This window comes from Saccoglossus kowalevskii, chromosome 6, assembly GCF_978046115.1.
Source record: "Saccoglossus kowalevskii chromosome 6, keSacKowa6.1, whole genome shotgun sequence".
Taxonomy (NCBI): domain Eukaryota; kingdom Metazoa; phylum Hemichordata; class Enteropneusta; family Harrimaniidae; genus Saccoglossus; species Saccoglossus kowalevskii.
This window is the reverse complement of record NC_140646.1, coordinates 9,204,524-9,478,583: the sequence shown is the minus strand read 5'-3', so window position 1 is coordinate 9,478,583 and position 274,060 is coordinate 9,204,524. Positions and strand designations below refer to the sequence as shown.

Genomic DNA, 274,060 nt, shown 5'->3' with positions numbered 1-274,060 from the left:
TATCTGATAACAATTTGACAACACTCGCACAGTTATATTATCTGATACCAATGTGACAACACTCACAGTTATATTATCTGATAACAATATGACAACACTCACACAGTTATATTATCTGATACCAATGTGACAACACTCACAGTTATATTATCTGATAACAATGTGACAACACTCACACAGTTATATTATCTGATAACAATGTGACAACACTTACACAGTTATATTATCTGATAACAATGTGACAACACTTACAGTTATATTATCTGATAACAATGTGACAACACTCACACAGTTATATTATCTGATAACAATGTGACAACACTCACACAGTTATATTATCTGATAACAATGTTACAACACTCGCACAGTTATATTATCTGATAACAATGTGACAACACTCACAATTATCTGATAACAATGTTACAACACTCACACAGTTATATTATCTGATAACAATGTGACAACACTCACAGTTATATTATCTGATAACAATGTGACAACACTCACACAGTTATATTATCTGATAACAATGTGACAACACTCACAGTTATATTATCTGATAACAATGTGACAACACTTATACAGTTATATTATCTGATAACAATGTGACAACACTCACACAGTTATATTATCTGATACCAATGTGACAACACTCACACAGTTAAATTATCTGATAACAATGTGACAACACTCACACAGTTATATTATCTGATAACAATGTGACAACACTCACAGTTATATTATCTGATAACAATGTGACAACACTTATACAGTTATATTATCTGATAACAATGTGACAACACGCACAGTTATATTATCTGATAACAATGTGACAACACTCACACAGTTATATTATCTGATAACAATGTGACAACACTCACAGTTATATTATCTGATAACAATGTGACAACACTCACACAGTTATATTATCTGATAACAATGTGACAACACTCACACAGTTATATTATCTGATAACAATGTTACAACACTCGCACAGTTATATTATCTGATAACAATGTTACAACGCTCACACAGTTATATTATCCGATACCAATGTGACAACACTCACAGTTATATTATCTGATAACAATGTGACAACACTCACACAGTTATATTATCTGATAACAATGTGACAACACTCACACAGTTATATTATCTGATAACAATGTGACAACACTCACACAGTTATATTATCTGATAAAAATGTGACAACACTCACAATTATCTGATAACAATGTTACAACACTCACACAGTTATATTATCTGATAACAATGTGACAACACTCACAGTTATATTATCTGATAACAATGTGACAACACTCACACAGTTATATTATCTGATAACAATGTGACAACACTCACAGTTATATTATCTGATAACAATGTGACAACACTCACACAGTTATATTATCTGATAACAATGTGACAACACTCAGTTATATTATCTGATAACAATGTTACAACACTCACACAGTTATATTATCTGATAACAATGTGACAACACTCACAGTTATATTATCTGATAACAATGTGACAACACTCACACAGTTATATTATCTGATAACAATGTGACAACACTCACACAGTTATATTATCTGATAACAATGTGACAACACTTACACAGTTATATTATCTGATAACAATGTGACAACACTTACAGTTATATTATCTGATAACAATGTGACAACACTCACACAGTTATATTATCTGATAACAATGTGACAACACTCACACAGTTATATTATCTGATAACAATGTGACAACACTCACACAGTTATATTATCCGATACCAATGTGACAACACTCACAGTTATATTATCTGATAACAATGTGACAACACTCACACAGTTATAGTATCTGATAACAATGTGACAACACTCACAGTTATATTATCTGATAACAATGTGACAACACTCACACAGTTGTATTATCTGATAACAATGTGACAACACTCACAATTATCTAATAACAATGTTACAACACTCACACAGTTATATTATCTGATAACAATGTGACAACACTCACAGTTAAATTATCTGATAACAATGTGACAACACTCACACAGTTATATTATCTGATAACAATGTGACAACACTCACACAGTTATATTATCTGATAACAATGTGACAACACTCACACAGTTATATTATCTGATACCAATGTGACAACACTCACACAGTTATATTCTCTGATAACAATGTGACAACACTCACACAGTTATATTATCTGATAACAATGTGACAACACTTACAGTTATATTATCTGATAACAATGTGACAACACTCGCACAGTTATATTATCTGATACCAATGTGACAACACTCACAGTTATATTATCTGATAACAATGTGACAACACTCACACAGTTATATTATCTGATAACAATGTGACAACACTCACACAGTTATATTATCTGATAACAATGTGACAACACTCACAGTTATATTATCTGATAACAATGTGACAACACTCACACAGTTATATTATCTGATAACAATGTGACAACACTCACACAGTTATATTATCTGATAACAATGTGACAACACTCACACAGTTATATTATCTGATACCAATGTGACAACACTCACACAGTTATATTATCTGATAACAATGTGACAACACTCAGTTATATTATCTGATAACAATGTGACAACACTTACAGTTATATTATCTGATAACAATTTGACAACACTCGCACAGTTATATTATCTGATACCAATGTGACAACACTCACAGTTATATTATCTGATAACAATATGACAACACTCACACAGTTATATTATCTGATACCAATGTGACAACACTCACAGTTATATTATCTGATAACAATGTGACAACACTCACACAGTTATATTATCTGATAACAATGTGACAACACTTACACAGTTATATTATCTGATAACAATGTGACAACACTTACAGTTATATTATCTGATAACAATGTGACAACACTCACACAGTTATATTATCTGATAACAATGTGACAACACTCACACAGTTATATTATCTGATAACAATGTTACAACACTCGCACAGTTATATTATCTGATAACAATGTGACAACACTCACAATTATCTGATAACAATGTTACAACACTCACACAGTTATATTATCTGATAACAATGTGACAACACTCACAGTTATATTATCTGATAACAATGTGACAACACTCACACAGTTATATTATCTGATAACAATGTGACAACACTCACACAGTTATATTATCTGATAACAATGTGACAACACTCACACAGTTATATTATCTGATAACAATGTGACAACACTCACACAGTTATATTATCTGATAACAATGTGACAACACTCACACAGTTATATTATCTGACAACAATGTGACAACACTCACACAGTTATATTATCTGATAACAATGTGACAACACTCACACAGTTATATTATCTGATAACAATGTGACAACACTTACAGTTATATTATCTGATAACAATGTGACAACACTCGCACAGTTATATTATCTGATACCAATGTGACAACACTCACAGTTATATTATCTGATAACAATGTAACAACACCCACACAGTTATATTATCTGATAACAATGTGACAACACTCACACAGTTATATTATCTGATAACAATGTGACAACACTCACACAGTTATATTATCTGATAACAATGTGACAACACTCACAGTTATATTATCTGATAACAATGTGACAACACTCACACAGTTATATTATCTGATAACAATGTGACAACACTTACACAGTTATATTATCTGATAACAATGTGACAACACACACAGTTATATTATCTGATAACAATGTGACAACACTCACACAGTTATATTATCTGATAACAATGTGACAACACTCACAGTTATATTATCTGATAACAATGTGACAACACTTATACAGTTATATTATCTGATAACAATGTGACAACACGCACAGTTATATTATCTGATAACAATGTGACAACACTCACACAGTTATATTATCTGATAACAATGTGACAACACTCACAGTTATATTATCTGATAACAATGTGACAACACTCACACAGTTATATTATCTGATAACAATGTGACAACACTCACACAGTTATATTATCTGATAACAATGTTACAACACTCGCACAGTTATATTATCTGATAACAATGTTACAACGCTCACACAGTTATATTATCCGATACCAATGTGACAACACTCACAGTTATATTATCTGATACCAATGTGACAACACTCACACAGTTATATTATCTGATAACAATGTGACAACACTCACACAGTTATATTATCTGATAACAATGTGACAACACTCACACAGTTATATTATCTGATAACAATGTGACAACACTCACAATTATCTGATAACAATGTTACAACACTCACACAGTTATATTATCTGATAACAATGTGACAACACTCACAGTTATATTATCTGATAACAATGTGACAACACTCACACAGTTATATTATCTGATAACAATGTGACAACACTCACACAGTTATATTATCTGATAACAATGTGACAACACTCACACAGTTATATTATCTGATAACAATGTGACAACACTCACACAGTTATATTATCTGATACCAATGTGACAACACTCACACAGTTATATTATCTGATAACAATGTGACAACACTCACACAGTTATATTATCTGATAACAATGTGACAACACTCACACAGTTATATTATCTGATAACAATGTGACAACACTCACAATTATCTGATAACAATGTGACAACACTCACACAGTTATATTATCTGATAACAATGTGACAACACTCACAATTATCTGATAACAATGTTACAACACTCACACAGTTATATTATCTGATAACAATGTGACAACACTTACAGTTATATTATCTGATAACAATGTGACAACACACACAGTTATATTATCTGATAACAATGTGACAACACTCACACAGTTATATTATCTGATAACAATGTGACAACACTCACACAGTTATATTATCTGATAACAATGTGACAACACTCACACAGTTATATTATCTGATAACAATGTGACAACACTTACAGTTATATTATCTGATAACAATGTGACAACACTCGCACAGTTATATTATCTGATAACAATGTGACAACACTAACACAGTTATATTATCTGATAACAATGTGACAACACTTACACAGTTATATTATCTGATACCAATGTGACAACACTCACAGTTATATTATCTGATAACAATGTGACAACACTCACACAGTTATATTATCTGATACCAATGTGACAACACTCACAGTTATATTATCTGATAACAATGTGACAACACTCACACAGTTATATTATCTGATACCAATGTGACAACACTCATAGTTATATTATCTGATAACAATGTGACAACACTCGCACAGTTATATTATCTGATAACAATGTGACAACACTCACACGGTTATATCCTTATGTTTAAATACAAATATTTATGTACAATATGCCATTGCTATGATTATATGTAATAAAGTATTTAATGAAATGAACACAATCAAACTACAATTGAGTATGCATGTATGGTACTTAGTCATATGCACAATTCACAATTGGCTGCTAACCATATGGGCTATGCTCGCACATATGGGCTACTATGAGACAAATATTTTTGGGAGACGATAGCCTAAATATTAGTGGATCTGTTCTGTATGGTTGGAGTGATTAAAGAAATTCACACTGACTGTGCTTCAAATCTATGGGCAGATGTAATATTTCATGTCTGCTGTACATCCTAGAGGCCAAGGCATAACAGAAAGACAAGTCCAAACTATTCTAAACAGTTTAAGCAGACATGTTCATTCTAATCCAACCATGTGGAATAAGTTTCTTCCCTTTTCTTTACTTTCATATAGGATGACAAGTCACGAAAGCACAATATCAAATTGAAAAAAGTCTAGACTTTATCGGGGAAAGATGCAATACTTGGTCAAATTGTCAAAAGATTAAATTCTGCTCACAGTCATAACCAGTATGTCAATTATGAAGATCTGAATGAGGCAGCTCAAGTCTGTGTAGATAACAATTACATTCCTCATACTGGTAGACTCTAGAAACCTAAAAGAAATTATATTAAATCTCTACTAAAAAGCAGTTGAATGCCAACATATGACTCTGATTTACAATAATATTTCTCATTTCTCAAGCAGGAGCCAAATTGAAATTGATCTAAAACCGATTTTATGAGCATCACTGAGGTACTAAAATAACTAATCTTTTATTTCTTTATTAAAGATTTCTGTTTTATACTAGATTCTGCATTGTGGTATTGCAGCGACAAGATTAAAACAAAGGCCCTGCTATCAAACACGGCCATCAAGAGCAAACATCTTTTGTCATGTTTTGTAACACTTGTTTTGTCTTGTTAAATTTAGCCAAACATATTATACTGCTAAAAGGTAAAGGTAACTAATTAGAACAATAGAACAATACATGTGGCAATGGTATAATTGTCCAGTTACCATTCACAAACAATCACATGACCCTGCTAAAATGCTTTAGGATTGGTGCAAAATTTTATGACTAGCTGACTTCCAATCAGATTATGTATACGATTATTTTGAAAGCTAGCTGTCCATAAACGCAATGAATAGCTCCCCTCGAAATGAGGACATTTCCCTTTTTGGAAAGCGAATACAATGTCACAAAGCCAAAATACATTCCACATCATTTTTGGGTTCCTGCTAACACACAAATGTTACAGTCCATACTTATTTCAATTTGACTTACTAAATTAGAATTACACTTGTTTGGAGATGTTTCATACATTCTTTAAATTTTATTACTGGGCAAGCTGTATGTGTTGGTTCTTGGATATCTAAGCTTCGTCGTCCTGTAATTCGTTTAGTCATTCTTACTTCCCAGTTTGCGTAAAAAGGGCGAGTTTCGCGATTTCGACATCGAAAATTCCTTTGCTCCATTATTTGCTGAGGAATGGCCGCTTTGGTATGTGCTCTGTAACTTGCAGCAAATGAACCTAAAAACCTTAGGTAATCAAACAAAAATGACGTTGTACTAAAGTCCAAAAAGTACGTTCAAGGTCTGCATTTTTGTCGTAGCATGAAAACGATTTGCTCATTCGCTTATTGTGACACTCTCAAATCAACTGATTTCCATTCCCCTCAAGCGTCAAAATGGTATGTGCCTCCATTTTACGCCACGACTCAAACCAGTCTTTTTTACCTGACGTGTTTATTTGCCTTCAATAACGTTTCAGTGGCTGTCGTTGTCGTACTCTTGCCGATAACATTTTGGTTCAAATTCACGTACCTGTTGCATATAATAATAATAATAATAATAATAATTTTATTAGCCTTTGAAACGGCGTAAAAAGTAACATACAAGTCAACAACAACAAAAAATGAAAAGAAAAAGAAAAAACAATCTATAAGAAGCATTAATTCATACTTGTAAATCATTCAGTTTTTCGTTTCTGAATGGGTGAGAAAGTTTCGGATTTCGTTTGATGTATTATTTCCCAAATCTTTATTGATTGCCCATAAAGCATCACTGAAGAGACAATTAAATTTGAAATGAATTCCTCCTGAGAAAAATCTATGTACAATAGCTGGTTCTCCACCACTTTCCACTATTGTATTGGTCAGTGCTAAATAGAATTTACTTCTCAAGTAATTAGTTAATACGCAAAGAAATAAAAAGTGATAAACATCCTCCTTTCCATCATTACACAGCTTACATACCCCGTCACCTTTATAATTTTCCCCATCCTGTTTTATTCCCTACCAAGTCTATTGTGTTTGACCTCAGGATTGAGATGCCATGATGATCAAGGGGATCCTTTATATAATTTTTCTTTTTATTGTTGTGTTTAATCCAACCATAGTGCTTTAGGGATTTCATGTCTTGAATAGTTTCAACAAAACGCTTTATTTCATTTTCTTCACTAATTTTACAGAAACTTTTAATCCAACTAATATTCTGTGGTCTTTTTAGGCCATAAACATGATCCATACCATTTTGAATTAGGATATTGTTGATATATTTTGGCCAGTTCCAAGCAAGTTTAGACTTGTTCTGATATGATTCATGTAGTTTAGAGAAAACTATTTTGGTCCACCTGGTATTATTCATCTTTTGTAATCTGTCCAAATATTGTATTCGCGATTTATCGCGAATAAAGTTGATGTCTTGCCATCGTAAATCTCCCAATATTGCTGGGCATGCTACATTCCTATTAACTTTAAAGAGAAACTTGCCAAATTGATACTGGATGCTTTTAAGTTTGTTTTTATTCACTGTACTTTCTGACAGCCATACACTAGATTCATAGTTAATTGATGGCATGATTATATTTTGCCACAGGACATCACCATATTCAAATCTATTGTAACTGTTATGTTGGTTTATGATTGATTTACTATATCCTAATATTTTCGTTGCTTTTTTATAAGTTTCCATAAAATGTGAATGATCTTTCAATGATTTTTAAATAATGATGCCTAAGTATTTGTATGTTTTAGTTTCTTCAAGTGTTAAATTTCCTAATTTCCAAATTGTTTCTTTTTTATATAGCTTCTTTCCAAAATACATTATCTGCGATTTAGATTGATTAAAGCTCGATTTTCATTGCTTTGCAAATGTTGATGCAATATCTAACATATTTTGCAGTTCAACTGCGTTATTTGCTATGAGGACTACTAGTATGTCATTTGCCCAGAATAGGCCAGGTATTAATTGTGTTCCAATCATTACCCCCAGTTTAGATTTGTATAACATTTTGGCGAATTCATTAATGTAAATTGAGAATAGTAAAGGACTGAGCACACACCCTTGTTTAACCCCTTCATTAGTTTTGAAATAATCTGTTTCAATATTAAAATTGATTTTGTTTTGTTTTGTTTTGAACATTGTCATACATGTCATCAATTATATCCCATAGCCTCCCTCTGATTCCTGCATTCCATAAACAAACTCGCAACCCATCTCACCAGACTCTATCGAAAGCCTTAGAAAAATCAAGGAAGGCAACATAAGTTGATTTATTATTTGTTTTCCGCATGGAAGCAATGCCTTTAAGTATGAACACATTGTCCTCACATCGTCTATCTTTCCTAAAACCACCTTGAATTTCACCTAGTAAATCAGTTCCTTCAACAAATTTCTTTAGTTTTGTTTCTACTATTTTAGCATATACTTTTGACACAGATGAGTTTAAGGTTATACCTCTATAGTCATTTAAGTCTTTCATGTCTCCTTTTCTATGAATTGGTTTTACAACTTCTTTTTTCCATTCATCTGGTATTTTACTATCCCTCAGACATGATTGAAATAGAACTGTTAAGGATTGTACTATTGATTCCCCACCATTTTTAATGAATTTATTAATTATGTTTTCAGGGCCACATGCTTTACCCGTTTTACAAGATTTTATTGCATTGCGAACATCATTCTCGGTTATATCAATAGAATTAATTACTGGAAAATTAATGTTGTCTTTATGTTTGTTTTTACCATTTCTAATTAGGCTCCGTTCCTCCATAATTTGATTATGGAAATTTGTTTCTTTTTTTCCCGAGATCTTTATTTATTTTCCCTGCTGTATTCCAATAGTGTTGTTATACGATTACCATTGCATAAGACATCATAGATACATGTTTTTTGATATTATTTTTTGGTCTTCTTATATCATTCCAGAACATTTTTGAAGATTTTCCTCCTCGTTTAGCAATATCAACACTACGTTTAACTTTATACTCTGATATTTTAGAATTAATTTTATTATGTGCTTCTATTTTATGTTCAATATAAATAGACCAGAGTTGATCTCCATCTGTTTTTTTTTTCTCATCTACTGGTAGTTTTGCCCATTGTCTATATTGTCTACAAGCATCCCTTCTATCATTAATGGCATCTCTGATCTCTTTATCCCACCATCCTTTACCTCTATTATTGATTACTTTCTTTCCAACACACTTGTTGGCTACTTCAAATAGATTTGTTTTCCATTGTATCCACAGTGGATTTGGATCATATTCTTTTGTTTCTATTGTCCAATTACCAAAAAAATTTGAGAGCTCTTCCTGGAAAGGTTTCCAGTCATGGTCTTAAGTTAATTTCCAACTTTCTTTTTTAGGGTTATTTTTTTGGTTACCTGTAGCGTGGTTCAAATGTAAAATCATGACATTGTGGTCACTTCCCAAATGGTATTTTGAGTCATCATCTATTATGAATTTCAGAGATTTTTCCTCTAAATTTTTAGAAATCAAAAGTAATCAATAATAGAATGTTGTTTATTCCTGGACCAAGTAAATTTCCTTTCCACATAAGGCAGAGCATTTGCAAGAATAAGACCAGAATCGTTCTAAAAATCAATTAGCTTACTGCCATTGTAATTTTTTGAGGAATCACCATTTTGAATAATGTTGCCTACTCTACCATTTAAATCTCCCATTATTAAAATATTGTCATTGCCTTGGCTTTCAAGTGTCAGTACGTCAACTAATAATTGGTGATAAAGTTCATCAACTAACTCTCTATCTTTACCCTCCACAGGAAAGTATACAATACAAATACAAAAGGTTTCATTTGATCCTTTAAATCTAATTTTAATCCAGAACCTTTCCCAGTTGTCACTACGCGAGTCAAAACACTTATCATCTAAAATAATGACTGAGCTGTGTATTAAAAATCCAATACCCCCTCCTTTACCTGAACATTGTTTTTGTACAAAATTATAGTTCAGTACTTGTTGTTGAACTATCTCACCCTTTTCAATAAAAGTCTCACATAAACCAAACACCAAAATACTTTCTGTATTTAAAAGTTGCAATAATTCTTTTTTTAGATTTAAAACCTTTGATATTATTATATCCAATTTTTGTGATTTCCAGAGTGAGAAACATTTGTCAGTAATTTAGTGACGGGTTTAAAGGATTGAGTAGTTGAAAATGTACCAGCATAGTTATCGTATTCATTATTGAAAATGGAAGGTATACATGACTTAGCTCCATCTTTTCCCTTAGTATTAGCATCATGAGAACTGTTAGTACTATGTTCGACAGTTGTGATAGGATCATTTTCGTTCAAATCGGCACAATCTTCTTGGCCACAAAATTAATTCGCTTGAAGTTGACAGAATTTCGCCGTGTGGCCTTTCTCGCCACATGAGTGACATGTGATTCTTATTTCATGTCTACATACTCGTTTGACGTGACTCCACAGTTGAAACATCCAGTTGATCTTGCTTTATATAGAGGAGTCTTCGTGTTGTTGTATCTCTGTGTGTGGGTGTCATCTCTAGATCTAAAAGGCTCATGGCTAGGAAGCTCTTGTTTTCAAAATTTTGACATATGTAGCGATATTCTGGAGGAGTCTGGCAGTGCCCGTGGCATTGGGATGGACATTATCATAATACAATGACCTGTTTATAGCCCAATTTTGAAGTTTGAAGAACTGTTCATGGTCAATGAAAGTAGAATTGGTTCCATGAGCTATTCTTTTGAATTGATGTATGCAACATCTGCATTTGTTCTGTCTCCTCTTGGGCATATTCCAGACATGTACATCTTGGCATTTGGGGTCAGTTGCTTCACTTGATTGATGGCATCTCTGTATTCTACTGTTATTTCACTAGTATCTTTCTCTTTATGTCATTTGTTCCAACATGTATTATCACATCATCAGAGCTCTGAATCACATCTCTATTGTTGTCAATGTCTGCTCTAATATCAGGAATCATTGCCCCACTTCTAGATATCACAGTAGTATTGTTCAAGCGTTGTGGGTTCACAGCACGTAGAATGGAATCTCCTATTAATGTGGTCGTCCTGGTGCATGTAGCTGGATCTGAATGCTTGTTTGTGTTATGGTTCCTCTTGTCTTCTTCATTGGTCTTCAATTGGGCAAAAGGTGGTGGTGATTGGTTGTTTACAGTAGATCGTGGCCGCTTTCCAAGGGTGGGTGGTGCTGAAGTATCTACATGTGGCTGGTCATGTTTAGGCAGCTCTTCTACGGGGAGAATGTTGTAAATATTTCTGGTCTGGAATGATGTAGTAACTTGGTTTCCTTGTAAATCTGTGCTATTCTGACCTGCAGGTTTTTCTGGTACTGGCTGTTGTTGTTTCTTCACTAGCATCGAGTTCAACTTGCTGACTGTGGATATGATATGTTTCTGCTCTCCTTGAACGTGACATATGTCCCCATGCATTACTTCTAAACTGTTTTCTAGAGAGCTAAATTTTTATGAGAACTCATTCATGAATTTGTAGATTGCAGCCATGTCATGGGTTACATGTTGTGAGAGTATTGTTCTTGAGTCTTCTACATGTCCTGCACAGAAGAGGTGAATTTTATCTCCATCTGTTTGGTCACTATTTTAGCTCTCTTAAGTAGGATTTGTCTGTTAGAGTTTTCTAGTCTTGGTAAACCAGATGTTGGGGTTGTTAGGCTTACATCATTGGAGTTATCGGTACTGTTGTCATCATTAGAAGTAGTAGGGCCAGCATCATCTTCTAAAGAAATGTTGCTTATATTATCCACATGTATCTCATAATTTGTTTCAGTTTCATCTCTTACAACTGCATGCCTGTCACATATAAAACCATCATACCGTTTTGGGGGTTGTGTTGTACGCTTAGGACGGCAGTTCGCCAATCCAGTTTGCACATTTACAGGAGTATTATTATTATCTTCTTGCATTACATTCCGTTTTTGTCATGCCATACTTTGCTTTTTTAGAGTCCCTCAATTTTGTTTCAAAGGCTACTGTCTCACGGAGATAACCAGAACGTGAAATTCACGTGCAGTAAGTTACGTTTTCAGATTCCCCCAAATATTTGTTTTGACCTTTGTCACCAATTCCCACATCAAAGTGAAATACAGCATTAATATTTGTTCCCCGGGAATCTTCGCTGGTATTTTCGCTCGGAAACACAAGGGCCATAAAACTTGATTTCCAAAAAGGACGCAGGTCGTTTGGATCGAACGATTTCTTTGTTTCAAGTTTGTTGTATGTCTGGAAACATGGCAACATTGTAATTTTGGTGAATATATAGAACATGCCCTATTCAAATAAGGAATTTTGATATGCCAATCGAACAACCCCGGATCCGTACTGGAACATCTCCAGTATAAAAAGTCCTCTACTCTCTGAAATTTTACAATGGCACTTCCTTTTCAATGCGTCTTTAATGTAAATCACAGTGTTGAGGGACTGTGATGTAATCGGTAATGTTGACGTCGCCGTACGTAAAAACACACTCTCGAACTTGACAACATTCAGTCTCTGACAACTAACCATATGAATGGAAATATCAGTTAAATTAATCATGAAGACTGATGATTCGATTGATGGCCGGAATAGCTGTATTCTTCATTTCTATGCAATTGTGGTTCTCAATTTATATGTGTAAAATATTGCTGGTATGGACATCAACGGCTGACAGACTATTGTGATTCTGTGAGCTTTCTTGACACGGGCAACTGTCGTCCGTGTCAATATTTTACTTCTTCTTGAAAACTACAAGCCTGAATGCTTTGATCCTTGGTGTATATGTACCTAGGGTAGACCTCTCTAAGATTTGTTCATTTCATGATGATATCTTCAATTCTCTAATTTTGATGAATATTTTTGTCATTTTTGGTAAAAACTGATATTTTCGAATTCTTGTTAAAAACCGCAAGTCCAATTGCTTTGATATTACATATATAGGTACTACATGTGGACCTCTCTCAGATTTGTTCATTTTGTAATGATTTCTTTATTTCTCTAATTTTGGTGAATATTTTTGTCATTTGGGGTAAAAAATGATATTTTTGACTTCTAGGTAAAAACCGCAAGTCCAATTGCTTTGATATTACATATATAGGTACTATATGTGGTCCTCTCTCAGATTTGTTCATTTTGTAATAATATCTTCAATTCTCTAATTTTGGTGAATATTTTTGTCATTTTTGGTAAAATGTGATATTTTCGACTTCTTGTTAAAAACCGCAAGTCCAATTGCTTTGATATTACATATATAGGTACTACATGTGGACCTCTCTCAGATTTGTTCATTTTGTAATGATATCTTCAATTCTCTAATTTTGGTGAATATTTTTGTCTGGGTGTATGTGCATATATGGTTCATGTATGTACAGAGAGATGTATTCCTAAAAGCTGATGGGCTCATTCCCTGTCTGGGTGTATGTGCATATCAGGTACATGTATGTACAGAGAGATGTATTCCAAAAAGCTGATGGGCTCATTCTGTGTCTGGGTTTATGTGCATATCTGGTACATGTATGTACAGAGAGATGTATTCCTAAAAGCTGATGGGCTCATTCCTTGTCTGGGTGTATGTGCATATCTGATTCATGTATGTACAGAGAGATGTATTCCTAAAAGCTGATGGGCTCATTCCTTGTCTGGATGTATGTGCATATCTGATTCATGTATGTACAGAGAGATGTATTCCTAAAAGCTGATGGGCTCATTCCTTGTCTGGGTGTATGTGCATATCTGGTACATGTATGTACATAGAGATGTATTCCCAAAAGCTGATGGTCCCATTTCCTTCTCTGGGTGTATGTGCATATCTGGTACATGTATGTACATAGAGATGTATCCTTATAAGCTGATGGGCTCATTTCCTTGTCTGGGTGTTTGTGCATATATGGTTTATGTATGTACAGAGAGATATATTCCTAAAAGCTGATGGGCTCATTCTTTGTCTGGGTGTATGTGCATATCTGGTACATGTATGTACATAGAGATGTATTCCCAGAAGCTGATGGTCCCATTTCCTTCTCTGGGTGTATGTGCATATCTGGTACATGTATGTACATAGATATGTATTCCCAAAAGCTGATGGTCCCATTTCCTTGTCTGGGTGTATGTGCATATCTGGTACATGCATGAACATAGAAATGTGTTCTTATAAGCTGATGGGCTCATTCCTTGTCTGGGTGTTTGTGCATATATGGTTTATGTATGTACAGAGAGATATATTCCTAAAAGCTGATGGGCTCATTCCTTGTCTGGGTGTATGTGCATATCTGGTACATGTATTTACAGAGAGATGTATTCCTAAAAGGTGATGGGCTTATTTTCTTGTCTGGGTGTGTGTGCATATCTGGTTCATGTATGTACAGAGAGATGTATTCTTAAAAGCTGATGGGCTCATTTCCTTCTCTAAGTTTATGTGCATATCTGGTACATGTATGTACAGAGAGATGTATTCCTAAAAGCTGATGGGCTCATTCCTTGTCTGGGTGTATGTGCATATCTGGTTCATGTATGTACAGAAAGATGTATTCCTAAAAGCTGATGTGCTCATTCCTTGCCTGGGTGTATGTGCATATCTGGTTCATGTATGTACAGAGAGATGTATTCCTATAAGCTGGTGGGCTCATTCCTTGTCTGGGTGTATGTGCATATCTGGTACATGTATGTACAGAGAGATGTATTCCTAAAAGCTGGTGGGCTCATTCCTTGCCTGGGTGTATGTGCATATCTGGTTCATGTATGTACAGAAAGATGTATTCCTAAAAGCTGATGTGCTCATTCCTTGCCTGGGTGTATGTGCATATCTGGTTCATGTATGTACAGAGAGATGTATTCCTATAAGCTGGTGGGCTCATTCCTTGTCTGGGTGTATGTGCATATCTGGTACATGTATGTACAGAGAGATGTATTCCTGTAAGCTGATGGGTTCATTCCTTGTCTGGATTTATGTGCATATCTGGTTCATGTATGTACAGAGAGATGTATTCCTAAAAGCTGATGGGTTCATTTTCTTGTCTGGGTGTATGTGCATATATGGTTCATGTATGTACAGAGAGATGTATTCCTAAAAGCTGATGGGCTCATTCCTTGTCTGGATTTATGTGCCTATCTGGTTCATGTCTGGGTGTCGATGCATATCTGGTACATGTATGTTCAGAGAGATGTATTTCTATAAGCTGCTGGGCTTATACCTTGTCTGGGTGTATGTGTATATCTGGTACATGTATGTACAGAGGGATATGTTCCTAAAAGCTGTTGGGCTCATTCCTTGTCTGGGTGTATGTGTATATCTGGTACATGTATGTACAGAGGGATATGTTCCTAAAAGCTGATGGGCTCATTCCTTGTCTGGGTGTATGTGCATATCTGGTACATGTATGTACATAGAGATTTATTCCTAAAAGCTGATGGGCTCATTCCTTGTCTGGGTGTTTGTGCATATACGGTTCATGTATGTACAGAGAGATGCATTTCTAAAAGGTGATGGGCGCATTCTTTGTCTGGGTGTATATGCATATCTGGTTCATGACTGGGTGTCGATGCATAGCTGGTACATGTATGTTCAGAGAGATGTATTCGTAAAAGCTGATTGTCCCATTTCCTTCTCTGGGTGTATGTGCATATCTGGTACATGTATGTACAGAGAGATGTATTCCTATAAGCTGATGGGCTCATTCCTTGTCTGGGTGTATGTGCATATCTGGTACATGTATGTACATAGAGATGTATTCCCAAAAGCTGATGGTCCCATTTCCTTCTCTGGGTGTATGTGCATATTTGGTACATGTATGTACATAGAGATGTATTCCTAAAATCTGATTGGCCCATTCATTGTCTGGGTGTATGTTCACATATGGTTTATGTATGTACAGAGAGATGTATTCCTAAAAGCTGATGGGCTCATTCCTTGTCTGGGTGTATGTGCATATCTGGTACATGTATTTACAGAGAGATGTATTCCTAAAAGGTGATGGGCTTATTTTCTTGTCTGGGTGTGTGTGCATATCTGGTTCATGTATGTACAGAGAGATGTATTCCTATAAGCTGATGGGCTCATTTCCTTGTCTGGGTGTTTGTGCATATATGGTTTATGTATGTACAGAGAGATATATTCCTAAAAGCTGATGGGCTCATTCTTTGTCTGGGTGTATTTGCATATCTGGTACATGTATGTACATAGATATGTATTCCCAAAAGCTGATGGTCCCATTTCCTTCTCTGGGTGTATGTGCATATATGGTACATGTATGTACATAGAGATGTATTCCTATAAGCTGATGGGCTCATTTCCTTGTCTGGGTGTTTGTGCATATATGGTTTATGTATGTACAGAGAGATATATTCCTAAAAGCTGATGGGCTCATTCTTTGTCTGGGTGTATGTGCATATCTGGTACATGTATGTACAGAGAGATGTATTCCTATAAGCTGATGGGCTCATTCCTTGTCTGGGTGTTTGTGCATATACGGTTCATGTATGTACAGAGAGATGCATTTCTAAAAGGTGATGGGCGCATTCTTTGTCTGGGTGTATGTGCATATCTGGTTCATGACTGGGTGTCGATGCATAGCTGGTACATGTATGTTCAGAGAGATGTATTCCTAAAAGCTGATGGTCCCATTTCCTTCTCTGGGTGTATGTGCATATCTGGTACATGTATGTACAGAGAGATGTATTCCTATAAGCTGATGGGCTCATTCCTTGTCTGGGTGTATGTGCATATCTGGTACATGTATGTACATAGAGATGTATTCCCAAAAGCTGATGGTCCCATTTCCTTCTCTGGGTGTATGTGCATATTTGGTACATGTATGTACATAGAGATGTATTCCTAAAATCTGATTGGCCCATTCATTGTCTGGGTGTATGTTCACATATGGTTTATGTATGTACAGAGAGATGTATTCCTAAAAGCTGATGGGCTCATTCCTTGTCTGGGTGTATGTGCATATCTGGTACATGTATTTACAGAGAGATGTATTCCTAAAAGGTGATGGGCTTATTTTCTTGTCTGGGTGTGTGTGCATATCTGGTTCATGTATGTACAGAGAGATGTATTCCTATAAGCTGATGGGCTCATTTCCTTGTCTGGGTGTTTGTGCATATATGGTTTATGTATGTACAGAGAGATATATTCCTAAAAGCTGATGGGCTCATTCTTTGTCTGGGTGTATGTGCATATCTGGTACATGTATGTACAGAGAGATATATTCCTAAAAGCTGATGGGCTCATTCCTTGTCTGGGTGTTTGTGCATATACGGTTCATGTATGTATAGAGAGATGCATTTCTAAAAGGTGATGGGCGCATTCTTTGTCTGGGTGTATGTGCATATCTGGTTCATGACTGGGTGTCGATGCATAGCTGGTTCATGTATGTACATAGAGATGTATTCCCAAAAGCTGATGGTCCCATTCCCTTCTCTGGGTGTATGTGCATATCTGGTACATGCATGTACATAGAGATGTATTCCTAAAAGCTGATGAGCTCATTCCTTGTCTGGGTGTATGTGCATATCTGGTACATGTATGTACATAGAGATGTATTCCCAAAAGCTGATGGTCCCATTTCCTTCTCTGGGTGTATGTGCATATTTGGTACATGTATGTACATAGAGATGTATTCCTAAAATCTGATTGGCCCATTCATTGTCTGGGTGTATGTTCACATATGGTTTATGTATGTACAGAGAGATGTATTCCTAAAAGCTGATGGGCTCATTCCTTGTCTGGGTGTATGTGCATATCTGGTACATGTATTTACAGAGAGATGTATTCCTAAAAGGTGATGGGCTTATTTTCTTGTCTGGGTGTGTGTGCATATCTGGTTCATGTATGTACAGAGAGATGTATTCTTAAAAGGTGATGGGCTCATTTCCTTCTCTAAGTTTATGTGCATATCTGGTACATGTATGTACAGAGAGATGTATTCCTAAAAGCTGATGGGCTCATTCCTTGTCTGGGTGTATGTGCATATCTGGTTCATGTATGTACAGAAAGATGTATTCCTAAAAGCTGATGTGCTCATTCCTTGCCTGGGTGTATGTGCATATCTGGTTCATGTATGTACAGAGAGATGTATTCCTATAAGCTGGTGGGCTCATTCCTTGTCTGGGTGTATGTGCATATCTGGTACATGTATGTACAGAGAGATGTATTCCTATAAGCTGGTGGGCTCATTCCTTGTCTGGGTGTATGTGCATATCTGGTACATGTATGTACAGAGAGATGTATTCCTGAAAGCTGATGGGCTCATTCCTTGTCTGGATTTATGTGCATATCTGGTTCATGTATGTACAGAGAGATGTATTCCTAAAAGCTGATGGGTTCATTTTCTTGTCTGGGTGTATGTGCATATCTGGTACATGTATGTACATAGATATGTATTCCCAAAAGCTGATGGTCCCATTTCCTTCTCTGGGTGTATGTGCATATATGGTACATGTATGTACATAGAGATGTATTCCTATAAGCTGATGGGCTCATTTCCTTGTCTGGGTGTTTGTGCATATATGGTTTATGTATGTACAGAGAGATATATTCCTAAAAGCTGATGGGCTCATTCTTTGTCTGGGTGTATGTGCATATCTGGTACATGTATGTACAGAGAGATGTATTCCTATAAGCTGATGGGCTCATTCCTTGTCTGGGTGTTTGTGCATATACGGTTCATGTATGTACAGAGAGATGCATTTCTAAAAGGTGATGGGCGCATTCTTTGTCTGGGTGTATGTGCATATCTGGTTCATGACTGGGTGTCGATGCATAGCTGGTACATGTATGTTCAGAGAGATGTATTCCTAAAAGCTGATGGTCCCATTTCCTTCTCTGGGTGTATGTGCATATCTGGTACATGTATGTACAGAGAGATGTATTCCTATAAGCTGATGGGCTCATTCCTTGTCTGGGTGTATGTGCATATCTGGTACATGTATGTACATAGAGATGTATTCCCAAAAGCTGATGGTCCCATTTCCTTCTCTGGGTGTATGTGCATATTTGGTACATGTATGTACATAGAGATGTATTCCTAAAATCTGATTGGCCCATTCATTGTCTGGGTGTATGTTCACATATGGTTTATGTATGTACAGAGAGATGTATTCCTAAAAGCTGATGGGCTCATTCCTTGTCTGGGTGTATGTGCATATCTGGTACATGTATTTACAGAGAGATGTATTCCTAAAAGGTGATGGGCTTATTTTCTTGTCTGGGTGTGTGTGCATATCTGGTTCATGTATGTACAGAGAGATGTATTCCTATAAGCTGATGGGCTCATTTCCTTGTCTGGGTGTTTGTGCATATATGGTTTATGTATGTACAGAGAGATATATTCCTAAAAGCTGATGGGCTCATTCTTTGTCTGGGTGTATGTGCATATCTGGTACATGTATGTACAGAGAGATATATTCCTAAAAGCTGATGGGCTCATTCCTTGTCTGGGTGTTTGTGCATATACGGTTCATGTATGTACAGAGAGATGCATTTCTAAAAGGTGATGGGCGCATTCTTTGTCTGGGTGTATGTGCATATCTGGTTCATGACTGGGTGTCGATGCATAGCTGGTTCATGTATGTACATAGAGATGTATTCCCAAAAGCTGATGGTCCCATTCCCTTCTCTGGGTGTATGTGCATATCTGGTACATGCATGTACATAGAGATGTATTCCTAAAAGCTGATGAGCTCATTCCTTGTCTGGGTGTATGTGCATATCTGGTACATGTATGTACATAGAGATGTATTCCCAAAAGCTGATGGTCCCATTTCCTTCTCTGGGTGTATGTGCATATTTGGTACATGTATGTACATAGAGATGTATTCCTAAAATCTGATTGGCCCATTCATTGTCTGGGTGTATGTTCACATATGGTTTATGTATGTACAGAGAGATGTATTCCTAAAAGCTGATGGGCTCATTCCTTGTCTGGGTGTATGTGCATATCTGGTACATGTATTTACAGAGAGATGTATTCCTAAAAGGTGATGGGCTTATTTTCTTGTCTGGGTGTGTGTGCATATCTGGTTCATGTATGTACAGAGAGATGTATTCTTAAAAGGTGATGGGCTCATTTCCTTCTCTAAGTTTATGTGCATATCTGGTACATGTATGTACAGAGAGATGTATTCCTAAAAGCTGATGGGCTCATTCCTTGTCTGGGTGTATGTGCATATCTGGTTCATGTATGTACAGAAAGATGTATTCCTAAAAGCTGATGTGCTCATTCCTTGCCTGGGTGTATGTGCATATCTGGTTCATGTATGTACAGAGAGATGTATTCCTATAAGCTGGTGGGCTCATTCCTTGTCTGGGTGTATGTGCATATCTGGTACATGTATGTACAGAGAGATGTATTCCTATAAGCTGGTGGGCTCATTCCTTGTCTGGGTGTATGTGCATATCTGGTACATGTATGTACAGAGAGATGTATTCCTGAAAGCTGATGGGCTCATTCCTTGTCTGGATTTATGTGCATATCTGGTTCATGTATGTACAGAGAGATGTATTCCTAAAAGCTGATGGGTTCATTTTCTTGTCTGGGTGTATGTGCATATATGGTTCATGTATGTACAGAGAGATGTATTCCTAAAAGCTGATGGGCTCATTCCTTGTCTGGATTTATGTGCCTATCTGGTTCATGTCTGGGTTTCGATGCATATCTGGTACATGTATGTTCAGAGAGATGTATTTCTATAAGCTGCTGGGCTTATACCTTGTCTGGGTGTATGTGTATATCTGGTACATGTATGTACAGAGGGATATGTTCCTAAAAGCTGATGGGCTCATTCCTTGTCTGGGTGTATGTGTATATCTGGTACATGTATGTACAGAGGGATATGTTCCTAAAAGCTGATGGGCTCATTCCTTGTCTGGGTGTATGTGCATATCTGGTACATGTATGTACAGAGAGATGTATTCCTAAAAGCTGATGGGCTCATTCCTTGTCTGGGTGTATGTGCATATCTGATTCATGTATGTACATAGAGATGTATTCCTAAAAGCTGATGGTCCCATTTCCTTCTCTGGGTGTATGTGCATATCTGGTACATGTATGTACATAGAGATGTATTCTTATAAGCTGATGGGCTCATTCCTTGTCTGGGTGTATGTGCATATCTGATTCATGTATGTACATAGAAATGTATTCCTAAAAGCTGATGGTCCCATTTCCTTCTCTGGGTGTATGTGCAGATCTGGTACATGTATGTACATAGAGATGTATTCTTATAAGCTGATGGGCACATTCCTTGTCTGGGTGTTTGTGCATATACGGTTCATGTATGTACAGAGAGATGCATTTCTAAAAGGTGATGGGCGCATTCTTTGTCTGGGTGTATGTGCATATCTGGTTCATGACTGGGTGTCGATGCATATCTGGTACATGTATGTACAGAGAGATGTATTCCTATAAGCTGTTGGGCTCATTCCTTGTCTGGGTGTATGTGCATATCTGGTACATGTATGTACATAGAGATGTATTCCCAAAAGCTGATGGTCCCATTTCCTTCTCTGGGTGTATGTGCATATTTGGTACATGTATGTACATAGAGATGTATTCCTAAAATCTGATTGGCCCATTCATTGTCTGGGTGTATGTTCACATATGGTTTATGTATGTACAGAGAGATGTATTCCTAAAAGCTGATGGGCTCATTCCTTGTCTGGGTGTATGTGCATATCTGGTACATGTATTTACAGAGAGATGTATTCCTAAAAGGTGATGGGCTTATTTTCTTGTCTGGGTGTGTGTGCATATCTGGTTCATGTATGTACAGAGAGATGTATTCTTAAAAGCTGATGGGCTCATTTCCTTCTCTAAGTTTATGTGCATATCTGGTACATGTATGTACATAGAGATGTATTCCTAAAATCTGATTGGCCCATTCATTGTCTGGGTGTATGTTCACATATGGTTTATGTATGTACAGAGAGATGTATTCCTAAAAGCTGATGGGCTCATTCCTTGTCTGGGTGTATGTGCATATCTGGTACATGTATGTACAGAGAGATGTATTCCTGAAAGCTGATGGGCTCATTCCTTGTCTGGATTTATGTGCATATCTGGTTCATGTATGTACAGAGAGATGTATTCCTAAAAGCTGATGGGTTCATTTTCTTGTCTGGGTGTATGTGCATATATGGTTCATGTATGTACAGAGAGATGTATTCCTAAAAGCTGATGGGCTCATTCCTTGTCTGGATTTATGTGCCTATCTGGTTCATGTCTGGGTTTCGATGCATATCTGGTACATGTATGTTCAGAGAGATGTATTTCTATAAGCTGCTGGGCTTATACCTTGTCTGGGTGTATGTGTATATCTGGTACATGTATGTACAGAGGGATATGTTCCTAAAAGCTGATGGGCTCATTCCTTGTCTGGGTGTATGTGTATATCTGGTACATGTATGTACAGAGGGATATGTTCCTAAAAGCTGATGGGCTCATTCCTTGTCTGGGTGTATGTGCATATCTGGTACATGTATGTACAGAGAGATGTATTCCTAAAAGCTGATGGGCTCATTCCTTGTCTGGGTGTATGTGCATATCTGATTCATGTATGTACATAGAGATGTATTCCTAAAAGCTGATGGTCCCATTTCCTTCTCTGGGTGTATGTGCATATCTGGTACATGTATGTACATAGAGATGTATTCTTATAAGCTGATGGGCTCATTCCTTGTCTGGGTGTATGTGCATATCTGATTCATGTATGTACATAGAGATGTATTCCTAAAAGCTGATGGTCCCATTTCCTTCTCTGGGTGTATGTGCATATCTGGTACATGTATGTACATAGAGATGTATTCTTATAAGCTGATGGGCTCATTCCTTGTCTGGGTGGTTGTGCATATACGGTTCATGTATGTACAGAGAGATGCATTTCTAAAAGGTGATGGGCGCATTCTTTGTCTGGGTGTATGTGCATATCTGGTTCATGACTGGGTGTCGATGCATATCTGGTACATGTATGTACAGAGAGATGTATTCCTATAAGCTGTTGGGCTCATTCCTTGTCTGGGTGTATGTGCATATCTGGTACATGTATGTACATAGAGATGTATTCCCAAAAGCTGATGGTCCCATTTCCTTCTCTGGGTGTATGTGCATATTTGGTACATGTATGTACATAGAGATGTATTCCTAAAATCTGATTGGCCCATTCATTGTCTGGGTGTATGTTCACATATGGTTTATGTATGTACAGAGAGATGTATTCCTAAAAGCTGATGGGCTCATTCCTTGTCTGGGTGTATGTGCATATCTGGTACATGTATTTACAGAGAGATGTATTCCTAAAAGGTGATGGGCTTATTTTCTTGTCTGGGTGTGTGTGCATATCTGGTTCATGTATGTACAGAGAGATGTATTCTTAAAAGCTGATGGGCTCATTTCCTTCTCTAAGTTTATGTGCATATCTGGTACATGTATGTACATAGAGATGTATTCCTAAAATCTGATTGGCCCATTCATTGTCTGGGTGTATGTTCACATATGGTTTATGTATGTACAGAGAGATGTATTCCTAAAAGCTGATGGGCTCATTCCTTGTCTGGGTGTATGTGCATATCTGGTTCATGTATGTACAGAAAGATGTATTCCTAAAAGCTGATGTGCTCATTCCTTGCCTGGGTGTATGTGCATATCTGGTTCATGTATGTACAGAGAGATGTATTCCTATAAGCTGGTGGGCTCATTCCTTGTCTGGGTGTATGTGCATATCTGGTACATGTATGTACAGAGAGATGTATTCCTGATAGCTGATGGGCTCATTCCTTGTCTGGATTTATGTGCATATCTGGTACATGTATGTACAGAGAGATGTATTCCTAAAAGCTGATGGGCTCATTCCTTGTCTGGGTGTATGTGCATATCTGGTTCATGTATGTACAGAAAGATGTATTCCTAAAAGCTGATGTGCTCATTCCTTGCCTGGGTGTATGTGCATATCTGGTTCATGTATGTACAGAGAGATGTATTTCTATAAGCTGATGGGCTCATTCCTTGTCTGGGTGTTTGTGCATATATGGTTTATGTATGTACATAGAGATGTATTCCTAAAAGCTGATGGGCTCATTCCTTGTCTGGGTGTATGTGCATATCTGGTACATGTATGTACAGAGAGATGTATTCCTAAAAGCTGATGGGCTCATTCCTTGTCTGGGTGTATGTGCATATCTGGTTCATGTATGTACAGAAAGATGTATTCCTAAAAGCTGGTGGGCTCATTTTCTTGTCTGGGTGTATGTGCATATATGGTTCATGTATGTACAGAGAGATGTATTCCTAAAAGCTGATGGGCTCATTCATTGTCTGGATTTATGTGCCTATCTGGTTCATGTCTGGGTGTCGATGCATATCTGGTACATGTATGTTCAGAGAGATGTATTTCTATAAGCTGGTGGGCTCATTCCTTGTCTGGGTGTATGTGCATATCTGGTACATGTATGTACAGAGAGATGTATTCCTAAAAGCTGATGGGCTCATTCCTTGTCTGGGTGTATGTGCATATCTGGTTCATGTATGTACAGAAAGATGTATTCCTAAAAGCTGGTGGGTTCATTCCTTGTCTGGGTGTATGTGCATATCTGGTACATGTATGTACAGAGGGATATATTCCTAAAAGCTGGTGGGCTCATTTCTTGTCTGGGTGTATGTGCATATCTGATTCATGTATGTACAGAGAGATATATTCCTAAAAGCTGATGGGCTCATTTGCAGGTAATTTTACCAGGGTAATTTTATTTCAAACTATGCATAGTCATGCATCTTAATGTAGCAAGGGCATTGAATTTATAGAACAAATGCAGTATACATTTTCAAGAAGTTATTTGATTGCAGAGTTATCCAGAGTCTACTTTCAAAGATCAGTTTACTGTATTTTTTGTACTTCCTTTAAGTTTTTAATTGTCTGTTTCTTTTTTTCATTTATATAGTATGTGCTTTTTCCAATAATTTTATTGCAGCTCCTAATTACTTATTAGTGAGCTCCTGATGTAAAAGTGTAAATAAATAAATAAACTTGTCAAGTTTCGTCCGACAGTTGTGAATATTGTACGTGTAAGAACCTTGTTTCGCTGGTTACAGATTGTCGATAATCTGTAATTAGCGAAACAAACCATTTACTAATTAAAATCCCGTTATTTTCGGCAAATATTTTATGTCGTTATATAAACTACTGAAAGCTAAATATACTGGTCAAGTTTCCACCGATTGTTGTAAATATTGTACGTGTAAGAACCTTGTTTCGCTGATTACAGATTTTTGATTATCTGTAATTAGCGAAACGAGCCATATACGTATTAAATATTATTTTCGGCAAATATTTTGTAAATATTGTGCATATACAACCCATATTCCAGTCACTGAATACAGTTTAATTTTTATTATGTGTATTATCTTGTTTCGTTACGTTGCATTTCGTTTCTTCGATTACAATAAGCCTCCTCCGTATGCTCGTGTTGGAAGTGGCAGGAAAGTCTCGGTGGGAAAGTTCAGGCGGACGTTTGCAACCTGGTCGTTTGTACACTGTCGCTGAACTCCGGCATTGGACAAAATCGAATTTGACGCCTGAATCGTCTTGTTATTTAGCAGGTTACTAGGCATGTCACTACACTGTTTTATTTCATCGATCGTCTGAGTAAAAAACACATTCAAAATAAAAATAAAAATAAAAATAGAACTTATTTGGACATAGTGATCAATAAAATAGAGAAATATTTTTTAAAAAACGACAAAACACAGTTACTAAGGGACGACGTCAAAAGATCGATGTCGGATAAAAAACTTATTTCCTTTAGTTTGGGGGTGGGGGGTTTTGACCTCAAAAAGTTTCCATCCTACAAAAACGATTTTATTTTTTAATGAAGTCAAAAAAATCTTGGAGTATTTGTAGTTCTATCCAATCATGGACAGAAATAACCGAAAAGGGGAAAAAAAACAGAAAAATGGTTTGGTTCGAGTGTAAATCTGTGCGTCAAATGAGGTGCATTTGTAAACTTATTGTACACCCACCCGACAACCAACTGCTATGCAATACTACTGTCCGATTATCAATTTGTATTTCATGGTGAATGTAGTCTGACGCCATGACCAATATTTATCAATTAAGTTTTAGTGGGGGGTTGGGGGTTTGGAAAAAACTAAAGGAATTAAGTTTTTTATCCGACATCGATCTTTTGACGTCGTCCCTAAATAAATGACTGCCGCACGGCATTAAATTTGTTGTAATGGGTGAACGCGTCGGGTCATGACGGGGACAAGTGCGTGAATGGCGGCGTTTAATTGGATAACAAAAATAATTGAGAGCGACTCACATACAGACAAATTCAGAGTGGATTTAGCGTGATATATCATATTAAAAAAAATACATTGACAGCCCAAGCCCGGATCCTTATTCCATAAATTATTACGCAGACCAAGCTGCAAGTAAAGGCAACAAAGGTGTGATTTCGACATTCAACACCAATCACCGAACAATTCAGACACTTTTAGTCTGCGAAAATGAAAACAACCTGAGGGCTGCGTAATTTCCTGTTTGTCTACAGTCACTCTACGAGGAGCGACTGTGGTTTGTCCGACGCTTCGTTTTCGCGTCATTGTCAAAATTACTACTACCTTTTAAATAACACGGGTGTTCTCTATAAAGCGATAATCAGGATCGCAAAAAAATCAAATCATTTGAAACACTTACTCAACGTCTCTGAAATCCGCCTCAGTGATCATGGGCTGGTCCGGAATCTATTTTTTCGAAAACGTTTTGTATTGCGCCAGGTTTAAGTTGTCGGCGTTTCTCGTTAAAACCTAGTTGTTTTGTCATGGACAAGGACAGTTTTTCAAAAAAAAAGAATCTGAGGTACAGAAGTGGACACTGCATATGACGCTGTAAGAAGGAAGTCCACCCCAACCTTTTCTCGTTATTTTCACGGCTTTCGCCTACCGATTTCGCACCTTCGGATCGATTGGAAACGTGTAAATACTTACACGATTACCGCCCGCAACACAACGTTTAACCATCATAAATGTTTGTTGTGAAAACAACTTCTAAAAATTCGCTCTCTCAAAAATAAAAATAACAAAAAAAAAAAAAAGAAAAAAAGAAATGCCGAACAAAAAATGTATATCGTTTAAAAGTATGTTGAATGACACAGTGATATAAAAGTACGGCCCAGGGGTATGGCTTCCTCTCATATTTTAGCATTTGGTGGCGCACTTTCGGCGAGAGTCGGAAATCCGGAATCAGTCGATCGTTTCAGGATACTGTAAAGGGGGTAATTATTCACTGGGTTTTAATTTAGCTTATTTCGCTGACTGGAAAAATGCACTAAATTAAAACACAGTGAATATGTAAAATTTAACATAGAACACATTATCTAAATGACGAAACCGTGAATATAAAACCCACTGATTATGCCTGAAATGGTAAATCAGTGAAATTTTAACCCAGTGAAAATTAGTCATTTTACAGTAGGTGGACGTGGCTATAGCACGGGAAATATCTCAAATTTACTTGGATACGAGTAATCATTTTCAGCAAAAAAATCAATAATTGCCCATTTCAGTGGAGCACAGATCTAAAATGGGAAGCGTGTGGTTGGGCATTGCACAGACACTTTAATCCACCGTAGTATTGTACTGATAACTGAAAACTTTCATTGACCCGTGTCCAAAATCTCAGAGTACACAAGTGCAACCAAACTATACTATACTATACTATACTACCGTATGTCTCATACAGGTATACATGCTCAAGAAACTGCATTCATAAATCTGAGTAATTCTTGATGAACAACTTGACTTCTTTGTTAATTCGGGTCTTTGTATATTACCAGGACCTGGGTTTGTTTCAGTATCACCACTATAATTCCCATCAAATGTAGCCCTGACACCTCTCTACAGTTTCCACTGAGATTCATAATGGTACGACCCATTTATCCACTAGCCTGACAACTGAAGCTATATTTAGACCACATGTGTCAATGTGCCTGGCCAAGATTTATGAACAGAAACTGCAAAGTGTGTTCACTGATCTTCAACTTTGTGACCCGGTATTTCAGTGATGGCTATTTATGGAATACAATTTTTATAGTTTTAAAATATAATATACAACAACATTTCTGACCACTTTTTTCAAGATTTCAGAATTAATTTTCCATAAAATCAAACAAAAACCAAGCTGTGGTCTATTTCTGTCACTGATTCAGATCAAGGTCATGATGTCACTGATTCAGATCAAGGTCATGATGTCACTGAACACAGAGTATTACAATCAAAGCTAATTATTTACTCTGAGCATGCTCAGTTGTTCTCTCAGTGCTGTTGGGAGAGGTAGTTTTGGGTGAAAATCATGAAAAAGACCCACTTAGGATTTTCAGATCTGGAAATCAACCTGCCCAGTTTCATTGATATCTGCTGCAGAATTTCTGAGAAAATGTTAGAAATGTCACAGACGGAAACTGCAAATAAGAATTAATAGTCCACCTTTATGTGCATATTCAACAGACACTTGTTCATCAACCTGCCCAGTTTCATTGATACCTTCTAATAATTCGATAATTTCTAAGAAAATGTTAGAGATGTCACGGAGGGAAACCGGAAATAAGGAACTATATTATACTATACTGCACCTGAAACAAGGACATCAAGGTCTCATAATGTCTAATGGATGTACCAAGTTTGAACAAAAACCATCCAGAAATACTTGATTTTGATGATGATTTTTCAACACCAAAATGTCCATCGTGAAACAAATTGATGTGCATATGTATAATATGATGTATGATGTTGGAAGATAACCGGTCCAGGCATGTCTAAGATATATATAGGTCCAGAGGGGATGCACGCATCAATGCGCAGACCCACGGACAATCAGACGCACAGAGGCCAATGATCCATAAGTCCCTGTTTTGAACTGCATCCAAACGGGGATTAAAAATTAAAACAAGCAGCCTCTCGGCTGAGATAGCTCTGCTGTTAGCAATGCACATTTCAATTAAAGAACAGAAGATATCATTAGAAAATGAACAATATGCATAGTATCAATGCAATGGGACTTGCTGTTTTCAACAAAAATTCAAAAATATCATTTTTCACCATAAATGATTGCGGTTTTTAACAAGAAGTCAAAAATATCACTTTTTACCAAAAATGATAAAAATATTCCCCAAAATTAGAGAATTAAAGATATCATTACAAAATGAACAAATCTGAGAGAGGTCCACATGTAGTAACTATATATGTAATATCAAAGCAATTGGACTTGCGGTTTTTAACAAAAAGTTGAAAATATCACTTTTTACAAAAAATGACAAAAATATTCACCAAAATAAGAGAATTAAAGATATCATTACAAAATGAACAAATCTGAGAGAGGTCCACATGTAGTACCTATATATGTAATATCAAAGCAATTGGATATGCGGTTTTTAACAAGATGTCAAAAATATCATTTTTCACCAAAAATTACAAAAATATTCCCCAAAATTAGAGAATTGAAGATATCATTACAAAATGAACAAATCTGAGAGAGGTCCACATGTAGTAACTATATATGTAATATCAAAGCAATTGGACTTGCGGTTTTTAACAAGACGTCGAAAATATATCACTTTTTACCAAAAATTACAAAAATATTCACCAAAATTAGAGAATTGAAGATATGATCATGAAATGAACAAATCTGAGAAAGGTCTACCCAAGGTACATATACACCAAGTATCAAAGCATTCAGGTTTGTAGTTTTCAAGAAGAAGTCGAAAAAGTAAAACATTGACACGAACGACGACGACGGACAATCACTTATATGATAAGCTCCGCTTGACAAAGTCGACAGCGGAGCTAAAAAACACCTTCAACAGGAGGGTCAAACAATTTGGCTCCTACATGTACATGTATGAATGCTGTACAAAGCATATTTTAATTAATACATACATTGTATAATCATTATGGTATTACATGATGAATCTAATCTGTGCATTTTTTATTAGCTTTATCCAACATAATTTGACAAATCACATTTTCATATACTCCACCATGACATAATGCTAAGCAGATCTATTTGGTAGCAATATGCAAATGAGTTCAATACATTTCTCTCTCATATACATGCTGAATATTCATGCCATATTTGGCGGATTTTAGCAAAAATATAACATATAGGACAAACATTACATCATACTGTGTATTTTTCATTGTTGTATGTGTTAATTAATTTTTATATAACTATTATATTTATACCCATATTTCCCAGATAATACTATTACTATCCAAAATATGCTTTATCTGAACAGTAATTGGACAGTCTGGAGAGGTCTGAAAATTAGGATTTAGCTGTAAAGTGAGATTTTATGGTATGATTGCCATCCAGAGTCCAGTCTATAAAACTGAGAACCCAGTAAAATGCAAGATTACTACACTGCCATTTCATCAATCAATGAACAAATCAATCAATTAAAATCAATATGTTTGATATTAAATTTCTTTTCTTCCAAGTCTGCTTCTGATGTCTGTTGTCTATTGAGATTTTTCAGCATAAAACAACCCCCACTTCTGATAGCCAGCAGCACATCTTTTCAGTTTCCTATTCCAGCCATCCATTAAGGACACAAAGTCTTTTTCAGAATGTTCCTATGGAATAAGTACATATCATCTGTTATATCACAGTTATAGACATACACATATTAAACAATATAAATTTTGGTGATTTATGAAGTTTGCTGTCAGATTTTGATTTGAGCAGTGATATTACAAACATTTAGTCGTTATATAGTATAAATGATAGAAAATTGTACCATATCTGCTCTACAAAAAGTGGACCTCTAATATAAGTGCATATAAATAATTTGCATTTGTCGTATACTGAGCCATTAACATATTGCTTATTTTGACCATTGAAACATATCTGTAATTCACGTAAGTACATGCACTACTAAAAAAAAAAATAAAGTACATGTCATTGCTTCTTTTTAGTTTATAATGAAAAATAAAACTAACCTTGAGAAAACTATTTTTTGTCTTGTTAAATCTGACCTTTTCCTGTTGCAGGACATCAACAAATTGACTTGTTTTATCTAGTGCTTCTACATTGATAAATCCAGCTTTTTCAATCAACTAGGCAGAGAGATTAAAAGGGAGATTGTGAATAAGAGTGAATTATATGGAACAATACAACTAGTCCTCTTCCTGTTCTTGTAAAACAATATTTGGTAAATCTTAAAAGTATTTGCACTCCCCAGTCCTGCGAATTTTACCAAGTCGTGTGAATTCTTAATTTTTAAGCATTATATAAAGTTTGAACATGAGCAGTCACAACTGCATTCACTAAAACAAAATGAGCACCAGTCAGTCATTTTGGATTTGATTTGACAAACAAAATGACATACATCAAGTTTGAAGGAAATCCGTAGATACATGACTGAGATCCTAACAAGCTTTATCAAAAGCATTATAATTTTGTGAAATCCAGCAGGTTAGATTAAATTTTTGAAAATGTTTTTAGGCAACAGTGTTTTCTGTAGAAAAATAGCCACACCCACCTATCCTGAAACGGTTTACTGGTTTCCAGATTTCCCACTTTTGACGAAGTTAAAGTACACCGCCAAATGCCAAAATATGAGAGGAAGCCATACTCTTGAGCCGTACTTTTATAACACAGCGTCATTCAACATACTTTTGAACGATATACATTTTTCGGCCGGTGTTTTTTTTTTTTTTTTCCCAGAGATTTTTAGAGGTTGTTTTCACAACAAACAAACATGGTTAAATATTGTGTTGTGGGCGAGTGGAGTGATATGTATAGCTATTCACACGTTCCAATCGATCGGCGACGTCAACATTATCGATTACATCACAGTCCCTCAATTTTGTTTTAAAGGCTATATACTGTCTCACGGAGATAACCAGAATGTTTAAAACTTCGTCGTTAAATTCACCTGCAGTAAGTTACGTTTTCAGATTCCCCCAAATATTTGTTTTGACCTTCGTCACCAATTCCCACATTAGAGTGAACGTTGAAAACTTTGTTGTGAAATTCACGTGCAGCAAGTTACGTTTTTGGATTCCCCCAAATTTATTTAGACCTTTGTCACCTATTCCCACATCAAAGTGAAATACAGCATTAATATTTGTTCCCCGGGAATCTTCGCTGGTATTTTCAATCGGAAACACCAGGGCCATAAGACTTGGTTATCAAGGACGCATGTCAATTGGATCGAATAAATTCTTTTGTTTCAAGTTCATTGTATGCCTAGAAACATGGCAACATTGTAATTTTGGTGAATATATAGAACATGCCCTATTCAAATAAGGAATTTTGATATGCCAATTGAAAAACTCCGGATCCGTACTGGAACGTCTCCAGTATAAAAAGTCCTCTACTATCTGAAATTTTACAATGGCACTTCCCTATCAATGCGTCTTTAATGTAAATCACAGTGTGAAGGGACTGTGATGTAATCGATAATGTTGACGTCGCCGTACGTAAAAACACACTCTCGAACTTGACAACATTCAATCTCTGACAACTAACCATATGAATGGAAATAGCAGTTAAATCAATCATGAAGACTGATGATTCGATTGATGGCCTGATGGCCGGAATAACTGTATTCTTCATTTCTATGCAATTGTGATTCTCAATTTCTATGTGTAAAATATTGCTAGTATGGACATCAACGGCTGACAGACAATTTTGATTCTGTAAGCTTTCTAGACACGGGCAAATGACTTTTATTTATTTTTTACTATTCCAACTTTTTCTCGGTGAAATGTTACACTGATAAGTAAACGATCTTGCACATAGTTAACATGAGACTCTGGATAACAGGTAGGACCTGAAGGTAGCATCAACTTACAGCAATAATGGGCAAGTGACAATCCCTTTTTTTTAAATCTCATTTACAAGGATTTCCGCATAAAGTAACATGTTATCATTATATCAAGGAAAAATAAGAATTTTTTTTGTCCAGGTTGTATAATGGATTATATATTTATATATCATGGGAATTTTTGTAAAGTGTACCTTTATGTATTACCGGTAAAATATGCACACCATTAAAATGATAAAAACTTCAAATGCAACCATAGTACACACACAGAGTAAACAAAATTATCGAGAGTGATTTTTGATTACCGGTAGTAACATGATGTGCATTATATATAATTGGTGATGGGAATTACAAAGCCATTTTATAAAATAGTGAACAAATATTTTCGTGACAAACACTAACCGTAAAATTCAACCATCATTGTCAGTGATGGGAATATTTTGTATTGAAATTTCATTAAATCGCGGGATCCAAACATAAAACGCGACATATCAGGGTTCGTGAGGGGAGGTTCCTGCGTTGAAAACGGATAAATAGCACATATACACACGTGTTCGTAGTAAGTTTTCTTTATTGAAAAACATCACAGCTTCCATGCCCACATAGATTCAACTCATTGTTGTGAGTTTTATAGAGCTATATCAAAGGCATACCGGCCAAGGAGTATGTAAAGTTGAGATTTGACACCCCGTCAACACCTTGAGTCAGGTGACTGTCACTCTTTGCATCTCAGTAATTGACGGACAGTAAGTGTTAAGTCATCTCCTCCAGCTCTTTTACGACCAATTAAAAAATTAGTTCTTTTACTTACTGGGATGTAACTTTTACTTACTGGGATGTAACTTTTACTTACTGGGATGTAACTTTTACTTACTGGGATGTAACTTTTACTTACTGGGATGTAACTTTTACTTACTGGGATGTAACTTTTACTTACTGGGATGTAACTTTTACTTACTGGGATGTAACTTTTACTTACTGGGATGTAACTTTTACTTACTGGGATGTAACTTTTACTTACTGGGATGTAACTTTTACTTACTGGGATGTAACTTTTACTTACTGGGATGTAACTTCTACTTACTGGGATGTAACTTTTACTTACTTCTGTTACATCAGAGTTAACGTATACCAATTTTATAACTTACAAAACATTTGTAGACTATTGTCAAGTAATATGAGAGGCTGCACTAGAAACTAGCTTGGATATATACATCCCAGTTAACGTATAGTTACGCATTCTTACTACCTTATACTAAAATATGAAGTACCGGTAACACAGATAGGGGAAATGTCTCATGGCATGAAAAAATAATAAATAAATCTTTTGTCCGGGTTATATGATGAATATTTTGAGTGAGTATGTACCGGTATTAAAATATGCAATCATAGTACACGTACAAAGTAAACAAAATTATGTGAATTTGCATGGGTGGTGGGAATTTCCATGCCAGTTTATAAAATTGTGAAGAAATATTTTCTTAAATGATAACACTAAGGTGTATCATTGATGCATATAATTACATATGTCAGAAATAACAATAACTGACATTTTACTTTTACTTTAGTTTTATATGTATTGTACTTTATTACAAACATTTTATTGCTGTTCAACCAATGGAAATTATTTCTAAGGATGCAATAAATTCATTATTATTATTATATTATTATTATTATATACAGTACTTTGTATCATTTGCGGTTACTTTTGTTTCAGGTTTGTTGTTGTTTTGGGTGAATATAGAACATGTTAAAGCCCAAAATTGTAGCAATAATTTTCACGTCGCTGTACGTCAAAACACACTCTCGAACTTGACAACATTCACTTATGGACCACTGAGCAAATTGATGGAAATGCCAGTTACATCACTCATGAAGATTGATGATTCGATTGCTGACCAGCCGGGGATAGCTGCATTTAGTGTTCATTTCTGTGCAATGTAAAATCATATTGATGCTGTGGGCGGCGAAGGCTGACAGATTGTTTTGGTTCTGTGGCTGGCTCTCATAGCACGGACAACTGACATTAGCTGACTTTTTTTTACTATTCCGACGTGTTCTGGGCTGTATATAACAGTCAGACACTGACAAGTAAGTAGGTTGGTACTACTACTAGTAAACAGCCCTGGACATATTCAATATAGGAGTCTGAATCAGTTAGGCCCTGAAAATAGCACCATTGCACTGTATTCCATTAATGAACAAAATTCACATAACAATCTCATGCTTACAAATAATCCCATAATTTGTTACTACCTTATACTAAAATATGTTTGGAGTACTGAAAAAATTCCCACTTCCGTTTCAATTAGACTTAAAATACACCGCGAATATTCATTTTTGAGATTTTTGGTATGTGTTGGTTCTTGGATATTTCAGCTTTGTCATCTCATATTTCATTTAGTAATGCAAACTTCCCAGATTGTGTAAAAACGGAGAGTTTCTTTATTTCGATATCGAAACCGCCTTGGCTTAATTATTTGCTGGGGGACGGCCACTTAGGTACGTGTTCTGTAATTTGCAGCGCATAAAAACGTTAGGTAATTAAATTCACAGGAAGTTGACAATCCCTAATATTGTTAAATCGTCAGTTGTGAACTTTATCAGAATTCCCGTATAAAGTTAGACATCATTCTAGCAAGGAAAAATATTGATTACTTTTGTGCAGGTTATATAATAAAATATGAAATAATTAATATTTTATTTTTACTTATTAAAATATGTACACATTATATCCAATTGGGGTGGGTATTGCCAAGCAAGTTTATAAACCTATAAACAAATATTTCGTAAATAACACTGACCGCAAAATACGCCTTAGAGAAGTATTACTGATGGAATATTTTATATTGCAATTTCTTTCAATTTGAATTAGTTGCATTGCAATGCATTAGTAATAATGTAAATATATATATATATATATAAATAAGTAAATATATATATATATGGGAGGGTTACTGATAATGACCGAATGTACAACGGTGCTTAAAAATATGGAAAATAATAAAAGTCCGGGGATGGACGGTTTTAGTGCCGAGTTTTTTTGGTCTGACATTAGGCATTTTGTTTGAAATTCTTTAAACGAAGCATATACTTCGTGGTCACTGTCGGAAACACAGGGCCGTGGTATAATTACATGTATCCCAAAATCTGATAAAGATATATCTTTCTTAAAAAAACTGGCACCCTATCTCACTGTTAAATACAGAATATAAAATTGCATCAGGTGTTTTGTCAGGTAGAATGAGGAAAGTGTTGCCTAGTATTATTCATAGTGATCAAAAGGGTTTACTAAAAAGACGGAATATTGGTGAAAATACGCGTTTAGTTTATGATGTATTGCGTGGGTCCATTGTAAAAGACATTCCGGGCATGCTTGTTCTGCTTGATTTTACAAAAGCGTTTGATACGATTTCTTGGAATTTTATTGACAAAACGCTAGATTTTCTAAATTACATAGGGGGGTGCGACAGGGTGACCCTCTATCTCCATATCTTTTTATTCTTTGTGTCGAATCACTTGCCCATAAAATACGTCACTGCTCAGACATTAGTGGGGTGACCTTATGGACACAAGAATTTCTTTTAGGTCAATATGCAGATGACACATTTACTTTTCTTGATGGTTCAGAATCATCTCTAAAAAGTTTATTTTTGATACTTGAACAATTTGCATACATTTCAGGTCTTCAGATAAATCACGATAAATCAAGAGTAATTTGGATAGGATCAAAACGCCACTGTGGAGAAACTATGCTTCCGCATCTAAATTTAAATTGGTCCGACAAGCCTTTTACATTATTAGGTGTAAATTTTGACGTGGATTTAATTCTGTGTGAGAAAATTAATTTTGATGATAAAGCCTTGCAAGTTAAGTCACTCCTGTCAAACTGGGCTTGGAGACCTTTGACATTATGTGGCAAGGTGACAGTAGTGAAGACATTAGCGTTGTCAAAAATGGTACACATATTATCTGTGTTACCTCCTATGCCAGAAAAACAGAAAAAGTCTATTATGGACGCTTTTTATGAATTCATTTGGAATAAAAAACAAGACAAAATTAAAAGGCGGTTTGAGCCTAACACATTTACCATCTTTTATCAAATCGCTTCATGTCTCCTGGGTAGATAAGCTGTTATCTAGCCAATATGACGAAAGTGGCTGGAAACGGCTATTTCAAGCTTATACTTATATGGATTGCTCTTGTTTTAAAGTTTTCAGTCAGAAACAAGCCGCCGACTTTGCTGAAAAACGGTTAAAGTCAAACCTTGTTTGGTACCATGTTTTTCTGAGTTGTTCTAAAACAATTACATGTACAATCCCTTACTCAAAGCAATGCATTTGGTTTAACCCAGATATCTTAATTAATAAGAGAACTATTTTCTATAGAGGTTGGTACCAGAGTGGTATTGTATTTCTATCGGATGTACTGGATGATAGCGGCAATTTCCTTTCCTCAAATATAACATATCATCAAATCAATTTTTAAAGTATTTTGGTCTTATTGATGCTATTCCTGGAAATTGGTTAGTTTCCTTGAATAGCAGATAATGAAAATGAATCTACCCTGATCCATATTAAAAGAGTTTACTCAGAAATCGTAGAGAGAGTATATAGGTTAAACTTAAAAACTTAAACCTGTGTTGAAAAGTGGGAGAGGTTATTTGGCACAAACCTAAATTTTGAATATTATTTCAAACTACCTTTCATTATTACTGATGATGTATCACTCAGAAATTTTCAATACAGACTGATTAATAGAATTACCACTACAAACAGGTTTTTAAAAATACGTAATATAGTTTATACTGATAAATGTACTTTTTGTAACAATTTTCCTGAAACACTGCTTCATTTGTTCTAAAATTGTATGTATGTCTCCTCAGTGCATCACGATCTTGAATTGACCCTTGACGATAATTGTAATATTTCGGTAAATTTTTCATCAAAAGATGTCATCTTGGTATTAAATGTACATGATTCTAATTTAAATTCGGACTACACTCTTTGCTTAAATTACCTTTTACTGCTGATGAAAAAATATATTTTCAATTGTAGGTACAAGAATGTAAAGCCATCTTTTGTAAATTTATGTAATTATTTAGAGACAGCGTAAAAACTGGCGCCAGTGACAGTGGTGATCACTGTGACCAGCTATTCCAGAAAGGACATATTTCGCATCTAACTCAACCCTATGCGACAAACGTGATATTATGTGTTCATTATGGTTCATATTCTTCCTTGACGAACAAGCACATAAGTGGCAATTTAGACAAAGATGAGAAAACTGTACAAGAAATGTGCCTTATTTACACATATTGGCAATGCAAGCTGCCATACAAGCTCCCCTTCTGACGTCACAAGGGGAATTTCTGTATGCAAATGAGAAGCTAATGAGGAGTCTTGTTTTAAAATACACAAAAATAAAGTTGCTATGGACTAAGTTTGAAATGCATTTTTTCATTTAAAAAAAAAACATTTTAGAAACATAAAAATTAATAATATTGATTTTAGGCGAGAAAATAGCAGCCATTTCACATACAATACAATTTGCATAACAATAGAATATGTTGAACACCTCTATTGTATTTATTGTTATACTAAATTCCTAATTTTCGAGTTGTTAGTTTTCTACGAAATTCCGCTAGAGGGCGCATCCAAAATACCCAGATGACGAGCCTGAGTGGGGTTGTTTTTATTGAAGTTCTGTATTCTTACATGCGTAAATCAATAGATTGGAAAAGCAAAAAAGTTCCAGAACTCCGCAAATTTCTTCAGGATCGTGGTATAACTTGCAGCAATGTTCGTAAAGCTAAACTGTTTGAACTTGTTGAGTTAGCAAACGAGTTAAATGTTCGCCAAGAGTCAAACAATCGTCGTCGTACTGTAAAACACGAGTCGACGATAACTCTAGTAGATCCGTGTAACGTAAAAACTTGGCAAAAAAAACTTCATACTTTGCCTTTGTTTGAAATAGCTGATATGTTCGCATATTTGTTGCATCGAAGTGACTGGACAACAGCCAGACTGAAAGAATATCGACTTATTAATGGTTACTTACTTCATAATTTCCGTAAAGCTTCATCATGTGCAGAATACAGAATTTATTTTCATTATGGCAGAGTGTATTCGGCAATGGTCCATGAAGGAAAATCCTTACAAGCCATGGTTTATTATTAAATCAAACTCTAAAATAGTTTCTGGTGTTTGTAACTGTGTTTTGTAAGTTTGATTTAATATTTTATTCACCAGGCGATCAGCAGATGCAGTTATCATAAATGGACACACGTTTTTTTCCTTCCGTAGTTATTTTAACTTCAACTTCGCAAAAAATGCCATGATAAGGATTCTGAACAGGAAGATCGATGTGGGAATCGGCAACGAGCGAATTTTTCATCAAATCCGGCTCAATGTTTTCGTTTGCGCTCGTCTCGGGAAGCTGACAGAGTCTTCGTTTTTCAATCGATGTATAACTGCGGTTGAAAGACGGCTGTCTCCAGTTATTGAACTAAAAAAATACTGGCGCAGGATGGAAAATGCCATGAACAAACCCGGGAATATAGTTTGGCGTCCACTCAGATTCCCAACGACGCATTCGAATCCACTGGCGTTGAAGTGTTGATTTCTTGGACGAAAGAAATGTATGAAAAGTTACGCCTTTCATCTCAGGATATTTCGCTGTTTTTTTCTTTTTAATCGAACCCAAGGAATAGTCTGGGGCATTACAATGCCAGTTAACCATTTTGACCAATTCTTGCAAAACGTTTGTAAAAAATAAGACTTCGGCAACAGTAACTACTAGTATATTGCTTACAGCAGACGCCGCTCAGATTTCAACCCCACCACGAACGTTGAACGGACTGTCATCCGGGTACTTTGAGAACGCCCTCTATCGAATTTCGTGAGAAAAATAGTAACTCGGAAATTAGGAATTGCCTATATTGTTTATCCAAAATCAAGGAGTTAGGGACCCCTGCTCTATAATGCCCTAGGGAACACCCTGAGGAAATAAGTGCACTGTTAAATGATCTCATGACAATGTACATGTAACCAACAAATATTTGACTTGACAAATGTTTTACTTACTAAATTAGTGATATCAAGCCAAACAATGTTTTTACTTACTAAATTAGTGATATCAAGCCAAACAATGTTTTTAATTACTAAATTAGTGATATCAAGCCAAACAATGTTTTTAATTACTAAATTAGTGATATCAAGCCAAACAATGTTTTTAATTACTAAATTAGTGATATCAAGCCAAACAATGTTTTTAATTACTAAATTAGTGATATCAATCCAAACAATGTTTTTAATTACTAAATTAGTGATATCAAGCCAAACAATGTTTTTACTTACTAAATTAGTGATATCAAGCCAAACAATGTTTTTAATTACTAAATTAGTGATATCAAGCCAAACAATGTTTTTAATTACTAAATTAGTGATATCAATCCAAACAATGTTTTTAATTACTAAATTAGTGATATCAAGCCAAACAATGTTTTTAATTACTAAATTAGTGATATCAAGCCAAACAATGTTTTTAATTACTAAATTAGTGATATCAAGCCAAACAATGTTTTTAATTACTAAATTAGTGATATCAAGCCAAACAATGTTTTTAATTACTAAATTAGTGATATCAAGCCAAACAATGTTTTTAATTACTAAATTAGTGATATCAATCCAAACAATGTTTTTAATTACTAAATTAGTGATATCAAGCCAAACAATGTTTTTAATTACTAAATTAGTGATATCAAGCCAAACAATGTTTTTAATTACTAAATTAGTGATATCAAGCCAAACAATGTTTTTAATTACTAAATTAGTGATATCAAGCCAAACAATGTTTTTAATTACTAAATTAGTGATATCAATCCAAACAATGTTTTTAATTACTAAATTAGTGATATCAATCCAAACAATGTTTTTAATTACTAAATTAGTGATATCAAGCCAAACAATGTTTTTAATTACTAAATTAGTGATATCAATCCAAACAATGTTTTTAATTACTAAATTAGTGATATCAATCCAAACAATGTTTTTAATTACTAAATTAGTGATATCAATCCAAACAATGTTTTTAATTACTAAATTAGTGATATCAAGCCAAACAATGTTTTTAATTACTAAATTAGTGATATCAAGCCAAACAATGTTGCCTATAGGAATTCTGATACTGGTCTTCAGGTATTTCCATCTGTCAACAGAACAAACTGACAAAATCCTAAAATGTTACCTTTCCATAATCTGGTACAGTATACAGTGTATATCCTCTCTGTGCAACATAACTTTTGAATTCCTCAGAGTGATCTTCTTTTGGACCACAGCAATAATCACTGATTAATAGTTTACCACCAGGCTTCAACCATTTCTGGAAAATATAATAGTAATTTACATATATTTAATTATCATTTATGACATAAGGTACATTGTAAGAGAAAGATTGCATAAAATTTGTTTCTTGAATTTACATAACAATCATCATATCATCATTACCTTCTGTAACCTACAGCCTATCTATCAGCTGATTTACATAACAATCATCATATCATCATTACCTTCTGTAACCTACAGCCTATCTATCAGCTGATTTACATAACAATCATCATATCATCATTACCCGGTACCTTCTGTAACCTACAGCCTATCTATCAGCTGATTTACATAACAATCATCATTACCTTCTGTAACCTACAGCCTACATGTATCTATCAGCTGATTTATCTCCACTATACAAATTGTAGTTGGACATTTGAAAATAGCGTTTTTATCAAAAAGGACAAAAATATACACTAAAATTGAAAAATTTAACTTGTCGTCAAGAAGTAAACAAGCAGCCTGTCGGCTGAGATAGCTCCGCTGTTAGCAATGCACATGGCAATTAAAGAACAGAAGATATCATTAGAAAATGAACAAATCTGAGAGAGGTCCACATGTAGTACCTATATGTATAATATATCAAAGCAATTGGACTTGCGGTTTTCAACAAGAAGTCGAAAATATCACTTTTTACCAAAAATTACAAAAATATTCATCAAAATTAGAGAATTAAAGATATCATTATGAAATGAACAAATCTGAGAGAGGTCCACATGTAGTACCTATATATGTAATATCAAAGCAATTGGACTTGCGGTTTTCAACAAGTCGAAAATATCACTTTTTACCAAAAATTACAAAAATATTCACCGAAATTAGAGAATTACAGATATCATTACAAAATGAACAAATCTGAGAGAGGTCCACATGTAGTACCTATATATGTAATATCAAAGCAATTGGACTTGCGGTTTTCAACAAGAAGTCGAAAATATCACTTTTTACCAAAAATTACAAAAATATTCACCAAAATTAGAGAATTAAAGATATCATTACAAAATGAACAAATCTGAGAGAGGTCCACATGTAGTACCTATATATGTAATATCAAAGCAATTGGACTTGCGGTTTTCAACAAGTCGAAAATATCACTTTTTACCAAAAATTACAAAAATATTCACCGAAATTAGAGAATTACAGATATCATTACAAAATGAACAAATCTGAGAGAGGTCCACATGTAGTACCTATATATGTAATATCAAAGCAATTGGACTTGCGGTTTTCAACAAGAAGTCGAAAATATCACTTTTTACCAAAAATTACAAAAATATTCACCAAAATTAGAGAATTAAAGATATCATTACAAAATGAACAAATCTGAGAGAGGTCCACATGTAGTACCTATATATGTAATATCAAAGCAATTGGACTTGCGGTTTTCAACAAGAAGTCGAAAATATCACTTTTTACCAAAAATTACAAAAATATTCACCAAAATTAGAGAATTAAAGATATCATTACAAAATGAACAAATCTGAGAGAGGTCCACATGTAGTACCTATATATGTAATATCAAAGCAATTGGACTTGCGGTTTTCAACAAGAAGTCGAAAATATCACTTTTTACCAAAAATTACAAAAATATTCATCAAAATTAGAGAATTAAAGATATCATTATGAAATGAACAAATCTGAGAGAGGTCCACATGTAGTACCTATATATGTAATATCAAAGCAATTGGACTTGCGGTTTTCAACAAGAAGTCGAAAATATCACTTTTTACCAAAAATGACAAAAATATTCACCAAAATTAGAGAATTAAAGATATCATTACAAAATGAACAAATCTGAGAGAGGTCCACATGTAGTACCTATATATGTAATATCAAAGCAATTGGACTTGCGGTTTTCAACAAGAAGTCGAAAATATCACTTTTTACTAAAAATGACAAAAATATTCACCAAAATTAGAGAATTGAAGATATCATCATGAAATGAACAAATCTGAGAGAGGTCTACCCAAGGTACATATACACCAAGTATCAAAGCATTCAGGCTTGTAGTTTTCAAGAAGAAGTTGAAAAAGTAAAACATTGACACGGACAACGACGACGGACAATCACTCATATGATAAGCTCCGCTCGACAAAGTCGACAGCGGAGCTAAAAATGAAAATATTCATCAACATTACAGATTTGAAGATATTATCATGAAATGAACAAATCTGAGAGAGAAATTAGCGTTGTTTTCAAGAATATTTCAAAATTGATGCTGAAGGATGCTGGACACCAACAGACAATCAGTAATATAAACAGCTCTGTTTAGTCGACCAAATCAACAGCGCTGCTAAAGAGCTTAATATCTGTATTCATTTGAAAACATACCTACACTCATTTCAACATACCTACACTCATTTCAACATACCTACACTCATTTCAACATACCTACACTCATTTCAACATACCTACACTCATTTCAACATACCTACACTCATTTCAACATACCTACACTCATTTCAACATACCTACACTCATTTCAACATACCTACACTCATTTCAACATACCTACACTCATTTCAACATACCTACACTCATTTCAACATACCTACACTCATTGCAACATACCTACACTCATTTCAACATACCTACACTCATTTCAACATACCTACACTCATTTCAACATACCTACACTCATTTCAACATACCTACACTCATTTCAACATACCTACACTCATTTCAACATACCTACACTCATTTCAACATACCTACACTCATTTCAACATACCTACACTCATTTCAACATACCTACACTCATTTCAACATACCTACACTCATTTCAACATACCTACACTCATTTCAACATACCTACACTCATTTCAACATACCTACACTCATTTCAACATACCTACACTCATTTCAACATACCTACACTCATTTCAACATACCTACACTCATTTCAACATACCTACACTCATTTCAACATACCTACACTCATTTCAACATACCTACACTCATTTCAACATACCTACACTCATTTCAACATACCTACACTCATTGCAACATACCTACACTCATTTCAACATACCTACACTCATTTCAACATACCTACACTCATTGCAACATACCTACACTCATTTCAACATACCTACACTCATTTCAACATACCTACACTCATTTCAACACACCTACACTCATTTCAACATTCAAATTTGTCCTTGTATGGAGTAAAACACATTTTGTACATAATAGAAAATAACATTTTTTGAATACAAACATTCACACAGCGTAACAAATTTATGTCATTAAATTATTACTACAAGCAAAGATGTATCATAAGGGTATCATTAGAATAGCAGAAAGTATGGCAGCATGGAGTCACATTGATCGTCGCTGCATGTAGATATTACCAACATGCTGCATTCATGCATAAATAGTAATTATTCCTTTAAAAATATATATTTTTATATTAAAATTAGCATCAGAACATTAAGAAACTCAACAACATATTTTATCTCTCTGTATCAGGTCACTATATGGTTACAAAGACAGTGAAATTATGTCATATTTAATAATTAACAATAATTCATATGTACCAGAAAATTCTTGAACAGTGATAACTTATCAACAATATGTAGAATGGTGTCACGGCTGTAAATAACATCAAATGTCTCTGCGTTGAATTCTCTCTGTGTTATGTCAGAGATTTCAAACTGTATCTGGAGGAACAAAATAAATATTTGTAATTGTTCAATTTAGAGAGATAAATATAAACAAAAATGCCAAGAACGCGCAACAAGTATAGAACCAGAATATCAATTGTGCCAAACATTGTATTCACAAGTCTTTCTTCGCTGTATACAATGTAGTTACAAACCTCATCGTGTACTGCAAAACATGTCTTCTCAGCTATCAAGTATTTTTTTAGCTAAAGTAATTTTGCTAATTCAAGATGTTGCTAATTTAATAGAAAGTATATTCTTACAATGAGATAGTTGAGTTAATTAAAATTTTGTAAATTGAGTAAAATTTTCTAAAATTGTACACAGCTACTTCAATGTGTTTCACAGTATTATCTATCACAGCTTATTGTATGTTGAAATTAAAATGGCAACAAATCTAATTATAAATATTTATTTATCAAATCCTGTCACTGATGGGATATATATATTACATAGACCATGGTTTAACCTTTTCATCAAGTTTCCTCTTTCAATCACAAGTTCACAAAATAGCCCCGTTTATATTCTGCATTTTCTTTCAGAAGATTGGAACAAAAAACAAGCAGCCTATCGGCTGAGATAGCTCCGCTGTTAGCAATGCACATGGCAATTAAAGAACAAAAGATATCATTAGAAAATGAACAAATCTGAGAGAGGTCCACATGTAGTACCTATATGTATAATATATCAAAGCATGGACTTGCGGTTTTCAACAAGAAGTCGAAAATATCACTTTTTACCAAAAATTATAAAAATATTCACCAAAATTAGAGAATTAAAGATATCATTACAAAATAAACAAATCTGAGAGAGGTCCACATGTAGTACCTATATATGTAATATCAAAGCAATTGGACTTGCGGTTTTCAACAAGAAGTTGAAAATATCACTTTTTACCAAAAATGACAAAAATATTCACCAAAATTAGAGAATTAAAGATATCATTACAAAATGAACAAATCTGAGAGAGGTCCACATGTAGTACCTATATATGTAATATCAAAGCAATTGGACTTGCGGTTTTCAACAAGAAGTCGAAAATATCACTTTTTACCAAAAATTACAAAAATATTCACCAAAATTAGAGAATTAAAGATATCATTACAAAATGAACAAATCTGAGAGAGGTCCACATGTAGTACCTATATATGTAATATCAAAGCAATTGGACTTGCGGTTTTCAACAAGAAGTCGAAAATATCACTTTTTACCAAAAATGACAAAAATATTCACCAAAATTAGAGAATTAAAGATATCATTACAAAATGAACAAATCTGAGAGAGGTCCACATGTACTGGTAGTACCTATATATGTAATATCAAAGCAATTGGACTTGCGGTTTTCAACAAGAAGTCGAAAATATCACTTTTTACCAAAAATGACAAAAATATTCACCAAAATTAGAGAATTAAAGATATCATTACAAAATGAACAAATCTGAGAGAGGTCCACATGTAGTACCTATATATGTAATATCAAAGCAATTGGACTTGCGGTTTTCAACAAGAAGTCGAAAATATCACTTTTTACCAAAAATGACAAAAATATTCACCAAAATTAGAGAATTAAAGATATCATTACAAAATGAACAAATCTGAGAGAGGTCCACATGTAGTACCTATATATGTAATATCAAAGCAATTGGACTTGCGGTTTTCAACAAGAAGTCGAAAATATCACTTTTTACCAAAAATGACAAAAATATTCACCAAAATTAGAGAATTAAAGATATCATTACAAAATGAACAAATCTGAGAGAGGTCCACATGTACTGGTAGTACCTATATATGTAATATCAAAGCAATTGGACTTGCGGTTTTCAACAAGAAGTCGAAAATATCACTTTTTACCAAAAATGACAAAAATATTCACCAAAATTAGAGAATTAAAGATATCATTACAAAATGAACAAATCTGAGAGAGGTCCACATGTAATATGATAAGCTCCGCTTGACAAAGTCGACAGCGGAGCTAAAAAGTAGAAGTAAAAACTGAAAATTGACTCTAATTTTGTCTGTTGGTCATACCATGTGGTTGGTGGAGGCTCTGGATGAACTGGGTAAAACCTGATCAGTTTACTTTTTTTCAAATTGGCAATTAAGCATCAGACTAAGAGCCATGGCTAATACAGCTTTTCCATTGGTCAGATGCATGCCACATTTGTTTGAGACTTAAAGGGGAAGTCAAGCCAAACAACACAATGACCCCCAAGAAAAAGCTCCACAAATGTAGGAGAATGCAATTTACAGTTTTTTTATATCACTTTTTATTCTCTAGATATTCTACATTTCATCAGTATTATGTAGTCAGCTATCTTTATACTCAAGCAAAGGATTATGGGTAAAATATGACATCATAGAGTCTGTTGTCAGAAATTGAGAAAATGATTTCATCTACCGGTATAACATGGGAAATACTGATGCGAATTTGTCCAAATTTTTGTTGTGCATATTACTCTTGTATATGATTATAGTAATGTAAATTAGAATGTTACAAATACACATAAAATGAAGATATTGCCAAAAACATTAAAAAAATAAAAATCATTATTTTCGTTGTGAAATATAGAATGACACTTTTTTGTCCACTTTTTATGGTCAACAGGTAATATATCACCTATATAACCTACTCACATCGGTAAATTGTATACAATATAAGGAAATTTGAGCATTTGTTAGAAAAACATAAAAATAAATATTTCCAGTTGTTTCCATGACAACTATTTTATAAGCATGTTTGTTACCACATGTAAGCTACCATGTTCTAAACTTTCAGCCACTTTGAAGTTCAACTTTTGAAGTTATAGATGAAATCATTTTCTCAATTTCTGACAAGTGACTCTATGATGTCATACTTTACCCATAATCCTTTGCTGAAGAATCAAGATGGCCGTCTACATAAATTTATGAAAAATTTAATATCTAGAGAATGAGAAGTGATATAAAAAACCTGTAAATTGCATGTTCTTACATTTGCCGAGCTCTTTCATTGAGGATTATTATGTTGTTAGCCTTGACTTTTCCTTTAACTATTTAATCCAAAAAACAACTGATCAAACTAATGTGACAATAATGTAATAACGCAATATTAATTATTTAATCATCAAATAACCCGACATAGTGCGAGATGACATGTACTTAGAGAGTTGTGTTATTTGGGTTGTAGTTAATTTTTTTTTTTGGTTAAATAATCTCCACAAATGTGACAAAACATTGCAAATTATTTCTATGTTGATTGTCCATGTTTCTGTAATTATACCAAAAACGAGAATAGAGATAATTAAAATTAATGCTCTATTGAAATATCAGCTTCCTACTGAATATTAAATGACTTCAATCACTTAGTCGCATGAGCATACATGTATAAAGTTTTCAAACGTATATTGTCCACAAAAACTACAAAGCGTCCACACAGAGGAGCACTGCCGTCAACACCAACACTGCTATCTGACCTTTTTAGAAAACTTAAATAATGAGAAACATTAGTACAAAAGTAAGAAAAATTTAAAAAGCCGTAACTCATTCTTTTGAACAGAAACGACAATGATCAAAGGTCAAAACTCACAGATTCCATTTCCTTGGCTTGATCTGAAAGAATGCGCCTGTGCGTTCAGTGCTAGAATCACATTACGAAAAACATGTAGCAGGCAAATGTGAGTGTGTTCAGAAATCACAAACGTGTGTCAATAAACTACCATCAAGGTCTGCCAAGGCACACATCTTACAGGCACAATCCCCAATTCACACCTACAACTATAGGCATTGCTAGTCTGTTCTATATTAGTCTGAGTACAGATTAAATGTCCAAACTGTTTCATCATTGAATAAGAGATTGGTATCTACAAAGATTCATTTGCATTATGGTGAGGCAAAAATTGTGATCAATCTAATTGGTAAAATTTATTATTCAGATTGCAGGGCAACTTACCTTCTGAAAGTCATGTGCTCTTTCTAATGCAATCTCTATCATATTACATGACAAATCTACACCATGAACATTGACCCCATAGGTCTGTGGAAAAAAAAAAAACTTTTTAATATCTTGATAGCAAGGAATAGATGTATGTAGTTGGCATGGTAAACATACCGGTAACAAATTTAGGCAGAAGGTTTTCAACCCGCCTATTTACATAGTTCATAGACTCCGGTCAGTCAAAATGACTATCAAAATGACTATTTTTAACTGTAGGCATTTGTAATATATTGACAAGTTTGTGGCTTATTCAAAATGGTGGAACACTCTTACTGTTTATTAGCAATGAACTCTGGGTAATTAAGCAATGACGTAATCATACACAAATAGAACCTTCAAAACATTACACTGCTTTCCCCTAAAAATGGGAATATAATTTGTTAAGAATACAACTCACATAAGTTTTTAACAATTGCTTCAAAAATTGAACAGTAACAATAAACTCACAGATCTAGTTTGACTACAGGTTTCCTTACTCTTTGAGATCTCCTCAAAACTGGTGAAGTTGTCACACATTCAGGAGAAACCGTAGGTTTAACATTCTGAGTAATTACATTCTCATTAGGCTGATTAATAGAAACATTTTCATTAGGAAGATTTACATTTTCATTGACAGAAAAATCATGCAACTCAGGTACACTGACATCTTGCTCGTCAATATCACCTTTCACACAATCATGTGCTTTAATTAAATGATCTGTATGAACATATCTAGTTGTATGACCTGTTCTAACAATATAACTTTGTGGTCCACAAATTTTAATTACAGTACCTGGAATCCACTTATCTATTTTAGAATTACCTCTAGTATTTCAAACACGTACTCTGTCATACTTAACAAAAGATCTATCACGTTTACATTTCAGATCCTTATACTGCTTTTGTTTCTCTTGTTTACTCTCTACAAATTGTACAAACTTAACCTGGTTCTTAAACGCCGCTTCACCATCAATTCTGATGGTGATACACCTGTCGTACTGTGAAGTGTAGTACGATACCTTAACAGAAAATTTGCTATTCTATGTTTCATAGACACACCCTTTGTACATTGAAGAACTTGTTTCAATAAAGCTTCTTTTACAACTCTAACTGACCTCTCAGCTGCCTCATTGGATTGTGGGTGATACGATGGAACCAAAGTATGCTTTATGCCATTTTTACGCAAAAATTCAGAAAACTCTACAAAAGTAAACTGTGGCCCATTATCAGACACAACCTCTTCAGGTAAGCCATGGTCAGCAAAAATTAAACGCAACTCAGCAATGGTATGCTCAGCAGTAGATGAGGTCATATGTTTCACCTCAATCCACTTTGAATGGCTATCAACTCCCTTAACCAAAATTAATTAAACAAAATGTATACTTTTTGTGTATAATTTTTTGTATACAAGAAGTACCCTATATTTGGAACAGATTTGTATACAACAAGTATGCAAATACTATGCAAATAGTGTACAAAAATTTTTAATTTAGTTAAATTGATCAAGAAAAAATTTCATAAAAATTGGCAATAAAACATGTTCGGATCCAAAACAGGATAATTTTTAATATATGCAAATTGGGCAAACTCTAAACAACTCTCTTAGGTAATGTGTTATACACTCTTCTTATAATGACTGAACTATTTCAGTAAACTCTAGTAAAAATATAACTTTACTGATATCCAAAAATATAGTTTAGTAATTCCTAATTAATCTATTAAAAATGTTTTTATACTCTGTTATGAATTTAATTGAATATTAAATTCCATATTTTTGTACAGTTTATGTATACATATATTGTATTATTGGGCAGAGTTAAGTTTATTCAGATTCTAAGTCCAATATTTGTTCATTCTACGTATACATAAATAGTACTAATATTTGTCAAGATTTGTCAACGAGAATCATTCATTAATATAAAATGGCCGCCAGTCGGCCACTTTGAATCTTATCTAAAAAACAAAATTATTTGCATCAAGGTCCCATAACGTCTAATGTTTATACCAAGTTTGAACAAAATCCATCTGTAAACAGCTGAGAAATGGTTGATTTTTAGAATTTTTTAGCACAAAAATTGCCCCCATTCGGTCATCTTGAATCAGATCGTAAAACAAAATAATGTGCATCAAGGTCCTATAATGTCTAATGTATATACCAAGTTTGAACAAAATCCATCTGTAAACAGCCGAGAAATGCTTGATTTTGATGATTTTCAGCACAAAAATGGCCACCATTCGGCCATCTTGAATCAGATTGTGAAACAAATTGACGTGCATATGTATAATATCATGTATGATGTATGTGTGAAGTTTGATTGTGATTGGTCCAGGCATTTCTAAGCTACAGGTCCGGACGCACGCACGGACACACGCACAAACACACGGAGGTCAAAACATAAGTCCCCGTTTGCGGACTGCGCCCTAACGAGGACTAATAATTTGTACAGTTAATGTATACACAAATTATACTACATTCTGTCATCAATCTAACAAATTGTTTTGGTTACTCTTTATTTCTTAGTCATGATATTGTACATTTTTTGTATATGTAAATTATACAATATTTAGTCATTGAATCCTATGCAAAAAAAGTCTGTACATTTTTAGTATACAACAAATATACATTAATGAATTTGTATAAAGTGTGTATACAAATAATGTACTGCTGTTTTCTTGTATGTATAAATTTTGTATACAAATAATGTACGCAATTTCAAAAAAGTATACTTTTTGTACAGAATATGTATACAATTATTATACTATTGGGGCGTACAATTTGGTAACTACAAGAAAATAATCACTACCTTTTTGACAAAAGTCAATATGAATACGCTGAAATGGTCTAGTTGGCCATTTCCAAGGAATCATTTTGACATACTGTCCAAACTCTCACTACCTCTTCAATTTGCTCATCCATTTTTGGCCACCATACACAAGTACGAGCAATTGCATTCATACTACATATACCTGGATGTTCCCAGTGCAATTCTTTTAACATTTTCTCCCTTAAAACTGGAGGAATAATCACCCTGGAACCCCAAAGAACACAATTTTGCTCACAACACAACTCAAGTCTTCTACATGTATTATGATATGGTTTAAGAGTCTCATCACTACAACTCTTTGGCCACCCTGACACTTTACTAAGTACTGGATCAACATTTGTAGCTTTCCCAATGTCCTTTGCTGTAATTGGGAAATCATCATCGATGGCACTCACTTGATAAATTGCACTCTCACTACCCTCTCTGGAGTCTCCATGTGGCAACCTGGAAAGTGCATCACAGTTAGCATGATCTTCTGATCTTCTATATTGAATTTCATAATCATATGCTGAAAGTATTAACGCCCATCTCTGCATACGTGCTGCTGCAAGGGTGGAAATTGCTGATTTTGGACCCAAAATTGCTAACAATGGTTTGTGATCCGTAATTAAAGTGAACTTTCTTCCATACAAGACCTGGTGAAACTTCTTCACACTAAACACAATTGATAATGCCTCACGTTCAATTTGTGCATAGTTCTTTTCACTGTAACTCAATGTCCGAGACGCATATGCTACTGGCCTTTATTTTATTCACCATTATCCATCACATGACTAATTACTGCACCAAGACCATAACTTGAAGCATCACAAGCCAGTCGTAGTTCACCTTTCACATCATAGTGTATGAGTAAGGCATCACTGGTAAGACTTTGTTTACAGGATTCATATGCTTGTTGACATACAGTAGTCCATTTCCATTGGATATTGGTTTCTAAAGGTTTATGTAACGGTGCTAATTTGGTTGCTAAACCTGGTAGAAATGAGTGATAATATTGGATCATACCCAAAAATGATCTCAACTGACTAACATTGTGTGGAACAGGTGCTTGTTTTATAGCATAAATTTTCTTACTCACAGGATGCAAACCATCAGCATTTACTTTCAGTTTAAGTAGGTCACTTCAGGTTTCAGAAATTCACACCTTTGTAGTTTCAAGTGAACATTATGTTTGCGAAATCTCTTGAAAACATCAACTAGAATTCTGAGATTCTCCTGCCAGTTATCACCACCAATACGAACGTTGTCTTGTTTACACACACATTTCTCTACCCCTTGTAGCATCTGATCCATTTTAGCTTGGAATATTTTAGGAGTAGATTTGACCCCATAAGGCAACTTGGTATAAGAATACAGTCCTTTATGCGTGTTAATTGTCAAATACTCTTGACTCTCTTTATCAACACTGAGTTGTGCATATGCATGTGACAAGTCAAGTTTAGTAAAAACTTTAGATCCTGCTAGCACTGCATACAAGTCCTGAGTAGTAGGAAGTGGATACTTTTCATCCTCTACAGCTTGGTTGATGGTCACCTTATAGTCACCACAAATTCTCACAGACTTATCAGCTTTTGGTACAACCACTATTAGACTTGCCCAATTTGATCTCTCAATTTTCACAATCACACCATATCGCTCCAGTTTGTCCAATTCTTTTTCAACTTCATCTTTCAAAGCATACAGGACTAGACATGGTTTAATGTATACAGGTTTCACACCATCTTGCATAGTTATGTGTGCTTCAAACCCTTTCATACCCTCATAGCCTTCTTTAAATTGCTCGCTATGTTTTGATAACAGTTCATTAAGTTGAATTTTGGCACTGGAAGATTCCAAATTAGTGACACTAAATATCTCACCCCACTGAAGCTTTATATGGTTCAACCAGTTTTTGCCTAACAAAGTAGGTTTACCTTCATAATTTGCTACAATTATTGGCAATATATACTTATGACCTTTGTACAGAACATTACATCTCATCTTTCCACACACCTTAAGCATTTCACCAGTATATGTTTTCAACTTAACATCTGATATAATAAGTGGAATATTACTAAATTTCTCTTTGTACATACTCTTACTCATAATTGAGTAGTCAGCTGCGGTATCTATCTCCATTTTACACAATGACCCATTAATGGACATATCTACAGTATAGCCTATCTTGGTTGGACTACCTGTAACTGTAAACAAGGAATAAGTACCTAAATCATCATTGCTATACTCGCTGTGTGACTCTGATACATTATTTACACTACCTTTAGCCTTAAAATACTGCTTGGGCTTCACACTAGCTTTGTCATATTTTCTTTGACAAACAGATGCAATATGACCTATTTTGACACACTTATAGCATTTAGCTGACTTAAATTTACACTTCTGTGCATTATGATTACCCTCACACCTATAACATGATTGTTTACCATTGTCCATACTAGTGTGATCATTTCTGTTCCTCTTAAAAGTTTTCAATTTGTTCACAACACCTGCATTACTGTTATGACTGCTGGCTGGACGAAATTCATGTGTATTCTTCTTCGCCATCTCCATGGACTGGGTAATCTGACAAGCTCTGTCAAATGTAAGGTCAACAGTGTTCAACAGCTTATTCTGTCTCTTGGAATTATTCAATCCGCACACAAACCGGTCTCTCAATGCTTGATTCAGGAATTGTCCGTAATTGCAGTGAATGGACAGTTTCTTTAATGACACAATATAGTCATTGATCGATTCGCCTGGTTTCTGATTTTGAGTTCCAAAATGAAAACTCTCAGCAATTTTTAATGGTGCTGGATTATAATATCGCTCTAGTGTTTGTACGATGACTTGTAATTGAATGTCTTTGGGCTTCACTGGCACTAACAAATCCACTCAGTGTGGAATATACTTCAGGTTCGATCTCCGTTAGGAAAATTGCACGTTTTCTTTCTCTAACAACAAGATTCGCTGCTTCATTATTCTCACCTGGTATTTCTACAATGTTATTTGCCGTGAAGAACATCTCCATTCATTCCACATAGGAATTGAATGTTTCTCGTTCGGCATTAAACTCGCCCACTCGACCGGTGAATGCTCCGACGTCTGCCTTCTCGCGCACAGTTTTGGATTTACGAACGCAATCCTTTTCAACTTAAGAAAAATTCACACTTTTTTCTCCTAGAAAACTTCAACACTTGTTTGGCATTCATCCACGTAGTAATATCCCATCCTCATCGCCAAAATGTAATATATTGACAAGTTTGTGGCTTAACGTAAAAAGAACCAGTCCGTATTATTCAAAATGGTGGAACACTCTTACTGTTTATTAGCATTGAACTCTGGATAATTAGAGCAATGATGTAATCATACTCAAATAGAACCTTCAAAACAATACAGCATTAACCGCGATTCAGCCAACGACTGAGAGAGAAATCTAGGTCAGGGGAAGCCCCATGACCTCCTAGATTTTCTTACATGTCACGAACCTTGTGACAGAGGCAATGCGGGTGACACCATCTTGCCTTATGATCACTTCTGGTTTTTTCTTTGTAAACAAGAACTAAGCCAATTGCTACGGAAAAGTGGGGTGGCCGGGAGGGACCTGGAGTAATATGGTGGATATGAACTATGTGAATAGGCAGGTTTAAAACCCTCTGCCTCAGTTCACTACGTTCAATTACCCACCATAGACTCTGGTCAGTCAAAATGACTAATTTGAACTGTAGGTGCCAAGAGGTGGTGGGTTTCTGAGCAAAAACAGAAACAATAAAGGGTTTCCCAGCCCGGGACAATATTCCCTACTTACGACGACCACCTAGTTGAGACCAGTGACCAACGAGGTCTTACCTTGCCGGTGTCGTCCCCATAACAAATCAAAGAAAGCTTAGAAAGAACTCCTGTGTGCTGAGAGTATTGAAGACGCATTCAAATTAATTCAAAATTTAAGACTTGCTTTTCAATCGAGAAGCTTGGCAACTAATTTTAGTCTGCTATTTGAGATGCATAATATAAAAAAAATACAGAAAATACATTTGATTTTTCATCCATGGTTTTTAGTCTAATTTATTCCAGAGCACCTCTGCGATGAATTCAATTTAAATCTGATTTAAATCCATATGCATGTTTATCAACATTAAACTAATCATGTCTGTGGATGTCTGTGGATTCCCTCAATGAAATGAATTATACAAACTAAGCAATTATTATGCATAGATTTAGGTCTGTATATTGTTTCAGGGTGCACATGTACAAAGTTTCATAATGTGATGATTAATCCTAACTAAATTAGTGGAAATCTGAAAAGTAAATTATTATGCAAATTAGGTAATTATTATAGATGTATATAAACCTGAAACTAATTAGATCATCACATTGTGTTAGAGTACATATGTACCAAGATTCATTGAATTAAGATAAGTACTGTCACAGACCATCCATGTACATTGTACCAAGTTTTATTGAAATGTGATTAGAACTAAAAATTACGATTTATTATGCAAATTAGGTAATTAATATGATCTGAGCGGGTCTGTGCATTGTTCTGGAGCATCAATGTACCAAGTTTCATTAAAATGGAATAATTAGTTGATTAATATGCACACATTTTTACTTAAAATTAATCAGGTCTTTGGATTGTTCTAAAGCATCTATGTACTGAGTTTCATTGAAAAGTGATGAAGTAATAGTAATTGAAATATCAAAAGCTGAAAATTGATTAATTATGCAAATTAGGTAATTAATATTTCACATATCTGTTTATTCATCGTCCTATGTATCTATGTAAGTTTCATTGAAATGTGATTAGTACCTGAGATATCAGTGGAAAAGCTGAAAATTGACATAATTTTCATTTCTCACTACCAATGATCACGCTAAGGTATACATTTGGGGGGGGGGCAGTTGATTTTGTGATGTTCTGCTTCCATCGATTTTGTTGATTTTATTTTACTCCAGAATAGCTAAAATAATCATTAAGGTAATGTGAAATAGGAAATGGTTCACTATTACTAGAATATGTGATAGGAAGTTGTAAAACAGTAAACAGTCTGACATTCTGATATGCACAGTGTTTTGATTTATATGTGTTATTATAGATACCGATAAGTATACTTTGTAAAGTATGTACTGGCATATTATTACCGTTTACGTCATATTGTTCTAATATGTCAAATATATTCACAAGAAACTCATGGGCATCATTTTCCATACCAGGATTAAATAGTTCAGTACTTTCAATGTACTTCTGTAACCATGCTGCACTATTAAAACTGTTGATACCCAAATACATCTGAATTACAAATGATTCTCGTTCACATGACAAACAAGATGGTGTTTTATTTTTTTGCCATTGATGGGTTTTTGATTTGGTATGAATGTAGCTTGCAAATGCTAATACTTGTATATAACATTTGTAACCCAGCACTAGGGAGTCCATTTATAACATCCAACCAATCAGTACTCACAATATTTTTTTGATACAGGTGAAACTGATTTGGTAATTGGATTACATTTGAAGATATTTCTTTTTGATTTGTTAGTCTGTCAAGTGTGTGTATTATTTGATCCATAAAATTATCAACTTTATGGTTACATTGTACATGATTAGCTGACTGGGGGGAAAAATTCAGTATTTACTTCAAGTTTTGTTTTGTTTACTGTACTGTTGAGGCTGTGACTCGCATGCTCTTATTTTAGCACGTATTTACGATTTTGTTCATGTTTAATTCTAAAACTCTTTTTCTTAAGTCAAGGCATTCTAAATAATAATAATATTGGAATGACATTTATATAATTGTGCAATGTTACATGTAACTTAATAGTCTGGATATTAGCAAATACTGCTCAATAAACAATAACAACTACTATATATGCTAACTTATCATATAATTATCTTACGTGACTTAATAGGATATAACCCATTGTACAGTAATAACTTTACAAAACTTATTGCACTGAAGAATACTGAATATGCTTTACAGCAACTTATAGTATAATTATTATATGTGAACTCTACAAATATAACTTATTGTACATGTACAGTAGCAACTTTACAAAACTTATTGCACTTAGTTCATAACTCACTGAACAATGAAGACTAGTATCGAGTACTACTGCTTACAGTAGAATATCATCTTATAATGTTTAACAAACTAAGTGAACTAAAAGAATGTGTTTGTACTGATGACAGTGCCAAGCTCACAGTAAACTGACAAGGAGTTGTTGACAACTTTGACCAAATCTAATTACCATACAATGACTAAAGTATAAATAGAAGGCATTTTCTAATAATGAACTCCAGATGGCCCTAATTATAATAAGATGGAAAAACATACTCAAGTCACACAATGGAAATGAAATGACACACATAGTTGTACAAAGTTAACCCAATGCTCACAGTATAAACTGACAAATGTGTTTGAAAATATACTTTGAACAGATCTAATTCCTATACAGTGACTTCACACAAGGTCAAATATTAACTAGAGTAAAAACAAAGGCATTTTTCTATAATGAACTTAAGATGGCACTGGTTCCAATAAGATGAAGTGTATACGTAATCACACAACAATGGAAAATTCCAAAGGATTTCAAAACAACTATTACACAATGGATTTTCTCGTTAAATCCTGGTACAGATTAGTAGGATTGAATTTCAAAACATTAAAATCACTTTTCTTTAACTAAAAAAGCTTTCACAACCATTATCAAAACATTAAAGTTACTTTTTTTAACTAAAAAAAGCTTTCACAACAATTATGTTTCAACTGAAAAAATAATTACTTCATATCTCATTATTATGCATGTAAAGTGCACCAATAATGAACTTGTTTATCTTTTGTTAATAACATATATAAATTTGAAACAGATCGAGTAAAAATTACTTCAGTTATCGAGCCCACAAGAGATATCCAATCAGTAGCTGTCTCTCATTAATTATGCAAGCAAAATGCACCAACATCAAACTTGGCCATTGTTGCATGTTTGTTTATACCATATATAAATTTGTAACCAATCATGTAAGAGTTACTTGAGTTATCGCACCCACAAGTCATGCCAACAACAACAACAACAACAGCAGCAACAACAACGCCAAAATCTTCTCCTTACTATACCTTCCCTTTCGTTTACACTACACTACGGGCAAGGCAAAATGAGGCCAACACAGTTATGCATGAGGGCATAGGCCGGAAGCGGGACCTGGACACGTCTAAGGAGTGCTGATGGGAGAAACTTCTGCGCACAAATCTGTAACAGAGACTATTCAATTCGCTTGAACCGGGCAAAGAAGCAACTCCTCTTGATCCTTCGAGCCAACAATGTTGGCCAGACGGGGGATGACGATCGGTTAAGGATCATGTCTAGGGATTTGAATCTTGGTGAGAAACCCGATTTGTGTCCTTAGTGGTGCTGATGCCAGAGGCTTCAAGGGTGGTCTGCTCAAAGCTGACAATACAACCAACAAGTCCCGATTGGGCGGTTCCTTTGTTCTGAGTTTAGGCCTCTGATGGAAAGCAGTAAACAGTCTCCTAATAATAGGACAAGTCGCTAGTCTTGTCCCCAAAGAATTTTTGATGGGGGGAGGGGGGGTGACAAAGCCGGCCTATAGCCAACGATCGTTGCATAGGACAAGCGTAACTCATTAGCTAAATGGACAAAACGATCAGCTACCTGGCCAACAGAGGGCTGGCATGCAAAAATCTTCCTTCCACTACACTCATCAACGTACGCCCACCTTTTTGGGATGTAGGCTGCGTTGGTGGAATCCCTATTCGCCCTGGCCAGGACGTTGGCAGCCCACTCAGAGTTAACTGAAAGCCTCAATGCAAGTAAGTGGTACACCGCTGGGCTCATTGGCAGTGCGCCGTCTGGTTGGGACAGCAGATTCTGTAAGTCAGGAAGCACAACTGGTGTTTTGACTAACATTTCCAACAGTATTGACAACCAGGCCTTGCTTTGCCCGTTGGGTACCACCAGCATTGAAGTGCACGTGTGCTCTTGTTGAAGTTTCAGTACCCGGTGAATCGTGGGAAGGGAGGAAAGGCATACACGTTCATGTGGGCCCACGGGATCAACAAAGCGTCCCTGGCCCAGGTTCCTGGAGTTGGCAAGAGTGTCACATACATCGAAAGCTTGACATTCTGGGGTATGGTGAATAGGTCTAACTTTGGACTGTCCTACCGCCGAAACAGTGAAGAGGCTACCCCTTGGGGTATCTGCCACTCCACATTCTGGAAACAGAGTCGCCACGAGAGGGCGTCCACTTGACTGTTTTGCACTCCTGGAAGCTGGTGTGCAGCTAGCTCCACAATGAATTCCATGTACCAAAGGAGAATTTTCTCTGCCAGAACTGATAGCAATGGGGACCCCCCCCCCCCCCCCCGCCTCCTTGTTGATATAAGAGACCACCACTGTATTGTCCGGGTGAAGCAAGACTCGAACTATGGGTAGAAAGTGTATCGAACTATGGGTAGAAAGTGTATCGAACTATGGGTAGAATGTGTATCGAACTATGGGTAGAATGTGTATCAGTGCTAAGTGCACTGCTTTCAGTTTGAGCTAATTGACACAATGTATGGCGGCCTTGAACCCAATGCAGGGCCATATTCCCTGGGCTTGTTTTTGCACTCCCCAGTCTGTGAGGGAGGCATCTGTTATCAGTCATAGCAGTGGAGAGTGGGTCCAGGTGGGCCCCCTTGCCTGAGGTTGGCAATCGCCATCCACCAGGGCAAGGCATCCCTTGCTTGGTCCAAGAGAGTTACTCGCCTCTTCAGTTCCCGTAGGTGAGCCTGTTGCTGCAACATAGTGCACTGTACCGAGTGGCTGCGAAACGCAGCTTGGGGAACTACCCTGCAAACTTAGATCATCATTCTGATGATACACACCGCTCTCAGAGAGATGTAGAGAGAACTTTGACTAGACATTCAGCTACGCCTCTTAGTGCTAGGCAACGAGCCTGCAATGGTCGTACCAAGCCAGTCTTCGTGTCGAACTTCGTGCCCAGAAACCCAAACGCTGCTGAGTGTGGATGGGAAGCTAGGAAGCCCAACTGGTGTAGTGAATCCTGTGTTAGCCTTACTGTTCAACTAATCAACCCTTGTTTGGGTTGTGTAGCAACCAGCCGTCTAGGTACGGGTTGATGTGTACCGATGGCCAGTGCAGCAGCAGCACCACCTGTTTCAACATTCTGGTGAACACATATAGATCCATGCCTAACCTGAAGGGGAGTACCATGAACTTGACTACTTGGCCCAAATGGGCGAATCGAAGGAGTCGCTGACTCACTGAGGTTAACCAGTAGAAACAGAGCACTGAGAGTAAAACAGTGCTTGATGTTTCCAGGAATCACTTACTGATTTAGTCTGCTGTCCAGAACTGCTGGACACAGCCACCTGTAGTCTTTGGTACCACCAACACTTGCGGGTAGAAGCCCGGCCATTTGTAAGCAAACTGTTTCCCTCCTGGCAAATTGCTTTTGCTTTGCGGGGATTCCCTGGCAGTGCCTTTAACAGCTGTTGCGGGATTCCGACTTTAGTCGTTACGTTTTCTCGGCTTGGGGTCCTTTTTGCAGGTCTCACCTGTACCAACTGGTCAGTGGGATCCCGAAGCAGAGAGACTGCTCTTTCCATCCTCGAGAGGGTGGGGGATGTTCAGTCTACATAACTGAGGCAGTGAAGCACCCTGTGACTCAGTTCGTCAGTCAAAACAGCTAAAACAGCATCCCGCTGCACAGAGGCAGTCCCTGCCACAAGAGCCAGATGACACTGCGGGATATCCCGAGTAGCTGTGTTGTGTCTCACCAATGGCTGTGTATGCTTGTCTAGAAGGTTGGTGCATTCTGCCTTTGAGACTTCAGAGTGCTGGAGGCACAAAACAATGCGTTCCAGTGGGCTGGCCACAAACTCAAAAGTTGAGGGTTGCAACTTTGCTCTCAGGGCGTGGATTGTTTCCGACTGAACTGCCGAAATATTCCATGATCGCGGCAATCCCTCTTTGCCACCGAACCAAAAATTCATGGTACCGATTGGGCTTGATATTTGGCTCCAGATTCTGCTGGCTCAGGTATCAAACACCGCATCAATCGGGTAGCACTTGGTCTAGCATCAACACCGTCTGTGCGTTCCCCTGCGTCCAGCACTGGGCCGTACCAGGAGAGTCATATAGTCGGTGTTACTTTGTATTCCGGAAGTGACAGGACTACCAAGTGACTGCTCGAGGATCGAGGGGTGGGGGTCGAACATCGGATCACTAAGATCGATGTTCCTGACATCAACTGACTGCTCCCTTCTTTCTGCCCATTTTGAACACCACACTAGTAAAATGAACAAGGCATGCATGAGTGAAAAGAATTTACAGTTTAATGCTGATACAGAGCCCCGACAACGTGGCCGATTGCTTCATCTTGCACACAAAAAAATGACATGGGCCCCAAAATAAGAAAAACTTATCCTACCAGCCACTATGTCTACTGTTACCAGTGGTTCATTGACTCTTCAAAAAACTCAGTCGAAAAACTGGAGACTGAATCACACTGTTTTTGCTACGATGAACACTCGGTGCGGAGAAAAACAAAAGTGATCATAAGGCAAAATGGCGTCGTCCACTTTGCATCAGTCACATGGTTCGTGATGTGGAAGAAAATCTATGAGGTCATGGGGCTTTCCCTTACTTAGATTTCTCTCTCCATCTATGGCTGAATAGCAGATTAATGTCTACAGTTCAAAATGTAGTGAATTTTATTTTTCCATCTTTTATTCTTCTTTTTTTTACAATTTAATGTATAGTTAATTGTAGAATTGTCATACCTTGGCCATATAAAAATCACCGCCACCAATACCACAGCCAACATCTAGCACTTTCTGTTCTGGAAGAAGCTTTAACTTCTTTACAAATTCCTAAAAAAATACATTTAACAATATTTGAAGCATACTATGGTATGAGATAATTATTAGGATACATGAACAACTCAAAGATTACTACCACAAAATGGTCTATATGTTAAACGTTTCATCACCAGTTCCCTCTTTTCATCACAAATTCACAAAATAGTCGATGACATTTATTAAAATATGCATGTAAAAAGTGTATTTCCTTGCATAATAATCGTGATTATTAGTATGGTAGTTTGGTTCATGCTTTTAAGAGAAAACTTTTACGAGTGCATGGCGGGTGAACATATGGAACATGGTTTGCACCTTTTCTATTCTGTTATCTACTCAGGATGAACCCTGATGTTGCAATACTGAAGTAATCCATATTTCTTTTATGTAGTAGTTTTAGAAGCGTCAAAAATGTGATTGTCAAATCGTGAAACCTGGTCATTGAACATTGTTTTACTTTTCTGAATAATCGTGTCCATTGAGACTTTCGAGAATGGGGTGTGAACGAGCAAACTATTCCTCGACATGACTTGTTGGCGACCGTGAAAAGTTTAAATACTTCCTCTGCCTTCAGTTTACCTTTCGAAAATTGCGATTCAACAGCTTTAGGGGAAAAATCACCATTTTTTTCGAAATCAGATCACATTTGAACATCGCGGTAATTCACTTACTGCGTCAATAATTGGAAAACTTTGTCTGTACTGTGCATTTTGATTGGTTAACGAAAGACATGACCTGTTAGGTCAAAGGAAGTTGTTTCAGTTCAAATCATGATGAAAACACAATGGCGGAAATTGCTTTGTATAGAGAGTTTGTGTATAATAAACAAAATTCCACAACGAAGATAATGATAAAGATCTTGCCTTTGACTGTTTTCCCACAAGACTCTACCCATTTTTTGCAACGTAAATTTAGACGGTATGTAAACTGTATTGTAATAAAATGTGTTTATTTTTATGAACATGTTTGTTTCTTCATTGTAAAAAGTGTCGTGGAAATCAACAAGCAGCCTCTCGGCTGAGATAGCTCCGCTGTTAGCAATGCACATTACGATTAAAGAACAGAAGATATCATTCGAAAATGAACAATATGTATAGTATCAGAGCAATCAGACGGTTTTCAACAATACTGGAAAATATCACTTTTTACCAAAAATTACAAAAATATTTACCAAAATTAGAGAATTAAAGATATCATTACAAAATGAACAAATCTGAGAGAGGTCCACATGTAGTACCTATATATGTAATATCAAAGCAATTGGACATGCGGTTTTCAACAAGAAGTCGAAAATATTTCTTTACCAAAAATGACAAAAATATTCACCAAAATTAGATAATTAAAGATATCATCACGAAATTAACAAATCTGAGAGAAGTCCACATGTAGTACCTATATATGTAATATCAAAGTAATCGGACTTGAGGTTTTTTTTACAAGAAGTCGAAAATATCACTTTTTACCAAAAATGACAAAAATATTCACCAAAAATAGAGAATTTGAGATTTTGACATGAAATGAACAAATCTAAGAAAGAACCATCCAAGGTACTTGCATATCAAATTTGAAAACATTCTGACTTGCGGTTTAGAAGAAGAAGTTGAAATTGTAAAGTTGACGCCGCCGCCGACAGACAATCAGTAATATGAACAGCTCTGCTGTGTCGACTTTGTCAACAGCGGAGCTAAAAAGACGTATTACTTCTCCGAGACAGGCGCTGTGATTGAAAAATGTAATTTGGAACATGGTTACAATTTTAAACCCCCCCAAAAATGATCTTTCTGAGTCGGTCCTCGAGTATAAGCCCACCCCCTAATTTCCCCGATTTTACATGTTCAGGCCCCTGGGCTTATACTCGGGGAAGTACGGTAATTTGTTATATAGTCAACAGAAGTTACATATTAGTCTAATTATTGTCTGAAATAATTTACAATCATTTGGGTCAATCATCTTTTTAAATTAGTTACAACAAATAAACAAACATCTATATGATATTATCGACATTGGTAATTACCAGTTACCATAGTTATCAGGGTATAGACCCCTGCTCCAGTATATGCCCCCCCCCCCTCCAAATTTACAGCATTTTACAACAATTTACCCGATTATAAACCCAACAAAATCCAAGCCAAAAGATCATACTACAACATCGGCAAATCTCTTCCACGTTGCGTTCAATAACATTAAAATAATTAAATGAGCTATAATAATTTGAACATGTTGCATCATCCAGCATTTTGATGGGTTAAGTAGCGATTTGACCTATTAGGTCAACTCGTGCAACAGAAAGAACATGACGGTTACCCGACAGCATCGAGCGTTTATACACAACCGGGATCATTTGCTTACGATGAAACTAAGTTGAATTTTATTTGCATTTCATAACAATTCATCGAATATATTTTTTGTACGTTATTATAATCATAACTGAGTAATAATCAACAATTGTGAAATGTAGCATGACTGGATTGCGCAACCGTGATCATTTGCTGCTACGCAATGTAGGTTTTAGTTTTCATTTGAAACTTTGTTTAGAATATACTTTCGTTACCCCAAAATGTACAGACCAATATTCACTTGAACCGCAGGGTTGAATGCTGTTCCACTTAGTAAATGCACACAAAAGTGATTGGTGACCCCGGGACGTAACATCCTCGAGTTATTTTGAACGATGCTAGTCAATGAAGATACTTTAGTATCGTACACACAGAGATTTGAATAAATTAGCATAAACAAGTGGCGTATACAACAGATTGTTTATTTACATCAAAACACGTGTTCCGTGTAGTAGTAATATGGCCAAAAATAAAAACAGCCGTTATTTGGCCATCTTTGATCTGATTATGAAACACACTGATATGTATGATGTATGTGCCAAATACGAATGAAAATGGTACATAAATTGTGGAAATATAGTAGTAAGGCCAAAAAGTCAGATTGCTGTCAATCGGCCATCCTTGACCAGATTTTGAAACAAATTGTTATGGACATGCATCCTAACATGTATAAAGTACATGTATGTGCCAAATTTGAATGAAAACTGACAGAGCACTTCCAAGATACCGCATAAAAAAACAAAACAAGATTCCTGCCAGTCGACCATCTTTGATCCAATTGCGAAATAAATTGTACTGGACATGTAACCTAACATGTATAATCTATGTACCAAGTTTGAATGACAACTGACAAAGCATGTCCAAAATACAACATTTTCAAAAAACAAGATGGCTGCCAGTCGGCCATTTTGAATCGAATCGCTAAACCACTGCATGTACACACGTCCCACATAAGGTACTAGGCACATGCAAAGAATGAACGGAATCGGTCCAAGGGATTCTGAGATATGACTCCGGACGGAAGCACGGACGCACAGACGAATGGATGGAGACCGAATTATAAGTCCCTGTTTTTGGACTTCGTCCGAATGGGGACTAATTATCTCTTTGGAGAAGTTTTACTTTTTCGTTAATTTGCCGTTTTTCCAGAGGGGTTTATACTTGGACAACTATGGTATTGGTTTTGTTGCTAACTATGAGAACTCAATCGCCTTGTACCACTAACCTTGGTTGTCTCTGGACCACCAGTACTTACAAAGCCATTACCAAATACCTTCTCATACTGCAAAATACTTTGACGTGAATATTGCTGGCTGTCAAGAAACTGCTGAAATGTATTGTACCCACCATGAACAGCTTTAGTATGTCTCTTCTTCTGCAGTAACCAACAAAGCTGGTTTTGATTTTTCTTCAACTGCATATAACATAAAATACATAGGACATGTTTAATTAATTTATATTTTTACATGAAAGATGACCAGGCATTAGTGGTAGTTGGGATTGAGTTACATGAAAGATGACCAGGCATTAGTGGTAGTTGGGATTGAGTTACATGAAAGATGACCAGGTCTTAGTGGTAGTTGGGATTAAGTTACATGAAAGATGACCAGGCATTAGTGGTAGTTGGGATTGAGTTACATGAAAGATGACTAGGTCTTAGTGGTAGTTGGGATTGAGTTACATGAAAGATGACTAGATCTTAGTGGTAGTTGGGATTGAGTTACATGAAAGATGACCAGGCATTAGTGGTAGTTGGAATTGAGTTACATGAAAGATGACTAGGTCTTAGTGGTAGTTGGGATTAAGTTACATGAAAGATGACCATGCTTTAGTGGTAGTTGGGATTGAGTTACATGAAAGATGACTAGGTCTTAGTGGTGGTTGGGATTGAGTTACATGAAAGATGACTAGGTCTTAGTGGTAGTTGGGATTGAGTTACATGAAAGATGACTAGGTCTTGGTGGTTGGGATTGAGTTACATGAAAGATGACTAGGTCTTAGTGGTAGTTGGAATTGAGTTACATGAAAGATGACTAGGTCTTAGTGGTAGTTGGGATTAAGTTACATGAAAGATGACCAGGCTTTAGTGGTAGTTGGAATTGAGTTACATGAAAGATGACTAGGTCTTAGTGGAAGTTGAGATTGAGTAACATGAAAGATGACTAGGTCTTAGTGGTGGTGGGGATTGAGTTACATGAAAGATGACTAGGTCTTAGTGGTAGTTGGGATTGAGTTACATGAAAGATGACTAGGTCTTAGTGGTGGTTGGGATTGAGTTACATGAAAGATGACTAGGTCTTAGTGGTAGTTGGGATTGAGTTACATGAAAGATGACTAGGTCTTGGTGGTTGGGATTGAGTTACATGAAAGATGACTAGGTCTTAGTGGTAGTTGGGATTGAGTTACATGAAAGATGACTAGGTCTTAGTGGTAGTTGGGATTGAGTTACATGAAAGATGACCAGGCTTTAGTGGTAGTTGAGATTGAGTAACATGAAAGATGACTAGGTCTTAGTGGTGGTGGGGATTGAGTTACATGAAAGATGACTAGGTCTTAGTGGTAGTTGGGATTGAGTTACATGAAAGATGACTAGGTCTTAGTGGTGGCTGGGATTGAGTTACATGAAAGATGACTAGGTCTTAGTGGTAGTTGGGATTGAGTTACATGAAATATGACTAGGTCTTGGTGGTTGGGATTGAGTTACATGAAAGATGACTAGGTCTTAGTGGTAGTTGGGATTGAGTTACATGAAAGATGACTAGGTCTTAGTGGTAGTTGGGATTGAGTTACATGAAAGATGGCCAGGCATTAGTGGGAGGTGGGATTGAGTTACACGAAAGATGACTAGGTCTTAGTTGTAGTTGGGATTAAGTTACATGAAAGATGACCAGGCATTAGTGGTAGTTGGGATTGAGTTACATGCAAGATGACGAGGTCTTAGTGGTAGCCTGGGATTGAGTTACATGAAAGATGACCAGGCATTAGTGGTAGTTGGGATTGAGTTACATGAAAGATGACTAGGTCTTAGTGGTAGTTGGGATTGAGTTACATGAAAGATGACCAGGCATTAGTGGTAGTTGGGATTGAGTTACATGAAAGATGACCTGGTCTTAGTGGTAGTTGGGATTGAGTTACATGAAAGATGACTAGGTCTTAGTGGTAGTTGGGATTGAGTTACATGAAAGATGACCAGGCATTAGTGGTAGTTGGAATTGAGTTACATGAAAGATGACTAGGTCTTAGTGGAAGTTGAGATTGAGTAACATGAAAGATGACTAGGTCTTAGTGGTGGTGGGGATTGAGTTACATGAAAGATGACTAGGTCTTAGTGGTAGTTGGGATTGAGTTACATGAAAGATGACTAGGTCTTAGTGGTGGTTGGGATTGAGTCACATGAAAGATGACTAGGTCTTAGTGGTAGTTGGGATTGAGTTACATGAAAGATGACTAGGTCTTGGTGGTTGGGATTGAGTTACATGAAAGATGACTAGGTCTTAGTGGTAGTTGGGATTGAGTTACATGAAAGATGACTAGGTCTTAGTGGTAGTTGGGATTGAGTTACATGAAAGATGACCAGGCTTTAGTGGTAGTTGAGATTGAGTAACATGAAAGATGACTAGGTCTTAGTGGTGGTGGGGATTGAGTTACATGAAAGATGACTAGGTCTTAGTGGTAGTTGGGATTGAGTTACATGAAAGATGACTAGGTCTTAGTGGTGGCTGGGATTGAGTTACATGAAAGATGACTAGGTCTTAGTGGTAGTTGGGATTGAGTTACATGAAAGATGACTAGGTCTTGGTGGTTGGGATTGAGTTACATGAAAGATGACTAGGTCTTAGTGGTAGTTGGGATTGAGTTACATGAAAGATGACTAGGTCTTAGTGGTAGTTGGGATTGAGTTACATGAAAGATGGCCAGGCATTAGTGGGAGGTGGGATTGAGTTACACGAAAGATGACTAGGTCTTAGTTGTAGTTGGGATTAAGTTACATGAAAGATGACCAGGCATTAGTGGTAGTTGGGATTGAGTTACATGAAAGATGACGAGGTCTTAGTGGTAGCCTGGGATTGAGTTACATGAAAGATGACCAGGCATTAGTGGTAGTTGGGATTGAGTTACATGAAAGATGACCAGGCATTAGTGGTAGTTGGGATTGAGTTACATGAAAGATGTCCTGGTCTTAGTGGTAGTTGGGATTGAGTTACATGAAAGATGACTAGGTCTTAGTGGTAGTTGGGATTGAGTTACATGAAAGATGACCAGGCATTAGTGGTAGTTGGGATTGAGTTACATGAAAGATGACTAGATCTTAGTGGTAGTTGGGATTGAGTTACATGAAAGATGACCAGGCATTAGTGGTAGTTGGAATTGAGTTGCATGAAAGATGACTAGGTCTTAGTGGTAGTTGGGATTAAGTTACATGAAAGATGACCAGGCTTTAGTGGTAGTTGGGATTGAGTTACATGAAAGATGACTAGGTCTTAGTGGTGGTGGGGATTGAGTTACATGAAAGATGACTAGGTATTAGTGGTAGTTGGGATTGAGTTACATGAAAGATGACTAGGTCTTAGTGGTGGTTGGGATTGAGTTACATGAAAGATGACTAGGTCTTAGTGGTAGTTGGGATTGAGTTACATGAAAGATGACTAGGTCTTGGTGGTTGGGATTGAGTTACATGAAAGATGACTAGGTCTTAGCGGTAGTTGGAATTGAGTTACATGAAAGATGACTAGGTCTTAGTGGTAGTTGGGATTAAGTTACATGAAAGATGACCAGGCTTTAGTGGTAGTTGGGATTGAGTTACATGAAAGATGACTAGGTCTTAGTGGAAGTTGAGATTGAGTAACATGAAAGATGACTAGGTCTTAGTGGTGGTGGGGATTGAGTTACATGAAAGATGACTAGGTCTTAGTGGTAGTTGGGATTGAGTTACATGAAAGATGACTAGGTCTTAGTGGTGGTTGGGATTGAGTTACATGAAAGATGACTAGGTCTTAGTGGTAGTTGGGATTGAGTTACATGAAAGATGACTAGGTCTTGGTGGTTCGGATTGAGTTACATGAAAGATGACTAGGTCTTAGTGGTAGTTGGGATTGAGTTACATGAAAGATGACTAGGTCTTAGTGGTAGTTGGGATTAAGTTACATGAAAGATGACCAGGCTTTAGTGGTAGTTGGGATTGAGTTACATGAAAGATGACTAGGTCTTAGTGGTAGTTGAGATTGAGTAACATGAAAGATGACTAGGTCTTAGTGGTGGTGGGGATTGAGTTACATGAAAGATGACTAGGTCTTAGTGGTAGTTGGGATTGAGTTACATGAAAGATGACTAGGTCTTAGTGGTGGCTGGGATTGAGTTACATGAAAGATGACTAGGTCTTAGTGGTAGTTGGGATTGAGTTACATGAAAGATGACTAGGTCTTGGTGGTTGGGATTGAGTTACATGAAAGATGACTAGGTCTTAGTGGTAGTTGGGATTGAGTTACATGAAAGATGACTAGGTCTTAGTGGTAGTTGGGATTGAGTTACATGAAAGATGGCCAGGCATTAGTGGGAGGTGGGATTGAGTTACACGAAAGATGACTAGGTCTTAGTTGTAGTTGGGATTAAGTTACATGAAAGATGACCAGGCATTAGTGGTAGTTGGGATTGAGTTACATGAAAGATGACTAGGTCTTAGTGGTAGCCTGGGATTGAGTTACATGAAAGATGACCAGGCATTAGTGGTAGTTGGGATTGAGTTACATGAAAGATGACTAGGTCTTAGTGGTAGTTGGGATTGAGTTACATGAAAGATGACCAGGCATTAGTGGTAGTTGGGATTGAGTTACATGAAAGATGACTAGGTCTTAGTGGTGGTGGGGATTGAGTTACATGAAAGATGACTAGGTATTAGTGGTAGTTGGGATTGAGTTACATGAAAGATGACTAGGTCTTAGTGGTGGTTGGGATTGAGTTACATGAAAGATGACTAGGTCTTAGTGGTAGTTGGGATTGAGTTACATGAAAGATGACTAGGTCTTGGTGGTTGGGATTGAGTTACATGAAAGATGACTAGGTCTTAGCGGTAGTTGGAATTGAGTTACATGAAAGATGACTAGGTCTTAGTGGTAGTTGGGATTAAGTTACATGAAAGATGACCAGGCTTTAGTGGTAGTTGGGATTGAGTTACATGAAAGATGACTAGGTCTTAGTGGAAGTTGAGATTGAGTAACATGAAAGATGACTAGGTCTTAGTGGTGGTGGGGATTGAGTTACATGAAAGATGACTAGGTCTTAGTGGTGGTTGGGATTGAGTTACATGAAAGATGACTAGGTCTTAGTGGTAGTTGGGATTGAGTTACATGAAAGATGACTAGGTCTTGGTGGTTCGGATTGAGTTACATGAAAGATGACTAGGTCTTAGTGGTAGTTGGGATTGAGTTACATGAAAGATGACTAGGTCTTAGTGGTAGTTGGGATTAAGTTACATGAAAGATGACCAGGCTTTAGTGGTAGTTGAGATTGAGTAACATGAAAGATGACTAGGTCTTAGTGGTGGTGGGGATTGAGTTACATGAAAGATGACTAGGTCTTAGTGGTAGTTGGGATTGAGTTACATGAAAGATGACTAGGTCTTAGTGGTGGCTGGGATTGAGTTACATGAAAGATGACTAGGTCTTAGTGGTAGTTGGGATTGAGTTACATGAAAGATGACTAGGTCTTGGTGGTTGGGATTGAGTTACATGAAAGATGACTAGGTCTTAGTGGTAGTTGGGATTGAGTTACATGAAAGATGACTAGGTCTTAGTGGTAGTTGGGATTGAGTTACATGAAAGATGGCCAGGCATTAGTGGGAGGTGGGATTGAGTTACACGAAAGATGACTAGGTCTTAGTTGTAGTTGGGATTAAGTTACATGAAAGATGACCAGGCATTAGTGGTAGTTGGGATTGAGTTACATGAAAGATGACTAGGTCTTAGTGGTAGCCTGGGAATGAGTTACATGAAAGATGACCAGGCATTAGTGGTAGTTGGGATTGAGTTACATGAAAGATGACTAGGTCTTAGTGGTAGTTGGGATTGAGTTACATGAAAGATGACCAGGCATTAGTGGTAGTTGGGATTGAGTTACATGAAAGATGACTAGGTCTTAGTGGTGGTGGGGATTGAGTTACATGAAAGATGACTAGGTATTAGTGGTAGTTGGGATTGAGTTACATGAAAGATGACTAGGTCTTAGTGGTGGTTGGGATTGAGTTACATGAAAGATGACTAGGTCTTAGTGGTAGTTGGGATTGAGTTACATGAAAGATGACTAGGTCTTGGTGGTTGGGATTGAGTTACATGAAAGATGACTAGGTCTCAGCGGTAGTTGGAATTGAGTTACATGAAAGATGACTAGGTCTTAGTGGTAGTTGGGATTAAGTTACATGAAAGATGACCAGGCTTTAGTGGTAGTTGGGATTGAGTTACATGAAAGATGACTAGGTCTTAGTGGAAGTTGAGATTGAGTAACATGAAAGATGACTAGGTCTTAGTGGTGGTGGGGATTGAGTTACATGAAAGATGACTAGGTCTTAGTGGTAGTTGGGATTGAGTTACATGAAAGATGACTAGGTCTTAGTGGTGGTTGGGATTGAGTTACATGAAAGATGACTAGGTCTTAGTGGTAGTTGGGATTGAGTTACATGAAAGATGACTAGGTCTTGGTGGTTCGGATTGAGTTACATGAAAGATGACTAGGTCTTAGTGGTAGTTGGGATTGAGTTACATGAAAGATGACTAGGTCTTAGTGGTAGTTGGGATTAAGTTACATGAAAGATGACCAGGCTTTAGTGGTAGTTGGGATTGAGTTACATGAAAGATGACTAGGTCTTAGTGGTAGTTGAGATTGAGTAACATGAAAGATGACTAGGTCTTAGTGGTGGTGGGGATTGAGTTACATGAAAGATGACTAGGTCTTAGTGGTAGTTGGGATTGAGTTACATGAAAGATGACTAGGTCTTAGTGGTGGCTGGGATTGAGTTACATGAAAGATGACTAGGTCTTAGTGGTAGTTGGGATTGAGTTACATGAAAGATGACTAGGTCTTGGTGGTTGGGATTGAGTTACATGAAAGATGACTAGGTCTTAGTGGTAGTTGGGATTGAGTTACATGAAAGATGACTAGGTCTTAGTGGTAGTTGGGATTGAGTTACATGAAAGATGGCCAGGCATTAGTGGGAGGTGGGATTGAGTTACACGAAAGATGACTAGGTCTTAGTTGTAGTTGGGATTAAGTTACATGAAAGATGACCAGGCATTAGTGGTAGTTGGGATTGAGTTACATGAAAGATGACTAGGTCTTAGTGGTAGCCTGGGATTGAGTTACATGAAAGATGACCAGGCATTAGTGGTAGTTGGGATTGAGTTACATGAAAGATGACTAGGTCTTAGTGGTAGTTGGGATTGAGTTACATGAAAGATGACCAGGCATTAGTGGTAGTTGGGATTGAGTTACATGAAAGATGACCTGGTCTTAGTGGTAGTTGGGATTGAGTTACATGAAAGATGACTAGGTCTTAGTGGTAGTTGGGATTGAGTTACATGAAAGATGACCAGGCATTAGTGGTAGTTGGGATTGAGTTACATGAAAGATGACTAGGTCTTAGTGGTAGTTGGGATTAAGTTACATGAAAGATGACCAGGCTTTAGTGGTAGTTGGGATTGAGTTACATGAAAGATGACTAGGTCTTAGTGGTAGTTGAGATTGAGTAACATGAAAGATGACTAGGTCTTAGTGGTGGTGGGGATTGAGTAACATGAAAGATGACTAGGTTTTAGTGGTAGTTGGGATTGAGTTATATGAAAGATGACTAGGACTTAGTGGTAGTGGGAATTGAGTAACATGAAAGATGACTAGGTCTTAGTGGTAGTTGGGATTAAGTTACATGAAAGATGACTAGGTCTTTGTGGTAGTTGTGATTGATTTACATGAAAGATGACTAGGTTTTAGTGGTAGTTGGGATTGAGTAACATGAAAGATGACTAGGTCTTAGTGGTGGTGGGAATTGAGTTACATGAAAGATGACTAGGTTTTAGTGGTAGTTGGGATTGAGTTACATGAAAGATGACTAGGTCTTAGTGGTGGTTGGGATTGAGTTACATGAAAGATGACTAGGTTTTAGTGGTAGTTGGGATTGAGTTACATGAAAGATGACTAGGTCTTAGTGGTAGTTGGGATTGAGTTACATGAAAGATGACTAGGTTTTAGTGGTAGTAGGGATTGAGTTACATGAAAGATGACTAGGTTTTAGTGGTAGTGGAAATTGAGTTACATGAAAGATGACTAGGTCTTAGTGGTAGTTGGGATTAAGTTACATGAAAGATGATCAGGCTTTAGTGGTAGTTGGGATTGAGTTACATGAAAGATGACTAGGTCTTAGTGGTGGTTGGGATTGAGTTATATGAAAGATGACTAGGTCTTAGTGGTGGTGGGAATTGAGTAACATGAAAGATGACTAGGTTTTAGTGGTAGTTGGGATTGAGTTATATGAAAGATGACTAGGTCTTAGTGGTGGTGGGAATTGAGTAACATGAAAGATGACTAGGTCTTTGTGGTAGTTGGGATTGAGTTACATGAAAGATGACTAAGTTTTAGTGGTAGTGGGAATTGAGTTACATGAAAGATGACTAGGTCTTAGTGGTAGTTGGGATTAAGTTACATGAAAGATGACCAGGCTTTAGTGGTAGTTGGGATTGAGTTACATGAAAGATGACTAGGTTTTAGTGGTAGTTGGGATTGAGTTACATGAAAGATGACTAGGTCTTAGTGGTAGTTGGGATTAAGTTACATGAAAGATGACCAGGCTTTAGTGGTAGTTGGGATTGAGTTACATGAAAGGTGACTTGGTCTTAGTGGTAGTTGGGATTGAGTTACATGAAAGATGACTAGGTCTTAGTGGTGGCTGGGATTGAGTTATATGAAAGATGACTAGGTCTTAGTGGTGGTGGGGATTGAGTTACATGAAAGATGACTAGGTCTTAGTGGTAGTTGGGATTGAGTTACATGAAAGATGACCAGGCATTAGTGGTAGTTGGGATTGAGTTACATGAAAGATGACTAGGTCTGAGTGGTAGTTGGGATTGAGTTACATGAAAGATGACCAGGCATTAGTGGTAGTTGGGATTGAGTTACATGAAAGATTACTTGGTCTTAGTGGTAGTTGGGATTGAGTTACATGAAAGATGACTAGGTCTTAGTGGTGGTTGGGATTGAGTTACATGAAAGATGACTAGGTCATAGTGGTGGTTGGGATTGAGTTACATAAAAGATGACGAGGTCTTAGTGGTAGTTTGGATTGAGTTACATGAAAGATGACTAGGTCTTAGTGGTGGTGGGAATTGAGTAACATGAAAGATGACTAGGTCTTAGTGGTGGTGGGGATTGAGTTACATGAAAGATGACTAGGTCTTTGTGGTAGTTGGGATTGAGTTACATGAAAGATGACTAGGTTTTAGTGGTGGTGGGAATTCAGTAACATGAAAGATGACTAGGTCTTTGTGGTAGTTGGGATTGAGTTACATGAAAGATGACTAGGTCTTAGTGGTAGTTGGGATTGAGTTACATGAAAGATGACTAGGTCTTGGTGGTTGGGATTGAGTTACATGAAAGATGACTAGATCTTAGTGGTAGTTGGGATTGAGTTACATGAAAGATGACTAGGTCTTAGTGGTGGTTGGGATTGAGTTACATGAAATATGACTAGGTCTTAGTGGTAGTTTGGATTGAGTTACATGAAAGATGACTAGGTCATAGTGGTGGTTGGGATTGAGTAACATGAAAGATGACTAGGTCTTAGTGGTGGTGGGGATTGAGTTACATGAAAGATGACTAGGTCTTTGTGGTAGTTGGGATTGAGTTACATGAAAGATGACTAGGTTTTACTGGTAGTTGGGATTGAGTTACATGAAAGATGACTAGGTCTTAGTGGTGGTGGGGATTGAGTTACATGAAAGATGACTAGGTCTTTGTGGTAGTTGGGATTGAGTTACATGAAAGATGACTAGGTTTTAGTGGTAGTTGGGATTGAGTTACATGAAAGATGACTAGGTCTTAGTGGTGGTTGGGATTGAGTTACATGAAAGATGACTAGGTTTTAGTGGTAGTTGGGATTGAGTTACATGAAAGATGACTAGGTCTTAGTGGTAGTTGGGATTGAGTTACATGAAAGATGACTAGGTTTTAGTGGTAGTTGGAATTGAGTTACATGAAAGATGACTAGGTTTTAGTGGTAGTTGGGATTGAGTTACATGAAAGATGACTAGGTCTTTGTGGTAGTTGGGATTGAGTTACATGAAAGATGACTAGGTTTTAGTGGTAGTGGGAATTGAGTTACATGAAAGATGACTAGGTCTTAGTGGTAGTTGGGATTGAGTTACATGAAAGATGACCAGGCTTTAGTGGTAGTTGGGATTGAGTTACATGAAAGATGACTTGGTCTTAGTGGTAGTTGGGATTGAGTTACATGAAAGATGACCAGGTCTTAGTGGTGGTGGGGATTGAGTTACATGAAAGATGACTAGGTCTTAGTGGTAGTTGGGATTAAGTTACATGAAAGATGGCCAGGCTTCAGTGGTAGTTAGGATTGAGTTACATGAAAGATGACTAGGTCTTAGTGGTAATTGGGATTGAGTTACATGAAAGATGACTAGGTCTTAGTGGTAGTTGGGATTGAGTTACATGAAAGATGACTAGGTTTTAGTGGTAGTTGGGATTGAGTAACATGAAAGATGACTAGGTTTTAGTGGTAGTTGGGATTGAGTTACATGAAAGATGACTAGGTTTTAGTGGTAGTTGGAATTGAGTTACATAAAAGATGACTAGGTCTTGGTGGTTGGGATTGAGTTACATGAAAGATGACTAGGTCTTAGTGGTGGTGGGAATTGAGTAACATGAAAGATGACTAGGTCTTAGTGGTGGTGGAGATTGAGTAACATTAAAGATGACTAGGTCTTCTCTAGGAAGGAAATTATACAAACCTTGATGTAGGACTGAATAGATTTAGTGAAGACAATATCAAAGCCAAATGCCATATCACCATCTCCTTCAACTGGTAAAGATACACTTTGGAATAATGCATTGTAAAGACTTGGTGATCGGTACACTGATGGATTGCAATCTCGAGGTCTGTCACCTGCAAGCAAGATTAATAGGAATCAAAGAAAGCTTAGAAAGAACTCCCGTGTGCTGAGAGTATTGAAGACACATTAAAAATTAATTCAAAATTACTTGTACATGAGATATTGATAGAAAAGCTGAAAACTAATTATGTACATCAGGTAACTAATATGAACAGAACAGAACAAAAAAATTATGAATTATTATGCTAATTAGAGAATTAATATGAACAAATTTTAACCCCAAATTAATCAGGCCTGTCTATTGTCCTAGAGCATTTATGTACCAAATTTTATTCAAATGTGATGATCAGTAATTGAGATATCAGTGTTAATTAATTATGTTAATTAGGAGATTAATAAGCATAAATATTTACCAAAAACTAATTGGGTTTCTGCATAGTTCTCTTTAAAAGTTTCATTAAAATCCAATTTGTGGTTCTTTATAAATCAGTGGAACATTATGCAAATTAGGTAATTAATATCCAATTAAAACTAATTAGGTCTCTGCATAATCCTAGAAGATCTATGTAGCAAGTCTCATTGAAATATGATGATTACTACTTGATATATCAAAAGCTGAAAATTAATTAATTATGCAAATTAGATAATTAATATGTACTCATATTACCCTAAAAACTATCAGGTTTGTGCAGTGTCCTATGACATCTATGTACCAAGTGTCATTGAAATGTGATGATTACTACTTGAAATATCAAAAGCTGAAAATTAATTAATTATGCAAATTAGCTAATTAATATATACTGATATTAGCCTAAAACTATCAGGTCTGTGCAGTGTCCTATGATGTCTATGTACCAAATTTCATTGAAATGTGATGATTACTACTTGAAATATCAGAAGCTGAAAAAGAATTAATTATGCAAATTAGGTAATTAATATGTACTCGTATTACCTTAAAAACTATCAGGTCTGTGCAGTGTCCTATGACATCTATGTACCAAGTGTCATTGAAATGTGATGATTACTACTTGAAATATCAAAAGCTGAAAATTAATTAATTATGCAAATTAGGTAATTAATATGTACTCATATTACCTTAAAAACTATCAGGTCTGTGCAGTGTCCTATGACATCTATGTACCAAGTTTCATTGAAATGTGATGATTACTACTTGAAATATCAAAAGCTGAAAATTAATTAATTATGCTAATTAGGTAATTAATATCTACTAATATTACCCAAAAAACTATCAGGTCTGTGCAGTGTCCTATGACATCTATGTACCAAATTTCATTGAAATGTGATGATTACTACTTGAAATATCAAAAGCTGAAATATAATTAATTATGCTAATTAGGTAATTAATATGTACTCGTATTACCCTAAAAACTATCAGGTCTGTGCAGTGTCCTATGACATCTATGTACCAAGTGTCATTGAAATGTGATGATTAGTACTTGAAATATCAAAAGCTGAAAATAAATTAATTATGCTAATTAGGTAATTAATATCTACTGATATTACCCTAAAAACTTTCAGGTTTGTGCAGTGTCCTATGACATCTATGTACCAAGTTTTATTGAAATGCAATGATTAGTACTTGAGATATCAGTGGAAAAGCCGAAAATTGATTAATCATTATGCAAATTAGGTAATTAATATTGCACAGATTTTTACCCAAAACTGATCAAATCTGCGCATTAGTTTGGAGCATCTGTGTGCCAAGTTTCATCAAAATCCAATGAGTGGTTCTTTAGATATCAGTGGAACAGTCATGAAACAGCCAAAAATCAGCTAATTATCATGCAAATTAGGTAATTAATATGCATGGATTTTTACCAAAACCTAATCAAATCTGCGCATTGGCCCAGAGCATCTATGCACCAAGTTTCATCAAAAACTAATGTATGGTTCTTGACATATCAGTGGAACAGACGGACACACATACACACACACACACATACTTGTATTGCAATATGTTCCGAGGACTTCATTGGATTAACTTTTAATATAGTTGAATTAACTTTTAATATAGTTGCGATATGAACTCGATTAAAACGCGTTCCTATATAGGGTTGCGTTTTAATTGGAGTTTAATTAAACTCAATTACAATGCAATACAATGGAGAATTGCATTTTAATTAAGTTTAATTAAACAAGAGTTGAATATCCCGTGACTGAACATAGAAATGTTTGCGAAGCTTAGGTTTAGTATCGGGGTAAGGTATGGTATAATTATATTAATATTAATATAACGTGAACCATACCTTCCCCCGATACTAAACCTAAGCTACGCAAAACGTATTAATAATCGAATTAACTATTAATATAAATTATGTTTTCCGAGGACTATGAAAAAGGTCCTCGGAAGGTGTGTATGTCCTCGGAAGTAGCTATATATCTGTATTTTTGTCCTTGCAACATATAGCAATCCAAGTACACACACATACACACACACACACATACAGACACACTAACTGCAAAGACTCCCTTTTTGTGCTTCGCACACGGGAGTCAAAAATTATGAGATGAATGCACATGGTGCTCCATCTGATTGGTAGAAACATGGTGCTCCATCTGATTGGTGGAAACATGGTGCTCCATCTGATTGGTGGAAACATGGTGCTCCATCTCTGAAAATATACACATGTACCTACCTGATTGATGGAAACATGACTCTCTAAAAAAAACAAATCCATCTTCTTTCAACCAGGAGAGCATATTTCTGGCCAATGCAAGAACCTCTTCATTTGTCAAATACATCATTAGCCAGTTAGAAAACACCAAATCAAAACTAAAAAGCAAAATATTGTTCATAATATTAATGCATACTGTCATGTTTCATATATGTGGCAAAATTAGGCCTTTTATGTGTGTGATTTTTTTAATCCTTTGGCACTAAATGTTTCTCATCTTACAATTCTAGGATTAAAAAGCTGAGACATAGCTCATTCTACTCAGTTTGGGTGTGGACACAAAAATACAATTTGCTTTTTGGTGTCTTTTTTCATTACCAAGAAATTTGATCTAGATTTATTTTTGGTGATTTTTTTGGCTTGGCCGGTTCTGTTCATACTTGGCAGGCATCACTAATTGGAAAAAAAATTCTGGCCCACCGCTGCCATGACAACAGCCAAACAAGCAGTCTATTGGCTGAGATACCTTCACTGTTAGCAATGCACATTTCAAATAAAGAACTGAAGATATCATTCGAAAATGAACAATATGTATAGTATCAAAGCAAACGGTCTTGCTGTTTTCATCAAATTAAATAATTGAAGATATCATCATGAAATGTACAAATCTGAGAGAGGTCCACATGTAGTACCTATATGTATAATATCAAAGCAATTGGACTTGTGGGTTTTAACAAGAAGTCAAAAATATCACTTTTTACCAAAAATCACAAAAATATTCACCAAAATTAGAGAATTATAGATATCATTACAAAATGAACAAATCTGAGAGAGGTCCACATGTAGTACCTATATATGTAATGTCAAAGCAATTGGACTTGCGGTTTTTAACAAGAAGTCGAAAATATCAGTTTTTAACAAAAATGACAAAAATATTCACCAAAATTAGAGAATCAAAGATATCATTATGAAATGAACAAATCCAAGATAGGTCTACCCAAGGTACACCAAATACCAAAGGATTCAGGCTTGTAGTTTTCAAAAAGAAATCGAAAAAGTAAAACATTGACACGGACAACAACAGACGACGAAGGACAATCACTCATATAAGCTCTGCTCGACAAAGTTGACAGCAGAGCTAAAAACAGGTTTTTTAATACTTTTTACCCAAATGTATTACCTCCTACCTGTCTTGTAATAGCAGTGTTCAAATAATCATGCTTTTTATTTTGGCTAAGTTGCACACTGACAAGAGATCACCAGCGCTAACATTGTTAGAATGTATCAACATACTCTCAACGCAACTTTAATAACTTTGAATAAACTGTAAATGCTGCGTTCAGTTAAAAAATCTAGAAAATACAATCACAAAACAGTCAGAAATAATAATTATAACAGCAGAATATGTGCTAGTAATAAAGTGGAAGAACTTCTGAAGACAGAATGCTTTTTGCGAACTTCATATACAGGGCCCAGTTTTGGTCATAAACTGATGTTAGCTTCACGTTCATGTCCTACCATGGCAACAGCCAAAAACATGTTGTTTGTTTTTAGAGCAAAGCGGATCGGCAACCAGCCTACTGGCTTGTTTATCAACCAATCATTGTCAAGGCCATTCACTGACAAGCAAAATCACAGGAAACATTTCCGGACTAGTATAGAAAGTGTTGAAGGACCATAAAATAATAGGAAAGCAACAGGCTACAAAACTTTGATAGGGCCCAAATATACAGCCAGTCCAACATTGTTTTACCTGACATCCCTTTTTAAGTGGTATGGCCCAAATATACAGCCAGTCCAACATTGTTTTACCTGACATCCCTTTTTAAGTGGTATGGCCCAAATATCCAGCCAGTCCAACATTGTTTTACCTGACATCTCTTTTTAAGTGGTATGGCCCAAATATCCAGCCAGTCCAACATTGTTTTACCTGACATCCCTTTTTAAGTGATATGGCCAAAATATCCAGCCAGTCCAACATTTTTCTACCTGTCATCCATGTACGGTAAGTGGTACCGCCCAAAAATCCAGCCAGTCCATTACTGTTCTACCTGACATCCCTATATACATGGTATGGCCCAAAACTCCAGCCAGTCCAATATTGTTTTACCTGAAATCCCTATCACATCAGAGAATTAGTCAAATTTTGAATAAGTAAGAACCAAAACAACAATGAAAGAAAGACTATGGACACATTGCAATACAATAGAAGATGAAATACACCACTTAAAGTGCCTGTGAAATGGCTGCTATTTTCACGCCTAAAATTATCCATTGATACATAAATATTATTATTTTTTATGTTTCTAAGCATGAATTATTTTTTTTAAGTGAAAAATGTGTTTTAAACTCAATCTACGGCAACTTTATTTTTGTGTATTTTAAAACGAGGCTCCTCATTAGCTTCTTATTTGCATACAGAAATTCCCCTTGTGACGTCAGAAGGGGAAGTCGCATGACAGCTTGCATTGCCAGTACGTGTAAATAAGGCAAATTTCTTCTGCGGTTTTCTCGTCTTTGACTAAATTTTCACTTAGGTACTTGTTCGTCGAGGAGGAATGGACCATAATGAACAAATAGTATCAATTTTTGTTGCATGGGGTTGAGTTAGATGCGAAATATGTTCGTTCTGGTGTAGCTGGTCACGGTAATCGTCAGCGGCGCACGTTTGTACACTGTCGCTGGACAAAATAGAATTTGACGTCGGAATTATCTCGTTATTTAGCAGGTTTTATTTCATCAATCGTCTGAGTAAAACTTTCAAAATTAAAATAAAAGAGAACATATTTTGACATTCTAAATATTAGACTATAGTGATCACTATAAAATAATTTAAAAAACGACAAATCACAATTACTAAATAAATGACAGCCGCGTGGAAATAAATTGAAATTTTGTTGAAATAGGTGAACGCGTCAGGTCACGACGAGGGCAAGTGCGTTAAAAGCGGATATCAAAAATAACCGAGATCGACACACATACAGATAAATTCAGAGTAGATTCGAGTTAGCGTGATCCATGGCGTGATTGTCATAATTATAACATCATATTAAAACTTTATTTGGTGGAAACACATTGACCAAGCCCGGATTCTTATTTCAGAAATTATTACGCAGATCAAGCTGCAAGCATGGAGGTAAAAAAAGAACAGAGGTGTGAATTCGACATTCAACACCAACCACCAAACAATTCAGAAACTTTTAGCCTTCGAAAATGAAAACAATTAGCAGTGTGTAAGGGCTGTGTAATTTCCTGTTTTTCCGACGCTTCGTTTTCGTGTCACTGTCAAAGTTATGCTACCTTTTGCTACCTTTTACTTAACAGGTACTAAATGGTTTCTATAAAACGATAATCAGGATCGCAAAAAAAGTCAACTCATTTGAAACACTTGCCGGACGTCTATCTCTCTTCTGAAATCCGCCTCGGTGATCATGGTCCGGAATCTATTTCTTTCAAAAGTGTTGCGCCAAGTTTATGTTGTCGGCGTTTCTCTTTAAACCTAGTTGTTTTTTTGTCATGGACGAGGACAGTTTTTCCATAAAAGGAATCTGAGGCTAAGTGGCTTTCGTCCACTGATGTCGCACCTTCGGATCGATTAGAAACAAGTGAATACTTACACTATGACTATACGTTTCACTGCAACTGCCCACAACACAACATCTAAAAACTCTCTCTCTCTCTCTCAAAAAAAAAAGAAAATAGACAAAAAAAAGAAAAAAAAAACGCCGACTGAAAAATTTATATCGTTTAAAAGTATACTGAATGACCTGTGTTATGATGGCTCAGGGGTATGACTTCCTCTCACATTTTGGCATTTGGTGGTGCACTTTCGGCGAGAGTCGGAAATCCGGAAACAGTCGACCGTTTCAGGATAGGTGGGCGTGGCTACAACACGAGAAATATCCCAAATTTACTTGGATATGAGTAATCATTTTAAGCAAAAAAATCAATAACTGCCCATTTCAGTGGGATACAGATCTAAAATGGGAAACGTGAGGGTGGGCATTGCACAGGCACTTTAATAGACTGTAATATGTACTTTATACAATGCCATAGAGTTAATCAATCGATGCAGTCAAGAGGTAAGACAATTATATATGCTCCAAGTATCGGTAAAAACAAACACTGACTAACCATGTCAAAATTTATTATCAAAGTATGTATTTTTACCTAATACATTACGATTTCATTAAAGTACTATTCTATTTCATGTAATTGGTACTACACAAAACTCCTGCCATTCCAAGATTGTTATACTGTTATAGCTGACATCTCTATGTAAGTTTTTCAGCCCAAAACACAAGCCAGCCCAACATAGACTTACCTGACATAGTTCAAGAGTGGCATTGCAAGTATACAATGCAAAGGTCAATTGCCGTAATAATAATTCATCACTCATTGATGTGGGTTATCTTATTAAACATTTCACTAACGATAGATTATTTCATCACCACATGTTTCCTTTATTTACCTTTTCTCTGGGCATTTTAATACCGTGACATCTGCTTGCTTAAAATCAACATTTTTGTGATGACTGTTGGCATCCTTGTTCTTTTTGATAAAAGATTCCATAAAATCCACAGCAGTGACATGCGATGCCTTTTTAGCTAAAACACCAGTAAATCGTCTAAAATGAAATAAAGGTCAAACAGTTACATTTATGACTCAACACTTGTTTTTTCTGAGGAAATTTGATAAAAAGCACAAAATTTATTCTCTCTCATTATGCTACACTTTATTAAGTACAACTTCAGCTTACCCAATTCCAGCTCCTAACTCGATTATTCTTTTACCCTCATATGGTGGCAACAATGAGAGTATTTCTGGGTGTTCAGATTGTGCCAGGCTTTCAGCTTGGGTGTCCAACATCATTTCTTCCAATGAAGCATCTTTTGAATGATCCATCCAGTAACTGGACATCACCTGACGTACTTCGTTACTATTAATCACTGCAATGAAGAACAATGTTATCGATTTAATCAGCTATGATTTGTGTTTTGCTTAAACATATTTTTTTTGAACCCTCTAACTTGACTTTAATATCCTACTGATAGAGGGCGCACTATTAAAATAGCAATGTGCTAGCCTGTCAGTCTATAACAATAAATAACAATATCCTAACAAACAATTATGTTACAATCATAGTGTACTCAACATGTAATATATAGTTAACAATGGCAATGGGATAGAGATAAACTTGGATTATTATATGACCATGAATGACCTTGTACTGTTCAAGCCAATGTCTTGGTTGCCATAGCATCGCTTTGTGTTATGGGTCCAATACCAATAATAACAAAGACGGTTACGTTGATTATTGCCCAGATCATAGATTAAAAAATAAGTGACACAGGCAAAATGTAGCTCGGTAATTACTGATATTATTGGATTGCATCAAAGGACTCTAGCAGTCAAAATTGTTATTTAGTGCACATCACAACCAGATCAAAACTCATTCTGACCACTAGGATAGAGCAAAATAAACTTTTATCAACACAATCTCACACATTTGTGGCAGAACGACCACCGCTCTTTTAAGAATCCAGATAAAATATCCCCTTCCTCCAAACTGTCTCTCAAAAACTTTCCTACAAGTGGTTTACAGCATCATGGTTTGTGTGCAGAAATAACAATTTTGCAATGTTTTTCACGAACCCTTTTTTATTTATTTTTTATTAATTCCACAAGTCACTTCGCAATGAGCGTCTTTTGCGGTCAGTAATATTTACGAACATTTTTGTTCACTATTGACGATCCGCTCCGCTAGGATTGCCCTTAAAATCAATTTTGTGTGTCTGTGTGTGTGTGATTTCAGTGTTTTCACGTATTAATTCTTCTGTGATTGTTTTGGCTTGGCCTATTTCCCTTAAACTTGGCAAGCAGGTCACACCATTGCCATAGTAACAGTCAAAAAAACTGGATAGCTTCGTGCCAAATGTGTCTCCTACAAATTTAGGATAAATCAATTTTGTATGTCTGTATGTGTGATTTCCAGTGTTTTCACGTATTAATTCTTCTGTGAACTTGTCCATGGAGGCTGCAAATTAATAAATATTGTATTCACTGACATTTATTTTGTATTTACATTTGCAATGAGTTTCCACGGTATCTTTTTCTTACTGGTGTGGCTACAGTGACTGTGAAGTATTTTTGTTTTGTCGATGTTATTTCCATTTTGCAGTATATCGTAGACAGTACTTGTATACTTTGTTTGTTATCCAGCATAAATATCAGATTGTTCGGAAGAATGATATTGTAAATTTGTAAGATGACGCTTTCTCCGGGCCTTCAGAGTCCCATGTTGACTATGTCCCGGTCCCTTTACTCACTTGTTGTCAGTGTCTGAGTGGTTACTTTTTTTTTATATATACAAAATACGACCAAGTAAACGTCAGAATATATAAAAACAGAAACCTAAAAATCAGTTGCCCATGCCAAGAGAGTCGCAAAACCAAAACAATATGTTGCCGTCAACAGCAGCGATATGATTTTACACATCGAAATTGAGAATCGCATGTGTAGACATATTGTTAGAAAGAGACACTTAATACATCTATCCCGGCCAGCAATCGAATCATCAATCTTCATGAGTGATGTAACTGGCATTTCCATCTATTTGCTTATATTCCCACTATCCTAAAACGCTCAAGTGAATGTTGTCAAATTCGCGAGTGTGCGTATTTTCGTACAGTGGCGTAAACATTGCTACAATCAAAGACGCGCTGATCAGAAAGTCCATTCTGGGCGAGTACCATTGTCAAATTCTGGGGAGTAGAGGACTATTTATGTAGGAGACGTTACAATAAGTAACTATTAAAACTGATCGATTTGCATATCAAAATCCTTTATTGGAACAGAGCATGTTCTATATTCACCAAAAAACAAAGTTGTTATGTTTCTAGACACACAATACCCCAGACCATTCGTCCCGGTGTTATCGCTATCGCCACACGAGACTCCAGCTTGTCTCCTATACAATTTTCCTTCCGCCCACTTAATTTTAATATCCATATGACCTTTGCACTGACATCGATAGCCAATCGCATTCGACCGCGGACGTCACTCTAAATAAACAACTGAATAAATTAATATACCATATTTGGAAGATAGCGGGTAAATTCAACGTTGTTGGTGTGTTCCTTCGGGTTCCGAAGTCGCACGAAACGAGTTCATGTTCCGTTATCTTTCGCAAGTAAAACAGGTCGATATGTATTAAACATGGCATTTGTTTTCTTGTTTTAACCCCCTTATTACGCAAGCTTCCGTCGAAGTGGTGTTTTTTTCGACGATTTGTGGCATGTTGCAAAACGAACGAAACATTGCGGCATTCTTAGCGGTGGATAAGGGATCGACTATGTCGTTACATTTATGTCTCGTTTGAAAGAGAATAAACAACCGCTCAGAAAAATATGTTGCTAATATTTAAGTGCGGTGCCTTGAAATCGCCTGCCCGACGTCCAAATTTCAAAAGGATGTTCGATTTGCAATGATGACCGTTCATATGTACTAGGCGACGTTACTAATTACTACTAGGGTCGGTGTTTGCATTAAGAATTATAGAACAAAAGATCAGCAAAGCGGTGCTTTTGTCGGCGATTTTGTCAAAGGGAATATTGATAAAATGTTGCAAAACAGAATCGCGAGTTGGGTGAAAAATTGCGCCAGCGGCATTCTCAGCGATGGCGACACCCGAGAAACACCGTGTCACGGTGCATTCGTGCATCAGTACACCGAAGAAATACATACATATTGTTGCGGACGACTATTGTAGACTGTGTTCGTGTAGTCTTCGAGTTTGTGGACAGTTAAAGTCGTGTGTGAATTTATTCAAGCCAGGAAAAGCAGGAGGGATAACTTATGGAAATCGTCTTTCCAATTTGATCCAGTGCGACGTTGTGAAAGGAGCGACTCTGTCGTCTCATCTATGTCTAGTTTGTAAGAGAAAGATTGATAGCGCAGAAAAATCCGCCAATAATGTAAAACAGTGGCGTGAAATTGTCAGTCATTCTAATATCTCCCTACCTGTGAACGAAAGGGTTAAGCGTGCTGCCTTGAAATCGCCTGCCAAAACTAAAATGGCGCGTGTCACGTGACTTTGTTTACTAAAGATAGCGTGGGCGTTTGATTGACACTCAACTCATTAGTATTCCACCAATCACAGCTACATCTACTTTCTGGATGTGCGCAGTCAAATTGTATAGGAGACAAGCTGGAGTCTCGTGTGGCGATAGCGATAACACCGGGACGAATGGTCTGGGGTAGACACACAAAGGACTCGAAACAATAGAAACCGTCCGATCCGAGCGACCTGCGTTCTTGAAAATCGAGTCTTATCGCCCTTGCGTTTCCGAGCAAAAAAATTTTGAGGCCAAAAACGAACGATTTTCGCCCAATCTTCTATGAATTTTTCATAATTTCGCTAATTCAGTCCAGCGGTTAGATAGGGTATTTATTAGAGACGCCTGGAGAACCAAAATTTGGGACGTGAATCACTCCGGCGACTAAAAATCGGCGAAAATGTCCAAAGGGGCGAGGGACTGCATTTCAAAAACATATTTTATATATAGGGTATATAACTAGTACCGGTAGCTTCATGATGGGTAGCAGAAACTTGTCTTTTCATTAGAGTTTAGAATCTAATGTTGTAAGTGTCATAAACAACCGGTGTTAATCTGGGAATACCATGTATAAATAAAATGATACAAAGTACATGTATATGAGATAAGTAATTATACGCATAAATGATACACACTAATGAGAAAGTGTTATTTATGAAAATATTTGTTCACAATTTTATAAAATGGCTTGGCAATTCCCACCACCAATTATATACATCATGTTGGCAAAATTTAAACTACCGGTAATCCAAAATCACTCTCGATAATTTTGTTGACTGTGTGTGTGTACTATGGTTGCATTTGAGGTTTTTATCATTTTAATGGTGTGCATATTTTACCGGTAATACATAAAGGTACACTTTACAAAAATACCCATGATATATTAATTATAGAATCCATTATACAAGCTGAACAAAAAAAATTCTTATTTTTCTTGTTATAATGATACATGTAACGTGTTACTTCATGCAGAAATCCTAATAAATGATATTTAAAAAAAATGAATTGTCACTTGTCCCTGGGGCGGCAAGTTTTTTTAAACAACCAGCCTATCGGCTGAGATAGCTCCGCTGTTAGCAATGCACATTTCAATTAAAGAACTGAATACATCTTTAGAAAATGAACAATTGTCACACGCACCGTAATATTACCGTAATTGGTATAGTATACAGGTGTGATGGTTCAAATACCAAAATGGCAACAGTAACAAAAAGACTTCCCTGGCGGCGATGATAAAATAAGAAAACGCAGTCAACAGATGAGGTTTCAACTGGTACTGGTATTATTATACTCTGCAAACATCAAGTACAATAACGCGGTAAAACTCCACTACTCCAATAACTAGATACTTAAACTCCAATACAATTCAACGAGATCTCCGATCTGATCTCAGTGCTGAACAACTCCCCTATATATACCCACACTGTCTATAAATAGACCATTACATCAGCATACATAACAAGTCTGGAACTTACTACAAATTTCTAGAATATTCCATTACCTTCTATTGCTTTATACAGTGTCCTATTACCTATTCAACCAAGTTCTAAAAATTCCACCCAGACACAGTACGGTTCTAGAGCATTCTCAGTCACACGGAAGTGGTAAACAAGTCGTATGCGACATGCCTCCCCTCTCAAGAATATTATAACATATAATATTACATGACTAGCAACGACGTCAATGATACGAATACGATAACAATTTCAAATAAAACAACAATACAATATATCAAATCGAACTGAATAAAGCTCTGAGTACAAAAATTTGAAAATCACATACAGTAGAATATAATAAAATATGAAATACAGTCATAAACGAATAACATTCTACTATACTGTTCAAAAGTTCCTCAGTCCATCAATCTACTCAGGTAGTCCGCTACCACATTGTCCCGTCCAGGAATATCCTCAACACGATAATTATATCCTTGCAGAGTCATCGCCCATCTCATCACTCGGTCATTTGCAAACTTGGCTTTATCCAGGTAAGACAATGGTTTATGATCCGTCTGCAAAATGAACTCCACACCGGCTAAATATAGGTGAAATTTATTCACGCCCATACAATGGCTAAACATTCCCTTTCTACAGTTGAATATTTCTTTTCTGCATCGGATAACTTCTTACTTGCATACGCAACTGGATGAAGCTTCTCACCATGATTCTGCATAAGTACTGCTCCAATTCCTACCTGAGACGTGTCCGTCTGCAACACAAATGGTTTCTGTGGGTCTGGCAACTTCAAAATTGGTTTGCCCAATAAGTATTCCCACAAAGTGTTATATGCTTTCTCCTGGGCCTCTCCCCATACAACTTTGTTGGGTTGTCCTTTCCTTAGTAGATCAATCAGGGGTGCTGCAATAGTTGCGAATAAGGGGATGTGGTCTCTGTAGTAATTGACCAGCCCAAAGAATGATCGGACACCTTTCTTGGTCGCTGGACTTTGCGCTTCTCAAATTTTTTCCATGTTGTCGTGACTCGGACTCACCCAATTGTGTCCAATTTCATGACCCAGGAATTCTACTGATGTTGCACCCAGAACACACTTGGATGGTCTAGCTGTTATGTCCGCTGCCCTCAGTCTTCGTAACAACTCAGATAATACTTGAACATGCTCATCCCAGCAGCTTGAATAAACTATCAGGTCATCTATATAGCTTCCAACCCCCTCCATACCTGACAATAATTTCCTGATTCCCCGCACCAGAGTAGCTCCCGAATTCTTCATTCCAAATGGCATCCTTAAAAATTCATAAGTTCCATCGGGAGTAACAAATGCTGTCTTTGGTATATCTTCTTCAGCTACTGGTATCTGCCAATAACCTTTATTTAAATCAATTTTTGACAGGAACTTACTATTATGTAGCCTCTGAAATATATCCCCTGTTGTTACCATTGGCTCAGGGTCGGTTACAGTGACCTTATTTAATTTCCTATAGTCTACACATATGCGATTCGATCCATCCTTCTTCTTTACAATCACCACCGGTGAGGCATAGGGTGATGTGGACTTCCTGATTACTCCCATTTTTAACATATCTTCAATATCTTGCCATGGGTTCTCCCTTATTGCATATGGTAGTGAGTATATGGCTTAGATCGTATTGGTGTATCATTTGTCAGGTCAATCTTATGACTGATTATCTTGGTCTTTCCTGGCAAGTCAGTAAACACCTTATCATAAGTATTGTGACTAAACCAACCAGTTCTTTTCTCTGGTGTTCTGTCAGGTCTGTACCAATTTGAACATCTTTACCTGATTCCTTGGGTTTACAAGTTCCTAAGATCATTTTCATCTACAGTATTCTCTTCATCTGACTCGTTGCACCCCGCTGTAGCTGCGCGCACAGCATTCATCAAGTATATGGCCGTATTTGGTGAGTAACTTGTCTCACTTCCATCTGGTTGAGGTGACATCTCCCGCTCAACATACAACTTTAACATATTTACATGATAGGTCTTCACTTTGTCACCTACCCTCACTCGATAATCGTTTTTGCCTATTACCTGCTCCACCACATAAGGACCCTTCCACTGCATCAATAGCTTGTTGTTGTCAGTTGGCAGCAAAATTAACACCTTATCTCCTTCCTTAAGCACTCGTTTCTTCGTTTTACGATCATAGTAACACTTGTATCGGTTCTGTGCCTTTTGTAATTCCTCTCGAGCAATCTCTAAAGTCTGTTCTAACCGATCTCTCAACTCAAACACATACTGGTAACTATTAACTATCTCAGGAGTATCGCTCTCTTCGGTCCATATCTTCATTGGGCCTCTAACTGTTCGACCATATAACAGCTCAAATGGGGAAAACCCAGTTGACTCCTGTGGTACCTCTCTATATGCGAAGAGTAAAGCACTAATATACCGATGCCATTGCCTTGGTTGTTCATGGCACAACCGCTTTAACATCTTCTTCAATGTACCATTAAACTTTTCCACCAGTCCATTACAGATGGGGTGATAGGGCGTAGACGTCAATCTCTTAATGCTGAGCAATCTTGATACTTCTTGCATGCATTCTGACACAAACTGAGTCCTCATGTCACTTAGTACTTCTTCGGGAACCCCCAATCGGCTATAAAAGTCAATCAACGCCTCGGCTACAGTCTCCGTATCTATATTTTTAAGTGGAACGGCCTCTGGATACCGTGAAGCACAGTCCACCATACAGTACTCATTTCGCCGAACCTCCCGCCCGCTTCCGGATTTCGATCGTTTTTTTTTTTTGGCTCGCTTTGTTCAATTCGACCGCGCAATTTCCGCTTTTTTTTCGGCCACGCAAATCCGGAAGTATCCGCTCGCGCAATCGCTCGCTCGCTCGCTCGCCTGACAGCGCAACCGCCCGCATTTACAGTTCATTACCTACTGTTTCATGTACAAGTGTATCATTTTTGTTTTTATGATGTTAAAATAAGAATAAATACAATCAGAAATTTATAGAACGACCGTTGAAAAAAATACGGTGGATCACACGGCCATATAAAATTGGTAATAATACATACGCGTAGTAATAATGTCCACCATAAACAAGATCAAACTAAACATGTGAAATCAAATACGACACTGACACAGACACAACTAATATGAAATAAAACCATTCTATTTTTGGTGGAGAGCGAAAAATGTCTACTGTAGAGTATGGTATTCGTTGAGTAACCGTGTGTAGGGTGACGGTTGTCATGCACGCATGGTTTGAGTTTAACATGGGTCAAGTTGTAGTTATGTTAAAATCCGTGGCACCTATAACAATTGAAGAATATCTGCAGGAATAGTAAGACTGTGAAAAACATAATTGAACTCTGGTGACCTTGCCCTTTGTTATATAATATAATTCCCTTTAACATAGTTTGTTTCAATATAAATATACATTGTCATAATTAATTTTGAATACAAAAAAGTTTTGGGGTTGAACTAACAGTGGGGAATCAGTCTACCGAATGTCCTTTAAAGATGTAAATATCTTACAAAAACATTTGGTGCCTTATTTGTTTAATTATTTTAAGGGACATAACTTCCAGCTTTATTCAAAGTAATTCAGATATTTTAGTATAAAAACAAATGCAAAAAAAAAGTGCTGCATTTAGACGTGAATAGATTCATAAAACATGCAAGATAACAGAAAATCTTAGCTGGCTTTTGTCCAAGTATTTTGTACAGGTGTCTGTCAAAAATTAATGATTCACTGAGACAAATATGAACTGCCTCATTGTGTGACTACTGTATTATATGAAAAGTAAAAAAAAACACCCTTTATGAATAGCTATCATGTTGCAAGCTCTGCTTTAAATAGTTAGTTGGTGTCCAGTGGAGGGAGAAGTCAACAGTACTGTTGCCTCCTGAGAACCTACATCTTCAAACACTGCAATCTTTGTTTGAAGTGAGTTTTTAAACTAGTATTATAAAAACTCTATCATTCTGTTCTAATAGCTGAAACATATTCCTGTGAGTTTTCATTTGTCGAATGAACTGTTTGTCAAATACAGAATACATATATTTTAGAACAATTTTCTTTTTAAAATGTGGATGAAATGTTTTGCTTTTTATGTATTTTTTATGTATTGTTTTTGATTTGATAACTTTGAACTAAACAGATTTTCTATTAGCTTCAAAGTTTGGCACCCAGTTCATAGCAGTGCTTATATTGATTTTCTGACATCTTGTTTTCTGTAAAGATTTATTGGTAGGTTTGCAAATGTGTATCAGACTGTGCAATCTCTCCATGAGTTGGTTTTGAAACCCAGTAAGGGATTCTGAGATACATTACCAAGGATATTATTACAAGATAAATCATTTGCTTCATTGAACACATACAACAATGCATATTTCCACTGAGATCAGTGACCTTTGATGTGTATCACCAGTGATCAGTCAAGTAGAAACAGTCGAAATATTTTATCAGTTTTTCTCAATTTTTGCATGATATTTTCATACAGGACATCTGTTGTTCAAACTCAGGGAAGACTTTATACTGATGAACAAGGTGACCAAGTTTGATGAAGTTTGGAATAGAATTAGTAAAGTTATCATGCACACAATAACAATTATTAACGACGACAACGACGACGACGACGACAACGCCGGACAAAATCTTTCCCTTAATATACCTTTCCCTTCCATCTTTGATGGTGCGGGCAAGGTAAAAACGACTGATCGATTGTTATAGAATGACCGTAGTGTACAATTTGTCAAACAAATACAATACTTGCAAATGTAATGTCGACCAGCGCCCATCTTACTTGTTCGAAGTTGTCGAAGCCGACATCCCTGGAGATCGCGTTTTATAACTAGGCGACTGGCAAGCGGACTAACACGTTACATAAACCTGTTGAGTTACAATTATGGTTTTTATGTTTGCGCCCAATGTCTCGTTATAAAATAAAGGATTCAAATTTTGCAGGGTATTCCGTTTTTTGCGAACTCTGGGCGAAATACTTTCATGAGCTGTACGTAGTTCACTTACAGCCAAAACAAAGTCAGCTTGGACATTAAGTTGTGAGACGCGACAAAACAAACGCTGCCAGTGATAGATTACGCGAATAAAAGAACAAAATAAACGCAATCAAAGGCGCCGACCACACGCTTTGGAAATAAATAGAACGCGTTGCTAAGAGGAATCGCACCTGCATCTCGACGACGTCTCCGGTCATGAGCAGGGTTTGCCGCGCCTTAGAAAAATTGAAAGTTAAAAAGGAATCAGTGTCGGGGAACCATTCACAATGTTTGCATGAAAAATCCCACGCGAAAGCGTTTTTTTTTTTCCTGTTACAAACACTATGATACCTGAATCCCGATTAATTCATAAATATGAATCGGTAAGGGTCAATTTCCTGCAATCCTTCAAGATTAAATTTGCCTCCGAAAATCTTTCTAACGATGAGCTGGAAGATTGCCATAATTGAGTGCCACCATTTCTGTTCTAAGATTTATTCAGTATAATAATACAAATGTTCACCCCCAACAGAGGTGGACATACAGTTTTAGCGACCCGAAGAGCTCATTGTCAACCGAGGCGAAGCACTACGATAAAGACTTTCCGTTCCCAATAAATAATAACAAGAAAAAAACTTCTCGTTTCCGACATTATGAAATTCTTTCGTTTTGGGGGAAAAAACCTGGAAAAAAAACTGATTTTGACAAAATAATTTAGAAATTGATATTAAGAATAATTCATAACGAAATCTATTTCATATGTACCCATAATTTTTTTTTCATAATTACTGATTACACACGAATATTACAGAAAAAAAAAATTGCTATATTATCTATATTTGTGCCTTTTATTTGTCTTGAATCGTGACTGAAAGGAGCTAGATGAAATTACAAACTATGTAGTGTGTTCGACAACTCGTGTATGAACAACAATTTTAATAAATATGATTTTACTTGGTAAAATTACTGTATTTTTCTACATAAAAACAAAAGAATTTCACAATGTCTTTGTTATCATAGCGTTGTTGGTAATAGTTGAAAATGATACATCCACGTGAACCTGCTTATATGAGATCGAAGGAGTCCCTGTTTTCAACAGCCGTATACATCTAACTGCGTCATCGCTAAGTTTCCTTGTGGACCACGAGTTCTGTTCCTTGTTTGCACGTTATCATGTTCACACAATCGCAGACATTATTTGTAAGGGTGCCCTTTGAAATGGCACATTTTCTCGATGTTTTAGTGAGTACTCCGCGGGTATATGGCTTGTTCTCACATCAGCATAATTTTCCTCGAGTTCACTCATCGCTTTCCCACATGCACTTCTCGTTCTTTGCTGCTAACTTTTTTTGCACTCTAATATGGTGTTGTTTTTGTCTTTCTAAACATCGAGTTTATTTTTGACATTCAACGAGATCGCTTGAATTTTGAATTTGATGACGGTTCGAATTTATCCACTTTTACAGTGATCAACAATGCGTTCGAGTAGAGTTACTAGTAATTACAAGCCTGTTTTACATTTTTTCTTGCGGTGTTTTTCGTCAATGTATTAAATATAAGTGCTTTGGGAAATAACATAATTATCGCGAGTGAAAGAGTTTGGTGAGACTGTCACAACACGTTTTATTTATTTCCAACGCGCGTGGTCGGCGCCTCTGATTGCGTTTATTTTGTATTTTTGTTTTCAAAATGTATCACTGGCTGCGTTTGTTTTGTTTTCCTCAACAAATTAACTGTTCCGAGATCTCTTTCATTTTTCGTCCGGCTGCTGCCAATCCAATAATTCGTCGCCGCATGTACTCAGACAAGCGATTAATCGTCACAGTCATTATACTAGTAGTTTAAGTCCAATTGATTTGTAGAAATTCAGCTATGCGATAATTATATGTGCAGTTTTGTTTTGCGCACCCAGACACGAGCAAAAGTTAACCAATAGATTTTCTGAACTACAGCATTCGTATTACTTATGCAAATTGAGTAAGGGTCATAGTGTGAGTTGCGTTCGAAAATAACAAAGTGTCAAATTATTTTGAGCGCCGTTCGGAATAAATTTAGTCAAAATCGCACACAGAAACACACACACAACACACAAATACTAGTACTCAATACATATCGCGATTGACCAGTTATATAGCTGCTTGAACTACACACACAAGGACGTAAATATGTAAATACAGGTCACAGTTCGACTTGCATAGCAAACGTTACAATGTGTCAAGTGATTTGAAGGCGTCTTTGTTCCAAAACAGAGAAGCAATAGGCGTTGTGTTTTGAATCGTCATTAAAACCTAAATTTATTACGAATACAAACTTAAGTTTAGACATACAATGTACGATCATTGTTACTCCAGCGGTCGGCTGGCAAGCGGACGATGTTTCTGAAGCCAGCCATAGCAGGAGTGAGCGAGCGAACAAAAGCGAGCGAGCGAGCGAACAAAAGCGAACGCGAGCCAGCGGAAAAAAAGCGGTCGGTTTCCGGTCGGAAAGCAGCGAGCGGTCGGAAATTAAGCCATAAGCGGTCGGGAAAAAAAGCGATAAAAGCGGGAGGTTGGGCGGAATGAGTACTGTAGTTAAGATGTATCGATGACCCCTGTCACTGGCTGGTGTAATTGGTCCAACCAAATCTATAGCCACACGCTTGAATGGCATATCAATTAAAGGCATCTTACCTAATGGGGCCTTCACAACGGATCCCTTTGAAACAGTCTTCTGGCACACATCACACGACCTACAAAAACTGGTAACATCTTGATGTAGCCCAGGCCAATAAAAGCTAGTCACAATCCGGTCTTCTGTTTTCTTTATCCCCATGTGTCCACCAAATATTGAATCATGGGCAATCTCCATAACACGAGTCCTCAACAGTTTCGGCACAACCACTTGACGTCCCGTCTTGCCTCCTGGAACTGAACGATGCTGATACACACGATATAGCAAGCCTCCATATACCTGGAACTCGGTTGTATGGTGCCCTCTCACTTCTGGTTCTCTCTTATTATAATATTTCTTCAACGATGTGTCTGCTTGCTGCATCTCGATTAAATTGTCTTTTGTTACATGTGCTCCAGTCTTTACATCACACACTTTGAGCGGCTTCACCTTACCAGATTTCTTCGCTTGCGCTCTGGTTGTTAATGCTCCACTCGCATTCCACACTGGATCCGGGTCATCTGGTGGTCTTGCTCCGGGCACATTCCCAACAATTAACTCATAGATTGGGTCCTACACACATAATGCTTCAACCGTGCCTCTCAAATATGGCGTATCAATTTCCACCATGGCGACTGGAACCCTTCTTACAGTACGATAAACCATCAATATATGTCCCATCTTTTTTGTATACTGGTTATCTGGTACCAAGCTCTTCTTGACTATAATGCCATTACACCCAGTGTCTCTCAACATGGTCACAACTGTGTCACCAACCTTCCCTTGACCCACAGGCAAAGTCCTGTCCTCCACAACACCACTCCGTTCCATACATGCACCATTCACAACCTTTAACTGCTCCCCCGATGCTAACAACAAATGGTCCTTCTCAACCATTTTAGGCACGTCACCGTTAATTTGAACAGCACAGCTAGCACTGATATTAGACTCCTCTTTAACCACTGCAGCTGCACCAGTAGTAGTGCTGGGTTTGACACTCTTTCTTTCTTGACCCCTGTGTTGTCCACTACGGTAGAACTTAGCCACATGTCCTATAGCACCACACTGAAGGCACTGTCCACCTTTGTCATGGTTGACATCAGTAACGCGGGATGGACATTGTACTGCTCGATGACCAACACCCTGACATACATAACACCGGATACTACTACCCTGTCCCACATCAGTATTTCTAATGGCAGTCTTATTATCGTTACGCCTCACCTGGTCCTTTGTGGATAACTGTCGACCATGTGCCACTAGGTACTGCTTTGCTATTACTGCCAACTCATCTAAATCTTTGGGTGCTCTTTCTTTAAAATACCGGTAAACTGCAAGATCTCTTGTACAGGCACCAATAAACTGCTCCTTCACCATCAAGTCGGTAACACCATCATATGTTGCTGCAGTGCCTGACAACTCAAACCATTTAGCAAAATAATTCTTAAGCCGCACAATTAACTGGTCAGGACTCTCAGAACTTTCAGGTTTAATTTCACGGAATCGCTTCCTGTACCCATCCTCTGTGAAATCGTATCTTGTCAACAATGCCACCTTCACACGATCATAGTCAACTGCATCAGTGTCGGACATCCTGGAATATACTTCCAGTGCTCTACCAGTCAACAGCGCACTCAATTTTGTGGCCCATCCATCTCTATGCCAACTCGCATTGGTTGCAAACCTCTCAAACCGCAATAAATAACTATCAAGTTCGTCCTTACCATCAACAAATGCAGGCAACTTTGGTGACTGTACATCACTGACCACATTTCGTTGACCACCAAAATCAGCCTGTTGAAACCCCGGCATTGCTGCTTGCAGCTCTAATTTTCTCAACTCAAATTCTCTTTTCTTTTCTTCCGCTTCCAATCGTAACTTTTCCCTTTCTTCCTCAATCTCCCTTTCCTTTTCTCGCTGTTCTGCTTTCGCTTCCAGTCGTAACTTTTCCTTTCTTTCCTCAATCTCCATTTTCCTTACCTCTGCTTCCCTTTCCTTTTCTCGCTGTTCTGCTTCCATTCGCAATTTTTCTCTTTCGCCTGCTTCCGCTTCCAGCCGTAACTTTTCCTTTCTTTCCTCAATCTCCCTTTCTTTTTCTCGCTGTTTGTCTGTCAGCCCGCTGAGAACTCAATTGCTCAAAAATAAATTTCCTTTTGTCTTCTCCAGTCATTCCCAGTTCATCCGCCCATTCCATCAACTCTTGTTTCGACATATCTTTTATCTCGCTGGCCATGTTGTCATCTATATGTCTTCACTGCTCCCGGACGAGCACCCCAGATGTCACACGCACCGTAATATTACCGTAATTGGTATAGTACAGGTGTGATGGTTCAAATACCAAAATGGCAACAGTAACAAAAGGACTTCCCTGGCGGCGATGATAAAATACGAACACGGAACCAACAGATGAGGTTTCAACTGGTACTGGTATTATTATACTCTGCAAACATCAAGTACAATAACGCGGTAAAACTCCACTACTCCAATAACTAGATACTTAAACTCCAATACAATTCAACGAGATCTCCGATCTGATCTCAGTGCTGAACAACTCCCCTATATATACCCACACTGTCTATAAATAGACCATTACATCAGCATACATAATGAGTCTGGAACTTACTACAAATTTCTAGAATATTCCATTACCTTCTATTGCTTTCTACAGTGTCCTATTACCTATTCAACCAACTTCTAAAAATTCCACCCAGACACAGTACGGTTCTAGAACATTCTCAGTCACACAGAAGTGGTAAACAAGTCGTATGCGACAACAATATGTATAGTATCAAAGCAATCGGACTTACAGTTTTTAACAAGAAGTCGAAAATATCACTTTCTACCAAAAATGACAAAAATATTCACCAAAATTAGAGAATTAAAGATATCATCACGAAATGAACAAATCTGAGAAAGGTCTACATGTAGTATCTATATATGTAATATCAAAGCAATTGAACTTTTGGTTTTTAACAAGAAGTCGAAAATATCACTTTATACCAAAAATTACAAAAATATTCACCAAAATTAGAGAATTGAAGATATCATCACAAAATGAACAAATCTGAGAGAGGTCCACATGTAGTACCTATATATGTAATATCAAAGCAATCGGACTTACAGTTTTTAACAAGAAGTCGAAAATATCACTTTCTACCAAAAATGACAAAAATATTCACCAAAATTAGAGAATTGAAGATATCATCACGAAATGAACAAATCTGAGAAAGAGGTCTACATGTAGTATCTATATATGTAATATCAAAGCAATTGAACCTTTGGTTTTTAACAAGAAGTCGAAAATATCACTTTTTACCAAAAATGACAAAAATATTCACCAAAATTAGAGAATTGAAGATATCATCACAAAATGAACAAATCTGAGAAAGGTCTACATGTAGTATCTATATATATAATATCAAAGCAATTAAACTATTGGTTTTTAACAAGAAGTCGAAAATATCACTTTTTACCAAAAATTACAAAAATATTCACCAAAATTAGAGAATTGAAGATATCATCACAAAATGAACAAATCTGAGAGATGTCCACATGTAGTACCTATATATGTACTATCTAAGCAATTGGACTTGCGGTTTTTAACAAGAAGTTGAAAATATCACTTTTTACCAAAAATGACAAAAATATTCACCAAAATTAGAGAATTGAAGATATCAACATGAAATGAACAAACCTAAGAGAGGTCTACCCAAGGTACATATACACCAAGTATCAAAGCATTCAGGCTTGAAGTTTTCAAAAAGAAGTCGAAAAAGTAAAACATTGACACGGACGACGACGCCGGACAATCACTCATATGATAAGCTTCGCTTGACAAAGTCGACAGCAAAGCTAAAAATACTGAATTACGTTTATTCATCTGATCTCATTCTCTTTTGAGGATTGCAATCTCTGCTACCAAGGTTTACCATTTTCATGTTCTTTTGCGCTATTCTGCTTACCTATACTGCGAATACCACTCATTGTTATCGTATACTGAAATTTTCTTGATGGTGATTTGTGCATCCTTGCATATCTCTGACTGTGTTGCCAAAATTGTACAATCCTTAGTGTACTAGCATGACCCAAACTGTCTCCCAAAGCTGGCACAACAGGACTTTGACCTCTATCATCTGACCTCATCTTTGTCGTCATCTGATTGGTTAACACCACAGCCAATTTATGCTGGCCGTTCAATAATCTAGTCCTTAGCACCATATCATCAAAATTATTTTTAAAATGAAATGCTATACTGTCCAAAACAATAAGTTTAATCTGAGGATGTTCAGTTAAGAACTTTGTAATAGATTAATAATTGCTATAAGCTCAATATAAGCATTACATCTATAGATGTAAATCTTGGATAAAATATTCTCAACTGTGAAATCATTCAAAACTTCTTTTAACTTTGGATTGTTTTCTATACTAGAAATACAGTGACTAACTTGTAGCTTGTGCTGTGTCAACAACATGTTGTAGCATAAAACTACTCTCTGTGTCAATGTATATAGCTTCTCCTGCAACTCCTCCCAATACTGACGGTACCAATTGCATGCCAATCTGAGTTTTACACATATTCCAGGAGCCCCACAGAACTCCTCCACCAAGAACAGTGTCTAATACTTTACAGAATGTTATTATGCACGGCAGTGTTTTTTTTCTTTCAGTTTCTCAAGAGCAGTCGACAATGTAATGTTTGATCCTTTTACCAATTGGAGAATTTACAATGTGTCCTCTTTGCTGATTTCAAGTTCCTTACTGAGTTCTATCCGTGAGACCTCAAGGATGTCGCCAACAGTTTGAAATCTAGCTTCTTGTAGCTTCCTTCTGCGGTTCGGGGGTAAAGGAAAGGTAGCTAGATTTCGCTGCATTTCACTGCATGTACTATAGGGGTAGAAATTACCTGGTAGAGCCAATCACAGAGCAACTTCGTCAATCCATCAGCACTAGACACATGGCAGAGTAGATGCACCTTGCGAAACCGTGCGATTCGAACGACGATCACGAAGCATCCACTCGAGTTCACAGGCGCTCGGAATGTTTCTTGGATAATAAAAAAGTAACCGAAAGTAGGGTCGGCATAGTTAGTCTGTTGCCGATACATTCCCCTACCACTCAGAATATTAGAATTTTTTTTTTTATTTGACTCGAAATATTGTAAGAAATTACATAACTTATGGCCAAAAACCAACATACTAACACACAAATACAACAATAATAAAGTAAAAATTAAAAAGTTGTTTAACAATTAGCATAAATTTCTAATATTTTATGTATATAGACTCCTAGACTGCTGGCAATGAAACTATCTTTTGAACTCATCAGTTTCTTAAACATGATCTGCTTAGGCAAACTTTGAAATTCTTTGTGCATTGAGATTGCTCTCATAAATTTGCACCTAGCAGATTCCATCTCTGGGTTCCTGCAATCTAAGAAATCATGCATCTCATTGCCAACAGCTAGATCATCACATAGCATGCATAACCTTTCCTCTGGTGGTACTTGTAAATACCTTAATTTCTCTATTGGTAGTTTATGTGCAGAAAATTCTGAATTTAGTGATGGCAACTCTGTGTTTGACATTATTTACATATTCCAAATATGGTTCCAAAGAGTATTCAGATTTGAAATTGTTATATGTATGTAGCTTGTTATTTTCTTTTTTATGTAAGGTTGGAGACCACAAATCTTTTATAAATTTTTGCTTTAATTTATTTTCAAAACTGTCAACATCATGGCCAATCTCATTGGTTTTAGTATTTTCTTGTAGTTTACGTACAAAATTTGTCCTTGTGTTGCCTGTACTTTTGCTTTCATTGTTGTAGGCATAATGCACTAACACATTACATTCATCTGTTACAATTCTGTCATGATACCAAATCATCTGTCTGCAAATATCAATGATAATGGGGTAGCTTCCAAGTTCAGCTCTTGTCGCAATGTTGCTTGATTTTTTTTAACTCCTGTATGGTTTTACAAAATTTAATGTCATCAAATAATTTTTGAATGAATTTTTTGCTTGTAATTTCAACATTGGCTCTGTGCAATTTGAATGTGAAAGCTCCCCAGATTTCAGATCCATACATTAATATAGGCAGAACAGATCTCTTAAACAAGTGTATAGCATTACTCACTAGTAAAATAATGGTTATGAAAATTAAGTGTTTGTTTAAGGACCCCTATTGCTCGTTGTGTCTTCATCACTAAATTTTCAATTGTCAGTTTGAAATTGCCACTACTTTGAAAGACAATTCCAAGGTAATTGTATGAATTAACAATTTGTATTTGGTTGTTCCCTAAATAAAAATCACGTCAATAAATTTTTCCTGCTTATTAAATATAATGACCTGTGTCTTTTTTGTATTTACTTGTAACTTCCACTTGTTACAGTAATTATTAAGACTATTTAGACTATTTTGAAGCCCATTACTAGAATTTTACACTATCACAATATTGTCAGCAAATAATAAACAGTTAAATAAATTATTCTCTAAGCTAACTGGATTAGAAAGGATACTATCAGAAAGATCATTGACAAAAATGTTGAATAGAAGAGGACTTAAATTGCACCCTTGTTTCACTCCACAAGATGATGAGAATAAATTGGTGCAACCATGAGCAGTTTTGATAGCATATTTGGTTACTAAATACATGGATCTCCTTTAGTAATTTGTATAGCATGCTTTCTCGCCAGACAAAAAGCTTTGCGCAGATCTACAAAGCAAGCATATAGATGAGATTTACCTGCTTTGTTGACATATTTATTTATCAATGATTTTAAAAAGAAAATACTATCTGTGGTACGATGATGTTTTCGAAAACCAAGTTGTGTATTTTTCATATAGTTTTGATTATCCAAAAATAGTTGTAATCTGTTATTAATTATAATATTCAGAACTTTTGATATAGAGTTTGAAAGTACAATGCCTCTATAATTGTTGACATCTGTGATGTTTCCACTTTTATGTAATGGAGCAAGGTAGCTGGTATTCCATTCAGTTGGAAACAAATGTCTCTTCAAGCAAGTTATTAATAAAGGGTTTGAAAACTTAAGCATCTCATTGATGATGGCATCAGGACCTGGTGATTTCCCAGTTTTGATTTTCTTAAGAGCACTATTTATTTCTTGCTCACTGATGTCCTTATCAGGATCAGGATTAATAATTGAAGTAATATCATGCTTCTTAATTGTTTCTTTTACCTCTTGATCAGTAGTTGAATTGTGATTAATAGCATCTGAATTTATATTGAAAAGGGCAGAGAAATGTTTAATCCATTTTGTTGAGGAGACTGATGGTGTTTGTTGTTTATTGGAATTATTAAATTCTTTAATTTCATTAATTGTATTCCAGAAACATGCTGGATTATTGCCTTTTAATTTCACTAAATTGTTCAATAGTTTTTCTTTAAAAGAATTTTTCTTTTGCTTAATAACCATTCTGTATTGTTTATTTAGCCTTTGGTGTAATGGATTTTAGCGCCCTATCTGCTGCAAAAATATTATGTTATTAAAGGATTTTACCATGTTCTGAATGTCATTGTTCTCCACAAAATTTATCACCAAAAAGTTCTAAGCAGAACTTAGTTGTGACATAAAATTGGATTTTGATGAGCTATCCCAAATATATTTTTTGTATGGGATCATTGAGATATCTGAACTCTGATCATAATTATAATTAACATTAATGGCTAAAGACAAAGCACAATGATCTGATAAATGGGTTAAATTATTAACTTTAAAATATTTAACTTGAGAATAAAATTGTTGTACAATCAAATAATCAACCTGGCTGACACCATTATATTGATAACATGTCACTTTTCCATTCAGATCACCTACAACTCTACCATTAGAAATTATCATGTCTGTAGTAAGACAAAGATTACATAAATATTGACCGTATTTGTTACTCATGATATCCATTGATTGTCTTTTAACACTATTCAGCAGAATGTATGGAACTTAAATCTCTGATGTTCCTTTCTCATCTCCTAGAGTATCAACTTGTCCTGCAGTTCTAGAATTTAAGTCTCCAAGATGAATATGTTTCGTTGATTTGCAAAATGCAGAGAATCTTCAGTGATAATATCAAACATATCTTCACCTGAGATGTCAATGTTTTTATAATAGGTTGACCCAACTTGTGGGACATATAGACTACATAAAAAGAGATTCTTGTTTAAACCACAGTCCTAAGGGACTGTGTTTAAACCAAAGAAATCTTTATCCATTTTCACCCATACGGCTTCTTTACATTTACTTTTAATTTTTGTTAGGCCTTTAATTAATATAGACTTGAACATAACAATTATATCACCAGAGGATTTTCCAGCATTTACACTTTTTTTTCTATCTAATCTAAAGTACAAATAGCCCTCTGGTACACTAACTCACTGACTACTATCTAACCAGGGCTCTAAAAAACAAACTATATCATGTTTTTTAACAAACTCAATGAAATCACTATCATCTATACTAGAATTTAAGCCATGAATATTCCAAGAAGCAATTTATAGTTGCTGCTTGAATCTGTTCATCGTTTAACCCCATGGAAAGTAAGGTCGGGCAGGAAGATAATTAGGTACAGCAGGCATCCAAGGCATAGGTGTGGGCACTTCTGAGAATGGTGGTGGTGAATGCATTCTCTGTTGATACCAGCTTGGCATTGTCATATGCATCGTCCGCCTGCACGGTGTTGTTCGGCTCGGACATTCCTCCCTCTACAACACCGTGCAGTAATTCTATTCATAACCGTGTATGTCACATGGTTGCGCGATAGAAAGTTTACCGACCAATAGAAAGCTTTGTTACAATGACTGCCAGAAAGCGCTTGGAGCTTTGCATTTCTGATGTCTTCAGCTTCATTTCTGCCAATATATGTTGCAGTGACATCATGAGCTTTGAGGTATAACACCTACTCTTCTATAATACTCAACAGTGGTGACACCACTATTACCACGCTCAATGGTTGCAAGGCCGGTAAGCATAATAACATAAGGATTTACTATTTCCAGTGCGACTAAAAACACATCAGACTCGGCACCAAGTCACAGTCACTTGGGGGCTGAAAATTAATAAATACCAATTTAAAAAAAAAAAAACTTCTGCGATACGCATATAAATAAGTTATTTATATGTGTATAGCGGAAGATTTTTTTTTAAATTAGTATTTATTAATTTTCAGCCACCAAGTGACTGTGCACTAAGTATAGTTTGAATAGCTTTGGTCTAAATATCAGTGAGTTGCATGATGCACGGATATCGTTGCTGTATCGCCTCAACATCCAAGTCAACACAGCTTCCACTGTACACATCGACATTTATTCTGGCATTTTCTGCCTGGCACCAAAACAAAGGCCAATAAATTCTCAGAAAACGGTATTTTGGGATGGTTGTTGACCCCCCCCCCCCGAACAGTGTAACAAGATTACTCTCATTACGGGAACAACCCATCAAAAAAATGTACCCCACTTGGTTATCAGTTTATGACCAGGACATTAGTCTTATTTAATTAGTCATAAAGATTGTTATTTTATGCCACATAACAATGTGTAAACAAATGTGTACTGTCTGGAACTACATTTAGACATCGATTGACCTGCCAGTTTAGAAAATCACGTAGAGTGCGAGTTTGTGTTACTATATCACGATCGTACGAAAATCATACACATTTTTCGTGATCGTTTAAAATAAGTCTTAGAACAATATAAACGGAAAAGAGTACAAGTATTTTACTTTCTCTCAGTTACAGGACTTTTCTGGCGCACTATTATATCAGGCGAGAGGAACACATAACGTTTCGACCACCTTGGAAAAGTCACTTCCGTGTTACTGTCTGCGTGGATTTGTCGTATCATCGATTCTCAACATCAACTGCCTTGATGATGTCTCCCCATTCATATGTGAAAGTGGCCATACTGATACAATTACGGGGAAAATTAACAAATCATGTATGCTTCTACAAAGTTTGACGAAATGCCGTAACTGAACATTCAACTGGACACCAGTTGTTTTTATAAGACTAAGACTGCACAAAGATTACATTTGCATATTCCTACGCGTAAGAGCGAAGTGAATAGGCCACTCCAGATTGAATACTCATGTTAAAATATGACGATAAAGACAACTCCATGGAGCTCTAAACTTCAACAGTATATGTTTATTGTCATAATTATAGAGTATATAAAGAACTCATTGTGAAAAACAAAAAAATAGTTCCACGCGTAAGAAAGTATTTATGAGTACTTCGTCTTAAGCATTCGTACTTAGTCATTTTTACAAGGTTCGCCATTTTTGATGTCATGTGATAATTATGTAAACAATGTCTGTCCAGTTTGTGGGAACTTGCACCTCTATACTTAGTCTTTTGATATATATAACCTAAATTACTGTTCTGAACGAGACAACAGATAGAGAATGTTTTATTTAAAAACGTCACAAAACCTTCTCGCTACCTTAATCTAGCTTATCTAACTTTTTACGACCCATATCCAAAACAAGTACCGTACTCGGGTAAGAGCCCATGCCTGGGCAAACGCCCACCCCCCACTTTTGACACAATAAAGAAGTTGAGGTCATATCCGGGCACACAAAAAAACTATTTTCTATTCGTTGACTGTGGTTGTATTAACAGTTGACTTTCTTGTCTGTCGTGATGCTTATAATAATTATTTAAATATAATTGTTTATTATAAATAGCTGTGACAGCTTTCTGCCTTCAGGGCAGCGCGTTCACCACTGATTTTTTTCAAAATCATAACAGTCAGCAAGTCTATAAAAATATATATTAAATCTTTTTGAAATATGTCGTGGCCCTAAAAAGGGCGGGTCGTTTGGTTTGCTCCTCGAAAACGATTCAAGGAAATCGTATAAGGAGAGCCGCTAAGCAAGTGTCGCACTTGTTCGGCTTTAGCGTCGTCGACAATGAAACCAATGTTGCAATATTGTAGCAACCCGTACCTTGGAGAGTGGCTGAAATCACATTATTTTTACTACCTTATACTAAAATATGTTTGGATATTTAGATTACTAACAAAATCTCACTTCCGGTCCAGTTGGAGGTAAAATACACCATGAACATTCACTTCCTGAGGGACGGCCGCTTAAGTATGTGCTCTGTAACTTGCAGCAAATGAACCTAAAAACATTAGGTAATCAAACAAAAATTACGTTGTACTAAAGTCCAAAAAGTACGTTCAAGTTCTGCATTTTTTCATAGCATAAAAACGATTTACTTCCTTGCTTATTGTGACACCCTCAAATCAACTGATTTCCATTCCCCTCGAGAGACAAAATAGTATGTCCCTCCATTTTACTCCAAGACTTTAAAAGTCTTTTTGGCTTGACGTGTTCATTTGCCTTTCATTGTGTTTCAGTGGCTGTCACAGTCGTATTCTGAGTCTTGCTGATAACATTTTGGTTCAAATTCACGTAGATATCGCCGAGAAAACTCAAATTTTCAACTAAAGCTAATTTGCATAACAATGTTTTGCCCTTGGTCGTCCAGGGTAAAAATATATATATAAATAAATGATAACATAAATATTATATACACAAATAAATAGTAACTGAATAAGTAACTTTATAATAAAATAACTAAATAAATAATTTAATATCAGAAAGCACATCGCGAAATTATATGGTATAGGGCACCAGCAATCAAACCCAGTGCCATACCATACCTTGTTATCCGAAAATAAATAAATAAATAAAAACTAAAAGGTAAATGTTGAAAATACGCGGAAAAATACCAAAAAAATGTTTATATTGAAGGGATGGAATAGGGTGTGATCAAGTACTTTTTTAGGTGTTTTTTAAAACCGAACAAACAATGCATTTTACATGTGCTGGCAAATTATTCCAGAGTTTAGCGCCTTGGAAGTCTTTTGAAAATTGGCCAAGGTTAGTATTCTTAGGGGGAAGTTTGAAGCTGGATTGCGATGAAAACCGGGTGCAGTGCTGATGATCAGGTAAAGTGAAGTAATTTTCTGTTATTCAAGGGAGTCTATGGCGGTGCAGGTCATGGATGAAAATGCATAGTTTGTATTTGAATAGGTCATATATATTCAACATTCCTAGTGAGTGAAATAATGGTTTACTGTGTGTGAGATTATCTTTGAAAAGTATGATATGTGCGGTAAAATTAGGGAATTATATAGAAGAATTAGGACAAATTTGGGGAGAAGATAGCGTACTTTAGCTATCAGTCCAATCAGGGGTGTAATTTTTTCATAATTTTGTTGATGTGAGGTTTCCAGGTTAAGTGATTGTCAATAGTTAAGCCAAGATATGTTGTGGTGTTGGTTTCATTTATGAGATGGTCATTCAAAAGAAGAGTACCTATGTCTGATAATTTCTTTTGCGCAGATGAGAACATCATGAAGTTGGTTTTATTTGTATAAATAAGGACAGAATGGTTCTGCCAATATGGTGCCCAACGTTTGGCTGCTAACAGGGTGGATAGAACTTCCTTATGGTTAATGTGCAGCGAGGCTGCGGTTGGCCAGTCAGTGTACCTGCAACACATGTTCATTCTATTTTTTTCTAAATTTCATATTTTGAACTTTGTTCCATTTTGAAGTTAGTCATTTGTGAACGGTTTGCTATTAGCATTCAACAATTTTCAAAATAACTTTTCGTCAGTGTTGTGGAGTAGAGCTTTGAGTGCCGATCACAATGTCAAAAATAACAATGGATAAACTACAACAGTTTAGACATGGCCATACATGGACACAGTTTTTTATTAACGGGACAAGCTGGAACTGGCAAGACTAAAACTCTGATTGAACTAATCAGGAAATTGAGGAAGACCAAAAGAGTTCAAGTTACAGCTAACACAGGCATGGCTGCAAGTCACTTGAGCGCCTGTGGTTTGGATCGAACGATTTCTTTTGTTTCCAATTCGCTGTACGCCTAGAAACATGGCAACGTTGTTTTTGGTGAATATATAACATGTTTTGTTTCAAAAAGGATTTTGATATGCATAAAAATTAATGAAACATTTCCTGTACTCTATAAAATTTAACAATGCCACTAGCTCAAGATAGACTTCGTGTTCAACACGTTGTTGAATGTTCGCGTCACTGTACGTAAAATACACTCTCGAACTTGACAATTTTAGTTCAGACCATTAAGCAAATAGATGGAAATACCAGTTAGACGCGGGGCTCTTTGGCAACGACCGCAAACGTATCATGTCCAGCCATTGGTTGGCCACATAGAGGTTAAAATACGCGTTCTATTTGTACGCATTAAATTTGGCTCTTCCGTTTCACCCCCTCCGGAATGTTCTACTTTCGCAGCCTAATCGCAGGTTTTTCGAAAAAACACAAGAATTAGTAGAAATGTTCCTGTTCTGGGCGGATTATTGATAGAGAATAATGTCTTTATTACAAAAATGCTGAAAAACCGTGAGTTTTTGCCTTAGTTATTTTTTTATTGGCGAAAAACTGCAAACTCGGCAAATTTGGTTGCACAACTTCTCTCTATCATATACACCCAGCGACACCAATGCCAGCTGACTGTGGCTTGGACTGATTCCGTTCATTCTTTGCATGTGTCCAGTACCTCTGTGGGACATATGCACACGCAGTGGTTTAGTGATTCGATTCAAAATGGCTGACTGGCAGCCATCTTGTTTTTTGAAAATGTTGTATTTTGGACATGCTTTGTCAGTTGTCATTCAAACTTGGTACATAGATTATACATGTTGATTTATTTCGCAATTGGATCAAAGATGGTCGACTGGCAGGCATCTTGCGTTTGTTTTTTTATGCAGTATGTTGGACATGCTCTGTCAGTTTTCATTAAAATTTGGTACATAGATTATACAGGCATCTTGTGTGTTTTTATGCGATATCTTGGACGTGCTCTGTCAGTTTTCATTCAAATTTGGCACATACATGTACTTTATACATGTGGAGTAGGTTTCTTCGGATGATGACAGAAACGACACCAGCTATTGACAGTTGAACAGATTTATTGAAACACTATTGAGACACTACAAAGACAACACTTATATAAATTTCTTAATTTTGGCGGGAAGGGTATCTATTACACCCTTATCATTGGTCAGTAAGGATGCGCTATGACTGGCTGTTTTTTACATCCGGTCATATGGGATTGGTCACATAGGGGAGACATATGATTGGGTAAGAGGTTAAAGGTCGCTGAAGGCCGAATCCTAAACTGTCACCAAGCTAGGTGATTTTGATTTCCAACATTCTCCCGGGCCTCGAAAATAAACGGAAAATCGAGCTAGAAACAATCATTTATTTGACAAATAAATCAAAATTGTCGAGTAAATTGTAGAATTAAATGAAACTAAAGTACATAAGCGTTGAGAATAATCATTGTAGATATATATGAATCATCGTAGTCATGGAAAACAAAGCATACTAAATATAAAGAATACATGCAGTAAATTGATCGGAAATGAATGCATTGAACGTTATAGTAATGCAAATATCGAAAGTCACGAGATAATTAAAAGTTCAGTAACAATGATAAATAAGAGTTCCTATAAATACAAATAATATAGTGTTCACACGTCATGTAACAGTTTGTTACAAAGAATTGTAGAAGAGTTTATTTAGACTTGGTTCATGTCCGAGATACGGTATCGTGCAACAACAGCGGCAGTCCGTTTTGGGCGTGGTTCAATGGTGTTACCCGAAGGTCGAGGATCAGCAGGTAAATCCAAATGCGTTGTGTCTATATTTACACGAGGTATATCCATAGTTGTGACGTCGGCATTCATTTCTAGTGGATATAATTTGTTGATAGGTCTGTTTGTACGTCCATTGTTTGTTCTAATAAACGCTGATCGTACGAGTTTGTCTCTTCCGTAGACGAGTTCCTCGACAACTGCTATCGGCCATTTAATGCGATGGTCAATATCATTGTGGACGAGGACGACGTCTCCGACCTTGATTATGTTGTCTGTTTTGCCGGTTAACTTGTGATTCTCGGGTAGTGCAGGTAAATACTCCGCTGTCCAGCGTTTCCAGAAATGCGCGAGTAACCTAGCGAGATGTGCGCATCGTTTGTTTACGTCATCATGGTTACTGAAGGTCGGGTCGTTGAGTTCATCGTCACTTATTTCCGGGTGAGGTAATATTGTCATTTGACGTCCATGTAATAAATGAGATGGAGTTAATAGCGTAGCATCGTCGATATCACTGGAAACATAAGTGATTAGACGGTCATTTAGAGTCGTTTCAATTTCGGTTAGTACAGTTCGTAATTCTTCAAACGAGACATAGGATCGCCCTAATACCTTTTTGATCGCGTTTTTTGTCATTCCGATGAGGCGTTCCCAGAAACCTCCATACCATGGTGCACGTTTAGGAATGAAGTGCCAGTGTATGCGTTTGTTAGCTAGATATTGTTTCACGTCCGGAGAGTCGAATAATTGATTCAGTTCATTAGCGGCTGTAGAAGCATTGTCCGATATTAGTTTTCCTGGCAACGAGCGTCTGGCGACAAAACGGCAAAACGCGAGAAGAAAACTTTGTGTTGATAGATTGGGCATAAGTTCTAAATGTACGGCTCTCGTCACTGCACATGTGAATAAGCATACGTATGATTTCGTTTTTTTAGCTGTCTCAGGAGATTTCACGTGTAGAGCACCAGTGAAGTCTACCCCAGTCACGGTAAAGGGCGGAGTTATATTCACTCTACACGATTGAAGCGGTGCTTGTAGTGGTGTCTGGTAGGGCTTCCCGCTTACTTTACGGCAGGTAACGCAGCTGTGTAGAAGTCTACCTACGACTCGGCGTATTTTCGCGATCCAATATCGCTGACGGATATGAGTCACCGTTGATTGTACTCTGGCATGAAGTACACTTGCATGGGCGTTTAGAATCAGAAGATCGGTATACCTGTGATTATTAGGCAGAAGTATAGGAAATTTTGTGTCCGTACGTAAGGGAGCATTATGTAGCCTCCCACCACAGTGAAGTAAACCACGTTCGTCTATGAAGAGTTTAAGTTGTTTCACAAGCCAGCCACTTTTTGTCTGTTGATGTTGTAGAGATTTAATGGGTTCATAAAACGCGGCTTGTTGTATATCCTTAATCCACACGTGTTCAGCGCGTTGAATTTCTTCAGCTGTGAGGTATCCATTTTTCAGTGTTTGGTTTCTGTGTCTTGTATTAGATATAAATCTTAATACCAGTGCAGTTACTCGGAGTAATTTGTTTTGAGAGCTGTATCGTATCGCATCGACCATGTGCTGGATTCCTGTTTCGGTAGGAGTGTCAGACTGAGGGGTGTGTTCAAGTTCGCCTTCAGAAGTGTCGGCTGTTGATATATGATGAACAGTACTGTCATATAAATCAGAGATTGGCCAGTCACCTTGACTCAACCAGGGGGGTCCATTCCACCAAAGATCACAATTTTCCAATTTCCGGGCGGATACATGTATTCCGCGAGATATCATGTCTGCAGGGTTGTCGGTCGTTGGACAATAATTGAAATTACATGGAAACTGGTTGATCTCTTTGACGCGATTCGCAACGAATGTGGGGAGTTTCTTGTTGCTACCTATCCAATGCAGGACGATTTGGCTATCCGACCAAAGTGTGCAACTCGTAATGTTCAACTTGTCTTTGAGCGCGTTGAACACAAATTTCATCAACCTAGAAGCGATTAAAGTCGCCATTAATTCCAAGCGTGGTATGGTTAATTCTTTTATGGGCGCTACACGTGTCTTTGACATAACGAGCGAAGTTTGATTGTCATGGCGACGAAGATAAGCGACAGCACCATATGCTTTACTGTTAGCATCGGCAAACACAGGTAATTCAACATTCTTATTGTCATGAATGTGTGAATTTATAGTTCCATCATCGTTGAAATATTGGCGTTTTATTTTAGTGTTCCGTATTTCATTTAAATCTTCAACGATAACAAACCATTGTTTGTGTGTGTTCTCATCTACAGGGTCGTCCCAAGCGAGTTTTCTTTTCCATAAATCTTGAACAAACAATTTTGCCTTTATGTGTACTGGAGAGAGATATCCAAGGGGGTCGTACAAGACAGCGGTTGTCCTGACGACCTCGCGTTTAATAGTCAGACTGACTGGCTGTGGCGAGCCGACTTTCTTTGTATAAGTTAACTGGTCGGACTCAGTTAACCAACAGATTCCAAGAACGTTAACCGTAGAATTAGAATCAAGAGCATTGTCCTTTCTTGCTAGTGAACGGAGTTCGTCACAATTTGATGCCACAAGCGTAGATTAAATCCACATGAATTCATAAGTTGGGTAGCATCATTGTAGTATGCAGATGCTCCAATTGTGTTGTCAGTTCCTGTAACAATAATATCCACATAGATGTTTTCTCTGAGGTCATCTGCGGTAGAGCTGTCGAGATTATTTTCTAAATGCGTTTTGACGACAGCATTTAAAATAAACGGAGAAGAAACAGCACCGAATAATATTACTTTGAACCGGTATATTGTGAACGGACTTTCGGGATCGGACGGACCCATTAGCAACATGAACTTGGTAAACTCGTGATCATCGTTCTCTAATCCAACCTGCAAAAACGCCTTCTCTATATCACTAGTTAATGCAAAGCGGTTGACGCAGAAGCGAAGTAGAATTGAAGTGAGATCATTCAGAAGGGAGGGTCCAGTTTCTAAACAATCATTTAGACTCTGAGAATCACACGATTTACAACTACAATCGTAAACTACTCGTATACATGTAGGCGTTGTAATTGAATCCTTTTTCACTGAGTGGTGCGGTAAATAATGGCCACGTGTATTGTCGTCATCTTTTACTTCTTCAATGAAGTTTCGGCATTTCTGATCATTGATGATTTTATCGTAAGTTTGTAAAAGTTCCGGTGTCAATTTACGGACCATGGCGCGAGTGCGTTTCTCAGTGATGTCGTAGTTGGTGGGAAGCGGTGGGTGGTCACGTTTCCAGGGTAACCAAGCTATGTACTTCCCGTTTTCCACTCGCAGATGAGTATCACGAAAGATTTCGAAGTTATCAACATTAATGTCCGATTTCGACGAGTCATCTTTGATCCCGATTGTTTCTAAATCCCAATAACTTTGTAGTTTAGATTCTTCTTCGTATACATGTGTCATGACATGTAATGTGGTAGTGTTAGTTTCCGATGATATTCCTTGATGGATTGGGCCGGAAAGTAAGTATCCAAACTTAGAACTTACAGCGGTTGGGCCTGGGCCGCGTATAACGTGATCTTCGACGAAGTCCCAATAGAAATCTGCTCCAATCAATAAAGAAACTGTGAAAGAGTCAATACTTGAAACGGGTTGCGCAAGTTTCAAACCGCGTAAATGAGGCAAGTTGGGAATCGACGGAGTAACAAAGTTCTTCATTGGTGTTGAGAGTTTGGGCACTATTAAAGCATTAATGACGCAGCATTTGGCGTTTTCGACGAGTTCGCGTGTGAATTTGAGTTCGTAGGCTGAGTTGAGTGAAGAGCGGTGTGGTGTTTTCGTTGACAAGTACGGCAACTAAACTTAGATTTGCAGGCACTTACGCGATGTCTTCCAAGGCAATTAAAACACAAATTGTTTATTGCAATCGATGACAACTTTGCAGTTATTTGGGCTATGTTCTCCCTTGCAGAAAGCACACGATCGTGGTTTCCGTGGTTCTGTAGACGTTCCAGCGTAGAACGCGGCGGTGACGGGTGGTTCAGTAGGTGGTTCGCGGTCAAATTTGTCGAGCGAATAACCGGCTTGTAATGCGTCAATTTCTTTAAGGATAGCTTCATGTAATTCGCAAAGTTTCCACTCATAATTGCAGTGTTCCTGTGCAATTTGTTTTCGGACGTAACCGGGTAATTTCTCTAGCATAATCGGCACAAGCAGATTGCCGTACGAGTCTTCTCTTTTTCCCAAAGATTGGAGACCGCGAATATAACTTTCAAGACTGTCATAAAAAATTTTCAGGCTGTTGAGATCACCCGTTGGTTTTGGCATCTCCCATAGCGATTTCATGTATGCGGCGATGATTTTATGGTTTTGTCCATAACGATCAACGAGAATCTGAATGGCATGTCTGTAGTTAGAATCGGTCAGTTGAAGGCCTTCAATGGCGCGAGCTGCTTCGCCTGTAAGTTGCGCACGTAAATATTTGAACTTTTGGACATCTCCGAGATTAGAATCACTGTGTACTGCAGATTTAAAGGCATCGTAGAAACTCACCCATTGAAGTATATTACCATTAAATGTCGGCAGTTGAAGTTTTGGCAGGCTTATTGTTTTCGGGGCAGTGAAATACATCACCTGTGCTGTATTGTCACCGCTTGTACTGGGTGTAACTGTCGGCGGAGTTGAAACTGTCGGTGGGGTTGTTTCCTCTGTTCCGGGGCTGGGTGGGTTTGTTGGTTTCCTGCGCTTTCTTTCGATTAACCGTTGAATCTTGAATTTACTTGCGTAGACGTCATTGAGGTAGTCACTGGAATCTTCTATGGTACTTTCGATATCGTCTTCCTCTACCAGTTCTAAGATACGTTCATCAAGGGATTTCAGTATATCATTCATGTACCTCTCTTGTATCAGTTCTTGATTGGAGGTGAGTGTCTCGATGGCCACGAACTTGTCGGTACTTTCGAGTTCAAAGGAGGCGATGACTGCTTCTGCCTTGTTGAGTAGCTTCGTCATCTGTGAGCGATGGCCAATTCTTGATCTCTTCAACTTGGAGAGTGATGTCGCGGAGACTTGACTTGGATTTTGTTTATCTGCCATCCTGGTCTCGGCACCAAAAAAATGTGGAGTAGGTTTCTTCGGATGATGACAGAAGCGACACCAGCTATTGACAGTTGAACAGATTTATTGAAACACTATTGAGACACTACAAAGACAACACTTATATACATTTCTTAATTTTAGCGGGAAGGGTATCTATTACACCATTATCATTGGTCAGTAAGGATGCGCTATGACTGGCTGTTTTTTACATCTGGTCATATGGGATTGGTCACATAGGGGAGACATATGATTGGGTAAGAGGTTAAAGGTCGCTGAAGGCCGAATTCTAAACTGTCACCAAGCTAGGTGATTTTGATTTCCAACAATACATGTTAGGATGCATGTCCATGACAATTTGTTTCAAAATCTGGTCAAGGATGGCCGATTGACAGCCATCTGACTTTTTGGCCTTACTACTATATTTCCACAATTTATGTTCCATTTTCATTCGTATTTGGCACATACATCATACATATCAGTGTGTTTCATAATCAGATCAATGATGGCCGAATAACAGCTGTTTTTATTTTTTGGCCATATTACTACTACACAGAACACGTGTTTTTATGTAAATAAACAATCTGTTGTATACGCCACTTGGAACTTAAGTTTCAAGGACACGCTCGCGACAACCCCTCCGCTTTAATATGACGAGCACAAAGAGAACTTTCAAAAATTTAACGGGGACTGTGTCATTTTCAATGACTTGTTATCCAAGAAACGTTTCGAGCGCCCGTGCTCAAGTTGTCGTCTGCGTGTAAAACGTTCTTTAACCCAACAACAAATTGACAGGCACGTATACTATTTGGTGCCAAAAACGCATAGTTGCAGGGAATCGCGCAATAACCCTAAAATGTGGTTTTGACATGACATATGACATGAAGGTCGCATGCGAACATGGCTTGTTGTTAAGCTGCCTGGTGGATGATCAATACACGCGTTGTGCACGTTTCTGCGAGTCCCATATGGAACATCACGCGGCCCAACGATCACAGCCCTTTAATATTCCTTGTGTCAAAATTTCAGTTGTGCCATATTCGTCAGAAATATTAGACTTACTCATAGTCTCTTTTTTTATTTCTTGGTGTTGTTTTCAATAAAATAAAATATTATATAAGTTTATTGAAAAAAAAATACCAACAAATAAACAAGAGACAGTATGCAAGTTTACAGAAATATTACATTTTTTGGCGACCATACGCAAAAGTGCACATGGGCGTACAGTATATGCATCGACTGTGAAGCAAGATTACCACGATTTGCATACAATGGGAACGAATTGGACAATGGGCATTACGTGGCAGGTACACTGCGTGTAGCTACTGAGATAAACGATCTTAACAACCCACATGGTTTACAAGATTGCAAGATGTAAATAGTCATAAGAACAATGAAAAGATTACTAAGAATATACATAAAAAAAGCATTAGCAAATAATCATCGTCAAAAGACCGACCCACTGAGCCTTCGCGATGCAAGTCTGTGATCAGACAAATTAATACACCTACCTTCAGACTTGCTCATATTATTCACGCCAATCACGGTTACTAAGTAACCGTGTATTATTGGATCTTGTGATGTCTACCTATTTGTTCACACACAGTGGATAGCCTGGCGTGCACGGGAGAAACTTCTACTATGACGATTATGTCGTTGCCCTTTTGGTTGCATCAGTTGATCTCAGCTATCTGTCGCGACTCCACAAAAAATGGCGTTGTCACCAACTCTGTTTGCAGTAGAACCGGTCGATATCTATTGTTTAAAGGTTCAGACTTTAATATCGCGTGATGTCAAAATTATGGAACACACCATTTATAGTGCAGGGGTTAGAAGGCAGACACACGCGTTCGTTACTTTGAATGTCTCCTAATGGTCTCAGAATGATGTAATTGCAGAAAACGGAAATTATATTTTGAATTATGTGTGGTGTCGTCATGCCATTCAGTTGATACGGTCTGTAAGGTGTGACTTGGGTGATTTTGGTTACATGTATGGGACGCACGTGACTGTGTTCTTCGGCCTGGCCGGGCTGACGGCGGAATATCGATGTTAATTAAAACCGCTATGATGGGACTATACTGCATGCAATTCTGTCACATAGTGCTAAACATATGGTTCCTTTTGTACTATCCTTAACACTAGTAGTTCACACATAACCGTACCTCGATCATGTTAAATTTACACTCCGTAAAATAGTTGTTTTGTACTACTTTTCTTTCTTTGCAAATAGTGTATATTCTTTCCTGCATGACGATGACTGAACTAGACTGGCCGTGGGACAGTATTTTGTTTAAGGAATGTGACACTTTACATCAGCCAGATTGTCAGTAGTTATCCAATTCAAACAATATTCTAAACCACATTGCGTAATTAAATTTTTGATACTCAACTCGACTCCGATGAACTAACTTTATTTAGAGTATTTCAAAGTTATAAATCTTTCCAAGCAATATAGATGTCTACGATACTGTCAGGAAATGATTCTCTGTGTACAAACGAGCCGACTATATAACCAATATTATATACCGGCCAAGTGATTGACAGCGCGAGTCAGTCCTATCGCAGCTGATAATTTCATGCAATAATGAGAGACAAGACAAGACAAGACAAGACGATACTTATCATAATTTCACACTGCAAACTGGAAAAGCAGCTGGCCCGGAATTCTCATTACAACAGTGGAAGTTTACTATTTTTTATGTAAATCGCCCCTTTTTTAATTTGTAAAACTACAATTTGTAAACTCTTATCAAATTACCAATATGACATTTAAATTCAAGTTAAGATCGATAATCGCCTTTCTTGCGTCCACGATGTGATGCTCCTCAATTACGTCTTATATGCTCTTTTATAGGTTGTTAGTCAGACCACAGGGAGCCCAGGAACTATAATCAACTGTAATACGCAGTCTCTATGAGCGGGGGGGGGGGGTATCGGCTGGTATCTAGTGTAAGAAATAAGTTTTCTTGATTTATTCTGCAGATATCGGTAAAATGTAGGTAGGGCTTCGGCGAAATTCGAAGGAGCAACTAATATTCTTCAACCTGGTATTTTTTTTAGATTTTATTTTTTATTTTTTTCGTCTGTTTTTTCGAGTTTAAAAAAAGTCAGCTGGCTGGAGCCTTCATCCCTTGTCTATTTCTTACACTAGATACTAGCCGATACCCCCCCCCCCCCGCTCATAGAGACTGCGTATTACAGTTGATTATAGTTCCTGGGCTGCCTGTGGTCAGACCATAGTCCCTATATCCTTTGGTCGGAACCGTGCAGAGTAGTCGCTGCAATAACCGGAACAAAATAATGATAGGAATACATGAACGTTTGCACAAAACATGTGCCAATCAGGAACAGGCTCTATTCACATGTCATTGTAGTTTGTACGCAAGACGTGTGTCTATCTTTTCTCTACGTACATTGAGGCAGGAAGATGCATCAACCAAACAGTAGAAGAGAGAAAATGCCACTACTGTCAGGAAAAACAAATAGAAGATGAAAGCCATTTTCTATTAAAATGTTCTCTTTATGCTGATTTAAGAAACAAGTTTCTCCATACCACAAAGGTCATTACAACAATTGACAAATCTGATATTGAAAACACTGTAGACATTCTAAAAACAAAAGATAAACAATCACTAATTCATTTGGCAAAATATATCTTTGAGTGCTTCAATTTAAGAAATGACACTCATAAACAAAAAATACCAGCTGCTTTATAATTAATATAACTTATTAAAATACCTTTTCTGTTTTGTTTTTTTCTAACCATTTCTTGTTCTTCGTTTTTATTTGATTTTATTATGTTTTCACTTTGTCTTCATTTGTATTTTTCGTCTTGCTATTCTATATGTATTTGAAACTTTATTGTATTTTAAAAATCCAGATCCTGAACAGGATATGATTTCAATAAAGGCATTACTTACTTACATGGACCGTGTCAATACAGACAGGCGATAACCAGCTCCTTCAACACAGTGCATACCTAGCACTACCCACATGAGTTATGCTCACCACTTGCTGGGGGGGGGGGCATGTTCCCCTATCAAAATGTTGAAATCTAGACCATCTGAAATGCTATTTCCTGTATTTGAGGGATTCAGCTTGATTTTCGAGGGGACGACCACCCCTCCGCCCCGTGCCACCGCCTTTTCGCGGATACACATATCACGCTGCTATACCACAATTCCTTATCTACTAATGCTCTTTCGTGTGTTTTTTTGCTGCGTGTTTTGTGGTACGCGAATATTTCAGTAAATTTCGGGGTTGAAATTTTGCTCCTCTTTTTTTTTTTGGCTTAAAATTCTTCGCATCGTCCAAAAGTAGTGTTATCCTCTATCAACTCGTTTAATCTCATGGGGATAATCACTATATTAATAAAGAATCCGAGTCACGTACATGTTGCTTATTTAGCACGATGTATGCTAAGCAATGATTCGTCAACAGCAAGCATATCACGGGCGTACTAGTATATCGTATACGGGTAAACATGTTTGTAGTGTAATAATAATAATTTTATTGTTATCGAATCTCTGTTGAGATATAAATAAAATTACAATAAAGAATAAAATCATGATAATAAAAAAAATAAAAACAGAAAATTCAGTTGAGACAAAAGTAAAATAAGCACATTGCATAGATGGCAGTGGTCCTTCGCTCATATTTATAATATAATAGTGGTCCTTCGCTCATATTAGCCACGTAATAACGGTCATTCGCTCATATTTACAATAAAAACGTGGTCCTTCGCTCATATTTATAATATAAACGTGGTCCTTCGCTCATATTTATAATATAAACGTGGTCCTTCGCTCATATTTATCACCTAATCATGGTGCTTCGCTCATATTTATAATATAATAGTGGTCCTTCGCTCATTTTTATCACGTAATCATGGTCCTTCGCTCTTATTGATGATATAATCGTGGTCATTCGCTCATATTTATAATATAAACGTGGTCCTTCGCTCATATGTATAATATAAACTTGGTCCTTCGCTCATATTTGTCACGTAATCATGGTCCTTCGCTCATATTTGTCACGTAATCACGGTCCTTCGCTCTTATTTATAATATAATCGTGGTCCATCGCTCATTTTTATAATATAAACGTCGACCTTCGCTCATTTTTATCACGTAGTCATGGTCATTCGCTCATATTTACAATAAAAACGAGGTCCTTCGCTCATATTTATAATATAATTGTGGTCCTTCGCTTTTTTTTATTATTTTTGTAAATTTAATCGCTACTGCATAATTTGTGAACAAATGCAACGTGTAACAACGTAATTCGTATCAGCGTTTTATAGTCATTACACCCGTTTAAGTCCTTCGGTCTTTCGGTTAGGTCCTTCGTTTTAGTGAGTACCGCAGATGCTCGTTTATATGTGTTGTGTGTGTGTTTGCTAGGCTGGACTAGATAGTTACACTTGGATAGGTGTAGATGCTAGGTTATACGTATTGCTTGTTGTATGTATGTTTGCTAGGCTGGACTCGGTAGTTATACTAGTATAGGTGTAGATGCTCGTTTATATGTGTTGTATGTATGTTTGCTAGGCTGGACTCGGTAGTTATACTAGTATAGGTGTAGATGCTAGTTTATATGTGTTGTGTGTGTGTTTGCTAGGCTGGACTCGGTAATTATACCAGGATAGGTGTAGATGCTAGGTTATATGTGTTGTGTGTGTTTGCTAGGCTGGACTCGACAGTTATACTAGGATAGGTGAAGATACTAGGTTATATGTGTTGTGTGTATGTTTGCTAGGCTGGACTAAGTAGTTATACTAGGATAGGTGTAGATGCTAGGTTATATGTGTTGTGTGTGTTTGCTAGGCTGGTCTAGGTAGTTATACTAGGATAGGTGTAGATGCTAGGTTATATGTGTTGTGTGTGTTTGCTAGGCTGGACTCGACAGTTATACTAGGATAGGTGGAGATGCTAGTTTATATATGTGTTTGCTAGGCTGGACTCGACAGTTATACTAGGATAGGTGGAGATGCTAGTTTATATGTGTTGTATGTATGTTTGCTAGACTGGACTAGGTAGTTATACTAGGATAGGTGTACATGCTAGGTTATATGTGTTGTATGTATGTTTGCTAGACTGGACTAGGTAGTTATACTAGGATAAGTGTACATGCTAGTTTATATGTGTTGTGTGTGTGTTTGCTAGGCTGGACTCGACAGTTATACTAGGATAGGTGGAGATGCTAGTTTATATGTGTTGTGTGTATGTTTGCTAGGCTGGACTCGACAGTTATACTAGGATAGGTGTAGATGCTAGTTTATACGTGTTGTATGTGTGTTTGCTAGGCTGGACTCGACAGTTATACTAGGATAGGTGGAGATGCTAGTTTATATGTGTTGTATGTATGTTTGCTAGACTGGACTAGGTAGTTATACTAGGATAGGTGTACATGCTAGGTTATATGTGTTGTATGTGTGTTTGCTAGGCTGGACTCGACAGTTATACTAGGATAGGTGGAGATGCTAGTTTATATGTGTGTTTGCTAGGCTGGACTCGACAGTTATACTAGGATAGGTGGAGATGCTAGTTTATATGTGTTGTATGTATGTTTGCTAGACTGGACTAGGTAGTTATACTAGGATAGGTGTACATGCTAGGTTATATGTGTTGCATGTATGTTTGCTAGACTGGACTAGGTAGTTATACTAGGATAAGTGTACATGCTAGTTTATATGTGTTGTGTGTGTGTTTGCTAGGCTGGACTCGACAGTTATACTAGGATAGGTGGAGATGCTAGTTTATATGTGTTGTGTGTATGTTTGCTAGGCTGGACTAAGTAGTTATACTAGGATAGGTGTAGATGCTAGGTTATATGTGTTGTGTGTGTTTGCTAGGCTGGACTCGACAGTTATACTAGGATAGGTGTAGATGCTAGTTTATATGTGTTGTATGTGTGTTTGCTAGGCTGGACTCGACAGTTATACTAGGATAGGTGGGGATGCTAGTTTATATGTGTTGTATGTATGTTTGCTAGACTGGACTAGGTAGTTATACTAGGATAGGTGTAGATTCTAGGTTATATGTGTTGTGTGTGTGTGTTTGCTAGGCTGGTCTAGGTAGTTATACTAGGATAGGTGTAGATGCTAGGTTATATGTGTTGTGTGTGTGTTTGCTAGGCTGGACTCGGTAGTTATACTAAAATAGGTGTAGATGCTAGGTTATATGTGTTGTGTGTGTTTGCTAGGCTGGTCTAGGTAGTTATACTAGGATAGGTGTAGATGCTAGGTTAAATGTGTTGTGTGTGTGTTTACTAGGCTAGACTAGGTAGTTATACTAGAATAGGTGTAGATGCTAGGTTATATGTGTTGTGTGTGTGTTTGCTGGGCTAGACTAGGTAGTTATACTAGGATATGTGTAGATGCTAGGTTATATGTGTTGTGTGTGTGTTTGCTAGGCTGGACTAGGTAGTTATACTAGTATAGGTGTAGATGCTAGGTTATATGTGTTGTGTGTGTGTTTGCTAGGCTGGACTCGGTAGTTATACTAAAATAGGTGTAGATGCTAGGTTATATGTGTTGTGTGTGTTTGCTAGGCTGGTCTAGGTAGTTATACTAGGATAGGTGTAGATGCTAGGTTAAATGTGTTGTGTGTGTGTTTACTAGGCTAGACTAGGTAGTTATACTAGAATAGGTGTAGATGCTAGGTTATATGTGTTGTGTGTGTGTTTGCTGGGCTAGACTAGGTAGTTATACTAGGATATGTGTAGATGCTAGGTTATATGTGTTGTGTGTGTGTTTGCTAGGCTGGACTAGGTAATTATACTAGGATAGATAGGTTCCACGACGACCACCAGCGACCACCCGTTAATATAACGGTATGTTATTTCCTGTTACTAAAATTTGCTATTTTCTATCATAGATGGCAGCAACTAAGAGCTAAAAAATCGGCAGACTATTTTGTTAAAGAATAGCACCATAATGCTAAGCTAAGCAAATTGTCCTGTCACCAAATGACTCCTCAGCAATGTTGCTAATATCCATTTGATAAGTATAAATGCATACTCGATAGAATTACATAATGATGAGGCCATATAAATTTCCAAATCATGAAACAAAGCTATGTATGACAGTAATTTGCAATATTCCTACGAAGTTCGACTCAAATCAGCATATGCATTTTTCAAGAAAACATGCAACCAATATGAAACTAAAACCATGCAAAATTATACATTTAATATCAACTGAGTGGATCATTTCAAATATGAGCACAATTTTGAATCTCACTACAAAACACAACAGTGTGCCACAACCATGATGCTCGTATTTTGTTTAACTGAAATCAGTTTGCATCTGCCACACCACCAGTTTTGGGTCATTCTAATATATCTTGTATATTATATCTAACATATGTAGTTGGGCCAAAAACACAGACTCAAGACATGTTGAGAATAGAATGTATTACTGTAGAATACTTTATTTTTGTTTGGAATTTATTTTTGCTATTTTCGCTGAAGGGATGATTTCGTGAAAATAAAATCCAGGGAATATACTTTTTGTCCTATATTTTACATTATCTTTTTTTTTTTTGCTTTTTATTGTCCAAACAGTCTTGGCTATAGACTGTTAAAATTTTGTAGAATTGTGAATAGTGGAACATACTCAAAAAAATTATTTTGAAATATAGATAAAAGGTGCAAACATTCTCTCTTTTGAATGCTTAGCAAGATTTAGCAAGGCTGTACATAAATAACATGGTGAAAAAAAGAAATGACGGGATCTCCATATTATGCACTATATTTAACTTTTAACAAAACGATAATACATTTAAATTTGGAACTGTTACAGCCATTTTAATTATGAGCATTAGCAAACTTCTTACTGAGTGAATTGTTATGCAAATTAGCAATTATCTAATCTTCTTTTTAGTGCACATCCCAGAACTTTAAAAAAAAATAGCTCCAAGACGCTTTGACCTTTTGCTTTGAAAATTTCACAAATGATTGACAATGTGTTTACCTTCAAAACGCCGTCGGGGCATTGTTTTTGGTAGAACAGTGTTACAACAATCGTACAGACAACTAGCCTGGGTGTTAATACATGCATAAACTTGAAGTAGTGAAATTTGGGCTGCTGCCCTGCAAAATTGACAACTGGTAGACAGTTTTCAAGACGGCACTTTCTTCATAGTAAACAGATGTACCCATAAACCAATTTTTACAGGAAACAGAAGCATGGATTAGGAGCTAATTTTCTTTAAATCACTTTTGACCAAAAAAGCACATTTTTGTGCATATTTTAAACTACAGTGACAATAAAAAAAAATACTAACAAAATTTTAAAATTCATACAGTAAGCTTTCCGAAAATATATAGTTTTGTGGACAAGGGAGGTCATCTTGGTTTCCTAATTAACTAATTAAAATAGCTGTCAGGTAAACTGCATCTCTACCTTAAACTCATCAAAAATCAGTGAAAATAAATTCCATGCAAAACGCCCAAAAAGCCTTTTCAGAGAAAATTAATTCCAGCGAAAATAAATGTATTCCACAGTATCACAAATTGCAGCATTATATAAATTTCAAATTCTTGTCATTAAACTATAAAGAACTTGGGTGATACAATTTCCAAGTAAAGAGGTTGTTTTCCTCACAAACTCTACAGCTACAAAATTGTGCATATAATATTATATCCCAAGTAAAGTTGAGTTGTCCACCATGCATATACACTGGCACACTTTATATCCCATATTGAGTTTACTTGAAGTCTGTGACATAGCATGGAGTCGCCAAAAAAAGTATATCAAGAAAATGGTTTACATACATAAATGCTTATGAAAATGACTAAACTTTCTTGTCCTGTACCAAAGTTAAACAGAATTCTAAGTGAGATGAGAAGTAAATTGAGAAATATAACAGAATTGTAGTATCAGTGACACCATGGTGATGTTGATGTCAAGTTTCAATAAAATTGGCTTTAGCACAAAGAAAAACGTCTCATGACATGATTCAAGCTTTTCAGAAAAAACATCACATACTTTTTGAAACCCCCAAAAAAGTGAATATGTAAGCAATCATTTTTTTGTTGTAATTCAAATAAATCAGTGTCTGAGAAATGAGTAGAATACGCAAGGAAAAAAGGTCTCCAGTTGACTATTTTGCATAGTATAGAGAGGCAAAATGACCTGCAATAGCACATTATCATGAGTGATACTAGGTAAGACGTGTTGCACTGAAATGTTTTCTGAACAAAAATGAATGACATTCAGTCAAAAGTAAACAAATTAGTGTGCACACCTCTATGTGTATGTTACACGAGTCTCTTATCAAATACTTCTTGTTTGCACCTGTAGTTTTTCAACCTTTTAAACACCTTCAGCTTTTTTACCAAAATTACATGAACAAATTACATTCACATAGGTCCAATTAATGTTTAATGTATATAACCAAGTTTCAAAAAAAAAAAAATTTCCTTGAATAACCAAGATTCAGTTCTGGAATGGCAGAAATGCTTGATTTTGATTTTAAATTGTTTGTCATCTTGAAGGGGATCACAAAGCAAATGCATGTAAATATGGCTCCAGAAAAGCATTTCAAATTGGATCAGGAAATGGATACCAATAGACTCCAGCATGACTGCTATTGCAAATGACAATTATAATAAATATAACAAAACACCAATTGAACAGTTACATTTGAAACCATGCAAAAAATACAGGGTGTAAATAAACTCCTCTGAAATGCTGGATGTAGAACTGAATTTAAATTTGAAGTGCCTCTAACTCATAAATATTCAAGAAATGCTAGCACCTTATTAGTAACTTACCAGACAATAATATTACAAAACAAGCCTTTCAAGAATATAACAACTAAACATTGGTTACAAATCAAATTTGTCTGATATAACATCTCAAAAATTTACACCCAGTGAAAATAAAACACACAGAGAATAATATTTGACAAAGGTTTGTATGTTGTGTAACGAATAATAATCAGAAACTGAGAACAACTTCAAGACTCCACATTGGAATCGTTTTGCTCCTACGTATATGTAAGTTGGAACCACAGGAAGCTGGTGTACATAAATAAATGCAATTTTGTTATCACATTTACATCACCTGACTGTGGTTCGATCAAACATAATGAAATCAATATGTCCGGGCATGGATTCATTTCTCAACTACTCATACCAGATTAGCCATATGGAAATCAATATGTTCGGGCATGGATTCATTTCTCAACTACTCATACCAGATTAGCCATATGGAAATCAATATGTTCGGGCATGGATTCATTTCTCAACTACTCATACCAGATTAGCCATATGGAAATCAATATGTCCGGGCATGGGTTCATTTCTCAACTACTCATACCAGATTAGCCATAAGGAAATCATTATGTCCGAACATGGACTCATTTCTCAAATACTTACGCCAGATTAGCTATATAGAAATCAATATGTCCGGGCATAGTCTCATTTCTCAACTACTCATACCAGATTAGCCATATGGAAATCAATATGTAAGGGCATGGACACATTTCTCAACTACTCATACCAGATTAGCCATATGGAAATTAATATGTCCGGGCATGGTCTCATTTCTTAACTACTCATACTCATACCTTAAGGTAATCATTATGTTCGAACATGGACTCATTTCTCAAATACTTATGCCAGATTAGCCATATAGAAATCAATATGTCCGGGCATAGTCTCATTTCTCAACTACTCATACGAGATTAGCCATATGGAAATCAATATGTTGGGGCATGGACACATTTCTCAACTACTCATACCAGATCAGCCATATGGAAATCAATATGTCTGGGCATGGTCTCATTTCTCAACTACTCATACCAGATTAGCCACAAGGAAATCATATATGAAATCAATATGAAATCAATATGTCCGGGCATGGATTCATTTCTCAACTACTCATACCACATTAGCCATATAGAAATCAATATGTCTGGGCATGGTCTCATTTCTCAACTACTCATACCAGATTAGCCACAAGGAAATCATTATGTCCGAACATAATGAAATCAATATGTCCGGGCATGGATTCATTTCTCAACTACTCATACCAGATTAGCCATATGGAAATCAATATGGTCGGGCATGGGTTCATTTCTCAACTACTCATACCAGATTAGCCATATGGAAATCAATATGTCCGGGCATGGTCTCATTTCTTAACTACTCATACCAGATTAGCCATATGGAAATCAATATGCCCAGGCATGGTCTCATTTTTCAACAACTCATACCAGACTTGCTATATGAAAATCAATATGTCCGGGCATGGACTTATTTCTCAACTACTCATACCAGATTAGCCATAAGGAAATCATTATGTCCGAACATGGACTCATTTCTCAAATACTTACGCCAGATTAGCTATATAGAAATCAATATGTCCGGGCATAGTTTCATTTCTCAACTACTCATACCAGATTAGCAATATGGAAATCAATATGTAAGGGCATGGACACATTTCTCAACTACTCATACCAGATTAGCCATATGGAAATCAATATGTCCGGGCATGGTCTCATTTCTTAACTACTCATACTCATACCTTAAGGTAATCATTATGTTCGAACATGGACTCATTTCTCAAATACTTATGCCAGATTAGCCATATAGAAATCAATATGTCCGGGCATAGTCTCATTTCTCAACTACTCATACCAGAACAGCCATATGGAAATCAATATGTCTGGGCATGGTCTCATTTCTCAACTACTCATACCAGATTAGCCACAAGGAAATCATTATGTCCGAACATAATGAAATCAATATGTCCGGGCATGGATTCATTTCTCAACTACTCATACCAGATTAGCCATATGGAAATCAATATGTCTGGGCATGGTCTCATTTCTCAACTACTCATACCAGATTAGCCACAAGGAAATCATTATGTCCGAACATAATGAAATCAATATGTCCGGGCATGGATTCATTTCTCAACTACTCATACCAGATTAGCCATATGGAAATCAATATGGTCGGGCATGGGTTCATTTCTCAACTACTCATACCAGATTAGCCATATGGAAATCAATATGTCCGGGCATGGTCTCATTTCTTAACTACTCATACCAGATTAGCCATATGGAAATCAATATGCCCAGGCATGGTCTCATTTTTCAACAACTCATACCAGACTTGCTATATGAAAATCAATATGTCCGGGCATGGACTTATTTCTCAACTACTCATACCAGATTAGCCATAAGGAAATCATTATGTCCGAACATGGACTCATTTCTCAAATACTTACGCCAGATTAGCTATATAGAAATCAATATGTCCGGGCATAGTCTCATTTCTCAACTACTCATACCAGATTAGCCATATGAAAATCAATATGTAAGGGCATGGACACATTTCTCAACTACTCATACCAGATTAGCCATATGGAAATCAATATGTCCGGGCATGGTCTCATTTCTTAACTACTCATACTCATACCTTAAGGTAATCATTATGTTCGAACATGGACTCATTTCTCAAATACTTATGCCAGATTAGCCATATAGAAATCAATATGTCCGGGCATAGTCTCATTTCTCAACTACTCATACGAGATTAGCCATATGGAAATCAATATGTTGGGGCATGGACACATTTCTCAACTACTCATACCAGATCAGCCATATGGAAATCAATATGTCTGGGCATGGTCTCATTTCTCAACTACTCATACCAGATTAGCCACAAGGAAATCATTATGTCCGAATATAATGAAATCAATATGTCCGGGCATGGATTCATTTCTCAACTACTCATACCAGATTAGCCATATGGAAATCAATATGTCCGGGCATGGTCTCATTTCTCAACTACTCATACCAGATTAGCCATAAGGAAATCATTATGTCCGAACATAATGAAATCAATATGTCCGGGCATGGATTCATTTCTCAACTACTCATACCAGATTAGCCATATGGAAATCAGTATGGTCGGGCATGGGTTCATTTCTCAACTACTCATACCAGATTAGCCATATGGAAATCAATATGTCCGGGCATGGTCTCATTTCTTAACTACTCATACCAGATTAGCCATATGGAAATCAATATGCCCAGGCATGGTCTCATTTTTCAACAACTCATACCAGACTTGCTATATGAAAATCAATATGTCCGGGCATGGACTTATTTCTCAACTACTCATACCAGATTAGCCATATGGAAATCAATATGTCCGGGCATGGTCTCATTTCTCAACTACTCATACCAGATTAGCCATAAGGAAATCATTATGTCCGAACATATAGAAATCAATATGTCCGGGCATGGATTCATTTCTCAACTACTCATACCAGATTAGCCATATGGAAATCAATATGGTCGGGCATGGGTTCATTTCTCAACTACTCATACCAGATTAGCCATATGGAAATCTATATGTCCGGGCATGGTCTCATTTCTTAACTACTCATACCAGATTATCCATATGGAAATCAATATGCCCAGGCATGGTCTCATTTTTCAACAACTCATACCAGACTAGCTATATGGAAATCAATATGTCCAGGCATGGACACATTTCTCAACTACTCATACCAGATTAGCCATATGGAAATCAATATGTCTGGGCATGGTCTCATTTCTTAACTACTCATACTCATACCTTAAGGTAATCATTATGCTCGAACATGGACTCATTTCTCAAATACTTATGCCAGATTAGCCATATAGAAATCAATATGTCCGGGCATAGTCTCATTTCTCAACTACTCATACGAGATTAGCCATATGGAAATCAATATGTTGGGGCATGGACACATTTCTCAACTACTCATACCAGATCAGCCATATGGAAATCAATATATCCGAGCATCGTCTCATTTCTCAACTACTCATACGAGATTAGCCACAAGGAAATCATTATGTCCGAACATAATGAAATCAATATGTCCGGGCATGGATTCATTTCTCAACTACTCATACCAGATTAGCCATATGGAAATCAATATGTCCGGGCATGGTCTCATTTCTTAACTACTCATACCAGATTAGCCATATGGAAATTAATATGCCCAGGCATGGTCTCATTTTTCAACAACTTATACCAGACTAGCTATATGGAAATCAATATGTCTGGGCATGGACTTACATGTATTTCTCAACTACTCATACCAGATTAGCCATATGGAAATCAATATGTCCGGGCATGGTCTCATTTCTCAACTACTCATACCAGATTAGCCATAAGGAAATCATTATGTCCGAACATAATGAAATCAATACGTCCGGGCATGGATTCATTTCTCAACTACTCATACCAGATTAGCCATATGGAAATCAGTATGGTCGGGCATGGGTTCATTTCTCAACTACTCATACCAGATTAGCCATATGGAAATCAATATGTCCGGGCATGGTCTCATTTCTTAACTACTCATACCAGATTAGCCATATGGAAATCAATATGCCCAGGCATGGTCGCATTTTTCAACTACTCATACCAGACTAGCTATATGGAAATCAATATGTCCGGGCATGGACTTATTTCTCAACTACTCATACCAGATTAGCCATATGGAAATCAATATGTCCGGGCATAGTCTCTGCATTATCACTTTTAAAGTCACAACCTTTGCATGTGTACAGTACTTTGGCATAGGACATCTTTTGTTTACCCCGTTTTTCCTTCATCTGTAAGTCTTCCTCAAAATAATATAGACATTCCTTCAAGGTTAATTTAATCTTAGCATTACTAGTTTGAACCCATGTCTTCAGCTCACGTATACTTTCTTGGAAGGCAGAATTTTCAACAGTCTTGAGAGGTTCTGCTGAAGCTGCAACTACTTCCTCAGGTTCTATCTTAATTTTTATACTCTGATTTTGTGCTTTGTTTGAGTCACTTCCTGAATTTCCAAACTTGACAATTTTTTGTGGCCTACTGCTTTTCCTCCTTGATACCCTCTGCTTGTTCATCTCAGTCATGCCAGTATCAGTCGTTAAAGAATCCAAAACACTTCCATCCTGACTTGTTTTCTTACTTTTCTCTATGCCACTGTTTCCAAGTTTCTTTCTTCTCCTTGCACTCTTTCCAACCTTGGCTTTTTTGTTCAAACTGTACTTTTTTCGCAAAACCTCCTTTTTCTTCCTAGCATAATATTTTGTTGATGTGTCCATCCGTGTAGTAGCCAATTTAATTTTACCCTTCTTTTTCTCAGCTTTATTTTGTATTGGTGATTTTAACTGAAATACTGGTTGCACATAATTCCTTACTTTATGTGAACTTATAACAATGATCTTTTGACCAAGATGTATTTCAAGGTGGGTGGACAAAGCAGAGGCTTTCAAAGTTTGAAAATCACACTTTTTACAAGTGTACTGTGGTTTGCCATAAGATACGGTGGATGTACGCACATTAATGATCTCTTCATCATAGTGGGATATCACATCCTTGAGCAACATCTTGGTCTCCTGAAATGCTGTTTCATCCTTCTTGCTGCCCTCTGGTGTGTCATCAGAGTTTATCTGGGGTCTGTCACTATCATATGAAGCATTATCGGATTTCAAATGTGACACACAATTATCTTGTGATGCATCAGCCTTCACAATTGACCTGCACTTTAGAATGTCACCTTTATCACCTGCCTTCATACTGGGTCTTACATTGCCGTCAGAAGAATCATTCAACACTATATTTGAACTGCAACTGTCATGTGACTTTATCTTTGACCTGCAACTATTACCAGATGAATCAGCTGACTTTATCTCTGCCCTATCCCTCCTTGGTTTGGCCTTCTCCTTATGTGACACTACATCATTCTGAGAAGCTGAGTGTATAATCCTAATCTTTGACTCCATGTGACTTTCAAAATGTTCAACAAATGTGGCATATTTGTCACATGGTGCCTGAAATCCACAATTGTGATGACATTGCAAAATAGGAACCCAATAGCTTTGTTCCCCCTTCTGAATTAAAGCCTCACCAGACTTGGGAAAAAAAGACTTAATATCATTCACTTGGACTGTAAGGCATGTTGTGTCATTGGTCCACACATCATCCATAAGACTGTGACATTCACGTCGGTGCTCTTTTGCTTTCTGTATAAAACCCTCTTCAATCAATACATGATAGGAACAGTTGTCTTCTTTACAAAAAAGATATCCAATATCTTTTATGTTGGTTTCTTTGAAAAATTTCAAGGTTTCCTCGTCTGGGATGTTTACAGGAGTCATAACTGGGATGATCTTGCGTTTTATGTGTGAGGTGAGGTGAAAGGTCGCCAAATCTGCATTCTGCAATTGGAATGTACAATCAGGAAATATACAAACAAATTTAAAGTTTTTAGTTTTCATATCAAAGACAGGAATAAAATGGTTGATTGCTTCTTGTGTGTTCATTTCCACTGGTTCCTTATCTGTGTTTTCTATTTCGTTCATCAATGATGTTTCTGGTGAAGTTTCTTGCTCCACGTCTTCAGTCTCTGTCTTTCCAGCCGGTGGATTCAGCAGACATCGTTGTAGGTGTTGCGTTATTGATGAAGCAGTCACATTTAAACCACACAGTGTGCAGCAATAACGAAAACGCTTTTTACTACCTCTATTCTGTGCTTCAAAGAATGTGTGGATGTCATCTTTTTTCATGATCAGTTTCCCGTTACTTGGTCTGAATAGAATCTCACACTTCAGATGAATACCAAGATGACCTGCCACTTCTTCCATGAAGTCAGATTCAAAGCAACACTTTCGAGATTTACAGGCATACAATTTTGAGGCTTTCACTGGTGACTTGAGCCTTGACGTGCACTTGTAATAGCAACTCAGGTCTACTTCTATGAAATCCTCAGAGGACCCACGATGATCAGAAACACACGACCAGTTATTTTTACCCTGCTGAGGTTGCATGTGCTTCTTCAATGACTGATTCTTCTTTTTTGACAACTCTCCACTGAACATTAATTGTACAGATGGTAATAAATGTTTGCTGAGATGTTTGGGGAGATTTATGTTTTTGTGGACCAAAATACGGCATATATTACATACCCACTTGGATGGATTGTCACTTGCTTCAAAATGTCTTAACACCGTACTCTTTGGCACAAAAACTAAACACTGACATTCTTCAGAATCATGTTGAAAACATTTATGTGCTGTGAATGCTTGATATCTCATGAAACTCTCTTCACAAGTATCACAACCAAATGAGACAGTCCTTCCTTGACTTTCAGTCAATGTGATGAGATAGTCAAGCATGACTTTATCAGTGTCCATTTCAGCAGTTTCGTCCCCATTGTCACATTTTGCAGTTTTCTTCTCAGTACAATTACCTATCTTTACTTTCTTTTTAGAACCAATGTCAGATTTTCCACATGTTGTTGATTTCCTTTTCTGTGCTTTCATACCCGTTGTACATGCAGATCCTATAAACATTTCCTGTGACGTTGATTGGCATAATTGTGCTGCCTGAGGTGGTATATGACCACAACAATGACCATTTAAAGAAAGATCATTCAGTAATTGAGTCGGAAGGCATGAATTGGGCAATTTAACTCTGTCGTGACAGTTCTGTGGATTCTTAGCAAAAGATGCATGAGCTTTTTGAATGTGCATTTCACATTCTTCTACTTTTAAAAACATCAACATGCATAGCTTGCATCGCTGGAGTACAGCAAAGTTGACACTGATCTCTCTGTTGGTGCTGTCAATTTCAAATACTGGACCAATATCATTTCGCATATCCGGTGTCCCGGGGATGACTCCATAATGATGTTCATGATAATGTGCAACTAATGTAGCGGATACATAAGATGCAAAGGGGCAGAGCTTACATCGATATACATCAGATCCCTGGTGGTTCTTCTTCACATGGTAGGTTATAGACATCAGTTTCTCTGTTCTATAAGTACAGTGTTTACAGGTGTACTGTGTAGAGCCACCATATGTTTTAACAGTGACATAGTCTACAGTCTTGGCCGTTGACATAATTTCATTCTCACCAACCAATCTTGAGCAATACTTCATGTGACTTGTCAGCACTGATCTGTTGGAAGTTGAAAAAGAACAGTTTGTACAAACCAACATTGGCAGTTGGACCGATTCAACAACACTGACCCTTGGAACAGTTACTTCAGACTTTAGATGAGAATTGTGTTTAAGGCCACAATGGTATGATATTGCCATGATTGTGCTGCCTTCATAAGGACAACGTCTACATTTGTAAACTGATTCACCATTGGGTTTGATAGTTTTGATGGCATCTTTACAGGAAGCAACTTCACTGGTTGTTGATGTGCCGGGAATATAGTGTGGATGGAGAGTGGATAGATGCATCAATATGGTAGCATGGCGGAATGTCTGGTATGTACAATGCACACATCTATAGAACTTAAATGCTGGCGATTTGCTCACTAATGTGAAATTAGTGACATTATGTTGTATTTTGACATGTTCTACCACAATATCAAGGATAGCTGGTTGTAGAACGCCTGCATTTGGGTAAGTGTGAGCCATTGCAGCATAGCATCTAGCACAGCGATACAGCTCAAGATTATGAACCATTTTGATATAGAGAATATCAGGTGGATGAACCACATGACAAGCACTTTGAGGTGCAACCATAGGTTGCCTAGCAACCACAGCACCTGGAGCAACTGGAGTATTTGGAGCAGGTGAAGAGAATGTTTGTTGCACTACCATGGAGATTGGTTGTCTGGCAATCTGTTGCTGCTGTATACTAACTATGCGTTGCTGTCTGGCAGATTGAAGAAGATGCTGTACAGTTATTTGATGTGGACGTACTCGTTTTATTGGATGCTGTGCCGGTACATACTGGGCTGCTAGTTTCGTGCTGGCTATATTTACTGGAGGTTGATTGAACATTGCTGTTGTTGCCATAGAAACCACCTTCACAAAAGAAGCTCCAGTTGAATTTGGCATTGATGCAGATGTAGGAGCGCATGTAGCACTACCTTGATTGGTTGTCTCAGCTTTAGGTTTTGAGTTGTTGCTGAATTCCTTGTCTTGCATCTCAGGTTCTTCTTTTTCTTTCCTTATCTCTGATAAAATAGGATCCTCTGCCAGTTCTTTTGCCAAATCTAAACCAAATGCAAACAGGAGTTCATCAGTAACAACTGATCTCTTTGCCAGATATACATCACAAGCCTCCTTTTCAACTTCTGTAATAAAAATAAGAACAATTTCGGAAAGTGTTACATATATATTATGCTATAAAAGGAACTATATTCTTCATATGCATAATTCTACATAAAAAATGATTTTGTTCAAACATAGAAAGATAAAACTTCATTCAGGAATGCTTGACAATATTGATGATGAGTATTGTTTTATTGTATCATTTTATTGTTATTAGTAGTAGTAGTAGGGTTTACTTTAATTTTTTTTTTTTTTTTTTTATGTTTAATAAACTTTTATTGAGTCTTAGTACAATAGTACAACAACTTACATGTAGTACATACATTGCATCGTGGAAAAATTACATCATAGAAAAGTACAATCTTTAACTAACTGTTCATACACTATGTCAGACATTAAAATGTGATTGACACAAATGTGGTCTTAATATTATGTCACATCAATATTTTCAACCAATAAACCCAGTGTATTACTTTGCCAATATTGCAAGGAACTTGCCTCATTTTTAAGGTGCTGCTCAAGTTCCTCTTTTTTGTTGGCTATTATATATTCTATTTTTTGTATATTGTGTAGAAATGGTTCAAAAGGCTTAAAATAGGGAATTCTATTTTGACATCTACATATGTAAATATACCTCTTTGCTATCAATATTAAAAAATTTTGTAATATTGGGAACAGCGAGTTTCCCAACACTATTGACACTGCGTTAATAAAGCATCTTCGCCCAAAATTCCTGCCCCAATTTTCTGAGAAATTTGTTCAAAAAATATTCACCAATGGACAATCAACCATAAGATGTATTAATGTTTCATCCTCCCCCTGGCAAAATGTACATAGCTTGGTTTCACAAATTTCAGGTCTAATTTTGTGTAATCTTATGTTTGTAGTGAGAAGGTTATGATTAACCTTCCACTGGAACTCTCTTAATTGTTAATTTAAATGGCAAACGATATATATATTTCCATTCATGTATTGCCTCATTTAAAAAATCTGCCAAAATACTTTCTGATTTAGGAGCGATGAAGCCCTGAGCAATAATACCTGGAGTAACCTGTTGTGCAGTACATTGTTTAATATATGGATATGACAGTCTGTGAATTTCACCCCTATCATCTTTTCCCCTTAGTTTGTTATATCAAATTTTAACAAATCCCCTTGACGCTGTGTGTGAGATAATTAGCCTTTTTCGTAAGCCTTATTCAAAGAGCTCGGAAACATTTATAGAAATCTATAAACCCATCATTTCCGGGGGTCAACGGCTTCATCTAATGTAATTTTACCTTCACATGTTATTGCTTGTTCCTCTGTTAATTGTGGGACTTCTACATTTTCTAAAAACGATACTTGTAGAGGGTTGAAATTTTCATTGGAAATGTCCAAACCAGAGGAATAGAGGTAGAATGATTTTATTTCTATACTGATTTCTTTTGTAGTAGAAATGAATGTGCCATCACATTGTTCAACTTTTCTAATTGTAAAAAGTATTTATTATTTTTTTCCTCATTTCCACCCAATTTGCCCTAGATCTATATTCATGCCATCAGTGATGACATCATATTCACGTTGTAGATCATTTTTAATTTTTTCATGTTCATTTATAATTTCTACTGTTGGATCTTCACCCATTTTAGATTCTAATTCTTCTAAGCTACTGTAGTGATCTAGTTTACATATGAATAGCATTCCCACCTGAATGAATTGTATGCATAAATTAAGAGCCTATATAAGTAATTGAATAAACTTGAACTGGTGTTCATTTGATATTCAGCTAACTGCTCCACGAGAATAGTACAGCTACATTCTAAGTTTGAGATTTTTTTTTGCCCTTTCCCTACTCTTGTTTACAATACTGTATTGTTGTTTTCTTAATGCAAAATTTTATCCAGTCCCACAGGGACCATTTATCTTCTAAAACAGCCCCCTCCTCCAACCAGTTTGGAAATTTATCTTCTATTAAGGTAGCGAAAAGGGCTTTGTGACGTTTTCGAATAAAACATTCTCTGTCTGTTGTCTTGTTCAGAACAGTAATTTAGCTTATATATTTCAAAAGACTAAGTATAGAGGTACAAGTTCGCACAAACTGGACAGTCATTGTTTACATAATTATCACGTGACATCAAAAATGGCGAATCTTGTAAAAATTACTAAGTCCGCGATTGCGAGAACACACTGCGGAATTTCCTGGTGAAATTTACGTCATGCATTGTCTGTAATCAAGTCCATTGAAATGTGTCCGCGGTAATCAAAAGACCTATTATTCCGATTTCTATACAGGTTTGTTTTTTTGTCCCCAAATTATTTCATACTTGGTACCTTTAACAGACTATTATTCTGTGACAAAGCATTTTCTTTAAAAACCCAGACATATTTCGCACCATCATTATCTTTTGAACGATAACTGTGAGTTTGAATGTTCTAGTCCGAATGCACTTGATTTGGTGGCGTTCCCAATGAGTCGTACTCAATCAAAACTTCAACTCGAGAAAAACACGAAAAACAGTTAGCTGGTTAATTAAACATTGTAGACTTGCTGCATTAATATGAATATACACTAAAAATGGCCAAACATATTAACCACTGATATCATAGAACTCATATAGAGTGTCAGATAATGAATAATTTCAAGCTGGAGCGTGAAAAATGAAGAAAACTGCTGGCATTTGAGTCCGTACTCCAGGAACGTTTGGGTTTTCATTGTTATGCAAACGAACAACGAGGGATAATCCTCTGACAAACATTACTGTCCCACTGTACACGCTGACAGTTTACAAACAAGCTAATCCTTCAAGTGTCTCTGATAAGAGATCTAAACATAGTTGAACTCTGGTGACCTTGCCCTTTGTTATATAATATAATTCCCTTTAACATATTTTGTTTCAATATAAATATGCATTGTCATAATTAATTTTGAATACAAACAAGTTTTGGGGTTGAACCAACAGTGGGGAATCAGTCTACGGAATGTCCTTTAAAGATGTAAATATCTTACAAAAACATTGGTGCCTTATTTGTTTAATTATTTTAAGGGACATAATTTCCAGCTTTATTCAAAGTAATTCAGATATTTTAGTATAAAAACAAATGCCTCATCGCAAAAAAAAGTGCTGCATTTAGACGTGAATAGATTCATAAAACATGCAAGATAACAGAAAATCTTAGCTGGCTTTTATCCAAGTATTTTGTATAGGTGTCAGTCAAAAATTAATGATTCACCGAGACAAATATGAACTGCCTCATTGTGTGACTACTGTATTATATGAAAAGTAAAAAAAAAAAAACACCCTTTATGAATAGCTATCATGTTGCAAGCTCTGCTTTGTATGCAAATCAACTTAAATAGTTAGTTGGTGTTCAGTGGAGAAAGAAGTCAACAGTACTGTTGCCTCCTGAAAATCTACATCTTCAAACACTGCAATCTTTGAAGTGCGTTTTTAAACCAGTATTATAAAAACTATATCATTCTGTTCTAATAGCTGAAACATATTCCTGTGAGTTTTCATTAGTCGAATGAACTGTTTGTCGAATACAGAATACATATATTTTAGAACAATTTTCTTTTTAAAATGTGGATGAAATGTTTTGCTTTTTATGTATTTTTTATGTATTGTTTTTGATTTGATAACTTTGAACTAAACAGATTTTCTATTAGCTTCAGATCTTGATCAAAGTTAGGCACCCAGTTCATAGGAGTGCTTATATTGATTTTCTGACATCTTGTTTTCTGTAAAGATTTTATTGGTAGGTTTGCAAATGTGTATCAGACTGTGCAATCTCTCCATGAGTTGGTTTTGAAACCCAGTATGGGATTCTGAGATACATTACCAAGGATATTATTACAAGATAAATCATTTGCTTCATTGAACACATACAACAATGCATATTTCCACTGAGATCAGTGACCTTTGATGTGTATCACCAGTGATCAGTCAAGTAGAAACAGTCAAAATATTTTATCAGATTTTCTCAATTTTTGCATGATATTTTCATACAGGACATCTGTTGTTCATACTCAGGAACAACTTTATACTGATGAATAAGGTGACCAAGTTTGATGAAGTTTGGAATAGAATTAGTAAAGTTATTATGCACACAATAACAATTATTAACGACGACAACGACGACAACGACAACAACAACAACAACAACAACGACAACGCCAGACAAAATTTTTCCCTTAATATACCTTTCCCTTCCATCTTTAATGGTACGGGCAAGGTAATAAAACAGAGCTAGAGTTGTCCGCGGTGAAACAGCCGCATTGAAGACGATGCAACTTCAACTAGCCATTTCATACCTTGAAATAAAAAAAATAAAAAAAAATTCGAAGAGCATCGGGGAAAATATTAATAATCATTCTTATCAATCACTTGCGTTATTTTATTTGAATCCATGAAGGGTCGTCGCACCATCCAATTTCCGGCTTCAAAATTATTAGCTGAAAAACATTGGTATATTTTGACAAACGGATAGAATTTTATCTCAGTTCAAGAAGAAAATACTAGGCTGAGATACATTAGATTCCATGGCGAATCAGTTTTCGCTGCAAGTTTGGAAATAAAGTAAACCAGAGTAGGGTCGATGATTTTCAGCCCTGGAGGACTTCCGTGTAAATCCTGGGTTTCGAACTGTTCATCGACTGGCCACCAAATATTTATGGCTATAACTAAATTTGACACGTTATTTTTAAGCCCAATAAAATATTCATACATGTCAAGCTCTGTTCGATTTTTTCAGGGCACGTAGCCGTTTTTAGTCAAAAATATTTTTTGTGGAAACAGTTTTACATTCAATGATCGTGACTTATTTTTGAAAATTGAATGTCAAATTTCACCAGACCGACCGACGTGGATTCAGTGGGATCGTTGTTTTTGAAATTAATCATTAACATTTCTTCGTTTCTCTGATCTGTCAAAATGAGTTACCTATGCTTTTTTCACGTAACTGTCTCATTAAAATAATTTAAAATATTACATCTAGAACAAGCACCCAAAAAACGTAACAAGAGGTCCCAGTTCAGTTGCTTTCATGATACAAGTGTCATACAACTATTAGATTTGAAGTGTCATTCAGAATTTAATAATACTTAATACTAGTTGTATGTTTACACTTTACTATCAAAACCACCATTTCGACCACTCATGTGCCAGTGATCAGTGTTTGGGCGAGCGGTCGGTGTTTCAATGAGCGAGCGAGCGAAAAAAAAACGCAATTAAAATGCGAACGGTTTCCGGTCGGACAAAATAAGCGGTCGATGTAAAAGCGGAAGGTTGCGTGAAATAAGTACTGTATGCCCGGACTGTATGACCATGTCTCTCTGACAAAGTCTCGACTGACAATAATGCTGACAATGGACGTTAGATAAACACGCATTGTTTGCGACGGGAAGCTTATCACCCGTTATATCAGAATCGTCAACAACAGAGTACCGGTATACAGATAAGATGTTATCATTTAAACCGTTCCAAAGATAAACATTATGCAAATATCCACAAAACGGCAGTTGTAGTCTTTTCTGCTAGCGTTTTAAAACACTAATTTAAGCAACGTTATTTCGCAATTTCGATCTTTTGTAAACGTGGGATGATGTATCAAGGTCTAAAGTAACCGTTTTATCAATTTTTGAAAAATCAAGAAAAAAGTGAAAATTTCCCTTCTACACCATCTCTCAACAAGCTAGTATTGAGTTTCCAGTAGGGCCTTAAATTTGTTCATTGAGAATCCTGTAAATATGCCTTGTTACCCATTGGTTATCATTAAAAAAAACAAGCAGCCTGCCGGCTGAGATAGCTCCGCTGTTAGCAATGCACATTTCAATTAAAGAACAGAAGATATCATTAGAAAATGAACAATATGTATAGTATCAAAGCAATGGGACTTCCTGTTTTCAACAAGAAGTCGAAAATATAATTTTTACCAAAAATATTCATCAAAATTAGAGAATTAAAATGAACAAATCTGAGAGAGGTCCACATGTAGTACCTAATTATGTAATATCAAAGCAATTGGACTTGCGTTTTTTAACAAGAAATCAAAAACGTAACTTTTTACCAAAAATGACAAAAATATTCACCAAAATTAGAGAATTAAAGATATCATTACAAAATGAACAAATCTGAGAGAGGTCCACATGTAGTACTTATATATGTAATATCAAAGCAATTGAACTTGCGGTTTTTAACAAGAAGTCAAAAATATCACTTTTTACAAACAAGCAGCCTATCGGCTGAGATAGCTCCGCTGTTAGCAATGCACATTTCAATTAAAGAACTGAAGACATCATTAGAAAATGAACAATATGAATAGTATCAAAGCAATCGGACTTACAGTTTTTAACAAGAAGTCGAAAATATCACTTTTTACCAAAAATGGCAAAAATATTCACCAAATTAGAGAACTGAAGATATCATCACAAAATGAACAAATCTGAGAAAGGTCTACATGTAGTATCTATATATGTAATATCAAAGCAATTGAACTATTGGTTTTTAACAAGAAGTCGAAAATATCACTTTTTACCAAAAATTACAAAAATATTTACCAAAATTAGACAATTGAAAATATCATCACAAAATGAACAAATCTGAGAGAGGTCCACATGTAGTACCTATATACGTAATATCAAAGCAATCGGACTTGCGGTTTTTAACAAGAAGTCGAAAATATCACTTTTTACCAAAAATGACAAAAATATTCACCAAAATTAGAGAATTGAAGATATCATCACGAAATGAACAAATCTGAGAGAGGTCCACATGTAGTACCTATATATGTAGTATCAAATCAATTGGACTTGCGGTTTTTAACAAGAAGTCGAAAATATCACTTTTTACCAAAAATGACAAAAATATTCACCAAAATTAGAGAATTGAAGATATCATCACGAAATGAACAAATCTGAGAGAGGTCCACATGTAGTACCTATATATGTAGTATCAAATCAATTGGACTTGCGGTTTTTAACAAGAAGTCGAAAATATCACTTTTTACCAAAAATGACAAAAATATTCACCAAAATTAGAGAATTGAAGATATCAACATGAAATCAACAAAACTAAGAGAGGTCTACCCAAGGTACATATACACCAAGTATCAAAGCATTCAGGCTAGTAGTTTTCAAGAAGAAGTCAAAAAGTAAAACATTGACACGGACGATGACAACAACGGACAATCACTCATGTGATAAGCTCCGCTCAACAAAGTCGAAAGCGGAGCTAAAAAATGAATGAAAATCTTATGAATGAATAGATCACCCAGTAATACAGTAAATCAATTAGTTGTTTCTGCATATAAAATAAATATTCTGGGAAAATCAATTAAAAGAGAATCCTACCATTGTCTGAATCTTTTTGCAAGTCTGCATGCTCATCAGTTTTTCTCACAGCATTGCTGTCAATGATTCCAGAGACACCACTGCCATCATCACAATCACTCTGGTTGTCATGACGCACATTGTTCTGTTCATTATCATTTTCTTTATGGATTGCATTATTTTTCTCAGCAGCCAAGTTTAAATTGCTACTGCAATCAATCTTGTTTCTATAATTAACCACCTGCTTGCTTGAAGTTTGGCTCCTGCTGTCTTTATTCCCAAATCTTGAATCCATATTTGACGTCTGTGAATCCAAATTCATATCTTCAACCATCACCAGATTTTCATCCCCAACTTTGGTTTCCTCACTTGTTTTGTGACACTCAGTTGAACATGTGACCTCTAATTCTGTATTGTTAAGAGACTTGTCATTGTCATTATAATTATCAAAGCCCATTCCATTAGAAATGTCACCAAGCTGGCAAGCTGTTTTTTTCTTGATATCTTTTATGCTTTTATTTTCATCTGACAAATGTTTAGAGTTCTGTCCAACTACTTGAGAATTTCTACCAGAATATTGAACTGTATTCAAGTTATTATCACATTCTTTGCCTGTGTTCTTTCCACAAATAGTCTTCTTTAAAGAGGTAGGCATTAATTTCAGTGAAGTCTGAAAAAGACAAAGTGAATGTTAAAACATAGGTACCTGTCACTAAACGTTTTTTGCCAAAAAAATCTTTGTGTGTTTTCAGTCTGTGTATAACACTATTGCATGACTGTCATACAGTATGTGGGATTTCCACAAAAACCTGATGCAATCTGTGCCCAATTCCAAAGCATCTAAATACCAAGTTTCATTGAAATCATTGATGAAACAGTCAGACATCCATAATTACAGACACCTACACAGACAAACTAAACTGAATCAACTCCTATGCGTGAGGCAAGAATATTTTGAAAAAAATATATAAAGGACTTGGACCAAACAGACCAAAATTATTAAACAAATAGAGATGAAAGAAAATTGTCCACCAAAACTTTACCAGGTTTTGCATTATCCCCCTATAAACCAAGTTTGATTGAAATTAGACTAGCAGTTATCAGGATACCAAAGAGATTTGTAAAAATCTGCATATCATTTGCATTTTACCACACTTTTCAGGGCATATGAACTTAATGTGTAATTTTTGGCAAATCAACTTCCATCTACAGATTTGTAGCTATCCTTATCGAGGCAACACAACAAACATTAATTCAAATGGTTCAGCATTTTTGAAAAGAAGTCACCCACATCCATCCACCCATTAATCGTTTCATCCATCCAACTACAAGTAGAGCCAATCCAGTATGTGACTGAGGGCAGACCACCATGTACAAGTACAGCCAATCCAGTATGTGACTGAGGGAAGACCACCATGTACAAGTACAGCCAATCCAGTATGTGAATGAGGGCAGACCACCATGTACAAGTACAGCCAATCCAGTATGTGACTGAGGGCAGACCACCATGTACAAGTACAGCCAATCCAGTATATGACTGAGGGCAGACCACCATGTACAAGTACAGCCAATCCAGTATGTGACTGAGGGCAGACCACCATGTACAAGTACAGCCAATCCAGTATGTGAATTAGGGCAGACACCATGTACAAGTACAGCCAATCCAGTATGTGAATGAGGGCAGACACCATGTACAAGTAGAGCCAATCCAGTATGTGACTGAGGGCAGACACCATGTACAAATACAGCCAATCCAGTATGTGATTGAGGGCAGACCACCATGTACAAGTACAGCCAATCCAGTATGTGACTGAGGGCAGACCACCATGTAAAAGTACAGCCAATCCAGTATGTGACTGAGGGCAGACCACCATGTACAAGTACAGCCAATCCAGTATGTGAATGAGGGCAGACACCATGTACAAGTACAGCCAATCCAGTATGTGACTGAGGGCAGATCACCATGTACAAGTACAGCCAATCCAGTATGTGACTGAGGGCAGACTACCATGTACAAGTACAGCCAATCCAGTATGTGAATGAGGGCAGACACCATGTACAAGTACAGCCAATCCAGTATGTGACTGAGGGCAGACTACCATGTACAAGTACAGCCAATCCAGTATGTGACTGAGGGCAGACCACCATGTACAAGTACAGACAATCCAGTATGTGACTAATGGCAGACCACCATGTACAAGTACAGACAATCCTGTATGTGACTAATGGCAGACCACCATGTACAAGTACAGCCAATCCAGTATGTGACTGAGGACACACCACCATGTACAAGTAGAGCCAATCCAGTATGTGACTGAGGGCAGACACCATGTACAAGTACAGCCAATCCAGTATGTGACTGAGGGCAGACACCGTGTACAAATACAGCCAATCCAGTATGTGACTGAGGGCAGACCACCATGTACAAGTACAGCCAATCCAGTATGTGACTGAGGGCAGACCACCATGCAAAAGTACAGCCAATCCAGTATGTGACTGAGGGCAGACCACCATGTACAAGTACAGCCAATCCAGTATGTGAATGAGGGCAGACACCATGTACAAGTACAGCCAATCCAGTATGTGACTGAGGGCAGACCACCATGTACAAGTACAGCCAATCCAGTATGTGACTGAAGGCAAACTACCATGTACAAGTACAGCCAATCCAGTATGTGACTGAGGGCAGACCACCATGTACAAGTACAGCCAATCTAGTATGTGACTGAGGGCACACCACCATATACAAGTCCAGCCAATCCAGTATGTGACTAATGGCAGACCACCATGTACAAGTACAGCCAATCCAGTAAGTGACTGAGGACACACCACCATGTACAAGTACAGCCAATCCAGTATGTGAATGAGGGCAGACCACCATGTACAAGTACAGCCAATCCAGTATGTGAATGAGGGCAGACACCATGTACAAGTACAGCCAATCCAGTATGTGAATGAGGGCAGACACCATGTACAAGTAGAGCCAATCCAGTATGTGACTGAGGGCAGACACCATGTACAAATACAGCCAATCCAGTATATGACTGAGGGCAGACCACCATGTACAAGTACAGCCAATCCAGTATGTGACTGAGGGCAGACCACCATGTACAAGTACAGCCAATCCAGTATGTGACTAATGGCAGACCACCATGTACAAGTACAGACAATCCAGTATGTGACTAATGGCAGACCACCATGTACAAGTACAGCCAATCCAGTATGTGACTGAGGACACACCACCATGTACTAGTACAGCCAATCCAGTATGTGACTGAGGGCAGACACCATGTACAAGTACAGCCAATCCAGTATGTGAATGAGGGCAGACACCATGTACAAGTACAGCCAATCCAGAATGTGACTGAGGGCAGACCACCATGTACAAGTACAGCCAATCCAGTAAGTGACTGAGGGCAGACCACCATGTACAAGTACAGCCAATCCAGTATGTGACTGAGGGCAGACCACCATGTACAAGTACAAGCAATCCAGTATGTGATTGAGGGCATACGACCATGTACAAGTACAGCCAAATTAGTATGTGACTGAGGGCACACCACCATATACAAGTATAGCCAATCTAGTATGTGACTGAGGACACACCACCAAGTACAAGTACAGCCAATCTAGTGTATGACTGAGGGCAGACCACCATGTACAAGTACAGCCAATCTAGTATGTGAATGAGAATACATCACCATGTACAAGTACAGCCAATATAGTATGTGACTGGGGCACACCACCATGTACAAGTACAGCCAATCTAGTATGTGACTGAGGGCAGACCACCAAGTACAAGTACAGCCAATCTAGTATGTGACTGAGAGCACACCATTACAGCCAACTGGTATGTGACTGAGGGCACACCACCATGTACAAGTACAGCCAATTTAGTATGTGACTGAGGGCAGACCACCAAGTACAAGTAGAGCAATCCAGTATGTGAATGAGGGCACACCACCACGTATAAGTACAGTCAATATAGTATGTGACTGAGGGCAGACCACCAAGTACAAGTACAGCCAATCTAGTATGTGACTGAGAGCACACCATTACAGCCAACTGGTATGTGACTGAGGGCACACCACCATGTACAAGTACAGCCAATTTAGTATGTGACTGAGGGCAGACCACCAAGTACAAGTAGAGCCAATCCAGTATGTGAATGAGGGCACACCACCATGTATAAGTACAGTCAATATAGTATGTGACTGAGGGCAGACCACCATGTACAAGTACAGCCAATCCAGTATGTGACTGAGGGCAGACCACCATGTACAAGTACAGCCAATCCAGTATGTGAATGAGGGCAGACCACCATGTACAAGTACAGCCAATCCAGTATGTGACTGAGGGCAGACCACCATGTACAAGTACAGCCAATCCAGTATGTGACTAATGGCAGACCACCATGTACAAGTACAGCCAATCCAGTATGTGAATGAGGGCAGACTACCATGTACAAGTACAGCCAATCTAGTATGTGACTGAGGGCAGACCACCATGTACAAGTACAGCCAATCCAGTATGTGACTGAGGGAAGACCACCATGTACAAGTACAGCCAATCTAGTATGTGTTTTAAGAATCAAAATTGGAAATTGCATATGAATTACAATATTTCATTTGGAAAATGCTTTATATGTTTATAAAAAATAATATCTTTGTAGTACAAATTATGAACGAATAAAATAGCTGATTTTACACCTTTGCCCATGTCTACGATTTACATTTTTTATTTATTTAAATTGCATTATTACGAAAATATAAACAATTGATTACATACAGCTTACGAAAACACCCCTTGCCGACCCTCAAGAAAAGTCCCATTTTATATAAAAAAAAATCTTACATGTTTCTTTTGATAGAGTTTCCAAGGTAACTGCATCACTGCATGACACAAATCATGCACTATACATGGTTCAATAGCCTGGAGGGAAAAGTTAATAGTTTGACCTGGCAGTGGATGACGATAAAACGAACCAAGTTTTGGGATATAGGTCATATATTTATCATACAGACCAACAGCTTTTAAGGATACATCATATCTTCTTTTGGTGACATCACAATCTAGGTCTGACTTTCGAATATAGCTGCATTCATGAGTGGGATATTCAACATATCCAATTTGTTTGTCTAGACCAGTTTTAAAGCAGCATGCACAGATGGCTTGATGATCATCGGAATTGCCAGTGCCAAATATCACGCAATTGTAGTAAATTACTCCATGAAGCAAGCCATATGCAGTATGTAAAGAAATGATATTTAAATCCCACAGCAATTGTTCAAAATCAGATGATTTGGGATTAAGATCCTTGAACATACACTTTACTTTATCCACTGAAAGACCTACAACAGGTGTTTCATCAACAATTGTATTTCCATTTCTAGTTGAAAAATTTGTTCTGAAATTCTGACACTTCTTGGTCCCTTTATCCATATTCCATGGTACATTTCTTTTCGTTTTTCCATTATTGGAAGTGTCTGAGTCATTGTTCACATTCTTAATATGTAGAACTGAATCTGCTGCACTTGATTCACCAATTCTGCTCTTAATACTATGTTTTACAGATTCATTCTCAGGAACTATGGTCTTGATCTCAATACTTTGCTTCCCAGATTCAGTATCAGGCAAGTCATTAGCATCATTGTATAGTAAAGATGTTTGACATTTTACTCCAGCCACATTGTTCATACATCTTGCTGAATCACTATCATTATCCAATTTCATCATATCACTATCACTATCAACTTGGTCATCACTGACATATTCTCTGGAACTGTCATCAACGTTCATTTCTTCAGCGGATTTACAATGATTAGGATTGTCGCATTTAGTTGCCAAGCTAGCCACTTCTCTGCTAGACAATGATGAGTTTTTCATCTCATCCATATGGGATAAAGTTTCAATTTCTGTCATGTTTTCTGCATCTGTGATTCACTGTGGATAAAAAAATAATAGTTTATCACATTCTGGGTCATCTTAACTTGGACATTCATTGAAAATCTAGCATTCATTTTACTGATAACTGACAATTCAAGCTTTTAAGCAATTTGTGTATACAATACCAAAACGTAAGGATTGAGTATACCGCAACGGGACAGAATAATTCCCTGTACAATCATATAGAACAGAGTAGTCCACCCCTGTTCTATTTCGCTTTCATTATTTGCATCTGTAATTTAGCCTTTCAGTATTTGTACATTATGTTTCAAGGAATTGACTTGACGAGATTGTAGTTATTTCTGTTCAGTTTCTATCATTTAATCGTTATTCTTAGAAGTCATGATGCCATCGCCGCTACACGCTGTACTGTGTTATCAATGAAGCTGTCGAACGCTAGCTTTCATAGACATTTAACTTTTTTCGCTTTGTGATACTTGCTTTTTATGTTGTTTTCAGTTTTCAGTACCAGTCACTTATTACTCAACTTGGGATATAAGTTTCGCTATAGTGCAGTTACTTGTAATGAATGTGATTGTGTGAAATCGTGGGCCGCCATTATTAGTGGTTGTTATGACAACGCACACTTAACTCTTACAACCAGTGTATTATCGATGCTTATTTTTGCTTTTGTTTTTATTTCATGTGAACCTATTGTGTATTGCTCTCCCTGCTCGACGACGTGAAACTCAGTCAATAAAAGTTATATGTAAGCACAACTTGGATCTAGAATCTATTATTTTTGCTGAAACTCCCCATTTATGTTGGAAATCCGTGCCACATAGGTAATATAGTGCACAAGGCTATAACAATTATACCATTCTTGGTCATGTGACCTAGTTTTTATTGTCCATACATTTATTCCTGTAAATCCACACATGACTCTATGACTTTATACAGATTATGAACTGATATGATTGTATTTCTGATGACAGCAACTGAGATTGGAGTTCTGGCAAATGAACTAATTGACAAAGTTCACATCGTCAATCATCTCTTGATTCAGAGTTGAGATCAGTGAACTCAGAATTTCTCTGCAAAAATATCCTGGCTCAAATGCACAAGGGAACAAACCAATTTAAATTTAAAAAAAATACAACCTTAAAATGAACCTAACCTGGCACAAAATGCCCAGTTGCTTATGATAATTTGTTAATTTTTTATGATTATTGGATTTTCATTGTCATAAATAATCACTATGGTATAATTATTGACATTCTTATACACATATATTGGTTGTTCTTAAAAATTAACTTTATATCTACAATACAGAATTAATATGTTCAGTATGAAACTGAAGCTGCTGTAGTAGAATATCTGCTTATTCCTGCTAACTGGAAGTACATGAACGTTCAATGATTCCCCCTCATGTACATGGTACAGATGTTGCTAAGCAACCAGAGAACCCAGAATTAATACATGTAGTATAAAATGAAAACTCCTTTTTCAATTCACGAGTGCAAAACGTGAGTGACTTAAACAAAATTTCATTTTATACCCTACTTCTAGTATGGCAATTTGAAACAATTTCTCACTTCAGACTTAGTTGATGTCCATAGTTCAATTCAGTGAAGGAAATACAGGGCCACAATTTCAATGTTATACCTATTACCTGATGATGTGACACCGTTATTACATTAACTGCACAATCAATCAGAATACCAATAAAAAAAACTTTCCAAGAATTTAAGACAAAATCAATATCGTAAGTTTCAGTTACATAATGATACTAACAAAACATATTCGAAACCATAAATATAGCTCAAAAAACAAACTTATTTCATAATTGCATAAGTGTAAACTGACAGTTTGTGTGTTTAAAAGTCTGTGATTTAATAAATAAATTGGATAAACAGGATTTCAAATTTGTGATCCGAGACTATCAAATTTATTAAACTTGTGTAGCAATTTTCTAAGGCTCAGAAAAAATACAAATTACTATATTTGTTTAATAAATCTGGTATTCTTTAATAACTGTTGAGATATCCTATACAATAGGTGGTTGCAATACATGTGTAGTAAAAACTATCAAGTCTAATTAATATTCAATTAAAAAACTATAGCTGGCATACATACATCATACAAAAATATTTACTTAAAACTTAAATAGCTGAACAGTGATTAAAAAAATAATCATTAAAAAATATTACTTATGTTAAATGTGACTTTAAAGCGATGACATGTGGAACTCTTTAACATTCAAATTAATTGGCAAACTCAAACTGAGTTACAACATCCAACAAAAGCTGATTTTTATTAAACCATTAGTAAATGTATTCAGTGTTTGTCACAACAATTTGCATATCAATGACTAGCCTTCCCAGAATACCTTGCAGATAAATATGGCTGAATACAGCGGTGCATTGTGGGAAGTATGCATTTTTTTCACAATCAACTCCTTTATTCTTAACCGCAAATCAAGAAAATGTTTGGATAAATATGGGAAAATCTTGTCGCAAGTATCACATATGAACCCCTTCGCGCAAACCCCCCATGTATGAACCCTTCGTGAATGCCGATGACCGCATTTTGTCAGTGTTCGTCGATCGCCTGACCGGGTTTTCTCCCAAGAATAAATTTGCGTAGAAGGCAACAAAAAGGTCTTTCAGGACGACCACTGAGGCAGCCAAAAGTGATTTTTTTTGAAGAAAGTTAGCTTTCACTAAAAAATAACTCACCAATGTGATGAACCTTTGAGTACACGCCTACACTTCCTACAATAACATAATAACAACAGCGCTCTCCGATCAAAACTGTCACCTGTTCTTTGATCGGACTGAAAGAATTTACGTTTGTTAACACAAGTGGCGCTCTTCAAATCTCGCGTTTCATGTCGAAATGTGGAAGAAACAAAAAAAATCAAGCTGTCTTAAAATGGGTATTTGTCAGTGCTGCCGGTTATGGAACGACATCCGTGTAATATTGTACATCTTTCAGTCAATGTGTAACCTGCTTCGTTCGAGAAGTACAACATCTCGGAACATGCATTTGAGTCACGTGATCTAACCGCAAGATGGCGACTATTTTATCTCTTCCTCCCGAACTTCTCACTTATTTACTATCTTTTTTACCCGGTGTCGATCTACCCAGGGCTGCGTCGGTGTGCAAACAATTTAACGAATCTGTCGCAGTTGATTTGGTCTGGCAAAAGCGGTGCAACGTAGGTAAGCACGAGATACATTTCCAATAACTGTATTTCGATTTGTTTTTGTACCGGTATATTGTTATATTGATTGGATAATATTTACTGACAGCTGAGCTGATCAGTATTTGTTGTCTCCTGTGTGCGAAGCACACAATGGGAGTCTTTGCAGTTACCCTGCCTGTCTGTCTGTTTGTCTGTCTGTCTGTGTCTGTGTGTGTGTGTGTGTTTGTGTGTGTGATTGAAAACGTAATTATAGCGTTATCAAATGAAACGTTATTATGATATAATTAATTCTGTAATTATACAGTTATTTTTTGTTATTACCAAACGCGGCACGGTTCTAGAAGCCGTACCTACACACGAATTGGTGACGTCACAAAATACATGACCTTCAATCGGGGTTGTTTCCTTGGTATATACGAATTGGTATATACAAATTACAATAAAGATACTTAAGACATTACACATAAGGTAAAACAAATCACGTGACAATATAATGATAATAACGGTAATAAATCCTAGCTTAACAGTTGAACAGAATGATCATATAGTCAGTCGGGTCACGCCAAAGGTCGTTGCAAAATGGCCGTGTGGTTGAAACTGGGTCATGGTGTGATGGGTGAGGAAGACGTCATTAACAGGGGTACCAATGAAAGTGTAGCTTTTTAATGAAAATCACAGCTTTGACGTCGTGCAGTATAGCTTGGTCAGGAAAAGCTTAGCTGCAGGAATGAAATCCACTAGTTTTGACATCGAGAACTCAAGCTTTGAACATACATGGCTGCCTCCAAAAGCAGTATTAGCGACGATGAGTATTTTACCCGTTTTCTCAACAAAATCACCAAGTTATGCTGTGTAATATGCCGCGATCAGTGAGGTTCAGGTTCAGGTTCAATTTCATTTCTACAAAGTTTCAACCACCATTTTACGAAACTTGCAGAGAAATCTCAATTCCAATTTTTGAAGCGAACAGGCTAGCAGGACGTCCCATTCTTATACATGTAATGTTGTACATGGCCGTTGTTCATGTATCTGATATACAGTCTGTCACCGACCATCAGGAAATCAGCCAATCAGTTACCGATCCCCCACCCCACCCCCGGAGTAATATGGGATTTGGAAATAATTCTCATGAAATGTTCTTGACTCATCCCTGGTGCAGGAAAAAAAATCCCAAAACATGAGGACCAGAGTATTTCATCCATGATAGCCTCAACATGGGAATTGTACCTTTATCAGAATATTTTGAATATTCAACCAGCTCAAGTGTTCTATTTTATGTCCAAGGTGTGACTGACCTCATTTCATCGTCTGCTCGTCAAATTGCTGGGGGTGCCAACATGTCAACGAGGGAGGGGGGGGGGGTCACCTCATTGCTTTGTCTATATAGGTAGATCACATTCCACTGTACCTAATAAATCATGAGTACAACAGGCTGGGGATACTAAATGGGGTGATCGCCCCACTCGCGGACCAAATTTCAACTCTGTCGAGTAACCCCACTTTGTTTGGCTGTATTGCTCAGGGGATTACATTAACTGCTGCATTGATAAATTCTCTGGCTACAATTACATGTATAATACTTTAACTAGTGCCTAAAATTATGATTGATGGTTTTCTGTATGTTTCCATGGTTTTCGGAGCTTTGCAGTTTCTGGAAAGTATTGAAGCTGGAGGGTTCTGAGACAGAAGATGTGAATGATTCAGACCCAGGGAGTGTGGCGACTGGTGAAGTTTGCAACTGGGACGCATACTGAAAGGGTATATGAAGGAAATGACTCAAATGGTGCATGAAAATAACAAACTTTCTCTCAGCTCTACAAACTCAAAGGTTTCAATTAGATGTATGACACCATGTTGGGTTCATTTTGAAAACTGATACCAATGACAAAACATACAAGCTAATTTTCATAGCATTTAGCGTTGTTATTCCAAAATTATTCATAAAGGTGAACTTCCCAAAATATAATAGTGGGTTTGTAGTCACATACTGTGCATAAATACTGAAATGGACATTAGCTGTAACTTTTAGCAAATTTTTTAGTATTTTCAGTTCAATGTATCAGCCACAGTTTCTTTTTCTACTTCTCCACAGCATGCTAGAATATACAATCTTCTACTTGTAACATACTCTGTATGCAGTCATCCAGATTGCGACCATTTAGGTCGTCATGGCGATTAAATTAAATGAATGGCAATTCAAAAAAATATGTAGGTCAAACGGCATATTAGATTAAAAAATAAAATGAGATTTAAAAAAAATAAAATGGGACTTTCAAGGTGTATTTTGACATCATTTTTCATACATTTCATTCATTCCTGACGCCTAAAATTGAGTAAGTTTTACCGTAGTTATTGACGCCTATTCAAGAGTATGATGTTTATTGTGTCTACTAGACTAGCGTGAATAACTGCCCGAATGGGTAAGCTTACTTTCGACAATGAGCAGTTACCACTGTAATCAATGTTAAATTATTCTTCGAATGCTTAATTTATTTTTTGAAAACAACTAATTTTTTGATTTAAAAAAAAAATATGCCGTTTTCCCATCAAAATCCAAGCCAAAAGATCGGACTACAACATCAGCAAGACTTTTCCATGTTACGTTCAATAACAAATTTAAATGAGCTATGGTAATTTGAACACGTTGACATCATCCAGTTTAGTTACTCTGTGATACTTGTGGGTGATATTCGCTCATATTCGATCAGGTTCAAACTGCATGCATTGGATCGTAGAGTTACAATAAAGGAAGCGTAATGTACATTTAAACAATACACTATTTATTCGTACAGTGTTACAACAAAGGAACTACAATGTAACAAGGATGCAACTGAAAAATACACGATAGAATGCCCCTTTTATAGGGTTCAGTAGGATTCACACCTATGGATTAAAGTAAGAGGGAGACACAGTAATAGGTTTTCAATATTGGCACATCAGCTTAAAATCGACCTTGCAACTGATTCCTATTGCTTTCGTGCTGATAGCAGTTATTACTAAATGGCTTTGTAAACCGAATCTGTGTTTCTTTACAATAGAGATACATGCATTACGGTATAGTTTCAGGCATGTAACAACTTTCAATTGTTGTATCTCAGCTAATATAGCATGTAATTGAACAAAATAAAGACGAATAGATAAAGCAAAACATGATCTGATAATATAACTAAATTACGAATACGAAAGAATAAAACTGAATAAAAAAGAACAAATATGAATCAATGAGGAAAAACACAAGTGGATAAGCATCCACGACAATACTATATGATTTAGTATTATATGCTTACAAAACACTAATTTGCAATAAAGCTAAATATGACAACAAATAATTTATTTGCATGACTACACACACGGTTCAGTGGATATGTACTATGTCAGCAATGTGAGAGATTGCTGGTTCGAATCCAGTATGGTTAGTACCCTTTTTGAATGCTAGTGAGAACAGTGCTCCTATAAATAGGACTTAAATCCTATCACTTGTGTGAAGACACTCGTGGTACAGTGGACAAGACAGTGCGCTGGGAACTCAAAGATTGCAAGTTCAAATCACGGACTGGACACTCCTACAAGACAAGATATGAAAGATGTTAAAAACATAAACATCAACTTCTGTATATCAAGAACTCAAGTCAGAAAAAACAGAACACAAGAATACTACCTCACATGGAAGCCAGTTGAAGCCGAGGGGGTCGTCAAAGTACGAAGACAGTTGAAAGCTGCAAGTCACGTGCAACAACAACAGACACAAGGAGCAATGCTGCTCTCCAAATGGATCCCTTCTTTTGTATTGACCCCCTAAGGATTGCTAATCCCCCTTTCTAGCTCTTCCCCAAAAAATAATAATATCGCCCTTTTTAGAATGTAAATTAATGAATATTCATGAGCACAAACTGCTACGTCATGAATAAAATAGCATAATTTAAAAAAAAATGCATAAAGTGTAGGTACGTCTTCTGGAGTCCTGCCCAAAACGCTTCAACATGGTATTAAAAGTTTGTTTTCAGGGGTGGGTGTTAGCTATGGGTGTGAAGTATGGAGAGAGGAAGTCATTAAAAATAGCGATATTATTTCTGAAGAAGACTCTTGGGGGTTAAAAAGAATGCTACTAAGCTTGCAATCTTAGGGGAATTAGGAAGATACCCTCTTGCCATGAAAATTAACACACAAATAATTAAATTCTTGTTCAGATCAAAACTCCCAGAGACGCCCAAGTTGATAAAAAGCACCTTTGATGAGGCCAATACAGTAAAAACTGGGTGGTCAAAAAATGTCGACAAAATAATCGGTGACAACAATCTTAATAATGCAATAAAACAACAAATAAAAAAGATGAAACCACTCCAAACCAAGACTATCTCTGCTTTACTGAAAGAGAATTATATATGATAAAATGTAAAAAAGCTCTATTTGATGACAACAGAGCAAATGGTGGAACAAACAAATTGGCAAATTATAGAACATTCAAAACACAGTTTAAAATGGAAAAATATTTAACAACAATGATTAACATTAAACTGAGACACGCGCTATGCCAGGTCAGAATCTCTGATCACAAACTTCATATTTGAACTGGCAGGCATTGCAAAACTTCAAGGAATGAAAGAGTCTGTAAATACTGTGATAAAAGCAGATTGAAGATGAAATACATTTCTTATGAATTGCAGTCTTTACAATACACACTGAATTGAATTATTGAAGTACTGAAAGGAAATTATATTAAATTTTAGTAAGTTAAATGAACAGGAAAAATTTGAGGCAATTATGAAATATTGTTCAGGAATAAGAACTGCACAATATATACAAACATGTATGCAAATGAGATGTGAGCAACTCCACCAAAATTAAAAATATTCTTTCCACCATAATTATGAATCTAATGTGATTTTTTTTTTTACCTCAACAATATTAGCTAGTATATTGTATCGTATCGTATTGTATTGTACCGTATAAGTTTATTATGAACCTTTGCGTGTTTGTAATATTATTTTGCTTTATTTAGCATTCTGTGTAAATTAATTTTACTGTATCTTAGTGTAGTTTAGTTTAGTTTTGTTTAGTTTAGTGCAGTTTAGTTTAGTTTATTAGTCCCCGTTCGGACGAAGTCCGAAAACGGGGACTTATAATTCAGTCTCCGTCCGTCTGTGTGTCCGTGCGTCTGTCCGGAGTCATATCTCAGAATCCCTTGGACCGATTCCGTTCATTCTTTGCATGTGCCTAGTACTTTATGTGGGACATATGCACATGCAGTGGTTTAGCGATTCGATTTAAAATGGCCGACTGGCAGCCATCTTGTTTTTTGAAAATGTTGTATTTTGGACATGCTTTGCCAGTTTTCATTCAAACTTGGTACATAGATTATACATGTTAGGATACATGTCCATGATGATTTATTTCACAATTGGATCAAAGATGGCCGACTGGCAGCCATCTTGTTTTTTGAAAATGTCGTATTTTGGACATGCTTTGTCAGTTTTCATTCAAATTTAGTACATAGATCATACATGTTAGAATACATGTCCCCGACCGTCTGTGAGTTCCTGAGTCTGTCCGTCCGACCGTCCGTGTGTGCGTCTGTCTGTGCGTCAGTGTATCCAACGTCATATTTCAGAATCCAGTGGACCGATTCCGTTCATTCTTTGCATGTGCCTAGTACCTTATGTGGGACATATGCACATGCAGTGGTTTAGCGATTCCATTCAAAATGGCCGACTGGCAGCCATCTTGTTTTTTAAAAATGGTGTATTTTGGACATGCTTTGTCAGTTGTCATTCAAACTTGGTACATATATTATACATGTTAGGATACATGTCCATGACGATTTATTTCGCAATTGGATCAAAGATGGTTGACTGGCAGGCATCTTGTTTTTGTTTTTTTATGCGGTATCTTGGACGTGCTCTGTCAGTTTTCATTCAAATTTGGCACATACATGTACTTTATACATGTTAGGATGCATGTCCATGACAATTTGTTTCAAAGTCTGGTCAAGGATGGCCGATTGACAGCCATCTGACTTTTTGGCCTTACTACTATATTTCCACAATTTATGTACCATTTTCATTCGTATTTGGCACATACATCATACATATCAGTGTGTTTCATAATCAGATCAAAGATGGCTGAATAACGGCTGTTTTTATTTTGGCTATATTACTATGACACGAAACAAGTGTTTTGATGTAAATAAACAATCTGTTGTATACGCCACTTGGAACTCAAGTTTCAAGGACACGCTCGCGACAACCTCTTTGCTTTAATATGACGAGCACAAAGAGAACTTAACGGGGACTGTGTCATTTTCAATGACTTGTTTAATCTTATACTATTTTATTTTATTTTTATTGTTATATGACCATCACTGTAGTTCGTTTTAATGTTGAATAAATAAATATAGGGGTAATTCATGGAATTGCAATAGAGAAGGTTCAGGCTGAAATACAATATGTAGTGTTTTCATGTTTTGTCTGATATTTCTGTGGTATTCTGCTGCTGTAATTAATGCCAGATTTGTTCTGAAATTCAGTGTATTGTATGCAACTTCAGGGTTATTTAACAGCCTATCATGTGATTTTACTCAGAATATTTACGTGGAAAGAGGCCATTCCATTTTATGCAGGAATAATTGGTGGGAGTAGAATATGTATCATTGTATCAACAGAAATGTGTATACTGAAAAGTAATATCTATCCTTCTTTTGCATCGCTGAGCATTTGTGTTTTTGTATACTCACAGGGAGCCCAGGAACTATTATCAACCTTACGCACGCCCTGTGAGCGGGGGTGTGGGTGGGGGGTATGGGGGGGGTATCGGCTGGTATCTAGTGTAAGAAATAGACAAGGAATGAAGGCTTCAGCCAGCTAAAAATTTTTCAAACTGGAAAAAACAGACGAACAGAATGAAAAATAAAATCTATACAAAATACCAGGTTGAAGAATATTAGTTGCTCATTTAAATTTCGTCAAAGCCTTACCCATATTTTACCTATATCTGCAGAATAAATCAAGAAAACTACAAAAATTGACTCCATTTAGGAATAAATGTGAATTTCGTTCATTAATAAATCTTCAGGGCCTACCTGATTCAGACTCCCGAGGTATGTAAATGTACGGTAAAACAGCCATTGTGAGCGTCGCTGCGAGTTTGCAATGGCAAAAAAACTGACGATTGAGAGTTTGCAATGGCAAAAAAACTGACGATTGAGAGTTTGCAATGGCAAAAAAACTGACTATTGAGAGTTCGTAATGCCACAAAAACAGTTGACTGAGAGTTCACAGTAACACATAAAACAAAAGACTGATTTATATTGTTGAACGTTGCTGCAGTGGAAAATAGAAAACAGTTTTGAAACATAAAGTGAACAATCATTAGAATGTCTAGGAAACACAATTACCTTAGGCCCGAAGACTGTCGACAGTCTAATCTTGAATGTACTTTAGTACAAATGCATTTTTTGATCGCCTAGCAAGGGGAACGCAATGTAATGCAAGTGAATTTTCCTACTAGGGTTTAAATGTTGTAGTTTTATGTGGTGTCGAAAAAATCCAATATCAAGTTATTTTTTCGATTCTTCAAAGTTTCACTGTGTTTTTCTTTGATTTTTAACATTTTTCTTTCAAAACTGCTGGAAAATCCGAGTTTAATCCGAGTTTTGATGACGCAAACGCAGTTCTCGTCTTGGTGGAAATCACAGTCGTTTTTGTGTGAGAATATTGTAGCCCGGAATTGTATCTTTATTTGCGCAACGCTTATATGGACAAAATTGTGTCTCGTCAATTTCAAAGGTAAGAAACTGTGCTTGTTATGGTATTTATACACTTTGTATTATCGTTTGTGTCTCGGGTTTGGTGATCGTGAGAAACTTTTGCTAACCTGGCGAGAGCTTCGCCAGAAAAACTGCCTTTCTATTATTGTTGTGGGAACTGATTATGTATTGTGTAAATTGAAAGTTTACATCGTGATTTAAAAGGTTTGCAGTGCTCTCACCGGGATTCAAACGTCGTGGTGGTGTCGGCGCAATGCTGCTCTGAGACGCTTGCCAGACTCTGCCTCGCTCAAAATCATTATCGCCATGCTCGATTTTCTGCAACATTTACATTATGATTTCCACAGCTATTGTTCTATGAGATACGTCCTCGCTGTTCATAAACAGCCATAAACAAGTTTAGTTGGGTCGGCATGTACTCATTGAAAGTGTTGGTTTATTTACGTAATCTACTGATCACGCAATAGGCGAAGTTAAAAATATGTCGCTACTCAGGAGAGCTTGCCCACAACGCTAAATGTCCCAAATAAACGTACCGGTACGTTTATTTTTTTCCCAGAAAAAATCCACCCGGTACATTCTTATAAGTTTATTTATATTTCTAAATTGGCCCAATTAAAAAAAAAAATCATGCCTTTTTCCCCATGAAAAACTAAGCCAAAAGATCGCACTGAAACATCGATAAATCTGGTCTTCCGTGTTGCTTTCACCATGAGGTCCGTCGCTGAACTGTCATATTTAAATGCTTTATGGTAATTTGAGCACATGGGCACCATCCAGCATTTTGAATGGTTGATTAGCGACTTGACCTATCTGGTCAATAAACACGCCTCGTGCGAACCAGGATAACATGACGGATATCGTATTGCTTCGGGCGTTAACATGTAACTGAAAACATTTGCTTTTGATAAAACTAAGTTGAATTTTACTTGCATTTCATAACAATTCAACGAATTTATTTTTGGTACGTTAATATAATCACTACTGAGTACTAATCAACAATTACAACACTTTGAAAACAAGTAAGGTACCGTACTGTGATCATTTGTTGTCATGTGAACAGTTTTTTTGATTGACTGTAATTTTTCGAACATTTCATGACGCCTATTGTAGAACCAAATTAGGGCCTTTCACTCCTCCTTGACGCCTATTTAAGCGATTACTGTAAAGGGGGTAATTATTCACTGGGTTTTAATTTAGCTTATTTCGCTGACTGGAAAAATGCGCTAAATTAAAACACAGTGAATATGTAAAATTTAGCATAGAACACATTATCTAAATGACGAAACCGTGAATTTCAAACCCGCTGAATATGCCTGAAATGCTAAATCAGTGAAATTTAAACCCAGGGAAAATTAGTCATTTTACAGTATACGGCATCTTGCTTTTCGCCAGCCACGAATGTCACACTAGACGAACTTAATCGATACTGCCGACCATTCCATGCATTTTTTATCGACGCACGACGACACGCAAATCAAGAAAAGTATTGTCCTTGCAATTTCACGCAATACGTCACCACTATACAGTGACTGATTTTAATTTTTATTCAACATTAAAACAAACTACAGTGAGTTGTTCTATGGTCGTATAAAAATAAAATAAACTACATTAAGATACAGTAAAGTTAACCAACTAAACAGAATGCTAAATAAAGCTAAATAATATTACAAACACATTTAGAATCACAATAAACTTGTACGATACAGTACAATACAATACTCTAACTACTATTGCTAAGGAGTGGAAAATCACATTCACATTAGAGTCATAACTATGGAAAGAATATTTTTATATTTGGTGGAGCTGCTCATATATCATCTGCATACATTTTTGTATGTATTGTGCAGTTTCCCAGCCAGTCCGAATCGAGTAGTGATTGGTTGCTATTTCATTACATCTTGCAGCCTTTCAAACAGTATATTGCTAGACATGCATCAATTGTTGTCCATGTATATTCCTAATTTCTCAGTGTAAACTGCAATTTCTTTCTGGCTGGTATGAATATATTAAGTAATATTTTTTTTGTACTGAAAAGACGGTACACAATTATCTTTTTTAATTAAATTTAACAGCTAATGGAAGCACATATGCTACAACCTCTGCTTACTTTTGACTAAATGTTTTTTTGTTTTTTTCAGGTGCAGAGCCAGAATTTTTTCTCAGAATGCAAAGCCACTGAAACTGCATATATTACAAAAGCATACTATTCGCTGCATATCTGACAATTGTATAAAGTTTTGCAGGTCGTCTTTTTCTTTGAGAAGTGCTGTCAACCAAAGCATAAATATGTGTTTCTCTGTACATAAAAGTTCAATTTCACACGATTTGTTAATATTAATGTATGATAATAAAAACTAATATTTTTCTGGATTCTTGCACTTTATTTGTATCATTGTCATATGAGAAGTACTCTTGTCCTTATTTCGAGATATTGAAACTAATTCAGGGCCACAAACTACATGTAGATCTGTACATGAAGTACATGGGAAGTAAAGTTGTTGACATAGGTAATGTACACCAAGGATCATTGCAGTTTCTCAGTTCCTCAGTTCCTCATCTGGTGCTAGTACTTGTATGACAAACAGTATCTTTGCCCTGTACTGACTAAAATATCAGAAGTTTTTCGCTGGAATAGTTCTGTGATTGACAGTGTTCTTGTATTAGGAATACAGTTGTACAAGGAAGTTTATCCAAACAGACACAACACTGACTCTTCTACATATTTGCAGATCTGATTTGCATACTTGTCATTTTATCTGTTGTACTTGTTTGTTGCTCTCTGGTGTTCTTGCCGAGATCAGAATGGAGAGTGCTATAAACTTGAAAATGCCATAGAAATCATGTTTGCCAATTTATGTCCATGCCAAAAACTGGACAAATTATATGTTGCAACTTTCAAATGACAACAAGTGAAGGCAGTGTCATTCATGACCTGTTTGATTGGATAAATTTGTACGAATTGGAATTGGGAACTAGATTTTCGAGGAAAAAAAAAACAAGCTTTTTCTAGCTGTTACCAGCTTTTTCTCAGATATGTGTCATCCAGTTTTGTTCAAAGTTGGTACAGGGACTGGTAATAATTGTTTACAAGTGCACATCGCATGATATGTTTAACAAGTTATAAATAGTCTCGGAAAAGCCAATAAATGAATACATTTTTACCCCACCCCCCTAAAATTGTAACACATCAATTCTGAACAATTAATAACAGAATTTTAATACAGCTGATAATGAATTAATTCACTCTGACACAAACCCAGTTCAAAATAAGTTTTTAAATTTTGTTCTGAGCAGGGGCTATGACATGACATGTCATGTCTTGTTTAAAATGGCATTAAAGTTATGATATTTAAAACTGCAATTCAAGCGTTTTTTGGCAAGCGTCACTATGACGTATCCAGGGAAGATGTATATGTGGCATTTAAAAATAACAGTATTATAACGTTTAAAAATGTATTAATATAAATCAACTAATTTGAATAATTAGATAATTTTTTGCTTTTACACTGATATTGCAAGTACTAATTATCCCATTTCAGTGAACCTTGGTACATAGATGTTCTCGGACAATGCACAGACCTGATTAGTTTTAAAATCAGTGCATATTAATTACCTAATTTGCATAATAAATCATAATTTTTTGTTTGAATCACATTTCAATGAAACTTCGTACATAGATGACAGTACTTGTCTTTTGCGCATTCTACCGGAAGCCCATTATGCGCATTCTACCGGAAGCCCATTATGCGCATTCTACCGGAAGCCCATTATGCGCATTCTACCGGAAGCCCATTATGCGCATTCTACCGGAAGCCCATTATGCGCATTCTACCGGAAGCCCATTATGCGCATTCTACCGGAAGCCCGTTATGCGCATTCTACCGGAAGCCCGTTATGCGCATTCTACCGGAAGCTCATTATGCGCATTCTACCGGAAGCCCATTATGCGCATTCTACCGGAAGCCCATTATGCGCATTCTACCGGAAGCCCATTATGCGCATTCTATCGGAAGCCCATTATGCGCATTCTATCGGAAGCCCATTATGTTAATTCTACCGGAAGTCCATTATGCGCATTCTACCGGAAGCCCATTAATCGCATGCGCATTGATATGTGCAAATTGACCGTTTGACCTAGTTGGGATACGGAAGTCAGAGCTCACTCAGTGCAGGCAAAACGACTTGTCAGGTAAGGATCACATTTACGTTTTATGTTGACATTTCGTGGATTTTGAATAGAATACATAACATGGATACATACTCTGATTAATAATGAATTTTTAGAAATATTTTTGTGCAGTATTTTTTGTAGAGGATCGGGAAATTGATCACGGTCAAGCTATGATATACTGATGTGAAGTCTTATAACATCAACGGTCAATGTCATTTCGCCCCATGAATTTTAACAGTTTATGTACTCATTTTTTTTATAATTTTCCAATGACAACAACTCTTTATTATTTTCTTAGGTGGCTATTGAATCGATTATGGGATTTTGCTGTGTCCCGGGGTGTACAAACAAGTCAAAACCTCGAAAGGGAAAACTTGTGGTGACAATGTTTCATTTTATACGATTCCCAGGAAACCCATTGCAAGGTACAAGGCATTTCTTTATGCTATACAGAGAGAAGACAAGTGGAGGCCTTCTCAGCATTCTCGTATTTGTAGCAAACATTTTGAGAAAGGGAAGAAACTTTACATTCCGGAATCAAAGCCATGTTCCAACATTGGAACTGCCAAAGAAATCATTTCAGATTGCTAGACGTAAAATTGTTTACAGGGTAAAGATAGTAAGTAGTACATTTATGTTCCTGTTTTACTATTTTGACAGCTTTTTTGACAGCTTCTGTTCATGACACTGACAGGTATTTACCAGATTTTTTATTTTACATATTAACAAATCTTGACCATTTTGATGTCAACCTGAACAATGATTTCACAGCTTGTCCTATTATTTCTATAGTAGTGCACATGAACCCATGACAACGCACTTTCCATGTACAGACAGCAAATGTGGCCCAAAGCAGTGCTGGTCAGTTATAGTAGTTATTACACGTTTTCTCTCTAACTAAATATTTTCTGCAAATATGACAATGGAGAGACTATATTTGACCAGATATGAAATGCACAAAAACAGAAGCTGTTTTTTTTTTCTTTCTGTTATATTTTTTAATCTTTCTTAGTACAATGTTGAGCCATGAATGAAAACATTATATTTAACATTTGTTTTAGGAAAAACAAAACAGTTGATTGTTGGCGATGTTCGCAGCTAGCAGAACCTGATCTTCATTCTTTCAAAGATGAAGAGCCTAGAGTTCACATTTCAGAACAGGTAATAACATTTTTACATCAAGGTATACAAAGTGAAAATGTAGACATAATAGAACTTCTACTGGCTTTCAACAAGCTTTCAAGTGACCCCCTCCCCTTTGTGTGCAATATTTTGGCAGATCTTCATAGATTTACTACAAGTGTCAATGAATAAATAATTCAACTGTATTTTACTTTATAGACACCTCAGAGTTTAACTGTGGACACAGGAACCCAGTATGATGTCTCTGATATACCTGTCAGCACTGCACCACCAACTGAATATCACTACTGTTTTCCTGTTACTAAACCTGCAGAATATATGGACATTGAGTTTTTGAGATCATACAAAAAATCTTTAGTGTAGAAGCTTAAAAAGCAGACTGATGAACTAACTTTTTTGAAAGCTAAAATTGCAAATCTGACAGCAGAGGTAGAGTCATATCGCAGTAAGGAATTTACCCTTGATAGTATTAAAGATGATGACAAAGCTAGAACGTTGTACTTCAATTTTCATTAAAAAATTAACAATTGGCACTGTCTTATGGGATATACCATTAACTTGTTCTGATAGAGTAAAGGAATAATAGCTTGTCAATCTAGTTGGTCTGAATAAAAATTCTTGTAATAATTCATTAAAAAATGGTTGTCTAAATAATAGTTATTATGGTAATAATAGAGGCTTTACTTTTTGGTTGTGGATTTTTTGAGGCATGACAACAGGTCTGTGTTACCACCAATGTTTTTTATTCACAAGCGTGTAAAAGTAAATGATGCACTTATATTGATGATATGTAAATAATTCTATTCAGAATATCAATGTAAAATAATAAACTTAAATGACAATGTAAATAAGTCTGTTTTAATATGTCACCATCAGAAAAGAAATGTATGAAAGTAAATGAAATATACAAATCGCTCAAAAATAAATATTTTTTTAAAAAAGTGGTGTAAATAATAATGTAAATTTTGTTTTGATATGACATTGAAAGACAATTCTACATACAAAAGAAAAATTCCCAGCCATCTTCCTTTCCCTCAAGTGAAAAATGAGAACAAATTTATTAAATCAGCAGCTGATGGCATAATACTGTACATTACATGTTTCGACTGCAAACACTTCCTTGCCAATATAATTAATTTTACAGTAGACTTACTTTCTATATGGCTCCCAACCCCCATGGCGGTATAGTTTTATCCCCCTTTTCACACGACTGGTTAATATTTCTGGAAGGAAAGCCCTAAAATAGAAATGGTCTCTTTAACATGACTACACCATTGCTGAGATTCAGAAAAGAGTTCTTTTCTTTGGCGAGGTATGTACGACCTAGAAAATATGCCGTATGCGAGTACCACATTTGCGAGTCGCAAGTAGCAAAATATGCCATATGCGAGTGGTAAAAAACGGCATATGCGAGTGGTAAAATGAGTCATTTGTGAGTGGTAAACGTTATCCTTTAAAATGCAAACGGGACCTCAGTACTACAGGAATGTCAGTTTGCTTGTGTATAATAACGTATGTCCAAATGCGTTTTATCATAGTATTAAGACAGAACCCCACACCCTTCCCATGGCTTTCATTGCGTATGGAAGTTATTTTCATGAGGGATGCGGTGTATCCTGCGGCCGTACTTTCATGAAAATAACTTCCATACGCAACGAAAGCCATGGGGAGGGTGTGGGGTTCTGTTATTATTACACATGTTCCATATTTGATTATTTCGTATTAAAGAAACAACGTGCAACGAATTCGGCTGGAATTTAGGTCGGGAACCCCATTGCCCATTAATATGTTCCAAGGTAGTGTTGCTCCCTAGCAACGCGTGTCAGTGTAGAACGCGTGCCACTGTCTGTGTGGAAATAAAATAATCATGCGTGTAATCTGAATCACTGTCTGAATAAATTACTCGTGGACGTTTAGTTGGGACCACGGCAGAACCAGAACTGGATGACTACAATACACAGTTTATGTTGAAGTTAAAAGTTACTCCACAGAATTATGTATTGGCAAACATGCCGTGCAACTACGGTACTCCACTGACGGGTTGACTTTCGTCGACAGCTGTTGTCGCTGAGCTGCACGCTACAACTTCGTGTGTGATGTTGCTTGTTGGTCGTGGATTGACTGAGTCTTGGTTACCGGTTAAAATGTTGCTTATTTGGCGTTAATAATCTTTATTTGGGACTAACGCCGCAACGTTGCCAGCAGAAACCTGATGTTGATGTTGATGGTTGCGGCTGCATAGTAAACGCTGATTTTACTGCGGGTGGATCTTCCGAGAGCCCTTCAAGGTTTATAAAACTCAGTTTCCAGGTGGTCAACATATATTAAGTTCTCCCAATCATAGTATTCCATGTGATGTACACCTAACACACCAAAAATGTTGCCTGACGATGAACCGGACAAAAATGTGTTTATAAAATAAAAATAGTTCGGTAGCCAATGGAAATACCATGTTCAGTTGCATATCGACCGTGAAAATACCGAAAACATTATTGCATGGGTGATATGCAAATTAGTTTTAGTCAAAATAAGTGACTGGCTAAAGGTACCATTACTGTTGCTCAAATTTCATTTCACTAGGCAAGTATGTTCATGTACCCCAAAAGAAAAATATAGTACTTCTTAATATTGTTTATTTCTGCCATGTTTCGAAAAACGGTACTCTCAAAGGGACTACTTTGTTTGCTGTCAGACCTCATTTGCATATGAGGTGTTGAAATACCGATTTTGATTTTAGGGACGAATCAAAATAAACTGCAGTACATGTGTAATAAAATCAAATATTTACCATGGTTAGGAAATGGTGAAATGGTGTGTACATGGTTGGTTAAGATTGGCACATCATTATAAAAATAATGGTAGCGAATAGGTGTCAATAATAAAGCTTGCGATTGGTAAGACTGGTTATTAATGTATCCCCCGATGCTCTTCGATTTTTTTTTTTTTATTTCAAGATGAGAAATGGATAGTTGAAGTTGCATCGATTGCAACTCTTTCAGACTTGTTAATTTCGTGTTGATATCTTCAATTATCTAATTTTGATGATTATTTGTGATATTTTTGAATTCTTGTTGAAAACAGCAAGTCCCATTGCTTTGATACTATACATATTGTTCATTTTCCAATGATATCTTCTGTTCTTTAATTGCAGTGTGCATTGCTAACAGCAGAGCTATCTCAGCCGACTGGCTGCTTGTTTCATTTGCGGATTTCTATTCTGAAAAATTCGACTGTTCGAAAATGCACCTTAATTTTGTACTCTAAAAGCATGTCAGATTTTCAACACAAATTATTTAAAACCGGTCGAAATTTTTGAGATTTTATGGTCGGTGCTGGAGATGACGTGATATTTACTGAGAATTACCACATGTTTTTACCGACCCCCATCAAAACACTGGTACGAATGACGTGTTTCTGATTTATATATTCAAGAGCAGTTGTTCTGGTTCAACGATTTTACATCAAATGTCTATGTCTATATGTTCACTTCAATTTCAATTGTCTAGAAAGTCTGACAAAGTGTGACAAAGCAGTAATTCCCGGTTTAACGTGCAAATATGCAAATCAGCTTTTTTCTCGTCTTCTATTTTTGGTGAATTCTGGGGTTTTAAATTAAAATAGCTGATAGACACTTTGGCCAATTGCCTTGAAATTTTCACTCATTATTGACAAAGCGCTCCCTTGATAATGCGTACGGACAGTTTATTACGAAAATATTTTCAATATCTATGTATTTATCACACATGATCCTTTCTTAACTTTTGCCAATAGAATATGGTGTAGACAAACTTGAAGGATGGAGAAAGCCAACATTTCGAGATATGTATGCAAAAAGTAAGTATATAAATAAGCAATTTAACATCATTTTATAATAGTATTATGTTTTAGATCTTGGCCAATACTTATTTATTGATTTGGTACATACATTATACATGTTAGAATACATGTCTATGATGATTCGTTTTGTGATCGGATCTAACATGGCCGACTTTCAGCCATTTTGTTTTTTGAAAATGTGGTATCTTGTGCATGCTTTGTCAGCTTTTGTTCAAATTTTGTACATACATTGTACATTTCAGATTACATGTCCATGACAATTTGTTTTACAATCAAATCAAAGATGGCGGCCTAGTCTTGCTTTTTGAACATACTACTACATATATCTCCAAACATTAAGCAATTTTCAATAATATTTGGCACGCACATCATACATATTAGAATACCTGTCCATGTCAGTTTGTTCCTTAATCAGATCAAAGATGGCCGACGCATTTTTTTGAAAATGTGGCATCTTGGACAGGATTTGTTGATTTTCAGATTTGATACAAACATTATTAGTCCATGTTTGAATGAAGTCCGTCCGTCTGTGTGTCCGTCCGTCCGGAGTCATATTTCAGAATCCTTTGGACCGTTCATTCTTTGCATGTGCCTAGTACTATATGTGGGACATATGCACATTCAATTCAAAATGGCCGACTGGCAGCCATCTTGTGTTTTTGAAAATGTCGTATTTTGGACATGCTTTGTCAGTTTTCATTCAAATTTGGTACATAGATTATACATGTTAGAATACATGTCCTCCGACCGTCATTCCGTGCATCCGTCCGTTTGAAATCATATTTCAGAATCCTATGGACAGATTCCTTTCATTCTTTGCATGTGTCTAGTACTTTATGTGGGACATATGCACTTGCAGTGGTTCAGCGATTCGATTCAAAATGGCTGACTGGCAGCCATCTTGTTTTTTAAAAATAAAACAAGCAAGTGCCTTTCGCATATCTATATTGCTTCCCGCCTCTCAGATATGGTTATGGGGATATGGACGTTTTACAATAATAAACTGACGAACTTATCCCCCAGCAGGGGGAGTTCTTTTAATTTTATGATGTAGATGGGCAAGTGTAATTCACAGATAGATCACCATCGTTTGAGGGGGCCTCCCATGTGAATTTAAATTAAAGGTGTGACAAACGTTAAATTCTATTCAACACACTATTTTGAACTTATATTTATTAAAACTGCAAATTTGAGGACACTGCCTTCACAATATTATTCAACACAAGAGGGCGCTTGACTTGTACAAAGTGTCTATTAGCCACTTTAGTCCAGAACTAACAATACAAAGAGTTGCAATTGCTGTATTCCCTATCACAGAATCTCAAATTCGGTCATTACACATATGTTAACATTGTATTAAAGCCCCATGTAAAGATTTATTGTAGGGCACCATGGCAACAAGCATTCATATTCATGAGATGTACATCTGGTAATGTAATTTTAGTGCCTCATTCCCATCCTCAGACTTTCATTTTCTCAAACATACTTTAAACAATTTTAGCGAGTGCAATAACCATAGACATCTACCTCAATTTGTTTTGCTTTCACGTGTGATCTATGTTTTTCTCTGCTATATCTTAAACCGGAGGGGTTGTCACGCAACACATGTTTGAATTTGATGTAAATAAACAATCTGTTGTATTTGCCACTTGGGACTCAAGTTTCAAAGACACGCTCGCGACAACCCCTCTTCCGCTTTAATATGTTGAGCACAAGAGAACTTTCAAAAATTTAACAGAGACTGTGTCATTTTCAATGACTTGTACATGTTGAGATTATTTGTCCATAATGATTCGTTGTGTGTCTTGTATCTCTGTACATGAGTCTGGACAAATGAAATTCAGTTTGGATACAAAAAATGTATGAATATCATATCCTGTTTAATTTCTGAGCAAAAATTACGATTTTGGAAGAGTCTAATTTCTGCTGATACTAGACAAGCCAATTATTAACTTTAGATTATCAACTCTGCTATTGGTGCAATTTATTTTTGGAATGAATAACATTTTTCCTAATTCCAACAGAAACTCTGTCATTAACAAGAACTTGTTTGGACATGTTTGTATGAGTGTCACTATAAACCATATATTGAGTTGTATGTATTGCCATTTCAGTTCTTCATCCCTATGGGTATTTATTGGGTTTATGGCAGCCTGAGATTGGACCATATGGTGGATTGGTTTACATAGAGGTAAAAACATAACTTTTAGATTACACTAGCTGTTGTGGTGAATAAATATTGTTGATATATCCTGCCATACATCAATGGTTGTTTTCTGCTACCATAGTGTTAACCCAGATGAGCCAGACAAGCCAGACACAAAACTACATGTAAGTGACTTGGTCATACTCAAACAAGCCGGTAGGCTGGTTGGCGATCCGCTCCGCTCAAAAACAAGCAACATGTTTTTGGCTGTTTCCATGGTGTGACATAAACGTGAAGCTAACGTCGGTTTATAACTAATACGAAGTTCGCAAACACCACTCAGTCTTAGGAGTCACTTAGTATATTACTAGGTCCACAGTCACTGTTCTAGTAGAGTGACTGTGCTAGGACGTATCCTGCTGTTACATTTATTATTTCCAACCATTTTGCGATAGCATTTTCTAGAATGAAGCGTTTCCTGAAAATGCTGGAAAGCGAAATAATGAAATAACGAAATGGTAAATATTTACCTAAAGTACAGTGTTTTGACCTTCATAATAATATACTTCATAATGCAAAACACTATTCACGGTGAGTTATTTAAATATACAACCACAGTCCAGAATTTCAGACGGATATTAAGCAATGTAAGAGCATATCAGAAGCATTTACTCTAAAATATAAAAAAGAACTGCAGTCAAAAGTCAAGAATGCCAGCAAATAAAGAACTCTGTCCCACAATCCTTTGTGCGCGTTATTACGGACACGCGCAAAAAACTGTACCACGCTTGTCAAATCTGGGTCAAATATACAGTACGCTACTATCTTGCCACAGATTGTTTAGTAGTGGAGTGTTCGGTGACCATTGAATTAGCCCGTGATTCATATTTTATGTGTATTAATTTATTCATCAATTTTCGTAACTGACAGTACTGCCCAAATTTAGTCAAAAAAACGCAACTGGTGAAATGGAAGAGCATCGCCAGGCGATGGATGCATGCGGGGCTCTTTGGCAATGACCGCATAGAGGTCAAAATACGCGTTCTATTTTTACGCGTTAAATTTGGCTCTTCCGTTTCGCCCCCTCCGGAATGTTCTACTTTCGCAGCCTAATCGCAGGTTTTTCGAAAAACGTCGAAAAAACACAAGAATTAGTAGAAGTGTTCCTGTTTTGGGCGGATTATTGATAGAGAATAATGTCTTTATTACAAAAATGCTGAAAAACCGCGAGTTGTTGCCTTAGTTATTTATTTATTGGCGAAAAACTGCAAACTCGGCAAATTTGGTTGCACAACTTCCCTTTATCATATACACCCAGCGACACCGATGCCAGCTGACTGTGTACAAAACTGGTTAGAGGTAATACATTTGGGGCGAAAGTATTCACAAATCAGTTTTTGGATGTTGCAATGGCAGTGGTGGGCCAGGATTGTTTTCCAATTAGTGACGGCACAACCTACCTGTGAAGTATGAACAAAACCAGCGGAGCCGCTGCTGGTGAAAAGTTACCCCAACTTTGGGGTCAAATTTCTCGGTAATGAAAACAGATATCAAAAATTCAAATAGTAACTTTGTGCCCACACTCAAGCTGAGTAGAATGAGCTATGTCTGAAGTGTTTTATCCTAAATTTGTAGGAGGAGATACATTTGGCGCGAAGCTATCCAAAAATCAGTTTTTTTGCTGTTGCTATGGCAACGGTTGGCCAAAACATTTTTTCAGATTTTTCCTAATAACTAGGGTGAAGGTGTGACCTACCTGCCAAGTTTGAACGAAATCGGCCAAGCCAAAAAAATCACAGAAGAAATAATACGTGAAAACACTGGAAATGTACACACACAACCACACAAAAAACGACAAAAGTGATTATAAGGGCAATCCTAGCGGAGCGGATCGCCAATATTACCTACATGTATTCTTAATTTTAAACGCTTTGTTCAGTTTTAATTCAAGTGTTGTGGGCTCAATTCATGCAAGCTTGTCCATGTACGAGTATACTCATCTAATATTTCATGAACATGCCTGGGCATACATGTACATTCATCATATTCAAAATTTGATAAAAAAAATGACATAATTCTTATATGCATGTAAATATGTACATTAATTTAGTTTTGGGTCCGATGCGTATATTTCAATGTGTTATCAACTGTTTTCCTGGCATGCCTCAGCTAATTTTATTAAAACTTGGTATAAACATTTTACATAGTCATTTACTGATGCACATCAATTTCTGTGGTTTTCTAATTTAATGTATAATTACTGTATTTATCTGAAAAATTGCCTGGGCGATGTTTTAGATACTGGGTCATATTTTGGAGGATCACCAGTTGTAAAACATTGCTTATGCTTTCTTGTACAGAGTTCGGTCTTCACTTGGTACCATAAAAACCATTAATTCCTGCACTCAATTCAATTTAAAAAAAAATTAAATGTAATCTTGTGTTCAAAAAAGGTTTATATTTAAAAAAAGAAACATGTTGTAAAATGTGGCATCCTGATGTATGCATCTCCTTGTGTCTCTGGTGATCCCTACGTACTGAAGATCGCTTCTTTTTGATTTCAGCAAAATGTACAAGCTTTAATCTTTTTTAATCAAGACATAAATGTAACTACAGGCATGTAGAAAGGAAAAAGTTGATTGGAATAGGTGCTTGTTCCTGTTTCAGTACAAGCTCACTAGGTTGACAAAGCTTTCAGTTGCATAATTTTGATCTAAATTAGTCTAACAATGAACTTGCATCATATTTTTTTTGCCGTAACTTGTCACAGTGTTATTTTTTGAAAGAATTGCGAACTTTCTACAAAGCTCCATTGGGCTGACACTGTCAACATGTGTGAATTTCCTGCTAAACCTGTCTAGCTCATGTGTATCCTAATAATTCATTCTCTTGAAAAAAAAAACATCTTAAGTTATCTCTCCTACAAAGTTATTTTTTCCAGTGTGTATTTGTTATTGTGGCATCCAAAGATTGCCCAGGTGCCAAAACATCGCCCACTAGTGATCTATCTTTTATAGTGGGCAATCTTTCAGACACATACTTATATACAGTAAGAGACGCATTTAATTAAAATGGATTCAAAGGCATTGTGTAAAGATTAACCCAATATAGTTTTGTATATGTGCCCTTCAATTTGTTCATGGGTTTTAACAAACAGGGAAACCTTGTTTCCAATAACTCCAAGCAAATACTATGTCAATGTAATGATGTTGTAATTTTAACTCTTTGTTTGTTGATTACACTCTAATTTAAATGCAGCTTTATTGCCCATTAACATTTTGAATTGTTATGGATTTATAGGTTGTTTATGGCAGTATATTAGCTACACTTTATCAACCACCATGTGATCCTAATGTCACCGCACCTCTTCGAAAGAAAGCATGTTTTTCTATTACATTAACAGAAGATGGCAGAACTGAATTAAGGTGTTTGAAAGGTCCCAAAGGTCCCCATAAATGTGTCATCACAAGTGTAAGTATCACAGCATTACATTTTCATTCATATGTAAATCACATATAGTTCATCTGTCTGTCCAAACATGTCCATACATGTGCATTCATGTATGTCACTTAATATTTATCTGTCTGTCCATACATGTGTGTGTCACTTAATGTTCATCTGTCTGTCCATACATGTGCATTCATGTGTATGTCACTTAATGTTCATCTGTCTGTCCATACATGTGCATTTATGTGTGTGTCACTTAATGTTCATCTGTCTGTCCATACTCATGCATTCATGTGTATGTCACTTAATGTTCATCTGTCTGTCCATACATGTGCATTCATGTGTGTCATTTAATGTTCATCTGTGTCCATTCATGTATATGTCACTTAATGTTCATCTGTCTGTCCATACTCGTGCATTCATGTGTATGTCACTTAATGTTCATCTGTCTGTCCATACATGTGCATTCATGTGTATGTCACTTAATGTTCATCTGTCTGTCCATACATGTGCATTCATGTGTATGTCACTTAATGTTCATCTGTCTGTCCATACATGTGCATTCATGTGTATGTCACTTAATGTTCATCTGTCTGTCCATACATGTGCATTCATGTGTATGTCACTTAATGTTCATCTGTCTGTCCATACATGTACATTCATGTGTATGTCACTTAATGTTCATCTGTCTGTCCATACATGTGCATTCATGTGTATGTCACTTAATGTTCATCTGTCTGTCCATACATGTGCATTCATGTGTATGTCACTTAATGTTCATCTGTCTGTCCATACATGTGCATTCATGTGTATGTCACTTAATGTTCACCTGTCTGTCCATACATGTGCATTCATGTGTATTTCACTTGATGTTCATCTGTCTGTCCATACATGTGTATTTCATTTAATGTGTACCTCGGAACATTTTTAGTAGTCCGAATTTTAAAAACCTTACGGATTGCGCGGTCGAAAATAAATCGGAAATTGTCCGATCAAACAAGCGGTCGCAAAAGTGAGCGAAAAAACAAACAATTGAAGAACTGAAGTGGGCGGGAGGTTTGGCGAAATGAGTACTGTACTTCTTTGTTTGATGAAGCGATGCTGATGCCACATTGTCGGCATAATGAGACCACAATGAAGCAAAGCAATAACCACCTCAACTCCTTAATGTTGTGACATTGAAGCGACGCTGAAGACATAACAATGCCATAATGATGCGATGCTGAAGCGAAGCTGATGCTGAAGCGAAGCCAAAGCTTTTGCAATAACTGTACTGTATATTGCAATATATAATGGGTTATATGCTATTTTCATTTATTTTTTCGTTTTCATTGAAATTTAGCCAAATGGCGGTCATTTTCGTCAAAAACAAATGAAATCACAAAATTCAAACACATCGTCAACCGTTTTTTGGACATGCAGTAATGTAAACTTGATGGAACCACAGTGTGCATGATCAGTGAAAGTAATGTAAACTTGATGACACCACAGTATGCATGTTGATTATTGATCAAGCATTGTTTTCTATGAATCCTAATTAACCTATTAGTGAAAGTAATATGAATTTGATGGTTCCACAATGTGCATGTTGATGATCAATCAATCATCATCTACTGAGTATATGAACATCACATCTGATGCAGGACTGCTGCAAATCAGTTTTGAATGTTGATCCTTCTGTCTGTCATTTCTTGTGCATGCCTGGACCAATTTTTTTTTTCCAAAGTTGGTACATCACATGTGAATATTGCTTTGTTTTATTTTGTTGACCTCCAACTGACAGCCATTAATTGTCCGAAAAAATCAACATTAGCACATGTCATTAACAGTTTCTCGGTCATGCCTTGTCCAATTTCTCTCAAACTTAGTCTTTATACCTGTTTCATGCACATTTGTAACTAATATGCTAAATACTATCCCAATATTTAAACATTATCTGACTATGCCTTTCATTGTGTGACAAAGTCACTAAAAACATGACTGGGACTATGTTTTGATCACTATTTTGAGTATGTTCCATTTATGACAGAGCTTTGAAATTTGAAGTGCCAAAAACAATTTATATTGTGTATTTTATCTTAAAATTAGTAATTTCTTTCTCAAAGCAGGATGATATGAAAGAATCATTTTGTGCCAAATGTTGTAAACCAGACAAGCACAGACATGAAGGAGGGAGAACTGAGGTGACCAATCATTTTATTCTATTTGTTGTGTTCTAGTATTCAAGAATTCATGTTTAAATGATGTTAATAGGTGAATCATTCTTTCAGTCTTCTGTCATGTGATGAATTTGTAGTTTTGGGGACATACTACAAACCTTGCACAGTGGCTTATCCTGTTGCCTTTGGATGATGCAGCCATTGTCTTAAAAATTTACCATCTTATTTCATGATTTATTACTATTTACTATATAATATATTATTATTCATCTGTCACTGTAACGCTGTAAGTTTACAGCGTATTTTCATTCTCCCATATAAGGAAATGCGAATTTCAAATATGGAATTATTACGCACGTAAGCGTCCTCTTATAATAAAAACAAACATGGCTGCCACCTGGGTTTCACTGGACTCTCCACACAAAGAAGTTCCTAATTCTGTTCTAAACTTTTTGGATTTCGGCATTCCCATAGATGGAAAAGATGTATAATAATAAGGTTATTACAAGGATACCTCAAAGTAAGTACCAAGTATGCCGTCACATCAACCTCCGCTGTGCATCAGTCAATATTTCCACTGTATTGTCTTTGTGCATACTTTGAGGTATCTTCGTAATAACCTTATATTATACTAAGAGTGCCATGCTGGTTCCTCTGTTTTTTAGGGTACCATACTGGTTCCTCTGGTTTTCTAAGGGTACCATACTGATTTTTCTGGTAAACTAAGCATACCATACTGATTTCTCTAGTTTTCTAAGGATACCATGCTGGTTCCTCTGGTTTTCTAAGAGTACCATACTAGTTTCTCTGGTAAACTAAAGGTACCATACTCATTTCTCTTGTAAACTAAGGGTGCCATGCTGGTTTCTCTGAATGGTACCATGCTGGTTTCTCTGAATGGTTCCATAATGGTTTCTCAGGTAAACTAAGGGTACCATGTCTGTTTCTCTGGTAAACTAAGGGTGCCATGCTGGTTTCTCTGAATGGTACCATGCTGGTTTCTTTGAATGGTACCATAGTGGTTTCTCAGGTACACTAAGGGTACCATATCTGTTTCTCTGGTAAACTAAGGGTGCCATGCTGGTTTCTCTGAATGGTACCATGCTGGTTTCTCAGGTAAACTAAGGGTACCATATCTGTTTCTCTGGTAAACTAAGGGTGCCATGCTGGTTTCTCTGAATGGTACCATGCTGGTTTCTTTGAATGGTACCATAGTGGTTTCTCAGGTTCACTAAGGGTACCATATCTGTTTCTCTGGTAAACTAAGGGTGCCATGCTGGTTTCTCTGAATGGTACCATGCTGGTTTCTCGGGTAAACTAAGGGTACCATATCTGTTTCTCTGGTAAACTAAGGGTGCCATGCTGGTTTCTCTGAATGGTACCATGCTGGTTTCTTTGAATGGTACCATAGTGGTTTCTCTGGTAAACTAAGGGTACCATACTGGTTTCTCTGGTAAACTAAGGGTACCATACTGGTTTCTCTGGTATACTAAGGGTGCATGCTAGCAATGTTTTCAAAATTATGAGTATTTATTAACATTTCTATTTAAGGTCCCAACTTTTGTGTTATACTGGCATTAATTATTATACTTTTTGTAGGAACTTCAAGCTTGGTTAGAAGAAGAGCTTGGAAATTCAGAAGAATTTTTACATGATCACATCCAAGAGTTATTACTTATGAAATTTATGATTAAAAGTCAGTATGAGTAGGTATTGTTTATGATTGCTATAACTATTGCTTCATAATTACAGTGCTCTTTAGAGTCAGTAATATTCATGCTCACTATAAAAATATAAGGAATTAAAAAGAATCTCTGAAAATGGAAAACAATGGAATGTTGGTAAAATTGACAACTGTGACTATCATTTTAGTACGGCATCAGGGATTATCAAGAATATGGTACATGCACGTCTGAATTTTGGTGTTTAATTCTAGAATTTGACATTTCAATGTAAAGTTCAACACAGGTATGAGCCCTGCAATGTTATGGTGACAGTGCCCTCTAAAGTTCATCTTGAGGCTCTTGTTTTTGTCTAATACCGTAGTTGTCCGGGTAAGTGCCCATGCCCTGGCAAACGCCCACTTTCCAATTTTGATACAATAAAGGAATTGAAGTCATGTCAGGGTATACGCCCAGGTGGTCTTTCTACACTTGTAATAACAAAATTAAAAAAATCTATTTGTTTGTTTGTTGTAATTGACAGTTGAATTCTTTGCAGTCTGTTGTGATTGTGATGAAAATACTTGTAAAATAAATGTCAATTGCGTAAAACATTCTGCTTTCTTTGCATGGCACGTAATTTACTTTTATGTTTCAAGATTTTTTTATCAGAATCGTAGCAGTCAGCAAGTCAACAAAATGTATATTAAAGCAGAAATGGTAGTTATTTTTTTTTTAAATACGTTGTGGCCCTGAAAGGGGCCGGCCGTTTGGTTTGTTTCCTGAGAAACGATTCAAACAAATTGCAGAGCCGCAAAGGAAGTGCTGCACATGTTGGGCTTTAACGTCATCAACAATGAAATGAGTGTTGCAATATTGTAGCAACCCATACCTGAAATCACGTTATTTGGTAGCAGCTAGCGAATCCATAACTCTTGTTTTTGTGTAGTATATATGAGTTTCAATAAAAGTACTTCTGTGTCATGGTAAAAGTTTGTATTTCCAAATAACAGCTAGATTCAAAAATGTGATTCTGAAACAGTTATACACTAAACTATTGGATTCATTGAGTGATTCTGGAAATAGAAATAGATAGAAATTATGTAACTGATTCTATGTATGGTGTCTCATTGTTATTGATGTGTAGAATAAACATGACAATATTAATATTGTGGTTGAAATATTATTTCAATTTCTTCTTCAAAACCGCAAGTCAGAATGATTTCAAATATGATATGCAAGTACCTTGGATGGTTCTTTTTTTGATTTGTTCATTTCATGTCAAAATCTCAAATTTCAAATAGATTTTTGGTGAATATTTTTGTTTTTCGGTAAAAAGTGATATTTTCGACTTCTTGTCAAAAAACGCAATTCCGATTGCTTATATGTTATACATATAGGTACTACAGGTAAACCTCTCAGATTTGTTCATTTTGTGTGGATATCTTGAATTCTCTAATTTTGATGAATATTTTTGTCATTTTTAGAAAAAAGTGTTATTTTCGACTTCTTGTTAAAAACCATAAGTCCATAAAACCATAAGCTTTGATGTTACATATATAAGTGCTACATGTAGACCTCTCTCAGATTTGTTCATTTTGTGATGATATCTTCAATTCTCTTATTTTGGTGAATATTTTTGTAATTTTTGGTAAAAAGTGATATTTTCCCTATTTTTGTGAAAACCGCAAATCTCATTGCTTTGATATAATATATATAAGTACTACAGGTAGACCTCTCTCAGATTTGTTCATTTTGTGATGATATTTTCAATTCTCTAATTAGTCCCCGTTCGGACACAGTCCGAAAACGGGGACTTATGCTTTGACCTCCGTGTGTCCGTGCGTGCGTGCGTATGTGTGTGCGTCCGGACCTGTATCTTAGAAATGCCTGGACCAATCACAATCAAACTTCACACATACATCATACATGATATTATACATATGCACGTCAATTTGTTTCACGATCTAATTTCAAGATGACCGAATGGCGGCCATTTTTGTGCTAAAAAATTCTAAAAATCAAGCATTTCTCGACTGTTTGCAGATGGATTTTGTTCAAACTTGGTATATACCTTGATGCAAATAATTTTGTTTTTCAGATAAGATTCAAAATGGCCGACTGTTTTCAATGAATGTGGTTCTCTTGCCATATCTCTGACTTGCTTTCACTGATTATGTTCAAATTTTAAATATTCATTATACATCATGTCATAGATAGACAGATATATTGGTTTGACGATCCTATTCAAAATGGCCAAATAGTGGCCATTTTTGTGCTAAAAAAATCATCAAATATCAAGCATTTCTCACATTTATGGATGGATTTCGTTCAAACTTGGTACATATATTAGACATTACAGGTTCCTGATGCACATCATTTATTTTTCAGATCGAATTCAAAATGGCTGTCTGGCGGCCGTTTTGTTTTAATGAATGGGCTTCTAGATCTATATCTCCGACTTGTTTTGACTGATTATGTTCAAATTTTAAATATTCATTATACATCATGTCATAGATAAACAGATATATTGGTTCGAAGATCCTCTTCAAAATGGCCGAATGTTGGTGATTTTTGTGCTAAAAAATAATCAAATATCAAGCATGTATGGATGGATTTCGTTCAAACTTGGTACAAACATTAGACATTAAGGGTTCCTGATGCACGTCATTTTATTTTTTAGATTGGATTCAAAATGGCTGACTGGCGGCGATTTTGTTTTAATGATTAGGCTTCTAGAGCCGTGTCTCTTAAATGCTTTGACTGATTATGTTCAAATTTTATATATTCGTTATACATCATGACTTTGAATGCTGTTCCAGAGCAATATCTCTCAATATGGACAAGTACTTGTTTGACGATCAGATACAATCATTTTAATGTTAAAAAATCATATTTCTGACATGGTTATATTCCAGCTATATTACTTTAAACAAAACTATATATCTTAAATTTAATAACTAACGGGCACTGTGTCATGCATGGCTTGTTTTAATAAATATTTTTGTCTTTTTTTTGGTAAAAAGTCATATTTTTGATTTCTTACTAAAAACCACAGGTCTGATTGCTTAGATACTATACATATAGCTACCTCAAGTAGACCTCTCTCAGATTTAGTGATGATTTCGTTCTTCAATTATCTAATTTTTTTGAATATTTTTGATAAAAAGTTATATTTTTGAATTTTTGTTGAAAACAGCAAGTCAGATTGCTTTGATACAATACATATTGTTTATTTTCTAATGATATCTTTAGTTCTTTAATTGAAATGTGCATTGCTAACAGCGGAGCTATCTCAGCCAACAGACTGCTTGTTTGTATTGTTTTGTCGATTGTTGTCAGTTGTTGGTTTTGTGTTCTTTGAATTTTGTACAAAAATCAACAGCGGTTAAATAGGTATATTATTTCCACTTTTCAGTATATCGTAGACAGTACTTGTTTACTTTGTAAATATTGGATTGTTAGGAAGCATGAGATTGTAATATAAATTTCATACTGTCGCATACGACTTATTTACCACTTCCGTGTCACTGAGAATGTTCTAGAACCGTACTGTGTCTGGGTAGAATATTCTAAATTTTTTTTTAGAAACTGGTTGAATAGGTAATAGAACACTGTAGGAGGCAATAGAAGGTAATGGAACATTCTAGAAATTTATAGTAAATTCCGGACTCATTATGTATGCTGATGTAATGGTCTATTTATAGACAGTGTGGGTATATATATAGGGGAGTTTTTCAGCACTGAGTTCAGATCGGAGATCTTGTTGAATTGTATTGGAGTTTAAGTATCTAGTTATTCGAGTAGTGGAGTTTTACCGCGTTATTGTACTTGATGTTTGCAGAGTATAATAATACCAGTACCAGTTGAAACCTCATCTGTTGGCTCCTAGTTCGTATTTTATCATTGCCGCCAGGGAAGTCTTTCTGTTACTGTTGCCATTTTGGTATTTGAACCATCACCCCTGTACTATACCAATTACGGTAATATTACGTTGCGTGTGACATCTGGGGGCTCGTTTGGGAACAGTGAAGACATATAGAAGACAACATGGCCAGTGAGATAAAAGATATGTCGAAACAAGAGTTGATGAAATGGGCGAATGAACTGGGAATGACTGGAGAAGACAAAAGGAAATTTATTTTGGAGCAATTGAGTTCTAAGCGGGCTGACAGACAAGCGGCGAGGGAAGAGAGAAAGGCAAAAATGGAAATAGAAGTAGAGGTGAGGAAAATGGAGATTGTGGAAAGAAAGGAAAAGTTACGTCTGGAAGCGGAAGCAGAACAGCGAGAAAAGGAAAGGGAGATTGAGGAAAGAAAGGAAAAGTTACGGCTGGAAGCGGAAGCAGGCGAAAGAGAGAAATTGCGAATGGAAGCAGAACAGCGAGAAAAGGAAAGGGAAGCAGAGGCAAGGAAAATGGAGATTGAGGAAAGAAAGGAAAAGTTACGGCTGGAAGCAGAAGCAGAACAGCGAGAAAAGGAAAGGGAAGCAGAGGTAAAGAAAATGGAGATTGAGGAATGAAAGGAAAAGTTACGACTGGAAGCGGAAGAAAAGGAAAGAGAATTTGAGTTGAGGAGAATAGAGCTGCAAGCAGCAATGCCGGGGTTCCAACAGGCTGAATTTGGCGGTCAACGAAATGTGGTCAGTGATGCACAGTCACCAAAGTTGCCTGCATTTGTTGATGGTTAGGACGAACTTGATAGTTATTTATTGCGGTTTGAGAGGTTTGCAACGAATGCGAGTTGGCATAGAGATGGATGGGCCACAAAATTGAGTGCGCTGTTGACTGGTAGAGCACTGGAAGTATATTCCAGGATGTCCGACACTGATGCAGTTGACTATGATTGTGTGAAGGTGGCGCTGTTGACAAGATACGATTTCACAGAGGATGGGTACAGGAAGCGATTCCGTGAAATTAAACCTAAAAGTTCCGAGAGTCCTGACCAGTTAATTGTGCGGCTTAAGAATTATTTTGCTAAATGGTTTGAGTTGTCAGGCACTGCAGCAACATATGATGGTGTTACCGACTTGATGGTGATGGAGCAGTTTATTGGTGCCTGTACAAGAGATCTTGCAGTTTATCTTAAAGAAAGAGCACCCAAAGATGTAGATGAGTTGGCAGTAATAGCAAAGCAGTACCTAGTGGCACATGGTCGACAGTTATCCACAAAGGACCAGGTGAGGCGTAACAATAATAAGACTGCCATTAGAAATACTGATGTGGGACAGGGTAGTAGTATCCGGTGTTATGTATGTCAGGGTGTTGGTCATCGAGCAGCACAATGTCCATCCCGCGTTACTGATGTCAACCATGACAAAGGTGAATAGTGCCTTCAGTGTGGTGCCATAGGACATGTGGCTAAGTTCTGCCGTAGTGGACAACACAGGGGTCAAGAAAGAGTGTCAAACCCAGCACTACTACTGGTGCAGCTGCAGTGGTTAAAGATGAGTCTAATATCAGTGCTAGCTGTGCTGTTCAAATTAACAGTGATGTGCCTAAAATGACTGAGAAGGACCATTTGTTGTTAGCATCGGGGGAGCAGTTAAAGGTTGTGAATGGTGCATGTATGGATCGAAGTGGTGTTGTGGAGGACAGGACTTTGCCTGTGGGTCAAGGGAAGGTTGGTGACACAGCTGTGACCATATTGAGAGACACTGGGTGTAATGGCATTATAGTCAAGAAGAGCTTGGTACCAGATGACCAGTACACAAAAATGATGGGTCATATATTGATGGTTGATTGTACTGTAAGAAGGGTTCCAGTCGCCATAGTGGAAATTGATAGGCCATATTTGAGAGGCACGGTTGAAGCATTATGTGTGCAGGACCCAATCTATGATTTAATTGTCGGGAATGTGCCCGGAGCAAGACCACAAGATGACCCGGATCCAGTGTGGAATGTGAGTGGAGCAGTAACAACCAGAGCGCAAGCGAAGAAATCTGGTAAGGTGAAGCCGCTCAAAGTGTGTGATGTAAAGACTGGAGCACATGTAACAAAAGACAAATTAATCGAGATGCAGCAAGCAGACACATCGTTGAAGAAGTATTATAATAAGAGAGAACCAGAAGTGAGAGGGCATCATACAACCGAGTTCCAGGTATATGGAGGCTTGCTATATCGTGTGTATTGGGATCGTTCAGTTCCAGGAGGCAAGACGGGACGTCAAGTGGTTGTGCCGAAACTGTTGAGGACTCGTGTTATGGAGATTGCCCATGATTCAATATTTGGTGGACACATGGGGATAAAGAAAACAGAAGACCGGATTGTGACTAGCTTTTATTGGCCTGGGCTACATCAAGATGTTACCAGTTTTTGTAGGTCGTGTGATGTGTGCCAGAAGACTGTTTCAAAGGGATCAGTTGTGAAGGCTTCATTAGGTAAGATGCCTTTAATTGATATGCCATTCAAGCGTGTGGCTATAGATTTGGTTGGACCAATTACGCCAGCCAGTGACGGGGGTCATCGATACATCTTAACTATGGTGGACTATGCTACACGGTATCCAGAGGCGGTTCCACTTAAAAATATAGATACGGAGACTGTAGCCGAGGCATTGATTGACTTTTATAGCCGATTGGGGGTTCCAGAAGAAGTAATAAGTGACATGGGGACTCAGTTTGTGTCAGAATGCATGCAAGAAGTATCAAGATTGCTCAGCATTAAGAGACTGACGTCTACGCCCTATCACCCTATTTGTAATGGACTGGTGGAAAAGTTTAATGGTACTTTGAAGAAGATGTTAAAGCGGTTGTGCCATGAACAACCAAGGCAATGGCATCGGTATATTAGTGCTTTACTCTTCGCATATAGAGAGGTACCACAGGAGTCAACTGGTTATTCCCCATTTGAGCTGTTATATGGTTGAACGGTTAGAGGCCCAATGAAGATCCTTAAAGAGTTATGAACCAAAGAAAGCGATACTCCTGAGATAGTTAATAGTTACCAGTATGTGTTTGAGTTGAGAGATCGGTTAGAACAGACTTTAGAGATTGCTCGAGAGGAATTACAGAAGGCACAGAACCGATACAAGTGTTACTATGATCGTAAAACGAAGAAACGAGTGCTTAAGGAAGGAGATAAGGTGTTAATTTTGCTGCCAACTGACAACAACAAGCCGTTGATGCAGTGGAGGGGACCTTATGTGGTGGAGCAGGTAATAGGTGAAAACGATTATCGAGTGAGGGTAGGTGACAAAGTGAAGACCTATCATGTAAATATGTTAAAGTTGTATGTTGAGCGGGAGATGTCACCTCAACCAGATGGAAGTGAGACAAGTTACTCATCAAATACAGCCATAGACCTGATGAATGCTGTGCGCGCAGCAACAGCGGGGTGCAACGAGTCAGATGAAGAGAATACTGTAGATGAAGATGATCTTAGGAACTTGTAAACCCAAGGAGTCAGGTAAAGATGTTCAAATTGGTACAGACCTGACAGAACACCAGAGGAAAGAACTGGTGGGTTTAGTCAATACCTATGATAAGGTGTTTACTGACTTGCCAGGAAAGACCAAGATAATCAGTCATAAGATTGACCTGACAAATGATACACCAATACGATCTAAGCCATATACTCACTACCATATGCAATAAGGGAGAACCTTAGGCAAGATATTGAAGATATGTTAAGAATGGGAGTAATCAGGAAGTCCACATCACCCTATGCGTCACCGGTGGTGATGGTAAAGAAGGATGGATAGAATCGCATATGTGTAGGCTATAGGAAATTAAATAAGGTCACTGTAACTGACCCTGAGCCAATGGTAACAACAGGGAACATATTTCAGAGGCTACATAATAGTAAGTTCCTGTCAAAAATTGATTTAAATAAAGGTTATTGGCAGATACCAGTAGCTGAAGAAGATATACCAAAGACAGCATTTGTTACTCCCGATGGAACTTATGAATTTTTAAAGATGCCATTTGGAATGAAGAATTCAGGAGCTACTCTGGTGCGGGGAATCAGGAAATTATTGTCAGGTATGGAGGGGGTTGGAAGCTATATAGATGATCGGATAGTTTATTCAAGCTGCTGGGATGAGCATGTTCAAGTATTATCTGAGTTGTTACGAAGACTAAGGGCAGCGGACGTGACAGCTAGACCATCTAAGTGTGTTCTGGGTGCAACATCAGTAGAATTCCTGGGTCATGAAATTGGACACAATTGGGTGAGTCCAAGTCACGACAACATGGAGAAAATTCGAGAAGCGCAAAGACCAGCGACCAAGAAAGGTGTCCGATCATTTTTTGGGCTGGTGAATTAGTACAGAGACCACATCCCCTTATTCGCAACTATTGCAGCACCCTTGAGTGACCTACTAAGGAAAGGACAACCCAACAAAGTTGTATGGGGAGAGGCCCAGGAGAATGCATATAACACTTTGCGGGAATACTTATTGGGCAAACCAATTTTGAAGTTGCCAGACCCACAGAAACCATTTGTGTTGCGGACGGACGCGTCTCAGGTAGGAATTGGAGCAGTACTTATGCAGAATCATGGTGAGAAGCTTCATCCAGTTGCTTATGCAAGTAAGAAGTTATCCGATGAAGAAAAGAAATATTCAACTGTAGAAAGGGAATGTTTAGCCATTGTATGGGGCGTGAATAAATTTCGCCTTCCGGTATATTTAGCCGGTGTGGAGTTCATTTTGCAGACGGATCATAAACCATTGTCTTACCTTGATAAAGCCAAGTTTGCAAATGACTGAGTGATGAGATGGGCGATGACTCTGCAAGGATATAATTATCGTGTTGAGGATATTCCTGGACGAGACAATGTGGACGGGACAACCTGAGTAGATTGATGGACTGAGGAACAGTATAGTAGAATGTTATTCGTTTATGACTATATTTCATATTTTATTATATTCTACTGTATGTGATTTTCGAATTTATGTATACAGAGCTTTATTCAGTTCAATTTGATATATTGTATTGTTGTTTTATTTGAAATTATCATATTCATATTATTGACGTCGTTGCTAGTTATGTAATATTATGTTATAATATTCTTGAGAGGGGAGGCATGTCGCATACGACTTATTTACCACTTCCGTGTCACTGAGAATGTTCTAGAACCGTGCTGTGTCTGGGTGGAATATTCTAGATTTTTTTTTAGAAACTGGTTGAATAGGTAATAGAACACTGTAGGAGGCAATATAAGGTAATGGAACATTCTAGAAATTTGTAGTAAGTTCCAGACTCATTATGTATGCTGATGTAATGGTCTATTTATAGACAGTGTGGGTATATATAGGGGAGTTGTTCAGCACTGAGATCAGATCGGAGATCTCTTTGAATTGTATTGGAGTTTAAGTATCTAGTTATTGGAGTAGTGGAGTTTTACCGCGTTATTGTACTTGATGTTTGCAGAGTATAATAATACCAGTACCAGTTGAAACCTCATCTGTTGGCTCCGTGTTCGTATTTTATCATCGCCGCCAGGGAAGTCTTTCTGTTACTGTTGCCATTTTGGTATTTGAACCATCACACCTGTACTATACCAATTACGGTAATATTACGTTGCGTGTGACACATACATTTATCTAGTCTTATCGCCCTCGAGTTTCCAAGCAAAAATATGTCAATGCCAAAAACAACCAATCTTCGCCAAATCTTCTATGATTTTTTGACAATATCATTTATTCAGTCCAGCGGTTAGATAGGTTATTAATTAGCGATGCTTGAGGAACCAAAATTTACGATATAAATCACTCTGGAGACAAAAAATCGGCGATAATTGGGTGAGAAACTGAATTTCAAAAACATATTTTATATATATTGTATATAATTAAGCCAAGCAGTATTTCTGTATCTTATCTCATACAATAAGTTGCCTGTATATAGTTAAGATGATACTGTTAATTGTATTAACTGTGATTAACTGCAATACATGTACATCCAAAAATGTAATTTAGATTTTGTTTTGGCACTGAATATGCCATAAACAGCAGCCAGTAAAGTGAATTCTTTTGACTGAAAATATAAATGAGACAGATAAAAAAAAAATAGCTCTCTCTGTACTAAGTAGGAGTCCAAGACTCATCCTAGGATAAAGAGCGAAGTTAGTTAGTATGAGTTAGTATGAAATATTTGTTTATAAATACTGAAAAATGAACTTAAAATGAATACATCAAGTAAATGACACACAGCATATCATAACAAGAAGACAGATATTTATGTCTTTCTTCCTTCTATCATTCAAAATGGGATTTCATAAACAACATATTTTTCTTCACAGAACAGTTTGTTTGTATAAAAGAATTCATTTACCAGAACCTATGCACAATGTTCCTATACAGCCAGGATTGTTTAAAGGTACATATGGCAGTCATGGTGTTGAAGTTGTTAATCTCACCTACCAAGATATGCAAATACTTGGCACTAAGGTCACTGTGAGTATATAGACAAACTCTCATGATTGAAGGAGAGCAACATTTTAAATTCATGAAGATTTAAATTCTCTGTTTATGTGCTTTTACACTAAATGCCAGCAATTACATTAAAAGTCAAGATTTGCTATAACATTATCTATATTTATCTATTGGTTCCAGAATAGAAAGTCGCCAAAACATATTTACATGTACCCCGGTATGTATGTGTGGGTGTGGAATGCAGTGTCATGTTACCAAGTGTTCTTCAGTCTTTCTACAATTCACTTTTGTGGTTTATTGAGGTGTAAACTTGCAATGACACAGTTAGCCTGGTAGTCTCAGATGTAATCCAGTATGTGATGATGGTCATTTAATACCTTCACATAAATGATTCGCTGACACACGAAACAAACTCGCCTCACACAACAATCACATGGGATTTCAGCTGTATATAACATCACAAAATGGTTCCCCAATCCACTAATCAGTGTGGGAGGGAGGCATCGAATTGCAGTTCGATCAGATTGCGAGCCACAAGGGGGGGGGGGGTAGCATGAGAGGGTGCCGTCTGATCTGGATGGAAGGTTTAAAGTCAGTCGCCTGTAGGCCATCGTCGAAGCAACAACGTCCCTTTTACAAATAGATGGATTAATTTCAGCGATTTATTTACAAAACAATCCTTAATGCAACTTAGAAACCTTACCGTACATAGGAATATACAGGCCCTAAAATTTTGTCTATTTCAAAACAATTTAACTGACAACCAGTTTGACGCTACTAGTTCCTTGCAGCCCGGCGTTCTACATGTAATTTTATTGCATTCAAAATTGTTCTATTTCTAATTGCATGCGCACACACGCACACTAATTTATTTAAATGAATACTAATTAGGTAACTTGTCACTGATTAAAATTATTGAAAACATGCACATAATTTTGAGCAATAGTACTAGAGTGAGATATAAACGTGCCTCTGAATTCTCCATGAATTTCATATGTTTCTATGATCACATTAAAGTGCCTGTGAAATGGCTGCTATTTTCACGCCTAAAATTATCCATTGATACATAAATATTATTAATTTTTATGTTTCTAAGCATAAATAATTTTTTTTAAGTGAAAAAATGTGTTTCAAACTTAGTCTACGGAAACTTTATTTTTGTGTATTTTAAAACGAGGCTCCTCATTAGCTTCTCATTTGCATACAGAAATTCCCCTTGTGACGTCAGAAGGGGAAGTCACTGGGCAGCTTGCATTGCCGATACGTGTAAATAAGACAAATTTCTTGTGCTGTTTTCTCGTTTTTGACTAAATTGCCACTTATGTACTTGTTCGTTGAGGAAGAATGGACCATAACGAACACATAGTATCAAGTTTGTTGCATGGGGTTGAGTCAGATGCGAAATATGTCCGGTCTGGTGTAGCTAGTCACCGTGGTCGTCACCGTCACCGTCACCGGAGCACGTTTGTACACTGTCGCTGGACTCCGGCATTGGACAAAATCAAATTTGACGCCTGAATCGTCTTGTTATTTAGCAGGTTACTAGACACTTTTGATTTATAAAATAGAGAAATAATTTTAAAAATCGACAAAACAACACAGTTACTAAATAAATGACTGCCGCGTTGTAATGGGTGAAAGCTTCGGGTCATGAGGGGGACAAGTGCGTGAATGGCGACGTTTAATTGGATAACAAAAATAATTGAGAGCGACTCACATACAGACAAATTCAGAGTGGATTTTGCGTGATTTTCATGATTACGACATCATATTAAAAAAATACATTGACAGCTCAAGCCCGGATTCTTATTCCGTAAATTATTACGCCGATCAAGCTGCAAGTAAAGGCAACAAACGTGTGAATTCAACATTCAACACCAATAACCGAACAATTCAGACACTTTTAGCCTGCGAAAATGAAAACAGCCTGAGGGCTGCGTAATTTCCTGTTTGTCCGACGCTTCGTTTTTGTGTCATTATCAAAATTACTGTTACCTTTTACATAACACGGGTGGTCTTTATAAAGCGATAATCGGGATCTCAAAAAAAAATCAAATCATTTGAAACACATACTCGACGTCTCTCTCCTTTCTGAAATCCGTCTCAGTGATCATGGGCTGGTCCGGAATCTATTTTTTCGAAAACGTTTTGTATTGTCGGCGTTTCTCGTTAAAACCTAGTTGTTTTGTCATGGACAAGGACAGTTTTTCATAAAACAAAAAGAATCTGACGTAAGTGGACACTGCATATGACGCTGTTAGGAGGAAGTCCACCCCAACCTTTTCTCGTTATTTTCACGGCTTTCGTCCACCGATTTCGCACCTTCGAATCGATTGGAATTGTGTAAATACTTACACTATGACTACCGGTATACGCATTACTGCAACCGCCCACAACACAACGTTTAACCATCATAAATGTTTGTGAAAACAACTTCTAAAAATTCGCTCTCTCAAAAATAAAATAAAATAAAATAAAATAAAATAGACAAAAAAAACGCGATTAAAAAATGTATATCGTTTGAAAGTACAGTTGTACGTTGAATGACACAGTGATATAAAAGTACGGCCCAGGGGTATGGCTTCCTCTCATATTTTTGCATTCGGTGGCGCACTTTCGGCAAGAGTCGGAAATCCGGAAACAGTCGGCAGTTTCAGGATAGGTGGGCGTGGCTACAGCACGGGTAATATCTCAAATTTACTTGGATACGAGTAATCATTTTCAGCAAAAAAAATCAATAATCGCCCATTTCAGTGGGACACAGCCCTAAAATGGGAAGCGTATGGGTGGACATTGCACAGGCACTTTAAAGAATAAACCTGTGGTTACTTTCAACAGTTTGCTAGAAAAACATGTCTCAAAAAACACTTTCACAAAAGTTTTTAGATTATTTTTTTCAGCTTGTAATGATAGAATCAGTCAATTTAGAACTATGGAGAGCATGTTGGCACAATTTTACTGAAAAGATGAGTTTTTCATTGCTCATGAATATTAATTTATGCAAATGAATGATTATTCCAACCAATCGTGTCATGCAACTCCAAGAAATAGAGCCCCAAGACTGCAACATCCTAAAGTCTATGTCGAGTATGAGGTGCTTCTTGATAATATTTAACTAATCTTTTTAGCTCCGCTGTCGACTTATCATATGAGTGATTGTCCGTCGTCCGTGTCATTGTTTTACTTTTTAGACTTCTTCTTGAAAACTACAAGCCTGAATGCTTTGATACTTGGTGTATATGTACCCTTGGTAGACCTCTCTTAGATTTGTTCATTTCATGATATCTTCAATTCTCTAATTTTGGTGAATATTTTTGATGTTTTTGGTAAAAAGTGATATTTTCGACTTCTTGTTAAAAACCAAAAGTCCGATTGCTATGATATTACATATATAGGTACTACATGTGGACCTCTCTCAGATGTGTTCAATTTGTAATGATATTTTTAGTTCTCTAATTTTGATGAATATTTTTGTAGTTTTTGGTAAAAAGTGATATTTTCAACTTCTTGTTAAAAACCACAAGTCCGATTGCTTTTATATTACATATATAGGTACTACATGTGAACCCTCTCAGATTTGTTCATTTTGTAATGATATCTTTAATTCTCTAATTTTGGTGAATATTTTTGTCATTTTTGGTAAAAAGTGATATTTCTGACTTTTTGTTGAAAACCGCAAGTCCAAATGCTTTGATATTAGATATATAGGTACTACATGTGGACATCTCTCAGATTTGTTCATTTTGTATCAATCTTCAATTATCTAATTTTGATGATTATTTTTGTAATTTTTGGTGAAAAATGATATTTTTGAATTCTTGTTGAAAACAGCAAGTCCCATTGCATTGATACTATGCATATTGTTCATTTTCTAATGATATCTTCTGTTATTTAATTGAAATGTACATTGCTAACAGTGGAGCTATCTCAGCCGACAGGTTGCTTGTTTTGATAATTAATCGTTCCTTTTGTCAAATTGATGATTCGATTCATCCAGATTTCAAAGCCCCTCTTAATGTTGCAATAATTTGCTTAATATGTGTACTTAACAAGCATTTGACTATATGCCTGTTTTGCTGCAGGGTGATCCTAATGTACCAGCGTGTCAGCTGAGTATAGAGGCAGATCTGAGCGAACCTTTGAGGCTTTCACTAGAACAACAGCAAACATTAGCCATATTAGAACTTGTCGACAAAGAAGATGTGATTGTAAGAGATCAGGGTCTAGGTGAAGAACAACCATTCAAACTACCACATGGTGTGTCTGATAGGGGTATGAATCATATACAAGACCGTATACATAAAACTATTACTACCTGCAGAGCTCGGTAAGTTTGTTTGGCCATCTGCACTTGCATCTGTTTTTGATCACCTTCAAACTTGTACATTTATTACACAGGTAGTGAAGGCGAGTACTTATGTTGGTGATTATGTTCTCTAAAGGTGGACAGCAATTTTAACACTAATGTAAATTGTTTTTTGCCAAACTTTGAGGCAAATTTGAATTCTGATCATACATTGCATAACATACTACAAAAACAAAAACAAATGCTTTAACAGAGTCCTAATTGGTATTCCAGTCAAAAGTGTTAGAGAAATCAATGTCTAATGGTACAAATCATAGAGATTGGGTACTTCATAGTGGTGCAATAATATTCATAATAGTGACGTTTAGTGTGAAATATCTCCAACTGGTATTTCACACTAAACATAGCCATATGCATGACAAACATCATCAGTCTCTGTGTGCTTGAATAGTATGTAATGAAATTGGTGCGTCAGTACTGTTTTTATCACTGCACATGACGGAAAATATATAAATGAATTTTGATATTCAAACATGTGCGAAACCAAATCGTTTTTTTCTGAGATGAATGAGGTGATTCCATTAAAACTTTTTATGAGGATCATCCATGTTTGGTTACAAGTGCACGTTACCATACTTCCCCGGTCATAAGCCCAGGAGCCTGAATATGTAAAATCAGGAAAATTAGGGGGTGGGCTTATGCTCAAGGACCACCTCAGGAAAAATAATTTTTTGGGGGGTTAAAATTGTAAAATTTAAAAATCTTTCTACCCACAACATATCGTCTGAATTTATGGTGCAAAAATGGGTAAGGGGCTATGGGAAATCTCTGACTTGCTTTGACTGAATATGTTCAAATTTTAAATATTCATTATTCATCATGTCATAGATATACATGTTTGACGATCCTATTAAAAATGTCCAAATGATGGCCATTTTTATGCTAAAAAATCTTCAAATTTCAAGCATTTATGGATGGATTTTGTTCAAACTTATTACATACATTAGACATTACGAGTTCCTGATCCCATGTCATTTTATTTTTCAGATTGGATTCAAAATGGCTGACTGGCGGCCCTTTTGTTTTAATGAATGGGCTTCTAGAGCCATATCTCTGACATGCTTTGACTGATTATGTTGAAATTATATATATTCATTATACATCATGTTATAGATATACATGTATACATGTATTCAAAATGGCTGATTTTATTTTAATTAATGCTGTCTCAGAGCAATATCTCTCAATGTGGACAAGTACTTGTTTGACTATCAGATACAAATGTCAATCATTTTTAGTCCCCGTTCGGACACAGTCCGAAAACGGGAAATTATGTTTTGACCTCCGTGTGACCTTATCTTAGAATTGCCTGGACCAATCACAATCAAACTTCACACATACATCATACATGATATTATACAATGCACGTCAATTTGTATCAAATTTCAAATATTCATTATAGATAATGTCATAGATATACAGATATATTGGTTTGACGATCGTATTAAAAATGGGCGATTGGTGGCCGAATGGTGGCCATTTTTGTGCTGAAAAATCATCAAAATCAAGCATTTCCCGGCTGTTTACAGATGGATTTTGTTCAAACCTTGTATATAAGTTGGACATTATTGAACCTTGATGCACATCATTTTGTTTTTCAGATACATGTAAGATTCAAAATGGCCGACTGGCAGCCATTTTGTTTTAGTGAATGTGGTTCTAGTGCCATATCTCTGACTTGCTTAGACTGATTATGTTCAAATTTTAAATATTCATTATAAATCATGTCATAGATATACAATTATATTGGTTTGACGATCCTATTCAAAATGGCTGAATGGTGGCCATTTTTGTGTTAAAAAATCACCAAATATCAAGCATTTCTGGCATTTATGGATGGATTTCGTTCAAACTTATAACATACATTAAACATAATGAGTTCCTGATGCACGTCATTTTATTTTTCAGATCAAATTCAAAATGGCTGACTGGTGGCAATTTTGTTTTAATGAATGGGCTTCTAGAGCCATATCTCTGACATGCTTTGACTGATTATGTTCAAATTTTGTATATTCATTATACATGTATTCAAAATGGCTGATTTTGTTCTAATTAATGCTTTTCCAGAGCAATATCTCTCAATACAAATGTCAATCATTTTAATGTTAAACAATCATCATAATCATATTCCTAACATGTTTATGTTCCTGCTATATTACTATAAACAAAACTATATATCTTAAATTTGATAACTAACTGGGACTGTGCCATGCATGGCTTGTTTTTCTGTGACTTAATCAAATTTGTCGAGTTGATAGTTATTTTCTCTAAAATTCCAAAATCACAGTCTGATGTGTTCAGAATTATTTCTGGCAGATGAAAGAGCTTAGTATTGTACATGCAGGATTGTACATATTGGGTTACAGGTGCACATCAATTCAAAAACCCTGGAATGGCTTACATACTGTATATTGTTTCAAGTTACATAATTTAGTAATTCAACCAGTGAGCTGGTCTTGGCTGGGTTAGGTTGGGTGGTAGACAGTCCAGTATATTCGACTACTGTGTTTTGTTGCTTTCAAATAGCATTCGCTTTTGCTATTAACTGAATACACCCACAACTGTTTATTTTGTGTTTATTGTGTTTTAGTGTTCACAGTGGAATTTTCATGCACAGTTGTAATTCAATAAAACATTTTTTCTAGGTAATAGCAGTGCATAATCACAGTTAATATTGCTGGAACCTTCATTTTATCTTCATAACTTTATAATTAGGAGATTTTGGAGACAGAGAGTATGATCTATAAGACATCTATTGACAAGGATTAAATCATTTATAATGACCTTCATTGGCAGGAATTATATATTCTATAATGACCTCTGTTGGCAGGTATATTATCCATAATGGAGTTTATTGACAGGGATTACTGTAGAATACTTTATTTTCGCTTGGAATTTATTTTCGCTATTTTCGCTGAAGGGATGTTTCCGTGAAAATAAAATCCAGCGAATATACTTTTTTTCCTATATTTCACATTAAACTCATCAAAAAGCAGTGAAAATAAATTCCACACAAAACGCCCAAAAAGCCTTTTCAGCGAAAATTAATTCCAGCGAAAATAAAGTATTCCACAGTATATAATCTATAATGACCTTTGTTGGCAGGTATATTATCCATAATGGAGTTTATTGACAGGGATTATATAATCTATAATGACCTCTATTGACTAGGATTGAATCATCTAGCATAGAGCTTAGAGGCCATAAATGTTATATCCCATGGTCAATTTTTATGACCTGGTCCAGATCCTTAGCACAAACTAATGAAGTCTGTGCAAATGCATAGGCCAGGTTAAGTGAACAAAATGCCATTGTATTCAATGTCCATTTGGAAGATTTATTTTTATATTAATAACTATTCATTTTTGTATGCCATTTCTGACATGACAATCAATGTGAGCACATCTAGAGATATTGTTTTTGAGAAAAATGGAACTGACATATCAAATATATGCAAATACATGCATATGAGATTAGCTTAAATCTTAGTCTCTACTTGGTATAGCCTGAACATGACTTATATCATCTAATGATTTCTGTTGACAGGGATAGGAATTATATCATCTATAATGAATTATTTTTCTAACTTCAGGTATTTTGGTACTGGACTAATAGCAAGTCATGGATTCATGAATTCTTCTAGGACACCAGGTCATCTCATTGTTTTTAGCGAGGATGTGTTTGGATTTCTCTGGCTTGAACTGCGATCACTGAGCATTTACAGTCGAGTGCATGAGAAATTTGTGTAAAATATATGCAAAGTTTTATGGATGCTGAGAAACTTTAACACACAGAAATTTTAACATACAGCAATGGTCTAATGCTGTCAATAATGTGTTCACAAGATGCCCTCTAAAATGACTGTGCCTTGATTGACTGGTCAGAAATAAGTATTGTATCACACAAATGACGAACTCTGCTCAAACTTACCCACTTACTAATCCATAATGTAGATATAAACGGTTTACAGCATCTACAATTGTTGAACATGTATATAATAAATAATATATATAATTTCACATCTGAAAATCTGGTCTGTACTTCTTCATAATGTTGGCAAAGTTACCGTACTCGACCGCGTTAGCGCCCATGCCCGGGCAAGCGCCCACCCCCCACTTTTAAGCAATTTTATATTTGGGGTCACATTCGGCAAAGCGCCCACCCCTTCAAAATGCAACTAATTTAAAACTTGGTCTTGCGTAACGAATCTTGGTAATCGTTTTTATATGATACAGCGTGGATATAGACCGCTGTGAACATGTTGTGAATGCGTAGAACACGGTAACCGTGCGTAAACTACGCTTCGACAATGACCTGTTAATACAAGTAAAATGCGGTAAATATTTCATGCCATATTCAGTTTACCTCTCAAAAATGGCTAGTTACTAGTTTTTTGGAAAAACCATGTCATTTATTCGCTGAAATAAATTCCAACAGATCGTACTTCGACATCGATAATTCACTTCCGCATTGCGTTACCGGAAAGTCTTCGGGAATGCAACACAGCATTCTGATTGGTAAATAACCAACTTGACCCATTAGGTCAAAGGATGCTGCTGCAGGTCAAATGCAAATGCATCATGGCGGAAACTGATTTTCATCGAGAGTTTGCGTACGATCCAACACCTTCATCAGTGGAGATAATATGACAATTTTGACTTCGACTGTGTTCCAACAGACTCAAATGTTTTTAATTTCATAAATTCTGGTGGTACGTAATTAATATTGTAATAAAATGTGCATATTTGTTGTGATCATTTTTGTTTCTTCCTTGTGAAAATCAATGACGACTCAACTAATTTCGTAATTTGATTTTCCCTCAAAGACGTAATCTGTCACTTGATGAATTACATTTTTTATTTGCACTCTTTTTCGAGGGGGGTGCTCACGTAAGCGCCCACCCCTAAAAAATCGTGATTTTCTGAGTTGAGGCCCCTGGGCGCTAACGTGGTCGAGTACGGTAGATGAAAAGCCTTAAAAATTACATGGAAAGTAGGGACTGCTATTCGTGGAAAGCCTGCAAATATGCATGCAAAATGGTGTGAAAAGTTGCTAAAATTATGTGAAAAATCTTGGAAATTGCAAGCAAATTAAAGTTACATGGAAAGTCTGTATTTCTGCCAAGTTGCATGAACATTTGGCAAAGTGACGTGGCAAGTCTGTTGTGTGCAAAATTGGTCAAAATACATGCAAGTCTGTAAAGTTGCATGCAAATTAAGTAAAGTTACGTTTTAATAACGCAAAGTTGCGTGCAAAGTAAGTACAAAGTAAAGTAGTAGAATAGTTGTGCAACGTGAAACTAGAAAGCAAAGTAGTGAGATGGTAGTGCAAAGGTTGAAATTAGAGCCTGAAGTACAGGAATAGTGGTGAAAAGTGTGAAACTAGGCAACAAAGTAGTGGAAACATGATGCAAAATGTAAAAAAGAAATGGTAGTCAGTGGAATAGTGGTGGGGAGAGTGTGAAACTAGAATGCGAAGTAGTAGCAAAGTGTTGCAAAGTGTAAAACTACAGTGCCAGATAGTGTGCGGAGTGTGATTCTAGAACGTAAAGTAGTAGAACAGTGGTACAAAATGTGAAACTAAAGGGTAAGTAGTAGAAAAGTAGTGCAAAGTGTGAAACAAGAGTGCAATTTCACAAGGCGGAGTCAAGTGTGGCTACCAAACAAGGCTGTCCTCGTGTTGTGGGTTCTGCTACTTTTTAGCAATAATTGTGAATTATACATTTTGTATACAAGCAATAACTGGTGACCCTGGTGTAGTCGGTGTGAACATACAACAGACGCAATCATATACTAATCTTTCTGCATTAGTTGTGTACAAGCTTCAGACAAGGATGTCCAACGTGGTCACGCCAGATTGAATTGCCAAGAGCATGTGGTCAAGGCGTAGTTATATAGGTATCAATATCAAGGTGCACATGCTCGGTATTCAAATTTCCCTGACAAGACTATCTGTTCCCTGGGACATTTCAACAAGGGGTGTATGACCCATCATTTATAACAGACACTTAAACAACCCAAGTATATAATGTATCTAAGCATCTGTACAGCATTTCTAGACACCCTGTGACATCCACCCTTTCTAAGGTTCAACCATGTTCTAAGGTTTAACCCACACAATACACAAGGTGTCAGTGATGAGGTGCAATAACCTGCTAATGATTAAATATTACATTTCAACTTAACATCAACCTAAAATAACAATTTACTCTGTCCTCGTCTCTACATTCCTACTTATATAATCCGCTCCAATATTATCAACGCTCTTTATACTGATAACCATAAACAGGAATGATTGAAGATATAGTGCCCATCACATAATGCGACCATTGATAAACTTAGCCGTTTTCATATATGTCAATGGGCATTGATCAGTCTCAACCCCAAACTCAACAGCATATATATAGTGTTGAAATTTCTTTATACTCCACACTAGAGCAAGACATTCTTTCTCAATAATGGCATAATTTACCTCTGCCTTAGTAATTTTCCTACTGGCATATGCGATTGGAAAGGCAATATCATCATAGTATTGAAAAAAAACTACCCCTAACCCTAGGTCTGATACATCTGTGCAGAGTACAAATGTACTCTCAAAATCTAGCAAATGCAATATGGGGCTGCTACTAAGAGCGTCTTTCAGTTGCTTGAATGCCAACTGATGTTGGACTTCCCAAGTGATTTTCTTGGGTTTTCCTTTTTTGTGAGATCATGATAGATGCAATAGATGGACAAAAAATTATTCTGGGTTGGGCATGGGCATGGGCATGGGCTCAGCATTAAATATGGTTATCTTGTTTCCTATAGTCAATACACACTCGAATTTTCCCATCTATCTTTTTGACAAGAATAGGAAATGCACAGGGTGAATCTGAACGTTCTATAGTATCTAGTTCTACCATAGTTTGCACTCCTTTGATGACAATTTCTCGTGTTGCAAAGGGGCTAGGATATGGTTTGCATCGTATTGGGTCTGCAGAGATCAACATAATTTCATGAAACCCAACTTTTAACCTGCCAGGTAGGTCAGTAAGTGTATGAACATACTTTTCCAAGATCAGTTTCACATCCCTTATCAGGGCTTCAGATAGCTCAGCCTCTATCGAAACAAATTCCACCAAGTCATTATCAGGTTGTGACTCAATCAGCCCAGCACCTATGCACATTAGTGCACCCAAAGCATCCCCATCAATGTCAGTTTTTGTCTGTGCACGAGATTTATATTTTTAAAAAAATTGGCATGTTAGAGCTTTAAGGTGCCATCTTTGTCTACCCCACTCGTTCCTAAACAACATATGGTCTCTGCCACTATAACCCCAGCTTATCATTGGCTGTAGGCAGCAATAGCAGAATCAAATGATCTAATCTTTGCACTTTTTTTAAAATGTAGCTTATATTTGTCACTAGACATGCTTATTTCCTGTTGTGCTAATCGACAAGTACTCTCCAACTGATTTCTTAAACAATTACATATTCATAAGTGGTTTTCACCTCAGGGCTTGAGATATCCTACGTCCAAAGCTCCCTCAATGTGGGCTATGGACCTCTCACAGTCCTGTCATATAGGAGTTCAATTGGAGAGAAACCTAAACTTGCCTGAGGTGCTTCCCCATAAGGTAACAGTAATGGATTCAGATAGCAGTCCCAGTCCTTTAGCTTCTCAGCACACATACCGTTGGGCTTGGTTTGAAGTACTCCATTAAAACGTTCACACAAACCGTTAGTCTGGGAGTATTATGGAGTAGTAACAAGTCTGCATATAGACAGCAAACAAGTCACCTCCATTATAACTTCACCCACAAACTGTCTGCCCTGATCAGTAATTACTTGCTCGGGAATCCCAACTCTGCTATAAATGTTCACCAAGGCTTCAGCCACGATTTCAGCTGTCATTCACTTTAGTGGAGTAGCCTCTGCGGAGTAGCCTCTGGAGTAGCATAGTCCACTACTGTCAAAATATACTAGTACCCACTAAGAGTAATAGGTTTGACTAGGCCCACTAGGTCCATTACCACACGTTTGAATGGAATATTGATAAGTGGCATGGTACATAATGACATCTTTGCAATCTTGCTCTTACCCTGTGTAAAAATGCGGTCTTGCGTTTTCTGAGTCTCCAAGTGACCTCCTAAAATGGCCAAGTCTCATAATTTCAAGTCGAAATTGGATTGGTACCACCAGTTGACTAAATGTATCCCATGTTAAAAGAGGGGAGCATAGAAATGACGATATAATATACCCTTCTTGAAGAAATTACTAACATTAGACTTGTCGGATGTTATGTTGACCTGAGATTTAGCCAACTCGTGTGACCACACAAGGCGAGGATCACTATGCTGTGCCGTTCTCTCCTCCTCAGGAGTTTTAAATTCTGGCACCACTATGGAGCACTCTGGTTTTTGTCCCGAGACTGGGCCCTAGTCTCGAGACCCTGTGCCACATCAGTCGACATAGGCTGATTGTTCAGGCACCCGGCCTCTACTTGAGAGTCCGAACCAATATTCACCAGCTGATTTTTTTCAGCATGATGTGGAATCTCACCACCATCAACCTTTTCACAGGTGGCACTCAGGTGGTAGATTTGCATTCGTACAACTCTCCGGGCCCTGTTCTGAAATGTCAACCATATTTGCTACCTGGCCTCTGCTAGGCTGACGAGGGATTTCACCACCAACAGTCTGTTCAGCTACCATGCACAACTCGTGTTCGTCACTGGACTGACTGCCCCCTCAGGGTATACTACCTGCGACCTCTTTAAGGTCACCAGGAATTACACCTGAACCTCATGTCTGTCACGACTTTCCATATTGCCCCTTTAGACCCAGGGATTTTACCAATCAACAAATCGTACAGTGGATTTCTCAGACATGCTGCCTTTACAAGGCCATTGTAATATGGTGTGGTGACGTGTACGTCTGCCTCAGGTGCCATCATAAATGGACCATCGATCATTACACATTTACGAGTTGAACCATTAAACTATGAGGGCAGTACCAAAGTTCTGATAACTACACCCGAGCAGCCAGTATCCAGCAAAGTTCTGATCTTATGGCCATTCACAACATGAACATATAATAACAGTGTTAGCATTATGTACACACGTATGTCTGTTCGCGTTAACACTTTTGTTTGCATTAGGCAACAACAAACAAGCAGACATAATAGTAGCATCTGACTAGGCACATGTACCAGTTGGTGCTGGAACACATGCTGCAATAGTCAATCTCTTTCCAGTTACAGAATGAGTTGTAAAACACTTTTCCCGTTTGTGACCCACACGACCACAATGAAAACATTTAAACTGTTTATAACCACTGCCCGTACTTGTCTGTGTTTGTGATTTATCTATTGGACTACCACCATTTTTATTTGGAGCATTTTTATTGCCTTTGATACTTCAATACACTTAGCCCTTTGGTCAGTGTAATCACAAGCCTCATTTTTGAGGTCATCGAATTCACCAACTTGATCTGCAGTCTAGCAGTTATGTTCCCATATGAGTACCAACATATCAAGTCCACGAACGCATCCAGTGTTTTCTCAATACCCAACATCTCAAGCCACTGATTTAAATAGTGAGTCAACCGTACCAAAAACTGTGCTCGTATTTAAAGGGAGTGCTATTACGAAATTTATTGCAATACCCTTCTTTAGTCAGATTTTATGCTTTATATGCTCTGGACTCAGCACATAATAGACCATCAATGCCCTAACAGCCCACTAAACGCCACACCCCAAACAAGCTTCTTCATATCACCATTTTCTTTATAAGCGGGGGGGGGGTGTTTAGAACTTTTTACGCAAATGGGGATTGTTTTGGACATTGTGCCTCAATTTTAGCCACCTCAAGCTTAGCTAACTCCAACTTTACCTGCATTTCGTGCTCGCTTGCTTCCCTTGCTGGCCGAGCTAACCGCTAACTTCGTTCTTTAGCATACAGCACAGCAAACTGAGCCTGTACATATATATCTTACTCAGCAGCCAAGTTGCAAAGTGTGAAAAAAGAGTGGCAGACAGTGGAATAGGGGTGCAGAACTATAGTGCCATATAGTGGGATAGTGGAAAAAGCGTTAACAAGGAATGGCAGACAGTGGAATAATGGTATAGAGTGTGAAACTGGAGTGCAAAATAGTAGGAAAGACGTGCAAAGTGTGAAACTACAGTGCCAAACAGTGGAATAGTGGTTCAGAGTGTGAAACTGGAGTACAAAGTAGTAGAACAGTGACTTAAAATGTGAAACTAGAGCGTAAAGTATGGAAAAGTAGTGCAAAGTGTGCAACAAGAGTGCAAGGTAGTGGAAACATGGTGCAAAATCTGACACTAGAGCCTGAAGTACAGGAAAAAGGTGAAAAGTGTGACACTAGAGTGCAAAGTAGTGGGAAAGTGGTGCAAAGTGTGAAACGAGAGTGCGAGATAGTGGAATAGTGTGCGGAGTGTGAAACTATAGAGCAAAGTGTGAAACTAGAATGCAAAACATGAAAATAAATATAAAACAGTGATGCAATCTGTGAAACTAGAGCCTAAAGTTGTGGAATAATGTTCAAAAGTGGGAAACTGGAATGTAATGTTGTGGAATAGTGGTACAAATTGTGAAACGAGAGCGAGAAGTACAGGAATAGTGGTGAAAAGTGTGGAACCAGTTTACCGGATAATGGAATAGTGTATGGAGTGTGAAACTAGAGAACAAAGTGTGAAACTTGAATGCTAAGTGTGAAAATAGAGTTCAAAATAGTGGAAACGTTGTGCAAAATATGAAACTAGAGCCTGATTTACAGGAATAGTGGTGCAAATTGTGAAACTAGAGTCTGAAGTACATGAATATTAGTGAAAAGTGTGAAACTGGAATGCCAGATTGTGAAGTGTAAAACTGGGGTGTAAAGTAGTATAATAGTGGTACAAAATGTGAAACGAGACTGTAAATGAGTGGAACAGTGGTATAAAATGTGAAACTAGAGTGCAAAGTAGTAAGAAAGTGGTGTAAAGTGAGAAACCACAGTGCCAGATAGTGGAATAGTGAAAAAGGAGTGGCAGACAGTGTAATAGTGGTGCAAAATATGAAACTAGAGCCTGAAGTTCAGAAATAGTGGTGAAACGTGTGAAACTAGAGTGCAAAGATGTAGGAAAGTGTGAAACTAGATTGTGGAATAGTGTGCGGAGTGTGAAACTGAAATGCAAAGTGTGAAATTAAAATATAAAGTAGTGGAACAGTGGTGCAAAATGTCAAACTGGAGCGCAAAGTAGTGGAAAAGTAGTACAAAGTGTGAAACTTGGGTGTAAAGCAGTGGAATAGTCGGGCAAAATGTAAAACAGAGCCTCACGTTGTGGAATAATGGTCAAAGGTGTAAAACTAGAGTGTAAAGCAATGGAAAAGTAACGCAATCAGTGAAACTTGAGCCTAAAGTTGTGGAATAGTGTTCAAACGTGGGAAACTGAAGTGTAACGTTGTGGAATAGTGGTGCAAAGTGGTGCAAAACGCAAAACTAGGTGAAAAATGGCGCAAAAGTGGTGCAAAACTAGGTGCAATATAGTGAAAAAGTGGTGCAAAGTGATGCAAACGAGATGTAAAACGTGGAACTAGGTGCAAAATAAGTGAAAAAGTGGTGCAAAACGCGAAACTAGGTGAAAAGTGACGCAAAAGTGGTGCAAAACGCGAAACTAGGTGCAAAATAAGTGAAAAAGTGGTGCAAAGTGGTGCAAAACGCAAAACTAGGTGAATATGGCGCAAAACTAGGTGCAATATAGTGAAAAACTGGTGCAAAGTGATGCAAACGAGGTGTAAAACGTGGAACTAGGTGCAAAATAAGTGAAAAAGTGGTGCAAAACGCGAAACTAGGTGAAAAGTGACGCAAAAGTGGTGCAAAACGCGAAACTAGGTGCAAAATAAGTGAAAAAGTTGTGCAAAGTGGTGCAAAACGCAAAACTAGGTGAAAAATGGCGCAAAAGTGGTGCAAAACTAGGTGCAATATAGTGAAAAAGTGGTGCAAAGTGATGCAAACGAGGTGTAAAACGTGGAACTAGGTGCAAAATAAGTGAAAAAGTGGTGCAAAACGCGAAACTAGGTGAAAAGTGACGCAAAAGTGGTGCAAAACGCGAAACTAGGTGCAAAATAAGTGAAAAAGTGGTGCAAAGTGATGCAAACGAGGTGTAAAACGTGGAACTACGTGCAAAATAAGTGAAAAAGTGGTGCAAAACGCGAAACTAGGTGAAAAGTGATGCAAAAGTGGTGCAAAACGCGAAACTAGGTGCAAAAGTGGGGCAAAAGTGATGCAAAACGTGAAACTAGGTGCAAAATAGTGGTAAAGTGGTGCAAAGTCCGCCACACTTGCTCCCAGCAACTCCCATTTGCACACCGCCTCTCCCGACTTCCCAGCACCACCACACCCACTCCCTGTATCTCCGTGGTTCACACCACCTCTCCCAACCTCCCTACACTGCCACACCCGCTTCCATCAACTCTTTTGTGCACACCTTCTCTCCCGACCTCCCTGCACCGCCACACCCGCTCCCAGCAACTCTGTGGTGCACACCTCCTCTCCAAACCTCTCTGTACCACCACATCCACTCCCTGTATCTCCATGGTGCACACCGCCTCAGCCGACCTTCCTGCACCGCCACACCCACTCTCCATATCTCTTTGGTGCACACCATTTCTGCCGCCCCCCTGCTTGGCCACACACACTCAAAGCAACTCCGTGGTGCACACCGCCTCTCTCTACTTCCTTACACCGCCACACTCGCTCCCAGCAACTTCGTGGTGCACACCGCCTCTCCCGACTTCCCAGCACCACCACACCCACTCCCTGTATCTCCGTGGTTCACACCACCTCTCCCAACCTCCCTGCACTGCCACATCCGCTTCCATCAACTCTTTTGTGCACACCTTCTCTCCTGACCTCCCTGCACCAGCACACCCGCTCCCAGCAACTCTGTGGTGCACACCTCCTCTCCAAACCTCTCTGTACCACCACACCCACTCCCTGTATCTCCATGGTGCACACCGCCTCAGCCGACCTTCCTGCACCGCCACACCCACTCTCCATATCTCTTTGGTGCACACCATTTCTGCCGCCCCCCCCCTGCTTGGCCACACACACTCAAAGCAACTCCGTGGTGCACACCGCCTCTCTCTACTTCCTTACACCGCCACACTCGCTCCCAGCAACTTCGTGGTGCACACCGCCTCTCCCGACTTCCCAGCACCACCACACCCACTCCCTGTATCTCCGTGGTTCACACCACCTCTCCCAACCTCCCTGCACTGCCACACCCGCTTCCATCAACTCTTTTGTGCACACCTTCTCTCCCGACCTCCCTGCACCGCCACACCCGCTCCCAGCAACTCTGTGGTGCACACCTCCTCTCCAAACCTCTCTGTACCACCACACCCACTCCCTGTATCTCCATGGTGCACACCGCCTCAGCCGACCTTCCTGCACCGCCACACCCACTCTCCGTATCTCCTTGGTGCACACCATTTCTGCCGCCCCCTGCTTGGCCACACACACTCAAAGCAACTCCGTGGTGCACACCGCCTCTCTCTACTTCCTTACATCGCCACACTCGCTCCCAGCAACTTCGTGGTGCACACCGCCACTACCGACTTCCTGGCACCGCCACACCCACACCCTGTATCTCCGTGTTGCACATCGCCTCTCCGGACAGCTCTGTACCGCCACACCCACTCCCTGTATTACTGTGGTGCACACCACCCCTGCCGACCTCCTTGCACCGCCACACTCGTTCTCAGCAACTCCATGGTGCACACCGCCTCTCCCAACCTCCCTGCATCGTCACACCCGCTCCCAGCATCTTCGTGGTGCACACAATCTCTCTGACCTACCTGTACCGCCACACCCACTCTCAGCAATTCCGTGGTGCACACTGCATCTCCCGACCTCCCTGCACCGCTACACCCACTCCCCGCATCTCTGTGGTGCACACCACCTCTCCCAAACTCCCCGCACCTCCACACCCGCTCACAGTGACTCAGTAGTGCACACCACCTCTCCCGACTTCCCTGCACCAGCACACCCGCTTCCAGCATCTCCGTGGTGCACACCACCATTCTGACCTACCTGTTCCACCACACCCGCTCCCAGCAACTCCGTGGTGCACATCGCATCTTCCAACCTCCCTACGCCATCACACCCACGCTCTGTATCTCTGTGGTGCACACCACATTTCCCGACCTCCCTGTCTCCCATACCCACTCCCTGTATCTCAGTGGTGCACACCGCCTCTCCCGTCCTTCTTGCACCACCATACCCATTCCCTGTATCTCCGTGGTGCACACTGCCTCTCCCGACCTCACTGTACACCATAGCTTTCTTCTTGTATCTCCGTGGTATATACCGCCTTTCCCGATCTCCCTCTATCGACACAACTGCTCCCAGCTACTCGGTGGTGCACACTGTCTCTCCCGACCTCTTTGCACCGCCACATCAGCTCCTCTGTGTTGCCGACCTCACTGCACTGCCACACCCACTTCCAGTATCTCTGTGGTGCACACCGCCTCTCCTGACCTCTCTGCGTCGCCACACCCACTCTCCGCATCCATGTGGTGCACACTGCCTCACCCTACCTCCTGCACCACAGCACCCACTGCCTGTATCTCAGTGGTACACGCCACCTCTCCCGATCTCCCTGTATCACCACAACTGCTCCCAGCTACTCCATGGTGCACAGCACCTCTCCAACGTACCTGTACCACCACACACGCTCCCAGCAACTCCGTGGTACACACCACCTCTCCCTACCTCCCGCACTGCAACACCCACTCCCTGTATCTCAGTGGTGCAAACCGCCTCTGCCGACCTCCCTGCTCTGCCGCACCCACTCCCCGCATCTCTGTAGTGTATACCACCTCCCCCAACCTCCCCGCACCACCACACCCGCTCTCAGCGACTCCATAGTGCACACCGCCTCTCCCGACCTTCCTGCACCGTAACACCCACTGCCTGTATCTCCGTAGTGCACACCACCTCTCCCGCCTTCCCTGCACCAGCACACCCACTCCCAGCATCTTCATGGTGCACACCGCCTCTCCCGACCTCCCTGAACAGCGACACCTGATCCCCGCATTTCTTTGGTGCACATCGCCTATCCCAACCTCCCTGCACTACCACACCTACTCTCTGTATCTCTGTGGTGCACACCGCCTTTCCCGACCTCCCTGCACCCCCAAACCCATTCCTCGCATCTCTGTGGTTTACACCGCCTCTACCTACCTCCCACACTGCAACACCCACTGCCTGTGTTTCTGTGGTGCACACAACCTCTCCCGAATTCCCTGCACCCATACCCACTCCCTGTATCTCTGAGGTGCACACCGCCTCTCCTGACCTCTCTGCATCGCCTCACCCTCTCCCCGCATCCATGTGGTGCACACCACCTCTCCCGATCTCCCTGTGCTGGAACACCCACTGCCTGCATCTCTGTAGTTCACACCACCTCTCCCAGCCTCCCCGAACTGCCACATCCGCTCCCAGCGACTCAGTAGTGCACATCGCCTCTCCGACCTCCCTGCACCGCAACACCCACTGCCTGTATCTCCGTGGTGCACACCACCTCTCCCGACTTCCCTGCACCAGCACAACTGCTCCCAGCATCTTCGTGGTGCACACCACCTCTCCGACCGACCTGTTTTGCCACACCCACTCCCAGCAACTCAGTAGTGCACAGTGCCTCTCCTGACCTCCCTGCACCGCCACACTCACTTCCTGTATCTCCGTGTTGCACACTGCCTCTGCCGACATCTCTGCACTTCCACACCCACTCCCCACATTTCTATGGTGCACACCGACTCTCCTGACCTCTCAGCCTCGCCACACCCACTCCTTGAATACATTGTTCACAACGCCTCTTCCGATCTCCCCGAACTGCAACACCCATTGCCTGTCTCTCCGTGGTGCACACCGCCTCTCCCGACTTCCCTGCACCACCACACCCGCTCCTAGCATCTCCATGGTGCACACCATCTCTCTGACCTACCTGTACTGCCACACACCCGCTCCCAGCAACTCCGTGGTGCACACTGCATCTTCCGACCTCCCTGCGCCACCACACCCTCTCTGTATCTCTGCGGTGCACACTGCCTCTCCTGACCTCCCTGCACCACCACACCCACTCTCTGTATCTCTGTAGTGCACACCGCCTCTACCTACCTCCCCGCACCGTAAAACCCACTGCCTGTATCTCCGTGGTGCACACCACCTTTCCCGACCTTCTTGCACCGCCACACCCATTCCCCGCATCTCTGTAGTGCACACCGCCTCTACCTACCTCCCCACACAGCAACACCCACTGCCTGTGTCTCTGTGGTGCACACCACCTCTCCCAACTTCCCTGCACCCCATACTCACTCCTTGTATCTCAGTGGGGCACACTGCCTCTCCCGACCCTCTTGCACCGCCACACCCATTCCCTGTATCTCCGTGGTGCACACCGCCTCTCCCGACCTTTCTGTACCCCATACCTACTCCCTGTATCTCCATGGTAAATACCACCTTTCCCAATCTCCCTGTATCGACACAACTGCTCCCAGCTACTCGGTGGTGCACACTGCCTCTCTCGACCTCCTTGGACCGCCGCTTCTCCTGACCACTCTGCATCACCACACCCTCTACTCGCATCTATGTGGTGCACACCGCCTCTCCCGATCCCCCCACCGCAACACCCACTGCACACATCTCTGTAGTGCACACCACCTCTCCCAACCTCCTCGCACTGCCGCATCCACTCCCTGCGACTCAGTAGTGCACACCGCCTCTCCCAACCTCCCAGCACCGTAACACCCACTGCCTGTATCTCCGTGGTGCACACCACCTCTCCCGACTTCCCTGCACCAGCACACCCACTCCCAGAATCTTCGTGGTGCACACCACCTCTCTGACTTACCTGTTCCACCACACCCGCTCCCAGCAACTCCGTGGTGCACATCGCCTCTCCCGACCTCCCTGCACCACCACACCCACTCTCTGTATCTCTGTGGTGCACACCGCCTTTCCCGACCTTCTTGCACCGCCACACCCATTCCCCGCATCTCTGTAGTGCACACCGCCTCTACCTACCTCCCCACACAGCAACACCCACTGCCTGTGTCTCCGTGGTGCACACCACCTCTCCCAACTTCCCTGCACCCCATACCAACTCCTTGTATCTCAGTGGGGCACACTGCCTCTCCCGACCCTCTTGCACCGCCACACCCATTCCCTGTATCTCCGTGGTGCACACCGCCTCTCCCGACCTTTCTGTACCCCATACCTACTCCCTGTATCTCCATGGTAAATACCACCTTTCCCAATCTCCCTGTATCGACACAACTGCTCCCAGCTACTCGGTGGTGCACACTGCCTCTCTCGACCTCCTTGGACCGCCGCTTCTCCTGACCACTCTGCATCGCCACACCCTCTACTCGCATCTATGTGGTGCACACCGCCTCTCCCGATCCCCCCACCGCAACACCCACTGCACACATCTCTGTAGTGCACACCACCTCTCCCAACCTCCTCGCACTGCCGCATCCACTCCCTGCGACTCAGTAGTGCACACCGCCTCTCCCAACCTCCCAGCACCGTAACACCCACTGCCTGTATCTCCGTGGTGCACACCACCTCTCCCGACTTCCCTGCACCAGCACACCCACTCCCAGAATCTTCGTGGTGCACACCACCTCTCTGACTTACCTGTTCCACCACACCCGCTCCCAGCAACTCCGTGGTGCACATCGCCTCTCCCGACCTCCCTGCACCACCACACCCACTCTCTGTATCTCTGTGGTGCACACCGCCTTTCCCGACCTTCTTGCACCGCCACACCCATTCCCCGCATCTCTGTAGTGCACACCGCCTCTACCTACCTCCCCACACAGCAACACCCACTGCCTGTGTCTCCGTGGTGCACACCACCTCTCCCAACTTCCCTGCACCCCATACTCACTCCTTGTATCTCAGTGGGGCACACCGCCTCTCCCGACCCTCTTGCACCGCCACACCCATTCTCCGCATCTCTGTAGTGCACACCGCCTCTACCTACCTCCCCGCATAGCAACACCCACTGCCTGTATTTCCGTGGTGCACACCACCTCTCCCAACTTCCCTGCACCCCATACCCACTCCCTGTATCTCAGTTGGGCACACACCGCCTCTCCCGACCCTCTTGCACTGCCACACCCATTCCCTGTATCTCCATGGTGCACACCACCTCTCCCGACCTTTCTGTACCCCATACCTACTCCCAGTATCTCCGTGGTAAATACCGCCTTTCCCAATCTCCCTGTATCGACACAACTGCTCCCAGCTACTCGGTGGTGCACACTGCCTCTCCCAACCTCCTTGGACCACCGCTTCTCATGACCACTCTGCATTGCTATACACTCTCCCCGTATCTATGTGGTGCACACCGCCTATCCCCATCCCCCAGCACTGCAACACCCACTGCCCGCATCTCTGCAGTGCACACCACCTCTCCCAACCTCCTCTCACTGCCACATCCGCTCCCTGCAACTCAGTAGTGCACACCGCCTCTCCCAACCTCCCAGCACCGTAACACCCACTGCCTGTATCTCTGTGGTGCACACCACATCTCCCGACTTCCCTGTACCAGCACACCCGCTCCCAGAATCTTTGTGGTGCACACCGCCTCTCCCGACCTCCCCACACCGCCACATACACTCCCTGTATCTCGGTGTTGCACACAACCTCTCCTGACCTCTCTGTACCCCATACCCACTCCGCTTATCTCTGTAAACACTGCCATTTCCAATTTCCCTGTATCGCTACAACTACTCCTAGCTACTCCGTGGTGCACACCACCTCTCACGACCTCCTTGCACCGACACATCCGCTCCCAGCTCCGTGTTGCACACTGCCTCTGCCGACCTCCATGCACTGCCACACTCACTCCCAATATCTCCGTGTTGCACACTGCATCTGCCGACCTCCCTGCACTGCCACACCCACTCCCAGTATCTCAGTGGTGCACACCGCCTCTCCCGATCTCCCTGCATCGCCACAACTGCTCACAGAAACTCAGTGGTCTACACCGCCTCTCTCGAATTCTCTGCACTGCCACACCCACTTCCAATAACTCCGTGGTGCACACCGCCTCTCCCAACCTATGTGTACTCCATACCTACTCCCTGTATCTCCGTGATAAATACCGCCTTTCGCAATCTCCCTGTATCGACACAACTGCTCCCAACTACTCGTTGGTGCAAACCACCTCTCCTTACCTCCCAGCACCGCAACACCTACTACCAGTATCTCGTGGTGCACACCGCCTCTCCTGTTCTCTCTGCACCGCCACACCCACTGCCTGTGTCTCCGTGGTGCACACCACCTCTCCCGGCTTCCCTGCACCCCATACCAACTCCATGTATCTCAGTGGTGCACACCGCCTCTCCCGATCTCCCTGCATCGCCACAACTGCTCCCAGAAATTCAGAGGTCCACTCCGCCTCTCCCGAATTCTCTGCACTGCCACACCAACTTCCAGTATCTCCGTGGTGCACACCGCCTCTCCCGACCTATGTGTACTTCATACCTACTCCCTGTATCTCCGTGGTAAATACCGCCTTTCGCGATCTCCCTGTATCGACACAACTGCTCCCAGCTACTCAGTGGTGTACACTGCCCCTCCCGACCTCCTTGCACCGCCACATCCGCTCCCAGCTTCTCCATGTTGTACACTGCCTCTGCCGACCTTTCTGCACTGCCACACCATCTCCTCCTATCTCCGTGGAGCACAACACATCTCCAACCTACCTGTACTGCCACACCTGCTCCCAACAACTCTGTGGTGCACTCTGCTTCTTATGACATCTCTGTACCGCCACACCCACTCCCCGCAACCATGTGGTGCACACCACCTCTCGCGACATCCCTCCATCGCCACAACTGCTCCCAGCAACTCCGTGGTGCACACCGCATCTCCCGACCTCTCTGCACCATCACACCCACTCTCTGTATCTGTGGTGAACACTGCCTTTCCTGACCTCCCTGCCCCTCCACAGCCACTCCCAGCATTTCTGTGGTGCACACTGCCTCTCCCGACCTCCACCCACCGAAACAGCAACTGCCTGTATCTTCTTGGTTCACACAACCTCTCCTGAACTCTCTGTACCCCATACCCACTCCCCTTATCTCCGTAAACACCACCTTTTCCGATTTCCCTGTATCGCCACATCCGCTCCCAGCTCAGTGGTGCACACCATCTCTCCTGACCTCTTTGCACTGCCACACCTACTCCCAATATCTCCGTTGTGCACACCGCCTCTCCCGACCTCTCTGCACTGCCACACCCGCTCCCTGCATTCATGTGGTGCACACCGTCTCTCCTTGCCTCCCCGCACCACAACACCCCCTGCCTGTGTCTCCTTTGTGCACACCACCTCTCCCGACTTCATTGCACCCCATACCAACTCCCTGTATCTCAGTGGTGCACACCACCTCTCCCGATCTGCTTGCATCCACACAACTGCTCCCAGAAACTCAGTGGTGCACACCACATCTCCCGACTTCTCTGCACTGCCACCCACTCCCATTGGTGCACACCTCCTCTCTCGACTTCCCTGCACCACTACACCCGCTCCCAGCATCTCCGTGGTGCACAGCACCTCTCTGACCTACCTATACCGCCACACCCGCTCCCAGCAACTCTGTGGTGCACACCACATCTCCCGACCTCCCTGCACTTCCACACCCGCTCTCTGTATCTGTGGTGCGCACCACCTTTCCCGACCTCCCAGCTCCTCCACACCCACTCCCCGTATCTCTGTGGTGCACACCGCCTCTCCCGACCTCCCTGTACCACCACACCTACTCTCTGTAACTCTGTGGTGCACACCGCCTCTCCCGATGTCCCCACACCGACACACACACTCCCTGTATCTCGGTATTGCACACAACCTCTCCTGACCTCTCTGTACCCCATACCCACTCCGCTTATCTCCGTAAACACCGACATTTCCGATTTCCCTGTATCGCTACAACTACTCCCAGCTAATCCGTAGTGCACACCGCCTCTCCCAACCTCCTTGCACTGACACATCCACTCCCAGCTCCGTGTTGCACACTGCCTCTGCCGACCTCCCTACACTGCCACATCCACTCCCATTATCTCCGTGTTGCACACTGCATATGCCGACCTCCCTGCACTGCCACACCCACTCCCACTATCTCTGTGGTGCACACCACTTCTCCTGTCCTCTCTGAACCGCCACACCCACTGCCTGTGTCTCTGTGGTGCACACCACCTCTCCCAGCTTCCCTGCACCCCATACCAACTCCCTGTATCTCAGTGGTGCACACCGCCTCTCCTGATCTCCGTGCATCACCACAACTGCTCCCAGAAACTCAGTAGACAAAACCCGCCTCTCCCGAATTCTCTGCACTGTCACACCCACTTCCAGTATCTCGGTGGTGCAAACTGCCTCTCCCGACCTCCTTGCACCGCCACATCCGCTCCTCCGTGGTGCACACCACCTCTCCCGACTTCCCTGCACTCCATACCAACTCCCTGTATCTCAGTGGTGCACGCCGCCTCTCCCGATCTCACTATATCGCCACAACTGCTCCCACAACACCCACTGTCTGTATGTTTGTGGTGCACACCGCCTCTCCCGACCTGCCTGCACTGCCACACCCACTTCCCGCATTTCTGTGGTGCGCATCGCCTATCCCGACCTCCCTGCACCGACACACCCACTCACTGTATCTCAGTGGTGCACACCGCCTCTCCCGATCTCCTGCATCGCCACAACTGCTCCCAGAAACTCAGTGGTCCACACTGCCTCTCCCGAAATCTCTGCACTGCCACACCCACTTCCAGTATCTCCGTGGTGCACAACGCCTCACCCGACCTATGTGTACTCCATAACTACTTCCTCCGTCTCCGTGGTAAATACCGCCTTTTGCGATCTCCCTGTATCGACACAACTGCTCCCAGCTACTTGTTGGTGCAAACTGCCTCTCCCGACCTCCTTGCACCGCCACATCCGCCCTTCCGTGTTGCACACTGCCTCTGCCGACCTCTTTACACCGCCTCTCCTTACCCCCTGCACCGCAACACCCACTGCCTGTGTCTCTGTGGTGCACACCACCTCTCCCGACTTCCCTGCACCCCATACCAACTCCCTGTATCTCAGTGGTGCACGCCGCCTCTCCCGATCTCCCTGTATCGCCACAACTGCTCCCAGCTACTCCGTGGTGCACACCGCCTCCCCTGACCTCTCTGTACCCCATACCCACTCCCCTTGTTACAGTAAACACCGCCTTTTCTGATTTCCCTCTATCGCCACAACTACTCCCAGCTACTCCGTGGTACATACAGCCTCTCCCGACCTCCTTGCACCGCCACATCCACTCCTCCGTGTTGGACACTGCCTCTCCCGACTTCTCTGCACTGCCACACCCACTCCCATTATCTCTGTGGCGCACACCGCCTCTCCTGACCTCTCTGTACTGCCAAACCCGGTCGGCAGAGGCAGTGTGCAACACGGAGGGGCAGATGTGGTGGTGCAAGGAGGTCGGGAGAGGCAGTTTGCACCAACAAGAAGCTGGGAGCAGTTGTGTAGATACAGGGGAATCGGGAAAGACGGTATTTACCAAGGGGATACAGGGAGTATGTATGGGGTACACATAGCTCGGGAGAGACGGTGTGCACCACGGAGATACAGGCAGTGGCTGTTGCATTGCGGGGTGGTCAGGAGAGGCGGTGTGCACCACATGGATGTGGGGAGTGGGTGTGGCAGTACAGAAAGGTCAGGAGAGGAGGTGTGTGCCACGGATATAATGGGAGTGGGTGTGGCAGTGCAGAGAAGTCGGGAGAGACGGTGTGGACCACTGACTTTCTGGGAGCAGTTGTGGCGATGCAGGGAGATCGGGAGAGGCGGTGTACACCACTGAGATACAGGGAGTTGGTATGGGGTGCAGGGAAGCTGGGAGAGGTAGTGTGCACCATGGAGACACAGGCAGTGGGTGTTGTGGTGCGGGGAGGTAAGGAGAAGCGGTGTGCACCACATGGTTGCTGGGAGAGGGTGTTGCAGTGCAGAGAAATCAGGAGAGGCGGTGTGCACCACGGACATACTGGTAGTGGGTGTGGCAGTGCAGGGAGGTCGAGAGGGGCGGTGTACACTACTGAGTTGCTGGGAGTGGGTGTGGCGGTGCGGGGACGTCGGGAGAGGCGGTGTGCACCACAGACATGCGGAGAGTGGTGTGGCGGTGCAGGGAGGTCGGGAAAGGTGGTGTGCACCACAGATATACAGAGAGTAGGTGTGGTGGTGCAGAGAGGTCGGGAGAGTCGGTGTGCACCACAGAAATGTGGGGAGTGGGTGTGGAGGGGCAGTGAGGTCGGGAAAGGCAGTGTGCACCACAGATACGGAGAGTGGGTGTGGTGGTGCAGGGAGGTCGGGAGAGGCGGTGTGCACTACAGAGATACAGCGAGTGGGTGGCAGTGCAAAGAAGTCAGGAGAGGCAGTGTGCACCACTGAATTTCTGGGAGCAGTTGTGGCGATGCAAGGAGATCGGAAGAGGCGGTGTGCACCACTGAGATACAGGAAGTTGGTATGGGGTGCAGGGAGGTCGGCAGAGGCTGTGTGCACCACTGAGATACAGGGAGTTGGTATGGGATGCAGGGAGGTCGGGAGAGGCTATGTGCTCCACATAAATGCGGAGAGTGGGTGTGGAGGGGCAGGGAGGTCGGGATTGGCGGTGTGCACCACAGATACAGAGAGTGGGTGTGGTGATGCAGGGAGGTCGGGAGATGCGGTGTGCCCCGCAGAGTTGCTGGGAGCGGATGTGGCAGTGTGCGGAGGACGGGAGAGGCAGTGTGTACCACAGAGATGCGGAAAGTGGGTGTGGCGGTAGAGGTAAGTCGAAGAGGCAGTGTGCAACACAGAGATGCTGGGAGCGGGTGTGTTGGTGCAGGAAAGTCAGAAGAGGCGGTGTGCACCACAGAGATACTGTGAGTGGATGTGGCAGTGCAGAGAGGTCGACAGAGGCAGTGTCCAACACGGAGGAGCGGATGTGGCGGTGCAAGGAGGTCTGCAGAGGCAGTGTCCAACACGGAAGAGCGGATGTGGTGGTGCAAGGAGGTCAGAAGAGGCAGTGTGCACCACCGAGTAGCTGGGAGCTGTTGTGTAGATACAGGGAGATTGGGAAAGACGGTATTTACTACGGGGATACAGGGAGTATGTATGGGGTACACATAGGTCAGGAGAGGCGGTGTGCACCAATTAGATACAGGGAGTTGGTATGGGGTGCAGGGAAGCCGGGAGAGGTGGTGTGCACCACGGAGACACAGGCAGTGGGTGTTGCGGTGCGGGGAGGTAAGGAGAGGCGGTGTGCACCACTGAGATACAGGGAGTTGGTATGGGGTGCAGGGAAGCCGGGAGAGGTGGTGTGCACCACGGAGACACAGGCAGTGGGTGTTGCGGTGCAGAGAGGTCAGGAGAGGCGGTGTGCACCACGGAGATACTGGTAGTGGGTGTGGCAGGGCAGGGAGGTCGGAAGGGGCGGTGTGCGCCACGAAGTAGCTGGGAGCATTTGTGGTGATAAAGGGAAATCGGAAAAGGCGGTGTTTACGGTAATAAGGGGAGTGGGTATGGGGTACAGAGAGGTCAGGAGAGGATGTGTGCACCACGGAGACACAGGCAGTGGGTGTTGCGGTGCGGGGAGGTAGGTAGAGGCGGTGTGCACCACAGAGATACAGAGAGTGTGTGTGGAGGTGCGGGGACATTGGGAGAAGCGGTGTGCACCACACAGATACGGGGAGTGGGTGTGGCGGTGCCGGGAGGTCTGGAAAGGCGGTGTGCACCACAGATATGCAGAGAGGAGGTGTGGTGGTGCAGAAAGGTCGGGAGAGGCGGTGTGCACCACAGAAATGCGGGGAATGGGTGCGGAGGAGCAGTGAGGTCGGGAAAGGCGGTGTGCACCACAGATACAGAGAGTGGGTGTGGTGGTGCAGGGAGGTCGGGAGAGGCGGTGTGCACCACGCAGATACAGCGAGTGGGTGGCAGTGCAAAGAAGTTGGGAGAGGCGGTGTGCACCACTGACTTTCTGGGAGCAGTTGTGGCGGTGCAAGGAGGTCGGGAGAGGCAGTGTGCACCACCAAGTAGCTGGGAGAAGTTGTGTTGATACAGGGAGATCGGGAAAGACGGTATTTACCAAGGGAATACAGTGAGTATCTATGGGGTACACATAGGTCAGGAGAGACAGTGTGCACCACGGAGATACAGGCAGTGGCTGTTGCGGTGCGGGGAGGTCGGGAGAGGCGGTGTGCACCACATGGATGCGGGGAGTGGGTGTGGCAGTACAGAGAGGTCAGGAGAGGAGGTGTGCGCCACGGATATAATGGGAGTGGGTGTGGCAGTGCAGAGAAGTCGGGAGAGGCGGTGTGGACCACTGACTTTCTGAGAGCAGTTGTGGCGATGCAGAGAGATCGGGAGAGGCGATGTACACCACAGAGATACAAGGAGTTGGTATGGGGTGCAGGGAAGCCGGGAGAGGTGGTGTGCACCATGGAGACACAGGCAGTGGGTGTTGCAGTGCTGGGAGGTAAGGAGAGGCGGTGTGAACCACAGGGTTGTGGGGAGAGCGTGTTGCGGTGCAGAGAAATCAGGAGAGGCGGTGTGCACCACAGAGATACTGGTAGTGGGTGTGGCAGTGCAGGGAGGTCGGGAGGGGCGGTGTACACTACTGAGTTGCTGGGAGCCGGTGTGGCGGTGCGGGGACGTCGGGAGAGGCGGTGTGCACCACAGACATGCGGAGAGTGGTGTGGCGGTGCAGGGAGGTCGTGAAAGAAAGTGTGCACCACAGATATACAGAGAGTAGGTGTGGTGGTGCAGAGAGGTCGGGAGAGGCGGTGTGCACCACAGAAATGCGGAGGGTGGGTGTGGAGGGGCAGAGAGGTCGGGAAAGGCGGTGTGCACCACAGATACAGAGAGTGGGTGTGGTGGTGCAGGGAGGTCGGGAGAGGCGGTGTGCACTACGGAGATACAGCGAGTGGGTGGCAGTGCAAAGAAGTCGGGAGAGGCGGTGTGCACCACTGAGTTTCTGGGAGCAGTTGTGGCGATGCAAGGAGATCGGAATAGGCGGTGTCACCACTGAGATACAGGAAGTTGGTATGGGGTGCAGGGAGGTCGGCAGAGGCTGTGTGCACCACTGAGATACAGGGAGTTGGTATGGGATGCAGGGAGGTCGGGAGAGGCTATGTGCTCCACAGAAATGTGGAGAGTGGGTGTGGAGGGGCAGTTAGGTCGGGATTGGCGGTGTGCACCACAGATACAGAGAGTGGGTGTGGTGATGCAGGGAGGTCGGGAGATGAGGTGTGCACCGCAGAGTTGCTGGGAGCAGGTGCGGCAGTGTGCGGAGGATGGGAGAGGCAGTGTGCACCACAGAGATGGGGAAAGTGGGTGTGGCGGTAGAGGTAAGTCAGAGAGGTAGTGTGCACCACGGAGATGCTGGGAGCGGGTGTGTTGGTGCAGGAAAGTCAGGAGAGGCGGTGTGCACCACAGAGATACTGTGAGTGGGCGTGGCAGTGCAGAGAGGTCGGCAGAGGCAGTGCGCAACACGGCGGAGCGGATGTGGTGGTCCCAGAAACTCAGTGGTGCTCACCGTCTCTCCTGACCTCTCTGTACTGCCACACCCACTTCCCGCATCCATGTAGTGCAAACCGAATCTTCCGACCTCTCTGCACCACCACACCCACTCTCTGTATCTGTGGTGCAAACCGCCATTCCCGACCTCCCAGCTCCTCCACACCCACTCCCCGCATTTATGTGGTGCACACCACGTCTCCCGACCTCCCTGCACCACCAAACCTACTATCTGTATCTCTGTGGTGCACACCACGTTTCCCGACTTTCCTGCACCGCCACACCAACTCCCCGCATCTGTGTGGTGCACACCACCTTTCGACATCCCAGCACCCCATACCAACTCAATGTATCTCAGTGGTGCACACTGCCTCTCCCGATCTCTTTACATCGCCACAACTGCTCCCAAAAACTCAGTGGTGCATACTGCCTCTCCCGACCTCCGCACTGCCACCCACTCCCTGTATCTCCGTGGTGCACATCGCATCTCCTGACCTCCCTGCACCACCACACCCACTCTCTGTATCTGTGGTGCACACTGTCTCTCCTGACCTCTCTGTACTGCCACACCCACTTCCCGCATCCATGTTGTGCACACTGCCTCTCCCGATCTACCCACACTGCAACGGCCACTGCCTGTATCTCCGTGGGTCACACCGCCTCTCCCAACCTCTGCACACCGCCACACCCGCTCCCAGCAACTCTGCGGTGCATACCACATCTCCCGACCTCCCTGCCACACCCACTCACTGATATACTACGTTGCCCGTTGTATATTTTCAACGTAAATTGACGGGCAACTCTGAGTTTGTCGTTGTTTTACGTTCAACCACAGTCCCTCAACACGTAGTATATCAGTTCTTTAAGTTCAGCGTAAAACGACAGCAAATTTGTGAATTTCCGCTGTTTACATTGGGCGTATCAAACGCGCAATTTCTAAATTTACGTCGTTTAAGTTTCGACGGTTACACAAAAGAAATTCGAACGTTTACGCACCCAAATATAAACAACGGATTTACTGCAAAACACGTTGCTAATCCGGCAAGCGGCTACGACGGAAATTCGAATTTTCATGCAGTGACAGATGCGGGGAGTGGGTGTGCCGGTGCAGTGAGGTCGGGAAAGGCGGTGTGCACCACAGAGATACAGAGAGTAGGTGTGGTGCTGCACTGAGGTCGGGAGAGGCGGTGTGCACCATGGAGATGCTGGGAGCGGGTGTGGTGGTGCAGGGACGTCGGGAGAGGCGGTGTGCACCACAGAGATGCGGAGAGTGGGTGTGGCGGTGCAGGGAGGTCGGGAAAGGCGGTGTGCACCACAGAGATACGGAGAGTGGGTGTGGTGGTGCAGAGAGATCGGGAGAGGCGGTGTGCACCACAGAAATACGGGGAGTGGGTGTGCAGGGGCAGTGAGGTCAGGAAAGGCGGTGTGCACCACAGATACAGAGAGTGGGTGTGGTGGTGCAGGGAGGTCAGGAGATGCGATGTGCACCACGGAGATACAGGGAGTGGGTGGCAGTGTGGAGGTCGGGAGAGGCAGTGTGCACCACTGAGTTTCTGGGAGCAGTTGTGGCGATGCAAGGAGATTGGGAGAGGCGGTGTGCACCACTGAGATACAGGGAGTTGGTATGGGGTGCAGGGAAGTCGGTAGAGGTGGTGTGCACCACGGAGACACAGGCAGTGGGTGTTGCGGTGCGGGTAGGTTAGGAGAGGCGGTGTGCACCACAGAGATATTAGGAGTGGGTGTGGCAGTGCAGGGAGGTCGGCAGAGTCAGTGTGCAACACGGAGCTGGGAGTGGATATGTCAGTGCAAGGAGGTCGGGAGAGGCCGTGTGCACCACGGAGTAGCTGGGAGTAGTTGTGGCGATAGAGGTAAATCGGAAAAGGCGGTGTTTACGGTAATAAGGGGAGTGGGTATGGGGTACAGAGAGGTCAGGAGAGGCGTTGTGCACCACGGAGTAGCTGGGAGCAGTTGTGGTGATGCAGGGAGATCGGGAGAGGCGGTGTGCACCACTGAGATACAGGGAGTTGGTATGGAGTGCAGGGAAGTCGGGAGAGGTGGTGTGCACCACGGAGACACAGGCAGTGGGTGTTGCGGTGCAGGGAGGTAAGGAGAGGCGGTATAAAGAGGTCGGCAGAGGCAGTGTGCAACACGGAGAGGCAGATGTGGTGGTGCAAGGAGGTCGGGAGAGGCAGTTTGCACCAACGAGAAGCTGGGAGCTGTTGTGTAGATACAGGGAGATCTCGAAAGGCGGTATTTACCACGGAGACACAGGAAGTAAGTATGGAGTACACATAGGTCGGGTGAGGCGGTGTGCACCACAGAGTTACTGGGAGTGGGTGTGGCAGTGCTGGGAGGTCGGCAGATGCAGTGTGCAACACGAAGATATTAGGAGTGGGTGTGGCAGTGCAGGGAGGTCGGCAGAGGCAGTGTGCAACACGGAGCTGGGAGTGGATGTGTCAGTGCAATGAGTTCGTGAGAGGCGGTGTGCACCATGGAGTAGCTGGGAGTAGTTGTAGCGATACAGGGAAATCGGAAATCGCGGTGTTTACTGAGATAAGCGGAGTGGGTATGGGGTACAGAGAGGTCAGGAGAGGTTGTGTGCAACACCGAGATACAGGGAGTGTGTGTGGCGGTGCAGAGAGGTCGGGAAAGGCGGTGTGCACCACAGAGATACAGAGAGTAGGTGTTGTGGTGCAGGGAGATCGGGAGAGGCGGTGTGCACCACACAGATGCGGTGAGTGGGTGTGGCGGTGCAGGGAGGTCGGGAGATGTGGTATGCACCGCAGAGTTGCTGGGAGCGGGTGTGGCGGTGTGAGGAGGTCGGGAGAGGCGGTGTGCCCCACGGAGATACAGGCAGTGGCCGTTGCGGTGTGGGTAGATCGGGAGAGGCAGTGTGCACAACATGGATGCGGGAAGTGGGTGTGGCAGTACAGAGAGGTCAGGAGAGACAGTGTGCACCACAGATACAGAGAGTGGGTGTGGTGGTGCAGGGAGGTCAGGAGATGCGATGTGCACCACGGAGATACAGGGAGTGGGTGGCAGTGCGGAGGTCGGGAGAGGCAGTATGCACCACTGAGTTTTTGGGAGCAGTTGTGGCGATGTAAAGAGATCGGGAGAGGCAGTGTGCAGCACTGAGATACATTGAGTTGGTATGGAGTGCTGGGATGTCGAAAGGTGGTGTGCACCACACAGATGCGGGGAGTGGGTGTGGCGGTGCAGGAAAGTCGGGAAACGTGGTGTGCACCACAGAGATACAGATAGTAGGTTTGGTGGTGCAGGGAGGTCGGGAGACGTGGTGTGCACCACATAAATGCGGGGAGTGGGTGTGGAGGAGCTGGGAGGTCGGGAATGGCGGTTTGCACCACAGATACAGAGAGTGGGTGTGGTGGTGCAGAGAGGTCGGAAGATTCGGTTTGCACTACATGGATGCGGGAAGTGGGTGTGGCAGTACAGAGAGGTCAGGAGAGACGGTGAGCACCACTGAGTTTCTGGGAGCAGTTGTGGCGACGCAATGAGATCGGGAGAGGCGGTGTGCACCACTGAGATACATGGAGTTAGTATGGGGTGCAGGGAAGTCGGGAAAGGTGGTGTGCACCACGGAGATATAGGGTGTGGGTGTGGCAGTGCAGAGAGGTCAGCAGAAGCAGTGTGCAACACGGAGCTAAGAGCGAATGTGTCTGTGCAAGGAGGTCGGGAGAGGCGGTGTGCACCACGGAGTAGCTGGGAGTAGTTGTGGCGATACAGGGAAATCGGAAAATGCGGTGTGCAACTCAGTAGTGCACACCGCCTCTCCCGACCTTTTTGCACCACCACACCAACTCCCTGTATCTCCGTGGTGCACACCGCCTCTCCTGACCTATGTGTACCCCGTACATACTCCCTGTATCCCCGTGGTAAATACCGTCTTTCCCGATCTCCCTGTATCTACACAACTGCTCCAAGCTTCTCCGTGTTGCACACTGCCTCTGCCGACCTTTCTGCACTGCCACACCAACTCCCAGTATCTTCGTAATGCACAGCACCTCTCCAATCTACCTGCACCGCCACACTTGCTCCCACCAACTCTGTGGTGCACACCGCTTCTTCTGACCTCTCTGTACCGCCACACCCACTCCCCGCAACCATGTGGTGCACACCGCCTCTCCTGACTTCCCTGCACCACCACAACTGCTCCCAGAATCTCCTGTTGTGTACATCACCTCTCCGACCTACCTGTACCGCCACACGCTCCCACCTGTACCGCCACACGCTCCCACCTGTACCGCCACACGCTCCCAACAACTCCGGGGTGCACACTCCACCTCTCAACGTCCAGGCACCACCATACCCACTCTCTGTATCTGTAGTGCACACCGTCTTTCCCGACCTCCTTACACCTCCACACCCACTCCCCTCGTTTCTGTGATGCACACCACCTCTTCCATCCTCCCTGCACCGCCCACCCACTTCCTGTTTCTCCGTGGTGCACACGGCCTCTCCCGACCTCCATGTACCCCATACCCACTCCCTGTATCCCCGTGGTAAACACTGCCTCTCCCGACATCCTTGCACGGACACATCCGCTCCTTTGTGTTGCACACTGCCTCTGCCGACCTCCCTGCACAGCCACACCCACTCCCAGTGTCTACGTGATGCACACCGCCTCTCCTGACCTTTCTCCACTGCCACACCCACTCCGCACATCCATGTGGAGCACACCGCCTCTCCCTACCTCCCGCACCGCAACACACACTGCCTGTATCTCCGTGGTGCACACCACCTCTCCCGACTTCCTTGCACCCCATACCAACACCCTGTATCTATGTGTTGCATACCTCTGCTGACCACTCTGCCACACCCACTCCCTGTATTTTAGTGGTGCATGCCGCCATACCCACTCCCTGTGTCTCTGTGGTACACACCATCTCTCGATCTCCCTGCACTGCTAAAACCACCCCCAGAAACTCTGAGGTGCACACCGCCACTGCCGGCCTCCCTGCACCTCTACAACCACTTCCAGAATCTCTGTGATGCACACCACCTCTCCCGACTTCCCTGCACCGCCACAACCACTCCCTGTATCTCCGTGGTGCACACCGCCTCACGCGACCTCTCTGTACCCCATACCCACTCCTATTCTCTCCACGGTAAACACCGCCTCTCCAAACCACCCTGCAACACCACACCCGCTCCCCACATCTCTGTGGTGCACACCGCCTCTCCCGACCTGTCTGCACCACGACACCCACTCCCTGTATCTCCATTGTGCACAACTCCTCTGGCGACCTCTCTGCTCCGCAACACCCACTCCTCCCTGTTTCTCTGTGATGCACACCGCTTCTGGTGGTCTCTCTGCACTGCCACACCCACTCTCTGTTTCTCTGTGTTGCATACCACCTATGCTGACCTCCCTGCACCGCCACACCCACTCCCCGCATCTCTGCAGTGCACACCACCTCTCCCGACCTCCCCGCACCGCCACACCGGCTCTCCGCATCTCTGTGGTGCACACCGCCTCTCCTGACCTCCCTGCACTGCCAAACCCACTCCAAGTATCTCCGTGGTGCACACTGCCTTTCCCGACCTCCCTGCACCGCCACACCCACTCCCAGTATCTCTGTTGTGGACACCGCCTCTCCTGACCTCTCTGCTCCGCCACACCCACTCCCCGCATCCATGAGGTGCACACCGCCTCTCCCGACTTCCCTGCACCACCACAACCGCTCCCAGCATCTCCTGTTGTGTACATCACCTCTCCGACCTACCTGTACCGCCACACGCTCCCACCTGTACCGCCACACGCTCCCACCTGTACCTGTACGCTCCCAACAACTCCGGGGTGCACACTCCTTCTCTCGACGTCCAGGCACCACCATACCCACTCTCTGTATCTGTAGTGCACACCGTCTTTCCCGACCTCCTTACACCTCCACACCCACTCCCCTCGTTTCTGTGATGCACACCACCTCTTCCGTCCTCCCTGCACCGCCCACCCACTTCCTGTTTCTCTGTGGTGCACACGGCCTCTCCCGACCTCCATGTACCCCATACCCACTCCCTGTATCCCCGTGGTAAACACTGCCTCTCCCGACATCCTTGCACGGACACATCCGCTCCTTTGTGTTGCACACTGCCTCTGCCGACCTCCCTGCACAGCCACACCCACTCCCAGTGTCTATGTGATGCACACCGCCTCTCCTGACCTTTCTCCACTGCCACACCCACTCCCCACATCCATGTGGAGCACACCGCCTCTCCCTACCTCCCGCACCGCAACACACACTGCCTGTATCTCCGTGGTGCACACCGCCTCTCCCGACTTCCTTGCACCCCATACCAACACCCTGTATCTATGTGTTGCATACCTCTGCTGACCACTCTGCCACACCCACTCCCTGTATTTTAGTGGTGCATGCCGCCATACCCACTCCCTGTGTCTCTGTGGTACACACCGTCTCTCGATCTCCCTGCACTGCTAAAACCACCCCCAGAAACTCCGAGGTGCACACCGCCACTGCCGGCCTCCCTGCAACTCTACAACCACTTCCAGAATCTCTGTGATGCACACCACCTCTCCCGACTTCCCTGCACCGCCACAACCACTCCCTGTATCTCCGTGGTGAATACCGCCTCACGCAACCTCTCTGTACCCCATACCCACTCCTATTCTCTCCACGGTAAACACCGCTTCTCCAAACCACCCTGCAACACCACACCCGCTCCCCACATCTCTGTGGTGCACACCGCCTCTCCCGACCTGTCTGCACCGCGACACCCACTCCCTGTATCTCCATTGTGCACACCTCCTCTGGCGACCTCTCTGCTCCGCAACACCCACTCCTCCCTGTTTCTCTGTGATGCACACCGCTTCTGGTGGTCTCTCTGCACTGCCACACCCACTCTCTGTTTCTCTGTGTTGCATACCACCTATGCTGACCTCCCTGCACCGCCACACCCACTCCCCGCATCTCTGCAGTGCACACCGCCTCTCCCGACCTCCCTGCACTGCCAAACCCACTCCAAGTATCTCCGTGGTTCACACTGCCTTTCCCGACCTCCCTGCACCGCCACGCCCACTCCCAGTATCTCTGTGGTGGACACCGCCTCTCCTGACCTCTCTGCTCCGCCACACCCACTCCCCGCATCCATGAGGTGCACACCGCCTCTCCCGACTTCCCTGCACCACCACAACCGCTCCCAGCATCTCCTGTTGTGTACATCCCACCCCCAGAAACTCCGAGGTGCACTTCGCCTCTCCTGGCCTCTCTGTACCGCCACACGCTCCCACCTGTACCGCCACACACTCCCACCTGTACCTGTACGCTCCCAACAACTCCGGGGTGCACACTCCTTCTCTCGACGTCCAGGCACCACCATACCCACTCTCTGTATCTGTAGTGCACACCGTCTTTCCCGACTTCCTTGCACCCCATACCAACACCCTGTATCTATGTGTTGCATACCTCTGCTGACCACTCTGCCACACCCACTCCCTGTATTTTAGTGGTGCATGCCGCCATACCCACTCCCAGTGTCTCTGTGGTACACACAGTCTCTCGATCTCCCTGCACTGCTAAAACCACCCCCAGAAACTCCGAGGTGCACTTCGCCTCTCCTGCCCTCTCTGTACCGCCACACCCACTCTCTGTATCTACTTGGTACACACCGCCTCTCCCGACCTCCCTGCACTGCGACACCCACTCCCTGTATCTCCATGGTGCACACCGCCTCTGGCGACCTCTCTGCATCGCCACACCCACTCTCTGTAACTCTGTGTTGCATACCTCGTCTGCCGACCTCTCTGCACCGCAACACCCACTCTATGTATCTCTTTGGGGCACACCGCCTCCTCCGATCTTCCTGCACCACCCCAGCAACTCCGAGGTGCACACCGCCACTGCCGGCCTCCCTGCACCTCTACAACCACTTCCAGAATCTCTGTGATGCACACCACCTCTCCCGACTTCCCTGCACCGCCACAACCACTCCCTGTATCTCCGTGGTGCACACCGCCTCACGCGACCTCTCTGTACCCCATACCCACTCCTATTCACTCCACGGTAAACACCGCCTCTCCAAACCACCCTGCAACACCACACCCGCTCCCCACATCACTGTGTTGCACACCGCCTCGCCCGACCTGTCTGCACCGCGACACCCACTCCCTGTATCTCCATTGTGCACACCTCCTCTGGCGACCTCTCTGCACCGCCACACCCACTCTCTATAACTCTGTGTTGCATACCACGTCTGTCGACCTCTCTGCTCCGCAACACCCACTCCTCCCTGTTTCTCTGTGATGCACACCGCTTCTGGTGGTCTCTCTGCACTGCCACACCCACTCTATGTTTCTCTGTGTTGCACACCACCTATGCTGACCTCCCTGCACCGCCACACCCACTCCCCGCATCTCTGTGGTGCACACCGCCTCTCCCGACCTCCCTGCACTGCCAAACCCACTCCCCGCATCCATGAGGTGCACACCGCCTCTCCCGATCTCCCTGCATCGCCACAACCGCTCCCAGAAACGCAGTGGTGCACACCGCCTCTCCCGACTTGCCTGCACTGCCACACTCACTCCCATGTATCTCCGTGGTGCACACTGCCTTTCCCGACGTCCCTGCACCGCCACACCCACTCCCAGTATCTCTGTGGTGGACACCGCCTCTCCTGACCTCTCTGCTCCGCCACACCCACTCCCCGCATCCATGAGGTGCACACCGCCTCTCCCGATCTCCCTGCATCGCCACAACCACTCCCAGAAACGCAGTGGTGCACACCGCCTCTCCCGACTTGCCTGCACTGCCACACTCACTCCCATGTATCTCCGTGGTGCACACTGCTTCTCTTGACCTATCGTGTACCACCTCACCCACTCCCCACAACCATGTGGTGCACACCGCCTCTCCCGACCTCCCCGTACCACAACACCCACTGTCTGCATCTCCGTGGTGCACACCGCCTCTTCCGACGTTCCTGCACCACCACACCAGCTCGCAGCATCTCCGTGGTGCACACCACCTCACCGACCTACCTGTACCGCCACACCCGCTTCCAGAAACTCCATGGTGCACACTGCCTCTTCCGACCTCCATGCACCACCAAACCTTCTCTCTGTATCTGTGGTGCACACCGCCTTTCCCGACCTCCCTGCACCTCCACACCTACTCCCCACGTCTCTGTGGTGCACGCCACCTCTCCCGACCTCCCTGCACCGCCACATCCATTCCCTGTATCTCTGTGGTGCACACCGCCTTTTGTGACCTCCCTGCACTGCCACACCCGCTCTCAGCAACTCTGTGGTGCACACCGCCTCTCCCGACCTCCCTGCACCACCACACCCTCTCTCTGTATCTATGGTGCACACCGCCTTTCCCGACCTCCCTCCACCGCCACACGCACTCCCTGTATCTCTGTGGTGCACACCGCCTTTTGCGATCTCCCTGTACCGCCACACCCGCTGTCAGCAACTCTGTGGTACACACCGCCTCTCCCGACCACCCTGCACCACCACATCCTCTCTCTGTATCTGTGGTACACACCGCCTTTCCAGACCTCCCCGCACTGCCACACCCGCTCCCAGCATCTCAGTAGTGCACACCGCCTCTTCCGACGTCCCTCCACCACCACACGCACTCCCTGTATCTCTGTGGTGCACACCGCCTTTTGCGACCTCCCTGTACTGCTACACCCAATCCCTGTTTCTCTGTGGTGCACACCGCTTCTTCCAAGATAGTAGCACATATAATTTAGTTGTCGGTAACTGCTATATTTCACAATAGGGATGCTACCAAAATAGTAGCACATATAATTTAGATGCAGGGACAGGCTATACCTCACTATAGTGATGGTACCAAAATAGTGGCATATCTAATTTAGTTGTCGGGAACTGCTATACTTCACTATAGGGATGGTACCAAAATAGTAGCACACATAATTTAGTTGCAGGGAACTGCTATACCTCACTATAGTGATGGTACCAAAATAGTGGCACATATAATTTTGTTGCAGAAAAATGCTATACTTCGCTATAGGGATGGTACCAAAATAGTAGCATGTATACTTTAGTTGCAGGGAACTGCTATACCTCACTATAGTGATGGTACCAAAATAGTGGCACCTATAATTTAATTGCAGGGAACTGCTATACTTCACAATAGGGATGGTACCAAAAATGGCACTTATAATTTAGTTGTCGGGAACTACCATACTTCACTATAGCGATGGTTCCAAAATAGTAGCACATATAATTTAGTTGTCGGGAACTGCTATACTTCACAATAGTGATGGTATCAAAATAGTGGCACATATAATTTAGTTGCAGGAAATGCTATACTTTAACATAGGGATGGTACCAAAATAGTGCATGTATAATTTAGTTGTTTTGAGCTGTTATACTTCACTATTGCAATTGTACCAATTTGAAATAGTAGCACATATAATTTCGTTGTAGAGAAGTGCTATACTTCACAATAGGGATGGTACCAAAAGAGTAGCACATCTAATTTAGTTGCAGTGAACTACTATACCTCACTATAGGGATGGTACCAAAATAGTTGCACATATAATTTAGTTGCCGGGAACTGCCATACTTCACTTTAGGGATTGTACTAAAATAGTAGCACATATAATTTAGTTGTCGGGATCTGTTATACTTCACAATAGAGAGAGAACCAAAATAGTAGCACATATAATTTAGTTGCAGGGAACTGCTATACCTCGCTATTGGGATGGTACCAAAATAGTAGCATGTATAATTTAGTTACAGGGAACTGCTATACTTCACAATAGGGATGGTACTAAAATAGTAGCACATATTATTTTGTTGTCGGAAACTGCTATACTTCACTATAGGGATGGTACCAAAATAGTGGCACTTATAATTTAGTTGTCGGGAACTACCATACTTCACTATAGCGATGGTTCCAAAATAGTAGCACATATAATTTAATAGCAGGGAACTGCTATACTTCACAATAGGGATGGTACCAAAATAGTGGCACATCTAATTTAGTTGCAGTGAACTACTATACCTCACTATAGGGATGGTACCAAAATAGTAGCACATATAATTTAGTTGTTGGGAACTGCTATACTTCACAATAGAGAGAGTACCAAAATAGTAGCACATATAATTTAGTTGCAGAGAACTGCTATACTTCACTTTAGGGATGGTACCAAAATAGTAGCACATATAATTTAGTTGTCGGGAACTGCTATACTTTACTATGCGGATGGTACCAAAATAGTAGCATATATAATTTAGTTGCAGGGAACTGTTGTATCTCACTGTAGTGATGGTACCAAAATAGTAGCGCATATAATTTAGTTGCAGGGAACTGCTATACCTCACTAAAGTGATGGTACCAAAAATAGTGGCACATATAATTTAGTTGTCGGGAACTGCTATACTTTACTATAGTGATGGTACCAAAATAGTAGCACAAATAATTTAGTTGTCGGAAACTGCTATACTTCACGATAGAGTTGGTACCAAAATAGTGGCACACATAATATAGTTGCAGGGAACTGCTATACTTCACTATAGGGATGGTACTAATATAGTTGCACATATATTTTTTTGTCGGAAACTGCTATACTTCACTATAGGGATGGTACCAAAATAGTGGCACATATAATTTAATGGCAGGGAACTGCTATACTTCACAATAGGGTTGGTACCAAAATTGTGGCACTTATAATTTAGTTGTCGGGAACTATCATACTTCACTATAGGGATGGTACCAAAATAGTAGCACATATAATTTAGTTGCAGGAAATGCTATACTTTAACATATGGATGGTTCCAAAATAGTGCATGTATAATTTAGTTGTTTTGAGCTGTTATACTTCACTATTGCAATTGTACCAATTTGAAATAGTAGCACATATAATTTAGTTGTCGAGAACTGCTATACTTCACAATAGGGATGGTACCAAAATAGTAGCACATCTAATTTAGTTGCAGTGAACTACTATACCTCACTATAGGGATGGTACCAAAATAGTAGCACATATAATTTAGTTGTCGGAAACTGCTATACTTCACAATAGAGAGAGAGTACCAAAATAGTAGGACGTATAATTTAGTTGTCGGGAACTGCTATACTTCACTATAGGGTGTACCTAGATAGTGGAACTGCTATACTTCACAATAGGGATGGTACCAAAATAGTGGCACATATAATTTAGTTGTCGGGAACTGCTATACTTCACTATAGGGTGTACCTAAATAGTGGAACTGCTATATTTCACAATAGGAATGGTACCAAAATAGTGGCACATATAATTTAGTTGCAGAGAACTGGTATACTTCACTATAGGGATGGTACCAAAATAGTAGCACATATAATTTATTTTTCGGGAACTGCTATACTTCACTATAGGAATGGTACCAAAATAGTAGCACATATAATTTAGTTGCAGAGAACTGCTATACTTCACAATAGGATGGTACCAAAATAGTGGCACATATAATTTAGTTGTCGGGAACTGATATACTTCACTATAGGGTGTACCTAAATAGTGGAACTGCTATACTTCACTATAGGGATGGTACCAAAATAGCAGCACATATAATTTCGTTGTCTGGAACTGCTATACTTCACTATAGGAATGGTTCCAAAATAGTAGCACATGTAATTTAGTTGTCGGGAGCTGCTATACTTCACTACAGGGATTGTACCAAAATAGTAGCACATATAATTCAGTTGCAGGGAACTGCTATACTTTACTATAGGGATGCTACCAAAATAGTAGCATGTATATTTCAGTTTCAGGGAACTGCTATACTTTACTATAGGGATGGTACCAAAATAGTAGCATGTATAATTTAGTTGCTTTGAGCTGTTATACTTAACTATAGCAATTGTACCAATTTGAAATAGTTGCACATATAATTTCGTTGTCGAGAACTGCTTTACTTCACAATAGGGATGGTACCAAAATAGTAGCACATATAATTTAATTGTCGGGAACTGCTATACTTCACTATAGGGGAGGTACCAAAATAGTAGCACATATAATTTAGTTGCAGGGAACTGCTATACTTCACTATAGGATGTACCAAATAGTGGCACATATAATTTAGTTGATGGGAACTGGTATACTTCACAATAGGGATGGTACCAAAATAATAGCAAATATAATTTCATTATCGGAAACTGCTATACTTCACTATAGGGATTGTACCTAAATAGTGGCACATTTAATTTAGTTGTCGGGAACTGCCATACTTTACTATAGGGATGGTACCAAAATAGTGGCACATATAATTTAGTTGTCGGGAACTGCTATACTTTACTATAGGGATGGTATCAAATTAGTAGCACATATAATATAGTTGCAGGGAACTGCTATACTTTACTATAGGGATGATACCAAAATAGTAGCACATATAATTTAGTTGTTGGGAACATATACTTTACTATATGGATGGTACCAAAATAGTAGCACATATAATTTAGTTGTCGGGAACTGCTATACTTCACTAAAGGGATGGTACCTAAACAGTAGCACATATAATTTAGTTGTCGAGAACTGCTATACTTCACTATAGGGATGGTACCAAAATAGTAGCACATATAATTTAGTTGTCGTGAACTGCTATACTATACTATACGGATGGTACCAAAATAGTGGCACATATAATTTAGTTGTCGGGAACTGCTATATTTCACTATAGGGTGTACCTAAATAGTGGAACTGCTATACTTCACAATAGGATGGTACCAAAATAGTGGCACATATAATTTAGTTGTCGGGAACTGCTATACTTTACTATAGGGATGGTGCCAAAATAGTAGCACAGATAATATAGTTGCAGGGAACTGCTATACTTTACTATAGGGATGATACCAAAATAGTAGCACATATAATTTAGTTGTCGGGAACTGCTATACTTTACTATACGGATGGTACCAAAATAGTGGCACATATAATTTAGTTGTCGGGAACTGCTATATTTCACTATAGGGTGTACCTAAATAGTGGAACTGCTATACTTCACAATAGGATGGTACCAAAATAGTGGCACATATAATTTAGTTGTCGGGAACTGCTATACTTTACTATAGGGATGGTGCCAAAATAGTAGCACATATAATATAGTTGCAGGGAACTGCTATACTTTACTATAGGGATGATACCAAAATAGTAGCACATATAATTTAGTTGTCGGGAACTGCTATACTTTACTATATGGATGGTACCAAAATAGTAGCACATATAATTCAGTTGTCGGGAACTGCTATACTTCACTAAGGGGATGGTACCTAAATAGTAGCACATATAATTTAGTTGTCGGGTACTGCTATACTTCACTATATGGATGGTACCAAAATAGTAGCACATATAATTTAGTTGTCGTGAACTGCTATACTTTACTATACGGATGGTACCAAAATAGTGGCACATATAATTTAGTTGTCGGGAACTGATATACTTCACTATAGGGTGTACCTAAATAGTGGAACTGCTATAATTCACAATAGGGATGGTACCAAAATAGTGGCACATATAATTTAGTTGTCGGGAACTGATATACTTCACTATAGGGTGTACCTAAATAGTGGAACTGCTATACTTCACAATAGGGATAGTACCAAAATAGTGGCACATATAATTTAGTTGCAGAGAACTGGTATACTTCACTATAGGGATGGTACCAAAATAGCAGCACATATAATTTCGTTGTCGGGAACTGCTATACTTCACTATAGGAATGGTTCCAAAATAGTAGCACATGTAATTTAGTTGTCGGGAGCTGCTATACTTCACTACAGGGATTGTACCAAAATAGTAGCACATATAATTTAGTTGCAGGGAACAGCTATACTTCACAGTAGGGAAGGTACCAATATAGTAGCACATATAATTTAGTTGCAGGGAACTGCTATACTTCACAATAGGGATGGTACCAAAATAGTAGCACATATAATTTAATTGTCGGGAACTGCTATACTTCACAATAGGGATGGTACCAAAATAATAGCAAATATAATTTCGTTGTCGGGAACTGCTATACTTTACTAATGGGATAGTACCAAAATAGTGGCACATATAATATAGTTGTCGGGAACTGCTATACTTCACTATAGAAATGGCACCAATATAGTAGCACATATAATTTAGTTGCAGGGTACTGCTATACTTTACTATAGGGATGGTACCAAAATAGTGGCACATATAATATAGTTGTCGGGAACTGCTATACTTCACTATAGGGATGGCACCAAAATACAGTAGTAGCAAATATAATTTAGATGCAGGAAACTGCTATACTTTACTATAGGGATGGTACCAAAATAGTAGCACATATAATTTAGTTGTCGGGAGCTGCTATACTTCACTACAGGGATTGTACCAAAATAGTAGCACATATAATTCAGTTGCAGGGAACTGCTATACTTTACTATAGGGATGCTACCAAAATAGTAGCATGTATATTTCAGTTTCAGGGAACTGCTATACTTTACTATAGGGATGCTACCAAAATAGTAGCATGTATATTTCAGTTTCAGGGAACTGCTATACTTTACTATAGGGATGCTACCAAAATAGTAGCATGTATATTTCAGTTTCAGGGAAGTGCTATACTTTACTATAGGGATGGTACCATAATAGTGTCAAATATAATTTAGTTGTCGGGAACTGCTATACTTTACAATAGGGATGGTACCATAATAGTGTCAAATATAATTTAGTTGTCGGGAACTGCTATACTTTACTATAGGGATGGTACCAAAATAGTGGCACATATAATTTAGTTGCAGGGAACTGCTATACTTTACATTAGGGATGGCACCAATATAGTAGCACATATAATTTAGTTGCAGGGAACTGCTATACTTTACTATAGGGATGGTACCAAAATAGTGGCACATATAATATAGTTGTCGGGAACTGCTATACTTTACATTAGGGATGGCACCAATATAGTAGCACATATAATTTAGTTGCAGGGAACTGTTATACTTTACTATAGGGATGGTACCAAAATAGTGGCACATATAATATAGTTGTCGGGAGCTGCTATACTTTACATTAGGGATGGCACCAATATAGTTGCACATATAAATTAGTTGCAGGGAACTGCTATACTTTACTATAGGGATGGTACCAAAATAGTGGCACATATAATATAGTTGTCGGGAACTGCTATACTTCACTATAGGGATGGTACCAAAATAGTAGCACATATAATATAGTTGTCGGGAACTGCTATACTTCACTATAGGGATGGTACCAAAATAGTAGCACATATAATATAGTTGTCGGGAACTGCTATACTTCACTATAGGGATGGTTCCAAAATAGTAGCACATATAATTTAGTTGTCGGGAGCTGCTATACTTCACTACGGGATTGTACCAAAATAGTAGCACATATAATTCAGTTGCAGGGAACTGCTATACTTTACTATAGGGATGCTACCAAAATAGTAGCATGTATATTTCAGTTTCAGAGAACTGCTATACTTTACTATAGGGATGGTACCAAAATAGTAGCATGTATAATTTAGTTGCTTTGAGCTGTTATACTTAACTATAGCAATTGTACCAATTTGAAATAGTAGCACATATAATTTCGTTGTCGGGAACTGCTATACTTCACAATAGGGATGGTACCAAAATAGTAGCACATATAATTTAGTTGCAATGAACTGCTATACCTCACAATAGGGATGGTACCAAAATAGTGGCACATATAATTTAGTTGTCTGAAACTGCTATACTTCACTATAGGGATGGTACCAAAAGAGTGGCACATATAATTTAGTTTCAGGGAACTGCTTTACTTTACTATAGGGATGGTACCAAAATAGAAGCAAAAATAATTTAGTTGCAGGGAACAGCTATACTTTACTATAGGATTGGTACCAAAATAGTAACACATATAATTTAGCTGCAGGTAACTGCCATACTTCACTATAGGTATAGTACTAAAATAGTGGCACATATAATTTAGTTGTCGGGAACTGCTATACTTTACAATAGGGATGGTACCAAAATAGTAGCACATATAATTTAGCGCAGGGAACTGCTATACTTTACTATAGGGATGGTACCAAAATAGTAGTACATATAATTTAGTTGCAGGGAACTGCTATACTTCACTATAGGGATGGTTCCAAAATAGTGGCACATATAATTTAGTTGCAGGGAACTGCTATACGTCACTATAGGGATGGTTCCAAAATAGTGGCACATATAATTTAGTTGCAGGGAACTGCTATACTTCACTATAGGGATGGTTCCAAAATAGTGGCACATATAATTTACTTGCAGGGAACTGCTATACTTCAAAATAGGGATGGTACCACAATAGTAGCACATATAATTTAGTTGCAGGGAACTGGTATACTTTACTATAGGGATGGTACCAAAATAGTGGTACATATAATTTACTTGCAGGGAATTGCTATACATGTACTTTACTATAGGGATGGTAACAAAATAGTAGCACATATAATTTACTTGCAGGGAACTGCTATACTTCACAATAGGGATGGTACCACAATAGTAGCACATATAATTTAGTTGCAGGGAACTGGTATACTTTACTATAGGGATGGTACCAAAATAGTGGTACATATAATTTACTTGCAGGGAATTGCTATACATGTACTTTACTATAGGGATGGTAACAAAATAGTAGCACATATAATTTACTTGCAGGGAACTGCTATACTTCACAATAGGGATGGTACCACAATAGTAGCACATATAATTTAGTTGCAGGGAACTGGTATAATTTACTATAGGGATGGTAACAAAATAGTAGCACATATAATTTACTTGCAGGGAAATGCTATACTTCACAATAGCGATGGTACCAAAATAGTAGCACTTATAATTTAGTTGTCGGGAACTGCTATACTTCACAATAGGGATGGTACCAAAATAATAGCAAATATAATTTCGTTGTCGGGAACTGCTATACTTCACAATAGGGATGGTACCAAAATAGTAGCACATATAATTTCGTTGCAGGGAACTGCTATACTTCACAATAGGGATGGTACCAAAATAATAGCACATATAATTTCGTTGTCGGGAACTGCTATACTTCTGTATAGCAATGGTACCAAAATAGTGGCAAATATAATTTAGTTGTCGGAAACTGCTATACTTCACCGTAGAGATGGTACCAAAATAGTGGCGCATATAACTTAGTTGTCGGGAATTTCTATACTTCACAATGGGGATGGTACCAAAATAGTAGCACATATAATTTAGTTGCAGAGAACCGCTATACCTCACTATAGGGATGGTACCAAAATAGTGGCACATACAATTTAATTGCAGGGAACTGCTATATTTCACAATAGGGATGGTACCAAAATAGTAGCACATATAATTTAGTTGCAGGGAATTGCTATACGTCACTATAGTGATGATACCAAACTAGTAGCACATATAATTTAGTTTTCGTGAACTGCTATACTTCATTATAGGGATAGTACCGAAATATAGCACTTATAGTTTAGTTGAAGGGAACTGTTATACTTCACTATAGGGATGGTATAAAATAGTGGCACATATAATGTAGTTGTCGCGAACTGCTATACTTCATTATAGGTATGTTACTAAAATAGTAGCATGTATAATGTAGTTGCTTCGAGCTGTTATACTTCACTACAGTAATGGTACCAACATAGTAGCACATATAATTTAGTTGTCGGGAACTGCTATACTTCACCATAGGGATGGTTCCAAAATAGTGGCACAGGTAATTTAGTTGCAGGGAACTGCTATACTTTACAATATGGATGGTACCAAATTAGTGGCACATATAATTTAGTTAACACGGACTTCCATACTTCACTATAGGAATGGTTCCAAAATAGTAGCACTTGTAATTTAGTTGCAGTGAACTGCTATACCTCACATTAGGGATGGTACTAAAATAGTGGCACATATAATTTAGTTGTCGGAAACTGCTATACTTCACCGTAGAGATGGTACCAAAATAGTGGCGCATATAACTTAGTTGTCAGGAAATTCTATACTTCACAATGGGGATGGTACCAAAATAGTAGCACATATAATTTAGTTGCAGGGAATTGCTATACGTCACTATAGTGATGGTACCAAAATAGTAGCACATATAATTTAGTTTTCGCGAACTGCTATACTTCATTATAGGGATAGTACTGAAATATTGCACTTATAGTTTAGTTGAAGGGAACTGTTATACGTCACTATAGTGACTGTACCAAAATAGTAGCACATATAATTCAGTTGTCGCGAACTGCTATACTTCATTATAGGTATGTTACCAAAATAGTAGCATGTATAATTTATTTGCTTCGAGCTGTTATACTTCACAACAGTATGGAACCAAAATAGTGGCACATATAATTTAGTTGCAGGTAACTGCTTTACTTTATAATAGGGATGGTACCAAAATAGTAGCAAATATAATTTAGTTGCAGGGTACTGCTATACTTCACTATAGGTATGGTACCAAAATAGTAGCACATATAATTTAGTTGTCGGGAACTGCTATACTTTACTATGGGGATGGTACGAAAATACAGTAGTAGCAAATATAATTTAGTTGCAGGGAACTGCTATACTTTACTATAGGGATGGTACCAAAATAGTAGCACATATAATTTAGCTGCAGGTAACTGCCATACTTCACTATAGGGATGGTACTAAAATAGTGGCACATATAATTTAGTTGTAGGGAACTGCTATACTTCACTTTAGGGATGGTACCAAAATAGTGGCACATATAATTTAGTTGTCGGGAACTGCTATAATTTACAATAGGGATGGTACCAAAATAGTGGCAAATATAATTTAGTTGCAGGGAACAGATATACTTCACAATAGGGATGGTACAAAATAGTAGCACATATAATTTAGCGCAGGGAACTGCTATACTTTACTATAGGGATGGTACCAAAATAGTAGTACATATAATTTAGTTGCAGGGAACTGCTATACTTCACTATAGGGATGGTTCCAAAATAGTGGCACATATAATTTAGTTGCAGGGAACTGCTTTACTTTACTATAGGGATGGTACCAAAATAGAAGCAAAAATAATTTAGTTGCAGGTTACAGCTATACTTTAACTATAGGATTGGTACCAAAATAGTAGCACATATAATTTAGCGCAGGGAACTGCTATACTTTACTATAGGGATGGTACCAAAATAGTAGTACATATAATTTAGTTGCAGGGAACTGCTATACTTCACTATAGGGATGGTTCCAAAATAGTAGTACATATAATTTAGTGGCAGGGAACTGCTATACATCACTATAGGGATGGTACCAAAATAGTAGCACATATAATTTAGTTGCAGGTAACTGCTATACTTTACTATAGGGATGGTACCAAAATAGTAGTACATATAATTTAGTTGCAGGGAACTGCTATACTTTACTATAGGGATGGTACCAAAATAGTAGTACATATAATTTAGTTGCAGGGAACTGCTATACATCACTATAGGGATGGTACCAAAATAGTAGTACATGTAATTTAGTGGCAGGGAACTGGTATACTTTACTATAGGGATGGTACCAAAATAGTAGCACATATAATTTAGTTGCAGGGAACTGGTATACTTTACTATAGGGATGGTACCAAAATAGTGGTTCATATAATTTATTTGCAGGGAACTCCTATACTTTACTATAGGGATGGTAACAAAATAGTAGCACATATAATTTAGTTGCAGGGAACTGCTATACTTTACTATAGGGATGGTAACAAAATAGTAGCACATATAATTTAGTTGCAGGGAACTGCTATACTTTACTATAGGGATGGTACCAAAATAGTGGCACATATAATTTAGTTGTCGGGAACTGCTATACTTCACTATAGGGATTGTACCAAAATAGTAGCACATATAATTTCGTTGTCGAAAACTGCTATACTTCACAATAGGGATGGTACCAAAATAGTAGCACATATAATTTAGTTGCAATGAACTGCTATACTTCACAATAGGGATGATACCAAAATAGTGGCACATATAATTTCGTTGTCGAGAACTGCTATACTTCTCTATAGGTATGGTACCAAAAGAGTGGCACATATAATTTAGTTTCAGAGAACTGCTTTACTTTACTATAGGGATGGTACCAAAAAAGTGGCACATATAATTTAGTTGTCGGGAACTGCCATACTTCACTATAGGGATGGTACTAAAATACTGGCACATATAATTTAGTTGCAGGGAACTGCTATACTTTACTATAGGGATGGTACCAAAATAGAGGCACATATAATTTAGTTGTTGGGAACTGCTATAATTCACTTTAGGGATGGTACTAAAATAGTGGCACATATAATTTAGTTGCAGGGAACAGCTATACCTCACTATAGTGATGGTACCAAAATAGTAGCACATATAATTTAGTTGCAGGGAACTGCTTTACTTCACAATAGGGATGTTACCAAAATAGTAGCGCATATAATTTAGTTGATGGGAACTGCTATACTTCACTTAAGGGATGGTATCAAAATAGTAGCACATATAATTTAGTTGTCGGGAACTGCTATACTTCACTTTAGGGATGGTACCAAAATAGTGGCACATACAATTTAGTTGTCGGGAACTGCTATACTTTACAATAGGGATGGTACCAAAATAGTAGCACATATAATTTAGTTGCAGGGAACAGTTATACTTCACAATAGGCATGGTACCAAAATAGTAGCACATATAATTTAATTGTCGGGAAATGCTTTACTTCACAATAGGGATGGTACCAAAATAGTAGTACATATAATTTCGTTTTCGGGAACTGCTATACTTCACAATAAGTGATGGTACCAAAATAATAGCAAATATAATTTCGTTGTCGAAAACTGCTATACTTCACAATAGGGATGGTACCAAAATAGTAGCACATATAATTTAGTTGCAATGAACTGCTATACTTCACAATAGAGATGATACCAAAATAGTGGCACATATAATTTCGTTGTCGGGAACTGCTATACTTCACAATAGGGATGGTACCAAAATAGTAGCACATATAATTTAGTTGTCAAGAACTGCTATACTTCACAATAGGGATGGTACCAAAATAGTGGCAAATATAATTTAGTTGCAGGGAACAGATATACTTCACAATAGGGATGGTACCAAAATAGTAGCACATATAATTTAGCGCAGGGAACTGCTATACTTTACTATAGGCATGGTACCAAAATAGTAGTACATATAATTTAGTTGCAGGGAACTGCTATATTTCACTATAGGGATGGTTCCAAAATAGTGGCACATATAATTTAGTTGCAGGGAACTGCTATACCTCACTATAGTGATGGTACCAAAATAGTAGCACATATAATTCAGTTGTCGCGAACTTCTATACTTCATTATAGGTATGTTACCAAAATAGTAGCAAATATAATTTAGTTGCAGGGTACTGCTATACTTCACTATAGGGATGGTACCAAAATAGTAGCACATATAATTTAGTTGTCGGGAACTGCTATAGTTTACTATGGGGATGGTACGAAAATACAGTAGTAGCAAATATAATTTAGTTGCAGGGAACTGCTATAATTTACTTATAGGGATGGGACGAAAAGAGTAGCACATATAATTTAATTGTCGGGAAATGCTTTACTTCACAATAGGGATGGTACCAACATAGTGGCACATATAATTTAGTTGACGGGAACTGCTATACTTCACCATAGGGATGGTACCAAAAGAGTGGCATATATAATTTAGTTTCAGGGAACTGCTTTACTTTACTATAGGGATGGTACCAAAATAGTGGCACATATAATTTAGTTGTCGGGAACTGCTATACTTCACTATAGGGATGGTACTAAAATAGTGGCACATATAATTTAGTTGCAGGGAACTGCTATACGTTACTATAGGGATGTTACCAAAATAGTGGCACATATAATTTAGTTGTCGGGAATTGCTATACTTCACAATAGGGATAGTACCAAAATAGTAGCACATATAATTTAGTTGTCGGGAACTGCTATACTTCACTATAGGGATGGTACCAAAATAGTAGCACATATAATTTAACTGTCGGGAACTGCCATACTTCACTATAGGGATGGTACCAAAATAGTAGCACGTATAATTTAGTTGTCGGCAACTGCTATACTTCACTATAGGGATGTTACCAAAATAGTGGCACATATAATTTAGTTGTCGGGAACTGCTATACTTCACTATAGGGATGGTACCAAAATAGTAGCACATATAATTTAACTGTCGGGAACTGCCATACTTCACTATAGGGATGGTACCAAAATAGTAGCACGTATAATTTAGTTGTCGGGAACTGCTATACTTTACTATAGGGATGGTACTAAAATAGTGGCACATATAATTTAGTTGCAGGGAACTGCCATACTTTACTATAGGGATGTTACCAAAATAGTGGCACATATAATTTAGTTGTTGGGAATTTCTATACTTCACAATAGGGATGGAACCAAAATAGTAGCACATATAATATAGTTGTCGAAAACTGCTATACTTCACAATAGGGATGGTACCAAAATAGTAGCACATATAATTTAGTTGCAGGGAACTGCTATACTTTACTATAGGGATGGTAACAAAATAGTAGCACATATAATTTAGTTGCAGGGAACTGCTATACTTTACTATAGGGATGGTACCAAAATAGTGGAACATATAATTTAGTTGTCGGGAACTGCTATACTTCACTATAGGGATTGTACCAAAATAGTAGCACATATAATTTCGTTGTCGAAAACTGCTATACTTCACAATAGGGATGGTACCAAAATAGTAGCACATATAATTTAGTTGCAATGAACTGCTATACTTCACAATAGGGATGATACCAAAATAGTGGCACATATAATTTCGTTGTCGAGAACTGCTATACTTCTCTATAGGGATGGTACCAAAAGAGTGGCACATATAATTTAGTTTCAGAGAACTGCTTTACTTTACTATAGGGATGGTACCAAAAAAGTGGCACATATAATTTAGTTGTCGGGAACTGCCATACTTCACTATAGGGATGGTACTAAAATACTGGCACATATAATTTAGTTGCAGGGAACTGCTATACTTTACTATAGGGATGGTACCAAAATAGAGGCACATATAATTTAGTTGTTGGGAACTGCTTTACTTCACAATAGGGATGTTACCAAAATAGTAGCGCATATAATTTAGTTGATGGGAACTGCTATACTTCACTTTAGGGATGGTACTAAAATAGTGGCACATATAATTTAGTTGCAGGGAACAGCTATACCTCACTATAGTGATGGTACCAAAATAGTAGCACATATAATTTAGTTGCAGGGAACTGCTTTACTTCACAATAGGGATGTTACCAAAATAGTAGCGCATATAATTTAGTTGATGGGAACTGCTATACTTCACTTAAGGGATGGTATCAAAATAGTAGCACATATAATTTAGTTGTCGGGAACTGCTATACTTCACTTTAGGGATGGTACCAAAATAGTGGCACATACAATTTAGTTGTCGGGAACTGCTATACTTTACAATAGGGATGGTACCAAAATAGTAGCACATATAATTTAGTTGCAGGGAACAGTTATACTTCACAATAGGCATGGTACCAAAATAGTAGCACATATAATTTAATTGTCGGGAAATGCTTTACTTCACAATAGGGATGGTACCAAAATAGTAGTACATATAATTTCGTTTTCGGGAACTGCTATACTTCACAATAAGTGATGGTACCAAAATAATAGCAAATATAATTTCGTTGTCGAAAACTGCTATACTTCACAATAGGGATGGTACCAAAATAGTAGCACATATAATTTAGTTGCAATGAACTGCTATACTTCACAATAGAGATGATACCAAAATAGTGGCACATATAATTTCGTTGTCGGGAACTGCTATACTTCACAATAGGGATGGTACCAAAATAGTAGCACATATAATTTAGTTGTCAAGAACTGCTATACTTCACAATAGGGATGGTACCAAAATAGTGGCAAATATAATTTAGTTGCAGGGAACAGATATACTTCACAATAGGGATGGTACCAAAATAGTAGCACATATAATTTAGCGCAGGGAACTGCTATACTTTACTATAGGCATGGTACCAAAATAGTAGTACATATAATTTAGTTGCAGGGAACTGCTATATTTCACTATAGGGATGGTTCCAAAATAGTGGCACATATAATTTAGTTGCAGGGAACTGCTATACCTCACTATAGTGATGGTACCAAAATAGTAGCACATATAATTCAGTTGTCGCGAACTTCTATACTTCATTATAGGTATGTTACCAAAATAGTAGCACATATAATTTAGTTGCAGGGTACTGCTATACTTCACTATAGGGATGGTACCAAAATAGTAGCACATATAATTTAGTTGTCGGGAACTGCTATAGTTTACTATGGGGATGGTACGAAAATACAGTAGTAGCAAATATAATTTAGTTGCAGGGAACTGCTATAATTTACTTATAGGGATGGGACGAAAAGAGTAGCACATATAATTTAATTGTCGGGAAATGCTTTACTTCACAATAGGGATGGTACCAACATAGTGGCACATATAATTTAGTTGACGGGAACTGCTATACTTCACCACAGGGATGGTACCAAAAGAGTGGCATATATAATTTAGTTTCAGGGAACTGCTTTACTTTACTATAGGGATGGTACCAAAATAGTGGCACATATAATTTAGTTGTCGGGAACTGCTATACTTCACTATAGGGATGGTACTAAAATAGTGGCACATATAATTTAGTTGCAGGGAACTGCTATACGTTACTATAGGGATGTTACCAAAATAGTGGCACATATAATTTAGTTGTCGGGAATTGCTATACTTCACAATAGGGATAGTACCAAAATAGTAGCACATATAATTTAGTTGTCGGGAACTGCTATACTTCACTATAGGGATGGTACCAAAATAGTAGCACATATAATTTAACTGTCGGGAACTGCCATACTTCACTATAGGGATGGTACCAAAATAGTAGCACGTATAATTTAGTTGTCGGCAACTGCTATACTTCACTATAGGGATGTTACCAAAATAGTGGCACATATAATTTAGTTGTCGGGAACTGCTATTCTTCACTATAGGGATGGTACCAAAATAGTAGCACATATAATTTAACTGTCGGGAACTGCCATACTTCACTATAGGGATGGTACCAAAATAGTAGCACATATAATTTAGTTGCAGGGAACTGCTATACTTTACTATAGGGATGGTACCAAAATAGTGGAACATATAATTTAGTTGTCGGGAACTGCTATACTTCACTATAGGGATTGTACCAAAATAGTAGCACATATAATTTCGTTGTCGAAAACTGCTATACTTCACAATAGGGATGGTACCAAAATAGTAGCACATATAATTTAGTTGCAATGAACTGCTATACTTCACAATAGGGATGATACCAAAATAGTGGCACATATAATTTCGTTGTCGAGAACTGCTATACTTCTCTATAGGGATGGTACCAAAAGAGTGGCACATATAATTTAGTTTCAGAGAACTGCTTTACTTTACTATAGGGATGGTACCAAAAAAGTGGCACATATAATTTAGTTGTCGGGAACTGCCATACTTCACTATAGGGATGGTACTAAAATACTGGCACATATAATTTAGTTGCAGGGAACTGCTATACTTTACTATAGGGATGGTACCAAAATAGAGGCACATATAATTTAGTTGTTGGGAACTGCTTTACTTCACAATAGGGATGTTACCAAAATAGTAGCGCATATAATTTAGTTGATGGGAACTGCTATACTTCACTTTAGGGATGGTACTAAAATAGTGGCACATATAATTTAGTTGCAGGGAACAGCTATACCTCACTATAGTGATGGTACCAAAATAGTAGCACATATAATTTAGTTGCAGGGAACTGCTTTACTTCACAATAGGGATGTTACCAAAATAGTAGCGCATATAATTTAGTTGATGGGAACTGCTATACTTCACTTAAGGGATGGTATCAAAATAGTAGCACATATAATTTAGTTGTCGGGAACTGCTATACTTCACTTTAGGGATGGTACCAAAATAGTGGCACATACAATTTAGTTGTCGGGAACTGCTATACTTTACAATAGGGATGGTACCAAAATAGTAGCACATATAATTTAGTTGCAGGGAACAGTTATACTTCACAATAGGCATGGTACCAAAATAGTAGCACATATAATTTAATTGTCGGGAAATGCTTTACTTCACAATAGGGATGGTACCAAAATAGTAGTACATATAATTTCGTTTTCGGGAACTGCTATACTTCACAATAAGTGATGGTACCAAAATAATAGCAAATATAATTTCGTTGTCGAAAACTGCTATACTTCACAATAGGGATGGTACCAAAATAGTAGCACATATAATTTAGTTGCAATGAACTGCTATACTTCACAATAGAGATGATACCAAAATAGTGGCACATATAATTTCGTTGTCGGGAACTGCTATACTTCACAATAGGGATGGTACCAAAATAGTAGCACATATAATTTAGTTGTCAAGAACTGCTATACTTCACAATAGGGATGGTACCAAAATAGTGGCAAATATAATTTAGTTGCAGGGAACAGATATACTTCACAATAGGGATGGTACCAAAATAGTAGCACATATAATTTAGCGCAGGGAACTGCTATACTTTACTATAGGCATGGTACCAAAATAGTAGTACATATAATTTAGTTGCAGGGAACTGCTATATTTCACTATAGGGATGGTTCCAAAATAGTGGCACATATAATTTAGTTGCAGGGAACTGCTATACCTCACTATAGTGATGGTACCAAAATAGTAGCACATATAATTCAGTTGTCGCGAACTTCTATACTTCATTATAGGTATGTTACCAAAATAGTAGCAAATATAATTTAGTTGCAGGGTACTGCTATACTTCACTATAGGGATGGTACCAAAATAGTAGCACATATAATTTAGTTGTCGGGAACTGCTATAGTTTACTATGGGGATGGTACGAAAATACAGTAGTAGCAAATATAATTTAGTTGCAGGGAACTGCTATAATTTACTTATAGGGATGGGACGAAAAGAGTAGCACATATAATTTAATTGTCGGGAAATGCTTTACTTCACAATAGGGATGGTACCAACATAGTGGCACATATAATTTAGTTGACGGGAACTGCTATACTTCACCACAGGGATGGTACCAAAAGAGTGGCATATATAATTTAGTTTCAGGGAACTGCTTTACTTTACTATAGGGATGGTACCAAAATAGTGGCACATATAATTTAGTTGTCGGGAACTGCTATACTTCACTATAGGGATGGTACTAAAATAGTGGCACATATAATTTAGTTGCAGGGAACTGCTATACGTTACTATAGGGATGTTACCAAAATAGTGGCACATATAATTTAGTTGTCGGGAATTGCTATACTTCACAATAGGGATAGTACCAAAATAGTAGCACATATAATTTAGTTGTCGGGAACTGCTATACTTCACTATAGGGATGGTACCAAAATAGTAGCACATATAATTTAACTGTCGGGAACTGCCATACTTCACTATAGGGATGGTACCAAAATAGTAGCACGTATAATTTAGTTGTCGGCAACTGCTATACTTCACTATAGGGATGTTACCAAAATAGTGGCACATATAATTTAGTTGTCGGGAACTGCTATACTTCACTATAGGGATGGTACCAAAATAGTAGCACATATAATTTAACTGTCGGGAACTGCCATACTTCACTATAGGGATGGTACCAAAATAGTAGCACGTATAATTTAGTTGTCGGGAACTGCTATACTTTACTATAGGGATGGTACTAAAATAGTGGCACATATAATTTAGTTGCAGGGAACTGCCATACTTTACTATAGGGATGTTACCAAAATAGTGGCACATATAATTTAGTTGTCGGGAATTTCTATACTTCACAATAGGGATGGAACCAAAATAGTAGCACATATAATTTAGTTGATGGGAACTGCTATAGTTCACTATAGGGATGGTACGAAAATAGTATCACATATAATTTAGTTGCAGGGAACTGTATACTTCACTATTGGGATGGTACCAAAATAGTAGCACATATAATTTAGTTGTCGGGAACTGCTATACTTCACAATAAGTGATGGTACCAAAAGAGTAGCACATATAATTTAATTGTCGGGAAATGCTTTACTTCACAATAGGGATGATACCCAAATAAAAGCCCATATAATTGAGTTGCAGGGAACTGCTATACTTCACAATAGGGATGGTACCAAAATATTAGCACATATAATATAGTTGCAGGGAAATGCTATACTTTACTATAGGGATGGTACCAAAATAGTAGCATGTATAATTTAGTTGCTTTGAGCTGTTATACTTAACTATAGCAATTGTACCAATTTGAAATAGTTGCACATATAATTTCGTTGTCGAGAACTGCTATACTTCACAATAGGGATGGTACCAAAATAGTAGCACATATAATTTAGTTGCAGGGAACAGCTATACTTCACAGTAGGGATGGTACCAATTTAGTAGCACATATAATTTAGTTGCAGGGAACTGCTATACTTCACAATAGGGATGGTACCAAAATAGTAGCACATATAATTTAATTGTCGGGAACTGCTATACTTCACAATAGGGATGGTACTAAAATAGTAGCACATATAATTTAGTTGTTGGGAACTGCTATACTTCACTATAGGGATGGTACCAAAATAATAGCAAATATAATTTAATTGTCGGGAACTGCTATACTTCACAATAGGGATGGTACCAAAATAATAGCAAATATAATTTCGTTGTCGGGAACTGCTATACTTCACAATAGGGATGGTACCAAAATAGTAGCACATATAATTTAGTTGCAGGGAACTGCTATACTTCACAATAGGGATGGTACCAAAATAATAGCACATATAATTTCGTTGTCGGGAACTGCTATTCTTCTCTATAGCAATGGTACCAAAATACAGTAGTAGAAAATATAATTTAGTTGCAGGGAACTGCTATACTTTACTATAGGGATGTTACCAAAATAGTAGCACATATAATTTAGTTGTCGGAAATTGCTATACTTCACAATAGGGATAGAACCAAAATAGTAGCACATATAATTTAGTTGTCGGGAACTGCTATACTTTTCCATAGAGATGGTACCAAAATAGTAGCACATATAATTTAATTGTCGGGAACTGCTATAGTTCACTATAGGGATGGTACCAAAATAGTAGCACATATAATTTAGTTGCAGGGAACTGTATACTTCACTATAGGGATGGTACCATAATAGTAGCACATATAATTTAATTGTCGGGAACTGCTATAGTTCACTATAGGGATGGTACCAAAATAGTAGCACATATAATTTAGTTGCAGGGAACTGTATACTTCACTTAAGGAATGGTATCAAAATAGTAGCACATATAATTTAGTTGTCGGGAACTGCTATACTTCACAATAGGGATGGTACCAAAATAGTAGCACATATAATTTAATTGTCGGGAACTGCTATACTTCACAATAGGGATGGTACCAAAATAATAGCAAATATAATTTCGTTGTCGGGAACTGCTATACTTCACTATATGGATGGTACCAAAATAGTAGCACATATAATTTAGTTGTCAAGAACTGCTATACTTCACAATACGGATGGTACCAAAATAATAGCAAATATAATTTCATTGTCGGGAACTGCTATACTTCACAATAGGGATGGTACAAAAATAGTAGCACAAATAATTTAGTTGTCGGGAACTGCTATACTTCACCATAGGTATGGCACCAAAATAGTGGCACATATAATTTCGTTATCGGGAACTGCTATATTTCACAAAAGGGATGGTACCAAAATGGTAGCACATATTATTTAGTTGCAGGGAACCGCTATACCTCACTATAGGGATGGTACCAAAATATTGGCACATACAATTTATTTGCAGGGAACTGCTATATTTCACAATTGGGATGGTACCAAAATAGTAGCACATATAATTTAGTTGCAGGGAATTGCTATACCTCACTATAGTGATGGTACCAAAATAGTAGCACATATAATTCAGTTGTCGCGAACTGCTATACTTCATTATAGGTATGTTACCAAAATAGTAGTATGTATAAGTTAGTTGCTTCGAGCTGTTATACTTCACAACAGTATGGTACCAAAATAGTGGCACATATAATTTAGTTGCAGGTAACTGCTTTACTTTACAATAGGGATGGTACCAAAATAGTAGCAAATATAATTTAGTTGCAGGGTACTGCTATACTTCACTATAGGGATGGTACCAAAATAGTAGCACATATAATTTAGTTGTCGGGAATTGCTATACTTTACTATGGGGATGGTACGAAAATACAGTAGTAGCAAATATAATTTAGTTGCAGGGAACTGCTATACATCACTATAGTGATGGTACCAAAATAGTAGCACATATAATTCAGTTGTCGCGAACTGCTATACTTCATTATAGGTATGTTACCAAAATAGTAGCATGTATAATTTAGTTGCTTCGAGCTGTTCTACTTCACTACAGTAATGGTACCAAAATAGTGGCACATATAATTTAGTTGCAGGTAACTGCTTTACTTTACTATAGGGATGGTACCAAAATAGTAGCACATATAATTTAATTGTCGGGAACTGCTTTACTTCACAATAGGGATGGTACCAAAATAGTGGCACATATAATTTAGTTGCTTAGAGATGTTATACTTCACTACCGGAATGGTACCAAAATAGTAGCTCATATAATTTAGTTGCAGGGAACTGCTATACCTCATTACAGTGATGGTAACCAAAATAGTAGCACATATAATTTACTTGTCGGGAACTGCCATACTTCACTATAGGGATGGTAATAAAATAGTGGCACATATAATTTAGTTGCAGGGAACTGCTATACTTCACTTTAGGGAAGGTACCAAAATAGTGGCACATATAATTTAGTTGCAGGGAACAGCTATACTTCACAATAGGGATGGTACCAAAATAGTAGCACATATAATTTAGCGCAGGGAACTGCTATAGTTTACTATAGGGATGGTTCCAAAATAGTGGCACATATAATTTATTTGCAGGGATCTGCTGTACGTCACTATAGGGATGGTACCAAAATAGTAGAACATATACTTTAGTTGCAGGGAACTGCTATACTTTACAATAGGGATGGTACCAAAATAGTGGCAAATATAATTTAGTTGCAGGGAACTGCTATACTTTACTATAGGGATGGTACCAAAATAGTAGCACGTATAATTTAGTTGCAGGGAACTGCTATACTTCACAATAGGGATGGTACCAAAATAGTAGCACATATAATTTATTTGTCGGGAACTGCTATACTTCACTATAGGGATGGTACCAAAATAGTAGCACATGTAATTTAGTTGTCGGGAACTGCTATACTTTACTATAGGGATGGTACCAAAATAGTGGCACATATAATTTAGTTGTCGGGAAAAGCTATACTATACTATAGGGATGATACCAAAATAGTAGCACATATAATTTAGTTGTTGGGAACTGCTATACCTCACTATAGGGATGGTACCAAAATAGTAGCACATATAATTTAATTGTCGGGAACTACTGTACTTCACTATAGGGGTGGTACCAAAATAGTAGCACATATAATTTAGTTGCAGGGAACTGCTATAATTCACTATAGGGTGTACCAAAATAGTGGCACATATAATTAGTTGATGGGAACTGCTATACTTCACAATAGGGATGGTACCAAAATAATAGCAAATATAATTTCATTGTCGGGAACTGCTATACTTCACAATAGGGATGGTACCAAAATAGTAGCACATATAATTTAGTTGTCGGGAACTGCTATACTTCACCATAGGGATGGTACCAAAATAGTGGCACATATAATTTCGTTATCGGGAACTGCTATATTTCACAAAAGGGGTGGTACCAAAATGGTAGCACATATAATTTAGTTGCAGGGAACCGCTATACCTCACTATAGGGATGGTACCAAAATAGTGGCACATACAATTTAATTGCAGGGAACTGCTATATTTCAAAATAGGGATGGTACCAAAATAGTAGCACATATAATTTAGTTGCAGGGAATTGTTATACATCACTATAATGATGGTACCAAAATAGTAGCACATATAATTCAGTTGTCGCGAACTGCTATACTTCATTATAGGTATGTTACCAAAATAGTAGCATGTATAATTTAGTTGCTTCGAGCTGTTATACTTCACTACAGTAATGGTACCAAAATAGTGGCACATATAATTTAGTTGCAGGTAACTGCTTTACTTTACTATAGGGATGGTACCAAAATAGTAGCAAATATAATTTAGTTGCAGGGTACTGCTATACTTCACTATAGGGATGGTACCAAAATAGTAGCACATATAATTTAATTGTCGGGAAATGCTTTACTTCACAATAGGGATGGTACCAAAATAGTGGCACATATAATTTAGTTGCTTAGAGCTGTTATACTTCACTACCGGAATGGTACCAAAATAGTAGCACATATAATTTAGTTGCAGGGAACTGCCATACTTCACTATAGGGATGTTACTAAAATAGTGGCACATATAATTTAGTTGCAGGGAACTGCTATACTTTACTTTAGGGAAGGTACCAAAATAGTGGCACATATAATTTAGTTGCAGGGAACAGCTATACTTCACAATAGGGATGGTACCAAAATAGTAGCACATATAATTTAGCGCAGGGAACTGCTATACTTTACTATAGGGATGGTACCAAAATAGTAGCACATATAATTTAGTTGCAGGGAACTGCTATATTTCACTATAGGGATGGTTCCAAAATAGTGGCACATATAATTTATTTGCAGGGATCTGCTATACGTCACTATAGGGATGGTACCAAAATAGTAGAACATATACTTTAGTTGTCGGGAACTGCCATACTTCACTCTAGGGATGGTACCAAAATAGTGGCACATATAATTTAGCGCAGGGAACTGCTGTACTTTACTATAGGGATGGTACCAAAATAGTAGCACATATAATTTAGTTGCAGGGAACTGCTATATTTCACTATAGGGATGGTTCCAAAATAGTAGCACATATAATTTAGTTGCAGGGAACTGCTATATTTCACTATAGGGATGGTACCAAAATAGTGGCAAATATAATTTAGTTGCAGGAAACAGCTATACTTCACAATAGGGATGGTACCAAAATAGTAGCACATATAATTTAGCGCAGGGAACTGCTGTACTTTACTATAGGGATGGTACCAAAATAGTAGCACATATAATTTAGTGCAGGGAACTGCTATATTTCACTATAGGGATGGTTCCAAAATAGTGGCACATATAATTTATTTGCAGGGATCTGCTATACGTCACTATAGGGATGGTACCAAAATAGTAGAACATATAGTTTAGTAGCAGGGAACTGGTATACTTTACTATAGGGATGGTTCCAAAATAGGAGCACATATAATTTAGTTGCAGGGAACTGCTATACTTCACTATAGGGATGGTACCAAAATAGTAGCACATATAATTTAGTTGTCGGGAACTGCTATACTTCACTATAGGGATGGTACCAAAATACAGTAGTAGCAAATATAATTTAGTTGCAGAGAACTGCTATACTTCACTATAGGGATGGTACCAAAATAGTAGCACATATAATTTAGTTGCAGGGAACAGCTATACTTCACAATAGGGATGGTACCAAAATAGTAGCACATATAATTTAGTTGCAGGGAATTGCTATACCTCACTATAGTGATGGTACCAAAATAGTAGCACATATAATTCAGTTGTCGCGAACTGCTATACTTCATTATAGGTATGTTACCAAAATAGTAGCATGTATAATTTAGTTGCTTCGAGCTGTTCTACTTCACTACAGTAATGGTACCAAAATAGTGGCACATATAATTTAGTTGCAGGTAACTGCTTTACTTTACTATAGGGATGGTACCAAAATAGTAGCACATATAATTTAATTGTCGGGAAATGCTTTACTTCACAATAGGGATGGTACCAAAATAGTGGCACATATAATTTAGTTGCTTAGAGCTGTTATACTTCACTACCGGAATGGTACCAAAATAGTAGCACATATAATTTAGTTGCAGGGAACTGCTTTACTTCACAATAGGGATGGTACCAAAATAGTAGCTCATATAATTTAGTTGCAGGGAACTGCTATACCTCATTACAGTGATGGTAACCAAAATAGTAGCACATATAATTTACTTGTCGGGAACTGCCATACTTCACTATAGGGATGGTAATAAAATAGTGGCACATATAATTTAGTTGCAGGGAACTGCTATACTTCACTTTAGGGATGGTACCAAAATAGTGGCACATATAATTTAGTTGCAGGGAACAGCTATACTTCACAATAGGGATGGTACCAAAATAGTAGCACATATAATTTAGTTGCAGGGAACTGCTTTACTTCACAATAGGGATGGTACCAAAATAGTAGCTCATATAATTTAGTTGCAGGGAACTGCTATACCTCATTACAGTGATGGTAACCAAAATAGTAGCACATATAATTTACTTGTCGGGAACTGCCATACTTTACTATAGGGATGGTAATAAAATAGTGGCACATATAATTTAGTTGCAGGGAAATGCTATACTTCACTTTAGGGAAGGTACCAAAATACAGTAGTAGCAAATATAATTTAGTTGCAGGGAACTGCTATACTTCACTTTAGGGATGGTACCAAAATAGTGGCACATATAATTTAGTTGCAGGGAACAGCTATACTTCACAATAGGGATGGTACCAAAATAGTAGCACATATAATTTAGCGCAGGGAACTGCTATACTTTACTATAGGGATGGTACCAAAATAGTAGCACATATAATTTAGGTGCAGGGAACTGCTATATTTCACTATAGGGATGGTTCCAAAATAGTGGCACATATAATTTATTTGCAGGGATCTGCTATACGTCACTATAGGGATGGTACCAAAATAGTAGAACATATACTTTAGTTGTCGGGAACTGCCATACTTCACTCTAGGGATGGTACCAAAATAGTGGCACATATAATTTAGCGCAGGGAACTGCTGTACTTTACTATAGGGATGGTACCAAAATAGTAGCACATATAATTTAGTTGCAGGGAACTGCTATATTTCACTATAGGGATGGTTCCAAAATAGTAGCACATATAATTTAGTTGCAGGGAACTGCTATATTTCACTATAGGGATGGTACCAAAATAGTGGCAAATATAATTTAGTTGCAGGAAACTGCTATACTTCACAATAGGGATGGTACCAAAATAGTAGCACATATAATTTAGCGCAGGGAACTGCTGTACTTTACTATAGGGATGGTACCAAAATAGTAGCACATATAATTTAGTGCAGGGAACTGCTATACTTTACTATAGGGATGGTACCAAAATAGTAGCACATATAATTTAGTTGCAGGGAACTGCTATATTTCACTATAGGGATGGTTCCAAAATAGTGGCACATATAATTTATTTGCAGGGATCTGCTATACGTCACTATAGGGATGGTACCAAAATAGTAGAACATATAGTTTAGTTGCAGGGAACTGGTATACTTTACTATAGGGATGGTACCAAAATAGGAGCACATATAATTTAGTTGCAGGGAACTGCTATACTTCACAATAGGGATGGTACCAAAATAATAGCAAATATAATTTCATTGTCGGGAACTGCTATACTTCACAATAGGGATGGTACCAAATTAGTAGCACATATAATTTAGTTGTCGGGAACTGCTATACTTCACCATAGGGATGGTACCAAAATAGTGGCACATATAATTTCGTTATCGAGAACTGCTATATTTCACAAAAGGGATGGTACCAAAATGGTAGCACATATAATTTAGTTGCAGGGAACCGCTATACCTCACTATAGGCATGGTACCAAAATAGTAGCACATACAATTTAATTGCAGGGAACTGCTATATTTCACAATAGGGATGGTACCAAAATAGTAGCACATATAATTTAGTTGCAGGGAATTGCTATACCTCACTATAGTGATGGTACCAAAATAGTAGCACATATAATTCAGTTGTCGCGAACTGCTATACTTCATTATAGGTATGTTACCAAAATAGTAGCATGTATAATTTAGTTGCTTCGAGCTGTTCTACTTCACTACAGTAATGGTACCAAAATAGTGGCACATATAATTTAGTTGCAGGTAACTGCTTTACTTTACTATAGGGATGGTACCAAAATAGTAGCACATATAATTTAATTGTCGGGAAATGCTTTACTTCACAATAGGGATGGTACCAAAATAGTGGCACATATAATTTAGTTGCTTAGAGCTGTTATACTTCACTACCGGAATGGTACCAAAATAGTGGCACATATAATTTAGTTGCTTAGAGCTGTTATACTTCACTACCGGAATGGTACCAAAATAGTAGCACATATAATTTAGTTGCAGGGAACTGCTTTACTTCACAATAGGGATGGTACCAAAATAGTAGCTCATATAATTTAGTTGCAGGGAACTGCTATACCTCATTACAGTGATGGTAACCAAAATAGTAGCACATATAATTTACTTGTCGGGAACTGCCATACTTCACTATAGGGATGGTAATAAAATAGTGGCACATATAATTTAGTTGCAGGGAACTGCTATACTTCACTTTAGGGAAGGTACCAAAATAGTGGCACATATAATTTAGTTGCAGGGAACAGCTATACTTCACAATAGGGATGGTACCAAAATAGTAGCACATATAATTTAGCGCAGGGAACTGCTGTACTTTACTATAGGGATGGTACCAAAATAGTAGCACATATAATTTAATTGCAGGGAACTGCTATACTTCACTATAGGGATGGTACCAAAATAGTAGCACATATAATTCAGTTGTCGCGACTGCTATACTTCATTATAGGTATGTTACCAAAATAGTAGCATGTATAATTTAGTTGCTTCGAGCTGTTATACTTCACTACAGTAATGGTACCAAAATAGTGGCACATATAATTTAGTTGCAGGTAACTGCTTTACTTTACTATAGGGATGGCACCAAAATAGTAGCAAATATAATTTAGTTGCAGGGTACTGCTATACTTCACTATAGGGATGGTACGAAAATAGTAGCACATATAATTTAGTTGCAGGGAACTGCTATACTTCAAAATAGGGATGGTACCAAAATAGTGGCACATATAATTTAGTTGCTTAGAGCTGTTATACTTCACTACCGGAATGGTACCAAAATAGTAGCACATATAATTTAGTTGCAGGGAACTGCTTTACTTCACAATAGGGATGGTACCAAAATAGTAGCACATATAATTTAGTTGCAGGGAACTGCTATACCTCATTATAGTGATGGTAACCAAAATAGTTGCACATATAATTTACTTGTCGGGAACTGCCATACTTCACTTTATGGATGTTACTAAAATAGTGGCACATATAATTTAGTTGCAGGGAACTGCTATACTTCACTTTAGGGAAGGTACCAAAATAGTGGCACATATAATTTAGTTGCAGGGAACAGCTATACTTCACAATAGGGATGGTACCAAAATAGTAGCACATATAATTTAGCGCAGGGAACTGCTATACTTTACTATAGGGATGGTACCAAAATAGTAGCACATATAATTTAGTTGCAGGGAACTGCTATATTTCACTATAGGGATGGTTCCAAAATAGTGGCACATATAATTTATTTGCAGGGATCTGCTATACGTCACTATAGGGATGGTACCAAAATTGTAGAACATATACTTTAGTTGTCGGGAACTGCCATACTTCACTCTAGGGATGGTACCAAAATAGTGGCACATATAATTTAGCGCAGGGAACTGCTGTACTTTACTATAGGGATGGTACCAAAATAGTAGCACATATAATTTAGTTGCGGGGAACTGCTATATTTCACTATAGGGATGGTTCCAAAATAGTAGCACATATAATTTAGTTGCAGGGAACTGCTATATTTCACTATAGGGATGGTACCAAAATAGTGGCAAATATAATTTAGTTGCAGGAAACTGCTATACTTCACAATAGGGATGGTACCAAAATAGTAGCACATATAATTTAGCGCAGGGAACTGCTGTACTTTACTATAGGGATGGTACCAAAATAGTAGCACATATAATTTAGTGCAGGGAACTGCTATACTTTACTATAGGGATGGTACCAAAATAGTAGCACATATAATTTAGTTGCAGGGAACTGCTATATTTCACTATAGGGATGGTTCCAAAATAGTGGCACATATAATTTATTTGCAGGGATCTGCTATACGTCACTATAGGGATGGTACCAAAATAGTAGAACATATAGTTTAGTTGCAGGGAACTGGTATACTTTACTATAGGGATGGTACCAAAATAGGAGCACATATAATTTAGTTGCAGGGAACTGCTATACTTCACAATAGGGATGGTACCAAAATAGTAGCACATATAATTTATTTGTCGGGAACTGCTATACTTCACTATAGGGATGGTACCAAAATAGTAGCACATATAATTCAGTTGTCGGGAACTGCTATACTTCACTATAGGGATGGTACCAAAATACAGTAGTAGCAAATATAATTTAGTTGCAGAGAAGTGCTATACTTCACTATAGGGATGGTACCAAAATAGTAGCACATATAATTTAGTTGTCGGGAACTGCTATACTTTACTATAGGTATGGTACCAAAATAGTGGCACATATAATTTAGTTGTCGGGAACTGCTATACTATACTATAGGGATGATACCAAAATAGTAGCACATATAATTTAGTTGTTGGGAACTGCTATACCTCACTATAGGGATGGTACCAAAATAGTAGCACATATAATTTAGTTGTCGGGAACTGCTTTACTTCACAATAGGGGTGGTACCAAAATAGTAGCACATATAATTTAGTTGCAGGGAACTGCTATACTTCACTATAGGGTGTACCAAATAGTGGCACATATAATTTAGTTGATGGGAACTGCTATACTTCACAATAGGGATGGTACCAAAATAATAGCAAATATAATTTCATTGTCGGGAACTGCTATACTTCACAATAGGGATGGTACCAAAATAGTAGCACATATAATTTAGTTGTCGGGAACTGCTATACTTCACCATAGGGATGGTACCAAAATAGTGGCACATATAATTTCGTTATCGGGAACTGCTATATTTCACAAAAGGGATGGTACCAAAATGGTAACACATATAATTTAGTTGCAGGGAACCGCTATACCTCACTATAGGGATGGTACCAAAATAGTGGCACATACAATTTAATTGCAGGGAACTGCTATATTTCACAATAGGGATGGTACCAAAATAGTAGCACATATAATTTAGTTGCAGGGAATTGCTATACATCACTATAATGATTGTACCAAAATAGTAGCACATATAATTCAGTTGTCGCGAACTGCTATACTTCATTATAGGTATGTTACCAAAATAGTAGCATGTATAATTTAGTTGCTTCGAGCTGTTATACTTCACTACAGTAATGGTACCAAAATAGTGGCACATATAATTTAGTTGCAGGTAACTGCTTTACTTTACTATAGGGATGGTACCAAATTAGTAGCAAATATAATTTAGTTGCAGGGTACTGCTATACTTCACTATAGGGATGGTACCAAAATAGTAGCACATATAATTTAGTTGCAGGGAACTGCTATACTTTACTATAGGGATGGGACGAAAATAGTAGTACATATTATTTAATTGTCGGGAAATGCTTTACTTCACAATAGGGATGGTACCAAAATAGTGGCACATATAATTTAGTTGCTTAGAGCTGTTATACTTCACTACCGGAATGATACCAAAATAGTAGCACATATAATTTAGTTGCAGGGAACTGCTTTACTTCACAATAGGGATGGTACCAAAATAGTAGCTCATATAATTTAGTTGCAGGGAACTGCCTTACCTCATTACAGTGATGGTAACCAAAATAGTAGCACATATAATTTACTTATCGGGAACTGCCATACTTCACTATAGGGATGGTAATAAAATAGTGGCACATATAATTTAGTTGCAGGGAACTGCTATACTTCACTTTAGGGAAGGTACCAAAATAGTGGCACATATAATTTAGTTGCAGGGAACAGCTATACTTCACAATAGGGATGGTACCAAAATAGTAGCACATATAATTTAATTGCAGGGAACTGCTATACTTCACTATAGGGATGGTTCCAAAATAGTGGCACATATAATTTATTTGCAGGGATCTGCTATACGTCACTATAGGGATGGTACCAAAACAGTAGAACATATACTTTAGTTGCAGGGAACTGCTATACTTTACAATAGGGATGGTACCAAAATAGTGGCAAATATAATTTAGTTGCAGGGAACTGCTATACTTTACTGTAGGGGTGGTACCAATATAGTAGCACGTATAATTTAGTTGCAGGGAACTGCTATACTTCACAATAGGGATGGTACCAAAATAGTAGCACATATAATTTAGTTGTCGGGAACTGCTATACTTCACAATAGGGATGGTACCAAAATAGTAGCACATATAATTTAGTTGCAGGGAACTGCTATACTTCACAATAGGGATGGTACCAATATAGTAGCACATATAATTTATTTGTCGGGAACTGCTATACTTCACTATAGGGATGGTACCAAAATAGTAGCACATATAATTTAGTAGTCGGGAACTGCTATACTTCACTATAGGGATGGTACCAAAATAGTAGCACATATAATTTAGTTGTCGGGAACTGCTATACTTTACTATAGGGATGGTACCAAAATAGTGGCACATATAATTTAGTTGTCGGGAACTGCTATACTATACTATAGGGATGATACCAAAATAGTAGCACATATAATTTAGTTGTTGGGAACTGCTATACCTCACTATAGGGATGGTACCAAAATAGTAGCACATATAATTTAGTTGCAGGGAACTGCTATACTTCACTATAGGGGTGGTACCAAAATAGTAGCACATATAATTTAGTTGCAGGGAACTGCTATACTTCACTATAGGGTGTACCAAATAGTGGCACATATAATTTAGTTGATGGGAACTGCTATACTTCACAATAGGGATGGTACCAAAATAATAGCAAATATAATTTCATTGTCGGGAACTGCTATACTTCACAATAGGGATGGTACCAAAATAGTAGCACATATAATTTAGTTGTCGGGAACTGCTATACTTCACCATAGGGATGGTACCAAAATAGTGGCACATATAATTTCGTTATCGGGAACTGCTATATTTCACAAAAGGGATGGTACCAAAATGGTAGCACATATAATTTAGTTGCAGGGAACCGCTATACCTCACTATAGGGATGGTACCAAAATAGTGGCACATACAATTTAATTGCAGGGAACTGCTATATTTCACAATAGGGATGGTACCAAAATAGTAGCACATATAATTTAGTTGCAGGGAATTGTTATACATCACTATAATGATGGTACCAAAATAGTAGCACATATAATTCAGTTGTCGCGAACTGCTATACTTCATTATAGGTATGTTACCAAAATAGTAGCATGTATAATTTAGTTGCTTCGAGCTGTTATACTTCACTACAGTAATGGTACCAAAATAGTGGCACATATAATTTAGTTGCAGGTAACTGCTTTACTTTACTATAGGGATGGTACCAAAATAGTAGCAAATATAATTTAGTTGCAGGGTACTGCTATACTTCACTATAGGGATGGTACCAAAATAGTAGCACATATAATTTAATTGTCGGGAAATGCTTTACTTCACAATAGGGATGGTACCAAAATAGTGGCACATATAATTTAGTTGCTTAGAGCTGTTATACTTCACTACCGGAATGGTACCAAAATAGTAGCACATATAATTTAGTTGCAGGGAACTGCTTTACTTCACAATAGGGATGGTACCAAAATAGTAGCACATATAATTTAGTTGCAGGGAACTGCTATACCTCATTATAGTGATGGTAACCAAAATAGTTGCACATATAATTTACTTGTCGGGAACTGCCATACTTCACTATATCGATGTTACTAAAATAGTGGCACATATAATTTAGTTGCAGGGAACTGCTATACTTCACTTTAGGGAAGGTACCAAAATAGTGGCACATATAATTTAGTTGCAGGGAACAGCTATACTTCACAATAGGGATGGTACCAAAATAGTAGCACATATAATTTAGCGCAGGGAACTGCTATACTTTACTATAGGGATGGTACCAAAATGGTAACACATATAATTTAGTTGCAGGGAACCGCTATACCTCACTATAGGGATGGTACCAAAATAGTGGCACATACAATTTAATTGCAGGGAACTGCTATATTTCACAATAGGGATGGTACCAAAATAGTAGCACATATAATTTAGTTGCAGGGAATTGCTATACATCACTATAATGATTGTACCAAAATAGTAGCACATATAATTCAGTTGTCGCGAACTGCTATACTTCATTATAGGTATGTTACCAAAATAGTAGCATGTATAATTTAGTTGCTTCGAGCTGTTATACTTCACTACAGTAATGGTACCAAAATAGTGGCACATATAATTTAGTTGCAGGTAACTGCTTTACTTTACTATAGGGATGGTACCAAATTAGTAGCAAATATAATTTAGTTGCAGGGTACTGCTATACTTCACTATAGGGATGGTACCAAAATAGTAGCACATATAATTTAGTTGCAGGGAACTGCTATACTTTACTATAGGGATGGGACGAAAATAGTAGTACATATTATTTAATTGTCGGGAAATGCTTTACTTCACAATAGGGATGGTACCAAAATAGTGGCACATATAATTTAGTTGCTTAGAGCTGTTATACTTCACTACCGGAATGATACCAAAATAGTAGCACATATAATTTAGTTGCAGGGAACTGCTTTACTTCACAATAGGGATGGTACCAAAATAGTAGCTCATATAATTTAGTTGCAGGGAACTGCCTTACCTCATTACAGTGATGGTAACCAAAATAGTAGCACATATAATTTACTTATCGGGAACTGCCATACTTCACTATAGGGATGGTAATAAAATAGTGGCACATATAATTTAGTTGCAGGGAACTGCTATACTTCACTTTAGGGAAGGTACCAAAATAGTGGCACATATAATTTAGTTGCAGGGAACAGCTATACTTCACAATAGGGATGGTACCAAAATAGTAGCACATATAATTTAATTGCAGGGAACTGCTATACTTCACTATAGGGATGGTTCCAAAATAGTGGCACATATAATTTATTTGCAGGGATCTGCTATACGTCACTATAGGGATGGTACCAAAACAGTAGAACATATACTTTAGTTGCAGGGAACTGCTATACTTTACAATAGGGATGGTACCAAAATAGTGGCAAATATAATTTAGTTGCAGGGAACTGCTATACTTTACTGTAGGGATGATACCAATATAGTAGCACGTATAATTTAGTTGCAGGGAACTGCTATACTTCACAATAGGGATGGTACCAAAATAGTAGCACATATAATTTAGTTGTCGGGAACTGCTATACTTCACAATAGGGATGGTACCAAAATAGTAGCACATATAATTTAGTTGCAGGGAACTGCTATACTTCACAATAGGGATGGTACCAATATAGTAGCACATATAATTTATTTGTCGGGAACTGCTATACTTCACTATAGGGATGGTACCAAAATAGTAGCACATATAATTTAGTAGTCGGGAACTGCTATACTTCACTATAGGGATGGTACCAAAATAGTAGCACATATAATTTAGTTGTCGGGAACTGCTATACTTTACTATAGGGATGGTACCAAAATAGTGGCACATATAATTTAGTTGTCGGGAACTGCTATACTATACTATAGGGATGATACCAAAATAGTAGCACATATAATTTAGTTGTTGGGAACTGCTATACCTCACTATAGGGATGGTACCAAAATAGTAGCACATATAATTTAGTTGCAGGGAACTGCTATACTTCACTATAGGGGTGGTACCAAAATAGTAGCACATATAATTTAGTTGCAGGGAACTGCTATACTTCACTATAGGGTGTACCAAATAGTGGCACATATAATTTAGTTGATGGGAACTGCTATACTTCACAATAGGGATGGTACCAAAATAATAGCAAATATAATTTCATTGTCGGGAACTGCTATACTTCACAATAGGGATGGTACCAAAATAGTAGCACATATAATTTAGTTGTCGGGAACTGCTATACTTCACCATAGGGATGGTACCAAAATAGTGGCACATATAATTTCGTTATCGGGAACTGCTATATTTCACAAAAGGGATGGTACCAAAATGGTAGCACATATAATTTAGTTGCAGGGAACCGCTATACCTCACTATAGGGATGGTACCAAAATAGTGGCACATACAATTTAATTGCAGGGAACTGCTATATTTCACAATAGGGATGGTACCAAAATAGTAGCACATATAATTTAGTTGCAGGGAACTGCTATACCTCATTATAGTGATGGTAACCAAAATAGTTGCACATATAATTTACTTGTCGGGAACTGCCATACTTCACTATATCGATGTTACTAAAATAGTGGCACATATAATTTAGTTGCAGGGAACTGCTATACTTCACTTTAGGGAAGGTACCAAAATAGTGGCACATATAATTTAGTTGCAGGGAACAGCTATACTTCACAATAGGGATGGTACCAAAATAGTAGCACATATAATTTAGCGCAGGGAACTGCTATACTTTACTATAGGGATGGTACCAAAATGGTAACACATATAATTTAGTTGCAGGGAACCGCTATACCTCACTATAGGGATGGTACCAAAATAGTGGCACATACAATTTAATTGCAGGGAACTGCTATATTTCACAATAGGGATGGTACCAAAATAGTAGCACATATAATTTAGTTGCAGGGAATTGCTATACATCACTATAATGATTGTACCAAAATAGTAGCACATATAATTCAGTTGTCGCGAACTGCTATACTTCATTATAGGTATGTTACCAAAATAGTAGCATGTATAATTTAGTTGCTTCGAGCTGTTATACTTCACTACAGTAATGGTACCAAAATAGTGGCACATATAATTTAGTTGCAGGTAACTGCTTTACTTTACTATAGGGATGGTACCAAATTAGTAGCAAATATAATTTAGTTGCAGGGTACTGCTATACTTCACTATAGGGATGGTACCAAAATAGTAGCACATATAATTTAGTTGCAGGGAACTGCTATACTTTACTATAGGGATGGGACGAAAATAGTAGTACATATTATTTAATTGTCGGGAAATGCTTTACTTCACAATAGGGATGGTACCAAAATAGTGGCACATATAATTTAGTTGCTTAGAGCTGTTATACTTCACTACCGGAATGATACCAAAATAGTAGCACATATAATTTAGTTGCAGGGAACTGCTTTACTTCACAATAGGGATGGTACCAAAATAGTAGCTCATATAATTTAGTTGCAGGGAACTGCCTTACCTCATTACAGTGATGGTAACCAAAATAGTAGCACATATAATTTACTTATCGGGAACTGCCATACTTCACTATAGGGATGGTAATAAAATAGTGGCACATATAATTTAGTTGCAGGGAACTGCTATACTTCACTTTAGGGAAGGTACCAAAATAGTGGCACATATAATTTAGTTGCAGGGAACAGCTATACTTCACAATAGGGATGGTACCAAAATAGTAGCACATATAATTTAATTGCAGGGAACTGCTATACTTCACTATAGGGATGGTTCCAAAATAGTGGCACATATAATTTATTTGCAGGGATCTGCTATACGTCACTATAGGGATGGTACCAAAACAGTAGAACATATACTTTAGTTGCAGGGAACTGCTATACTTTACAATAGGGATGGTACCAAAATAGTGGCAAATATAATTTAGTTGCAGGGAACTGCTATACTTTACTGTAGGGATGATACCAATATAGTAGCACGTATAATTTAGTTGCAGGGAACTGCTATACTTCACAATAGGGATGGTACCAAAATAGTAGCACATATAATTTAGTTGTCGGGAACTGCTATACTTCACAATAGGGATGGTACCAAAATAGTAGCACATATAATTTAGTTGCAGGGAACTGCTATACTTCACAATAGGGATGGTACCAATATAGTAGCACATATAATTTATTTGTCGGGAACTGCTATACTTCACTATAGGGATGGTACCAAAATAGTAGCACATATAATTTAGTAGTCGGGAACTGCTATACTTCACTATAGGGATGGTACCAAAATAGTAGCACATATAATTTAGTTGTCGGGAACTGCTATACTTTACTATAGGGATGGTACCAAAATAGTGGCACATATAATTTAGTTGTCGGGAACTGCTATACTATACTATAGGGATGATACCAAAATAGTAGCACATATAATTTAGTTGTTGGGAACTGCTATACCTCACTATAGGGATGGTACCAAAATAGTAGCACATATAATTTAGTTGCAGGGAACTGCTATACTTCACTATAGGGGTGGTACCAAAATAGTAGCACATATAATTTAGTTGCAGGGAACTGCTATACTTCACTATAGGGTGTACCAAATAGTGGCACATATAATTTAGTTGATGGGAACTGCTATACTTCACAATAGGGATGGTACCAAAATAATAGCAAATATAATTTCATTGTCGGGAACTGCTATACTTCACAATAGGGATGGTACCAAAATAGTAGCACATATAATTTAGTTGTCGGGAACTGCTATACTTCACCATAGGGATGGTACCAAAATAGTGGCACATATAATTTCGTTATCGGGAACTGCTATATTTCACAAAAGGGATGGTACCAAAATGGTAGCACATATAATTTAGTTGCAGGGAACCGCTATACCTCACTATAGGGATGGTACCAAAATAGTGGCACATACAATTTAATTGCAGGGAACTGCTATATTTCACAATAGGGATGGTACCAAAATAGTAGCACATATAATTTAGTTGCAGGGAATTGTTATACATCACTATAATGATGGTACCAAAATAGTAGCACATATAATTCAGTTGTCGCGAACTGCTATACTTCATTATAGGTATGTTACCAAAATAGTAGCATGTATAATTTAGTTGCTTCGAGCTGTTATACTTCACTACAGTAATGGTACCAAAATAGTGGCACATATAATTTAGTTGCAGGTAACTGCTTTACTTTACTATAGGGATGGTACCAAAATAGTAGCAAATATAATTTAGTTGCAGGGTACTGCTATACTTCACTATAGGGATGGTACCAAAATAGTAGCACATATAATTTAATTGTCGGGAAATGCTTTACTTCACAATAGGGATGGTACCAAAATAGTGGCACATATAATTTAGTTGCTTAGAGCTGTTATACTTCACTACCGGAATGGTACCAAAATAGTAGCACATATAATTTAGTTGCAGGGAACTGCTTTACTTCACAATAGGGATGGTACCAAAATAGTAGCACATATAATTTAGTTGCAGGGAACTGCTATACCTCATTATAGTGATGGTAACCAAAATAGTTGCACATATAATTTACTTGTCGGGAACTGCCATACTTCACTATATCGATGTTACTAAAATAGTGGCACATATAATTTAGTTGCAGGGAACTGCTATACTTCACTTTAGGGAAGGTACCAAAATAGTGGCACATATAATTTAGTTGCAGGGAACAGCTATACTTCACAATAGGGATGGTACCAAAATAGTAGCACATATAATTTAGCGCAGGGAACTGCTATACTTTACTATAGGGATGGTACCAAAATAGTAGCACATATAATTTAGTTGCAGGGAACTGCTATATTTCACTATAGGGATGGTTCCAAAATAGTGGCACATATAATTTATTTGCAGGGATCTGCTATACTTCACAATAGGGATGGTACCAAAATAATAGCAAATATAATTTCATTGTCAGGAACTGGTATACTTCACTATAGGGATGGTACCAAAATAGTAGCACATATAATTTAATTGTCTGGAACTGCTATACTTCACTATAGGGATGGTACCAAAATAGTAGCACATATAATTTAGTTGTTGGGAACTGCTATACTTCACTATAGGGTGTACCAAAATAGTGGCACATATAATTTAGTTGATGGGAACTGCTATACTTCACAATAGGGATGGTACCAAAATAATAGCAAATATAATTTCATTGTCGGGAACTGCTATACTTCACAATAGGGATGGTACCAAATTAGTAGCACATATAATTTAGTTGTCGGGAACTGCTATACTTCACCATAGGGATGGTACCAAAATAGTGGCACATATAATTTCGTTATCGAGAACTGCTATATTTCACAAAAGGGATGGTACCAAAATGGTAGCACATATAATTTAGTTGCAGGGAACCGCTATACCTCACTATAGGCATGGTACCAAAATAGTAGCACATACAATTTAATTGCAGGGAACTGCTATATTTCACAATAGGGATGGTACCAAAATAGTAGCACATATAATTTAGTTGCAGGGAATTGCTATACCTCACTATAGTGATGGTACCAAAATAGTAACACATATAATTCAGTTGTCGCGAACTGCTATACTTCATTATAGGTATGTTACCAAAATAGTAGCATGTATAATTTAGTTGCTTCGAGCTGTTCTACTTCACTACAGTAATGGTACCAAAATAGTGGCACATATAATTTAGTTGCAGGTAACTGCTTTACTTTACTATAGGGATGGTACCAAAATAGTAGCACATATAATTTAATTGTCGGGAAATGCTTTACTTCACAATAGGGATGGTACCAAAATAGTGGCACGTATAATTTAGTTGCTTAGAGCTGTTATACTTCACTACCGGAATGGTACCAAAACAGTAGCACATATAATTTAGTTGCAGGGAACTGCTTTACTTCACAATAGGGATGGTACCAAAATAGTAGCTCATATAATTTAGTTGCAGGGAACTGCTATACCTCATTACAGTGATGGTAACCAAAATAGTAGCACATATAATTTACTTGTCGGGAACTGCCATACTTCACTATAGGGATGGTAATAAAATAGTGGCACATATAATTTAGTTGCAGGGAACTGCTATACTTCACTTTAGGGAAGGTACCAAAATAGTGGCACATATAATTTAGTTGCAGGGAACAGCTATACTTCACAATAGGGATGGTACCAAAATAGTAGCACATATAATTTAGCGCAGGGAACTGCTGTACTTTACTATAGGGATGGTACCAAAATAGTAGCACATATAATTTAATTGCAGGGAACTGCTATACTTCACTATAGGGATGGTACCAAAATAGTAGCACATATAATTCAGTTGTCGCGACTGCTATACTTCATTATAGGTATGTTACCAAAATAGTAGCATGTATAATTTAGTTGCTTCGAGCTGTTATACTTCACTACAGTAATGGTACCAAAATAGTGGCACATATAATTTAGTTGCAGGTAACTGCTTTACTTTACTATAGGGATGGTACCAAAATAGTAGCAAATATAATTTAGTTGCAGGGTACTGCTATACTTCACTATAGGGATGGTACGAAAATAGTAGCACATATAATTTAGTTGCAGGGAACTGCTATACTTCAAAATAGGGATGGTACCAAAATAGTGGCACATATAATTTAGTTGCTTAGAGCTGTTATACTTCACTACCGGAATGGTACCAAAATAGTAGCACATATAATTCAGTTGTCGCGAACTGCTATACTTCATTATAGGTATGTTACCAAAATAGTAGCATGTATAATTTAGTTGCTTCGAGCTGTTCTACTTCACTACAGTAATGGTACCAAAATAGTGGCACATATAATTTAGTTGCAGGTAACTGCTTTACTTTACTATAGGGATGGTACCAAAATAGTAGCACATATAATTTAATTGTCGGGAAATGCTTTACTTCACAATAGGGATGGTACCAAAATAGTGGCACATATAATTTAGTTGCTTAGAGCTGTTATACTTCACTACCGGAATGGTACCAAAACAGTAGCACATATAATTTAGTTGCAGGGAACTGCTTTACTTCACAATAGGGATGGTACCAAAATAGTAGCTCATATAATTTAGTTGCAGGGAACTGCTATACCTCATTACAGTGATGGTAACCAAAATAGTAGCACATATAATTTACTTGTCGGGAACTGCCATACTTCACTATAGGGATGGTAATAAAATAGTGGCACATATAATTTAGTTGCAGGGAACTGCTATACTTCACTTTAGGGAAGGTACCAAAATAGTGGCACATATAATTTAGTTGCAGGGAACAGCTATACTTCACAATAGGGATGGTACCAAAATAGTAGCACATATAATTTAGCGCAGGGAACTGCTGTACTTTACTATAGGGATGGTACCAAAATAGTAGCACATATAATTTAATTGCAGGGAACTGCTATACTTCACTATAGGGATGGTACCAAAATAGTAGCACATATAATTCCGTTGTCGCGACTGCTATACTTCATTATAGGTATGTTACCAAAATAGTAGCATGTATAATTTAGTTGCTTCGAGCTGTTATACTTCACTACAGTAATGGTACCAAAATAGTGGCACATATAATTTAGTTGCAGGTAACTGCTTTACTTTACTATAGGGATGGTACCAAAATAGTAGCAAATATAATTTAGTTGCAGGGTACTGCTATACTTCACTATAGGGATGGTACGAAAATAGTAGCACATATAATTTAGTTGCAGGGAACTGCTATACTTCAAAATAGGGATGGTACCAAAATAGTGGCACATATAATTTAGTTGCTTAGAGCTGTTATACTTCACTACCGGAATGGTACCAAAATAGTAGCACATATAATTTAGTTGCAGGGAACTGCTTTACTTCACAATAGGGATGGTACCAAAATAGTAGCACATATAATTTAGTTGCAGGGAACTGCTATACCTCATTATAGTGATGGTAACTAAAATAGTGGCACATATAATTTAGTTGCAGGGAACTGCTATACTTCACTTTAGGGATGGTACCAAAATAGTAGCACATATAATTTAGCGCAGGGAACTGCTATACTTTACTATAGGGATGGTACCAAAATAGTAGCACATATAATTTAGTTGCAGTGAACTGCTATATTTCACTATAGGGATGGTTCCAAAATAGTGGCACATATAATTTATTTGCAGGGATCTGCTATACGTCACTATAGGGATGGTACCAAAATAGTAGAACATATACTTTAGTTGTCGGGAACTGCCATACTTCACTCTAGGGATGGTACCAAAATAGTGGCACATATAATTTAGCGCAGGGAACTGCTGTACTTTACTATAGGGATGGTACCAAAATAGTAGCACATATAATTTAGTTGCAGGGAACTGCTATATTTCACTATAGGGATGGTTCCAAAATAGTAGCACATATAATTTAGTTGCAGGGAACTGCTATATTTCACTATAGGGATGGTACCAAAATAGTGGCAAATATAATTTAGTTGCAGGAAACTGCTATACTTCACAATAGGGATGGTACCAAAATAGTAGCACATATAATTTAGCGCAGGGAACTGCTGTACTTTACTATAGGGATGGTACCAAAATAGTAGCACATATAATTTAGTGCAGGGAACTGCTATACTTTACTATAGGGATGGTACCAAAATAGTAGCACATATAATTTAGTTGCAGGGAACTGCTATATTTCACTATAGGGATGGTTCCAAAATAGTGGCACATATAATTTATTTGCAGGGATCTGCTATACGTCACTATAGGGATGGT

At 38.5% G+C, this 274,060-nt stretch overlaps 4 protein-coding genes, 1 long non-coding RNA gene and 1 pseudogene across 8 annotated transcripts; 2 read left to right on the top strand and 4 right to left on the bottom strand.

Annotated features, from left to right (window-relative positions):
• Nucleotides 1–26,095: 26,095 nt before the first annotated feature.
• LOC146741492 (uncharacterized) lies at nucleotides 26,096–27,508 on the bottom strand. The gene is made up of 2 exons (XR_014929770.1): nucleotides 27,419–27,508; nucleotides 26,096–26,361 (listed from the first exon to the last, which is right to left on the bottom strand). It is a non-coding gene; the product is annotated as an uncharacterized LOC146741492 (long non-coding RNA).
• A 3,166-nt stretch (nucleotides 27,509–30,674) lies between these two features.
• LOC100378603 (uncharacterized) lies at nucleotides 30,675–118,995 on the bottom strand. The gene is made up of 12 exons (XM_085500019.1): nucleotides 118,756–118,995; nucleotides 85,069–85,258; nucleotides 84,781–84,936; nucleotides 80,331–80,467; nucleotides 77,572–77,726; nucleotides 66,795–66,983; nucleotides 63,159–63,248; nucleotides 49,529–49,612; nucleotides 45,475–45,597; nucleotides 41,796–41,930; nucleotides 31,717–31,833; nucleotides 30,675–31,350 (listed from the first exon to the last, which is right to left on the bottom strand). Exons 1-12 carry the CDS (start codon nucleotides 118,769–118,771, stop codon nucleotides 31,237–31,239), a joined length of 1,506 nt encoding a protein of 501 aa, XP_085356145.1. The 5' UTR covers nucleotides 118,772–118,995; the 3' UTR covers nucleotides 30,675–31,236.
• On the bottom strand, nucleotides 101,399–102,380 carry LOC144349476 (DNA repair protein RAD51 homolog 3 pseudogene; annotated as a pseudogene).
• A 13,725-nt stretch (nucleotides 118,996–132,720) lies between the features above and the next one.
• Nucleotides 132,721–153,352, bottom strand: LOC102807561 (uncharacterized). Its single transcript, XM_006814704.3, has 4 exons — nucleotides 153,265–153,352; nucleotides 149,495–150,583; nucleotides 144,662–145,310; nucleotides 132,721–137,354 (listed from the first exon to the last, which is right to left on the bottom strand). Exons 2-4 carry the CDS (start codon nucleotides 150,560–150,562, stop codon nucleotides 132,742–132,744), a joined length of 6,330 nt encoding a protein of 2,109 aa, XP_006814767.2. The 5' UTR covers nucleotides 150,563–150,583; nucleotides 153,265–153,352; the 3' UTR covers nucleotides 132,721–132,741.
• A 115-nt stretch (nucleotides 153,353–153,467) lies between these two features.
• LOC100377168 (F-box only protein 31-like) lies at nucleotides 153,468–198,821 on the top strand. Of its 4 annotated transcripts, none has more exons than XM_085500021.1 (9): nucleotides 153,468–153,750; nucleotides 170,585–170,647; nucleotides 172,765–172,841; nucleotides 176,097–176,267; nucleotides 178,352–178,426; nucleotides 180,002–180,108; nucleotides 190,304–190,457; nucleotides 194,519–194,763; nucleotides 198,395–198,821. In XM_085500021.1, exons 1-9 carry the CDS (start codon nucleotides 153,600–153,602, stop codon nucleotides 198,549–198,551), a joined length of 1,200 nt encoding a protein of 399 aa, XP_085356147.1. In that variant the 5' UTR covers nucleotides 153,468–153,599; the 3' UTR covers nucleotides 198,552–198,821. The 4 variants fall into 4 exon arrangements, with proteins under 4 accessions (XP_085356147.1, XP_085356148.1, XP_077864168.1 ...); XM_085500022.1 differs by having other exon boundaries at nucleotides 178,349–178,426; nucleotides 180,002–180,098; nucleotides 190,309–190,457; XM_078008042.2 differs by having other exon boundaries at nucleotides 178,349–178,426.
• LOC146741491 (uncharacterized) lies at nucleotides 165,647–167,664 on the top strand. Its single transcript, XM_085500027.1, has 4 exons — nucleotides 165,647–165,688; nucleotides 165,969–166,289; nucleotides 166,732–166,831; nucleotides 167,012–167,664. Exons 2-3 carry the CDS (start codon nucleotides 165,987–165,989, stop codon nucleotides 166,747–166,749), a joined length of 321 nt encoding a protein of 106 aa, XP_085356153.1. The 5' UTR covers nucleotides 165,647–165,688; nucleotides 165,969–165,986; the 3' UTR covers nucleotides 166,750–166,831; nucleotides 167,012–167,664.
• Nucleotides 198,822–274,060: the final 75,239 nt, after the last annotated feature.

What these genes read in the sequence shown, in the direction of transcription:
- LOC102807561 (XM_006814704.3), bottom strand. Translation starts at nt 150,562, where the DNA reads ATGACAGAAATTGAAACTTTATCCCATATGGATGAGATGAAAAACTCA. An exon ending in AACTCTATCAAAAGAAACAT is followed by an intron (nt 145,311 to 149,494) that starts GTAAGATTTTTT and finishes TGTCTTTTTCAG; the next exon opens with ACTTCACTGAAATTAATGCC. An exon ending in GCAAAAAGATTCAGACAATG is followed by an intron (nt 137,355 to 144,661) that starts GTAGGATTCTCT and finishes TTTTTATTACAG; the next exon opens with AAGTTGAAAAGGAGGCTTGT.
- LOC100377168 (XM_078008042.2), top strand. Translation starts at nt 153,600, where the DNA reads ATGGCGACTATTTTATCTCTTCCTCCCGAACTTCTCACTTATTTACTA. An exon ending in GTGGATTGGTTTACATAGAG is followed by an intron (nt 172,842 to 176,096) that starts GTAAAAACATAA and finishes ATGGATTTATAG; the next exon opens with GTTGTTTATGGCAGTATATT. An exon ending in ATTACTACCTGCAGAGCTCG is followed by an intron (nt 194,764 to 198,394) that starts GTAAGTTTGTTT and finishes TTCTAACTTCAG; the next exon opens with GTATTTTGGTACTGGACTAA.
- LOC146741491 (XM_085500027.1), top strand. Translation starts at nt 165,987, where the DNA reads ATGGGATTTTGCTGTGTCCCGGGGTGTACAAACAAGTCAAAACCTCGA.
- LOC100378603 (XM_085500019.1), bottom strand. An exon ending in GTGATTTTTATATGGCCAAG is followed by an intron (nt 49,613 to 63,158) that starts GTATGACAATTC and finishes TTTTTTCCACAG; the next exon opens with ACCTATGGGGTCAATGTTCA. An exon ending in GAGCACATGACTTTCAGAAG is followed by an intron (nt 45,598 to 49,528) that starts GTAAGTTGCCCT and finishes TTGTTCCTCCAG; the next exon opens with ATACAGTTTGAAATCTCTGA.